This window comes from Toxorhynchites rutilus, chromosome 2 (assembly GCF_029784135.1).
Source record: "Toxorhynchites rutilus septentrionalis strain SRP chromosome 2, ASM2978413v1, whole genome shotgun sequence".
In the NCBI taxonomy this organism is placed as follows: Eukaryota; Metazoa; Arthropoda; class Insecta; order Diptera; family Culicidae; genus Toxorhynchites; species Toxorhynchites rutilus.
In genome coordinates, this window is record NC_073745.1 from 264,247,162 (window position 1) to 264,535,519 (window position 288,358).

Consider the following 288,358-nt stretch of genomic DNA (forward strand, 5'->3'; position numbering starts at 1 on the left):
GAGTGTTTCTATCTTTTGATATTAATCAAATTAGAGCACCTTTCGGTTTCGGTTTCTACTATCGCCGGGAGGTTCAGATGCTAGTTCAGATCCATCACTCATATTGGGGGTTTCTCTCAAAGGGTCAACAATGCCGAATGTTTTTTTTTCCTACCCATCCATTTGATCGGGTACTACTACTGTTTCAAGGCTTTCTCTGTCGCAAAGATCTTCACCGAAATTGAGGTGTTTTTCTTTCGATTTATTTTCAGATTTGAGTAAAAAAAATATATCGAGGCTGAATTTCTCGATCTCTAGCCAGCAGCAAAACATTGTTATTATACCTTCCGGGTTCATTCATGTTTTTGTTTCGGCAGCGATTTCTTCTTTGAATTCTGTCCGGTTGTGGAGAAGCCGGCTTCGATTGACGTTCCGAGCCGACGCGTTCAATCGTAAAGGTGAATGTGGAATCAAGGTTATCCGATTTGGAGTCACGTTGAGACGCTTACACAATCTCCGCGCTCAGCACGCATAACTGAGCCACACGCGTTCGAATCAATTGACGGTTCGGACAGAACACGGACCGCCACCCTTCGCACACATGCTAGAATCTCGCCTTGGTGGCTGGATGCGCGAAACCTGCGAAGATGCGCACACAGCACAGTAGCAGCGTGAGATAAAATTTACTACTTGTCCAAAAAGTCGGAATGGCATCATAAAAACAATAAGCACGAACGATAAGCATAGCGTGCTGGGCCGAGAGACCTTGAAGTACACCGGAGGCATCACTCAGTTCGGTTATTGAGAAATCTACAACATCCAAAGTCAGGACTCTCTGCGGAGCAGAAATACGTGCAGACTCAAAGAAACCGATCCATAAAAAGCCGCACAAATAATTATAACTTTATCTTGTTAAATAGAGAAAAGCCACCGAGAATCAGCGAAGTCAAAAGGAACTTATGTTAGAGGCAAGCAAAAAAATTGTTTTCGCTTCCAGCGAGAGAGGGTCCATCGGTCCTGCCGATGCTGCTGCTGTGGTGCCCAAGGGCAGAAATTTACTTTTGTTTCGCAATTCTTGTTCTGTGGCACTGCTGCTGCTCCTTGGCGGCAGATCAGAACTAATATTCGGCAAATCTGCAAACCGACGACTGTCCAGACATTTCCGATTCATTGGAAATGGAGATACGTGAAAGCCAAAGTCTTCTCTACGATACAGTTAACCGCCTAGGGCATTGTTCTTCAACCCGGGTTACAGTGCGAATGATTCACAACTTCTTGCTGACGTTTAGAATGAATAAGTTAGCAATTCAGTCGTAAATTGTACGATTAGTGGAAGAAATATCAGTTGAACACCAAAGCTTTGAGCGATTTGTTTACTCTGTTGTTAACATCAAACTAAAATAATAATAATTCGTTGAAGTGCGAATTATTAGGATTATTACTTCTTTTTTTATTAATTCGTTTATTTTTACAGGCTCAGTTACATAGGTTTCAAGGAGCCGAATTCTTAACTATATAAACAATTTCCTAATTCTATGGTTAGTAATGTAGAAAACCGATTATTCGTGGTTGACTCGAGTTTAGAAGAGTGATGTTTTGAATCAATTTGATGTCAAAAAGTATCAAACAATATAAACTACCAAGTGTGAAGTTTTTAAAAAAAGAAAAAAAGTTTTATTCCATCATTAGGGTAATAGATTTTGCCACTATGTTGATAAAATTGTTGGTAAAGTCCAATCTTGGTTCATGAGGGGAAAGGTATGTAGAATGCGATGAGTAACGATGAGTAACATTTGAGTAATTCTACAACAAATGACTTTTGAATAATTTTTAAATAAATAAATTTTGTACTTGGAGATTGTATGATATAATGAAGATTTTTGAAAAAAATATACACCAAGGAAAAAAAAGGAATTCACACTAAGTTTTGTATAACTCCAATTTTTTTTCTTTTAATTTCCTTCACATCTAGTTTTTAAAATCATAAAAATATGTATTTTTTTCAACTCACTCTTTAGTAGAATGTTAATGCATCGAGAACCTCTTACGATGATAACTTCACTACTAAAAAATTTGACATATTCCGGACACACTTATGCAACTCCTTCAATAAGTCCGGATTTAAAAACATTATCTGAATGTGCTTTTTATTCCACACATGCGTTTGTAAAACACAAATATTTGTTTTGATTTTTGCCGTTTTCATGTCAACGGCAAGGTACAATGCTTGATACTAGACCAAATTGATACAGAAGTAACTATCAGTCAAATTAATTTAACATGCAAAAGATGTTATGGTTTTGGTATGATACTGAATACAATAAAAAACTGTCCGGATTCAAAAGCATTAATGTATTTGTTACATCAAATTTCCACATTTCTAATAAACAAAACACACATATAGGTTGTGTAACGTTAACCCGAATACCTTTCACCCGAAGCACAATTACCCGAATGCAACATTTACCCGAGTGAACACTTACGCGGATGTGAAAAATACCCAAATGCGACACATTTCCAAATGAAATACCCGAATTCAACGTTTACCCGAATAAAACCAGAAAAAAATGACAAATCAGGTTATGAATTTTGTTCAATCTAAAAATGAATAATGAATAAGATTCAATTAATACAACATGAGAAAGCAACAGAATACAGGTCGGACTCGATTATATATAATCGCAACGTTAATTTTCGAATCTAATACATAATCGAATCACAAAAAAAGCTATTTTTCTATTAATGTTTGACATTCATACTAGGATTGGGCGATCTCGGATCGATTCTTAGAAGATCGATCTTTTCCATTCCGATTTCCGATTTTTTGGATCGATCTTTTGTGCTCGAGAAAATCGAGAAAATCGATTTTTTTCAGTACACATCTATTTTTTATTTTACCAAAGGCCACATTTTTTAAACATAATGTCAACATTTGAATTGTTTCTTCTACGATTTACTTCTGTACAAATGCTGATAGAGACAGAACTAGCGGCAGCTACTGAGGGGATGAATTGTAACCGGTTGCGCATAGGATCACTGAACCTGATGTTAACATCAATTACAGGCGAATGGTTGTTTTCTAGATCTGGCGCCAAAATTAAGAATCGGCTCCGACTAAATGACAGATATATGGCACGATTGGCTTTTATGGGATCATTGTCAGCTGAGTTCTGGGCGGTTGATGGAATTCTAATAATACTTTTTCAATTAATTTTTCAAACAAAACGATTACCTGATGGCACAAGATGAATGCCCTGTAGGCCACATGCTGAGAAACAAAATAAAATGCTTTTGATATTTGAATAGAAATATGAAATTTGTATTCCATGTTCAAAAAAACGACAGCATTCATATAGAATAGGCAGATAAATCAAAAAAAGCTTTTAATTTTTCAAAAATCGATTCAGCAAAGATCGATTCTTTGGTACCGATTTAATCAATGGATCGATCCCTACGCCGTTTGGAAAATCGATTCGATAAGATCGATCTTTTTATGAAGATCGTCCAATCCTATTTCATACATAAAATTGTTTTCTTGAGATTCGATTATGTATAGGATTTGAAAATAATTGTTTGAAAAAAATGGTCGACTATATATAATCGAGTCCGACCTGTACGCAGTAAACTGAAAAATCGTAATAAGGAGATATGAAAATGATGCGAGTTACCTAGCTGCTTCATTTTTAGAAATTAGTGTAGACACAATAAATTAACATGCCGTCTTCTTCCCTTTCCATATTGCTCTTCAAGGCTAAGACATAATTTAGAAATAAACACGGATTTTGGAATATTTTCTCGAAAATGAAGCGGGTAATTTTAACATGAAAAATGTAAAACGTAAATGTCTTAGAAATGAGGAAAGAATTAGTAAGAAAAAAAATGGTACTTACGAATTAATGCCATCGCACCGCAAATTTTGTTATGAAATATTAATTTACGTAATGCAATTTATTCTGGGGTCAATTTATTGGAAGCGAATTCTCCATCCAACGAGAATAAGGAACCGAGTCGGTCCCAAGCCACCAAGGTGACGCAATCCGAGTCGACCGCCGAACCGCCGTCGGAAGCGGCGGTCTCTCGCAAGCAAACTTGTGATCCACCGATTGCCAGGTTAGTTTGAAATATAGGAGACGATCTTTCAGTTAGATCCGACGGCATTTATTTGCCTGGTGTATTACGTTTGCCAGGTTAATCTTTGCTTTGAAATATTTAATTCACATTTCAAAATGCAAAAATTGATAAAGGAGCTTATCTGTCGGGTTGTGTTCCACTAATTTTGATTTATTATCAGAACAATTACCAAAGTTTTCACCCTTTTCTAAATATTGCTCTCTTTCTCATTCGGGATTATTCACCATTCGGGTAAATTTCCTATCCAGATAAAAGATATTCAAGTGACCTTGTTGCTCGTAAATGCTCTAGAATCTTGCTGTGTATTTACGCGTTATAACCAACGCATTATCTGTCTTTTTTGTTTGTTTTTTTTTATCACATTTTAATATCTCATTCATGCTTTAATGCGACTGCTTAAAATTGACAGGTTTCTTCTACGTGTATGATCTAAGTGATCCAAATCACTGTTTGAAATCGAATTTGGAAGGACATCACTGCCGTTCTACGCATAGTTGTTCTATGTTCCAAAATCAGCAATTGAGAAAAACACAATCAAAGTTTTCTAGCATAATTGTCTACTAGAAGCTTTAAGCATTTCAGTTTAGCAGTACACCGGATTTTTTATAAGCACTAAACTATTGTTTAAAGAAATATGACAAGACTTTCTCATTTGGATCAATCAAGCTTGATTACGGGCTTGAAATCCATGGTGGGACAGTTATGCTTAGAACATCAACATGGGACAGTTGAACTTGATGTTGTTATTTTAAAATACTGGACACAAACAATATTTTTTTGTGTTTTTCCAAAGGTTCTGCATAAAAACATCGTTTTATGAAGAACGGAGTGATCTGAAACACATTTGCAGAATATAAATCTCGCTGTTGTCAGGCATTCGCTAACAAGGTGTACACGTGTGCTGTTAAACTTTATTTCATTTGTTCGAGAATTAGTTCGTTCATCCAAACCAGAAATAAGTGCATTAGCCCTGCTGAAAGCGTGGCATAAAATTCTTGTACTTGAACCGGTTTATTTATTATGGATCTACAAAAAGTATATGGCGGGACAGTTATGCCTAGAATATCAACATGGGTCAATTGAACTTTATGTTGTTTCTTAAAAGCTGCACCCAAACTAGCGATGGCTGAAAACATTTCATCTTTGGCAGAAATGATGCCATTTCGTGTGCTGGAGGGTCAAATGGGCAAATAATGAGCTGTTTTAAAAGCTTAAAATTTTTTTTTCTCATTTCATTTGGGATTGTACTAAAAAAAAAGTCCACACGACGTCAATGGGGATCGAACCAAGGCCGACTGGAATGCTAAGCAGTTTCAAACGACCACGCTATCGATATAACTTCCAGTGCTCTTATAAAGAATCGTGATAATATTACACCGCATAATAAAATGAAGTTGGAAAGTGTTTTCTAAGAGGATAAAGCAGAACATGAACGAGAATATATTTTTCTCTGTCTGAGCCGTGTATTCGGCAAACTATACGAAAAGCTTTCATATGCTTTCATTTAAATGAGTTTCCTGTTTCGTTCGCTCATATTGGCTCTAGCATATATATTATACAAATGATATACATGTATTGGGGAATAGAACATTTTCTGTTACTTTTCAGCTCATTTAATGTAATAATTCGGGATGCCATAACATGTGCTAAAAATTAACTTTGGGTGTAGATGTATCCGTCATCAATGTAGGAATACGTTTCAGAGCGTGTGCTCCCGTGGCCGAGTGGTCCCACCATATTATGCCGAGGGTTCGGGTTCGATTCCCGTTCTGGCCGGGGGATTTTTCGCCAAAGAAAATTCTTCCGACTTGCACTGTGGTCACGCGTATTCTAAAGCTTGCCATTCCAGAATACATTCAAGGCGTGTTTTTCTGCTTAGGAATCTCAACTAAGTACTACTAATAAAAATGACGCAAGTAATACTCACGTTCAGAAGACCAAAGTTCCACTGGGAACGTTAGTGCCATCCAAGAAGAAGAAGACGTTTCAAAGCGTAGAATTACTCAAGAGAAAATCTTTGAGTACACAGTCAATAAAAAAAAGATTTTCTATGTAATTTGTTCGCCTGATTCAAACTAGAATCAACTTTAAATTATGGGACTATGGTAAATTTATCTATAACCTTAAGTATCAGAAAAATCAGGAAAGCATGGATGATGAATCTAGAGAAAATTTGAACATTGATTTCTCTGCAATTGACTGTAGTGATGCTGTAGGTTTTTCGGAAAAAATATAAACGATCAAAAAGTCAGGCGAAACACTAGCATTTCCGCTTATGCGAGGATCTATACCAGGGGTGGCCAAACTTTTGGGTATTACGGGCGACAAATTGTTCAAATGTTAGGCTGCGGTCTACCATCGTTGACTTAACAAAAATCCATAAAAAAAAGAAATGACGATAAAAAAAAAATTTAACCCTCCTGCACTCGTGCGTGAAATCATAACTCGTATACTCGAAGACGGTGTCACAGACTGTGCGTGTCTCTGTAATGTTGCTATTGTGTATTTCGGACGTTATTGGTATTTGAAAAAATAAAAAAAAAAATAAAAATAGATATAATTAAAGAAAAAAACTCTAGAAAATATTTTTTTCTCCTTTCTTTTTTACATTCAGTTCCAATAGCCATCTAATTTAGTCTCCTCAAAACAAAAATATTGATTCTTGGTCTGTAAGACAGTATGCTCGAGTATAGGAGGGTTAATTGAGCGAAAAGCACAGGTCATACTAATAAATATTCAATGATGAATTATTCTAGGAAATGAAAATAATTATCGGTTACAAAATAATTAATAAGTACAGGATCTTTCAGATTAAACGCTCACGCAAAAAATCGAATAGCTCCTTATATAATTTTTTTTCGCTCCGTCGATGGTAACACTGCATTCCCCACTTCGGGATGATAATATTCGGCTACTCGTTCAGTCTGATCGGATGGTTTTTAGTGTCATGATGTACAATTTACAAGAACGTGTATTTTTAGTGAAATCGTATTACTCGAGTAACTGGCGCTACCCTTCGGGAAATGTTGGAAGATGAAGTCTTCCCTGTCATGATGACCATGTCTAATTTAAAACGTTTCATCTTCCAACAGGACGGAGCGAAGCCTCATACCGCCAATGAAACGTTGTTGTTTCTGCGTAGAGTTTTCAGAGATCGCATCATCTCCAATCGCTTTCCTGCTCTGTTTAACTTGGGATGGAATTAGCCGCCGTATAGTTCGAATTTAAGTCCGCTCGATTACTTCCTCTGGGGTGGTACGTGAAGGACCGTTGTTATGTTAATAATAATTTTCTGTAAATTCTCATCAATCAATATCGTTTGATTTTTTAAGGAAATTGACATTTATGAACAAACAAAGTATTCATTTATCTATATAAATAAAAATGTAAGGCAAAATCTGTTGGGAAGTGGAAAACCCGAAGAAGGGATGGTCCGATTTAAGCCTTCTACATAAAGAAAAATGTAAGGCAAAATCTGTTGGTAAGCGGAAACCCCGAAGAAGAGATGGTCCGATTTTAGCCTCTGGTATTTTGTTGTATTCGTCTCTTCCCGTAGATCAATATAGTGGAGAGAAAAATCGGAAAATTTTCGGAAAATCCTGAAGGAAGGTCGGAAAATTCGGAAAATTGAATTCCCGCATGTTTGAAAATTACATCATAATAAGCGTTGTTAGTCCATTCGATATTTGCGCTATCGTAATTGATCTTTGTTCGTAAGTGGAAATGGATTTTCAGGCGAAATAACGCATTTCCATATCTTATATCTATAAATAAAATATTGACCCCTTTTATGTGAATAGAATCGAACGGTGAATTTGGTCCCTATAACTATCACATCGAGCTAATTTTATTATTTTGTTAACCTATAAAATCTTATCGATTCAAGTTCTTTCTCGAATGTCATGGGTTGCGAATTGTACATTTTGAAGTGTTGCTGAAATGTTTCCCAAAGCAAAATATTAGGAATACAACAAGCATATTAAACAGTTCGTAGATTAAACCGAGAGCTAATCAGAAAAATTCTGTTTGACTAGAATTACATAATAGGGCTCAATATTTAATTTTAGAAATTTCCAATTTCTCATTTACCACTGTTGTTCTATTCATGACTATATTTCTTGAAAGAAATCTTCTCAACTAATACACATCACTAATCATAGTATTAACATAAAAATAACAATACTTCATTGAAACTCGCATTCGCAGTCTTCAAAGGTGGAGATTTCTCAAAAAATATAGGATAAACGATCTTGGTTTGTCCGATTTGGGGTGTTTTTACGCAACTAATAAATGCAAATCGATTTTTCTTCATGAAAATCATACATAATCGATACGAGTTTGGGTTTGTTGAAAAGCCTCAAGTCTCTAGTTGCTGATACTACCATAAGGAGTTGAAATTATTAAAATTTTAATGCTTTTTAACGATTTTCCTTAAAGAGGAATTATGATCATGGTATGACCAGCTCTGATCATGGTTTGTTCAGTTTTAGAAATCACCATTTTTGAATGAAAACATTCGAATTCTCATGTAGATGTTGCATTTATCATTGCTTGAGTTTACTGTCATCATATTGATCCATTCATAATTTAGGCTTTCTTCCGAATATTGCCTATTCTTGGACATTTTAAAAGTGTTACCCTTAACACACTCAACACAGAGAAACTTTATTTCTGCTATGCGCGAAGGACACCATAAACAAACTGCAGCGCGCCAAGCGGTTGCCATAGAAATCATGTGGACAAAATAACATTATTGAATTGGACAACTCATGATCAGAATTGAGTTAATCAAAATGCGTTAATTTAATGGTTTAGCTATGTAAATCTGATACAAATGATGTGCAAGCATGATGTTTACAATATTTGTAAGTGTTATAATACAGAAAAGGTCTGAATACGTGCCATATAATCATCTGGTGATCGATTAAAAGTTAGCTCGAATGAGGGGCGCATCGACACAAATAGAAGGTGTATTTTATAATCCTTTAAAACATGTGATTCCGTAAAAATATACTATAAAACTACTGTAAATCATGAAAAAGACAATTTTATTTATATGTTTTGAAACATTCGAATACCTTATTTGAAACGGAAGCGCTGAATTGGAGCATTCAAAAAAGTGAGCAAACCATGATCATATTTTCGATTGGACACACCAAAATCATTTACCTTAGTTTATATTGATTTTGGAAACCTTCAATTGGTCATTCAACAAATGATATATCTGGAGAAAACATTGTTGAAATTGTTCCTAGTGACAATTTTTTGTTTTTGTTTTATTTCCATTGCGTTTGGAGATGACAACATCCTGGACCATCTGGCGGGAGTACCTATGCGGGCGACCGGTAGACCGCGGACTACCTTATGGCCAACCCTGATATATACCATGCTCATTAATTCTTTTACATATGCGATCTTCGCCCGAAGAAAGATATATTCTGTTTCTGTTGGGATTTGAAATGGATTCTGTATTATGATCTGCTACCAAGCAACCTGTTTCTCACATGCATGGCTCGCAGCAATTTTCGACGAGGAAGCAAATATGTTCTGGGAGGATAGAATATTTAGGCTGTGTGAAAGATGGAAAAAGATTGTGAAACAGAACTATGGCTATAGAATTAAATTATAATGCTTTGATTGAAAATTATATTATATTGAATTGTTTTCCCAAAAATCGACATTAACTTTTCGTACAACCCAATTTGAGCTATCCTGGTTTATCCTGATTTTTATTTTCATTCTTCCTGATTTTTTAAAATTATAATTGGCAACCCTGGCGAAGACAGATGATCAATATCGATCATTGTTGGATTTTTAATAGTTCAACTGCCCGGTGTTTTTTGCAGAGCAGAGCAGTTGTATGGATGAATCGACATTTATCCGACCGTGACTGCTGATTTTTTTTTCGTTCATGATTTACCACTGGTTAATTCTGAGAACAACTTCGACGACCATTGACTTAGTTTTTGCAAATTTAAACGATGGTGTGATTGAGATTGTTTATGATAGCTAAATCTCGAATCACGAAACGATTGGTATGATCTACATTTTTTCTGATGTTGACATTTCTGTAATAAAAAAGAAAAATCGCGTAAGTGTTGGAATAACTTTTCAAAACGGATGTCCGTCTGTTTTGCAGAGCAAAATAACACCGATTTCAGAACGAATCTCGCATCATGATGTTGCAGAAAATCTGGAAGAAGCGCTTTGCTCGTCGATTAAACATATATTGACAGGTAATCACTCTGGCATCCCCGCACTCACACTGATTTCAGACAAACCTTGGTACAACTCCACGTTGTCTCACATCAAGAGACGGCGAGATCATTGCCTAATATAAGCTTAACGTACAAAAAGTATTGAAAATTGGAGCACGTACAGAATATGGAGAAATATATATGTACGTGAACTGAAGAATTCCAAGAATAAATTCGTCCAAAATGAAATAAGTGCAATTCAGCATGATCCGAAGAAGCTATGGAGAAAAATCAAAGAGTTGTGTAATCCAGGCGGCATCAAAGACATTGACATTAATTTTGACGGTAATACGGCAAGTGACAATAAAACAGCAGAAAAACTTAACAAATTTTTCACCTCATGGAAAATGGAATACTGGTAGATGAACAGTCAGGGTTTGGAAAAAACCACTCTTGTGAATCGGCTCTCAATTTATTACTCCTAAAGTGGAAACAGGCCATAGAGGCGAAAAAAGTATTGATTGATTTGAAAAGGGCTTTTGAAACAATAGATCGACTTAAATTATTAAAACTGCATTCTAATAATGTAACTGGACCGGTATTGAACTGGTTTGAAGTTACCTGAAAGGGCGAACACAAATCACTGTTTATAGGGACAGTAAAACGTCGGCGGAACCAGTGAATCTGGGTGTACCTCAAGTAAGTGTTCTGAGGCCGCTACTTTTCTTGCTTTATATCAATGACATCAAACATGTGTTGACAGTGACGTGAACTTATTTGCTGATGACACTGTAATATTCGTTGAATCTGAGACATTGCAAGATTGCTACATAAAGAACCATGAACTGCAAAACTTAGACGAATGGTTGAATTGGAAAAAAAAACTCAAGTTAAACATAAATAAAACAAAGTACATGGTAGTATCGACACGCTATCTTGAAAACGAAGGTCTTAGTATAAGTATTGATGGGCAAATGGTGGAAAGAGCATCATCGATCAAGTATCTTGGCGTTATTCTTGACGAAACGCTGCACTTCGACGAACATATAAGCTAAACTATAAAGAAGGCAGCTCAAAAATATGGAGTGCTTTGTAGAATTAATCGATTCCTAATTTTTGAAAGTAAAATCACGATTTACAAGGCACTCATTGCTCCACATTTTGATTATTGTGTCTCTGTGCTACTTCTCGCAAATAAGAGGCAAATGCAAAGAATGCAAATTGTGCAAAACAATGCGATGCGCCTGATATTGAGATGTGATCGACTAACTCCACGGAGATTTATGCTCGAATGCCTGCAATGGATGTCAGAGGGACAGCGTATTGAATATTGTACGCTTACGTTCATATATAAGATGACTAACGGTATGACACCGAATTATCTACAAAACGCGGTAACGTATGGAAGAGATATGCATCGATATAACACAAGACAAGCAAATAGGGACGAATGACCATCGGGTTAAAGTCCCTTAAAACCAAAACCGAATGTCGTGTACCCAAAACTCACTTTTTTACAAAGGATATCGACTGTACAACACATTACCCAATGAAGCAAAGACAACAACTAGCCTTCGAACGTTCCGTAGTATTTGTAAAGGGTTTTTGAAGTATGATTTAGATTTTTAACCCGGTATAAAACCAATGTTAACCATTGTTAGTATGTAAGATGACGAAGTTATAACGGATATTTGTGTTTCTTATCTTATGACTATGATGATGATGGTACGTTATAAGTTTGTTTAATTTGACAATTTTCTTCTTTATTAGTCGTAGACTTGAATTTAATTTAAACAATAGTTTGAGCCCGCGCGCGTTGAAACACATAGAAAAGCATGAGATCGAACATAAGCAAAAGTAGTTTTCCGCGAATAAAATAAAACCTTTCCAAGGTGTTTGATGTGGAAACCGGAGTGAAGCTGGGGATAGCTCAACCGGAATACTTGTAAATTCATCTTCTCAACAGATTATTATAACAAGATTTTTCTGTGTTCTGGCAGATCTCATTGCAGATTAAGGTTGACGCGTTGTACCCTAGGTTAGATGTAAGGCCTGAAGTATCGGCTGGAATTAGGCTTAGGTTTGCTCAGCTGTCTTGTCTCGAAATGATCGCATAATAGGTCGTTGTCGGGTATCTAGTAAAGTGTAAATTCAAAGCTAATACTGACATAGGTATTGGGTTCAATTCCTGATCGGTCAAGGATTTTTTCGGGTTGGAAACTTTCTTGACATGCCTTGGGATAAGTTATGGGCCTGAAGTATCGGCTAGAATTAGGCTTGGGTATGCTCAGCTGCTCGAACTCGGAAACGATAGTACCGTGGCTGGGGATTTTATCAAGCGGGAATTCTCTTGTAAATTCTTGACTAATACTAAAATAGGTATTGGGTTCAATTCCCGATCGGTCTAGGGTCTTCGCGGGTTGGAAATTCTCTCGACATGCCATGGAATAAATATGTTTAGATAATGGCATAAATTGTTCTTTCGTTTAGTAATCTATGTCTGCGAGATAACCAGTCTGTTTTCTTGTTCAATTTAATTTGCTCACTGGTTAGTTGATGAAAAAATATAAATACCGTAATATAATTATTATCAATAAGATAACTCGTCTCGCTCAAACCTTTGCAGGGGAATGAGGTGGGACCATCATCACTTTTAACACTCCTATACTCGCGCATTAGTCTGTCAGACCGAGAAATCAATAATTTGTTCATTTCTCAGAAAATATCAACACTACGACTTTGCGATTCTCTCTAGCTTCGTTATTCGTCGTTCGTCATCGTTTAGCGTATCGCATGTGTTGGTACAAAGGGGACATGTGCCACTTTTTTAACACTTTCGGTCTGACACACCGACGCGAGTATAGGAGTAACTTTTTTGGACAAGTGCCATTTTTCATATTCTAGAATATTGTTGAATGAAATGTATAAATTAAAGTTAGCGACGTGTAATATTAATTGAATATAATGCATAAGACCATTACCAGACTATTCTTATTTGTTTTCAGTCCCTTTTGTAATTGGATTGAACGGATCCATATAATAACTTTTCGTCGATATATTCGTCGTTAGATTCAAACGTTCAAAAGCAAAATATGAATGTTTGGCTTTCGTATAGTTATTCGCTAAATACAATATCTACAAGAAAACAAGAAAAAAAGGAAGTTCCTAGAAATCCTTTTATAAAATCTTTTTATGCCCCATCTAAAAAAACATTAATTCTTAGTTTTCCCAAGAATACAGAGATAAAGAATATTAGAAATCTGCAAACTTTATATTCCAGAACTTTTATCATCTGGTAATTATCTAGAATACGTTATACATTCTTCTTTTTGATAAAAAAAACAAAAAACACGCAACAACTGCATGAAATGTAAAAAAAAAATATGTTTGCTTCGAGCATGCAGTCATGCTATGTTCCGATTCTTACTCCAATGAAACCACAATCAACGAATACGTTTTTATGTTATTTAATAGCTCTTTATACTTCCATGAATTATATTTAGTTGCTTACTTTTAATTAATAACAGTGGAAACATCGAATTTCGTTATTTGTGTTGGTGTATCAAAAATTACTCTGTTTTGATGAGGCTGAATTAGATGACTATAAAAACATAATGAAGACGAAGAAAACATATTTTTGGAGTTTTTTCATTCAATCATACCCTCTTCTTCAATTAAATGCCTATAAAGCCTGAAAAATACACAATGGCAACATTACACAGAAGTTTAATTTTCGGTCTGTCACATCGTGCGCGAGTATACGTGTTATGATTTTGCACGCGAGTACAGGAGGGTTAAAAAAAAGTAGCAACGCTGGCATTTCAGTAGTCAAACTTGTTTTCAATTATTTATGAAAGATGTTAATAAGCTGTATCTTGTGTTAATGACAAATTATTGATTTTTCTGATATCTAATATATTGACCGGATAGGCCGGATACCGGATAAAAACCGGATATCCGTTTTATATCTACTTTTTACATTAGCGCAATCACTGATCAGCCCTATTTTTCGCTAGAAGTCGTTTTGATGTGCTCATATGTTTATCTGTCAATCAAAACAAGGTCAAATGGTACACCTGATCAAATTCTCAATCATTAGAGGACCGATCAGTAGTTGGCACTCTTGTTTGTTAAAATATAGTTTTAGTGTCAGATTGACAGACTCCAACGATTTTTCTCTATCTTGGAATCAATTCATGGACTTATCATTGAGTCGTAGCACCTTGCAGTATTATTACATTGCATTATCGAGTTACATTGTGTTGAATTTGTGTTTTTGGTATTTAGTTTCTATATTTAAGAATATATTAGAGTCATTACTATCATAAAACCATATTCACCCTAAAATTAATACATCTTCAAGACAAATAGAGGCTTCGCTCCAACCAAAGGACCATCCATAGGCTCGATGCACTTCAGTACGGCAGCGACCCCGTGTCGCGCTGCGAGCTTTCCGCTTTTCATCCTCCAGCAGCATCGCCTCGTAAACAAAGCTTCTGCTATGGCTGGTTCCAACCACGCAAAGCAGCACCACAGCGAACGGACGAAGCCCCGTACGACGCCACTACGACATCACTACCACTGTTGCGCACTGTGTTGGAAGTGTTGTGTTGCCCGTTATTGATGTCCAAAGCTGCTCTGATGGATCGCGGGGGAAACTGGAACTGGAAGTAGGTGCATTTGCGCAGGAGAGCCGCGGAGGCGAGTGTGCATCATGCTGCCTCCCTGTTTGCACGAACGGCATAGCACAGCATAGCTCATTCAACAACGCACACACACACACACACACACACACACACACACACACACACACACACACACACAATGATAGCGGGAAACGGAACGAATCGTGTGCGATGGAATGGTTACGATGGTAGTGGTGATGCTTTGGCGCTCTCTGCTTTAGGTACTTCGCCAGAGAGTGTGTGACTCTGGTGTGTGCGTGTGTTGGTGTTGCAAAACTTGTTTTGTCGTTCCTTCTTGTCGTTTGTATGGGCTTTATCGAGTGGTTTGCTTTGCTGTTGTCGCTGATTCGGGTGGGTATGTTGTAAGGTGGTGCTGCTACGGCAGAACAACGCCTACGAGAGCGCGTGTTGCAAACGTCAGTGCAGTGGCGTACCTGAGAGGGTACCACTTGAAGTGGCGTTATTTTGCAAATTCTGTGGGTCGCACGTTGGGATGCTAGCAATCGTTGGGAAACATTGCCGAGAAGAGCAGAGAAGTGGTAGTTGCAGTCGAGAAGCTGAACCTGAAGGGGCTCGCCGGTCTACGCCACTGCTTGCATTCATGTTGAATAAATTACATCCAAAGAGGAACGCGAAAAAGGGGGCGGTGCGTGCACACAAGCGCACAGCCAATCAGAAGCGTCGAGCGCACATAATGATAGTGCTGTGCTGTGTGTTTAACGATCGATCCCAACTGTGTTCGGGCTGTTTCCCAAGTGTGCTCACAGTCACTAGTCTTTAACGCACTTTGTTCGTGGTTGGTCGCGCAACGAGCGTTGCCTTTTTTTAAATAATAATTCCCTTGACGCAAAGCCCGACGACGTGACGCACCGCAAAAACAAGGGATGACAACGGCGGCGGCGGCGAAGGGAGGAAGATAACGAGAAATAATAGTCATATCGTCGGCGGTTTTTAAGGCGAAAAAGAGAACGAGTGTGAGTGCCTGGAGAGGAAGCGACTTCGCTAATCGCAAGAAAAGAAGAATCGCGCGGCTTGTACACAATTTTTCATGTTATTAATGAAAATAGTATTAAACATTAAGCGTCATAAAAAAGTACGCAGCGGAGTGAAGAAAACAACAACAACATCGGAGCATAAAATAGCAGAAATATAAATACATACTTGTCCGCTTCTAGATTACATACAATTTGGAAAACTAATATTATATGCCATTAAAAATCTTAGCGATTCACTTCGGAATTGTTTTCGATTATATCATTACGTGCTTCGAAAGATATGTAATTTGGACACTCGGCCTGTGTTTTCGGGGTATCGTTTTTCGCTCGTCGACAATTAGTGACAATTGTTTTTTTCCTACGCCGAGAGGATTCTACTACCCCCAATCACACATAATAATAATCACAATAATCAATTGTGTGAAAGCAGCGATTAGTAGTGATCATTTGCGCGCGCCGGCAATGCTGCTGCTGCTTTGTGTGAGTGCTAAGTGATAACGTTCACGATTACGTGAAGACAGTGTCAAAACAATAATTAGTTTAAATCGAAACGATAAATTAGTGATGTTTATGTGCAGTTTTTTGCCCCATCGTGTCCAACATTGTGTGCTGGTGGCAGTGTAGTTGTGTGGGGCTAATACTAACCGGCCACCATTGACTGTAGGGCCCGGGAACTGTTGACCGCGAGAGAATTGTGAGACCAAGTGTTACCTAAAATTAGTATAACAACAACATAGCGTAATTAAATCCTGGACATCTCGGCGTTTATTTTGCCGGTTGTTTTCGTTTCTTCAACATTAGACCGGCCGACCAGTGAATGAAGATAGTATTTAATTATAACAACAATAAAACCCCTTCCCTCTTGGACTCGAGTGCAAGTGAATCATGGTCTGTTCGTGGAGGAATTGATTATGAGCATCGTGTCTAGCTAGGATCGTGCCCACCACAGCTAATCGGTACACTTACACGTGTTTCTGCGAGCAATCTTCACCCGTGTGTTCCTAATCAATTAGTTACATTTTGTGATATTAATCTTAGTTTTCAACAACAACAAAGCAACAAAATAAAATTAAAAAAACAACCGTCGGAAAGTGCGCGGGAGCAAATCATTCTGTTGACACATTGGCGCTCAATCCAAATCATCACCTCCTGATTGCTTGAATTAGTCGTGAAGTGATGGCATTTTGTTGGATCTCGATCTCGACGTGAAACAACAGTGAAGCAAACAGGAAAAAAAACCGAGAACATGAACAACATAATATCCCAGCGGGGATTCTCCTATTCATGTGTGTGCTTTTGAACCCCAGGAAGTGTGTGAAACTATCAACAACAATCCAAAGAAGAGAAGAACCCGAAACACAAAAATAGTTTGAAAAAAAAAAACACATCAGGATAACACAGTGCGCCAGGGATAGCAGAACTCAGCGGTGACCTGGTTGGATTAGTGAGAGAGAAGAAAGAAACCGAGAAACAACATCACATCAGCACGAGTGAGAATCGATCGGGGGAAGCTGTTTCCTTGTGCATCTCCCTGCAAGTCCCTGGGAGCGAGATAAAAAAAGTGATTATTAAGTGAACAACTTCCGGATGGTGTCAGTGTGACCTATAGGCTAAGCTAGGGTCAGTCGAAATTCGTGCGCGCCAAAGTGAACAACCCCAGTGGCGACCGTAACGCCGTAAAACGCCAGTAAACCTCCCCCCCCAAGTGAAGTGGCTTTTGTGGGCGATAGGCGCTGTGCTCAAAGCAGGTGCTGTGCTGCTGAGTGGGCGCGAGGAGTTTCCTCCAACGGCATTACGATTCATTTCGAAAAAGTGGCCTCGATCGGCCCCAACACGCTCAACTTCACGGATCTCGGGAGCCCTTACGAGGGCCCCCCCAGTACGCCACAGTCCGGGATGGATGCACCGGACGCGCCCCACACGCCAAAGTACATCGACGGCGGGGCGACGGCCGCGGGACCCGGCAAGTCTGCCTTCGTGGAGCTCCAACAGCACGGGTTAGTGAATTTTTGTGATTTTAGTGTGGTCTGCGAAAAGCGCGATAGCTCTAAGTTGGGAGTGATTTCCTCTTCCTTCGCTTTGCTGAATAATTTTCAGAACGAAGGTTTTAGTTGAGATTAAGTGTGATCAGCACATGCTGCTGACAATATTTCAATTTAGAACAATAACAAACATTGTTTGAGAATCGTCAGTCATCCATCTTTAGTATATTAACAGAAAAAAATACTACTAAAATAACTTTTTCTGGATGATTTCCTGTGCTATTTATTTGGTTAATCGTCGATAGTTGAAACTCATCGGTTATATTTTTTTTGACATACTCTTTGTGCCAAAAAACTTTGGGATAAGTTTAACTTTCAAGCAAGTTATTTATGATATGATATTTGATATTTGTAGATTTTATTATTCAAAGTAGTTTCCTCCAGTTTCTATAAACTTTGCACATCGACTTATAAACGATTCAAATAATTGGCGTAATACCAATTTTAAATAAGGAAATAACGTTCAATACTCCGGTCGATGTGTTCGAATGGTCGTTAAATATGTCGTCTTAATTTTGCCCTAATTTTTGGGAAAAGAGGAATGTCACAGAGTGTCAAATCAAATAAATATGGCACACACACACGCGCGATTTCGAGCCAAAAATTGATGCAAGATCTGTTATTTATTATACACCGCATTATTTAGTACACGAGGATTATGAAATTCGGGTCGAATTCGACGGTTTCTGGCTATCCAATGCTTCAAAACTCTGAGATAATATTCTCCAGTCAACTTTTCGGCAGGTAGAACCAATTTATATATAAAAGTTTGATATAGTTCTAATCCCGGAACTTAACTGACATACTGTGTATAACAGAATAGCAGAGTATCGTGTGAATTGATGAAATCGTCGTTTTTACCGTTATTTTTTTAGTTTCAGAAAATGGTATTCTAATAATTTTCAGAAGCAAAAAAATACACAACATGCTTGTTCTGCGTACATAATGGTTTGCATGTGCTAATTATTTATTTGCAAATTTCAAACTTTCATTATTTGGCATCTAAGTGCCGTTAATGGAATTTCAGTGAACAAGAATGATTTGAAGTTGGCGAATTGAAATCTTTATTGTTTTTGTTTGTCAAAATTGATGGTTTGTTTGGATATTTTTTTGTGAAAAAAGAATATCACAAATGATGTCGTCCATCGTTGGTCACTGTTCAGAATCAAAACGCTTATCTTTGGGGCTAATACGAGCTGTTTTCGATGGATCAAGAGTTCACAAAATCGCATTTAGTCAATTTTGGCACAATCAAATGACTTAAAATATCAGTTCGTGGTCTATGAAAAATATAAGAACTAAAATATAATTCAAATACAAACTGTTTCCATGCTGTAAAAAAGATTATAACATACAATTTGTACGGTACGAAGACGTCATTTTCTTGGTTGACCGTCTAAATGGTATTCAAATATTTTCAAAAGCAAAGTATAACATTATTACCAGCAGCATTTCAATTTCGTTCTTTGTTTGGGATCGTGAACAAATGCTTTCGTTCTTGCTAATTTGCTCTAACATTTTTTTTCTCAAATTCTGAATTTATGATTCTGACCATTATCATTGACATCGGAGTACATTCAATGGACTTTCAGTCACAGAGCAATTATTATTGGTACTTTGCGCAAGTCTTCGTTGTTTTTCAGTGAATAGTAAAACTTTTCACTGTCACGAAAACTGGTGTTCATCGCTGTGTTCGGTCGGAAAGACCTTTTCGCTCTATTTTCAACATCAAAATTATCATGTTTGAAGCGTCTTAACCAATGTCCATAGTCTGTTTTCGTTCAAGTGCACATAAATTCGCAATGTGCTGAAAACAATATAGTGTTCAATGTATTCCCACGTCGGGAAAACAATTTCTTTGTCAAATGTAACGTATTTTATTTATTTGATATTTCCTTTCTAGTTGGAGTTTTCCCTGCAATTATAATAAAAGCTTAAATTCTTATTCCCAAAACAATTATCCAAACAGTGTACCATATTCTGCCACGTGTCCATCAACTCTTCTGTTTAACACTAAAAAGTGTCGAACTTGAGGCTTGTAGAAATTTGAGATCTATTGGAAATGAGTCTCTCACGGTTTAAGGATTAAGTTATATCATGAAATTTAGTTTATGCTTTATGAGTGTTATTTCAGTGAAGGTATTCAATATTCATTGTGATACCAAATTATGCGAGTACGTGGTTCGATCCAGATGAAAAATTTGATATTACGTAAACCATGCATTGCCTAAAGGTTGCAATATGCTGCTCTGAATTTTTGCCGAGTGTTTAATTCATGAAATAACCAAAAAGAATTATGAGTTGATGATAAAATATCGGTCGCTTCATTGAGCCGTTGTTTGTAAATAAAAAGAAAATATGTTAAAAACAGTGGAGTCATTCTTCAGAGTTCCAGTCCAAATGATGCTAGAATCTACAAGAATAACCTGCGACTTGCCGTCCCCGAAGATCAGTTAAAAGAAACTCTATTGTGGTCTTGGATCCGAATTTAAAGTAACTATAGATATAATTCATAAAGTTATGTAAACACAGTATTAGTTATTGACAAAATGATTGTGCACGAAATTTAACCGCTGTTCGCGAATAAAAATAGAATTTTATCTTGTAAATTAGTGAATAAATACAGATAAAAATTGTTCCAGTTCCAGTTTTAAAGGTTATAAGAATTAATAGATAGTACATTAAGTTTTTTGGTTTACTAATTGAATGATGCTTTACTTTTGCTAGGAACCTAAAGAACACAGGACTTGAAGATCGTTGAGAGAAGCTTTTTTTTGTGGTTAGAGATTCAAATTTTTATTTGAAATATAACTCTTAAAAAAGAAAGATTTTTTTTTGAAAAAGTAATGAGGTCTTGATTAAACATTTTGCGCGACATTTAGCCGTTGTTCGCGAACAAAAATCAAGTTTATCTTGTAAATCAGTAAGAAAATACAGGGAAAAAATACAGAATATGAAACTAGCAATTCATGAGAATCGGTTGAGAATATTCTTCCTTGTGTTCTTAGATTTAAATTTTGAAAAATGGAATGCAACTCATAACATAATAAGAACACAGCATGGATGATTGATAAAATATTATACGCAACATTGAATCGTAGTTCGTAAATAAAAATTAAATTTCCCCTTTTAAATCAGTAAAAGATTTCTATTATGTAGAGGAGTGCTTTGAATGATGCTTTATATTTACTAGAACCTTGAAAAACACAGTACACGAAATTAGCGGTTAAGAACAAACTTTTAGATTCAAATTTTTACGTTATGAAATATAATTTCTAAAATATGGAAAGCACAGTATGAGTTATTGATAAAATACTGTGTGTTGTTTGTGAACAAAAATATAATTGAATTGCGTAAATTATTGAAAAATACACAAAAAGGAATACAGAACTTGCAGCCAGCGTTTCGAAAAGATTGGTTGGGAATTTCTTGTATTCTATCTTTGATTTGAAATATCATTCATGAAACAGGCAACACGCAGTATAAGTTGTTGATAAAATATTGTGCGCAATATTAAACCGTCGGTCTTGCGATGAAATGAACTCTTATGTTGTAAATCAGTGAACTCACTCATTAGAATTCCAGTTCTTGTTGTGTGGAAAGTTATAAGGAACTAATTAATTGAGCGTCGAGTTTTACGGTCTCACCGTCTGAATGGCATTTTATATTAAAATTTGCTAGAATCATGTTATAATCATTATTACCCACCAGTTTCATATTCTGAATTCGTAATTTACTGATTCTCACACATTTTTGTTGAATAATTTTTGATTACAATTGCATTTCAGTTGTTCTTTTTTTACAAAACCATTCTCGGCGGAGAGCCTTGGAGTATTAATAATATAACATGAGCTAGAAGAATTGAAACTGTTGTCAGCTGGCAGCTGGTCAATCAAATTCCGTCTTGAAAATTAGTAAAAAATATTGTTTAGAGTTCCAGTTCTTGTTGTATAGATTAACCAAAAACATTTCAAAGTTATGAAGAACAAATTCGATAGAGCATTGAATTTTTGTGTTCTCCGTCCAGTTCATTTACTATAATCAACCTTAAAAAATGTCGACATAGAAACTAGCGTTTCTTGAAGAGCGGTTAAGAAAAAACTCTTAGATTCAAACTTTTATGTTATGAAATGTAATTGCTAAAATGTGGAAAACGAAGTATGAGCTATTGACAAAATACTGTAATATTGATCGTTGTTGGTAAACAAATATATCCGGAATCTTTCAGGAGGTGATACAACAATTTTTTTTCCGAAATATATATTTTTATCAAGGCTCATATGGCGTTAGCCTGACGGGGCCGGAGTTCAATATTAATATGATACAACAATGACAGTTATTAAATTGTTCGTTTGTTTCGAGCTCTGTATGACTTAAACTGGGTCTACATCAAAAAGTACGCTACGTAGGACAGCTCGGTCAGTTCCGTTTGATAGAAAAATTTCAAACAACGCGTAGTTGTGAAACATATACACTATCGGATAAAAGTAACATACTGGAAGTAGAAAAATTAAAAGTTAGTGTTTTTCAATGTGCTATTTTTAATTTTTACCTGAACATGCATAATAAACAAGATTGTTGCTATCAACCATATTAAAGCTCCAAAACCACTCCACAATTTGTTCGTTGACAACACACTTCGATTTTTTCTGATTTCACTGCAATACTATTGAAAACAATTCATGGTGAGCCTTCCACGATTTTTTAGTCCACTGTATTTATAATAGTCAATTAACATTCACTTTCACGTTGAGACATTACATTTTTTTCTTAAATTTAGTCATATAAGAAATATTGAAAAAAATTCAATAATCAATAATTGATAAAATTGATAAAATTTTATGCAATACATTTAACCGTTGTTTGTGAACATAAACGGAAAAATGTAATCTGGAATCTCTCTTTTCAGAGTTTTCTTTCTTGTTGGGTAAAATAACTGATAAAAAAACAAAAGCTATAAGGAACTATTTAATTATTGAGCGAGTTCTTGGTTTTACCATTTGAATGACGGTTTACATTCAGTAGAATCTCGATCAATATTCGTCTATGATTCATAAAATTAGGGAAACACATGTGTTATCGGTAATCTTTAAAAATAGGTCTATGTTTCATAAAATTAGGAATACACAATATGTGTAATTGTTACAATACTGTTGCAAAATTCACCATCGTGAACAAAAATAAAATATCATCATGTGAATCAGTAAGATCACAGTACTGTCAGTGTACAGTTCAAGTTCTTGTTGTGTAGATTGACAAAAAAAAATTAAGAGACTTATTAAATGAGCTTTTATTTCTTGAGCTCTCCGTCTAAGTGACCCCTTATTTACCATTGGCTGGAATCTTGTGAATATTGTTTTAATAATTTTGCCGATTTCTTAATTCTAATATTCCAAATGATTTTTCATTACATCACATTTATAAGCTAGTAGAATGACAACCAATGGCATTACAATACAAATAGAATACAATTGATTTCACGTTGTATGAATAGACCACATAAATGGCATATTTGTTAATTCTTTTGATATTGATTGTTTATCATGTCAAGCTCAAGATATCAGAATTCGGATATTCCGTAAAACATTTTTCGGCGTTTTGAAACAGGATAACATAAAAGTTTACATTATCATTGGAACCATGGAATTTATTTCAATTTTATTTATATTATTTATTTCAGTAATTTAGCCATCCCGTTTCACTATATTTCCGAAGGAACCTGTAGCATACGGAAATATTTTTGTTTTTGTTTTAGACCATCTTGAAGCAATTCAGCGATACTTCAAAAATAAACTACATTTATTTTCATAACAGTCTGAGTGTTTGAAGTAGCATAGTATTTTTTTTCACATTTCCTCTGAATATAATACAGTCAACTCTCCCTAACTCGATGTTCTGTAACTCGATGGTCCCTTGGATATCGAGTTAGGGAGAGTTGACTGTAGTACCGTCGGTCTGCAACTGAAATTGTATGGACTGTCTTACATTTATGAATGGAGCTATAAACCATGTTAATGCAATTGTAAATCAAATAATTCTTCATTTTTTCATAGAAACAAGGGTAATTTTCGTAAATGTTAAATCCATGTGAATTAAAAGAAATCATATCGAAAATAAGCAACAATTGAAATCAATAAGGTATCTTTTGTTCAACAATAAATGCAACCAGACGTCAGATATCGATGAAAACATTTTTGAATGATGCAATTATGAGATAAGACAGGGGCTCCGCGGCAAATTTGTGCTCCGCGAAATTATAGCAAATGCTCTCACTTGAAAACCCACATTGAAAAAAACATTCTTTAATTTAATTTCACTGGGCATATAGGGCATATATCTTGTTCACTCACTCGTGTAATTGCGACGCGCATCCGAAATGGAGTTTTTGATTGCGACGCGCATCCGAAATGGAGTTTTTCCCAGTTGGGTAGTGTCAATTTAAATTGGGTTTGTTTTATTGATCAAATGTTTTTGCTATAAAAAGGGCTCTGCCATAAAAAAAATTCTGAAACCCCCTGAAATAAGCTAATGAAACGGAATAAGCAAACATTAGAACGAAAATACAATTGGACAAAACAATCGAGCAATTCTGTTGGGAATCAGTTTTTGTGATTTTTAGAATAACTCCGACTCTCCACACTTTTTCTCCGGAAGATTTTTCAATTTGTTAGTTTAGTAGTATCGGCTAAATTAACATCATAAAGACATTCGAAAAAAAGTTAAAACTTAAACAACGCCTTAGTGCCAATTTAAGTGCCTATTAACACTTTGACTGCAAACGACGAGAGAACTCGTGGATAAAATACGAGTTGTCTAGTAGTTGACAGCAAATGTGTCTTGAAATAAAACTGATGCTGGAGAGAAATTGTTATTTTCAAGCAGTTCTCAAAAAAATCGGGGCAGTTTTTGTAATTAAAATTGTGAGAATACGTAATACCAGTGTGAAAACATATTTTCATGGGAACTACCAATTGTTGTAATGTTTTACATTGAGTAGGATATGGTAAATTGTTATCGTCACATAATTTGAAAAAACAATTTTACATTATTTATTAGCTGTTTACAGACATAACTTTTTGTTTCTACCACAATCCTAAGTTTTTTTTCGGCCCACGAAAGGATAATTTAAAGCTACATTTCGACGGTATTATAATTTTAACACTTTGTTGAACAATCTGTCATTTCACCGGCTGTCATTTAACAACTTAATATGGAAGCGAAGTAGAGCATTCACAGTAAACTTCAGAGAATTTTAATTATAATGTTTGTAATGAAATTGTTCTATGAAACGAAATTAAACTTTGGACATATTTTTTTTAGCTTATGAAACGTCTGTTTGGTATACCTGTATTGCAACCTCCAACACGTAACGGTGCGCCACGAGCGATTAAATACGATGCGCAAATGCCGTTATCATCTTGGTCTTTATAGATGTAAACATAAAATGCAAGTGTAATGACGATTTAATGAGGTAACGGCCACGTTGTGTAAATGATACATTTTATGTAGTTACGATAGATGATCTATCAATAAGATTATTTTTTATTTAGATTATTAGATTATCGAAAGCTAATTGTAACATATTGTTATTGAATGATAAAGAAAAACAATTATCTCGAAATCAGCATTTCGCATTTAATAGATCGTCAGAGGTTCTCCAAATCTGGTTCTAGGTACTAACCCATTTGCCGCTAATTATCGTATTATTTTACCAACAAATCGATGTACATTCTAGCGATTATTGAGTGATCTATAAAAATTTATTTTCTTCTCCACGAATGTCGCCAGATACAAGAGTCTTATCTTCAAATCTTCAAATCCTCAAAACTTATTCTAGTATTGGTTTTAAGTGGAGCTGGTGGCGTTTAGAATTGGTTAGGAGCTGAGAGAGAGGAGCCAGCTCGCGTTTGTTGTGATCACCCTTATGTCAGCGCGAACCAGTCACGGTAAACCAAGGGGAAGTATTGAAATATGTAGAAAATTTCAACATGACATTTTTTTGCAAGACGTTTTATGTGAAAATAATGTTGACGTCGGACTACATCTTTAATTTCTATACTGGGGTGTATGTTCAAAGCTTCGAGAACGAGAGTGTTACATTGGAGAAACAGGATTTTGAGCAATAAACCCTCTTCGCCGGTTGAAAGAAATGGTATGATAACCGCTTCATTCGAAAGATAAAATGTTTACGCGTTAAATGTGTGTTACTTATTGATGCAAAAACTTGTTTCAATAGCTCAAAAATTGTTTTGAAAGCAAGCTATTGAAATCACAAAAATCTGTGTATAAGTAGGTGCCAGCTCCACTCAATTATAATTGTACAGCGGTTAGATAATTTTGGAACAATTACTGCTGCAAAAAAAAAACAAACTTGCTGCTGTGAAGAAGGCGACCAGCAAGAAGAAAGCTGCTGCTACTGCTGGTGTGGCTGCCCGAAAGCAAAAGTCAAACAAATCCTCAAAAATCGTTGCATGCAAGCCGAAAACGCCGAACTCATAGAAATCAGTAGCAGCTTCGAAAAAAACTACCATCGCCACACATAACGCACAACACGAGAAAAAACAAGATAGTGTTTTCAGCAAATCAAATCCAGTTCTTTTCAGAAAGAGTTTTTCAAATACTGCGGTCAAATACATTATTTTTGTAATTTCTTCGATCAAGTGCGATCAACGTAAGATTACATCTTTCGTGCACTTATAAGGAGTACAATGAATCGTGAGAAAGACAATTCATTCCTGCTCGACACTCGCACAAAAAATGTTCACTCATCAATGTCACAAACGGGAAGTGGGTGTTGTGAGGGAGGGCAGAGTGAGCGCAACATTTATGCAGACTGATTGGAAGCGACAGATATGTTGTATATGGGAATTATATCACACATAAAGAATCATGACCCTTTTAGTTTTTTGGACAAGACTATTGGTTCACCTTCACTATCGGTCAATTCGATTGGATCTTCAGTGATACTATTGCTTTGATTAAACCTGCATGTCAAATTTGAATATTGCATATGAATGGTCCATCAGTGATGGGCCGGAATATCATGGCAAAGATGACGAGAGACTGGTAGTATAATTCTCATCTTCATCCGAATGCCTGTTAAAAATGCAGACACAGCATCCTTTTTAGTCAACCTAGTATTATTTCCATCGAACACAAACAAAATTCCCTCAAAATGCACCTGAGAGAAATCAATGTTGGCTATTTTCATTGGAAGATTAGCTCTTATTTTATGTATTCCACATACACACAGGTTTTTTTTACGCGGGGGATACGTATCTCGTAAAAAAAACCGCGTTAATTGGAAAATCCGCGTAAAAAAACCTGAGTGTACGCTGCATATTCAAATTGCATCGGAGATAGACAATCATCGCCCACATTGCAAAAATCGATTCGTCGAGCTTGCAGCAATAGATCAACCTGGAACCAGTGAAAGAATACAAGAATTCGCGAAAACTGAATGAACGATCGGAAAAAGTCACAAATGGGCCCAAAACACCCATAAATTCACACAAGATCTCCACCGACAAACAAATCATAAAAATCAGTTTGCTTCTAATTTTGGATTTTGTTTTAGAAATCATCGAAATAATTCTTTAGGACAACTATATCGAAATTATCAAAAGTAAAAAATGTTTGAATGGACCGATGCCGCTAGAAGCCATGATGTGGGCTGACCAGGTACATCTTTAATTATTTCCTACATGATCAGTGTTCAAATTTTTACCCCCCATATATTCCTGTTAGACGCAGTCCTATGTCAAAAATCAAATCGGGGATAAAACGCACAAATGTACTCACTAACAAAGGTTCACGTCAAGTTTGAACACTTTTCTCATAAATGAATGACAACAACTTGCTTGATTGAAATTGTCAGTTTGGAATTTTCTTGATGAGAATGCGTAAAAAGAATAAGAAGAAAACAAACTATCTGTCATTCAGCTGGCTCCTCTCTCTCAGGTTAGGAGGAATGTCCACGCGGTCGTTGGGAAATTTGAGCCGAATCGTTTCGGATATCCAGCATTAATTTCTAGAGACAAATCAAGGTGAAGGTGGAAGGAAACCATTGTAGTAGTATAGGTAAAACAAATCGTATAAAAATGGGGTAATAGTGTTTGTGAGAGAAGAGCAAAGCAAACGTAAATAGATCAATTCACTTATCAGACTGTGTGGCGCTTCATTGACACGAGTCTTCGAAAACATTTGAGAAAAAAATACAATTCAATACTAAAATAAAATATATGAACGATATGTTCCGATGAATAAATGCAAATATAAATATATATATATAGAAGGTGCATTTGCATATAGTAAAACTCTGATTATACGCGAGCGTAACATGAGCAAATTTATAACACATGCGAATTGGGACTCTTTTGGTATTAACAAGTTCTTCCGCATAGTAACTCGATGTTGATAATTCCTTAATATTTTTCTTCGTTGGCCGAGGCATTTTGATTGAATGTAATAATTTATGTTAACGATATTATTGCAATTGTGAATAAATTACTTGAGATGGGTGGTCTTTGATTTTCCACACTGTATTTTTAGTGGTCACAAAATATCTGGTTATGATCAATATTCTTTTTTTTTATAAAAACACTGTCTGAGAACCTAGCATTAGTTTATTTTGAGATCAACTTCATTATTAATTTTAAAAAAACTAAAATTTAAGACAGTAGGGTGCCTGTATCTTGAAGCAGCAACATAATTATGAAAATCGAGCCAACTCGACTCACACTTGTTGTGTGAGACTTATCGATGTTTTTAAAAAAGAATGATTTTCGCGTGGCTAAGTTAATTTTCTGAATAACTATAACATAGTAGCAAACCCCAATTATTGTTACTGTAAACGAATGCGAATGCGCTAATAATCTGCTCGCGGATAATCGGGGTTCTACTGTATTTGAAATGATAATCTTTTGTGGCCTTATGAGACAGGCAGTTCATTCCATTGACAAGCGAGCTTTTGGGATGATCAATATTTTTCTACAAAGTTCAATTTTAAATTTGACCGGAAGATATTTTGTTGCTGAGAGAATGTAATTTCTGAGTGATTCAATGTGAGTCAAAAATGACTCGAAATCTCAGCAGACGAGTTAAAATTTCTTCCGTAGAAAAGATATTCTATATCATTAATGAGAAATCAATCAATACTTTATCAGCACACCAAATTTTTCCCTATTGTTTGCAAAACGATAAAAGAGGCGTCGATTAGATCTCTCTAGCCCGTGAGTTGAAAATGAACAATTCTGCATGTATATGGTAAAAAATAAACATCGTATGTCAATGCATATCATTGTTATGTCACCTAACAGACTTATTGAGTGGTGTGTTATGGCGGGTTTACATTAGGGAGATCAATAGCTATAGATGGATTTATTCACCCGAAAATAGATGTAAACGGGTGCGAATATATATGACACACTTCTTCAAGGTATATATGTATAGAATGTATAGAATAAATTCAGGCATATGTAAACGCTGGTGAATTCCTCACTGGCGAGAAATCACTAAAGTTGGATGCAGTCCTACTTCAGGTGAATAAATTCACCGAAAATACAGCCATTCCATGCCAAACCGATATAGTGGTTCTTAGAGTTTCGTTTTTATGTGGTAGTTTTGTTCTTCGTCGCAAATTATTAGACCAGCATTTTTTCATTTATTTTTTGTTTGGATGACCATTTCCTTTTTAGGGTGGTCCGAAAAATCAATTTTTTCGCATTTTTGCCAAAAATGACTTTTTTCATAAAATTCATAACTTTTGAACCACGGGACCAATTCAAATGTTCGACATATTAAATTAAAGCCAATTAGCTGGTCTTTTTTGGAAAAATACTACAGTTGCAGAAGTTTTGAATTATGTTTTCGTTATTATTGATTGTATTTGTTTTTCATAGTTTTCATGGTCTCGGGACCAAAGGCGCTATATTTTTTTCTATTTTTTCTGGAAAGCTGAGGATTTTTCAAATAACATATCCTGAAACCAGGGAAGCGTTTTTTTCGTTTTTGAGTTATGATTTTTCAAAGTTGGTCCGATGGTCCAAAAAATCATTTTTCTCTATTTTCCCAAAAATGACTTTTTTTTACAAATAATTATTACATTTGAACTACTGGACTGTTTAAGATGATCGACGTATCAAATTAAAGCCTACTAACTAGCCTTTTTTAAAAAATGACGCACTTGTCAATTAATTGGATTATAGTCACATACATCCAGTCTAGTCGCATAGAAATATTGAGCGAACACCGAAAACATGTTAACTTTGAAAAATCATAATTTAAAAACGAAAAATAACACCGCTCTGGTATTTGGATATATTATGTGAAAAAATATAAAACAATATGGCGCCCGTGGTCCCGAAACGATGTAAGCTTTAAAAAACATATATAATCAATAATTACGAAAACAAAATCCTTTTTTATTCAGACTGTAATATTTTTTGAAACAGGACTCATTGGCTTTAATTTGATATGTCGATCATCTGAATCGGACCAGTAGATCAAAAGTTATGATTTTTTGTAGTGGAAGAAATGGGGAAAAAATGATTTTTCGGACCATCCAATCAACTTTGGAAAATCATAACTCAAAAACGAAAAAAAAAGACCTCTCTGGTTTCAACATTTCTTCTTCTTCTTCAATGGCACTAACGTTCCTAGAGGAACTTCGCCGTCTCAACGTAGTATTACTTGCTTCATTTTTATTAGTACTTAGTTGAAATTTTTATACCCTGGTTTCAACATATGTTATGTGAAAAATCCTTAGCTTTCCAGAAAAAATACAAAAAAATATAACGCTTTTGGTCCCGAGACTATGAAAACAATAAAAAAACGAATACAATCAATAATAACGAGAGCAGAATTCGAATTTTCCGCGGTTATAGTATTTTTTCAAAAAAGATTGGCTTTAATTTGATATGTCGATCATCTGAGTCGGTCTAGTAGTAAAAAAGTTATGGATTTTTGAAAAAAGTCATTTTTGGAAAAAGAGGAAAAAGTTGATTTTTTGGACAACCTTAAAATGGAAATGGTCACTCACCCTAACGAAAAAAATAAAAAAATACGGGTCTGATGTTTTGCGATAAGGAACAAAACTACAAATTTTCACGAAAATCTGAGAACCACCATATCGGTTTAGCATGGAATGGCTGAATATGAATATATTCATTATGTAAGTTTGCACTAGTGTAAACGACTGATGCGATTTCTATAAATCTCATCATATTTATTCACACGAATATATCACTAGTCTAAAACCACCGTTATAGATTTTTTTATTCCAATCAGTGTCTGCATCAAACGATGTCTCTATTTTTTCGTTATCTGTAGCATCTCCCATTTTGCAGAGTTATTCATTGCGTGGCTCGAAAAATATCCGGATAGCTGGAAATATTTTTTTTTCAAGTTTGCTATTCGCGAAGTCTTGGAATATCAGCTGAATTGTGCGAAAAGTGATCAAAAATTACCTTTAAATGTATGCTAAGGTTCTGTCTAAATCAATTGGTCAATGATGATATTATCTGTTTGATCGTATCGGTTCAAATTGAATTTTGTCCCTAATACTGAATTCTTCCTCAATCCCACGCGTTGGGGGGTTAATATGGTTCTGGCTACCGATGTTCGCTTTTTGAGTTACAGAAACAATAAAAAATAAATAAATGTCAAAAGCGGGTATCCTCAATCAAACCTTCCCATGCATTTCATGACAGTTCGTAGAATTCATGGACGGTATAACCCGTCGGAATCTGAAACAGTTGGTAGCAGGAGCACTATAAAAGGGGTGAATAAATAAATCAAGCGCAATAAAAACGAAACTTTAGCTTGGGTGGCACGCGCGAAGTATCTTAAATGTGGCACACATCCACACATAATGCACCTTTGAGAAATAGATAAATGTGGCAACAAAACGACCGTTTATGATTAGAAAAACGGAACAATAAAAAAATATGGAAGCCCGAAGAAGATCGAAAGGGTTCAACGCGCAGGTGTTTATAAATCAATCAGAGCAAATGTCGTAAAGGAAAATTGTGCCTCTTTTCCGCTCCGCTCTCTGCCATCCCATCGAAGATTGTCATTCTGCAGGGGCAAAAGAAAAGGTGCGTAGGGTTTTGATTTTTCCCGACAGGGTATCACACACGCGAAAAGTAAACAGGAGCGAACGCGTCGTAGGAGTACTAGAGTCAAATCACCAGCAGGCATTTATTTGCCCCTACCAAACAGCCAAACAAACAAATAATAAACAACGCCAGCAATGAGCAATCAAACAAATCCAAAAGCACTTATTAAGACACTTATCCTCTTACATATACAGCGCCAAATCCATGAGCGGGTGCAGAGCAAACATTTACCCCTCGGTGGTATATACCATAGCCTGGCCTAGGCAGAGTAGCCCTGGCGGGGAAGCCGAGACCGAGATCATGTTTCGTGTTTGCCTTTTGTTCAAAATTAGACATCATAAAATCGTAATGATGCTATTGGAACAACATTTCGAAGGAGTGAGAAGAAGCGGTGATGTGCTGCGGGGGGAGGGGTGCGTGGAGGGAACAGAAGTAAAGAAAGAGCTTCGGCTGTTGCGGTAGTAGAAATGTTTCATCTTGATCTTGGATGAAAAAAAATAATATACCGGCGCCGCCAACGCCAATACCGAGCTTTCGGCGGCCGTTGGAAGATGGGAGAGCAATCGGAGCGCGGGAGTGCGAGGGATTTTATAAATACGCTTCTTCTGCTGTATCTGGGGGCGGGGGAGTGATATATCCGCTAGATAGTGTGATGTTTCCGGCTTTGAGAATAGCTGCATCGGTGAAGAAAAATTGTGGAACTATTTTTCGATGCTTCGCTATTGCAAGAAGCACAAATAAGTTGCAATTGAAACAGCCGTATCATAGTTTGCAATATTGTCAGAGCATTCCTTTAACCAATCGATCCAATCACTTAACAATCGCTGATCTTGCACATATAGGAAGGAAGCAATGGTGACGACGCAAGGTCAGGCGACAAAATGATTATCATCAATAAAAAGATAGATTCTATGACATGCACGTAATTATTTATACATAACCTATTGGTAATTAGCACCGAAAAAAATCCATCCGCATTCTGATTTATTCATTGGCGCGGAAGCACGCCATCTTTTTTATCGATCGCGCCCCCTTCGCCTTGTGCTGTGGTGATACGTGTTAGTGGGCCTCGATTGGCTGGCTCCTTCATGAACCTATGATCAATTGGCCAACAGCATATCATACGTATTCCTTGAGGGAGTGCTTCTAGTGCCTATTTGTGCGAGTGACGGCAGAAAATTATACATCTGCCATGGTTCGAAATTAAAGGTGTAATCGGATTCCACAATTTGAGCTAACGCAGCAACTGCAGCTCAGGATGTTTGGTCTTATCTTGCGGTCTGGGAATGCAACTACTGGATAAATAACACAACGGAAAAATCGCGCATGCATTCACTTTGAATTGACATTGTGTATTGGAGCACGCGTGGCTACGGAAGATGACGAATCAATTCCTCCGCCGTCAGAAAGATTCCTTTAGAATGACAGCGAACGATGAAAAATGATTTCATTTGAAATAAAAAGAACAAAAAAAATACCGGTAGCGGGAATTATCGTTGGGTCGAGTGATGATTGGAACTGTCCACATTAATCTGCTGCGGGAGGCTGCGAGCGATGGGGCGAGGTGTGCGTTGCTAGACATTCCAAAGATTCTGCAATGACATTCAATAGTTGGAGGCGCGTGATGTTAGATACTGTTGAGTTTTAAAAAGATCAAATTCCGTCGTGAATTGCGTCTTGCGGTGTGTGAGTCAGGTGAATCGAGAGTCAATTTTCGTTTCATGCTTACAGTGTACTGTTTATTTTCATTGAATGTTCAAGGATGAATGTAAGGAATAGCAGCAGTCTAATGCTACAAATATATCATTAATGTTCTGTTCATGTTGTCATTGCTTCTATGTTCTGGTTCTTATTCGCACAAGATCATTTTCAGTACAGAAAATATTTTCTAAATAGATAAGAACATTTTTTTCACAGTCTTACTTTCGATTCCATTAAATTGATGTTTTTGCGAAGCGTACGGAAAGTAATACTATACACGGTCCTGACTACTACTCGCTGAAAAAAAATATGAGCATAGACTGAGTTTCCAAATCTTTCTATATCTAACCGAGGACTGAAAATATTGAACGTTTTTTGCGTTTGCTCAGTAGTAGCATATAGTTGATGCCGCCGGGCCAACAACTAGCTAACTGATACTCCAATGTTGATGTTGAGTCAAAAGAGCGAGAACGCGTACGATTCATAACATTCTTGGAGGGTCTGCATTTGAATCCAGTATCGAATTTCGATTGTCACAGTTCTTGAAACACCCAAAAACTTCATTTAATATCGCTTATCTAACAAAACCATCAAAAACGAACATATTCTATTGCAGTTGAGCTAATTTGGGTTGAGATCGAGTCCTCTAATAAGCATTGTTGAAGGTTGAACACGATTCGGACAGAAAAATATTTCAATTTCCTCCTTTCTTTATTCGTATCAATGAGTACAATTATAGTCCTAATGATGTTCATTTACCAGATAAAACTAACCAAACACTAAACTTGACTAAACCTGAACTGTAATATAAAAAAAAGAGTCTGTAAGCAGACCTTGTAGCATTTTTTCAATAATGTACGAGGCAATCTGAAGTCGAAGAACGATCTGCAACGATTTAACTTGCGACACAGACACATTGGCACATTGTATCAATAGTTAGAATGAAACTGTGAGTCCGCAGGTTTCATCGTTGAAGAATTCACTTGCTGCAGAAGCTCAGAACAATCGTCGTTATTATTATTATTATATAGAGTTATGGCACTTCTCAGCATTGAGCTGGAATATTCACCTACCCCCGGGCTTCTTAAATGCAAGTAATAATATTTATATTTATAATTATTATTATTATTATTATTATTATTATTATTTGTTGGAGAGAAAAGCCTACAAAGTGGGCGCAAAACCCCATCTTTCAGGTATCAACAGACTACATAAAATCCTACAGATTCATTTGCTTAAACCTAATCTTAAACTAAACGCGAACACATTAAAAAACTGGATACAAACACAATCATTTAATTAGAAGGATTATGGGGATTATAATGATCACTCCAAGGAAGATGATTCAAGGAAAACCTCCCAAACCTGTACAGAACATTACACGTAAAAATCCGTGCTGATAGTATGGTATTTTATGACATTTAAATTATATGTTTTTTTGTTCGTTTTCTCATTTATCAGGCATAAATTATTAGTTAAATTATAAATTGTTTCAGCCCTTCTGCTTGCTATAGTTTATTGCTCGAACTGTTCCCTGAACACGGTCCATCATCTTATATCTATCGTAGTCTGGTAGTCAAATTCCATTTGAACTCTTTCTTGTCGCTTGCAGTTTCGCTCATTTTCATCTGTTTGCCGAAAGTCTACTAGTATTCCTCAATCAGCCCTGGTTCTGATTTAAATGACGTAAGTAATTGATTTTACCTGACAACAAATGCCCACTATGATTCAACACACTTTTGACGTAATTCGTTGGAATTTTGAAAATTTCCGCAAATAAAGCTAAAAAAACGGTAGCATTCTCCGTGCTTTTATTAACGAGGCTTTAAACCATGAATGCCTTCTTCTCTAGCTACGAAAAAGAACAAGTTCAATGGAGGATCTTGCGATTGAATGATTTTTGTTTAGTAAGCGAACGCGTGTAATGATTCTTTTGGCAGGAGATTTTCGACGGTTCCCGGAAAAAATCGCCCCAGACTGCAACTGCAACAGAACAGATCGTGGTGCAACAATTTTGAATTGAAATGAATGATATATTTGAAAACAAAATTCAACCGTACAAACGAAATACACCAGGCGATCGTATGCCGACGGACGCCCGCTCAACCTCGGTCGAACCTTGCTAAAAGATCGTATCCTATGTTCCAAACTAACCGGGCAATCAGTGGAACACAGGTTTGTGTGCGAGGGACCGGCTCGGATCCCTTCATCTTGGCGGTTTGGGCCGCTCCGATTCTTTATCCTCGTTAAATGGGAACTTCGCCCCCATTACATTGCACTCAGAATAAATTTCGAAAAACGAAAACGAAAAAAAAATTTATAAAGTAAATGATGTTGGTTTGTCCAGTCGAAAATATGATCCTGGTTTTTTTAACGTTCTAATTCAGCGCGCCTGTGTCAAATCAGGTATTCAAATGATTAAAAAAATATAAATGAAATTGTTTTTTTATTTCATGATTTGCAGTAGTTTTTTAGGATATTTTTACGGATTCACACGTTTGAAAGGTTTATTATTAATGCAATCTACTTGAAAATTCGATTCTTTTTATTCAAAAATGGTTATTTCCAAAACCGGACAAACCATGATCGTTTTTCGGACAAAACATGATCATAATTTCTCATTGAAGAACATCGTGAAAAAACGTAAAAAAATTAGCCTTATGTTTTTATTAGCAACTAGAGACTAGGGGCTTTTTACATGTGATTTTCATGAAGAAAAATCGGTTTGCATTTACTAGTTGCGTTAGAACACACCAAATTGGACAAACCAACGTCATTTACCTTAATAGAAATTACGCTTTTTTTCGGTGTGGAATTCATACCCATGATGTTTGTCCTGCGCCACATTATTTCCAACCTACTACACTATTTTTGAGCGGTTGTTCCTGTTGCAGTTGTTTTCTGGGGCGAGTTGCCCCTATACCATATATCCTATATGACCTCACACTTTTGGCTGTAACTTTCCAACGGAATCAAATATCGAAAAATCCTTTTGAACAACATTTCTGAGGGCACAAGTTCTCAAAAATGCCAAAAAAAACGATTTTTTCAATCAGATTTTTTCAGAAAACACGTTTTAAATCACCAATCAATATGCGTGTAGCATTAGAGTAGTTCCAAATGAAGTCGTCCTAAAAATGCAGATTTTAAAAACATGTACCGTGTTGTCTCATATTTCGAACAGTCTCAAATTCCGAACACTTCATTTTTAAATGTAAATTTACTAAACTTTTATGTTATAAATAATTGAATAATGAAAACCCAGACATTCTTTGAGGTATAGGCTTCATTTTAACATCATTCACAGGTATCGATACAACCTATAATTTATAATATGGGACATTTGCAAAAAAAGTGACAGTCAAAACCAATGATAGAATGTTTGCGTTGGCAAATTCCGTAAAAAACAAGCATCGTTCATTTTTCAGTTTTTGTAGTTGTTTCAATTATTTTGTTTGTTGTTTTCACGTCAAGTGCTAGAGCATGTATGAACCTACAATAAATGGGTGAAAAAAAAGATGTTTCATGCAGGAATGTTCATTAAAATCAATATAGAAGTAGTGTTCGGAATTTGAATCAATTTTCTACGCATGATTCGAATTCCGAACACTTAATTTTCAATTGAAAATTTACTGAACTTTAATGTTAAAAATAATTGAATAATCAAAACCCTGACATTCTTTGGGTTATAGCCTACATTTTAACATCATTTACAGGTATCGATACCGATATAGCGCCCTTGGTCCCAAAGCTATAAGAAACAAATACAATTAATAATTACAAAAGCAAAATAATTTTTTTTTGTAAGTATAACATTTTTCCAAAAAAGACTAGCTAATTGTTTTTAATTTGTTATACTTAAAAGTTATATTTTTTTTAAACATTGCATTTTTGCAGTTCGGAATTTGAGACAAAAGTGTTCGGAATATGAGTCAGTGACAAAAATGGTGTTCGGAATTTGAGACAAAAGTTATTAAACATATTTTTAGTTTTTCACCATGAATATGTATTTATAAATCAATTTTATTGTAGTTAAATGAAAAAGAAGGCTCTACTGTATCCAAAAATCAAATTAATTTCACGAAAGAGTACCACTTTGAGCTTAAATGTTCGGAATATGAGACAAAATGGTATTTTTGATTCGAATCAAGGTTTGTATTCCGTTTGGGTTGGAGGAAATATGAGTTTTCCACAGAAATTGGGAATTTTCGACTGAAGCGCAACTTTTGAAAAGGACGTATCGATTCTATTAATTTATATAATGTATATCTCAAAAACTATGAGGCGTATCGAAATAGTGTTTTAGAAAGAGTTATAGAGTATTGATGTTAAAATGGGAAACAATATACCCTGAGAAAAAAATGAGTACTTTTTTCTATTTAAACCGTTTATTTTTACAGGCTCAGTTACATAAGTATAAAGTAGCCGAACTCCTTACTGTATTGTTTCTAGTATATATACATTTTTCCTTGATTCTAATGTTAATAATATAGGAGACCGATTACTCGCGGTCGACTCGAGTTTAGAAGGGTGACATATTTTCTTCAGGAAAAGGAGGGAATATGAGGATGTGTTGACAATGATCACACTCACACTCTCAATCACACTCATCGCACTCAATTCTTAAACCTATCTTATATCTAATATGTATTTACATTTCATTTTATTCTTAAGAAGGGATCCGATCTCTCACAAAAGAAAAGGAAAAGGAAAAAATAAGGATATAAGGACAATCACACACGAAGATCGATAGCTTTAAGGAATACATATATTTGGGACATGTAATCAAGGTCTAACCGAGCCAACACGTCTCTCATCGGCACCATGGGCTGCCTTCCTCGGGCCCGAAGGATGTCTTCTAAATTCGATCTGGCGACAAGATACAGCTCGCACGACCAAACAACGTGCTCGATGTCGTGGTAACCTTGGCCACAAACACAAAGATTGTTGTCGGCAAGATTAATAGAGTACTTTTTCTAATTTACAAAAAAAAATATTTTGCTATACCTGAAATATGTGTTTTCGATTTTTTTTAAATTTTCTCGTATAAAATAGAAGTCATATAGAAAATTTTAAAAAATGAGTCCAAGATGGTAAAACTATTTTTGACGAATTTTTGTATGTTAAAAATCATTTTTAGGCACAAATTATGAATCCTGATGTGATTTAAATAAAAAAGCTCTTTATCAATCTACTTCTAAATGCAGCCATTCTTCACTGCCATATGTCTCACCCTCGAAGCATAAGAAATACATGACATAAACCAACCGATCAATAGTGAATCGAAGATTTTCCAAAGCAACTTTCTTAATGGCTTCAAAGATTCCATCAACTGTTGACATGCTTGGGGTTTCCAGAGCGGAGTTCGTCGTTGACATCTTCTCGGCCATTTTGAAAGAGCATTATTTTTGTTAATCCCATTGTTTGGACTTTGCCTGTGCCATTTAATGTGCAAAACAATCTTATTTCATTTTTAAAAAGGAAAAGGCTGATTCAAGTATGCTTCACATCAAACACCACTCCTATACTTATTTAAAAATATCGAATATTACATCAATGGGTTTACCCGCAGGATAGTATGAGTGCTGCTCGGACTTTTATCCGACAAAATTTTGAAGTTTGTTGAGAAAGGAAGTAGAAGAAGCGGGCTTCATAGATAGATTTTGATCTTGTTTCATTCATGCCAGGATATGCTTCTCCAGTGATTTCAAGTGATAGCATTCAAAAAATCTATACCTATCCGTACTTTATGACTGAATTCTGTTATAGTACAGAATATGTACCAAAAATAAAAATTCATACCTACCCAGATAAATTTGAATATGTGGCAGCACAAGTCTGGAGACATCAAAACTTCCATTATCTGAAGAAAAAAACTCTTCATAGTAGTCCCGATTCTCTAAGCGATAAGTCAACAACTTTTTCAATGACCATGAGTTCGTCGAGGTCTTGCAAGAAAGTAAGAGATAAATATTTAGATTTCTAATTCCAATTCCATTGCGAATCGTCGATCAGGCAAAAAATAGAAGCGCGCTCAATCGAAGTTGTAAATAGTGCCATTGCTGCTGGTACAGTCAGTCTCGTTCAATACCCAGAGCAGTCAATTTGGTTTCATGTACATTTGCTCACGTTGATGTATGAAAACCGAAGAATACCGACTTTTCGTATTAATGTTGGAATATACATCCGTTTTTACGATTGATTTTAGTTTCCTGTGCGTCCGAAGCGACAAAACCTCGCAAATCACCAATTCCAGAGCTACGAAAAATTTCTACCAAAGAATTAATTCTCCATAATCTGATATGCAAATAGGATCCTGCCTTTTTTAGTCGATCGCATCGATGTGGTTCGTCAGATTCTCCTTTGTTATTCGAATAAATCTATGTCTGAAGTCTCTAGAATGATTGTTGATAGATTTGGTTAGACCGCTGCTGGTGGAAGAACATATCGTTAACAGTTTCAACGCTTCAGAAGTGGAGATTTTCGTATCGAAGCCAAAAGAGCACCCCGAAAACGTTTGAAGATGCAGGATTGGAGGCACTTCTCCACGAATATTCAAAATATTCTATATCGATGACGCATGATGGTAACAAATGGTAGAATATTTGGCTTCCATTGGGCAGGTTCCTGGATCGCTTCGAAAGAGAAGCACGGATAAGGAATCCATTTTGTACCAGAAACATAGGAAAAAGTAGCGGATAGTAACAGGCAGTACTTTCAGGAATGATGCTAGAACCTTTTCTCTATTTGGTTTTATTCGCATATTTTCCCGTATGTAAAGGATCATTATCCTATTGAAACGCAGTACAAAAGATAGCCATTAATTAAACCTACACAGGCACGGAACACAAAATTCGAACACTTAGTTGCATGACTATTATTTCGAAGAGCATCATCTAACCGAACTAACGATACCGATAAAATGTTCTCTAATATGTTCGTGTTATCATAGTTTTTCATAACTATGAGTGAATAAATGACACTATCCACTTCCGTCTTTTAACATTATTTTCAATATTTTTGACACTTGTCAATCTTGATAAATTCCAGATCCAGTAAATTTAAGATCTATTTAAAAATTTTACAATAGTTTTTTTTCTTTAAATGTGCATCTTTGAATATGATTTTGTCCCATTCAAATTCTATTGAGGCAAGATAAAACATGAAAATAGAAACTTCAAAAATATTATCGATACATACATACGTACGATACAGTACTATCGTACTCTGAATACAGTATACTTTTTTTCACAAACATATAATTTTAGCATATATGGTCGGTGTTAAGTCAGACCGAACCATGTGACTTTTTTATGATTTCAAGAAAAACGAGCTTGTAGTTTAGGGGTTTTCGTTTGTCATTCAAAACAATTTCGATACGTTATTCCTGCTGTACGCGTGGTTTTCCAAATCTGATCAATGCGGTACGTAGCTTACGAAATGCTTAACCTAATGAACCCTTTTTAAGAAACATTTCCATTTGTAATCAAATAAATCAGTTGTTGTCTTTTGGGTAATCGAATAAAAAAGCATCGATGCTAAGCTCCCCGAGAATTACCCGAAAAGCAAGGACAACTGTTATTTCTCAATGCATTCATTTCATCGATATTATCATTTTGTCTCTTATTCACAAAAATTTCAAACACTTGATTTTGTTTTTATGTCATTAATGTTTGGAGAAATTCGTATTCCAACTGCTACACTTGCCACTGTTTCAAACAAATAGAGCAATTTTGTAAACATTTTCGTTGCCACAAGTTGACATCAGATGAAATGAGAGGGTTTTATTTATTTTACTGCTATTTTTTTGTAGTAAAACATTCTCCAGCATTTAGCAACTAAAGATTGTATAATAAAACGTCGGGAAGTTCTCAAGATAACGTAGATATCATAGCTGTCGAACATCAGCAGGTAGAGTTCACGGTGCTGAGGGTTTTTATGTTACGATGTTTTTTTTTCTTATATTTTTAAATTGATTAATTCTGGGGCTACCATCGCATGCTGGTCACCAGAATCTGAAACAGTCGGAACAGTCGGAACAATATTCATACTGTTCTGGTAAGGATTTCTGTCGAGGACACCAACAAAAAATTAAACATTAAAAAAAATATGTGAAAATTTTATTTAATGCGAATTTGGTCATTTTTAAAATCATAGAACATAACATTGAACTGCGTAAAATGTTAGGATCTGAATTATAGAATCGATTGTTGCTTTTCATCTGTTACAATTTTGTCGTAGGTGTATCCTATCCTAAATTAGGAGCTCACATCATGAAATAAGTGTCAGCTGATTGTGTTGGACCTGTTTGGTTTCTTGTAAACGAATTTCATCTCCCGAAGGAAATCTCAGTCAATTCTTCAAATTTTGTTTCAACATTATTCTTTGATATTCGACTGAAAGTCGATTGTGTCGAATAAGTTTTAGTGAACGATATTCTGAAAATGTTGTTATTTCTCATAACCACGATTTTCTGCATTGCAAAACAAATGAACTGGTCCATCGTAGCCATTCATTAATACGGGAGAGCACGAATTTTTGAATCATTTCGGCCCTGGCAAGTTCTTTCCGGTGCGATAGTATTAAACATCGATTGAATGATTTCTTCTTATTACCTCCATACGGAAAGCATGTTTTTTTTCTCTCAAAACACCTTTCCCACCGGGCGGAAAACACCGGCGCCATCCTCCCCCAGACGACGCCAGTCGGGCGCGCCAAGCCGGGTCAATTTTCAATTTTTGGAAATTCGGAACGGATGAAATAATTTCGGATAATTGTGCTCATGTGTGCGTGTGTGTGTATGTTCACTCGCTACAATTTTTTCCGAGCGGTTTGGCTATTATTTGCCTCACCACTCCGTTGTTTAGTGTTTTCCCAAAATCCGAAACCCAGTTTCATTTGGGTTCTTTTTTTCTCTTGGGGTGTTTTTTCCCGCAATGGTTTGATTTGAAGAAGTTTCAGAAGGTGGTTATTTGGAGCTGTCTCCAGTGTGGGGTTAAGTGCCCAAGGCATAGGCGAATGAATTCTCTTGTGGGTTGCGGAATTGCTGTGATTTTTTTTTCGTCTGTTTTTACTGTGACCCCAATACTAGGCTAATTTGAGACGTTTTTCTCCCGTTTTATTTTCAGATATGGCGGCATCCGAAGCGGGTACCAGCATTTTGGAGCGCAGGGTGGACAGGACTCGGGGTTCCCGAGTCCGCGTAGCGCACTCGGCTATCCTTTCCCGCCTATGCATCAAAATTCGTATTCAGGTTATCACTTAGGGAGTTACGCACCTCCCTGCGCTAGTCCACCGAAAGATGGTAAGTTTTCCCACCAACGTTTTTTTTTTAGAAACCACAATTGAATTACATTCGAGGTCCGAGTAGCGGGGGCTCCGAGACAGGGAGGCTTATTTCAATTTGTGCAATTATCGTTGCACCTTTCTGCATATTGTACCAATCAATCATTAACCGAGTGGCGCGGGGAGCGCTTGGCCGAAATTGACCTCCGCTGGACACATGGTGAATTGAAGTTGATTGATTTTCATTAAAATCGATTGACTGGTCTTGTGCCCTCGGTATGCCACATCCGACTGACCCTCACGGAGTGTATTTTTCCCAGTAATACGCTTGCGCCTCCCGTTCCTAACCAGTTTCATGGGAAATTGGAAACCCGATACTCGAGCGTTCATTAAATTCCTCAAACTAGTTTTTCATCAAGCGAATTGATCGTTTCTATCTCGAACACACTGTTGGTCATCTCCGACAGAGGTTGCATGTTGTGATGGCATAGAATCCTGCATTTTGTGGTGATACTTGCCGAATTCTCGACGGTAATTTAACGGTCGTCTCCAGCGCGTCTGAACGGCAAGAAACGAACCGCCACGAGACGCGTTCAACGTGTGGAAAATCTCTCAATCGGATTGAAATATGCAGGGGAATTTAAATTTATAATGTGCCTAAAAACCAAAATGACAAAATTCGGTTCAAGCAGCGCTGTGTTGCATTTCTTGTTCCGCGATGCGGACCGCGTCTGTCACATCACACGCTCTCGTAGGTGGTATGGTCCGCTTCGCTTGCCTGATTACTATTTTGGATGTTTTTCATTGGGGCGGTTTTTGCAATACTCTGACAGAGAGAGAATCGTGAATCCTTTGTGGAAGTCTGTTTTTCGTTCTGCGGAAGCATATGCTCATGAATGCTGCATATTTACTATATCAGCCAGAAAGCGACATTTGGTCGGCCAGTTGGATGTCAAGTGACTGTTTGGGTAAAAAAAAGTGGCTTCAAGCGGGAAGAAATCTCTTAGCAGTAAGAGTACGAGCCTTGTTTCAATTGATAACAGTAAATATTATAAGCAGTATTGCCACACGTACAGATTTATCTGGAAAGGTACAGTTTTTTTTGTTTTTCTTTTTGAAACAGATTCTGTACGGTACAGAGTACAGATTTTCGTCAAAAAGTACAGATTGGTACAAATTTTTTCCATTTGTGAAATTTCTTACATTTGAGCAAAAAAAGATTAAGGTACATGACGGCTTTCACGCCGCATTATCGCTTGGTGATGCTGATCATAAAAGTTTTTACAATGAAATGATTGATCAGTTTCATAAGGACGGAGTTCCTTACAAGGAGCGTCTGAAAGGTTTCGCGTCGGACGGTGCGACGTATGTTTTGCACCAGATTACCAAATTGAATCTTTTGTTCACGGCTGAAAAAGCTGAATTCATGATGCTACATGAAGAGCTGATGGATTTTTATTTGATAATTTTCTCTAATATCTGCGAGGAATTTTGCGTTGTTTCAATGTCCAATGCTATTAAATTTGAAGATCATTTGAAAAGCGGCAAGAATTTTTAGGTTGGAATAGAAGCAGAAGAAACTATCAGAACAATGTACAGTGAAAGACAGATCATTCCAAAGGATATTTGTCGTAGTTTTTTATTTTGTTGAGCTGTTAAAGCAATTCATCTAGATTCAGAAAAAAACTATGTATGGGCATCACGAAACACACGGATGACTTGCTAATGTATGTAAATGTAGTATTAGTAGTAAATAAATGAGTGTTTTTTTCATGCTAATAAATTAGTTTTTTCTCTACAACGAATATTTTCGATGGTACAGGTTTTTGGTACAAATTTTTGGAAAAAAGTACAGATGAGAAAGTTTTTTAAACCTTCTGGTGCAGATTTAAATGTGGCAACACTGATTATAAGTTTTCATTTTGAATGCAGTTGAAACGAAACGCAGTGAACGGGTTTATAACGGTTCATTTTCTCAAATGGTTCACCCTCAGGTCACATAAACCCAAAAGTACAGGGATTACCACTCAGTGGCGCATTAGAGGCGATTGTAACCTGTAATTGCACATATCAACAAACGCTACACAAGTTAAAACAGAAAAATCACTGAAAATCTAATATATAATCATTAGAAAAGTGTGCAAAATACATGATCTAGTAAAATTGTTTCTTATAATTGTCCAATATTTGATTGCTTCAATAATCTAGAGGGTGGCCGTCCGCTACTGCTATTAATATCAGGGCTCTGCATAGTCATAGTCAACTGAGGATAGTCAGCTGACTATCCGACTGACTATATCCGTATTCAGTTATTAATAACTTTTGGTTTCTTCACGCAGTTTCTCCGCCAAAAAGAACAAAACAGTCAGTCGGGCGTTTAATCGCTATCTCCCTCTACCGACTCGACTATATCATTTCATTCTTCCCAGTCAAATTTTCCTCATTGCATTTTGAAGTGACTTCCCCCAAAACGAATTCGTTCCTCTCTTTCTCTCTCCCATGTATCTTTATGCATGCATCGATGTTTGAGTTCAACGTGGTTTGACATACATTACAGGTGAGCTAGATTCTTTTGTATCGTACACGAAAATTACTCACACGTATAAAATAGCGTGCAATGTGTGTGCGCTATTTTGCACGCTATTTACTAATACTAACGCGAGAACCTTTATAGTATACTTAATAAATGTTTAAGTTCGTTGGTTTAAGTTCACGATGGGTAGACAACAAACCGTCCATCGATGGGGTAACTTCTGTTTTGCATCAGAAATCATGTTTTCGTTCTTCTATATGGAAGTAAAACTAAGATTGCGTATGCGGGTATAAATTTTGTTCCTAGGGGATTAGAAAAGTGGATTGAAGTCAGTTGAATGAAGAGGCAGATTTGTATTCATTAGTCGTGCTAGTTGAAATAACCACTGACTAGACTAGTTCACCAGTCATCCTCGGTAGTCAACGCTAGTCAATTCATTTCCTAGTCAAGTCACTTTTTGTTGTGGGCAACTGCCGAAGCAGTTCTAGTCGAAACGAAGCTACTGAGAGTAGAGTCGGTCTTCATTTTTCTCCTTCGAAGATTTCGGGCCCTGAAATTTTTATTATTCACGCTCAATATGGAAAATATCTCATCTCCTTTGTGTGCTATCGTTTCGCTTCTCGTTTATTTGTCTCATTATTCACACTGAAGCGATGTTACCAATTGCCGTTTTCAGAGCGAATCGGAACATTCACTTATTCGAGCAGCTTATAGACAAACGACAACTTCTTTGTTGTATGGTGAGGAGAAAAGTTGTACAGTACGACAGCATGAGTAATCATCTACCGGCGTTGATGATGTAGTGGTAAGCGTGACTGCTATACTCTCCTATATCTTTTTAATACCACTACAGGGAGAAATTAAAAAGTTTTAGCCGAACGTTTACGTTACGTTTCAAACAAATGAAGCACATAGGTGAATTCACAGCAAATTCAGTATAACTGTAGTGAAGTGAGCGAAGACAGAAAATAATACGAAAGTCGTTGCCGACGTTCATTGTAAACCCCATGTTTTTGTTTTCTTATGCAATAATACATCAAAGGTGGTCTCTGAACGAGATCACATAACATTTCGGAATATCAGACAGGTGTTTTTTTTCGTTTATGAGTCATGATTTTTTTATAGTTAACATGTTTTCAGTTTTCAATATTCCTATGCTACTATACTACATCTATGCAACTAGAATCCAGTTTTTACGCAATTGTGATATTTTTTCAAAGAAGATCAACTCATCGGTTTCAAATTGATATATTGATCATCTGAATCGACCCAGTAATTCAAAAGTTATAAATTTTTGAAAAATGTTATTTCTGGAAAAAAGGGGAAAAATGTTTTTTCATACCATCGGTTAATTTTGAAAAATCGTAACTCAAGAACGAAAAATAACGCCTCGATAATTTTTGGAAATGTTATGTAAAAAATCAGCTTTCAAGAAAAAATATAAAAACATACATCGCACTTGGTCTCGAGACCATGTAAACTATAAAAATCAAATACAATCAATAATTATGAAAACAAAATTCAATTTTCCTGCAAGTGTAATAGCCTTTCAAAAAAAGTCTAGCTCATTGCCTTTAATTTGATATGTTGATAATCGGAATCGGTTCAGTATTTCAAAAGCCATGAATTTTCGAACAAAGTTATTTTTGGAAAAAAATGGAAAAAGTTGATTTTTCGGACCACCCTCAAATGGAAATGGTCACTCTAATTAAAAAAAAAAAAAAAAAAAAAAATACGGGTCTTATGTTTTGCGGTAAAGAACAGAATTACCGCTTTTCACAGAAATCTGAGAACCAGTATATCGGTTTGGCATGGAATGGCTATTAAGAGATCGTATAATAGAATGTATTTTATACCATTAGAAGCTAATTTATTTGAGGTTCATTCGCTCAGTTTGCATTGCCGTTTCATCGAAGAAAGATATATACCCGGGCCACGTTCACAAATTATTGATGTTACGTTTGGACAGTATAATTATTGCCAAATTTATGTTCTACAAAAATGTGTTCTCGCAAACTTGGATTCTTTTATAGTTTTAATTATCGATCTAGTGAGCGACCCGTTCAAGCCAAAGCCGACAAATTTCGTACGAATTTCACACGATTTTTTTTTCTGGACATTGAACCATTGACACCGGTTCGCAGGGTACGTACAGAGGAGAGGATCCTAAAAGGCCTAAGGCCTAAAACCGTACAAAATACAGTTCGGTCATAAACTCGTTCAGAAGCGTTGAGTCTTCGATCGAATTCGGTTTGGATAATTTTGAAGAAGATCCGCGTTTTACAGAAGAATTGTGTTCAGAGAAAAAAGTTAATTTATGGTTGAATGGATACTTCAACAAATAAAATTGTTGCAATTGTTGTGATGAAGCACTATTTGGGGTGGAATCATTGGAATCATCGTATTATTTCTCAAAGATGAAGATGACTGCCACGTTACTGTCAATGGAGTTTGCTGTCGTTCGATGATTACAGTTTTTTTTGTCCCAAATATTATCATTCAATCTGGCCGATAAGCGACTTCAGAAAGGCGTCCAATACGGAAATATTAGCAACGTTTGGAATTTTGGAAAGCAATATTATAAGGGTCATAGGTGTGACATCAACAAAAATGCTTGAAAATCTGGTGCAAAATTGAATGAAAAAGAGGTTTCAAATACTTGTTATCTAACACTGGGATTCGGGTTGAGTTAAGTTGTAGCAATAAATTAATAGAAATATACTGCTTTAAAAATGTATGCTGTTGGGGTAAGACCGCCACCCTTTGAGTGGAGTAAGTTAGTTCCGCTAAAAACGTTAAGGCCATCTAAAAAGAAGAAAAGAAAATACATGCCTGAAAACACAACATTCTTCAAATTCTATTGAAAATGAAAATGTATATTCACACCTGGCATCCCTGGTCGCAAAGAACGAACACAAAATGGCGAATGTTTTGATCAAGATGCTGAACGATAGGTGTTTCGTTCTTGACACTTTCAGGACACGACGTGAGACGAGTAGCGAGACGTAACTTTCAGAATTATTTACTTTTTGTTTGGGTTTGTGGTTATGGTATCATATTATTGACATTGTGGTCCACCTATAGTACAACGCCTTGGTTGTGATTATCGAAACACCAATACCATCAGCTCGGCTTTTGAGTGTCGCCCTATTCTGACATTTCAGCAACAGGACACTCACCAAGGAGCTCAGTTTTCTACTGTCAAGTAGAAGCTCACCATGTGTTAGTGTTGTGATAATAGTCTTCTCACTCTATTGGACTGGCTTTGGGAAGGTCACCAAAGATAATCGTAGTACAAAATTGTTGATTATCTTTAGGTGAGTACCATCATTTGATTCTCACGAAAATTTCGCAGCTCTGAACATACTGCCTGGTAGTTTTTGAACAATTTCCGGGGTGGGAATTTTGTGCTTCGGTTGTCTGACATGTTCTCTTCAGTTTTATTGAGGAATACTGATCAATTACGGAACACATACTGAAGTAAAGGAGCAATTGAACTGAAGGATTTTCGGCGAAAGTGGAATTTGGTAACCGAAAAATGAGAACAGTGAATGTGCCAAAAATAAAATTGTGCCTGGATTTTTACGTGTTTAACCATTATGACCCAGTACACAGTCAAATTCGGTTCGGCACCTTTTGCGTTGGTGGTAACCGTAACTTCAAAAAGCCGCATCCTTAAATTAATTCTCCTTTTCGCCTTTCATCCTATCCATCCCTACAATCGTCACCTAATGGTACATTCAAAAATGCCTTCCGATGTCGGGGACCAATCCAAACGACGCGGCGATTGCCATATCATGACATTAGGGATTTCGAAATGACACGATCGCTCTTCACACAGCGTGGTCTGTGTGAAGCCAGCCGCGCGACTCTATTACCATTTCTTTGAAGCCTTTTTCTGGCTCCAAAAGGCGCCTCAAAAAACGCCATCCGCTTTCGATGGCGGCACACACAATACCCACAATGGCACTTTGGAACCTGCGCCGCGACAGCAGCATCATCATCACATCACAAGGGTCAGTTGCTAACAATCGGAATTCATGGATTCAATCGCGCGTCGACACTCTAAAATGGTGGCTTTCAGAAAGTCTTGCTGCTTTTCCTGTTCATCACCCCTCACCACCCTCCGATTATCGTATTTGTGATCTATTGGACTAACCCCGTTCGGGGCGACGGCGGCGGAAGCGATTCTGTCGTCGTCGGGCCGAGACGAGGGTTGGAATTAACGAAAAACGCGCTTTTCCCGCGGCACCCTTCGCTTCGCTTCGGTGTGTGTTATTATTCAAATGTAAATTCAATTTTCCATTTCAACGCCAGTCAGCCGAACAACGCGCGGGGAACGCCTCTTCTTCGGCATCTAACCCCTCACTCTCTAAGCTGGTTGGCTAAATTTGGGTACCGCTGCCGAAAAGCGGGCGCTCTTTTGTCATTTTCGCTTTCCCTTCGGCTTCCGGTTGGCATGCCTGCCCGGGGGTGAAAAGTTTGTGGCACTAAAAGCATATGATCGTTATTAGATGGCGCGGGGGTAATGCGACCGTTCATATGCTGTTATTAGAGCCGCTTTCCACCCACCGGAGTAATCCGGAGCATATGCTTCTTGTTTTTACCGGGGGTTACCGGGGGGTGAGTGCATGCGCACGCGTCTCGCTGGATGGTGTCCTCTCTGGAGAAGGAGGCGAAGCTTGCGGGCTCAGCTCGGCAGGGAGTTGATTCGATAGGTGGCAGTTAGGCGACACTATGCCATGGTCTGATTATTGCTTTGATGGGGTGCATATATTCGTGTTTTTGGATTCGTTGTTTTGGCAAATTGTTGCTCAAACAGAGCTGTATCGTGTATAGATTTATTGTTCTATTTGTAAAACCAATTCTAAATTGGAGAGTTTGTAATAGAGGGTTTCATAGCGAGAATGGTTAATGAAGAAGTTTCCATATTGTTCATTTTACGAATCAACATTCTAATTTGTGCTTTTATTTTTTGGAATCTTCATTATTGATGATATGGGATTGTTACACAGATTGATACGTTTTTCGGTGAACTTCTCTCGTTTTTTTTCCAAAAACATTTATTAATCAGACTCAATTACTTATTATCTAACGTTTACAGAGTCAAATTTCACCTTAAAATATAACCTATTTCCTATATACTTAAGACTAACAATTTAATAATAACTAAATCTAACACTAACTAATCTAATTAACATTGGACAGGATTAGGATGGAGCGAGTGGGGTAGTTTGGTTTGATGAGGAGGGAAGGAATCAAACTGAGATATCATTTCTTTTGAGAAATTGGTAAAGAGGAAGCATAAGGTTGAGGTCGCGACTAGCTAAGATGTCTCTAACCGGTAAGTCAGATTGCCTTCCTAGTGCCCTGAGTGAATCCGATAGATGAGCCCTGGCAGAATGAAAGTTTATACAAGACCAGACCATGTGCTCGATGTCATGATAACCATCACCACAAACGCAAATATTAACGGGTGTTAAATAAAAAAAATGAGAATTTTTTCAATACCTTTCAGTAACTCAAATAAAGAGCGTAAAATTTTCTTTCTCCAAGAAAATTACTCTTTGGGCTCCCTAGAAACAGTAGACGTGTTTGGTTTTGCTAGTTTGAATTTAGTTAAAGCAAAGATGGCGTCGAAACAGCACGTGCTCCGAGAACGCATTGTACGGTTCTACGAAACGCATTTCCAGCAAGGAAAAAAGTTCACGGTGGCACATTTTAAGGAAGAAAATGTACCTGTCAGTACGGTATATCGTATTCTGGGTTCCCTGAACGTAGAGCGGAAGGTCGGAAGTGGTCGTCCGGTGACGATAATGACGAAGCAGAGGAAGACATCGTTAAAGAAGCTGTTTGACAACAAGGATGCAACCAGCCTGCGTGACGCCGGTCGGAAATATGGCTGCTCCCATGTATTGATCCATCGGACCCTCAAGATGGAAGGAATCGTCTGCAGGAAGAAGACGAGGTCGCCGGAGTACACACGGAGGAGCAGATTGAAACGGTTAAATCACAGTGTCGGTGGGTGACCAAAAAAATACCGCGGGACGCCTGTCGTTCTGGACGACGAAAGCTATTTTCCGCTGTCCAAAACGCATATTCCAGGAAATGATAATTACTACTCCAGCGACAAGTCATCCACACCGCCTGAAGTGAAATGCATGTTCAAGCACAAGTTTGAAAAAAAGGTTATGTTGTACATCGCCATTTTCGACCGGGCATTTCAAAGCCTTGGTTTAAGCCGAGCGGTCTGGCAATCAACCAACAAATCTATCGAGAAGAGTGTCTCGATAAAATCCTGCTGCCGTTCCTGAACGAGCATCACGCGGATGGGAAGTACGTCTTCTGGCCGGACAAGGCGTCTTCCCATTACGCCAAGAAGACGCTGGCGTATCTTGAGGAGAAAAAGATACCGTTCGTGCCGAAAGATCGTAACCCAACAAACTTGCCCCAGTGCCGCCCAATAGAGGATTTCTTTGACTCACTCAATGCCCTAGTGTATGAAAACAATTGGAGGGCCAAGGACACGAAGCAACTGACTACAAGAATCCGGAATTGTATCCGGAAAATAGACGTGAGTGCCGTACAACGTTCTTGTGAGAGCATCGCGACAAGGTTGCGTCGAACAGCAGACCACGGCCCTTACTCAAACATTCACTGACATTTTTTTGAAGAAAATACATTATGTTATTAATAAAAAAATACTGAAATCGATGAAAAAAAATCCGTGTGTTTGTCGACCTTGGGAATAATTGTATGTAACCAGCGACCCATCTTATCTTCACTTCAATTGTGTTGCCAATTGGAGAGTACACAAAAAATCATAATAGGTTATTTGTTGCTCAAAAATGGTGCATTCTAAGGCCCTGAGCTTAGCTAATGAGTCCGCTTTCTGAAATGGAACAATGGGCTGGGACCCAAGCTAATGTAATCCTACAAGATTTTTTATACTAGTCTACCCAAGAGCTGTCTTATTCTCATAAGAAAATAACATGAAGCTCTTATAGGTTTTATCGTACGGATAGCTTCTATTGAGCTGAGGCTATCTAAAAACATAAACTAGTGATCAATCGGTTCTCTCGTTTAATATGATTCTTATTCGAAGTCCTAATATAGTCTTAGTTTTTCATTCAACATGACGATCTTTTTTTTCGGATACTATTACTTTTCATTCGTGTTCAATTGCTGTACCATTTCTCCGCACTGCGCGAAGAGATATCACTGGAAATTAATCTCAACAAAAAAAAAGAGGGAAGCTTGACACTCAGAACACACGCATGCATCTTTTTCGGGAAACAAAAACGAATCCCTGCCTACACACATCATCAATCTGCATGATCAGATCGTGAGGCTCCGAGAAAAAAAAAACTAATTTATCCCGAGTTGCCCTTGATCACCTTTCTCGGTACCACACGACGCCGAATCTCATCAACGCAAACGGTACTCTTCAAGTACACATCAAAAAACAACAACAGATCCCCATATCCTTACTGTTCCTTTCCGATACCGTACCGAGGGCCGACATCACCGCCGTATCTTGGCGAATTCCAAAACCAAAACACTATGCTCGATGATCGGATTCTGATGGGTCGGTCGGCAGGGTGGTGGACGGCGACGGCACTTGGGTATGGGGATGTACGCCGAGATTACGCGTTACTCATGCTGATGTTGTCGCTGGCTACCGTTGGGGCTTATGCGTGGTCTGGGTGTGTGTGTGTGTGTGTGTGTGAAAAACTGTGAACCGGTGCGGAGCACACGCATGCTGGAAGCGAAGAATCGCAACGGAAAACCACGCGGCAGCAGCACCAGCAGCACCAGCAGCAGTGAAACGCGTCTGTATGTTGCACATAAATTAACATTTTTGATTAAATACGCTGCGTTTATGCATTTTATTCATTAAGTCAATCGGCCAGTGTAGGTGATTTTTTTGTTGCTGTTGTTGCTGTTGCTCTTGTCGTTGGGGAGGCTCGTTCACGGGTGTTGGGTTGCGGCTACTGTGCGCGGTAAGATTGCTATCAGCGGACTTTCATCGAGCATTCTGCTGCCCGTTGATGGCAAACACCACGGAACGGTTCTAGTGATGCGTTTTGGGCCGGTAGGGTATTGCTGGGCAAACCGTTCGACCGTAGCCTCGCAACAAAGTGCACTTTGTATGTGACGTCGTTGTCATCATCATCATCATCAACAACAACAAAAACAACAACAGTAGGTGAATGTAATTATTCCGGAGGTGTGCTGCGGCATTGTATCGGTTGTTCGTGCGAGAAGTTCTCCGACGTATCAACGCATGCACCTGGATGGCCTTCGAAGGTTACACTGATTGTGGAAATGTGTTTAGCTTTGAAGACAACAACGAAAAAGTGTAAACGAAGAGTTTTTAAGTCGATGAAATCTGAGAGGATTGTCAGTTATTTTTTGTTTCTAATGTTTCTCTAGTGGCTCCCATGACCGAGCCAACCAATGTCTAACAAGCTGTTCGAAGGTGCACAAGGCCTTCGGATAGAAGTCATGTAACTGGAGGTATTTTCCAGATCTATACTGGCGATTCTCTGTGTATCCGAATATTCTCGAACGCAAAATAGAATAGCTTTAACTCTTGAAAAAAAATGGTGTAAAGACTTCTAAAATTTGATGTTTTTCATAAATCAGATCTATTCAAGAGTACATTGAAGTCGCTTTTTACGCGGTTTCAGGAATTGACGCGGTTTTTGTTACACGGATTTTGGAAACCGCGTAATTTTTAACGTGGATTTCGGAATTTACGTGATTTTTTTAAGCGGCACGTATCAACGGCGTAAAAAGTGACTACAGTGTGAACAGATAGTTGAGTCATTTGCCAAAAAAAAAAAAATTAAAAAAATAGTTGAGTCATTTGCCAAATTATGATGTTGCAATAGTTCACCTCCTCCATGTTTGACTGTTGGCTTCAAACACTCCCTTTTTTGGTCACGAAATCTTCCAAACAAGGAAATAACAACTGTATGCAATGTTTACATTCGATAAAGTGACAGGAACGGGTCTTTTAGATTAAACGCTGAAGCAATTTTTTTTAATAATTTCTACAAAGGTGAACTGATTTTTATTTTTAAAAAACGAAAATGAAGTTTATTTTAAGACATTTTCGATAAGCCTACTCTTTTTTTCGTTAACGCCTTTTAAACGGTGAACAAAATTCCTCATTCACAACTCTAACATTACGACTTCGATGCTGTTGAAAATCTGATTTATTTCTATTTTAAGTTCCTCCAAATTTTGTGGCTTATTAACATAGCAACGATCCTTCACGTACCCCCAGAGGAAGTAATCGAGAAATGTTGAAATTCTTACCAAAACAGGAAAAAGATTCATATGAGCTCCGGTTGCTCGAGTAATACGCTTTCACTAAAAATACACGTTCTTGTAAATTATACTTCTTGACACTAAAAACCATCCGATCAGACTGAACGAGTAGTCGAATATTATCGTCCCGAAGTGGGGGATGCAGTGTTACCATTGACGGAGCGTAAAAATTTTTGTATAAGGAGCTATTCGATTTTTTTTGCGTGAGCGTTTAATCTGAAGACCCTGTACACAACCAAATGTCACTGATCATATTTGGGTATATTTTGGTGTATAAACTTATCGATTCATCTGTGTTATGTTCGTCTCGAATATAAAGGGAAACTTTGGTATTCTTTGTTTGAACGAAAAATACTTGAAACCGCTTTGCTAAATCGGTGGAAGGCAGCAAGGCAGGCCTAATAGATCCCAGTATGGAATATAGATGACTTTATATTGAAATAGAGATTATATTGGAGATTGCTATAATTCTTCAAACATTTTCAAACATTTTAATACACTGCTGAGTAGGTGAGCGGATCTTTCGGAAATTAATAAATTTATAACACTCCTTTGCTGATTTTCCCAACAGATCCTACTAAAGCATAAGATTTAATCACAATATAGTAAATGTGGGTTGCATGAGTATGAATTTACAATATGAGAACTGTATGTTGAGTATCTGATGTAAACCAAAGATGAATATTATTCGACATAGACTCTCTCTTTTGGTCATAACTTCGCTGCAAATAAATTCCCAGCGGTATTTGACAATGTGGAAGATAGGTCAGAACCTCATCTATCGGATTCTATAGCAAATTTAATTTGGAACGTTTTTGGAGTCGAGTCATTAACTAAATAAAAAGTTGATAAAGAGAAATCGATCAAGTCACTTACACCCCTTGCATTCTAAGCCCATCAATTATGTTTTCCATTCAAACGTAAACCTCTAACATTTTTGATGGATATTTCACTATGCCTCGAATGTCGGCAACCGTTGAGGGATTTATTCTTGATTATATAAAAAAACAAAGCTTGTCAAAAGCTAAGCAACGACACGATCTTGACGTAAAGATGGCAACACTGCTCTAGACTACTTTTGTGGGATTACTTTTAAAAAAACACTTTTCTTATGAAAACATTATCTCCAAAAATATCTTCAAAACACTTCACATAATGCACTTCTCATATTCAGACCAGACTTGTCATCTAAAGTACACACTAAAACATCTGGCCTAGCTTTTGCAAATAAGACAAAAACTAGTTCTGCGTTCATTTCACAAAAATGCAAATATAGATTTTCATATTCTGGAACATTATAAAACAGAAGCACCATAGACATTGATTCCTTAACACGCTTTTGCATAAAAACTAACTATTCTTTAGAAAAAAAAATATTAGAATATATAACGCAAAAATTACTCCGATTTTGCTCAAACCTGTTATGTTTCTGTCTCATCGGAAAATTTCAGATCGATATTTTTTATTTTCTTTTTTGACTGCACGTTTTCGGATAAGGGTGTTCTGAAAAATCGATTGTTAACTTTTTTTTTGTAGCTTTGTAGCTTTTGAGTCAATGCAATGATTTTCAATCCTTTTACTGAATTCACTTGAGAGCTTTTCACTCAAGTGGATTTAAAAAAAAACACCTCAAATGTCTAGCTTTTAGGCAATAATGTTTAAAAAACAATATATATATGAAAAAAAAATATAAATATGAAAATAGATGCAAGATTTTTCGAATGTTATGTAAATAGCTTTGGTGACCCATAATTGTTTGGCGGAAATTCCATTCCACGAATTCTTCAGTTTTGAAAACAACTACGGTTCAACCCTTTTTCTTCAGTATGTGCTCCGCAATTGTCCAGTATTCCTCAGGTTCAGGCCTTAGTTCCGGAGTATTTGCTGGTTTTATCACCTTGAGAGCCTCTGTGAATTCACTACTCTGCTGAGCGTTTTAGCGCCCATGTTATGCAAGTACACCACGTGTGAGACTCGATGTGGTACGGCAAAGGGTTAAATGAAGTCTGTTTTATTCAGAATTTGGCCGCACAAAATTTGTAATTTCTCAATGAGCAATTAAAGTACAAATTCGGTAAAAATATTTTTGTAGATTTGAACAATAAAAAATATTCCTCTGTTTTTCTGATGAACTTTTGAACTTTTCGCTGAACACCTTCCACCATATTCTGCACAGTGACATTGTCAATCGTATCAGCCATCTTTTTTCACAACTTATCCATATATCATATGGCGTTTTGAGTGGTTTTTCCCCACTGTGATGGCAGCTGGCTATGTCGAGTCAGAATTTCACGAGACCATCGTGTGGTCGAATGAACGGCAAAATTATGTTCTGAAGAAACTTCTCCTTGTGAAGTTGTCTAATTATAAGGTAAATGATATTGGTTTGTCCAGTCGAAAATATAATCATGGTTTGTCCACTTTTTTGAATGCTCTTATTCAGCACACCTTTGTCAAATCAGGTGTTCGAATGTTTCACAACATATAATTAAATTTGTCCTTTTCATGATTTACAGTAGTTTTATAGTATATTTTTACGGATACACATGTTTTAAAGGTTTATAAAATCCACCTTCTATTGGTGTCTATTTTTACGGATACACATGTTTTAAAGGTTTATAAAATCCACCTTCTATTGGTGTCAATGCGCCCCTCATTTGAGCTAACTTTCAATCAATCACCAGATGATTATTTGGCACGTATTCAGACCTTTCTGGATTATAACACTTACAGATATTGTAAACATCATGCTTGCACACCATTTATACCAGATTTACATAGCTAAACCATTCAATTAAGGCATTTCGATGACCTCAATTCTGATCATGAGTTGTCCAATTCTCTAATGTTGTTGAATCCACATGATTTTATGGCAACCGTCTGGCGCGCTGCAGTTTTTTGTGTCCTTCGCGCATAGTAGAAATAAAGTTTCTCTATGTTGAGTGTGTTGAGGTGAACACTTTTAAAATGCCCAAGAAAAGGCTATACTCTGAAAAAAGTCTAAATTATGAATGGATCAATATGATGACATTAAACTCAAACAATGATAAATGCAACATCTACTTGAAAATTCGAATTTTTCCATTCAAAAATGATGATTTCTAAAACTGGACAAACCATGACTATTTTTATTGGACAAACCATGATCAGAGGTGGTAAAACCATGATCATAATTTCTCTTTGAGTAAAATCGTTAAAAAACATAAACATTTGAATAATTTCAACGCTTTATGGTAGTTTTAGCAACTAGAGACTATTCAACAAACCCAAACTCGTATCGATTATACAATATGTGATTTTCATGAAGAGAAATCGATTTCATTTACTCGTTGCGTAAAAACACCCCAAATCGAGCAAACCAAGATCATTTACCCTAGTTGCTCCAGTGATGAAAAACCTTTGGTTTCCTTCCACAACTACAGATGCTTTGCCGAATCATCGACTTGCGAGCAAATTTAATTGCAAAAAGCAATTTGAACTTACCCGGAGAAACTCTCTTACGTTTTGAGCAGCGATTTATCCACAGTTTATTTGTACATAAGTTTCATAGTCCATAAAAATTCAACCGTTGTACTTGGTCATAACATTATCGCAGATTTTTTTGCATGGTTTCCGGCAACCAGTGTACTATTGGGATGTTTGCTGACAGGGTACGACCGAAATCCTTCTCGCATACAGATTCGTCGAACTTAACTGTGCGCCGCAGTGAACCTTTTCGCCAAATCACGCCTGGAGGTCCCAGGATTGTTTCGGACTGCCCTGTTGCTCCTTTGCTCCTTTGCTTTGCTCCTATATTCCGGTCATGCGTTCCGCTTCCATGTTTGGTTTGCTTTACGTGATCCAACATAGATGTTTCCTGGTACCGTTTGAACACGGTATTCGCAGTCGATTTCGGAAATTTGAGAATCTTGGCGATTAATCTTCCTGACCACGTTGGGTTTTCAACGTGAGAATAAAATAGAATTGTAACATAAAATTTTATGATTTGAAACATGCGATATGTTTTGAATGAATCGAGATTTTAGAGGGACTATTTTTCTTAGAGTTGAGTAGTAATGATGGTTTCAGGCTAGATAATAAGCCAATCAGCTGATCTTTTACATGGGTTTCCGAAGAAGCTATTGCCGCAAAAGCACTCCAAGCAAAATTGAATAATCGGGGACAAAAAATCGAAACATTTTCGACAACATAATTCAAAAAAGAGATTGGATTGATGAATTCACACAAATGTCAGCATTTTACAAGTCCGCGTTGTAGATGAAGCGGTCTTTTAGAAATATCTAGCGATCAGGATTGCCTGATGTGAAGAAAAGTCTTAATTTTTTCGATCCATTTCAAGAAGTCGCAAGGCAGTGACATTCTTCGTCTAACTTTTGAAAAGGTATAACGTAACATTTACGTCAACTCGAGAAAAATGAAGCTGAAGACCGGAACATTGATCCGCGAATTGTTTTAAACGGAGTCAATGGATAAATCACGTTGCATAAGAATTTGAAAATAACTAAAAAAAAAATTTAAATAAATTGGGTTCCTCCTTTCTCCACCAGACTTTTTATGGGAAATAACTATTTTATATTCACGAACCACTGATTTTTTTTAACAGAAGAATTTAGTTTGATTCTTTGTCTAACAATACCAATGTTTAATCATACTTTTGCATAAATGATTATATACCTACATACCTACATTGAGGTACATATTTGAATCTCTAATATTGTTCTCTTGAATCTCTAATATTGATCTAAAGAATGATTCTGTGTAAATTCCCAACAAGGCAGGAAAGGAAACCATCATCCTTAGGTCGTCGGGAGTCTTCCGGAACAAAATTCACGACGAGTTAGAATTTTGAATAGCCTTTTTCGCATGCAATACCGTAACTCAGTTTCGCCTGAACCATCCTTTTCGTCGTTGCACTTGCTCCTCTCGAGAACACCAACTGCAAGTGGCCAGCCAGTTAGTCATTTTGACAGTTGGACAGTTCATCACTCAGTGCGGCACACTCGGCCTTCTGACATTCCTCCCATCCGCACGTCTTTTCGGAGCCAGACTAGCCGTTCTGCTGGTAAATCTATGCGTAGTATATGGTATACATGTTGAACTAGTTATAACTGTGGAAGCGGTCGTTCACGTGCCATTTCGTTAAAATGTTATGATGCGGTGCTGCGGTCAGTCAGCTGCTTCCTATGGCCAAACGAGGAGCCTCCGCCGAGCTTTCGCAGCGCTGCTATCGAGCAGAGGTCATTTTTACGACTTCAATAGCCGACACAATGAGTGCAATTTATCATTGCTTGTTTACTGCCGCCCAGGTGTAATATCTCTTCCAGTGGGCAGCTCTCTTTCTAATGCAGAAGCTAAAACAAACCGTGTTAAAGTATCTGTCCATCTGGTTTGGGCGTGGAAGCGCACTTGAAGAAGAGTACACTGGTACTGCTGAGCTAGTTATGGCCCCTCTGGCGGGGAGGATTATCGCTAGATGCACAGAGAGAACCCGGTTAGACCCGGGAGGCAACGTCTGTGCAGAAGAAGTCCAGGTTTGGGGAGTTGGCGTTTTGTTGGTTCTGTTTTTTATCGCTGTCTGCCCGTTTTTTTATTGTGGGCATGCTTTCGGGACCGCTGCTTGCAGTATTTCGCAACGCCCGCTAGAGACTGTGGTGCCGCAATTTATTGTGGGATCCACCATTGGGCCTGCTTTTGTACAAATTCTTCATGCTTAATTTAATAACTAATGAGGTGTTAATACCATGCAATTTATTTTTGATTTATTTGAAATTTATGCAACTGCTGGTGGAGTGTGTGCTGGCGTGGAGCAGACGACACCAAAAGAGCATTACATTCGTTGTAACAATTTAGATTACTTTTTTGTTTCAGAAGCAGTTGTTTGACATGATATATTTATTATTGAATGTTTTAGATATCGGATTGCGTAACATGTGTTGAAAGATTTCATCGTAACGATTAGACTCGACTTGTTCAGTTTTATACTACGAAGACAAATCATTCATCGGGATGATACCATAATCATTAAAAAATATGAAATACTATGAACTTGACCCTGAATTTATCATACTTTAACATCGCGCCAGGGGTAAATGCATCGAAACCACACACTTCAGTTCGGTTCAGATTGACACGCGAAGGTATTCACGCTATTCAATCAATCAGCCAACTACAGGTACCTGTTCCAGAACACCTATATTCGATTTCGGAAGTCAATTGCATCAGCCCAGATTCACACGCTCTGTGGCTTGCTTTTTCAGTTGTTTCACGAAACTCTACACAGGTCTGTTGCATTATGCGGAGAATTAAGACAACGCATAACTCCTTCCGCTTGATAAATCAGGTCATCCTGTTATGTTTGATCGATAATGTATGCACTGTGGGAGGAGATACAATATTGCATCACACGCTCACACGACACCTCTCAACTTTTTTTTTCTCACCTTTTTCTTGCAGATTTCCTCTCGGACAAAATCGAAGACACCGGTCTGCGGGTGAACGGCAAGGGCAAGAAAATGCGTAAGCCCCGCACCATCTACAGTTCCCTACAGCTGCAGCAGCTCAACCGAAGATTTCAACGAACGCAGTACCTAGCGCTACCGGAGCGGGCGGAACTGGCGGCCAGCCTAGGACTAACTCAAACGCAGGTAAGTCCCCGGCAGACCATGAAAAGACCCCGCAGCACCAGTCAAGTGGCGAATCAATTTTTCTCTCAGTGGAAAAACGCAGCGGGAGAGTTACCAGCTTCTCGCCTTAATTGCATTAGTCAAAAACAAACCGAAAAGCGGCAATTTATTCGCGGGGGGTTTGTTTATTAAATTTATTAGGGCACAAATCAAATTCGACATAATATATTTCGTGTTTTTTTGCATTGCACGCGCTCCATGATGCGGGGTAGCAACAAAAAAGTTTGTGGAATCACTTTTACGATTCAGGAAACTTGCTCGGGTCCACAAAAAAACATCCATGCCAATATTGAAACTTTTTCCATTCCCTGGAATACCCCGTTGCCGTTTCCTGCCGTGTGGCGAACACAGCTCAACAAAGACACCACATTTTTCTAGATTAGCTTTTTAAACCCGTACCACCGGGTATCACTCAATCAATGTCCTGGCGTGACGGTTTGCCTGGAGGGGGGGGGGAGGTCTCTGTGCCTCTCTCGGTTGGCGTGTGTTGGTGTGCTGCTCGAGTCCTGGTACTTGAGTTTTTCCTTGCGGTTTCCCGATGCTTGCTACTGGAAATAGGAAAAATCAAACAGCATACAGAACAGACAAAATGCTTGACTTTTATGGGAATTCAACATGACGTCAACTGATTGGGCGTATCTCACCCCCCTCGTGTTATCGTTGTGAGCAGGGCTGTGAGGATATACACAATTCTTTGAGGATTGTCGTCCACTGCACACACCATATTTTTGTGTTCCTTCATTCATTTTTTGGGGTTTTCATTGTTTGGTTTCGTCGGAGGGGTTCCGTCTCCGAGCCAATTAGACTCTGTCGAAATAGTTTAGGGTGCGTGCCGTTCACAATTTAGGGGAGGATTGTGTTTGTGTGGGTTCAATTGTAGATTCAACCGAAACGGGATGCAGAAGCTACAGTAATAAATCACTTAACTTTGATAAGCGAGCCCGGTTGCTTGCCGCTTGCATCCATTAACCCAAATTCGTTTCCTTTCGAACATTTACCGCATTCGCACCGAACCAAATTCAATTAACCCGCCCACTTTCAATGAGCTCAAAAGTTAAGATGATGCTCTAAGTCATCGTGCGTAACTCGAAACGATCTCCAATCGAACGCGGTCTCCGCACAAACAAGTTCATCCTTTCAGCCCATGCCTCTTTACCATATATTTGCCGTACATTCACTTTGAGTCAACAGTCAAAACCCCAAAACGTGAATCCGCTGCGCGCACATTAATCCAATGATAAACGTTCTGTTGTGGCATTGCACCCTTCAAATAATTTATGGCAGTGCGCTCGATCTGTTCGGATCTGCTCTCGGAACAAGGGGGCGGTGGGACCGGGTGGTGTGGGCGGATATTTTAATGTTTGTTTTTAAGGTTTCCCAGGAACACAATTCGTGTGTGCGCGTGTGACAGTAGTAAGCTTGCAGCAGCGCTCACTGTCTAATTCAATTTAACCCAATAAAAAACGCCACGATTCTGGAGATTCCGGAGAAGCGCGTCGGTAGAGCTATGGCTAGAGGACAATCGCAACCGGAGCATTGTTTCTCTCTTTCGCTCACTTTCCGTGCCCAAAAGTGTAGGGGATTAAATGGGCTGAAATTGATGATCGAATCTTCTTCGGTTCGGTTCTTCGGTCGATATTCCTCCCCTCTAACCGAGACAAAAGATACATTTCTGTGTGGTGGCCATGACGAGAAGCACTCCTGCGAGCCTTTCGAATACGCCAGTAAATGGAGTACTTTTGTTTTAGCGTGAGAAAATTTCATTTTCCCAAACCGGGCCACTCGAGGGCCGTTTAAATCCAGATAGAGAGGTAATGGGGCAACGGGTTGAAAGCCGGCAATGTTTAGAGTTTACCTAAACTGCAGTAGCTTTCGCGCTAGAACCGGCTGCTATTTGCTGAGCCCGCATAATGACAGCTCTGCAGCACTGGGGAGATTTGATCAACCCAGAAGTGTTCTTTCTTTCTTTCTTTGTTTTTAAGAGGCTTTAAACTTTGCAGTTCATTCGCCTCTCCAGAAGTGTTTATGGAGATTGTCCATATATGCAAATTTCTATGCAGCTCGTCGAACCATGAACGACCCAAAAGCAGCGTTCCCGTTATGTAAAAGTTAAATGATAATTCCACAGACAAACACCGTTTCAATTCTACCCAATTTAGTTTTTTTTTTGATTGCATATCAACTAGATCAAAATGTTTCTGCAAAACATTACAACAATTTAAAATACAAAATTGTTCATCGAAATTTATATTCCCACTGTTAAAGCTCACTTCATTGACATTCGACCCATTTGTTTAGTGGAACATGAGTTTGAAATGGACTCAAAATCTAGTTTATCGTGGTTCACGCAAATCACGGACAGCGAACAGTAGAATTGAAATTTTCTCACGAAATTTGACTCGCGAACATAGGGAAATGAGTATTAGTAGCATTGCAAAGAACAAGTTTGCGAGAAAGGGTTTGCTATATTCATTCCTACTACTCATGAGTAAAATATTTATTAAATGAGGTATTCGGACGAGTTATAGAAAAACGTTTTTGGCAAACCGTTTTGAAGCAGCAGATTAAACTGTAAATACATTTTGACGTGGGACTACGTCTAACCGTAGTATATGGGGGGTAAAATGAAAACCTAAGCACAGAACATGCAGGAAAAAATGAAAGATTCTGAATGCTCATAACTCGAACATTCCTTACTGGATCGGAAAGATGTTTACATCAATTGATAGGGAATATTTCTACGCTTCTATCGCAATCAATAAAATGTTATTTTTCATTAGATAAACAATTGAAAAACTGTAAAATGTTAAGCGTTATCTAAACGCTCTAATTACCTCGTTTTGATTGGCTCAATTTACGGTTTCCCTAACACAACAATCAAAACCAAGCAGCCTTGGGGAAATCGGCATTGCAAATACATGAAACTCGGGGGTATTTTCGTTCCGACTGAAATGTGTTTCCCTAACACAGACTTCAAATCCATGGAGCGTAGGGAAATTGGCATTGCAAATTCATGCAGATCGGGGGTATTTTTGTTTCGATTGAAATGTGTTTCCCCAACACAGACATCAGAACCAAAGTGTCTGAGGAAATTGGCATTGCAAATTCATACAAGTCGGGGGCATTTTTGTTCCGACTGAAATGTGTTTGCCTAACACAGACTTCAAAACCAAGATGTCTGGGCAAATCGGCTTTGCAATAAATACCAACTGCGAGTATTTTTGTACTCGCTTGCCTTTGTGTAAACTGGAATAATTTTCCTTAACACGGTCTCCTAAACTTAGGGACCTGGGAAAATCGTATAGACACTAGAGACGAATGAACTTTCAGGTTTAAATCCTCTATAGTATAAAAGTATAAGTTGAAGTTGTTGATTCATGCAAGCCGGATGTACCTCTGCACCCGCATGTTTTTTTTTGCATTCCGATTTTTGCATTTTGCATTCCATTTTGCACGGATTACAATAACGGGTACGAACATAACGCTTTGGCTCGGTTATTCAAGATTGCATTGAAGAATATGCCTTCATATCTTCTGCTCACTGAAATGATTGCTAAGTTTAGGTAGTCCCACGTCAACCTTGCGGTTATATTATAGATATAACCCACTCTTTTTTTTTCATTCATTTGATATTGCAGGTGTTATTTATCGATCTTACAATTTCAGTTTTCTTCGCCTTCTGGATAAAAACGTTCTTCTGTCTGTCGAATTTCAGTTCAGTGCCGTGGATTTGTATTTGTGATCTAGATTGGATAATGAAAATGATCTATTCAAACTCAATTTTATTCACAAATTGAATTCTTTTTCTACTTGGCGTTCTAGCAGTCAATTCAAATTTAAATTCAAACTTAGTAAACTAGCAAACACCTTTTCTTCCTAATCAGACGGTCTTCCAACCTTTCCTAAAACTTCCTACTAACTTTCTCTATTAAAACTTTGTACAATTCCCTTTTCACAATTTTCCAATGGCTCTTTTGTGTAGCTCTCTACTTTTCTTCTAAACTGCGAATGTTTGTTTTTTATTTCCTCTCTCTGTCTTTGACGTTTCTCACTCCGTTCGTTTCCTCGTCGGCCAAAGTATACAGCGACGTGGCAGGAGCAGGGGTACGACTAAAACGTCAAATCGCTCATATTGCCAGTGTACCCAATATTGCTGCGGTTTACTGACATTTTGGTTCTATCCATTACTGTTGTTTACAATTCGGTCCGGGTATATAGTTTTATAGTGGCTGAGCAAGTGGATAATGAAGGTTATATGGAGGCAAAGTTCGAGCTTGGCTCGAGTGGAATTGGACTTTTCCATGACAAACTGGAATCGAGAGTGCCAAAAAAGAGGGCAGAATTGACGCGCAAGATACATCAATACAAGAAGTCAAAGAATTCGAGTATTTTTTCGAAGCAGAACTATGTTGAAAAAAAATATCATATGTGTATACTTTTTAGAAATCTTCCGAACGTGATGCTTTCTGCATATGGAAGCAGTACAACACATTGGCACTGAAAGTTCCACTATAGCATCAGTTCAGTGAGCCATCGGAAACCGCTTCCACTGCCGACGATATCAGGATATCCAAGATTGGATTCCCTCAAGAACTCCCCGCACACACGGTGTAATGTGCGCACATGCATACCTCCCCGTACTGATTAAGGACCGATAGAAAGTCTGCAGTGTGTAGGGGCTCTAAATAGGATCACTAGCGTAGGATTTTCGGTCGGAGCGCGAGGAGGTCATGATAGTCAGTTCCGACTGGAATATGACGAGTCTAGTTCGATTCGCATAATCAGGGAGAGTTTTCATATAATTTTGTTTTCGAAAATTAGTGTTTGATTATCATTCAATAAGCATGATTTCGGCTTCTAAACTTAAAAAAAAAATTAAAATAAATCGACCTTCCTGAAACCAAACATGTGTCATTTTGGCTGCTTTCTTGAAATTTTGTACGTATCCTTGTTAACTTCGTAGCTTAGAGCGGCCGCTGCTGTGGCTTCTTTAGTTAGATTCCAGAGTCCATGTAGATATGGATGATCAATGTAGCTCTATAGAGCTCCCAGTGTGATGGCCACCATTGACAACTGTACGGCAGTGTTTACCTCACTGATGAATGTGGGCTCGAGCTGTACAGTGGGATACGTCACGTCGAAGTATCGTGATAATGTTCGCTGGAATAATATAACGGATTCAATATAAATTATGATAGCATAAGGACTCAAACTCTCACCGGTTGAGATAGGCTAATAAAACGGATGACAAAATCTGTTGCGATCAGGAGCCTTTTTTTGGGCAAAGAAAAAGAACATTCATAGAAAGGAAAAAAATCACTGTCCCTCAAACAAAATTAATTTCGTTAGCTTGTTTCTTTTGTATTCCCTATGCGGAACAATAGTTTTGCTGTATGCGCGTAAAAACATTGACAAATATTTATCGATGATCTCCTTAATAAGATCACATTTATGATCAATACACCTATTTGGGAAATGAGATATTGTGTGCTTCATACTGCTGTCCATAATCAGGTTGTAATATTTGGCAATGTTAAAGTCCGGTTTTTCGTCTGTCAATGATCTGATGATTTGGTCGGTAACGCGACAAACTTTGTATAAGCTTTTGCTGATATTTTCGATTGATTCGACCCAAACAAAAACAGTCAGGCACTTTCCGCACTTCAGCGTCACATGTCGTCACATGTTTCCTTTTTATCGGTGTTTTCATTCATTTTTGTGTATGTTATATTTGATGTTAAAATATGCGTGTCGTCAAGAATAGTACAATTCATTTTTGACGACCCAATTACGCTGTTATGTTTGAGGAGTTTCCGAAAAGCTGCTTTAAACTGTACAACGTTCGGATTATTGTTAGACCCTCCCATAGCTCCTATAGCAGCAAAATAAGTTTCCACATGGTCCTGTGAGAAACGGTAGGTAGGTATGCTTTCTAATAAACCCTTCTCATCCACGTATTCTAGATACATTTCCCGGAAGCTATTGATATTTACCAATATTCCAAGAAATCCCGTCCTGTGGATTGAATCATACACTGATTCTCCGCTTACCAACCGTATACTCAAAATATATCTTATTGCAAACTCCAATGCGATTTCGAATTCATCGAAATTTTGTTTGCTCCAAGGTTTCTTAAAGCCGTTAGCTAAGGGGTCTTTGCTATTCATTAAGTCAAAAATATCATTAAATAGGGACAAAAACTCAATTGTCGGTTCTACCCCAACGAATCTTTCGTCAAACCGCAAAGTTTCCAGAGCGTCTGCCACAGACTGGCTAAAGACCTGCACCGCCAACGACACTTTCATTTTTTGATTATTGAAGTTGATATGGTTATGCGTTAACTTTTTCGTGAGATATTTCTGATGAAACCTGGATATCGTAGAGATCTTTTAAATATTTCCAGCTTACCACACCGTTCATCGTTAGGAAAGATTCCTGGGAAGCGAAATGATTGCGTATTAACTTCATCATATGGCAAGCGTCCATGACAACGTATACGGAGTGAGATGCGGTTGGATGTTTAAAACTAGTCACCAGCTGACGACTGTTGATGCTCAGATTACAACCTAGAGCGTTCGCCGTTGCGATATTTGTAGAGGTACCATCGTAAGTAAGTCCAATTACGTTCGTCTCTACTTCCTGCAAAGCAGATAGTACATATTCCACAATGCATTTTTTCTCGGACGAATTGAGACCGTTTATAAAAAAGTAGCCTACCGGCAGCTTCCAGTTCTGCTCGATTGCCGTTACAACAAACACAAGGGCTTCCTTGGCTGGTTTGAGTATATCTTCATCAGGGACAAATGGGTGTTCAATAACTCCATCCCATTTGCGTTTATGAGGATTCCACACAACCTGCCTTCGTATCGCGACCTCATCCATCGCGAGACTGACTAGTAGCTTGTGTCCTTGCGTTTTTATTTCGTTTGCTTTGGCAGTTAGTATTGCAAGAGATTCACCTGTTACTCCTGGTTCACCATCAACTACTGAATACCAGCGTACAACAGTACGCGCGTTTGGTAGTTTATTTTCAAAGGTCTTCCTGACAAAATTATAGGCTTTCGCACTATAAAAATGCAGCGTGGAAGCAAAAGTTCTCATAGCTTCGGAATATTGCGTACTTTTTGTATTACGTTGCAGATCTCGCATTATTTCTTCTGTGTTACATAAACTGTAAATGGAAAAAATGTAAAAGTTAAATACATACGCTTACAATAATGACTGAAAGGAGTGCTCACGTCCAGCATTAATTCACCCTTCGTTCAAATAAGATTTCTTTCCCTCAGTTCTATTTTTAATTGTTCAAAAGTTTTTATCTTTCTTCTGAGGCGAATATTTTGAACTTTTAAGCGATTGCATCTAGCGCGGCATTTCTCTAGTTGTTTCTTAAACTTCGGTAATGCTCGTAGTGCGGAAATGTTTTTCGGATCAGCTGTATGTCCTGCAAAGCGAATGCTTTGGAAAGAAATAAAAAAAACCTGATTTATCAACTCTATAAAACTCATTTTTTATGAAAGCACAAGAATTTTCCATGATCTACATTATACTAAGTAGGAAAACATTTCTAGAGCAATAAAATAGGATAACCGATCAGGAATATGTAAATATACCGAGCGAGGGATATTCGTTCCTGGATTAGCATAGGAAAACAATCTATCGTCCGGTTTGCTTGCATATTGCTAATTGATCTTATTAAATCATTGCTCTTCATTTAAAAAAAAAACTTATCTCTTACTGCTTGTGTTCGACAACAGGTGCATCGGAATTCTTGAATGAAGATTTTGTTGCCTCAGCGGCTAAGGCAGATGTGCCATTTGTCTGCTTCGTAAAAACGACATGGTTGAGGTTGTTATTGGACTGTGAGTGATATGAAGAGCTTGATATGGCCGTAGAGGTTTTCATTGGCGAATATATTTCTCGCACGGGCTTAATGTTTTGAAGCTGACGAAAGGAGTGCTTACTCTTAGAAATTGTATCAGAGTTATCATTTGCCTGGAAAATTCTCGGTACCGCATCAGGAAGTATTGTTCGAACACTTTTCACAAGCTTATAATCGGATGGTAGGAAATGTAAGGAACAAATTCGTGCATTTTCTCGCTTTATTTCATCGAAACTCGACGCAAAAGCAGCGATTGCATCACATCATTTTTGAAATTTTACCTCGTTTCGTGGGAATCTGTAAAAAAATACTTTATTGTATGTAGAACAATGTTCAACAATTTTATTCTAATACCTATGTGCCGAAACACCTCCATGTGAAACCGAAATACGAAAATCGCTCATGCAATTAGAAATAAAGCAGCGCATTTTTCTCTATTTTTATCTATCTCCGTGGTTTCAACGATTTCAATCCTCGCAAATGATATGTTGGTAAACAAATGACGCCATATTGATTTTGATTTTGGGTAGCCAATATTCAATTGATGTCTAGCCCCTGGGCAGGAGCAACACCAGTGTGGCCAGAACATCAGGTATAAGACAAAAATCTAATGAAATTACCATTTCCGAACGATTGAACAATTGTTTCACTTTATCGATGTTTTAGTTGGTGTATCGATTCATTCTCGATTCACTCACAGCATCTTATGGAGCACTCGAAAATGATTTTTTTTCTTTGGCGAATCCCTTTCAAAACAGGCCTTTTCATCATGCAACCGATTTTAAAAGCTGGATAAAATACACAGCGATTGTTACTAACGAAATTAGTTCACAGTTCGTTGCTCAAAGTAATATCGTGGTGTTCAAGCGAGTTTTTGTAGGCTGCATTTCGAACAGTTTCTTGCATAGAAATTTGGGAAGAAGGAAGATTTTCAATAATGAAATGCTCGATATGATATCAGACGTCATTTATTTGGCTTCCGTGTTTCATATCACTCGATGGATAAAAGCACAGAGTTGAACATATCGAATCGATTCTTTAGGTTCATATAATGTTTATGAATTCACCAGATTGTACAACAAAGTTTTGGACTAGACGACTTTTCTTAGAAATTATTAAATAAGCCGATTTTTTTGTTCTCTAACAAACTTAATTTAACTATTCCTGTCACAGGCATAGAAACTCTAGTATGGCCAAACCGTTAGGAATTGTACGGTTTATAAGTATGTTTTATTGTTTTTTTTCAGTAAATTATCTGTTATGCATAATTTTATGTAAAAGGTTGCCTAATTTAGATAATAAAACGAAAATCTTAACAAAAATAATCATCCATATTCCGGAATTCGATCGGATCGGATTTCACGATTTGATTAAAATCGACTTCTGAATTCTGGAATCCATTTGACTTAAATTCAATCGAGCTACGTGAATTCGGTAACCTTGTCTTGATGCAAAACAGCCATCAAAATAACTTATGTTTGTAATCCGTACTAATAATCGTGTTTGTCAAGCAATCTACTCTCTATTAGATTAGCACAAGGGTTTTCCAATTTTTTTTATGGCAGAGCACTTTTTATAGCAAAAATATTTGACGGAGCACAATAATATTACAATTAGTGACAGTGTTCTGATATCGATACCAGGTGTCTTGCTCAGATTCCAGACCAGAAAAATTGCATTAAAACCATTTAGAATTCTGCATGGATCTTTTCACTGTTGTTCGAGCATTTTCACTTCGCTTTTCACACTTCGATGCTTGATCAAAGAAAATTCGTACTTGATGGCCTGCGTTGCTTTTTCAAGTTCCTCCTTCATCCAACGTTGTCTGCCCATTCTTTTTTTGTAATTCAGCGGCAGCTGGAGTCAATTAGATCAAAGAAAAGCGACAAACCTGTAGGACCAACCCACACAAAATGCAAAAATTAAAATGCAATTAATTTAATTTTTTTTTTATCAAACTTACAGTTTCGCTGCATCGAAATGTTCCTCTTCTGTAGGTGAACAGAACTTTACTGCACAATACACGAAAAAGTTTGTTTAATTGCCGAAAAAAAACTTCAAGCCACGATCGGAAAACTCATGTGAGGAAATCCCTGACTATCTTGAGCATTTATTGAGGGTCATATATATTTATACCTATATCCAATAGCCCAAAAAAGACTAATGAATTCGAGGTAATACAGGAAAATTTGGAACGCAAGCCGCTCAAAATCCTACATCCTTCAGCCTCCCTTTGGTTAGCGACGGTGGTGAAGAGATGCATTTCACGATTTCCAGAGTTAATATTGTTTTTCACCATTTAGTATGGATGTGACAAAAATTAGACTACTTGCAGAATATTGACTGCCCCAAAGATTTAATGACAAAACCTCTGCTGCTTTCTTTGAAGCATGTTTTGAACCAGATCAACAGATTGAATCGTTTGTTCCAGGCTGAAAATTCGTAGACCCCAGGCGAATTCTTCCATCGTCCCCTGACTTTCCTCAGTTGAATATGACTACCGAGCCCTGAGCCCTCACTCCTTAGCAACTGTAGAGCGATTTTTTTCTGAATATAATCAGAACAAAAGTTGGCTTCGAAATCGGCTCAGCAACGATACAATGAACGCTATTTTGAGATCAAGAGATTTGTTTATATATCGTGGCGGCAGTTCGGCAGTACTTGTTGAGTGATGTGTGATTATTGACGAATTTACGCAAAGCTGAATCAGCGACACCTATATAAGAGCTCAGAACCAGAAAAGTGATGATGTTGGTTTATTTCACACACTTAAAAGCAAGATTCGGTCGTGATTATTCATTTTATTTCTATTTAGACTCATTTCAACCATTAAATGTCGTCAGTATATGGTAAGGTAGTTAGAGCTTTGTATATTTACGATGATTTCAACACGCTCAGAGCTTGGACCAAAGTCATTGATAATATTCGTAAATTTTAAACTTGATAATACTTACAGGTTATGAATACTGCGGATAATAGTGATGAAATTGATATCATATTAAGTTGGATTAAATCATTGATAATGTAAGGGCCGATACGAGAAGGATTTGCAGTATTTTTACCGCAACACATGCTACTCATCGTTCACTAGTTTAAAAAAATTAAAGTTAAAAATTAAACATACACCAAGCCATTCTTCATAATATACATACCACATAGTAAAATGACCTAAAATGACCTAACCTTTTTAGCGTAATACTTGAAACTTGAAACCGGGGAGTTTGAAGAAAAATCCCGATTTTTCTAAAAAATTTGAACGAATTTCATACCGATTTCATGCGAGTAAAATGATGATGTTTTTTGGCATAAAATTAGTTTAAATTTGTAAGAAAAAGCTGGATTTTCCTTCAAATTTCGTGGCTTCAAGTATTCTTTCCACACTGAAAAGGTTGAAAAATCATCATTGCAGAATGTGCTATGTATGTTATAAAGAATGGCTTGGTAAAATTACTGCAAATCCTTCTCGTATCGACCCCTACATAATCAATGATATCAGCCAACTTAATATGACATCGGTTTCATCGCCATTATCCACAGTATTTATAACCTGTATGCATTATCAAACCTAAAATTTTCGAAGATTATCTATGACTTTGACCAAATCGTGTGTTGCAATCATCGTAAATATATCGTAACGCTAACTTTCTTACCACGTACTGACGACATTTAATGGTTGAAATGAATCTAAATAGAAATTGAATGAATAATCACGACCGAATCTTGCTTTTAAGTGCATAGAATGAACAAACATCATCACTTCTGTGGTTCTGAGCTCTAATGTAGGTGTCGCATGAGCTGATTAAGCTTTGCGTAAATTCGTCAATTTCGATTGCTAGACAAAAATGGTGTCGTCATTAATTGCATTGAAAATGAAGTTTACATGAATGGAACAAAAGAGTGTAGAAAAACTTTGAATTTCATAATATTTCGAGCCAAAATATTTATAAACTCGTAAAACTGTCTGATTTTAGATGAATGTCTATTGTGTTGTGACTTTTTTCCATTATTTCAGAGGCCAAACTGACCATATAGTAGTCTTATTCTTAGTCCTCGGGAGTAGTAGCTTTTGATAAACACTCACTGAAAATGGGGTTTTCATTGGAGACAATCTAAATGTGAATTCAATTGACTAAATGTAAACCCAATTATCTACATCGCAATGTAGAAAATAATTGAGGATTCGCCGCGGCCTCATTCACACATTCCTCCATCTTTTCCACTCTTATATTAAATACACTGTAAGTATTGACACTACTTTTCGAAACAAATCACTCCAATCACTGAATAAAGGGTGTGTCACATCAAATTGCATCACGGAAAAAACGCTGTAGAAATTTAATTTTTAGGAATTATATCTTCAGCTTTCGCTTATAATCAGATAAGAGTGTATAGATCACGTTAGCCATGCTTTACTGTCAATTTTTCGTAAATTTGTAAAAATGTCGTCGAACGAAAAAGAGCGTCGTGAATTAATCCTGTGCACTCATTTCGAGAATCCGGAGTTGTCACATCGGGACATCGGTAAGATGCTGGGAATCGTCCGATCCACGGTCAGCAGAGTACTAAAACGATACTTCGAGAACCTAACCATCGACCGGAAGGTGAAGAACGGCAAAAATGGATGCTCCGTCATGGAAAAAAAAATCACAAGCGCGTAGTTAGGCAGTTTAGACGTGATCCGAGAAGTTCGGTCCGGGATGTCGCCAATAAGCTGAATTTGTCAAGTTTATTCGTCCAGCGGACCAAGCAGCGGGAGGGCCTGCGTACATACAAGGTTCAGAAGGCTCCTAGCCGAGACGAAAGGCAAAACATGGCGGGGAAGACGCGAGCTCGGAAGCTGTACACCGAAATGCTGACGAAGCCGCATTGCCTGGTAATGGACGACGAAACCTACGTCAAAGCGAACTTTCGTCAGCTGCCGGGCCTGTTGTTCTTCTCCGCAGAGGACAAATTCAGCGTTCCGGAGAAGATTCGCAAGTAGAAACTATCCAAGTGTGCCAAAAAGTACATGGTGTGGCAAGCGATCTGCTCTTGCGGAAAGCGGAGCGCCCCCTTCGTGATGACCGGCACGGTAAACGGGCAGGTTTACCTTAAGGAGTGCCTACAGAAGCGCTTACTACCACTATTGAAGCAGCACGAGGGCCCGACCATCTTCTGGCCGGATCTCGCTTCGTGCCACTATTCAAAGGACGTGTTGGAGTAGTACGAAGCCAACGGGGCCACCTTCGTGCCAAAGGAAATGAACCCGCCCAACGCGCCGGAGCTTCGCCCAATAGAGAAATATTGGGCGATTATGAAGTAGGCCCTCCGGAAGAACCCAAAAGTTGTCAAATCGGAGGCGGACTTCAAGAGAAAATGGATTTCTGTTAAAAAAAAAAACTACAACCTGACGTTGTACAGAACCTTATGGACGGGGTAAAGAGGAAGGTGCGAGCATACGGGCTTGGGCTCGAAGTATGAATAAAAAGAAAATGCCAAAAGTTGTTTAATAGTTTTTATTTTACTGTCTAAAATTTTCAAAAGGATCGGTCTACTGGGCGAATTTCTACAGCGTTTTTTCCGTGATGCAATTTGATGTGACACACCCTTTAAGTCAGTAGCATCTGAACTTTAAGTAAACGTCAGTAAAATAATCTAACTTTCTAGTCAAAATACGGCATTATGTGGGTCATGCGGATAGATTTAAATGCGAAAAAGAACTAAAAAAAAAATCCAATAATCAGGAAGAGAAAAAAGTGTAACTTTTCTTATAATAAAAAGTAAAAAGTGTAACACAGAAAAAATATTGTTATTAATGGCAAGAATTATCGAATTACTAAAAATGAACGAGCTACATTTGTTCATCAATTATTGCTAGCGTTCAAATCATAAGGGCCCAACTGACATTCTGGCAGGAAATGGAATTTCAGTATCATAGAGATGCTCTACACTTTCTTACAATTCAATTTTGCTCCTCGCCAAATGTCAGGTTATAATGATTCTGAACGCTAGGATTATACTATTTGAACTATTTTCTTCCGTTAAAACAACTGAAGAGTATGAATTACACACAGCACAGCATTTATTCCATTCGAGTACATTTAAAAGGCAAACAATCGGGATCAATGCATAATACTTAAATGAGCATGTTTCGGCTCTCGTGCTTTGTTTTTCTCATTTTCCAAAGTTTCAAATTGTGGTGTATCAACGATTTAATGAAAAACGCTTTATATCTGCATGCAGAAATTGAATAAATGCTTGCTACGCTTGATTTGCCCAGATTTGTTTCTAAAAAGTGAAAAGTTATTGCTTATAATTAGCATTACTAATGCTTATTTTGTGTGGCTTAGAAACGTCGTTGTTGTTTCGCTTCAGATTATTCAGAACAGAAACAAGCCATTTAGGCAGTCGGTGTTCGACAGGAAAAAAAATGTTCGTGTGCTTTTAGGCATACATAACCTGACAGATTTTTTACAAGCATGCAAAATGTTGACATGATGCTGTTTGGTTACTGGAGCTGGTGTCCCTCAAAAGCAATACATATTTTGAAGCTCCTTCAACATTTCGGTCCCTTGATCGTATAGCTCGATTTATCGTTGGTATTGAATTATGCTTCAGTTTCGAAGATCACTTACTTCATTGATGTTAAACTGATTAGTAGTAACTGACAGCCAAATCAGGAGTATACGAAAGATAAATAAGTTTAATGATTCAAATTATAAATCAGTTAAATTTTCGTTTTTTATTGCAGCCAATTGTGCTTGTGGGATGCAAGACACAAATTCGATTTTGATCATTTTTAAAGGCATTGGAAAACTTCACAAAGCAAAAACTTCATAAATAAACACCTGGAAGTCTATCGAATACTGATAGATGCTGCTGACAAACAGGCTCTATCTTCAGTCACATCCGTCTATTCAAAATATATGATTGTGATCGTGATAGGATATAAAACAACCTACAATCTTATCATCTTAAGGAAATTAACCGGAGGGAATTAACAATCGATTATTGTTTGTCAAAATCTCCACTCAAATTCAACAATAAATGAATTCTTCAATTTCTGTTACCGATTGGCTTTTATACTATCATTTACGTAAATTTTCCTAAAAAAACGCAACCCTATATGCTTATATAGAATAATTCGTACTGACTTTGGGTTGATTTTCAATGATTTCGCCATTTTCGACCTTCTAGAATCTTGTTTAATGCTATGACGCAGTATTATTCGGTTCTGAAGTGTCCGCGTAGTTCTCTTTTAGCCACCTTCTTGAACGGTCCTTCCAATTTCCACAGTCATTGTATCGTTTTATAGCATCGTAAAATGTTTGTATCGGAATTTTCAATATTATGGCGATATTCGCGTTGACGGCGGAATGGTGTCGACATCTGGATACGATATTAGTTTGTATGAGGCCAACTATTCTCTATCAGATTAGTCGACCCTAAAGCAGGTTTAAATTGCAAAAATTTGTACGATTTTTTTTTCTTGGCGTTATTTAACTACTAGAAGTACGTTGTTCTGACTCTAATTTAAACTATTTTCTATGAATTTTTCAGATATTCTCACCAAATTTATCTTTAGACACAATTTGTGTATGATATTTTTTCACTACTTGCAAGCAAAAGTGATTTTCATTTACATAGAGTACTAATTTGGTTTGGTAAAAATAATTTTCATTCATAATTTTTATTTTAAAAGTACGATCATTTCTTCTGCAAATCCATATTGTCATGCCTGCTCCCCCATTTCGTAATACGAAGCTCAATGCCGTCAACGCGGATATACCGGTCAAAATTGTGTGCGATTCAAGGTTTACATTGAAACAGGTATGCTTATTTCAGTATCTGTCAAGTACGAGTTATACACTGGAGAAAAAAAAAACTAGGATAATTTTTCCTCATCTATTATATAAATTGAAGAACTCACTAAATACAGGCAAACCTGTTTTTGTTCGGTCCCTTTTCGCGTGATTCCTCGTTTGTGCGACTCTTTTTGTGCGATTTTATAATGACATCGGGTCTTGAATCACACAAACTAATCTCACAAATAATAATATCTAACCTAAACAACAATCACACAAATGAGAAATTGCACGAAAAGCAACCGCACAAAAACAGGTTTTCCTGTAGTAAAATTTTAATCAGTGTAACATTTGTAATGGAGCACACCCACATTATTTGATTTGTTCAGTATCAACTGATGTACCCTATTCCAGAAGATACATGAAATTTACGAACCAATCTAATTTATTGCATGTGATACAAAACACTGAAACCGAATATAGGAACCGATAGATAAGTATGCAAAGTATCTGATTTCACTTGGTCATCTAATAAAAATCATAAAGTCCTGTTTCTGCGGCAAACATCTCCGCATTTAGTGATGGGTCCGTGTGTCATCTCACACCAGACAACTGCTTCAAGAACTACCCCACGACAGCTCGGAAATCTCGCACCCCCCCGCACCATGGGCTCTCATGTTAAATTCTGCTAATTGGTTTAGGGTTAAATCGTAATTAGGTCCACTTGCATGCCGATCTAATTACTCCGGGACATCGATTCGATCCCTGAGATGGTTTCGACTTCGACGGTTTGAATCATTAATGGCCTAGCAAGGGGTGCGGGGTGTCGGAACGAGGGATGGAAGCGTTTCTCTGCTAGTGAGTAAGTGAGGGACGGGGGAAATATGGCTACCGGACTTTAAAACTGACCATCAGCCGTCGCTCTGGTTTTGACCATTTTTCATGGTCATTAGTTACAGTATAAGTGTAGTGCTGGAAGATATGTTGCTCTGGCTCTCTGCCCTGGGTCTGCTCAATGAACCAGCAGAATAAATGCGTGGCTGACTGACCGGCTACTCCCTGCCCGGCATGACTCTTCGCTATTGGATGGTTGGTTGGATGGATGGAAGGATGGGTGGGAAGCCACTGGTAGCCACTGGGTTCCAGAAAATATGGCTCAAATCATTGATTGAAGGTGCGAATCGAATCATTTTGACGCGAGTCGGTTTTTTGAATAAACTAAAATCTGAATGGTTGAAATTATCTTCTAATATAATTTGAAAATGTGCTGGGAAGGAGACCCACACACAGCATTGTTCTTCGCATGGCCCCAATGACTTGGTCGGAACACACAGTATGGAAGTCGTTACACATGAATTATAGACCTAGAGGACCAAGTGTAGCATACCCCCACTCCGCAGGGGCGCGCTGCTGTTTGCTTCCCACCAATGCAGCAGCTAGTATTACTCCCCCTCGTCTCTTTCCTTCGCGCGCGCTCCCTCTCTCTCTTTGACCGGAGATTACCCCAACCCAACCCACAAGAATCGAAAAACTTGTTACTCTTCCCTGATGGAGTTATTTTTCCCTCGTTATTTCCAACTTCTTCTCCTGACACGGCTCTCAATCATATCAAATAAGAAGCATCATGTTCGTGTACGCTTTTTGTTCCACTCTGCCTCTCAGCCCTGGGTACGACGCAACACCACTCCATAGAGCCTCTCGAATGACACAGCAACTGTTTATTACTTTATTTTTTACGTTTTTACATTTTTTTTGCTTCTGAAGTGATTTTTTTTTCTTCTCTTTCTTTCTGTCTCCCTTGTGTGTGTGCTGAGGTTGTCTTTCTTTTCTTTTGACAACTCCCTTTCCGTGACTGGTTCAGATGATGTTCGGAGAGGCCAGAAAGAAGCGGGTCTGAATTGGGTGGTTCTTCCACCCCGATCCTCCTTCCACCCACTTTTCCCTATCGGTGTCTTCGACACCACCAAATGGCCGGAGCTACCGAGAGGTGGCTAAGATTGGCAGGAAGAAACACACTGACTATGAATAAAAATATTGAATTTATAATCGACTGTCAATAATAATTATATTTTTGTTGCTATTATTAAAACAATTTTTCTGCCTTCATCTGGACGAGGTTCACGCGAGGTCCCCGGGGGGAACCTTTTGTGTTTGCGTATGTCGTGAGCGTCTGTAGGCTGGTTTCTGGTGGCTGCCGATGACGTTGGTTGTAACTTCTGTTTAATGATTCCTCGAGCGCCTCCGATTCATGCGAGGTTTCCTCTGTTTTTTTGGCTGCGTCCTCCACCCACCCCATAGAAGATACTGACGAAGATGATGATGATGATTCGTTCGTTTTTTTTGTAATAAATGAATACGAATTCAGCGAAAGTTTGAATGGAGTTTATCTAAACCATGGATAGGCTTCAACACTCCAAACCCCGATACAAAACAAGAGGTTTGCAATTACCTAGCCATTTTTTGAGGTATTTCAAACCCCTAGGAAGTCAGGAAATAATTTTGACCAATGAAATGAAAATAGGGTTGTTCACAAGAAGCCTGGCATCAATATCTATTAAATTACTAGTCAAAACAAAACCCTTTTTCACATCGAATGACAAAGCAAAGAAATTTGGTAAAATCAAACGGAATGAATGCAATTTGACTATCGGCATTGACACGTGAGAAAAAAAAAACCTTCCGAAGTGAATAACCGCTTCGTAAGCCAGTTGCAACATTAATTACCGGCAGGTGGTAATTACTCACACAAGAAGCATCACTTAACGTCGGCTATGGCAACAATATCTTTCAAAACCCCGGGTGAAGTAACGAATTCCCGCTCCGAAAATGATCCCAGTGGCGCTAAAAACTCACTTCATGGTGTTCAAATAATTATGCAACTAAATTGAAATAAATCTTTGATCGGTGCCGCTTTAACCCCTGAACCGTCGACCTCTCCGACCAACTGCACGTTCGGCACTCGCGATTGTTCATTCAGGATCTCTCGCCATGCCTGGTCCTGTGTAGATGGTTGGTAGACAAAGTGGGAGCGCCTCACAACAATTGGTAAACAAAAAATTCTCGTTTATGGTTATTACAATTACCCAATTACAAATGCACGCTACCGGTTGGTACTCGTAGCCTCGCAGCTTCTGAGCTGAGCTGAGGTGATGTTTCACGGTTTAGGTGGGTAGTGGCAAATTATCACCCCTAATGTCTCGAGCCTACCGTCATGGCTGGTTGGTTGGTAGACGACTTGGCGAAAATTATAATTCAATTTGCTTGTCGATTGGTGGTGGTACCCATGGACCACGGACGAACGCGGCGGGTGCCTGGTAGGAGCGTACATACACTCCCGTTTGGGTAATTGCGAGCCGATGCCGATGACAATACCGTTGCGTTTCTGTTTGCCTCGACAACATCGAGTGGATGATGAGTGCCGCGAGTGCCATTACCCGGGTAGTGAAATTAATTGCCAGCACTATTATCGCTCCAATTAATGACCTGGTGGGGCTGGTTAGAGTTGGATGATTGACTTGGAGCACCCGAGTCGTCAGTGGGACACCTGTGGTTTTGGGTATGCCATGCGCGAGTTAAACGACGTGCAATTGTCAACTTTATTTGGTCGCAATTTTACTCTAGTTTGCAAATGAGATCGGCTAATCGTCGATACGGCGGCAATAATTGCAACAATATCTCCACAGTAAGACATCATTATGAATGTGACGATTGAACGCAAGAAAATATCTGGAATAAAGTCCCTTTGCCTCAACCAGTGATGAAAGACATGTCGAGTCACGCTGCAGCGTGACGTCAGCCACCTCCATTTTATACACCTTCGCCTGGCCGCTCGAACGGATCAATTGTTCAGCTACCGAAGTGCACCGGCCCCCGGGTTTGAAAGGAGGATCGAAACCCTGTTGGAAAATCAATTTATCATCGAATATAATTGCTTCAATTATAGAGTTATGCTGCCGTTCGTTTTTTTTTCAGTCGGCCAGCATTCTCTTAGGGCAGTTCTAATACTCTTCTAGCAGCCATTCATCGATGGAACTCGGTGGTGAACCGTCTCCTCATTGTAAACAATCCTTGGACTTGGCTTGGCTCGAGAGGCAAGAAGCGTTTTTGCCTGTCTATACTCGCACAATGCAAGATTAAATGGAGCAACGGAAGTGTCCGTCGAATGACCAGTAGCCCTGGGCCGATCACGATGACGGTAGAATTTTAGATTGTGAAAAATTATTAATTTTTATTTGATTTGAGTCCATTATTCATATTTGGCTCCTAACAAATGGGCACGTGTTGGAAGAATGAGGTCATTGCAGAATTTCGATGATTCGTTTGCGATCACACTCGCACTCTCAATATAATGTGCATCCGAATGATTGGCTTTCTTATGAAACGCTACAATTAAACTAGGAATAAATTCAGTCGAATTCAACTGTTTTTACAAAAACGACTTGAATCCTAATCTAAACCATCCACAGGTGTGTGTACCTTTCCAAATCACGAACTTACGAGCACATTTATCCATGAACACGAACTTGTATCTGCCTGGGATATCTCCTCGTGCGGTGGTGAGGTGTTTTTTTCACCAGGAAGCTGCCCGAAATCTATTTTTACGTCAGTTTAATCGTCCATGCGCAAGTACTCTTTGCTCCTCATCAAAACCTGGTCACATAACCACATAGCTCAAGTTATATTCACTAGAATCGGCATCAACATCCGGTTAGAATGCATGCTCCCTGTTCGGTGAGAACGAAACTCTACTCGCAGACAGATTCTTCGAACGGTACTACGAACGGCATCTTATTTCACTTATTTCACTTATCTGACAGATTTGCTTTGATGCTTCTCAACACTTTCCAATTCATCTGACGATCGCTTCGTTTTGGCCACACGGATCATGCTGTTCCGCTCGCGGATAGTTCCAGCACATCACAAACGATAGTTTTGGCCAAGGGTTATCAAATGGTGCTCCGCGGGAAATTTTTGTTCGCGAAGCAAATGCTTCCACTTGAAAAAAATATTCTTTGATTTAATTTTGCTGGGTATATAGTGATTTATCTTGTTTACTTCGGGTCAGATGTCGTGTAACAGACAGTATTTGTTTTATTGATTAAAAATGCACGTGCTCCGTCAAATGTTTTTGCTCTGCCATAAAAAAAAATTGAAAAACCCGATATTCAGCTATTTTGTTGTACCTGACAACATTGGCTTTTCTATGGGAGTGTGAAAGATTAATTTCCCTTCTTTTGTGTTTTATCTGGAATAGTTTCTGGCTAGCTGCACGAAAAGCGATGAAACTTTCTTCTTCTTCTTCTTCATTTATCTCTAGAAACATTCATCATAAAAGAATAAAAAGATATCGTATAGCGGATACCGTGCCGCTATAAAATATACAATGCGTATGGATTCTGAAGGGTTCTTTTTGACAGATAACATTTGGCTGAAAATTGGTACAAATACTACTTTTTTTGTCACTCTTAATCAACAGTGGCAAATAATGTCAAACATCGAAGCATCGAAGTGTTTTGGCTCGTCTTCGATTTTTGACTACTCCAAAAAACCAAAGAATCGGTATCAAATTTTGTTGTAAAAAAAAAATTAAGTGCGTGGATGCGTTGCGAATGTTGACTGTGACATACGGTGAAGCTACCTTCGACCGAAGCAACGTTTGTCGGAATAGGCAAAAATCGAACACGAGCAAAAACACTTGCAAACGAAGCAGCTGTCAACAATTAACTGAACATTCAGAATGGCCGAACTTGTAGACCTAAGTCAGAGATATGAGTATCAACATCACGTTACAAAAAATCGAAGTTCGAATATATGTAACTCGCGAAAATTGAAAATTCGCATTACCTTTTGAACAGACCTCGTACTGGGTGTAAAAGAAAATTTTAATTTAAATGTTTAAATTCCGATACATATATTTTAAAGAACGTTTACATATAAGTCTTTTTAGGGTATATTCTTGAGTGCCTAAACTCCAGAAATAAGAAGATATTTTTTAGTTTTTTTTTAAATGTTTAGACTAGAATACCGCCTTAAAAGTATCATTATAAGAGCTATCCGGGTAAGCCGTACACGCAAAAAAATTCTCTTCAGAGCAGATTCTGAAATTCTCTATGTTCAGAATCTATGATCGCGTAAAGACAACGAGGTGAGTTTCATTGTTTTTTTTCAGATTACCGTATGATTATGGTTTATACCAGGGTTACCATATCTACAGAATAATCTGTTTTTATACAGGTTTTTGCAGACTTTTTGAAACCAAGAAGCTGTATATACAGATTACAGATTTTTTTGGCTTTCATGCAGATTTACAGATTTTGACATAGGACTATGTCATTGATTTCTATATAGGGGGGTCACTCTACGAAAAATGTAACGATTTATTAAGAGTTTTCAAACGCATATTACTCAAAATGGTTATTGCGACATATGTTGTGTTATATATCATTAGACAGGAAAGTTATCCAGTATTTTTTTTGCTTAAAACATGAACAGTGAATATAGTAAAAAAAGTTAACAATTTGACGATTTACTTGGGCATGTTTTCTCTCGATTGCACTGTCCACTCGCTTGCTCCCCGACGCAACGAGCAATCTTTTGGCCTAAATTCGGGCGTTAGCTCATAATGTGAGTTGATGCGTAAAATGAATTATTCCCCATTTACCGATAATAGGCATTAATTTTATATTATATTGTATGTTGTCCAATCAGTTTGTGCTCAATTCATGTTTTTATCGTGTAGGTCTCACTACTAACAATTTGTGTAATTGTGGTCCAGGATGGCATAATATCGTGTATGTTGTTTGGTTATGTAAAAATGCAATAAATGAATTTAAATGGCTGCTGATTTAGAAGATCGAAATGGTATACCCACGTAAATCAGATTATGATAGCTTGAGTAGTCGCGATCTTACAGGGCTATAATATTATTACAAACAATGTTCCGGACAACGTGGTAACGAAGGAGATAATGCTATTTTTATCTATAACATATTTTTGTAGTCATATATTGATTTGACTCAGGCTTATATTTATGTAGGTCTTAACTATTTAGACTTGTGTTTAAAAATGATACATGATGACTCTTTGTCTTCTTCTGTATGATTGAATAAACAGAAGAAAAGGGTAGTAATGGCTTTAATCGTATTTTTGTGTACATTTTTGAACAGAATGCGGTACCGAATTCTACCACGTTATGTCATCTAACCCGTTTTAAGGATAATACAAGCACATACAGGAAGCGGTTTTCCAGGGCATCCATTTGATGTATCAGAAATACAGATTTTGAACAATGAAATACTCAATTTAATTACTACACACAATCACAGTCCTATGTCAACATCCCGTCCGTGCCCCTAGGCTCAGACCCATTAACTTTTTCAAAATAACGATCCAATATCAGTTATGGCATGATCTCAATAATTTCTGGCACAACTCACCAATTTTATTCATATAGTATTGGAATCAGTCAGAATGAGAGTCATTTTAACATTCATATGTAGCGTGCAGTACTGCTTTTTAATGTTCAATCTAAGGCGAAAAGATGCAAAAGTCTGCGTCATCGGCTAACTTTACAATACATAAATAACACTGCTTATCTTAATCCCACTGAGGCACAGTGAATACGATTTTTTACGCGGATACCATCAACATCGTCAAGTTCATAATAACTATGACAATCAATGATACTAAAGCTAAGATTATGCTTCAAGATTGAACTTATAAATTAAACCCTTTGCAGTCGTATTAAATTTCGATATGTGTGTCGTACTGATCGCAATTAGATTTACACGAAAAAGCAGTGATTTATAACTTTGTGAGATTATGGAAGATGAACAAAGGTCTTTTATTTTTTGTAAACTTCTAATTAGTATTTAGAGCTTGCCACTCAGATTGCATTCAAGGCGTGTCATTTGGCATAGAAATCTCAACTAAGTACTAATAAAAATGACGCAATTAATACTTCGTTGAGATGGCGAAGTTCCTCTAGGAACGTTGGTGCCATTTAAGAAGCAGAAGAATTTTCATCGTGCGTTGTGGGACAAAAATCATTCATGCAAAGGTCTTCAATTTCTAACTACACGCACAGTTGTGAAGTGAGTGAATCTTAACAAATATTTTCTTCTAAACTTAATGGACCCAGATGGACATAGTCAATACAGGCAGTGCATTCTTGTTAGAATGACTCTAACAAGACCATCGTTTCCATCGCGCGAAGTCGTGTCCGTCGTCACTGTCCAACGCGCGCACCCGTAAATGAAAAACAAAACACAGGAACTGCTAGAACTAGCAGCAGCAGACGCTGCCTGCTCTCCCAAAGGATAATGAAAACAAATTAGTGAAATTTTACTGACCACCTGCCAAACACCGGAGTCACAGTCGTCTGATGAGCTGTCGCTCGGGGTCCTTTTAATCCTTTTTTTACGGCCCTTATGACCGTGGCGGCCAGAATGTGCGACGCTGACCGTATGTTACACCACCTTTCGGATCGCTCCAATTCATTTTCTTCCGTTCTCCGTTCTTCAAGAGCATAATAAACAAGGAACATGACGAAAGGAATGTTTAATTATGACGGACGGTAAGATGAGCAAAAATATAGGGGAGATGGGAGAAAAAAATGCCGAAGCGGTAGGCAGGAGGGGGGAATAAAATTTTAATTGCCCGTAAAGTGTTAATCATTACGGCTATTGTTTCCATCGGTGACTTCTGGAGGCTCAATGTTCAAGGCAGTTTATCGGTAGTAAAATTGAATTAGCACGCGGAGATGTAATTAATATATTGCCGATGTGAGAGGGATCGATCGGGCCGGTGAATTTGTTTTCCGGTCACGGTTCCGGAAAAAAAATGAATGGGAAAGAGGACACAGCGAAAGGCTTCACATTCGTATGCCGCAGTAATTGTATCGAGTTGAACGGGACCTTAACAATGTACAATACTATGCACACAGCTGGTGCGACGAATACTCACAATTGAGTTGTATTAAATTTAATTAGTTTTGTTATGATTTATGATCGTCCATCAAAAACAGTTTAGTTCATGGTTCGCTTTTCTTCGGGCTCTTTGGAGTGTGAACGGATGATGAGCGAGCGTGGCCATACACGGGGTACACGAGGGTCGGCATGACTTGTTCTAAATAGAATGAATCTCTGTTGGCGGTAGCGACTGAGCCCCGGTCGCGGCTTTTTTAATTGCGAAACCGGAAGTGGTGACATCTTTTTCAGTGCTGGTGCTGGTGGACTACGGCGATCAAATGTCGTTGTGCCGCTGGTGGGATGTCGATTCGTAGAGTCATTGGTTGTTATCAAATTCAGGGGATAACATTTAGTTTTCGGTGATATTGACAGTTTCGTTATGTTGTCGATAATTTTGCATCCAGGCATCCACCCTACGGCCGTGTTGATTATCCAGGGAATTCCACCACAAACGTTTATCTAATTTTTCGTAATTTTACATTCGGGGTGATGTTTTTGGGTAAATATAACCGTGACAGCTGGAGGTTGACCCTTCAGTGTCGGTCAGTACTGCCTGAGTTGCTCCTTCCGCGCTTCGGAGGCCTAAATTATCGTTTTGACCCATCTACGCGAGCTTCCACGTTTCGAGGTGAAACCACCATTGAAGCGCGGTAATGTTTTTGATTCTCCCCCTGAAGCACACCTCGGGCCGTGGTAAACGTTGCGCCACATGTCGAATCCCGCGGTCCCGTTAAACGTCTCCTTCTCTGTGCCTTTTTCCCAGCGTCACAATGGGAGCGCATCTCGTCAATCGCATTTTTTTTTCCATGACGGAAGTTGCATCAGGTGAAAAAGTTTCAGCTAAGGTATGGTGATTTGCGTCGAACCCCCCAAAAAACACAATGCGACAAATTGTACTTTCTTGTTGTTGTTGTTGTTGTGGCGGATGCCATCGCATCGTACTATTGGTGATGATTATCGCTCATATATCACGCTTTTTGGTTACCATCGCTAAACCTGGTAATGGTATCACATATTTTTGATGGTGCGCTGCACGAGTGCAGCCCCCAGCGACGTGATTTGGGACGAGACGGTAAAAATTGCTGGTAATTATATTTTCACGGGGTGAAGCGTTTTCCTCCCCCTCCTCCCCATCCGCTCTGACTGTCTTCATCGGCAGATCAGCGGAAAAAGGTAAATAGTTTTGTTTATTCGGTTGATAATTTCGAATAATGGTTTGTTTGGTGCCATTGTTCACGGTTGGAAGGCACTGCTATCGAGGGCCCACAATCAGTGTCCGTGAGAGCCCACGAAAATGTTTAGCTAAACACGCGGGGAGACAAACAATGGCAGCAGCGTATTTTTGAAGTTCCACGTGAGCAAAAAGCGTTTCTGGAGGAGACCTTCGTCGTCGTTTCCATTCTATATTAATGGGCTTTTTTTTCGAAAACAGCCCACGCTCATCAAATCCCATCAGAGTTGAGAAAGCTATGCAATTGATGTCAAATGTATTACGTTATCGGTTTCCGGGACACACGAGCTACCAATCAATAATTCATTATCCTTTGCAGGTCATTCAGCTAACTATGAGGACAACGTGGGGAACTGCAGCTAGTTCACGTGTCACTTTTACTATTGTGTTTTCTCTTCCCCGTGTGTCGATTAATTATGTATGGCCAGAAAGTGACCCGATTTTCCCTGTGACTTCCAGCGGACCCGCAATGGTGAAGTTATTTTTTGCTCTTCGGTAGCATTGCTACCTCTTGTTGTAACCCTCGGTGTAAGAGTGCTTCCTTTCGGTCGATACAGAATACTTGGTTGGACGCGAGGGTGGAAAGTGTCGAAACAATTCGGGTGGCAACAATTGAAGAGAAGAATTAGTATAATGCAATTGTTTCGTGGAAAATTGTGTGCGCTCTGGTGCGAGGGATTTTTGATGCATGGTGGCAAATGAACAATGTACCGAGTTGACAATTGAATGAGCATTGTTCGGGTGGTGTTTTTCCTTTGATTTTTTGTTAAATTTTCCAAGCGGAGGATTGTCGAAAAAAAAACTACAAATGCAAGAAGCGAGGAAGGATTTCCGGTCGTGGGTTGAAGAGTCACGTTCTACGGATTCAACGGCGTTTGGATGAGTTTGCAAAATAGGATTTTTTTATGAGGGTGATAACAATGATTGTTTGTGGCCTCGTTGATATTTTGGTTAGCTTGAAAGTCTCACATCCCAGCTGGGCTTGGATTCAATCCCAGCAAAACCCGTTGTGAATGTTTGTGGCGTCAGAAGTTTAATGCATTGTCCTCCGTAAACAACATAGAGCTGTTTCCTTAGGTGTCCTTAATTTAAAATAAGTACCAATACTCAACTTTTTTTAGGAGTGACGTCTGGCGATACACAAATTCCTGAAACTCCTTGACTTTTCAATTTTCGAATGATCTGTTTGTCTGTCCTACAACATTACCGACGTAACCGAACTGAAATATTCGAGTAGTCATGTTATGAACCATTTCTTCTTCTCTGTAATCTGTAAATTCTGTAATCATGAATAATAGGACCCTAGTTTTTTTTCGCTATTTTGACAATACGCTATAATGACAAAACGCGCCCGAGAACGATTATACACTAACTGCCAGAATCATGAACTCAACGGCACAACAGAATAAGGGAAGCATAGTTGCCTTTCTGAAGGTAACCTAGATTATTCACTTCAAAGGCCCTATCGTTTCTGAGGTACAACTCAAAGTGCTATTATAGTACAAAATTTCGTCTAAACTATGAAAATAGTCTAGAACAATTTTCGAAAGAAAATTTACACAACTCCGTTGCTGAATGGCAGAGAATGTTCTCTTTGTTTTATTTCATTCAACTTCAATACCATAACCGTATGCTCGCATCTTATGCTTAACTCCACTCATAAGGTTCTTTAAAACATCTGCAGCTTCTTCTGTGCGAAAACCCACTTTTTCTTCATATCTTCCTCAGATTTAACCTCCTTGGAATACTTCCGTAGTGTCTGCTTCAGAATAACCCAGTATTTTTCGATGAGTAGTTCCGGTGCGTTGGTAGAGTTCATACCCTTGGGTACAAAAGTGACCCCGTTGGCTTTTTACCACTCCAAGACATCCTTTGAATAGTGGCACAAAGCTGGATGCGGTCAGAAAATCGTAGCGCCCTCGTGTTGTTTCAACAGAGGAAGCGTCTGTTTCTGTAGACACTCCTCGAGGTAGATCTACTCGTTTACAGTTTTACGTTTACGATAGTCACGAACGGCGCACTCCGTTTGTCTCATGGGCAGAACGCTTGCCAATTTGTTTTTTTTCAAACTTTGAAAGTTTCTGCTTCCTTACTTCCTCCGGAACATCATGCTTGTGCTAGGTGGTGAAGAAGCTGCTGGAAATCCGCCTAGACGTAAGTCTCATCGTTCAAGATGAGACAATGAGGTTTCGTCAGCCTCTTGGTGTACAATCTCCGGGCCCATGACTTTCCCACCGTATTTTGCCGTTCGTCACGATGGAGCCTTCTGCACTTTGTACATATGCAGTCCCTTTCGGTCCTTGGCCCTTTGAACGAAAGACTTGGACAGATTCACCTTTTTGGCCACATCCCTGACCGAAGAACGAGGATTCCGCATTCATTCTGACGGCATTTTCCTTCCGTTCGATGCTCAGAGCTCGTAGTAACGTTAAGTCACACGACTCACCGTTGACTGCACGATTCCGAGTTGTTTTCCGATGTCCCGATGAGAGAGTTGAGGATTTTTCAGGCGCTTGCGCAAAATCAATTCGTGACGTTGATTTTCGGGTGACACCATTTTTTCCAATTTTTCGAAAAATATCAAATGGATAATTTTCTACAGCGTTTTTTGCGTGATGTCATTTGCTGTGGGCCACCCTTTATAAGGCGGATGAACCAGAATTCCATCCGCTGTTTTTCAAACAGTTTTAACTCGAACAGCAAAAGGCGACCCTTCTGGCCTTCGGGCGGCGAATATCATACTAACATTCCTTCCCTTCCCCTGGTGACTGTAAGGACGTGGCCGGCGTCGTTATTGACCATTTAAAGCTCGAATCACCGAAAATTGCACAACGAGAATGATTTGCTAGTCCCAAGCGTCATTTTGTGTGTTCTTTGTGCAATTTGGTTGGTTCAGGTCAATCACGGAGAGCAACTACGAATTGTACAGTCTACCCAAGCTCAAGCTCAAGCTCAGTTTTAACTCGAACAGCAAACTGAGGTCGAACGTTGTCATGATGGAATAATATCGTCTCATTTCTGGTCGCAAAATCTGGATTTTTTTCCGGCTATATCTCGCTTTAACCGGATTAATTGTTGCCTGCAGAAGTCTCCATTGATTGTATGGTCAAGTTTTAGCCGCTCATAGTAGATCACATTCTTTTGATCCCACTAAATACAGAGCTGTTTCTGGATGACCGGGTTTTACATACGATTATTAGCGTTTCGGATTGTCGTAGTGAATCCACTCTTCGTTTCCGGTAACGATTCGATGCAAAAAAGATTTCATTTCGTTCCGTTCTAGCAACATTTTGGGCTTGCAAAAACGTCGTTCAACATCTCTCGCCTTCGATTCGTATAGAACATTCCATTTCGTTCCGTTCTAGCAACATTTTGGGCATGAGTCGTTTAGAAATAGCTTGTCGAGTTACTCTCAATGCACGCTTCTGCACGCTCTGATTGCCTTTGAAACGAATCCTGATCGAGTAATGGCTCTAATTCTTCGTTTTCAAACTTTTTCGGTTGACCCGGACGCTTTTTTGTCTTTCACTTTAAAGTCACAACTTTTAAATTGTCCAAATTATTCTCTACAAGATCTATTCGATGGTGCAGAGTATCCATAGACTTCACCAAGCATTCGATGCGCTTCAGCTGCGCTTTTGTTCCAAAGGAAACAGAAAAGCACTCGACATTTCCTACGCATTAAATAATGGACTATATCACCTTGAGCCACCTTGTGGAAACAAAACGAATTAAGTCGCACACCCAATGAAACGCCACTGAAGATGACTAATGCATGATTCTCATTAAAACCTATGTTACTGGGCCTGTAAAACCAACGAATTAAAAAAAAACGCATGAAATCAACAATGCGTACGTGGTATTCAATCATACAAAATCACTTCAACCTTACGGTATGACATATGCATATTTTTCATTTTCTGTACTCGGATTTCAGAATAAAATTCGGAAAATGTGTATAATTTTTTGTCAAAAATTTGGCTTTTACATGTTATTTTAAGAAATTTGGCATCAATAGCGAACGCGGAACGAATTTGGCTATGATGACCTCCTTACATGAAGTGTTTGTATATATGGTTCTTAGAAGAACTTAGTTTTGGATTCAGCATTTTTTCGCTGAATATAAAATATATAATGAATACAAAATAAAATATATATGTTTCGAGTGTCTCTCATAATATTGTTCTAAGTATCTGGTGTAGTTCAAATGGTTATACATTCTGTCAAATATATACCGGGAATTTGAGTCTTTTTTTTGAAAAAAGATTCATTTATCCTCTATAGTTTACAAAAAAAAAATCTTGATTTATGTTATCGCATTCAAATAGGACCCCTCTAAAGCATTACACTTTTTCCAACGAACAATCCTGTCACCGTGGGACCATAATTTGATCGTTCAAGCATGTCTGCAGCCACCTGATTGTGATGAAATTTTTGAAGAAAATTGAGCTCTTTTGGCACTAGTCGTGCTGCGACTTTTCTCATGTGAGCAATTCCAAACGAAATCAACAAATGACAAAACATGATTATTTTTGATTCCAATGATAGATTGTATTCCATTTGGCTTGGAGGAAATATGAGTTTTCCACAGCAACTGGGAATTTTTCGACTCAAGTGCAATTTATGAATCGGGCGTATCGGTTTTAATAAGATAAATCTTTTATAATTTATATCTCAAGAACTATGAGTTGTATCGAAATAATGTCTTAGAAAGAGTTATAGAGTATTGATGTCAAAATGTGAAAAAAATACACTGAGAAAAAAATAGTAGTTTTTTTATTTACAGAAAAAACTTTAATTTGCAATATCTGAAATACATATCTTTTTATTTTGTAGTTTTGTATCATGTAGAAAATTTAAAAAATTAGTACAAGATATTAAAACTATTTTTAACGAACTTTGTGGATCATCGAATTTTTATGAATTTTTGAAACTTCGATTTTTTGTATGTTAACAATCATTTTAAGCCAGAATTCTGAAGTGATTTAAAACAAAAATGCTTTTGATCAATCTTCTACTAAATGAAGCCATTCTCGAGATATAAAAATGGGTGGGTTATATTTATGATATAACCGCAAGGTTGACGTGGGACTTCCTTACTTAGCATTCATTTGTTTTTATTGATTAAAATTTTGATTGAATGAAACAATTTCCGAATTCAATTGAATTCAATATATTTGCTTTGTGGGTAAAAAGATTGTACAATGCCATGTGAGGTCAATTCATGCAATAGATTATGTTCTTCGTTACAAGTAAATTTAATGACAGTCTTTTACGTTTGGTATGATGACATTTTGGTTTTGATGTCTATGTTAGGCAAACACATTTCAGTCAGACCAAAAATACCCCTGAGCTGCATTAATTTGCAATGCCAATTTCCTCAGACACCTTGGTTCTGAAGTCTGTGTTGAGGAAATATTTTTCAGTCGGAACAAAAATGCCCCCGACTTGCATATATTTACAATGCCCCTGACTTGCATATATTTACAATGCCAATTTCCCCACGCTCCATGGATTTGAAGTATGTGTTAGGGAAACCCATTTCAGTCGGAACAAAAATACCCCCGACTTTCATGTATTTGCAATGCCGATTTCTCTAACGCTGCTTGGTTTTGATGGCTGTTGGGGAAACCGTAAATCGGGCTAATCAAAACTAGCTAGTTAAGGCGTTTAGATAGCGCTTAACATTTGACAGTTATTCAGTTGATTATCTAATAAAAAATAACATTTTATTACTTGCGACAGAAGCGTAGAAAGATTCCGTATCAACTGATGCAAACATTCTTCCGATCCAATATGAAATGATCGAGTTATGAGCATTCGAAATCTTTCATTTTTTCATGCATGTTCTATGTTTAGGTTTTCATTTTACCCCCATATACTCCGGTTAGACGTAGTCCCACGTCAAAAAATATTTCTAATTTATTGTCTTTTTTCTTACAAAGTTCGTTAAAAATAGTTTTACCATCTTGGACTATTTTTTTTAAATTTTCTCCATTTTCTCCAATTTTATATGAAATCTTTTTTTTCTGAGTGCATATTTTTTACTATTTTTTTCTCAGTCCATATATTTTTCACATTTCAACATCAATACACTATAACGCTTTCTAAGACACTATTTCGGTACGACTCATATTTTTTGAGTCATTAATTATCAAAGATTTCTCTTACTAAAATCGATACGCCTTTTCAAAAGTTATACTTGAGTCGAAACCTGGTCAACCGCTAGCTTCAAACGATCCATTTGTTTACTTTAGAGATCTGAATTTAGTGTATTGCATTAAAAAAAAATTTAAAAATAAATAAATATTTAAAAACTAAATAATAATAAATTTAAAAAAATTGATTGCACGTATATAACTGTTACAGTATCGGCACCATTAACATCATTCACAGTTTCAGCGACCTGGCTTGTCTTTATAAAATAAAAAGTGTACAATGTACCCAAATTTCTCTTTGTTGACTTCCATTGTTAACACCCTATAACTCACAACTGAATTGGACAAACGATGTAAATCATGATTCACTGCGTTTTCGATATAGTTGAACACAAGACGTCGAAATATATCTTTGGGCAATCTGAGAAGGCAACAGAGAGAAACCTTCTATGAAAAACGAAAAAAAATAGATTTCGAAGAGAATTTGAGACGACCTCCCATTTTTTTAAAGATACGTATACAATTTACGATTCATCACGAATAACGATTCATAATTAACAATCAACGCTTTCTAATTTACTGTTTCAAAAATTCACGTGCGTGAATTTGCTTTGCCGTTTCTTCATCGATGCACCCCTCGTTTTTGACAGTTAGTTGTTTACATCTGGCTCGAACATAGTTTTCATAGCTGTTTGGTTAATTTTTCGTGCGAAGTGACGTGTTTCTGACGCTGAGGAAGCTTCCGGCAAATGGGTAGAAAAAAAATCTCAACACAAGTTCGGAATTTGATTGTGCGTGACTTCTACCGTAAGGAGTATTAACGAAACATTACTATACTATACATAGATACTGAGAAGTATCAGGTAAGCCGTGGTGCGGTACAGTTGGTCATTCGGAAGCATCAGATGCTCGGCAGTATGGCCGATCGATCGAGAAGAGGACAAGAACATAAGACTGATGCAAGAACGGACACGCTAATCATCCGGGTAGTAGAGAAACATCTCCGGGACCTCGTTGATGCCAATGCGTTGTCAGTTGGTTATCGATGCCAAAGTAGTCATATTGACTTTTGTTTTCTCTGTATTACAATGGCTTTCAACACTTTTGGCTGGTTCGTCACTTTGCTCCCATTTTTGGAAGAATGTTGGGAATGAGAATTGCACTCGTGACCTTTTGCGTGAGAGGTATGAATGTTACCGCTTCGCCAGATCACCTCCGCTGGTCATGTTGACTATTTATTAGTTGTATTTACTTGTTTTTATGATTTTTTTAACAACCCATGAGGTGGATTTTTTTATGTGATACTATGGTACTTTTAGTAATTTTTTGTTTTCTAAAAAAAAAATAATCAACCATACTGAAATGGAAAAATGGTCACTAATTACTTACATTTACTCAGTATTGGCTGGAATAACGGAAAGTTAAAAAAAAACTTTTTATATTTTAAAATATTTTGATTTCAAATCGAGGTGGATTTTTTTTAACGGCCATCAGTGTAACTAAATATGTATTCATTGTTCATTCAATCGCAGAAAAAATACACTTAAAGCTCGAGTCATTCAATATCTGGAGGCATTGTTTATTCTACTGCAGGGCTTTTAGTGGTCGGATCTGGAATGTTTTGACCAGGGTTACCAACTATAATTTGAAAAAATCAAGAAGAATGAAAATAAAAATCAGGATAAATCTGGATAGTTCATATTGGGTTGTCCGAAAAGTTAATGTCGATTTTTGGGAAAACAAAAACATAATTTTCAATCAAAGCATTATAATTTAAATTTATATCCAAAGTTCTGTTTCACAATCTTTCGCTGATATTTAGTACGTTTGTAGATATATTTACCATAGTCCTATAATAAAAGTTTATTCTACTTTAAATAAGACGAACAAATTACATATAAAATCATTTTATATTGACTGTGGGTTCAAAATTTTTCTCTTGATTAATTTTACACTCTGAAACGTATTCCTACATTAATAACTCTGGGGATACATTTACATACACATTATCCTAAATAAAGCAATGTTGTTCCTCAAACTTAATCTCGTTGTAATTTCATAAATTTGTCTAAAAAGCTGGTTTCATGAAATTTCCTAGCACTGTTTTGGAAGCCACGAAGCAATTGAGGGTAGAGATAAAAGAAGTTAAGTACACAGTTTACCTTAATGTAAGATATATACAAGTGCGGACCCGAGAACTATCATGACAGAAAACTTTGTAAAGAGTATAAAAATCAGGAAAAATCAGGATCATTTCAGGAAAATCAGGATAAACTGAGTGTTCGTCAGGATATCAGGAAGCGTGCTAAAAAGTCTGGGAAATTCTTAAAAATCAGGAAGGTTGGCATCTCTGGTTTTTACAGCAGCTTGTTTTGAAATGTTTCGTCTTTCAGTGTTGAAAAGTTCGTCTCGATTCATTTGAATTCGAAGAAGGTTCAAAAATCGTGAAGTTGTTCTCAAACATTTCCGTGAAAGCCAAACTATCGTCAGAAGGATTCATCTGCGAGAAGGATTTCGATCTTTTCGGGCCAGTAAGGTACCAAACACGGCACCGACGCAGAATCTAGTGGCCAAAAGGCGTCCCGAAGTTATACAACATTCGCTTTTGCCCATGAATTCACAAGAAAGTTTATGATCGGACAAGTTATTCGCAGCTGCTGACAAAAAACTCAGGTTTTCCTGACTAACAAAATATAAAAAAGCGGCTATACATTTCAAAATGTATAAGTAGAATTAACTGAAACATATTCTTCCGTATAATCAAATCTACAATGTAATGTTTTAGCCTGATTTGAAAAGCGGCCATTACAACGGATAAGTACTACAGTGGTTTCAAGACAACGGGGTGGATGTCTTCGAAAAGGACATCAATCCACTCAACTGTTTTCAATTCTTCCTAAATGAGAAATATTGGGCAATTGTCAAACAGAAGATTGAGAGTGTCATCTCGATCTTTATTTATCTCAAACTTTGGAATATGAATAATCATGAATTGACTAAGTCTGCAGTTCAAAATTTCATGACATGGATTCACAAACCTTCGCCAACCACCAGTGACAGTTATATGATAGGATACAACAAATACAATTTCCGCGAGTTTATGACGAGACACAGACCTCATCGAACGATTTTTGCACGTTTTTCTCCCTAGCAAAAGGGCTGCTCAGCCGGCAACTATCCCCACATCGCACTGTTCAGGGCCAGACATTCCTGCAGCATTCTGTGGTGTGATTGATCTGCCCCGGATCGTTCCCGTGGCCGATGCGAGGCGTTGTTGATAGGAAGATTTTCAGCTCATTTTAAGGTGAAACCGGGACTCTCGGTTCCTGTGTTCGTTTCATACGAAATTTCACCCAAAAAAAAAAACTGAACATCACATGCCCAGATTTCTCTCTCTCTTCTGGAGGAGGGCACTTGCTATATTTGCCCGCTAGGTTTCCAGTCTCCCTGCCTCTTGAAGATTTTATTTCATATTGCCTGTTTTCCGAAAAAAAGAACACTGAGCCCATAAACAAGCCTTCTACGGAACCCCCCGCGCTCTCCGTTCACCGTATCTCACTGATAGTGGCCGCGTTTCCTCTGTCTCTGCATCGCGGGCCTCATTTAGTTGTAGACCGCCGAAAATGTGGGCCGGTTCAGGAGGTCTGCCGCGTTTTTTTTATATTTATTTTCGTTTGCCATAAACGAGCGAGTGGCTTCGACCAAAAAAAAAAGTTGTACACTGTTAGGTGAAAGTGCTCAAGAACCGTTTGACGGACTGTGCGCGAATAATAATAACCACTTTCGCAACAATGGGTGTATATTAATTTGTATTTTGTTTATCGATTAAATGCTCACTGGTTTTGCAAATTGATTAGGCACATAAACCGGCACAACCGGTGTAGGTACAAATTTAGTGATATGCGATTCTTTCGCGCGAGTGTTGATTATATGGTGCTGCCAGTTTAGCGGTGGCTGCACGCGAACACTGTCATCGTGTTTACGCTTTATTAATGGCCGCTACCAGATATATTGACAGTGTAGCGCGTCATGTAGCGAGGGCACGGCACGATAAGATCCCCGGCGGACCATTTCCTGGCTCAGTTTTCAGAACGGCGCAAGCACCGAGACTTCCTCTTCCCGAACTTCGCTTCGATTTTTATAAGTAAAAATAATCATAAAATAATAATGAACAGCAAGAAAAAAAATCAAGAAATAAAAACCTTTATGCATATATGAAACCGTCCACGCCCTTTGGCTGTGCTGTGGATTGTTCTGCAACTGTTCATACACGGGATCTCTCTGTCGGGATGAAGGGGACCTCGTTTCCTCTTCCGTGGGACGCATCTAATGCCGCGCGGCGCAATGCGTTGTATTGTACCTGGCCCTGGGTCTCGGACGGATCTCGGTGAGCGGCTGTCGGTGTGTATATTGTACACCGGAGGGCCACAGTTCGTATTATGTTTTCAGCGTCTTGGGTTTCCCGTTGCTTCCGCGTCGCGTTGTTCCTCGGTGCTGGTGTGTGCCTACGGGAAGTCTACATACCGGTAAGACATCCCCGGCTGTTCAGCCTTTTTATGGCGGATATCTTCCCTTTGGCTGGCGGGCAGGCAGGCAGTCAGGCCTGGCACTACCGAGCCGCGCGCCAATTTTTTTTTGTGTGTGGCTTTCAACGTTCAGACGATGAGCAGCTACGGTGTGTGCTTTGATTATACTCTTTAAATTTAATAATAATAATCATTTTTAGCCGTAATCATAGTAATAAAAATATTGATTTTACTTTAATAATATTATCACCTCTTCAGGTAAATGATGCATTGCAAATTAATGGACGAGGTGAGACAAGTGCTTCGCGTCGTGTTTGGCCACGTGGTTAGCCACTGGCTCTCCGAAACGGGGTGGGATTCCCAAAACGTCACCCGGATGCAGGTGATTACGGCGCGAGGGGTACCAAGCGTGTGTTTGTTGTCGCTCTGTCGAGTGTTAACATCACATGCCATTACATCACGACAACAGCGATCAAATCACCATAATTGTTGGAACCATTGAATTCCGTCAAACTCTCGTAATGAGATCATAATAAAGTGTTAAAAGACGCTTGTCCGCGTGACTGGACACAAGCATATAATTCGCGCTAACGCGTTCCCATCGTGCCATCGCAACCAAGCGTGGCCTAACCGCAAAATTCACCACAACAAGACGCGCTGCAGGAGAAAAATTAAAAGAAAAAAGCACACCAACCGATCTCATAATGAACATGAAGACGCGCGTTACCACCCTTTGATGAAAAACAATTAAAATCATATCTTCTCATTTTCGGTCTTTCGACACAACGTGCGCGGTCCGCGAAACCATCCATAGCGCGTCGTTTCCCTGGGTCAGTTATCGATGCCGAGGCGCCTGCCCCCTTTTAAGATCTTTAATTCTCTCATTTAACCCGTCGTCTTGGAACGGTGTGGACCGCGAGGTTTATGGCCTCCGTTCCCCGAAAAGCACATCGTCTCGCACCGACTTGTGGTGATGAGTCGGATGATATTTGTGTGCAGATATTCATTGTTTTTTGTGTTTTGTTTTTTTTTTCCAAATGTCCAACCCAAGCGATCACAGTGCTTTTGTTTGCTGGCGATAGATTTTTTCGAGAAATTCATTTCAACTTTCCTTCCTACTTTTGGAAGGCCTGATTGTGGGCTGACGCGAGACATTCCCTCCGGTTCATCCAGGATGGGATCAATGCCCGAAACCGTCTGAGAACCGAGTTTACTGTTAGAAAACGAAAAGGCACCCATGCAGCAGGTTCTCAACTGGTCTACCCCTAATAGGGCTCGCCAATAAGCCCCTCCATTACACGTGTGCCTATCGTCACCTAGCTGTCACAGCTTCTAAAACGCGCTGATAGCTGATATCTTCATCCGAGCCGGCCAGTACAATGTACCATAATTGAGCAAGGTACTGGCGCACAACCCCATACCCAGCGTTGATGAGCAAACCCATGATTGGCGTTGACCTTGGCAGTAACTACCGCAAGATAATCGTCGTGTAATCTTCTTCCCTATCCGCCGAGTCCGTCCGGGTCCTCCGGTGCCGATAAAAACTGGCGCATTTTCAGCATTTCCGAACCCATCAAGAAGCCATCGGCGGAAAAGGCGCGTTTGCCAAATACGACCGGGCCGGCCGTGGGCCGGTTTGCTGTGTTTTGCTTTCCCGCGCTCTCCGCGCGCTGCCCAGCAAAATGCCATTGAAAAATAGTTTGCCCATATTAGAATATGTGCCTCGCTCGTACCCCGGGATGACATCGTTCCTGTACCAGTTGGCACAAGTGACGAGCTCTCAACTGGACCGACGAAGTTCCGACGGAACTTCGCCGGTTCGCTTTGTTTTGTTTTGAGTGTGTCCAATTGACGTTTGACATTTTGAGTCGTGCTTCACCCATAGCTCCCGCCGTCCCCCACCGTCAGTTCCCGGATGATTCCCGGCTCATCAGCGTACGAGATTCGACGGCCGGACGACGAGGTGTGGACGACACAGCAGATCTCGGCCGAAGTTGTGAATGAGCGCTAAATTTCTGCTTATAATCAAATTTAATTAATTCATTTTTCTGTTCCCTTTCTTTTTTTTTACACTCTTTCCTATCTCTGTGGGGCGGTCGGCGAGTCGGCGCGCAGGTTTAATTCTGACGGATTGTGTGTGTGTATGCGCGCCAGAGAGCAGCATAATTTATGCCCTTCGGAAAGGGGGAAAGGTAGGACAGAAATATGGTTCTGTGTTGGCGCCAACAGCAGTTTCACTTCTTTCCTTTAGTAATTTTTTTTCTGTTTGCTAGTTGCGATAGCTGCTGCCGAGCGGCAAACGCGCGTCAAAGCGAGAAACTCTTTCTAGACTCTTATTTATGCATTCATATAGGGTTTTTGTAGAGCGGTTGAGAAGAAAAAGAATACTTCAAAACCAGGAAGGGGTTGTACTTGGATGTAGAGGGAACCGCCGGATAACGCCCACGGTGTTTCGAGCGCTAGGCAAGGTACCACAAAACGGGGGGTCAGTAAAACAAGGAACCGACGATTTTGTAGGTTGGGCCGATTTTCGGGAAAGACTTTTGCAAAATACCTTGGCGTTACGCCATTCACTATCGTAAAGGTTAAGAGACAGAATAAGTACATCTGTATGATTACTCACACAAAATTATGAACTTAACCGAATTTGTTCATATATATTGCGATTGGCCCAACCTGGATCCTATTTTTTTTATCAGCAAAAGAAAAAGAATTGTCAATAAAATCTCCCCAAATCAAAACTATTACCCGTCTTTCGTTTTTGATAAAAACAACAAGGGTCTGGATATATTGGGTGTGCAACCTAACTCGATCCGTTTCCACAAGATGGCTCAAGATGCTATAAATAGTCGATGAAGACAGCGGATTTTCGTAAATCTGTCAACCAAATATTGCTTACAAGTATTTGGGTTTTGCACAACAAGTTCAATTTTTACTGCACTGAAAATGTTGAGTTTCCAAACAACCAGGAAAATCAATGCAGAAACCGAAACGAATATCCACGATGCCAAAGCTTAAAAGTAACATCAAATGTGCTATTCACCCATACTTGTACAGCATTTACTCAAGCGAGGTGCGAGTTTGTGTATAATATTAGGCTGTCAAAAAAGTCCTGCGGTATTTTTTTGAATTTTCATTTGTTCATAAAATTAGTTACAATCATCTGTTTTAAGTCAAATATGCGCCGTTTTGTTCGATGACTTGTTCCCAACGAGATGCCAACTTCATAATACCCCTGTTATAGAAGCTCGCTTCCTTATTGGCAAAAAACTCGGATAGCCAATTTTCACAGGCCTCTTTTGTGGCTAACTTCTGGCTACCTAGCTCGTTCGCCATGGACAAAAACAGGTGGTAGTCACATGGTGCAAGGTCCGGACTATACGGCGGATGCAAAAGAACCTCCCATCCGAGCTCCCGGAGCTTCTGGCGTGTCATCAAAGAAGTGTGTGGCCTGGCGTTGTCCTGATGGAAGACAATGCGGCCTCTGTTTATCAAAGATGGCTTCTTCTCCATGAGTGCTACCTTCAAGCGGTCCAGTTGTTGGCAGTACAGGTCCGAATTGAGCGTTTGGCCATAGGGAAGCAGCTCATAATAGATTCTTCCTTTACAATCCCATCAAACACACAGCAGAACCTTCCTGGCCGTTAATGAGGGCTTGGCCACCGTCAGCGGGCTTCGACCACGACCGTTTGCGCTTCACGTTGTCGTAAGTGACCCACTTTTCATCGCCAGTCACCATCCGCTTCAGAAACGGGTCGATTTTGTTGTGATTCAGCAGCGATTCACATGCGTCGATACGGTCAAAGATGTTTTTTTTTGCGTCAACGTGTGTGGCACCCATACATCGAGCTTCTTTGTGAATCCAAGCTTCTTCAAATGATTAATAACGGTTTGATGACTTATCACCAGCTCTTGGCCGATGCTACGGCTGCTACTATGCCGGTCTTTCTCGGCTAATTCAGCGTTTTTGTCGCAATTTTCGACGACAGGCCTTCCGGAGCGTGGCGCATCTTCGACGACCTCTACACCAGAACGAAAACGTTGAAACCATCGTTGTGCGGTGGAAATGGAAACTGTATCCATAAACTGCACAAATTTTATTGGCAGCTTGAGATGCATTTTTGCCTTTGTCATAGTAGTACTGTAAAATATGTCGGATTTTCTCTTTATTTTGCTCCATATTTGCGACACTATAACTCACGAACGACTTAACCAAACAAAGCACTGTCAAGGACTATAATATAGCGCGCAAAAATACCTTTCCAACAAGCTATAGTATGACTCGATACAATGAATACAACTAGAACTACGCGCTTACAACGACACCTCGTGGAAATACTGCAGGACTTTTTTGACAGCCTAGTATATGTGTCATCTATGTAAATAAAAAAGGAAAGCCTAATGTGTTGGTAATAGGATTGGGCGATCTCGGTTTGATTTTCAGAAGATCGATCTTTTTCAATCCGATTTTCGTTTTTTCTGGATCGATCTATTTTACTCGATAAAATCGAAAAAATCGATTTTTGTTTTATCTTAGATTTCGATCTTTTGTAGATTTGTTTTCCAGTATACATTGATTTAAATCTCACCAGAGACCACTTAACAATTTTTTCGAACATTATGTCAACATTTGGATCGCATCTTCTGTGATTTATTTCCGTACAAATGCAACAGAGATGAAACTAGCGGCAGTTACTGAGGAGATGTAGTGTAACCAGTGGCTCATGGATCACTGTACTAGATGCTAACATCAATTCCAGGCGACATGGTGTTTTTTAGACCTGGCGCCAAAATCTAGAATCGGCTTCGACTAAATGACAGTCGTATGACACGATTGGTTTTATGGGTTTAGTTTTGGGCAGATACTAGTTGTTGAAATTCTAATAACACTTTTTCAATTAATGTCCTTCTTAATGTCTCCTTGACGGCACAAGATTAATGCTCTGGAATTTTTTTATCTGGACTTTCAAATTTTTTGTGACCTACATACTGAGGAGCAAAACAAAATGCTTTTGATGTTTCATTATAAATATGAAATTTGTATTCCCTGTTTAAAGAAAAGACGACACTCCTATAGAATAAAAATCGATTCGACAAGATCGATCTTTTTATAAAGATCGCCCAATCCTAGTTGGTAAACGCAAAACCCGAGGAAGGAATGATCCGATTTGAAGCGTCTTTATATTGTTGTTTTCGTGTGTTGTATTCGAATGTATTCCATGTAACGGAGAAACATGTTATTTTCAAGAGCATCAAGAATCTTGGGTGAAAATTGTGTCTGATAATGAATTTTTACTATAACGACGAGTTTCGGTAGAAGTAATAAGAAATCATTGATCAATTAATGGTGAGCGATTGAACCCATGAACGTTCGCTTGATAAGAAAACGTGAATGTTCGAAAGAATTCATAAAAAAAAATTTGACTGGAACGAAGTTCACCGGGTCAGCTAGTAACTTAATAAGAGCAATATAAGAGAGCAACATAAAATACACCTTGCAAATGTGCACTCATCACGTTATCGCGTTAAAAAACAGTTATTTGCGCTCTCCGTTGTACACTCAGAAAACACTTTCTGTTCATATTTATAAGATCCACTTCCTTTTTATAGCGTGGTATTATATTCTTGTGCATTGGTATAACAGCACCAGTGGTTCAATCCCTTCTTGGCATCGTTTGAGATTTTTTTTATGTAATACAGCGAACTATTGTCGAAAAACGTTCGGGTTACGCGACCTGGCACGAGTCGATAAAATCCCATCATGCCAACGCTCGACTTCATGTTGCTGTTCGATTTGAAAACTATTTGGAAAACAGCGGATGGGGTATTCTGGTTAACCCACCTCATAGCCCATATCTCGTCCCTTCCGACTACCATTTGTTTCGATCTATGCAGAACGCTTTACGTGTAAAGGTGGGACCAGAATGCCGCGTTATGCGTCGCGTTGCGACAATTGTGCTTTGACACTTCATTTTAAATATGTGGGTTTCCATTAAGTCGAACACAATAATGCGTTGCGTCATTAGCATCATTGTACTAAACGCTAACATTTGTTCTAAACTGCTTGCGCCGAATTTGCGATGACAGTGGCATGGTGTCGACGTCTGGTGGCAACTTCAAATTAGGGCCATAATTTGGGTCCCAAACTCGTTAGTGTAATCTCTATCAGATTAGAAGACACGAAGCCGGTTTTTAAGTTCTAAAATTTGAATGAAAATTTTCACATCATGTTATTTGATTACTTGAAACACGTGTTTCTGACTTTCATTCAACCATATGGCTGAACAATTCCAACATTGTTGCAAATTTTTTTCATCATAATATGAAGTTGTCTTCATAAACAATTTTCGTATGAGACTTTTTCACCACCTGCAAACAAAAATTTTCTTCATTTAAATAGAATACTAGTTTGATATGGAAAAGCTAATTTTAATTCATAATTTTAATTTTAAAAACGTGTTCATTCCGACTGAAAATCAGCTCTTTCACGCTCCCCTAAACTAGAAAACGAAGCTCAATGCCGCCAGCGCGAGTATGTCAATGAATTGTTTTTAAAAACTGATCCTCGGACACAATAAGAACAAGATTTTCATACGAATTTTATTTTGTTTTTGTACATGAAAAGTGGTGACGCGAATGCTAAATTGTGACTGCAAATCAACAGACTGCAGAAAGCAGGGGAAAAAGTAATAAGAAACGATGGCCGTAATACGTTTGAAAATTTCCATAGAGTCGCTATAAAACCGTGGCACTCAACGTGTTAATTCATTTTATTGTGCAAATCAATGTGTTCTAAAGGGTGTGTCACATCAAATTGCATCACGGAAAAAACGCTGTAGAAAGTCGCCCAGTAGACCGATCCTTTTGAAAATTTTAGACAATAAAATAAAAACTATTAAACAACTTTTGGCATTTTCTTTTTATTCATACTTCGAGCCCAAGCCCGTATGCTCGCACCTTCCTCTTTACCCCGTCCATAAGGTTCTGTACAACGTCAGGTTGTTGTTTTTTTTTAACAGAAATCCATTTTCTCTTGAAGTCCGCCTCCGATTTGACAACTTTTGGGTTCTTCCGGAGGGCCTGCTTCATAATCGCCCAATATTTCTCTATTGGGCGAAGCTCCGGCGCGTTGGGCGGGTTCATTTCCTTTGGCACGAAGGTGACCCCGTTGGCTTCGTACCACTCCAACACGTCCTTTGAATAGTGGCACGAAGCGAGATCCGGCCAGAAGATGGTCGGGCCCTCGTGCTGCTTCAATAGTGGTAGTCAGCGCTTCTGTAGGCACTCCTTAAGGTAAACCTGCCCGTTTACCCTGCCGGTCATCACGAAGGGGGCGCTCCGCTTTCCGCAAGAGCAGATCGCTTGCCACACCATATACTTTTTGGCAAACTTGGATAGTTTCTGCTTGCGAATCTCCTCCGGAACGCTGAATTTGTCCTCTGCGGAGAAGAACAACAGGCCCGGCAGCTGACGAAAGTCCGCTTTGACGTAGGTTTCGTCGTCCATTACCAGGCAATGCGGCTTCGTCAGCATTTCGGTGTACAGCTTCCGGGCTCGCGTCTTCCCCACCATGTTTTGCCTTTCGTCGCGGTTAGGAGTCTTCTGAGCCTTGTATGTACGCAGGCCCTCCCGCTGCTTGGTCCGCTGGACGAATGAACTTGACAAATTCAGCTTATTGCCGACATCCCGGACCGAACTTCTCGGATCACGTCTAAACTGCTTAACTACGCGCTTGTGATCTTTTTCACTGACGGAGCATCCATTTTTGCCGTTCTTCATCTTCCGGTCGATGGTTAGGTTCTCGAAGTATCGTTTTAGTACTCTGCTGACCGTGGATTGGACGATTCCCAGCATCTTAACGATGTCCCGATGTGACAACTCCGGATTCTCGAAATGAGTGTACAGGATTAATTCACGACGCTCTTTTTCGTTCGACGACATTTTTCCAAATTTACGAAAAATTGACAGTGAAGCATGGCCAACGTGAGCTATACACTCTTATCCGATTATAAGCGAAAGCTGAAGATATAATTCCTAAAAATTAAATTTCTACAGCGTTTTTTCCGTGATGCAATTTGATGTGACACACCCTTTACATGCAAAAAAAAAAACGGAACGAATTAAGTTGCACACTCAAAAAAATTCCTTAGTGAGTCCTATAGTAGATCAATAATTGCTTTATTTGAATTATTAATATTTTGTGTTTAACTGACTTTTTTCCGACACGTTTTTGATACGGTTCTATAACATTTTCTTGAACATTTATCCGAAGACATTTACCCGAAATATATTCACTTGAATCCAACTTGCTCGAATTTAACATTCACACGAAAATAACATTTACCAGAACACCACATTACTCAAACGTTCCATTTGTTGTAAACAAATTGTTGTTGTTTATAGCGTCTAGCGATTCAGTAGTTCAAAATTTTTAAAAAGTACATTTGTCGAAACCAGCGAAAAAAGAGATAGAAAAACAAAAATGACATATCTCAAAAACGGGGAAAAAAGTCTTCCTGAATTTCTGAGCTGCTTATGTCAGTTTCGCCAAGCTGGGGCATTTTAACATAGCATACAACTGTTTCAGCTCTCCATACTGGTACTGTTGCATAAATGCGTAATAATATTACATCTCATTATAAAATTAATTTAGAAAATGTTTTCTAAGAGTAAAGAGGAGAGCATACATGTGAATCTATAACTTTCTCGGTCTGGGCCATGTATGTGGCAAAGTATGCAAAAAACTTTAATGTGTACTTATTTGCAATGTGTCCATTGCAAGCACATTTCCATTGTAGCACATTTTCTGTTATTTTTAGGCGTAGGCTCATTATTGAGTTACGATTTGTCAGTGAGAGTGACGTTGTAGGGGCCTGTTCACAAGTTATTTTTTAAGGACGGTGGTTATTTTTCATAAGTTTCAGATAATATTTGAGAAACTTAGTATAACGATTATATTAATATCGTTACGATCTAATATTTTTTTCTAAATATCATTTAGTTATATTTGGGTGCCTATTCTATCCGTTAAAAAATCGTATTTAGTTTGAACGAGGAAAGTGTCACCCATATCTTGGTGACGGAGCGACGAACGTGTTGAAGAGTGGTCTTATAATTCGTTTTTTTTGACGATGTTGCCGTTGTTGAATGTGCGGTACTTGTGAGCCGCCGAACAAACTTCCGATGTATCAACAGCAAATAAAAGGTATTCAAGTGAAATTTCAATGGAAAATATTGAGCTGTACTCCAAATACCTATTTTTGCGCATTTGATTTTTTTTTTCTCGTGGTTTTTTAAGGTATCGAGACGAAGGATACCATAGTTGTTCAGATGATTTTTGGAAAGCCGTAACATTCGATAAAACGAATGAAACATTCATAAAGAAAAAAACCTTTTTTTCAGTTCAATGATTCTCTATTTTTTCCATTTTATGCTGATTTCGACAGACAGACAGACCGTAATTTTTAAAAATTGATAAATTTTGAATCGCTTAATAGTAAATGGATGGTATTCCCCCAAATGACTGCTTTCAGCGGAGAATTTAGAAAAAATATTGTCCTTATGGTTTTTGAGGTATTTGGGCTTTTTTGTATGATTTTTAGAAAGCTGAGACTTTTCCACATTCATGTGAATCAGTTATGGATCTGTAGGGTATGTGTTTCCGTTGTTGAGATATATTTTTTCAAATATCAAGTATCAAGCCATACATTAGTGCTAAGCATTAAAACATATATATTGCGTTCAATAGAGAATTTTTGGAAAATGCAAATACACACCTTGATTAATTTTTGATATATTATGTGAAAAAAAGTCTAAAATTTGTAAAAGTCTAGGCTAGGATTTCTATGATTTCGGTAGGAAAAATAATAATTCTTTATCTAGATTCTAGACGATCAGAAGGGTATATATTGGCGGAAATGGTTGACTCCTTCAATTTCAACTCCAAAATTGTTCTATATAATAAATAACTATTTATTTATTATATTGTTTTTCATGTTTCAAATATGACTTATTCCAAGCGAAATCAAAATATTTCAACGTTGAGGTGCAATTCAATTGGCTATTGTGAGTATAGTGGAGTAAAAATAGTGAATTTTGAAGAATTTCATTGAAAACTTATCAGGAATCGTTTGAAATGATATCACAGCGAAATTTTAAAAAAAGGATGAAAGTTGGGTTTCAGAGAACGAGTTATAGATTGGTAAGAGGGGTTCAATTTGATAGAAACATTCAAGTTTATGATGCACTTTTTGAAAAAAAAACATTAAAATCACAAACTTTTAAGTTTTTCACTTTTAAAATGTTACTGGAACCCTCTAATTTAGATGATTCACTTTTTTTTTTATTTTGAGGGTATGAATCAAGAATTTAATGTTTCTTCTATATACAAGAAACATTTTTTTTTATTTGATTATATACTGGATTCGATTCTATATAGTAAAACGAAATTTGAGACTGTATATAATCGAGTTCGCCCTGTACTAAGAATTCTTCTAAAAATTGCCAGCAAAGTTTAGTTATAGTAGTACATAATAATAAAACTTTTTTATGACATATTAGGTAACGAAAAAAAGTTTTGTATGTTCTGGAGGGTTTAGGACAATTGAGAAGTATGTTAAATATATCCAATTTTCGTTTTTTTATTTGTAAAACTTTTAATTAATCATCAGAATTTAAAGACAATACTTTAAAAAATGTGCAATCGTATAAATGTTCATCAGTCATCACATATCAGCTCAATTCTTAAAATAATACCGAATTAAATATATGTATATATGGGTAAATATTTATAGAAAGGTTGCTAGCAGAGAAGAGAAGTGGAACTCGAGAGAAAAAAGTGGCAACGATTTGTGGTAAGAAATTGTAAACAGTGCAAAAATTGACATATGGTTTACGCTTTAAAAATCTAACAGAATGTTGAGATGTTTCTAAAACGGTGGGAGACATCATATATAAGGTGGGAGGTTCGTATATAATATTATTAATGTTAGCATAATCATGATAAACACGGCGAATGGGATAGAAATTATGAACTGAACATTGAATAAAATATACATATAGACGCTGAAAGAGCTGTGGACAAATATTATAACGCATTTTTATCGATTTATGTATAATGTCGTTAATATTTGCCATATCAAAATAAACACATCTGTATTGTAATCTTAACTTGCTGTGCTATTCATAACAACGTTTTTTGTCGTAATTTACGAATAAAACTTCACCATAGAAATTGGACATTGAATAAAACAATCAAAATGTGATAAGAGCATCAGTTGTGAAAAAAATATTTTAAACCATTTTCATCGGAATGAATCGAATGATCAAATAATTATACGACTGAACAGTGTATGTATGCTTAAAATACAACATAAAATATGATTTCTGAATAAATCTCGAACACACTCCGTATAAAGCCATTTTTATTTCTAAAAATATCCTCTGTTGGTCGTGATATTGTATCTAGAATTTACAAGGTATTTAAACATTAGCATTAATATGTTTGTAGTAATTAGTTTCTTAGTTGCCAGTGAAATTGATACCAATCTATATATTTTTTTGTGTTCACTATGTGATGTTGACAATGAGAACATTACAATTGGTACGTAGTACCGGTAAGTTTCTTGATTTTTTTGCAAGAATTAATGCTTTATTTTCCAGAAATAGTTACAAATTTAATATTCAAAGTATTGCCCATCGCTAGTCACAACTTTTTCCCATCTTTCTGGCAATTCACGGATCCCTTTGCGGAAATACTTTTGACTTCATCAACCAGGCCATGTTGCATCGATCGAAAAAGGTAGTAACCGGACGGAGCAATGTCTAGAGGATACGGCGTGTGGGGTAGGACCTCCCATTTCAGCGCTTCCAAGTCGGGAAATTTGATTCACTGGAATAATAATCAAATTACGCCATCTGTTGTAAAACCGAAGAAACTTACCGGTACACCTAATAGTATTTCAGGTTTGTCGAAAAAGATTCATGAAATCACAAAAATGGAAAAGAAAAAATGTTGTGTTGAAAACTGTGAAAGTTTTAATAGTTTTATTTCAAGAGACATTTTATTTTATAATAAAGCAAGATGGTAAACTTTAATTTCGATCCAACGTAAACACGATGAATCGCATTGATTTATTTATAACCCTAGTCAATTTCGTTCTCAGTGGCTTGAATTCTGTAGAGAAAGGAGTTTGGAAAATATTGAGAATAATATAAGTATATATAAGTAATCAGTCATTCCATACCGAACCGATATAGAAATTTTCGTCAAAAGTGGTAATTTTGTTCTTTATCGCAAAATATTAGGTCCGTATTTTTTATTTTTTTTATGAGGGTGCCCATTTCTATTTTAGGGTGGTCTGAAAAATCATATTTTCCATTTTTTTTTTCCAAAAATGACTTTTTTTTTACAAATTCATAACTTTTAACCATTGAACCGATTAAGATAATAGACACATCAAATTGAAGCCAGTGAGCTAGTCTTTCATTGAAAATATTGAACTTGCTGAAAGATGGATTTTATTTTTGTTATTATTGATTGTAGTTGTTTTTTATTGTGTTCTTGGCTTTGACTGGTGGGCGCTATTTTTTTTATATAGCTGAGAATTTTGTACCTTACATGTCTAGATATCAGAAAGGATTTTTTTTTTGTTTTTGAGATATGATTTTCCAAAGTTCACTGGTGTTCCGGGGAATCATTTGATTGGCGCGTGCTCCACTCAAACTAGCGAACTGCCAATTAAAAAGCACTCCAACTAAGAAAATGCCAATAAGCGAATGTATACTGTATGCATATTTATATTTTTTCGGATATCACCATCGCAAGTGTAATATTTTTTATAAACAATCAAATTTTATTATATAATATTTTTCTATCATTGCATATCGAAGACACTTTTTGTCGTTTTAATTTAGGTTTTGTAAATTACTTCTAGGCATGTTTGTGAATTCATAGAAAGATGAGATATTATTTGATATGACGATCTTTGAAATAAGCTCAATGGTTTGAATGTTTAGAATTTAAAAAAAAACACATAATACTCGTGATTTCTTCCAAAAATTCACAACTTTTCAACCATCTTATTCTTCTATGAATCAACATCAATCTGTCATTCAACAAACTCAGATATTTAGCACTACAGAAAAAATTAAATTATAAAAAAAAAAGAAAATTTGGCACGCCATTTTTTACATTTCGTTCTTTCAAAATTAATTTCTATCTTGTCGCAATTTTTTTGCAATTTAAAACCTCTTAGATTGAACTAACAAAATGATAGGTCAAAGTACGAAAAGCAGGAAAAATTAACAAATAATGAAGGGTAAATGATAAGGCAAAGGTTATCATGGATTTTTACTAACCATATCAGAAAATTATTGAAAAAACACATTCCTTTCTTAATTTCTCTTTCAAATTTTGATTAAATTGCACTGAATAGTTAATATAAGAGCAATATTAATATTTGAATAAACTTATGTAATTATGAACTTGTTCATATAAACCTTCCCATCTTATCACTCTTCATTAAAGATCTTGCGTCAAAACAGCTAGAAATCGATACACTCTGAAATTAATTATGCCTGACAAAAATTATTCTTCATGCAAGCAATGATTGAAAATCTAGACACTTTTTAGTCAGTGAATTGTATGAAGTTCTACTGCTGTGCTGCTAGCATTAACAATAACAGATCACAAACCACCAATAACGTGTTATCCAGAAGCGATCGCAGCAATCAACACCTCTCTGGAGCTAATGGTAATGATGTTATGATCCACCATGATTCCCGATGATCTTAAAATTCCCATGAGAGCCTCTCGCTACGCACCACCAACCACCGCGCGAAGCTAATTGAACCTGTCAAGTTGAGGAATAGTTTTTCAAAATATCGACATACGAAAGTGAAGGAAACCGCTCTGCGCACGCGGGAAGCTGAAAACAAAACAAGATTACATCGCACCGGTGGCCAAGATCTTCGAGCAACCTGGTTTTAGATATCGGAAAACAAATGGTTCGCTCCTGATTCCGAAGGCTCTCCTCCATTCATCATCAAGAAAGCGCGATTCTTGCGGAGCGGATCAAAATTTGATTCGGATGTCAATCATAACTTCTACGGGGAGGCGATTTCCGGCAATGGAATTGGATTCGAATCTCAGCATCGCGCGATCGTCAGCTTTTGCAGCTGCTTTCAATTCCAGAGTGTACTTCGTGAAGGCAACGGTGATTATACCGGTGCCCGATGGATTCCTTGCAGTGGCCTTGACTTCTAATTTCTTCGCTAACAGTATTGACGTTAGTTGGCGAAAATGCGCGAGTCAGCGAATGGAGCGGAGGAAAAACGTAACCCCGCACATCACTCGATCAACTTTTTACATTGTGTACATGCTTACGCCGGGTGCTGACAGCCCCATGCTCCAACTAATAACACCTTTACGCTGGAAACAAAAAGCAATTAAGCAAGAATAATGATGACAATTGCTTCTTTTCACTTCCAATTCAACTTTCAGCTGGAAATGGGAGAAATTAATCATAAACGGTGCGAGTTCTGCTGAAGCTCTGGCCTCGTTCTTCGCGGTTTCGCTGGGGAGCGCAATATGTCAAACTCGCGATATGAGGCGCGCACATACAGATCGAGTGGGGTCGAGAGACAGACAGACAATGCACTGCACTCACATATTCGCGTTTCGCCGAGATGAATTTTCCCATCTGATAAATTTGCAGCAATCAGCCCGTTTGCGCGAGTGTTGGCGAGGCTCTCCCGAGCTCGGAGAGCTTTGTTTCCCGCGCGAAAGATCCCTTCTATACCTACTCGCGGACACGGCCAAACGCCCGATGAATTGACGATGAATTATGCATTGTGTTTCGCGTTCAGTACGGACCGACCTGTAGTGGGTACCTGTACCACATTTTCCCTGCCGCTTTTCAATATTATCCAAGAAAAGTAAACAAATAATGCACATGAGTTATTTCGCACCGCGCCGGGGCAGATGGCGGTGCGGTGGCGGCTTAAGCAGGGCAGGGCGCGGATCCAAGGGGGTGGGAAACTACACAAAAGTTCGCGTATGATTGATGAAATACAATGTTTTACGTACGAAGTTATACAATCGGCATTTTTGCGCGACGATTAGCGAACAAACGGTCGGTACAAATTGCGAGAGATGTGGCGCGAGTGAGTGGTCAACCGGGGCGGGCAGGAGACGTGGTCGGACGTCACTTTCGTCTATGTTTTCATCTCGCAAAATTTGATCAGAACAAACTTAAAAGTATCATTCTTTGTTTTTCAAGCTTGAAAATGATTTACGGGACAAGAAAGTTGCAACAAACAACATGATACAACATGATTGTCGATACAGTGTGGGTCAAAACATTTACAACTGACTATGATAAAAAGCATCAGATGATCGAAACTCGCAGTCTGAAACAAATTCTGCAATTGACGGTCCAGATTTATGCATAAGCAATCAGCTGATTTATTACAGTACTAGTGTTGCCACAAGTACAGATTTATCTGGAAAAGTATAGATTTTTTACGTTTCCTTGGAACAGATTACAGATTTTTTTTCAAATAGTACACGATCGATTTGAAATAGTTGAGCGATATCTAAATCCCATAGTTTAGCAACTATATAATTGTATCGTGGTCACCAATCTCTTGTTTTTGTTTCACAGGATCTGGGTGACGGGTGTATTTCCTGGGAGGCTCCGTCACCCAGATGAGGGTGACACATTTCTCGTTCAAATTGAATAGGATTTTTAAACGGAATTTGATAGAATGGGCACTTAAATGTAAATATGGGTTATGTAGAATAATCAAAAAATCAAAAACATAATAATATAGTTTGTATACTATACTTTAAAACGGTTTTATTTAGCATTACCTACTGTAAATATGTTTGTATGTTTATCTGCAGGGTTGTCCCACATAAACAGAAATTTAACCTCCTTCCTGTTGACCGATTGATCTTAAATTTGAAGCACGCCTTTATCTCTGCTGTCGTTATAAAACTGCGTATTCTATAATCTTGAAAATCCAAGATGGCGGCCGCTACAAATTGGCGGACTACATATTTTATCAAAACCCCATCAATATGGGTATCAAATGAAAAGGCTTGACTAGTAGAACACAGTTATTTATGAAAAATGTAAATCCAAAATGGCGCCATCACAAAATCGGACATTTTTTTCATTTCATCAATATGGCTATCAAACGAAATGGCATGATTAGTAGAACATACTTATTTGTGAAAAATCACATTTTAAAATGTACTGTTGAAAAATCAATATCTTTATGTCGTCTATAGTAAGTTCTTCTAACATATCGTCCAGGTCTTCACTTGCGTATAGTTCCTCGATATCCAAATCGGAACTCGATGAGATAATACTCGAAACTTTTCTTCTAACGCTTCGCACTATTTCGTCGTTACTAATATCCTCGCTTTCAAATTTACTATTACGCCGTCCGGCGAACATTTCAAGAATGAAAAAACACGTGTGTCTAAAAAAACATAAGAAACATATTGTTTTTTTTAGGAATAAACAGGGGCTTCTTCGCGTTGCGCCTTCTTTTAGATTAAATATCAAGCGCAAAGAACGATGAAAACGAATTACGTGAAAAATCGGAGTTGCCAAATGTGATATAGTTTATGACGATTATTTTCCCACAAATGTGACACATGTCCTCAGTATGATATATTCACAGAATCTTCGCAATCGATTGAACAGAATATTCCATATTCTCCAAAAAAATTGTAATCATTCATCGCGATCGAATATTGTACATAAAGTACGTTCGGTTAAATATCATTTTTATTATCATTTCCAACACTGTATAATTGACTGAAAACTTATTTTTATAAGTTTTCTAATCAGCAGTCGGTTGATTTCATTAGGATTCAACAGAAAAGTAGTGCTGAATCGAACCCGAATTCATTATTATCGTTGCCCGCTTATTTCTCTAGCGCACCGACAGTTGAATTTGGGCCACGCAAAAAACTCGACCGAATCGCTATGGGCGACGAAGGTGTTAACAGATACCCACTAACTACGTTTGCAATTGCAACCAGATATCATGGACGAATCAGCAGAGCGGTTTTCAAAACGTAAACCAAATTTGTCATTCCGAATGCCGGGAGCTATTTTAAACATGAAAAAAAAATCATTAGATCATTTTTAAGGCATATTTGAAGAACTTCAAAACTTATCGAGTACATAAACTTGAATTTTCAGTTAGTGTCCATCTTTCCCACCCAGGTGTCCATGTTTCCCGACTCAATCTTATTTTTTCAAAGATGCCGGATACTTTCATTTCTCAAAATTTCTGCCTCAGAGACAAATTTTATTATGAAAAGGGACCTAAACTATCATTTTGTGGTGAGATAGCTATATATTTTCTGTGAAATTCAAGAAAAAATCAACTTTTACTAAGGGTGTCCGTCTTTACACCCTTCCCCTACTATTGATATCGCAACAGCCCCAAAAGCTTATTGCTTGCACAGGCAGCTAACAAACATTCCAAACGAAATCTATGTTGGACATACAGACAGACAAACATTGATTTTTTTTAAATACAGAATGCTAGGTCGGTGCATATGGGCAAATAAAACAAATCAAGCATTTATTCAATTATGTTCTCCATGTAGAAGAAGTGCTGATTCAGGGCTATTGCTTAGTGCTTACTGGTTACTTGGAGATTTGTCAAACGGTGAAAATCATTAATTGATCCAGGTTAACCATTACCATCGGGCACCGAACAGATCTTGTGATCAAGTAACTATATCCTTTCGGGAACTGTAGACGTAGAACTACGTTTAATAGGATATTCTAGGGCGTGAAATGAGAATTTAAAAATCTGAGCATGTAATTGAAAAATTAACGATTTCTAACACTTATAACTTGACCTTTTCTCGATAGATCAGCAGAGATAGATTTACAATGAAGAAAATTATATATTTTTCGAAATAATCTATTGAACAATTGGAAGATTTGAGGCATTGTCTAAATGGAAATTCCACCATCTGATTTCTTCATTGACACGAGTAGTTTCGTGTACTTTCGCTTCTTCCTCTTCGTCAAAAACGAGCAAATAACAAACGGTTTGCTATTTGTATTCCAGTTTCGCTCTAGATAGCCAGCAGTCAACAGTAAATGTTGAGGTTAAGAAGTCATTTGAACATTTCCAACTCAGCTTTCTATTGCTTTTCCGCTGTGGAAATCGTTTGCGTCCCTCAGCAAGTATTTACAGTGCTTAAACAGCAACTGCTTTTTTTCTTGGATGGACATAACAATCCCAGTGGAACTTTAGCCTTTTCAACGTAGGTATTACTTGTGTCATTTTTATTAGTAGTAATTAGTTGAAATTTCTATGCCGAATAACACGCCTTAAATGTATTCTGGAGTGGCAAGCTCTAGAATACGCAAGGCGGAAGACATTTCTTTGATGAACGATTCTCGTTCTGGCCAGAAGATTTTTCTTCTGGCCAGAACGAGAATCGTACCTGAACCCCCGGCATGATAATGTGTGACGCTAACCACTCGGCCACGGGAGCACACCCACACAGCACCTGCACTCTTTAGGAGGAATAAGAATAAGAACAACGCAATAGACTATGCGTTTGCAGCTTAATGCGAGGATATAAAAGATTCCAGTTACGATTTCTATCCTATTGTTAGGGAGATGAACGAATTTCTTTTGTCCTGAAGCTTCGTTCATCCTGCACATCATCATCATTATATCTATTCCAGTATTGCTCTAGTCAGCGAGTATTCGAGAGCGTTTGTAAAGGTTGCACGTTACTTTCACAATTTACAAATTGACTACCCAAAGGATACGAGAGAATTGCGACAAAATTACGCACCAATGCCACACAAAAAAAATTAGTTAATGGTTAAACTTTGTTTTGTCGCAAGTGATGAACAGAAGAACGAAATAAACTAATTTCGCAGTCTTACGTTAACAATACGGTTGTTACCTTGTAACTAAATCATTAAAAATTGGCTATTATCTGAATAACTATGAATGGATTGCTACAAAACTAAGAAAAAAGGTGAAATACACGATTCGATATCACGTCATGATTGCTTCTACAAGAGTCAGATAAGCGAAATGCGGGTAAAATCGAACCCCTCTGATTTTTCCAATTTAAACCTATGCCCCCTCTACTAATGTCACGTTGTCAAGTCACGTTGCTATCAAAACAATATATGGAAGACTAAACAGCCTAGCTGGGTTGGTATTTAGCTGAAAATAGCCAGAACCAACGTTGAGTACAGCAAGTCAACAAAAAAAAAATTGCTATGGTTCATGGTCCCTCGAAAAACGCTCATCGGATACATTTCCCGTAATTACTACGGACCAGGAGCAGGAGTTTGTCCATTACTCGATCTTGAGAACCGTTCCTTATTACAGACAGCCGTCGTCTGACTATGTAATCGTAAGACTACGCATTTGTTTTATTTAGTTTGTTTGTTTTGTAATATGATTTTATGGCCAGATTGCCAATTTGTGCTCCGCGTGTATTCCGACTTATTCCGTTTACGACACCTTTCCGATGAGTGTGTATTCCGTGTGTTCTCGTATTGTTTTCGTTCAGTGCTGAGACGAGACACGACAATAGGGGGCCGATTCCGGACCACTTTTCCTGTCAGACTCGGACCACTCACAACTCGGTTTCTGATTGGTTGATAAGGAAAACAATTGTCAAAGATAAATATACAAGAATGGGATTTCCAACTTTTTTACAGTCTTCTTAAAAATATTAAAAATTGAATAATAGTTACATTCACATTTCAATTTAGTGAAAAATTATACTATCACTTCTCTATACATTGTTTCTTTTACGTCCTCTTTTCTGTTCTTTGAAGAAAGGGAAACTTTGCATCGCAAGTTTCACCCCTACATCTCTTTGTGATTCTAATATAATAGCGGCGGCCTAGCAGAGAAGAGCATTCAATTATTTTTCAACCGTAAAGCAGTTAACAATCAAATTAGAAACATACATACAAAAAAAAAATCTGAATAAACGCTATGTTATAATAAAGAAATGTATAATTTTATCAATATTTCAATACTATTAGTATTTGAATGATATCAGGGCTGAATTATAGGGTCTTATCCCCGTATACACTTCACAGTGAAAACGAAATGAAGTGTATCTGCGTTGACAAAGGTACGGTGTCGACATCTGGATACAATATTAGTTTTTACCAAGGCTTATTACTCTATCAGAATAGCCGGCCAGAAGGCAGTTTTAAATTGCTAAAATCTGAATCATTTTTTTTCGTTATTTCGTTCACTTGAAGCACGTCTTTCTTACCATAACTTAACATATTTTGTATACACTTTCCGATATTCCCACTAAAACTTATTATTATAATATCAAATTATCTTCAGTTAAAATTTTTGTGAGTGATTATTTTACCACAAGAAGAAAACAAAGTTTTCCTTTCACATTGAATGCTTATTTGATGCGGAGAAGTTTATTTTCATTCATAATTTCTATTTGAAAAATGTTCGTTCTGCCTAAAAACCCATTAATATGTTCGATGTTTTTTTAACTCGTAAAACGAAGTTCAATGACGTGTCGATCATTTCGTTTTCACCGTAAAGTGTATACGGGAATAACGCCCATAGTCTCTTGATAAATAAAATGAACCATAAATTTAATTCATGTATTTCAACACATCATACTCCTGCTATAAGACCTACGTTTTCAAGTTTTCTTTGCTCGTTCCACATTTCATTATTTTTTTGCATGCCAAAGTAACAAATAACAAAATTGTTTAACATATGTGACACTCGGCTGAATAATTAATACAAAAAAAAAAGTTCAGCTCAGAAAATACATGATACGAAGAACACAAGAACATCTCTCATGGGAAAATAATCTTCCGAAATTTTATAACATTTGGCAACCTTCACTTCTCGCTTCCCAATTATCTAGCACTTGATCGACTAAAATGCAGAAAGAAGAGTAAGAAGTCAGTTGTCACGTCTTGTCTTAGGTTCAGTGTGGTTGCCGCTCTTTCGAAACGTCATCGGTGAAACAACCCAGATTGCATCATTCGTGTTGAGACAGCCTACCGCGTGGACGGGAAAAAACGTCGGTCTAAAAATTAAAAGTTTCAGTTGGAAAATAAAACGTTGGTTTAAAACTAAAAGTTTTAGTTCAACCATTCTATGATATAACGGTACTCGTATGTGTGTTTCCTATCGTTTCCATCGGCTTCGTTCAGCAGAAAACTTCAAACATCAAATGTCACTTTTACGTATGACGGCGCATTAGTAGTAGTGATCGCTTTATACACAGCTGACTGCGATTGCACTATCGCGCTTGAAGATGGAGAAAAGTGTTGAATGACGGCGGGTTCAGATGAAAGGTTTGAACCCGGTAGTCACTACTGCTTATTTCGTAGTGTTGTGTTGTAGTGCGTGCGGGTTGGGTGGTGTAGTCAAGTGTAGCGATCGGATTACATTCCTCACGGTGGAGAAGCAAGATAAAGATATTCGGGTTAATATGGGAATTACACATAAATTAGCTTCGATAGTTCCTCATCCATGCTATATAATAATAACTTTTTTAAATTTTTTTTTCGGAGATTGTTTACCTGTCCTATGAACAGTTTGAACAGGCGAACGAGAAATCACTGATCCAAATGTTTATTGAAGATCAAATGTTATTAGGCACATTTTTTCATCCCTTTGGTTTATTTTATTGAGGCTTTTTAGTATTTTCAACATATCAGAGTCGCTAAGCAAGCAGCAGAGCATGTGTGGATGGAGAGAGGCTGGATCTCTATCATTTGACAATTGTTGCGTGGACGTAACAATTCTATAATAACACGCGAATATGGCCACATAAGGGGATTTGAACATATTATCGTTCGGTTAGTAGTAAGTGGCTATGTTCAGTTAGTGAACCATTTTGGCTATGGAAACCCTATTTATTACTGATTGATTATTGAAAAGAGAAGACCTTTAGAGCAATGATTTCTGAAGTGCATTTCTTAACTATCTTTCGTACGATTTCATATCGAACGTGAAATCGTGAGCGTGAACGTGAATTGCAATTTCATTTGTTTGTCTTAGAGATTTCTGATTACAAGGTGACTGATTTGAAGTGTTACAAATTCGAAGACTTATTTTGTTTATTTATTTATTCGTTTAATGCTTACTTTCCTGTTGAACGAACTATATTTCGAAGTTGAACTCCAAAGTAATAGCAAGCTGCCCAAATTGGCAGCCGCTCAGTGCAATCTTCGTTAAATTCTCTAATTTCTAGCGAATTGTTTGCTATAGGTCGTCACAATTCTGGTAACTCATCGATACAGAGCTTGACTTTCAAGATATCCCAAATAGAGTAATTATGTAGCCTTATATCCGGAAATCGTGTGGGGAAATTTTCACATGACATGACGCAACGTGGGCCAATGATTGCAACGGTTGCAAAGGATATAACAGATGCAGTTTCAAGTGTAAAGACCCCCGAATGCATGAATGCTTAAAATACTCAATATAAATGAATTTTCTCGGTGTCATCGATTTGTTTAGTACCAAAAAAGAACTGTCTGTATGCCCGATGTGTCCACACCTCAGAACGTCGTGCGTGTCCAAATCCGCGCGCAATGCCAAAGTTTTGCCTGCCTGACATTGAGCCACCGTTGTCAGGGACGGAACAAACTGCCGCAATTTGGTATCCCACTTTGCGTGATCTGGTTGCACGCGTTCGTGACTTCATCCCCATCATATTTTGCCTGTCCCGGCCCTCTGTCCAGCGGATAAGTAGGGCCAATTTTCTGCAATGACATGCAGAACTCCGGATCGGGCTGCTGTGATCCAACCCCGCGCTATTGGGGCCTGGTCAATTCTTTGCTGTGCTCTGCGCGGTGAGACGCCGGGACGTGTAATGCAAATTTTTTCACGATCACGACTTCCGGCCCGAACAGGTTTTATCAGACCGGTTGGCCGCCACTCGATGATCAATCGGTCCACACAGACACACACACGAGAGTCGTGGCAATTTTCATAGCTAATTGACGTTCTATTTACAAATAAGTCCTTATCGCTGATGCCTTCCGATGGGAAGACCGGCGGACCGGCGGATTTCCACCCATCGCTAACGATACTAACGAGTGGAAAATTGCGATCTCCCCTTACCCCCGATCCAACGATAGTGATCGGGGTGGGCTGCTCCACCGTCAAACTTGTTCGGTGAAAGTGAAACCTTCGCTCTTCTCGCTGGACCACGCAGCTGCCATCGATCGAATCTAATCAAGTTCGGTCGATAAGACGGCTGTGGAATTCATCATCGCGAACGCGATCAGGTTTCGAGCTAACATTACCTCGAACAGTGCCCAGTGCACATACCCGATAACTTCATTTTCTCCCACATTACATATTCATAGAATCGAACAGTCTTTTTTTTCGTGCGGTTGTTGTTGCTGCTGCTGCCTGCTATCATGAGCCGTAGCTCGCACAGTTATACACATCTCGGAGATTGTGACGATGGGTAGGGTTTGGTAGGGTTTTTATCTACACTCTGAGATTCCAACGGAATGAATCAATCGCTCTGAGAAGCATATAGCCGGAGGGCGGACAGCAGGAAAAAAAATCTTCCGTTCGTCGCAAAAAGCGTTAGATTGGAATGACATGACGACGACGACGCCGATGACTACGGTGCTCTGAGATGTGGTGGAAAATGCTACCCAGTCAATATTTGCAATGTTGATTCCCGCCAAGCATTCAGTCAAGGTTTTCCTAACGTGTGACTTTTGCGGATCAAGTGCTCGATTCTAGAAAAAGTGCCCCCTGGCAAAAGGGCTCTCCAAAGGTTAATGTCAAAGTGACGTGGACGATCACAATACTCCCCGGACGGATTTAGATGTTGGTGTGGGGTTGAAATACACGCGTTCATCGGCAATTTGTGTGACATTCAATCATTGCACCTGACTTGCTGAGAGCGTTGATCGACTGCAATGATTAATATTGATGAGTGATTGGGATACAATGATTATGGATGTTGCAGCTGGGTTTTTTTTTGCGTTACCGATATCTAGCCCGGTTAGTGTGTGGAATTAATGGCATTTCGCCCCCGGGAGTGTATACTCGCGACATTTTCCGCTCGCTTTCGTTAGCATTGCGAGACGGTTTACGTAAGTCCTGAACCGCTACTGGACACGGTCGAGATCTATTCCAGGAATCGAACATTTTCTAATGAGTTCGAGCGGAATGATATTCAGTCATCAAAACGCCTGTCGAGATTCGCTGAATCAGCGCGCGAAGCTTCCCCGTAGCGGCGCACAAACAGCGCGCAATTGAAACAGAAAAAAAACAGAAACTATTTTCAATTAAATTCCATTCACATAATAAAGGACACTGTCGGAAAAAAAAAATATCCGCTCGGGCTCGCTGCCGTAAAAGTAGCAACAACACACAGATTCCTCAGAACATGGAGAAAAATTTCTTCCTTGGGGTTTCGCGCTCGCGCTTTTTGCGGACAGCGAAGAAAAACTGTTTTGCTCTTTCACTGAATGCAAACAAAAAATAATATTTACAACAATCCTCCCCAAAACCCATCCACGGAGTGGAACACAGGATGACGAGGAAAGAAGCATTCACGGTTGCTGCTCCACAATGTGATATATAAGGCATCGGCCGAATTCCGATAGGACATAGTTCGGCTGGAGATAAAAAGCCCACTCGGCCACGGGATGCTTGTTGGGTTTTGCGCGCTGCACTTGATCTCTAGCTGACGTGATGTTCCACGACGACGACGGCGACAAAGACGAAAGAACCGGAAAGAAAACTATCCGCGGAATCGGGCTGCCCCCTGAGAGGGGTACCATCATCCTCCATCCTGGGACGAGGAGGAGGAGGAAGGTGAATGTTCCTTCGGAAAATATGCGATATTGGCTCTCCCGCGCGGTAGGAAACGGGTGGGACGGGAAGCGCATGTTGCGGTTTTACGTTCTGAGGTGGAGACAGTGAAAGAACTGAACGAGAGAAAAAAGCACAATTGAACCAGAAGTTGCTGCTGCTGCCGAGTTTTGTCGGCAGGCATCAAAGCTCCGCGCGAGTTAAGGATTTCATTACGATTTTCACGGCTACAACCAGAAATGTAGACATTTTTCTGCGTTTCTTCAATAAGGTTTGCTCGGATATTCTGCTGCTGCCCCGTTGATGGGTCGCCCGAGAGGCGCGCGTAATAAAATGTTTAATGATGAGAAGGCGAATGGCTGAGGGAACATATAGGGGAGCGAATCTCGAGTGATACAACCGTTGGCAAGAAAAATAAAAACCTCTTGGCGAGATGTTTCTGGTTCACCTCTAGGGGGAAATCGGATGATGGGAATGCCAAAGGGCTGCGAGGGGAGGTAGATTTGTAGTGGGAAAAGAGTCGTTGTGCAACCTGACTCATTGCGGGATCGGCGGGATCTTTTTACTTGTTTTTTTTAGCATATTAGCGGATGTGATTCATTGAGATGACTTCGGAGTGGGATATATAGGTTTCAGGGAACCAAATGATTCATGATTAATGGTTTTTAGAGTGCACTGAATAGGTTTGTTTCATTAGTTTTAAGAGTGGAGCAATCAACCACCCAGACTTAGTATGAATGGATTGATGTAAGTATTTGTTGTAGATCGATTACCATCCCAGAGTACGCGTTCAACGGTTCATCGACAATACATTCCTTTCATTAATTTAGATTATTTTTTACTGGGTTTCTCCAAACATTTTACACATTTAGTACTGTTTGTTTCCTTTGAAACATTCTTCCATGTTTCGATACCGGAAATAATCCAAATCTGAAGAGTCTTGGTTTCATGGGTCAGTTAACGACATTCCAATTTATTCGATTTCAAAGTTGTCGTAAATTCAAACTACCCTATATAATGCCTCAAAATAGAATTGTATTTGTTAGTAATATAAATATTGATTTTTATGTTGCTCCTTTTGACGTAGAACTACGTCTTACATTAAGGGTGCCAAATCAGAAAACAGGACACGTTTTTATGAAATAAAGTTAACGTTAATAACTATTTTTGCTGCGAACGGATTTTAACGATTTGCTTACCAATCGAATCGGAATGTTTCTAAGATTTGTTTGATATGCTCTAAAATAAAGGGTGTGTCACATCAAATTGCATCACGGAAAAAACGTTGTAGAAATTCGCCCAGTAGACCGATCCTTTTGAAAATTTTAGACAGTAAAAAAAAACAAGTTAGCAACTTTTGGCATTTTCTTTTTGTTCATACTTCGAGCCCAAGCCCGTATGCTCGCACCTTTCTCTTTACCCCGTCCATAAGGTTCTGTACAACGTCAGGTTGTAGTTTTTTTTTGAACAGAAATCCATTTTCTCTTGAAGTCCGCCTCCGATTTGACAACTTTTGGGTTCTTCCGGAGGGCCTGCTTCATAATCGCCCAATATTTCTCTATTGGACGAAGCTCCGGCGCGTTGGGCGGGTTCATTTCCTTTGGCACGAAGGTGACCCCGTTGGCTTCGTACCACTCCAACACGTCCTTTGAATAGTGGCACGAAGCGAGATCCGGCCAGAAGATGGTCGGGCCCTCGTGCTGCTTCAATAGTGGTAGTGGGCGCTTCTGTAGGCACTCCTTAAGGTAAACCTGCCCGTTTACCGTGCCGGTCATCACGAAGGGGGCGCTCCGCTTTCCGCAAGAGCAGATCGCTTGCCACACCATGTACTTTTTGGCAAACTTGGATAGTTTCTGCTTGCGAATCTCCTCAGGAACGCTGAATTTGTCCTCTGCGGAGAAGAACAACAGGCCCGGCAGCTGACGAAAGTCCGCTTTGACGTAGGTTTCGTCGTCCATTACCAGGCAATGCGGCTTCGTCAGCATTTCGGTGTACAGCTTCCGGGCTCGCGTCTTCCCCACCATGTTTTGCCTTTCGTCGCGGTTAGGAGCCTTCTGAACCTTGTATGTACGCAGGCCCTCCCGCTGCTTGGTCCGCTGGACGAATGAACTTGACAAATTCAGCTTATTGGCGACATACCGGACCGAACTTCTCGGATCACGTCTAAACTGCTTAACTACGCGCTTGTAATCTTTTTCACTGACGGAGCATCCATTTTTGCCGTTCTTCACCTTCAGGTCGATGGTTAGGTTCTCGAAGTATCGTTTTAGTACTCTGCTGACCGTGGATTGGACGATTCCCAGCATCTTACCGATGTGCACAGGATTAATTCACGACGCTCTTTTTCGTTCGACGACATTTTTCCAAATTTACGAAAAATTGACAGTGAAAGATGGCCAACGTGATCTATACACTCTTATCTGATTATAAGCGAAAGCAGAAGATATAATTCCTAAAAATTAAATTTCTACAGCGTTTTTTCCGTGATGCAACTTGATGTGACACACCCTTTACAATCACATAGTCTGTTCCTCATACATTTGGTCTGTCCATTTGTGTGCTTTCCCGAACAGAGCTGTCGGGCAACTTATGCAGCTGCTAGTATAGAAACAACGAAGGGGGATAACGAAAAGAGAATATTTGTGAAGTAAACTCCACCCTTGCATAGTAAGTAAGCTGTCGCTAGCGTATATGTATAATATATGAAATGATAAACCAACAAATTTAAAAGAAAAGATTGCGTAGTCCTACGTTCTAAGCGGTCGTGTCTCGGATACAACCCCTCGAATTTTTTGTGATCTTATCGATTCATAAATATAATGTTCGGTTCTCTTTTAGTGCCAATTTTTTTATCTTTATGTACAGTATTCGTTCGCTAACTGGGCTGAAAATTCAACCCAATTATTGTATTTCACTAGAGCTGCATAACAGCAAAAGCAAAACTTCAAATTGAGCACGACGAATATTATTGATACATAAATGAGCTGCAGCCCAGTTAACGCAAACACTGTTCATTTGAAGTAGGCCCAGCTAGGAACGACTGCTGTATTAGGCACGCAACTAAGTGCTCGCTGTTACTTTTTTATGAAAATCCAACTTTATTGCAGAAGAGTGATCACTAATGAGTCGTTCAGAATACTGGCCAGCTATAGCGTTATTAACTTTTTTCTGGCCACGGATCATGCCAATTTTTTAACAAAAAAAATTAACACTTCTAGCCTTATGTGGTAATTAGTTCTAATATGCCTAGCAACATGCCTAATTTTTTTGAGCGCGAAAAAATAAAAAAAAACTATTTATTTCGGAGCCATTTTCGTGTTAACAACTTCCAATTTAGTGCAGCAAGAGCAAATTTCCCGAAAAGTCATTGGAAAACAGTCAATTTGATGAAGTTTTGAATACAAATTAACTGTTTAGGACCTGCTAGGTCTGATCATGAGTTTTATTAGTTGTTTTTGTTGAAAGTAACATCAAAACTTCAAATATAAAAAAATCATTTTTACCATCAAGTTTTTACACAAAACATTTTTTTCAATACTGTCAACTACATTCCCACCATCATTTTTCGCTAGCCCGGTAGGTGGCATCAATATTGCCACCAATATTTTACGTGAGCCTTTTACGGACAGTGGTACCTATATTAGCACCAACATTCTACGCTTGCCGGGCGTTGGCATATATTGGCCACCAATTTTTTCAATGTTTTTATTTGTTTTGCGTATTGAGAAAAATACTCAATATCTTTTGTGTATTTTAGCATGCAAATATGACGTTGTATTGTAGTTTGTGTTGATTACATGCCTAGTTCTCACGGCCCGTTAAGGGATTAACAAATTTGGCAACATGAGGCCGAGTGTTGTCATGCTGTAAAATAACTTTTTCGTGCTTTTGTTTATATTGCGGCCGCTTTCGCGCAATGGCTGGCCTAACCGCATCCAGTGTTGATAAAAAACATCTTTGCTAAGCTCAAATGCATAGATTTTCGGGCAAGGTTGCATCGAAAACCTATATATTCCAAACGAAAATCAAAATGACAAATCCAGATAACCAGTGAATATGAGCAAATGAACTTTTGTTCTTCAATATGTTTTGAACTTTTATTTTTCCACCCAGTGTCATTTTCATCTTGATTATTCAAGATGCCAGAATTGAATTTCATTTCAGCCAAATGAATATGAGCTGTTGTTTACTTTTAAGCTGAGCCGGCTGTGTGCGGTTGGTTTTATTTATGTCGTTGTTACCATCTCGCCAAACAAAATCATGGGTGATTTCTTGCAAAGTTCGTTTCATCGAACTCTGGCGTTTTTGTTCTCTAACTGGTCCAGCCTGACTATTTTTTTTAACTTTTGAATTTTGACTTAAAATCAATGCTAGAACGAATATCGTTTTGAATGTCATGAATATCAATTTATTGCTTTTGATGTTCAAAGTATAAATAACAGCGAAGTTATGAACCCCACTCAATGTCATTCGTTATAGCAAATTTGTTCAAGCATCAGCGATATGAACAAAATGAACTCGTTTGTTATTGTCATCAATATAATGAGGGCAGTGTGTTTCAAGCTGAAAAATAGTCATTCGTTGCTCGTGAATATTTGTTGATATTTTAAGACACTGACCGCATCAATTGAAATATAATGATGATGATGGTCCCACCTCATACCCATACAAAGGTTTGAGCAGGACGATTCATCATTAAGATAATATTAAAACTAACTAATACACATATTAGTTAATATTATAAAACGGACTGGTTCTGTTGCAGACATAAAGTAACTATCATAAGAACATCAAGAAATAGGCATAGACTGAAAAAAATGATCCAAAGGCATGTTAAGTTAATTTTCAACCCGGGATGATGGTTGACCGATCGGGAATTGAACCCGATATCTTGAAGTCTCAACCAGAGACTTACTCTGAGATCTGCTACAATACAGAAAATCTCGATATAACCATCTGCTAATACGATAGCTTACGAGTATTCCGTCGGGGCTATCACGAGATTGAATCTGATTTCCACTGTAGATCCTAGAAAATTATAATGTACACTGAAGTCGCTTTTTACGCGGTTTCTTTTTACGTGGATTTTTTTACGCGGTTTTAGGAATTTACGAGGTTTATTTTTACACGGATTTCGGAATTTACGCGATTTTTTTTCCACGTGGATCTCGAAATTTACGCGGTGATGAGACTTTTCAAGAAATAAGTTTGTATCTTATCACTGATTCGTAGTGGAGAAATAAAAGGAGTTTTCAGTACGCGAAAAATTCAGTTAATCAAAATGTTAGAATATGGGTTGCATTTTAATTTAATGATTTACTCTTTGTTAGATTTTTACACGGATTTTCAAATTTAGGCGGTTTTGATTTACGCGGCACGTATCCCCTGCGTAAAAAGCGACTCCACTATCTGTTTTTACAAGAGTTCAAACTCTAGATTCTATGTCTTCCGAAAGGCGCGCGTGGCGCTAACGTTCGTAGATTACTCATGTATATTTTTTCAATCTGAAATCGACAACTACAATAATGCAATTAAAAATCTATAATCAAAATCGTTCGGCTTCAAAATGCCGACCATAGTCTTCACCAATATGGGACATATAAGGTGCGACGATTTTTGACATAAACAAATCTGTGCCGTCACGAATTTTGTTCATATTACGTTACTTTTCTTATAATAATCCGCTTACATAGGAAAAGTATTGTTATTAAAATAATTGAATAAAATTGAACGAACGACATTTTTTCATAAAATAATGCTAGCGTTCAGAATCAGTTCGGCACTACTGACATTTTGGCAGGAACTGATTTCAGCATTATTGAGATGTTCTAAACTCAATTACAATTCACAATTACTTCAATTCTATATTTTCATGATTCTTAACTTTAGAATTATATTATTTGAACTTTTCATTTATCTATTTTCATTTATTTATTTTCATTTATCTATCTTATTTGAACTACAACATTTATCTTATTCGAGTTCAATCAAAAGCCAGAACATGAAGATCAATGCATAATACTTAAGTGAACATACTTCGGCTGTCGCGCTTTGTTTTCTCAGGTTTTTCCGTATTCAGTCTCTTTTTTGGAGGAAAAGGATCCTCAAATCGTGGCAGAATAACTATGAAAACCGACAAAGAATTTCAATAAATCGAATAAATGTTTCCTGAATTTTCGATACCTTCGTCGAAGCTGCGTGGTGCAGGAATCTAACATCACAAAGTAAGGAAAGATTTCTGGAAAAATGGTAGACATTAGAATACTAATTCAGATATAAGAAGAAATCAAAATAAAAAAGTCACAGGAGGGTTGTGTCCGAGACACGACCGCATAGTTGACGTAGGATTCCGTTAGGCTATCTGTTGGTTTTGGATATGTTTGAAGAATTACATCGTCAAACCCTTTGATAATGATTTGGTGGTCCTGGAAAGAGCCTTTTTGTTTGGTTGTAGGGTATTGTTTGTTCACTCCACCAGTGTTTACCGAGTGATGATGACAGAAGGATGGTAAATAGTCGTTGGATGTCGCGTATCAGATAAAAAATACCGAAGTGGAACGAGATATGATGAAAATCGCCCTCTGTGATCCTAGACGAGATGCCTCCTGTGTTATGTATGGATGAAATAAAGAAAAAAAAACTCACCAATGTAATATGAAATAATCACCAATACCGAACAAAATAATCATTTTTTCTCATCATTAAAAACATAATACTTTAATATAGAGAAAAAAATATTAGAAATAGAAAAGGTAATTTTATTTTATAATTTTAACTTTCTGAGTGTTTATTCAACAACACTTAATACTATATGTAGAGTATATGGGAAATCACTACCCTCCTCTAATATTTCTTCACTTTTCCATTATTTCTCGCCGTATAAACTTTCCTTGAGTGAAAATGAACACAACAAAACAGACGGCTCCAACCAAACGACTCGTTCTCGAGCCGAAACACAGCTTGGTTTTTTACTTATGAAAATTGAAATAAATCGTTTCATATATCAAGTCATTTTTAACACAACTGCTACCATATACAATTTTACGCTTACACTTGTACTAAATTTTTCACAGTACACGATCGATCATTGATATGAAATTTCACGAAGCAACCAACATTAAAGTTCCAAATTTAAATTTTATTTGCTAGAATTAATCGTATCACTCACCTTACTTGCAATGTCGATTTCCCCCAGGCAGATTTGTTTAAATGTCTCTGTTAGGGAATACATTTCGGTAGGAACAAAAGCTCCCCCTACTTTCATGTATTTGCAATGACGATTTCCCCCAGGCAGCTTGGTTTAGATGTCTCTGTTAGGGAATACATTTCGGCGGGAGCAAAAGCTCCCTCTTCTTTTAAGTATTTGCAATGCCGATTTCCCCCAGGCAGCTTGGTTTTGATGTCTCTGTTAGGGACCCGTCGCATGTGTCGTCAATTTCGACCAATTAGAAGTGGGTATTTCCGTTAGGATAGGGGTTGAGATTTTTCAATTGTTCGATAGTTAGTTTCATGACATCGACGTAATCCTACGTCAAAATTAAACATTTTAGTTCGTTCTATTTTCCTAATGATGAATGTAATGCGAAAAATATTTTTTGTAAACTGATATGCCTGGTATGTAAATTCCTATCTGTCAGATCAAAGTTAACACAACCGTGAATCTTCTTACCTTCTACCCTCCCTCTCGGTCTTAAACATAAAGGACATAAAGAGAGATAAAGGTTTTTTTTATTAATTCGTTTATTTTTACAGGCTCAGTTACATAAGTTTAAAGAATATATATGGGATGGGATATAAGGATGGATATGTTGACAATGTTCATACTCACACTCTCACTCACTCTCATCACACTCAATTCTTAAACTTATCTTATATCTACTATGTATTTACATTTCAACTTATTTTATTGTTAGTAAGAAGAGAACCGATTGCTCGCGAAGGAAGAAAAGGAGGGGATAAGGGTATAAGGACAATCACACACGATGATCGATAGCTTTACGGAAAACATATATTTGGGACATGTAATCAAGGTCTAACCGAGCCACCACATCTCTCACCGGCACATTGGGCTGTCTTCCTCGGGCCCGAAGGGAGTTTTCTAAATTCGATCTGGTGACAAGATACAACTCGCATGACCAAACAACGTGTTCAATGTCTTGACAACCTTTGCCACAAACGCAGAGATTGCAGAGATTAGTGAAGTGATTCAGAAGTTATTCCAGTTGGAAGACGAGTGAAGAAAATTATTCTTGTACACTCACGTTGTGCAAATACAACAAAGTTAAGTGCTTCAATCGCAAAACAGTTGAATATCGCCAGAACCTAAGACAAGACATGACAACTGGCTTCTGACTCTTCTGTTTGTCTTTTTCTGCGAGCAATAGGCGATGCCGTACTACTCGAGATGTCACACTTTCAAATGAGATAAAGTTTCTGAAGACAATTCCTGATCCTGGTCCGAAAACTGGTCCGGAATCGACCCTCCATTGTCTACTCTTATTTCAGGCCAGAACTACCGTGTGTGATGAGCTCAGACATTTCCGTGAGAGGGACATTGCAGCTCGAGCGACTCAAACGAAGCGTCGTAGTGGAATCCCTGAACTTTCAGATAATGAAGGCGCAATGAAATACGACGTCGCTCTCAGTACCGGTGGGAAATATCGTCTGCGGAGCAGGAAGTTCATGATTTGGCAAGGGATTTGCACCTGTGGAGCGAAAATCATGCTTTTTCGATGAACGATGAACTTGAAATTGTTTGTCTCGTTCGTTGTCACTACAAGCGTTGTCCGGCAATCGATTAATCTATTTCAAATTTAAAGTGAAAAAACAGTATGACCACAACAGTTTTTTTTATTGATCGTTTTGATTACACTAAATTCACTCTCTCGTGTCTCGTGTCTCGTGTCTCATTTCATTTATTTGAAAACTATTTGTTCTGCTTTTTTTGGAACAAGTGGAATTCTATCATTATCATTTGTTCTTTCGTTCTGTTAACGTCGCTGTCAATATTCGCGGGACTTCCATGCTCAAAGTAGCAGTCGGTGATTCGCTACCAATTTGGTTCCAATTTATAACTCATCTTATGTTACTGTTGTAGTTCAATCATATATTTAGAATTTTGGGAATTATTATCCACATGGCGTGGTATTTTTCCGGAATTTTGTTTTTGTTGTACCCAAAATTGCGAAAACGCTTAAGTAGTTTATCTTCGATGTAGGTACAGGATTTTTAATTTGACTGTAAATTTTTTCTATTATGTTTTTGTACAAACATGTATGCTGAAGTTCAGGTAGCGTTTGATATTATGAAGGCTTGTCAGCACCAAAACGATTGCTGTTTGAAAAACTCGTTGTTTGGTACTAAATCTAGCGGGATTTGATGTATATAATATTCCCACTATAACGGCCCGACTCGGTCCAAACAATCGGATATGTGATGAAGAAGAGTAAACACTTTTATATCTTCAAATCACTTTATAAATACTAAAACAAAACTACAAAACCATACACCAAAAACACTTCAAATTCCGCAACGAAATCCTGAATCTGTACATGGAAAAACTAAAATAATTAATACTATAACCATAACAATACATACTTACCTGTTTCGTCAGGATCATTCGAGATTGTTCAAGGATTATCACTCACAAATCACCATAACACAAAACAAATATATAAACAATAACATATTGAATCAAAATAATAACAAACGTATTGCCATAAAATAGGAACGGAAGGAAACGGACCTACTATAAAACAAAACTCCATTGTTTATAGCGAATATTCCACAATACCCGAGCAACAATGGAATTAACCGAACCGTGTCATATAAATCGGGCACGGAATGTTCTGTTCATCGTTCAGTCGCAAATGAACCACCCTAGTGATATAGCGAAACTATCAAGTGTTCTGAAAGTCACGTGGAACCGAAAAGTTTATAGAAAACGTTTTATCTCAAAGGAAAGTGAAATTCCGCACAGTAAAAATTTCAGGCGCAATCATCAACCACGCATCAGTATTGACCAACCAGCTTTGGCTATATTTTAACCTGACGGATCAATGCCATTCGATAATAGGACAGTTGTGAAACATTTACTTCAATGTCGTCGAAAAACAATTTTTAAAGGAAACATGAATGTTCGAAATTATTTAAGCAAAAAAAAATATTATAGACTGGACGAAAATTGTCGGGTCTGCGTACAAAAAACAAGGTTTACTTGAATTCATGCATACAGTGTGATGAACTGAAAATTTTCCATGTACTTTTTTTTTAATTTTATAAGAAATCTTTCGTTAGAAACAATAACAAAGACAGCAGTATATTATCTTAGACGGAAGACTCGTTAATTTTTGAATCTCACTATGATGCCTGTCCTGTTGTCTCTTCTTCTGTTATCCAGTCTCAAGTTATTCTACTAATTGAAATAAAAATTCCTGCCTCGACATTTATCCACCCGTCGTCGAAGTTCAACTAATTATCATAGATGAGTGTGGTATATCAAAATTACCTTTGAATGTCATATTTGACATTTAGATTTGATACTCTATTTTTTGGGCCATTTGATAAGTTTTTTTTAGGTTGAAATGTAGCCACTTAAGTTATTACATTGCTGTTACGTCAATGTGTGCATTGAACGAAATATCAGTATGTACATTATGGATTTTAATAATTGTTATAAATAAACCGCTTTTTTATTAACACTAAATCTACCGATGTTTCATGTATACCTATTTCTACCACAGCGTGACCCTTTATGAGTAGTTAGTGAACAATGACTCGATTTATATAGTTTTGTTGAGGAACGTGGCACACTATATTTCTCCTGTATATTTTGACATTTTTAGAATAAAAATTATTAGCAAAATAATGAAATTACAATTTTTGACACGTAAAATAGCACTGTAGTTTGGTATGGTTACTGTTAGCTCGCTTGAATAGTCAACAATACAATTAATCCAAAATGTACAGGTTAACTTCGATATAACGTACATTTCCCTTTCAAAATTGTACGTTGTATCGAATTGTACGTTATATCAAAGCATAATAAAGAGTTCAGAAACATAGCTCATATTGCTTTATTGTGGTGCTGTTTCTGTAGAGTTAGTAAATAATGATGAAAAAATCCAACTAGAAGGTGAAGCCAACCCCTCTCGTGATGTTTCCCTTCATACCGTTGATTGGGGATAAATAGATAAAATGACCGCTTGATTCTTAAAAAAAACTTTTCCCCTGTAACAGTGCCCCTCTTGGGATGTTTGAGAGACTTGTTTGTAGTTGTATGGACTATTCATATAATTCATATAAATTCATATATTTTATTTATAATTCTGAACTAAAATTATATGAATAGTGCATACAACTACCAACAAGTACGGTCACTTCTGGCAATTTTTTGGAGATTTTATTAGAATTTTGTTTCAGCGTAATTTTTATAAAATATTGGTATTTTTAATGAAAATTTAACAATTTCCTACATTTCATTCTTTTATCAAAATTTTGTAGGTATTAGTGTTTTGAAATTAGAAACTTTTGTGAAAAATTAAATCCTAGGACAAGTTGGCATGGCCTTTGAAAATGTGTACGTTATATCGAGGTAAAATGCACGTTATATCGAGAGTACGTAATAACGAGGGTACGTTATATCGAAGTTTCCCTGTATAAAGCAATAGCAAAAATTAATAATGCAATGATTTTATATCACAACTACACATACAAATCTTTCTGATATCATATGAATGTTTGCACGGGTCAAGTGACCCGTTGCGGTAGTTAGGGCAGGTTACATATATTTCTCACTAAAAAAAAATAACAAGAGAGAAGATAACACTGAAAAATACATTCGATGTAGGTTTTATGAAAAGTAGTGGTAGGTTTAGTGTTAATAACGAATAATCGATTATTTTGAGGTGATGTATAGTAACGAATAACAAACAGCTGAAAAATGTTCGATAAATTGATGAACGACATTAGACACTTCTTGAAGGCGGTATTTGTGGTTCTAAGTTTATCTGCGATGAATCAAAAAGAAGCTTCTGAATATTTATTGAGGTGCACACCATTTTTTAGAATATCTGATTTTTTCACGCACACAGTTAAAATGATACAGACAAATTTGTGTGCAATTTTTATCGAATACACCCTTCAGAAGTCGATATCGAATAACAGGGATATCTCTAATAACGGTATTATATGTCGAGGTTTGTGCGTAGCTGATCACCCACATCTTCCTTCGAATAAGTGGACATTTTCGGTCGCATATGCCCAAACCAAAAAAAATGAGAAAAAACTCAGCTTGTTCAATGTTTCGCCATGTGACCATCCGTCACAATGTTTTACACCATCGCTTGCCGGGTAATCTTCCGTGGGTCACCTGTCACTTCCGCTGTTTTTGGCCACTTGTCGATGCAGTGGAATGAAGGGAATACAAGAGAAACAAAAAACCAACAGTTCAAAGAAAATCTTCCAAGCCAAGACAGTTGACAGATAGCTGACTGACAGTGCCCCTCCAATATCCAAATGAACCGGCAGGCGATGGACGGCTTGTTTCGAGTGACGTTTGCCTTCTTTCAGGTGTGGTTCCGCCCACTGCTTGTTCATCACGCCAACAGTTTGTAGCCTTTTCTCCTACGGTGGACTTACTCACCTGTGATGGGCTGTTCACGAGGAGGGAAGGGTTGCAAAGGAAACAAAGCCCATTGTGAGTGTTTTCGAGAAACACTTTCAATAGAGAAGCCGTTTGCTGTGATCAACCGGTGCCAACCCCCGAAGACGCTCTCTCTCTCGGTATCTCCCAGGCAGTAAATATTGGCAGTATTTTCGTCATTAGGTACGGCACACAATCGATGATGCAGCACCTGACGTGACAACAATTCCCTTAATAAATTGTCTAATCACGCGGGTAAAATAGACACACTCACAAAAAACCAACAGACCCAGCTCGTAAGCGCCCAGCCAGCCGTTATTATCATCATCCAGCTTTCCTGAAAAAACAGCCTTCGCACGGCGCGGCGCGGTGCGGTGCAAAACACTATGAGGTTATGTTTGACCTTAACCTTAGCGAATGTTTTGTTTTATCTCACTATCCGGAGCTTCGGCGGCATCGTAGGGCATATTCTCGTGTTGAAAAGCTGAGAGCGCGTACACGTCACCTCAACCTCAACTTCCGCCCGCGCCGGTTTGTGCAGCAAACCCTGATCTCGTCTAGATCTCGAGGATGGATGGATGATGGAGGTTTTGTTTTAAGATATTGAAAGTTTACGTCAGACTGATGCTGCTAGAGAGTCGCCGCTCGGAGCAGTCAGTGCTGCTGCGGCCGCTGCCGCCGCCGCCACCGACGACGACGACGACGCTAAAACAGTCTCTTCCTAAACGCGTAAAGCTTAATTGCTATAAATTATCTTCTTCTTGCTGCCGTTGCCCAAATATGGGGAGGATTTGCTACGGCTCTGGTGGAGGTGGTTGCGACGACGACGACGATGACGAAGACTACGACGTCCGACGACATGAACACGCGTGATGTTTCGGAACGCGCAAGCATAAATTTTGCCAGCTCGAGACATCCGTCACGGAGTTGCTCCTCTTCTGTGCGGCGTAAAAAAAAGAACACCGCGTCTCTTGACTCGACTCGCGCAGCAGGGAGGATGCAGTTGATGGTGGAGAAAATTGATCTACAACTAGTTTTGTGTATTTCACACACTCGCGTAGCTGCTCGTAGATCGTCCAAGATTCATTCATCAAATTCTGTGCTCGGCTTGGCAAGCAGTACAGTATGCGCGCCCGGCGGACACGCGGAACCGTGTGGTGTATTACTAAAAGTTTCATTTGTTTTTCAACCAGTTGCGCTGCTCCTGAATTGTCTGCCACAAGTGCCCTAGACCACAAGGGTATGATTTATTGCATCTGGGAGGGACCCGTTTTGAGGAGGCGATTGACAGGGCTACCGACATTTGCACTGAACTGTGATTAATTACTTCTCGAACTGGGCTGCCAAGTGATCAGGAAAGTTTAAGGAAGAGTCTAAAATTTTGTCTTTGCCTCTTTTGTTGTCATCGGTGCGAAACATACGCGAATGGAATGGAACACAATTAGAATCCATCTCCACTCACTTCATCACTGATGTTCGACATTTATAAGAGCATTCGTTTTCTCACTCTTTTCAAAATGTATCGCTTGCTCAGGCTTATTTTTGAAAGAATTTTTAAAATTTCTATGAGAGTATTCATTGAAGTAAAATAACACATTACAAAAAGATATATATGTTCGTTATCAACACAAAATACTTTTTTTTAATGATATTGAAATTAGTTGCACTTATTGACTAGCATTTCATCACGATATTTGCCTTGAAATGATTTTCATAAGTTATTAAAATCAATAATTGAAACAGCTTTAACCCTTTGTGATCAAATTAATCTCTCCTGAAAGAGATCCTCTTATCTATCTACGGTAATAATCTTCTGTTTAAGGAGGGACCCCGGTCTGGAAAATCGAAAAAAAATGATTTTTTGTTGTTTGCATTTTTGAGAAGCTTATGCCCTCAAAAATGTTGTCCTAAAAGGATTTTTTGATATTTGATTTCGTTGGAAAGTTACAGCCAAAAGTATGAAGTCACCTCAAGGGATATATTATTGCTCAAAACCATGTTATTTCTCAAAACCATGTTATTTCAACTGGTGGTATCGATATCTCAGGATCTACTCGACCGCTGAAATTTTTTATCAGCATGTGAAAATGGATTATCTAAGGCGTTACATAGCCGGTTTTTTGATATCTCATTTTTTAGATTTTTAAAAAAATCGCTGTTTAGCGATTTTTCATGAAAAATATCTAATTTTTTTAAAATAAAATGGCCGCCGTTTTGGCATTTTTTTGAGTTTTCAAAAAACCGCTATGTAACGCTTTAGCGTCATGCTGTGGTTGCTGAGAGTAGACAAACGACCACGAAGAGTTAAAAGTGAGAATTTTGAAACCAGCGAAAAATAGTGGGAAAGAAGCATGACGCACTCAGTTAAGGAAGTTCTTGGACAAATATTCATGCCAAATTCAAGAGAAATTCGTTGAGATGTTTGGAATGATTCAACAAGCGCTTTTGAGGCCATTCTAAAAAGTTCCAAAAATAAGGAGATTCAATTGATAAAGTAATTTTGTGCTTAACAACGCTTGGCCACGTATTGCAAAAGTTAGAAAGAAATTTTTGGTGGCCGCTCAATGTACCCGCTGTGTTCACCATGCTTGAGTATAATATGTAATATGCTAAAAGAAAACTATGTACATCTTGAACTTTTACGACTTCCGAACTTCGAACTTCGATTCATTAGTTTACTCAAAGTACGAATAATAAGATAGGTTAAACAGCTCGAATCAGAAATGAGATTTTAGTTTTTATATATTGGAGATACGAAGCCTTTCGGAATGATGAAAACATTTGGAAAGGCAGAATTGGATGCACTTAATGAGAATGTCAGTCAAACGCAACAGAAGCTAATAGAATCATCGGGCGTAGCTCAACAAACCTTTTCGTGTTTCTTACGTGCTTTGGGAATTATCCAAAAAGCACGGCCGTATGACTTTCGTACAAATTAAGCATTATCTTGCTTTAACATATGTTAAGAATCACGCGTGATCACCCCATAAATGTGGTAAAAAGAAAGATTTATATTGGTTTGCTTGTAACACTGCACACAATAAATTGGGTGAGAATTCGAAAACTCTCACAAGTTTATTCTATAGAATCAAAATATGAGTATGAAATCAACTCAATTGTTGCCAAACTTTCAGATACCTCTCTCTATTTTCGTTCTCAGCAGAAATTACCCAAATTTTGCATAGTTTTTCTCTGTGGTACGTTGTATACATCCCGTCATATGTATAGTTATGAATAATAAACTTTTCACAAACCGATTCCAACCATTTGGATGGTTATTGGGTTCCATAAGTCTGGCTTAGAAAGTAAATCGGGACCAGCATCCAGAAAATAGACGAAGCGAGTGGTTAAATTTAATATTAAACGAAATCCAAACTCTTCAACTCATGATGGAGCCGCAAAGGATGTTCCATAGAGTCATATTCTGAAGAACTAAATTTCGTACATTTCAAGTACAACACTTTTTAAGCCTAGACCCATAGAAGTGATCTTTACGAGAAGCTGTTGACAAAATGCAGTTCATGTGTTGTACATATCAGGAATTTACAAAGCAATTCTCATTGACAAATTGTTAATTAATAATGATCTTATCGCATGTTATGTTACAGCTTATTCAAATCGGCTCAATATGTTGCTGCTATCGTTACACGACCAACAAAGAAAAGATCTCTTCTCCTTCTTGCACGCTTCTTTTGTTTTACGTTCATTCGTTTCATACTTGACACTGAAGCAAATATTTCAATTGCCAATTTACGAGTGACCTTCAATAACCCTCCAATGTTCGTAACGTATTCACAGAAACTAATGAAAACAGCACAGGTGATGTAGTGGTAAGCGTGACTGCTATGCACTCCTCTGGATTTTTTAATGCTACATTTTGAAAAACGCAATTAATAGCTGCAAACGTACGCATGCAATAAACACTTTGACGATGATAATGAATATAGTCGATCAGTGTCAAAGGTTTGCTTCTGCTTTTCGAATTGAAAGGAAACGACACCAGAAATGATGAAACAGAAGAATCAATGTATTACGGGGTCTTTCAGATTAAACGCTCACGCAAAAAAAAATACATAGCTCCTTAATTTTTTTTTCGCTCCGTCGGTGGTAACACTGCATTCCCCACTACGGGACGATAGTATTCGGCTACTCGTTCAGTCTGATCGGATGGTTTTTATTGTCAAGATGTATAATTTTTAAGAACGTGTGTTTTTAGTGAAATCGTATTACTCGAGCAACCGAAGCCTCAATGAAACTTTGTCCTCTTATGGTAAAAATATCAACATTTCTCGTCGTCGATTACTTCCTCTGGGGATACGTGAAGGACACCGTTGCTATGTTAATAAGCCACAAAATTTTGAGGAACTTACAGAAAAAAAACCTCGGATTTTCAACAGCATCGAAGTCGTAATGTTAGAGTTGTGCATGAAGAATTTTGTTCACCATTTAAAACGCCTTATCGAAAAAAGGGGTGGACTTTTGTAGAAGTTATTAAGACATGTTGCGTGAGCGTTTCATCTGAAAGACCCTATAGTATGCATAGAGAATATAGCCCTGGTGAATATACAATCCTTTCGCAATTTGGAACCATAAGCCTTTTCCCCTTCTTGAAACCAGTAGATGAAAAAATGTTGTGTTGGCTAGATTTTCAAGCGAGAATTTGGAAAGAGCCAGAGACTTTGATACTTTGTTTTTAAGTGGCTTGAAACATCACAGTCCATTCGCCTTGAAAGATACACCCAAACTAGTGTTGCCAGAATACATTAAAAAAATCCTTTTTCGTGTGCTAAAATCACCTTTTTCTAAAGATTAAATTTTCGTATGTATGGGAGCAGACATCTATTTCTCTTAGACTGAACGTCAGCTTGGGATTGTACCCAAAAAAAAAGGCCAAACGATGTCAAAGCGGACCAACGCTATTCACAAAGCCACTGGTGCTGTTGTATAAATATGTGATAATATTACACCTCATCATAAAATGAAGTTAGAAAGTGTTTTCTAAGCGTGAAAACACACTAGACGGCTCTACCGCGCGATTTTCACAATGACAAGTCGCAACAGGAGCTTGATGTAAAACATATTCAGCGGCTTCCAACGGTTTCACTATCTGCCATTATTATATGTTTATAGACGGATGCAAGACGAGTCTATGGTACAAGGTACAACTGTTTGGACAGTAAGCGGATTAGAAGGGCGGTATATAACGACAGAATGTCGGAAGAGAGGATGTTTACCTGAGCGAGAGGGAGAGAGAACTTGATCACAAACGTCTGAAATATTGCATTTCTCGACAATTTGGTTGGAATACGATTATTCGCAGCTACATGACCGCAGAGTGGATTTCACGTATTGGCTCACCTGAGAGTACATTTATTATTGCCTTGCTTTATTTTCTCCTATCAAAAGCGCATAAACACTAATGCCTTGTTCTCACCGCAGCGGGGCGTCAGCGTGGTTTAGGCGGGACGTGTGACGCTTACGATTAATTGTGTGTGTTCTTACCGATGTGTTCACACCAGGCTGACGTAGCGTGAGCGAGGTTTTGACGTGAGGCTGGCGTGCATACGAAAACATTTCACGCCGGCGATATTTGTATTTCTCCGCTTCTCTCTAGGATATGTTTGTATGTAGTAGTGACATAATTTCAAATTTTTTACGTTTTTCGCCCTTCGAGTTTTTAGCCGGATACGTCCAACGATGTTGGAATATTGAAAAATAAACCAATTTTTCATTCTTTCATTCAAAAACACATATTGACAATTTGCATAGAACACGCCGAAGACACGCCGCTGGCACGGTGCAATGTGAGTAAATTCAAATGCAATAAGTCTCTTGTTTCGTTCGCCCATATTGCTCTTATATTGCTATAGCGTATATATTATACAAATGCTATACCAGTATTGAAGAGTAACACATTTTCTCTTATTTTGAGGCTCAAATCCACCACATTTGCTCTAAACATTGCCCTAAAATTCCTTGAAATAATCCCTATTCCCTGTTTAACTTTTACATGCTGTATCATAGAAATCATGTGGATCAAGATCAGGTGAAAGTTAGTCTTTGCTGATAATAAAATCGGTCAAAAATTTCACACACCATGCTTGTGTCTCCTTGACCTATAAGCCGGGGTAAAATTCTGCTGTAAGCGACTTGAATATCTCCGTACAAGTTGGAGGCTTGAGATGATTTTGAATGATTTTTAAAAACTTTGATGCAAAAACTAGAGGTGGGTTGTATCTTATATCACAGACGTAGACGAATGGTAGATGTAGGACTACTGTTGGCTTAGTAATCTTTTGTTTGAAACTGAATCTGAATCGATTCTATATTGTAATATTTTTATAATGTGCTGAACGTTTTTCGTCTGTAAAAAGACGATTTCAAATCTATTTCTGGCATTCGTGAACATTTAATATTGGCACTGTTGCTTTCATCAAACAAGGCGGTTTCTTTGCCCCAACTCATAATCAAACATTCCGTATTGTCAGCAATGTCCATCACCAATGGCACAACTTGCAGTCTCGATAGGATAGCCGGTTTGTTGAAAAATATCATCGATACGTAGATTTTCACTGGAAGCTTCGTTCAGACTGGTAGTAAAATTCAAACGGGATTATGAGAGGGAGAGCGCAGTGCATTGGCTGGCACAAGCATGCAACCATAACTAAGTGGATTTGCGTCCGTTTGCATATAGATGTTTGTAATTTCAATAACCTATTTAAAGCAATTTTTTAAACTGTTGAGACAATTTTTCGAGTCAATAAGTAACAAACATACAACTCTTTGACATTTTATCGTTCGATGAAGTAATCATTGTATTACTTCGTTTAGTCGGCAAAGAGATATATACGTTCCAAATCTTGTTCCTCCAACGTAACGCTCTCGTTTTCGAAACATCCAGCTTACACCCCAGAACAGAATTGAAGACGTAGACCAACGTCAAAACAAGAAAATTGAGTTACGCATAATGCTTTGTGAAAATGTTGGCATTACTGGTTGATTCATGCGATACACTAAGTAATGATTATCGACATTTGCTGTTTACAATGCATGTACTCACACATCATTGTCACTAATCTTATACAGTGTAGCTTCAAACAGAAAACTACAACAGAATGATTCCTATTCCCGGTGATTCCCACAGCTGAGATACACTCACGGCAAATCGGTCACCAATGACGGCGGTGGCGCGGCGAAGGGAAAAGGGATCGCCCAAACTTGTAAACTCCAGTAACAATGTGCAGCGTTCCGTGGCGAAGAAATGAAAACAGACTCAGTTCCGCGCAAGTGTATTATACAGGCTATAGTAGGTAGTTGGGAACGCGCGTTAGCTGCTTTGCGAAGCGAAACGAAGGCGTGGAGGTTTTGCCGGCCTCACCGTCGTCAACGGGACCCGGGTGGAAGGACCGACGATCAGAACATCAAACATCAAACGACAATAATTACACCAGAAGAAGTCTGGGGCAATGTGTAGCGTTTTCGTATGCGTACGTATGTATGCACAACATAGTATCAACCTGATGCCCCAATGGATCTAGTTTTGTTCCGGAATCGGACATCAGACATGTGCAGCACGCGCGCTTGTGAATCGTGCAAAAACATGTTCTCCCGATCTCCCGCAAGCGATCAATCATTTCATCGATCACTATCGCTTGCAATAATACAAATTTATTTAATCAACTCACTTATAGAAACTGAGTTGAAGAGCTCCCCATGGAGCTCTTCGTGCACATACACACACCCGTCACCCGGCTGTGGTGGAGTGACAAGATCGTGGCAAGATATCCGACACAAGTTCATGTGTCGTGGCCGTCCGGAATCGGACGTTGCGAAAAGATGAAAACATTAACTAATTTAAAATCAATAAAACTGACGTAACCATAAATCATATGTTCCTTTTTTGTGTGGTTCGCTGTGTTTCAACACGGCTTGTAGTGTCATGCATTCACATGCGACAAGGCCTAGGGAACATACTCACGCTGGCCGAGATCGGTTCCGAATACAGGGAAGAAGAATTGACGCAAACAGCAAACAAAAAAAACCAGTAGCCAATTCCAATCCGTCCGTCCGATGGTTGCCCCTCTCCCCTCTTGGTATAAGCCCCCCTCCGGGAGCCCAGATGGGTGTGGAATCCGAGTCGGTATCGATAAAGGTCCCCCCATAATTGGCAAACGCGATCGAGAAAGCATCTTCGCGCATCATGTGTTTTCCGCTTCTGAACAATTCCGGCCGCGCAGCAGGAGGGAGAACAAGGTTAGATTTATGTTTCGATTGTTTCCCTGCGCGCAAAAGCCTCCACGGAGCGTTCGCGCTGAAAAAGGAGAAGATAAATAAAATGTATCAATCCACATGATAAATTTTTGTGCTATTGATCTCCGTGTTCCCAAGTCCCGCCGAATTCAGTGGATCTGCTCAAATGTTGTCGTTGTTTTTTTTTTGTTTGTTTTGCTGTTCACCATCAGCAAAAGTTTACGAGTGTCGCGTGACTCTCTAATAAAAATGTCTCACAATATCTCACTTTTGGCCCCGCCGTAGCAGTCAGACGGCAGCTTACGAAACTTGGAACTCAATATCTCTTCCCTCCCGGGGCCACATATGGTCAAACGCTGGTTGCACTTTCTGATCATCTCTGTGTAGATTATTCCAGCCCCGTCCCGCTAATCGAACTCGGTTGAGCACATTTGAACACTGCAACCGACGACGAACAAAAAGATCTCGTAATATCCGTGTTGTCCGGTCGTTACCGGCAAAAAGGTTGGCCCTAGTTTGTAACAGCGCTGATATTGACTGATGTTGATACTGCGTGGAATACAAATGAGGCGGTATGCAATACGCGGGCGCGAGTAGGCTGGAAAACTCGATCTGCCTCGGAGGAAAACCCGTTCGATTTCGTTTAATCCGAGGACGGCTCTTGTTTACATTTGTGGCCACGCTCGATCGTATCGGATCCCTAACTGGTTGGTTACGGCGCCGCAACGTGTCGATTGCGAGTTGGCGCGTCAATCACTAGGTGCAGGAGAATTAAAAAACCAACGATCAAACACTAATGTGCAAATGTAGGTGAACAAGATCTCCGACCGCCGCCGCTCAGCGGTGATGAATCGATAGATCGCCTAGGTCTTGCGAAAACTTTGGGGGTACCTCTCGAATCGAATCCAATCGAACTGTGCGGCGGCGAAGACTCTATGCTGGGGTTCCATCTTCCCACAGTCCACAGTCTGTCGGAGCAATTCATGTGAAACGCGTCGTCAAAGACCGGTGCAACCGGGGTTGGGTATACTGACAAGAGAGTGCAAGAGGGGGTACGTGTGCATTCGAGCGTGGTCAAGAAATATAAACAGACGGATTGAGGAGGAAGTTGGGATGATGTGCGAAAGAAGAGGGCAGCAGAAGGAAAAAAAAACTTATAACTCGCGATGGGAATTCGAATTAATAATAAAATTTATTAAATATAAATAAAACGACAGTTTACGATCGAAGGGAAAGTCACTTTCGGCCGTGACAAAGTGTTTTTTGATAAAGGCTAACTGGCTCGGGAGTGGTGAGGGAACTTGCACCGATGCAGAATCTGAACGACTTTTTTGGGAAAATTGTTGAATATACAGAATGCCCTGCATTTTAATGTTAGAATTTTGCAACAGAGGGTTTGCAGGGTTGCCAAAACTACATATTGAGCTTCCTTTTTTTGAATATTTTTCAGAATTTTTGAAACCAAGAATTTATAGATTTCCTCTTTGTTTTAACGTTCCGATATTAGTTATAGTTCAACACAGAGTTTTTTCCGCGTTTTATCCTTTTCCTGTGTAATTTATGAACTCATATATTCGATTGCTGTATCATCCACACTGCTATTCGAAATAATAGCACTGCTTCGGCAGTTTTTTAGAATTTTGTGCAACTTACCCCGAAGCGCTCAGCGAAAGACTGTCGAACGAAGATATGTTCTGTTCGTGCTTGCTACGGAGAATGATCGTACTAACCTTATTAAGCTCTATTCGCATTAGCGTTTTATATGCCACACATCTTCCCCTCTCTCCAGAAAAAAGAAAGATTAAAAAAAAAATTTGAACGCAATTGCAATTCGATAAGAATATTATCTAAAGATGAATATAATTTATAACGGGACTCCAGAAAGCTTCTCTCACCAAGCTGTAGCAAATATTGCAAAGACTTGCTATGTTACATTCATGGATGAAAATTAGCTTCAAGTAGCACTAAGCTCAAAGTAGCTTTTATTTTTTTAATGACCGATGAGCGTTTTTGAGAGATGGATTTACCTTCTACTTGATTACTTGGTGTTTGTGCTTTTTCCTTTGACGTTTGTGAGTAAATAACAAGGAATGAAGTGAAATGAAACAAACACTGTGACGTTCACAGTTTGTTATGCAGAAAATTATAAACAAACGAATTTCTTCCACATGAGCACTGAATCAATAGTATTTATGCTATAAATCACGCTAATCAATTGTTTCGTTTCAGGCTTATTAGAAATTGATGATCCATGATACATAATATTCACAGATCAACCGAACGTACGTACTGGAAGCCGCTATAGCCTTTTTTCCGCGGTTGAAGTCTTCTACTGCCTTGCATGCAACAAATTTTCGGATTGATTTTTCGGTCATGTGATGTTTTTGCCAAATGATACACTCTCTCCACCTGCGTTATTTTTCATTTTATTGTCCTGTGAAGAATCAAGTTTCCGTTTTTCAGAGACGGCGTATCCTTTATAAAGATATTGACACGGAACGATAACTGCATTAACTATTTTTAAATCGCAACGCCCTCTTCCAAATTAGCATGCCTAGAATTAGTCCTAAATTTTGAAAAAAAAAACAATGAAAATCATTGAATTATATTGTTTAAATGCTTAAAACCTGTAGTCCCGACCCTTATTCAACAATAATAACATATAGACTGTTTTTCTCAGCCAGTCGCAAATGATTTTGACTGAGAAATTTGAAACTGGGAGATATGTTGGCATAAAAAAATTAAAACAAAAGCCTAGACACAAAGCCCAGACAAATCCAGGTCGTTACGTTGCCGGTGCATGTGAATGTTTCCGTAAAAATTGCATGGATGAATAATTGACGTAACGCAATGTGACGTGACGTGACGTGAACGTAACGTGGATGTTGTATGTGAATCGCACTTTATGCTGTCAACGTATAAACCCGGCTTTACACGCATGATAAAAGTTAGCCATGCATTATACTTACACAAGTATGGAATGCAAATCACTAACACAAACACTATTACAGGGTGGACTCGATTATATATAGTTTTTGATTTCTTCTCACTATATATAATCGAATCCTGTATATAATCGAGTCAAAAAAAAAATTTTTTTTAATGGTTTTTAAATGTATTTTTCGTTTTTTTGAATATAAAAGAGGAATTTGATTTTTGATTCATCCCCTTATAGTCAGAAAACACCTTTCTCGCATGAAAAACATTAATTCATCCAGATTCTCTCAGGAGATGATAGACGATCATATTTGATGAAAAAAAAATCCTTCTACGCATATGGTCGAATTTCAATATTGACAGAGTTATAGAACTTTTTTTCTATTTCGGACTCTGTTACTCCAAGCTGGCTCTACATTTAAAAAGTACGCTACGGAAATCGATTCTGTTGCTTTCAATTGAAAGATGGTTACAGTAGTGGAACATCTAAATTAGTGGATTTGAATAACAGTTTGGAAGCGAAAAACATAAAAGTTCATAATTTTTTATGTGTTATCATTAATTTTATCCTAAAAAATATAATAAACTAGATTGTTTCTATCAATTAAGTTGATTTCTGTCAATTGACAATTTCTGTCTTTCTTAATTTGGCTGCAATATCTATATAAACAATTTTTGGTAAAAATTCAAGCAACATCTTCAAAAATCACTATTCTTACACCACTGTATATGCAATAGCCACTTAAATTTCACCTTAACGTTGAAAGGTTACATTTATTTTTGAATTAAGTCATATTTGAGAGACTTAGAATGAAAGGGGTGTAAGTGATTTGATCGATTTCTCTACATCGACTCTCTCTTTTGGTCATAACTTAGCTGCAAATACATTCCGTACTGTATTTGGCAATGTGGAAGATAGGTCAGAACCTCATCTATCGGACTCTATAACAAACTTAAATTGAAACGTTTTTGCAGTTATTAACTAAAGAAAAAGTTGATGAAGAGAAATCGATCAAGTCACTTACACCCCTTGCATTCTAAGCCCCTCATTTGAAATATTAAAAAAAAATTCCAAACTGTATATAATCGAGTCCAAAATTGTATATAATCGAATCACATATAATCGAGTCTGTATATAATCGAGTCCTACCTATATTGCGAACTGCACAGTACCTCGTCCGTTTCTTTTGGATCAGTTTGATTTTTCATTTTACATTGTATACGATTTACTTAAGACATATTTTTTACATCGAAACGCGATGGTGCTAACAAATACTTGAATCTTGTGCTTCTTAAAATATACTAAGTTTTCATCACTTTTTACCAAACTCATATAAAGTACTAAGCAGTCAATACTATAGTCACACACAGAACAAATACAAAATAATATGAAGCCTCTAACATGTTACGGTTAGTGATTTTATTAAGCATTACTATTGCTTATTTGGGATACCATAGAAACGTCAAGTTGTTTTGATTCTGTTTATCCAACCCAGTCGGTGTTCGACAGAAAGCAAAAATAGTAATATTATTATTATTTTTTATATTCTCATTTCATAATCCATAATCTTTTATAAATGTTAAGGTTACAATAGGCTTGTTTATCATTTGGAGTAACGCATCATTGCTCGAAATGAGAAGTGAAAGTAATATGGGAATAACATAATTATTTTCGGACCAAGGATCAAGGTCTGGTTTCCTGGTGCCATCAATATCTGTACTATCGTCGGTTTTTTCTCTATGTATACATTGACCTGAGTATTCATCACAAACGTTATCGCGACGATCTTTTTCGCAATTAACATACACTCATTAACACGCGATTATATTTTATTCCACCAGCACCAATATTCCACATTTCTTAACCACTAAATATGTGCATGTGATGCAAAAATACAGAAGCATTCTCGGCCAGACGACATGAAAAACGACGCGGTGTATCGGACGAACAAAATTGCACCACTGTACGTTTTGGATCGATAGCGCGAGAGCGGAAGCTCGCTGTTATTCGGTGGATACGTGCCTCCGCTCGAGTTTGCCAGTCCACAGCGAAAACTGATTTGCAAAAAAAATGTTCTGGAAAGAACTGAAAAATCAACTAATTCTGCAGGAGCAGGAGGGAAGCATAAGCACAAGCGTTGTATTTTCCTGCATATTGTGACAGCAATTGAAACACGTTTGCTGTAGATGTTGTTTCTGCTGCTTTGCAACCGCTCCTTTTGCTTATGTTGGATTTGATTACTCTGCTTTTACTGGTGTTTACTACTAAACAGCCATTAATTAAAACATCGTTGAGATTTCTTAAGCCAAATAACATACCTTGAATGTATTCCGAGGGTCAACCTCTAGAATACGCGTGACCACAGTGCAAGTCGGAATTATTTCTTTGACGAAAAGTCCCCCGACCAGAACGAGAATCGAACCCGAACACCCTACATGATAATGTGAGACGCTAACCACTCGGCCACGGGTGCACGGGTGCGCATACTATGCGCACATTAGTCTAACGTCGGTGCTCAGATTGCGATAAAAATCAAAACCGAAATAGTTGATGACGAGCCTGTTATTAGGATAAGGAAAGACTTTAGCAAATCTCTACAGATATGTTTTTATTGTTCGAGGGTAATTTACCAGAACTTCTTCTCAAGAACAGTAACTGACATTGGCAAAGGAAATCGTTGAATAACTAATAGAGCCAATGCTACTTTGAGCTTATAGAGGTTCTAATAGTCGGCAAAATTTCTCATAAACAGTTCTCGATATATTCCGCCGAGACAAATTCCAGTTCCTCAACGGAACAAAGATTTTTCCAACTGCACCTACCGACTCTAGTCACAATGAATCATATCTTTCAAAGGAAACAATCGCATAACTTCGCTCTTCTTGCGTAGGAGGCTTGTCTCCTCTCATTCATTCGTGAAACCACCAAAACTCGTCCGGCTTTCACCTCGTCTAATATTTATGACCATTCCGACGAACGATGACAATCTTTTTCCTATCGAATCGGGGGAAAACTTTGACGTTGAAAAATTCATCGATGGGTACCTCGGTACCTCGGTTCGGCCGGATTGTCCCAGCCAGCTGGGCGCGTTTCTTCTGCCGCGGCCAGAACGTCATGCTAGATTTGTCAAGCGTAAAATATGCATACAGAGCGCGCACATTGTGTTCTTGGCTTGAACTGCTGCTATGCAATACTCTCTGACTCCCCGAATGACAACAAGTACCGCAGCGGAAGAAGGTACTTGTGCGGCGGTTTGGTTTCGGGTCTCCGGTTCTGGGGTGAAAAAGCCGAAGGGACGCCGGGTTTACAGTTGGGCGATTGATCGGAGCAGCAAGAACCCTGAGACAAGAAACTTGGAAAACACTGCCCGAGAAATGCCTTCAATTTCACATTGCATTTAATTGCTCGGAATTAATTCAAAAACTTTTTCTCTGTGGTTTACACTGCTGACTCGCTGGTCTCTTGGCGCAGACCGCGCTGGGTCTGCGTTCAATGTTTAATATAGTGGTTTTTCTCACTCTCGGAATGCAGGAACATCTTTTGCGGTCATACTTTTCCCCCCATAATTCAATAACTTTAATTAAATTGTGTGTCGTTCGGTTTGTGGACGAAAAAAAAGGCTTCCGTCATCGTGATATGCAGCAATGCAATGTGCATTTTTTCTTGATTGGTCGATTCAATGGTTAATGAGTATAATTGGACCGAAAATGGAAATGGAATTCATGGGAGCTAGCGGGTACAAGGGGGATCGCAACAATGACGTGCCCTTGTTGTTCTGTAAATTCTTTCTTCAAGGCTCAACATTTGTCAAATTTAAAGTTATTCATGTGTAATAGTGTGGTAAACAGCCTACAATGTACGACCCGTTGAGCCAGTTGATTGATATTAATACCGCTCCTTGTAGTAACCGGTTCGATGGGGAGCAGAACTGATTACACTTGTAGGCATAAACCACCTCTCTAATGATTTCGGATTCAAACCATCTGCGCATTCGAACGCGTCTGCATGTTGCACTTTGATGATTCCGGTTCCCGGCCGATCCATTAAATCCTCGATTGATGGCGGAAATAAATCGCAACGCGCGCTCGCAATTGACCGCCTTTTCAATCGCAAAAGCGCGCAGATCAAACAAATAATACCTATAGATTAGATTGCTGCCCCAGTAGTGCCAGTCGGCAGCACCCAAATCCCTCCACACCAACGGATTCAACTGACTAATAACATTAAAATAAGGTGGTAATGACACCCCATCAATTTGCGGGTATTTTTGCCCTGCTAACGCTAACAGCAGTTCGGAGGGTTGTGCCGAAATAAATCTGTCCGGATACCTGGAGCCAAACAACGAGGGTACCCTCTGTGCCATGGTCCGGGGTTCGTTGTAAGACAACCGCGCGTTCGTACACAGAAGCAAACGCCGGAGAAACAGCCTTGTTTTTTTTTTGCAGCTATCTGCGCTGGACGCTGGAATGGTGTGCCCGAGGAGGCGGTTGTATGAAACAAAACGGACATCGGTATAAAACGTCAGTACAACATTGATCAACATGTTGTTTCCTGGGGCTTCACCGCCACCACCCAGCTGCAGCCGCCAACAACGTTTCTCCGCAGCTCCAACGGTACGAGTGGCGGTGAGAAAGAAAACATGAGCCCAGGAGCTAAATGTTTTTATGTGGAACAAAAAAAAATCGAGTAGCCGGTTGGTGCCGTGGTGCAGAGGCTAAGGATCGCACTGTTCACGAGATGAGGACAGGAGCTGGGTGCTAAGTAGCTGAGCTGGGGTTTCCACCTTAAACTATCGGAATCCAAATAATATTTCGTCTGACAATCAACCGTAGGAAAGCAGAATTCTGCTAAATGTCAGGTTATCTTTTCTTCTCATGGACAAATCAGCCGTTGGAAGAGGGTCATAGAATGATAGCAACGGTTGTGTTCATCAACACAGGTGCGGTGTCATTCAATCGTTCTGACTAAGTTTTGTAATTGAACTATGATGATTGATAGGCGACGCGCCCTCCCTTCGATGAAGTCATGGTGTTATACTTACCTTAGGACACAGTGTGCAGCACATTCGACATGAAGCTATGGAATACTAAACTATACATGATGTCGATTTGTAGAACATGAACCTCACAAGGCTTTTTTGCAGTCTATTACTCATCAAGAGTAATACTGTTTGTGGTTTGAGGTTTACATGGAAAAAGAAACCTATGAGACTATTAATCTTTCATGCGCCGACCCTGTCATCTAGTGGTAAGCTTCAACATGTTTCTATCATTCTATCTATGAAAGGAGAGGAAATTATAATTGTTCGATCATGTTGAATGAACATTAACGAAAACAAAATATAAGGCGATTTTTACCATGATCGCTGCAAGGGAGGCGTTGCTGATTAATGGTCAGCTGCATCCCAATAGGAAGTATCCCATGCACACGTACACAGCATTGGAGACTGCAACACCCCAATTATAAGAACACTTTGTAATACTAACCTCGAGCCAACCGCTAGTAATCGGTTACATATTACTAACATAGATGATAAGGAAAATTGTCAAAATATTGAACTCTCGGCTTCGTCAGACTAACGCCATATGAGCCTTGATAGAAATATATATATTTTGGAAAAAAAAATTATCGCTGCATGTTGCTGTAATGGTGGAAGATGTACGGAATCAATGTACTATAGCTTATTCGTGATACCCGGCCTTAGGGCATCCATATACACAGCATTTGACAGCATCAAACATGTCCGGGTTGCAAATGCAATTTGCGACCACTGTCACTCGCGAGAACTGCCAAACTCTCAAGCTGGTGTAAATCAAGGTGCTTAACATACTGCCAGGTGGGTCAAAATGTGAAAACCACTCTTCAGCCATGAATTTACAGGATGAAATAAACACACTTCTAAAATAAAAAATTATGAATGAAAATTTACTTTTCTGTATCGAATATGTATTCTATGCAATACAGTATTACGTTTTCTCGCAAATTGTGAAATAATATTGAACTGAAATTGTGTCTGATGATGATTTTATATTATAATGGCGAGTTTTTGTAAATGTTGTGTGTTGTGAAATATATAGCCAAATGGTTAAGTAAGCGTCGTGTTTTAAGTAACTTAAAAATCTCCATCTAAATTTTAAGATTGCAAAACTGCTTTCTTGAAATTTTTACAATTTGAACGATTGTTTCGAGTTAAATATGATTATCGAATGGGCGCACCTTGTTTCATAGATCTGCCTCGAGCTCACCAATGGTTTGGCAATGACAGCTAAATTTGCAACACATCTTAACTCGCGGATCATATCCTCTTGGCCGGGACCTGGTGATACCCTACCCTACAGTGCGATTCATTCATTCAAATTAGCTTCTTTTTCTTGTGCAAGAGTTATTTGAAACAACTTTTAAGATTTACCAAAATATTCTGGAATAATTTAAAAAAATCACTCATTAACACTTATTTTTTTGATGCAATAGTATGAGATATCACAATTGCTACATAGCGCAAAGAGTGGCCGTTACTACAGGCGTTATTGTCGAAAAAAATAATGCGTTCCATCAATTCTATTATAAAAAAAAAACTTTCCAAATAATTAATCAATTAAGGTGCTCTTTGTACAAAAATACAAATTTAAAAAATAATTTGTATATAAATACAAAAAATGCTGAATAACATTTCCGCCTAATTCGTATATATTTAAACGTACATCGTAAGCACTACTTTGCCCAATATGCTTTTGAAATCCCTTGAACTTTTCGTTACATGCCCTATTTTCGATTTCGTAGGGTAACACCCCTATATAGAAATCAAATACGTAGTCCTACGACATACATCACATCACACAGCATCAATACTTATCAAGCAAACACCACAGAAGTTATATGGATTGTGCACTTGGGAACCTAATCAGTATTGACGTTGATTCTCTGTAGGACCGCTCGCTAGTTATGTTGGAGACTGTGTGTTAGAGACTGTCCACATACCACGTGGACAGAAGAAGCTTGGACCTCATTCTACATATGTTGGAACCTCCCAACGCAGGCCCTTCCTTTAACCCTTTCGTCGCCTCGTCACCCAGATATGGGTGGCACTTTCCTCGTTCCAATTGAATAGTATTTTTAGAGAGAATTTGATAGAATAGGCACCTCAATGTAACTACAGGATATGTAGAAAAATAATGAAATCATAATCATATTAACATAATGTTTATACTATACTTTTTATTAAATTATAGTACGGATGGTTTGTACTGCAGTTTTTTTGCGAATCCCATATAATATGACTTTGGCATATGTTATTGTTGTTAATTCGTCTTCAAATTAAGAAAAATATTGCTAGATCGTGAAAAAGTTATCTACAAACTATGTTTGATCTTCATTTAATATTTTATTCGCAAGTTGGACTTTGCAAGAAATTCAAAAACGTCGCGTTGGGTGTCGAACGTGTGAAAGATGTTCATTGTATGATTCATCGATAAGCTGTTGCCAGTAAAACTGTTCTGGGACCATTGGTGAAAATATTAGGAGATCAATATTAAGAACTCCATGAAATCTAATGCTCTGAATATTTTTATATACTCGAGTTTATTCAAGGACCTATGCAATAAAAAGGGGTTCAACACTGCCGAGCGTTGGGATTCATCTGCGTTTCGGAATTGAAGGGAATGTCTTGGAAAACTGAAGGAAAAATTATCTCTGCAAATTTTAGTAAGCCGTCTGGGCATTATCTCGTTAAACTTGATGCGTAAGAACAATCCAACCGATCCGATGCTGTTCCAAACAATCTTTATGCATTTTTTTCAATTCCAAAACAATATAGTAAAGACAAAGTTCAGACACTGGCGCTGGAAAATCAGTTCTGAATTGATTGCCATTATCGAGAGGCTCTGCTGTATAATGTATGCATTAGAAATGGACTAATTTCGGATAGTGATGGAAAACTGAAAAACTACTAAAGATAAATAATGAACTATTTTATTTTAAATCCTACGTTTAATAAGCCTGCACAGAGACCCTGCCGGCTATACGGAAAATATGAAAAGATGGACGTTGACATGTTCTTCAGCTCTTTCGTGGCCTTATCGATCAACTGCTTCTCCGTTTTGGCCTTGAAAATATTGGAGTAGATCCTCCGCTCAAAAATTTCCTATCGATCGCAGCTGGGGGACGTTGGGATGTTTGGTGATCTTCGGTGCATCGTTTATCTTCAGTCGGTCTCCTTCAGTAATATCTCGCATAATGGGTTGAGGCTTGATCCGACCAGAAGACTAGATCTTCTTTCGTGGGATACTTCTTGATGATGGAACATTAGAGTGCCAATGGATGTATGGGAAAAAAGTGACCCTCGAATTTTCAAAGCGAACTTGATTCCCACGAAAAACTACCCTATGCAAAATATCAGCTCAATCATACTTCATTTACTAGTGTCGCACAGCGGTCAAAGTTTGAGTTTTTTGAAAACCGAAAAATCACCCAAGGAGGGTTTTTCGGTTTCCAGAAAACTTAAATTTCCACATCTGCGACAATAGTTAATGAAGTCCGAATGAGCTAATACTTTGCAGAGGGTATTTTATCGTGCAAATTAATATTTTGCAGGGAGTCCCGTATGAAAAATCGATATGACGATTTTCATTGGCACCCCAAACCATTCGTTTTGCCTCGTATTTCGAAAAAAAAGGACAAAGTCCCAGAGCGTCGATTTTTGACAAAAAAAAATTTCGAGCTGACAGTAGATCTACCCTAGGCACGTTTCATGCAATTTGAAGACATTTGGCATCAAATTTTTTTTTCGAAAACCCCGATTTCCTTTACTCCCCCCTTGGGTGATTTTTCGGTTTTCAAAAAAACTGAAAATTTGACCGCTGTGCAACACTAGTAAATGAAGTCCGATTGAGCTGATATTTTGCATAGGGTAGTTTTTCGTGAGAATCAACATTTTTTATCAAGTTCGCTTTGAAAATTCGAGATGGCCATTTTCATTGGTACTCTATGGATCATCTATTATTATTAAGTGCTTCTCCAAGCCTAAAATCCGGATTTTTAGCGTTACGTAATTTCTGCACGACACCTAATCAACTGGTAATAGTGTCGAAACATATTTGTCGAAGACCTTATAAACGTAGGATTTAGGGAAAGTTTATTCCATTGAGTTACCATTTGTAGTTTTTTTTTTCTTATTGCCATACGATTAGTCCACTTTTTAAGGCGTACTTTAAGTGACAAAAATGGTTGATTTGTATCTTGAATTGTAAATTATTGAATTTTGTAACATGAACATGAAACATGAAAACATGTAACATGAAAACATGTAACATGAAAAATGAACTTCTGGCTCATTGATTGTAATGTAAGAGCATGTCAAAAGCTGTGCTAAATGTTTATGTTGGGTGTATGTGTAAGTGATTGTATGTGAGATGCGAACCTAATAGCAAACTTTCGGTAAAAGTCAATTTACGTTGGTCCTGGACGAGGATTGATCGCACATTTTATGTGCAAACCATTTACACACCTTGATCCGGGAGTCAAAGTTTTTTTTGTCAAATCCAGACAAAATAGCACGGGACAATCATGTGGTTCCAGAAAAGACAGCAGATGTTTTCCCAGGCACTCGATTGCGAAATTTTCCTGATTGAAGCAACTGAATTGCAATGAAAATGTCGAATTTCAAGCCACAGTAGCCATACCAGATATCTCCTGGCGAACCTCGACAATTTCACAAACTTGAAAATGTCTGCCACTTGTCCCTTATGGTCGCCGTATACAATTCCTGCCCCGGAAGTTGTTTGAAGTCTCACTTGACGTTGCCTTCATCAGCATGCAACCGACTTCGTCTTCATAGTCAAGTATAGCTCCCGGGATCGTATTTTGACCATAAACATCAACGCCGTAAGAGGAGGATTAATATAAGGGTTCCGAAGAGTTGCTGCTCATTCCAAAGAATAACTACTATTTTAACATTTGATCATGAATCAATGTTTTCTCTAGAATAAGTTTACGTAATTCTAGAAGATGGAATTGTCTTTCTAATAGAAAGCTACTTCATCTGCCCAAATGACGATTGTTTTGATTCCACGTAAGGCTACTTAGGGTTACAGGGTTACAGTAACAGTTACAGAATCATGAAAAACGACCCGTTTGCCACATTTATTCGTACTAATTAACCAAAAACAATGAGCAAACTCAGAGCCGCGTCACTCGTGAGTATACTCGAGAGGAAAAATACTCATAAATTTTTACAATAAACTCTTTGTGATCGTTTGTCTGCTCTCAGCCATAACAGCAAGGAATCATACTAATCTTATACTTTTAGGGTAGTTTTATACATATATTTACTTCAAAAATCAAAAGAAAAGTTTATCGATGGAGCCTTGAGTGTAAAATTGAACGCATTTTCGCTTGATGCCCTCCATCAAAGTCTTTGACTGTCTTCTTGCTCTTTCGAAGTTCCCGCTTCATTATTGCCCAGTACTGCTCCACCGGGCACAGCTCCGTACAGTTTGGCGGGTTCATGTCCTTTGGAACAAAATGGACAGAATTGGCCTCATACCACTCCAGAACACTTTTAGAATAGTGGCCTGATGCCAAATCTGGCCAAAATAGCGGAGCTTCGTCGTGCTGCTGCAAGAACGGCAAAAGGCGCTTCTCGAGGCACTCAGATTTGTAGACCTCGCCATTTACTGTGCCCTTTGTCACGAAAGGTTCACTCCTCAGTCCGCAAGAGCAGATGGTCTGCCAAACGAGATATTTGGAGGCGAACTTCGACATTTTCTTCTTCCTAAATTTGTCGTCCATATCGAACTTGCTCTTGCCGGTGAAAAACTTCAACCCCGGAATTTGCTTAAAATCGGCTTTTATATATGTTTCGTCGTCCATTTGTTGCCGCTCATCGCGGTTTGGGAAGTTCTGTACCTTGTATGTATGTAGTCCAGCTCTCTTCTTTGAATTCTGGACGTAGCTCATGCTGAGCTTTTTAGCCAAATCACGGCTTGAGACGTTGGGATTTGCTTCAATCATCCGCTTCACCTTTCCCTCCGTCTTTTTGTTCTCCGGTCCCGGTTTTCTATGCGACGATTTTATGCGACCGCAAAGGGTGAAAGGGCAACACAGACAAATGTCGACGAAAATAATAATTGGGTCCAGTTGGAGAACGACTGTACTCTGGCCTAGGTGACATTGGCTCGGAGTACACACGAAAACGTGATTGTGCGATAACTGACGAAGGGAAACAAAGAATTCTTCAATTCAATTATTTCTTGTTTACCTCTCACGGTTGCATGCGTTTCGTGCAGTCGCATGCAGTGTCACCGTGGCCTTAAGTGAACTAACTGATAGCGAATTCGTTTTTGTTCAGTTTCAACCCCAGTGCCGCACCAACTGCTGTCAAAACGTTTTTTTATTCACTCAGTTTCAACCTAGTGTCGCACTAGGTTCGCCCCGAAAGCTGTTAGTTTTGTACTGATATGTTTCACGGTTTGGCACTCGGGTTCACCGATACAACTATACTGAACTGTCAAGTTCCGAGTATTGTTTTGGAAAATCTTAAAACAAAGACTATGAAAATAGCAAACCTGCTGCTTTTACTTTTGTATTATTGGAATCGTAAACCAATTCGGATTCTGATTTTGAAGAGTATATTCGCCTAGACGGCATTAAGCTACGTGTGTTTTCATTGGGAGGCGAAAATAATGATTCAGAATAAACATGTTTTTAAAATCAAAATTATGAATGAAAATTTACTTCAACGTATGGTGTATTTATTTTATGTGATGAAATAAGAGGTTTTTTCCGATATCGCAGGAACATATTGAACGAAAGCTGTGTCCAATGATGATTTTATATTATAATAGTAATTATTTGTGGAACAAACAGGAAATGCATCGACAAATGGTTAAGTGAGTGACAGAACTATATGTGTTAGGTAATCAAACAATATGAAATAAAAAATTTCATTTAAACTTCTATATTTTTACACTGCACTTGGCCCTTTTAATCTGATAAAGAATAATTTACCTCCCAAGCACAAATATCGCCACCAGACGTCGACACTGTGCATTTGGCATCGCAAATATAAACAAATCAGACTATATAACGCACACCAACAAACCACCGCATTTGTGAAACTGAAATCGTTTTTTTTATTACAGAGTCAGTTTGGCACTCAGTTTTAAAAACGAATTCGCTATGAATTGGAATACACACAAATCGAAAATGCAACAGACATACAATAAAACGGAAGACACTCGGAAAAGAAATTAACTATCTGGCTATTACAAAGTTTACAGTACTTTTGGATATAGTTTTAACAGCTGAAAAACGTTGTAGAGGATGGTTTAAATTGCTAAAAATTTAGATTACCGATAATCTCTTTACACAATGACAAGTTTTTTTTTCGCAAATTTCAACATTCTGCTTTAAAATTGATTGCATCCCTGTGCAGATTGATAGCTTCGTTCATTTTGTACTTCCGATACTATAGGATCACTTGATGTGGCGTTCCCGAAAAGACACCTGAAATATATCCCATCTTACTGATTAAACATTGAAACGTCACTCCACAAAAAATGAACACGAAGAAGTCACACAGCAGATAACAAAACAACAACACCTCCACACACACGCACAATCTGGTGATTCCCCACCAGACCATGATGTCACTCCTCGGCAGCATTAGGACGAGTGGGCGTTACATGGATGTGGCAGCACATGAATATGCCAGCTACACATGGCAATGCTGCCCTCTTGGCTGTGTCGATGTCGAGAATTCGGTATGTTGCTCTAGCATTGCGTGACTGTCATTGTGACGACTGATTGTAATCTCACGGGTCTCCCTTGGCCCTCTGCTGGCTGGCTGAATGACTGACTGACTGACTGTCGGAGGAACGCTCTCAAGAGGGAGCGCGCGCGCGAAATGCCACAGAACAAAGGGGTGGCGTCGGTCCAAATGGAGGTCGACATGATAAATTGGATGGTGGCTCCACTCGTAGCTGCTTGTCAAGAACAGCAACAAAAAAAAAAGTTCTACCACGAATTTGGTGACTCCTGTCAAAATTCAAATGTTTCCCAAAAGAAAGCGTGACACTGCTGAAAGCCTAAAAAAGCCATTTTCTCGTCACATGTTTTTTTTGTTCTGTTTGGGGCTCTGATTGCTTTATTAGGCTTGTCACATAAATCAAGACTTTTGCGTGGAACAGTTGGACAGGGATGTCATTTATTTATAATTATATATTTTTTGATCGAACAGACCGCAGCTGTGGGTGAACAGACGAACGGCTTCTGTGTATCGATCATCGGCACGTAAGCGTTCATTAAAAGTTTTTCACTGTAACTGAGGGAAATATGGATTGTACAATCATAGATCCAGTTTGGTTAACTATTATAGATGAAGTCACATCGCCTACAACTCTGTTTTCGTCTGTGACCGCTGTCACTCTTATGAATCATGTAAATCGTACGAGAAGAAAACTTGTTTCTGGTACGGCTCATTTCATGAGGACGTAGCTTGGCTCCAACCTCAACATCTGACGGCATCGAGTTCGCATGCGTTCGCAGCGCCGTGTTACCTGTCAATTCGAAGGAAGAAACATAATAAAAAAAACTTGAGGCAAAATATGATTCGCACCAGCCATAAACTGTGTCGAATAAATTTATCATTTTAATTGAAATATTATTGAAATTAGAGACATAAGCGTGCGAGTCGAGTCGGTTCATGATACCACCGCTCGATACCACGCGGACAGAACTGTATCACATTCAGTTCACACGGCTGTGATGGGTTGCCGTTTAAATTTCATTATTTTATGCTAATGCAATGGGTGCCATCAAACTCGGCTTGGTGTGTGCTAAATTCGATGCGGCCCATCCGTCACCGCCGCCACTCGTCGTCGCCGGCAAGCAGATTAATCCCATCCCGAATCAGTGTTTATTAAAATTGATTCAAGCATTCGAGCGTTCTGTGGTAATCCAGGCCCGAGACAGGGTCACTGATTCTCCCATGGCTTGTTAACGTCAATTTAGTTCCATCTTCCCCAACGGTTGACTTCTCACAGAAACATGGATCCCGTTTAGTCCAGAGCTAAATGATCGACCACAAGTGGAGATTCGGGCAGATGAATTTATGATCGTACTTGATTTCAGTTGACAGGAGCAGTACTGTGACACGGTTTTTTTTCCCTCGTAAATGTAAACAAAAATTAAATCTGATGAAAAGCGGTTGATGGAATGCTTCCGCTGTCAGTGTGTAGTAAATTCAGCCATAGAATGAATTGATTTTCAGTTTTAGCATCGGTTATCAAGTGTACCTTGTTTTTCGACAAGCAACAACACGACCCTGTATCTGCGTCATAAATTACAGTTGCTTTTTTTCGCAACACAACACTACTTCGCTGTCAGAACGCACACCACTACGAAACCCCTCAGCGGTATTAGCATGTAACAGAAGAGCGAACGCCTCGTTTCCCTTTCTCTGTCACGCCCCGATTCAACTTTGTTTACAGCGGTACCACTCCCGATGCGAGGCAATGCCGCGCGACAGAATCCCCTCTGCTCCGACCGACCGCCGACACTAATGTGGTCTCTTTCTTTCTCCCTTACAGGTGAAGATTTGGTTTCAAAACCGACGATCGAAGTACAAGAAGATGATGAAGGCAGCGCAGGCACCCGGTGTCGGGGGAGGACTTCCACTGGGCGCACCGAACCAAGGTGGTCACAGTCCGTCGCAGCATCAGAACATGCATCAAGGTAAGTGTCTCCTCCTATTCCATGTTTTTTGACTCCTGGGCTACACGGACAGTCGCACACACACACACACACACACACACTCATTCGCGGCAGATTGCGCAGGGTTTCATTCATCAATTCCACGGCAACTACCACAAATGCACCGATGGATCATCCCTTCCCTTTCCAGTCCTCGCTCGTTTCTCGTGGCCCTCTCGCTTTTTAATAACTTTTATTGTCCGCTGCGGCGCTTCCCAAACAACTACCATTCCCTGAATATCGATGAACTACTGTCTGAAATAGAAATAAATTAGGATATAATTAGGGGGTACTGCGGACGGAATAATAATCGGTTTGGGTCACGTGTAGCTCGCAGTGGCATTTGTTTGTAGTCGCCGGTCAGCAAACTTCTTCGGTAGATAGCCAAACCTCCCCCGAAAAAGCCCCGAAAAAAAACACTAGCAGCTGACCAAAACCACTGAATTTTTTCCCTTATTTTTGCTTTCAGCACCCGGCGGTGGCTCTAGTAGTGGCTCGCCATCGCATTTCCTACCTCCCGGACACAGTCCAACGCCGTCGAGTACACCGGTCTCGGAGCTGTCACCTGGTAAGTTCACGTTCCGGGCCCGGCAGCATCTTACTCCAACTCACCGAAAATACCGAAAATCTGTTGATCACTAATAGCGTTTTTGTGTTTGACCCTACTGCCGATCGAATTCCAGGTCTCAGTCCGCCCTCGCAAGCACCCTGGGAGCAGAAACCCCCGCCGCACTGGGGTGACCACAAACCACCGCAGATGGGACCGCAGGCGAACCACGCACATCCGCAGCCGACCCACGCGCCCCAGATGGGCGGCTACGTACCTCAGTACTGGTATCAGCCGGAAACGAATCCATCACTACTAACGTAGGTAGTTGAAGGTTTACCTTCTTTTTATTGGGGATGGGAGCTTTGTTTTGTTTTATATTTACATCCGTTCATTCGCGCGTTCTGTGATTTTGACATTTTTTTTTCTTCTCTTCTCATCTTCTTTTTGGGACATTTTTTTTCTGTTTTTTGGCTTCTTTACTGTCCGCAATTTTTGCGTATCGCCTGAATTTGATGCAATTGTTTCACGCATTAATATGACAGCAATGGCTCAATAAAAACTGATACAGTGACAGACAAGACAAATAGATCATCACTCATTGGAACAGATTCAATTGCCACAATTACCAGATCAAATCTCAAAACGTATGTTCTCTGTCTTGAGAAATAACTTTATTATTGCACTCAAACCAAATAAAACATTTCAATGTTATAAGAGCATTTGAAAAAAAAACTACTGCTCATTCAGTATTTCTAAGCATAAAAATTGAGTTTTTAAAAATAATGATAAAACCACTCATTGTTTCTTTCAGAAAAAATATTTTCCGTTTTCTTAAACTATCAATATCTGATGGTATGTTCATTATTACGGTTCACTTAACATACTCTCTTCGACATTGGTTCCACCGGATTTGTACATGTACTAATCGAAACCGCAAATAATACTTCCAAGATTTTCCTCCTCAATTTGTTTTATTTTCTTGCTATCGCAGGGATCAAATCTACCACACATTTTTCATTGGAATCAGATCGAGAGCAGGACTAGCCTTTGCATAACATCAATTTTAAATGAAAAAAAAATCACTTTTTGACGTAGGACTACGTCTTTCATTTCTATACTGGGGTGTATCTTTAAAGTTTCGAAACCGAGAGCGTTACATTTGTGAAACAAGATTTCGAGCGCTAATACTCCTTTACCGCCTGAACGAAATTGTATGGTAACCATTTTATTCGAAAGATTAAATGTCTACATATTTTATGCTTGTCCCTCATTGATCCAAAAACTTGTTGAAATAACCCAAAAAATCATTTGAAAACACGCCATCGAAATCACACAAATCTGTATGAAAGCGGGTGTCCGTTTGGAATTCCAGCTCAAGAACGTCGTTTGATGTTTGTGAAAGGTTTGTCGACAAACGTTGAATGACAAAGAAGTGCCATTCTCAAGGCAGGTGGAGAGGGAGTTTGGAGTAAATTTCATCTAGAAATGGTCCTGCTCCGGGCTAGAGGCGAATGAACTGCGAAAGTTTAAAGTTCCTTCTGGACTGGATTGGAAGTCCACTTCGTTGTTACTGAGAAGTGGCTAGAGAATGTTCTCGCTCATTCGCGAAAGCGCTATGCTCTCCCTTTCCCGAACCCCTTTGTATTCTGCTACCGGTCTGAACGGAGATTCTAGCGAAAAACGAAGTTTTACGCCGTCTGAATCAAACAGATTGAATTTGAATTCGTGGCAGAAAAATACTGTTTTTCATTTTTAGAAAAAATCCAGTTTAAATGATTTACCACAATCAGAAGTATAGTCTTTCTCTGTTTGTTGTTAATCCTTTCACGTACAACATCGAGTCTCTCTCGTGGTGCCCTTGCATATCACAAGGCGCTAAGACGCTCAGCAGAGTAGAGGACTTTCTCGATGTGAGACCCGTCGAAGCGTTTGCATTTGGTCCGTTCTTTCGAAAATTAAATCGTACGCGAAGAGGATAATAAACGGTTTAAAGGGTTCTTTTTGTGGCTTTGATCCTGTAAAAATATGCCACCCTAACCAAAACCCAGCCTCCTGTGTTTCTCACTTCGAGTTTGTACGTATTCGGAAATTTCAATTACTGTGAATCTGGACTCTAGGTGAATAGGTCCAGCTTATTTCAAACATGTAGCTATTATGTCAATAATGATTTAAAAACACTTACAGGGTGAGCAATAAGTTCGAATACACTTTAAAAATTTGTTAAAAAAATAAAATACAAGCTATTCTTTTCTGCGTCAATTTTGAGACGTTTCTCAAAAGAACCGCACGCGGCACGCACCTGGTCCATCTGCATCTCGTCCCAGATCTTGGAAATTGGCTTCTTAAATTGGTTCATAGTGCTCACTGAATGTTCGCTCTGCTTGGCCAGCATGTAATAGTCCAAGGGATTAAGGTCCGGGGAGCTGGTAGAGCACAAACTCTTATCTTAACATAAGTTAACTTCTCCCGACACCAAGCTTGGACGATATTTGCCGTGTGGACCTGTGAGCCGTTCTGTTGAAAGACGTAATGATCCTTCCCGTAGAGGTCCTGAAGTGCCGGGGCCACAATCTTCTCCGGAACCTCGGTCTTATAGTACACGGCGTTATTTTTCACATTTTTCTCGATAAACACCAGACGGAGCTTCCCACGCTTGGATAAGGACCCCCAAACCATCACCGGAGCGGCGTTCTGGAACCGCGAGATGTTTGTGTGGGACGGGAGGATATATAGAGTTGGGGAAAAAGAAATGTCGTATTTCTGATCGAAATTTGACGCTTTATTTAACATACTTAAAATTATCCAATTTAAGTCAAATATGCGCCGTTTTGTTCGCAAACTTGTTGCCGTTTAGTAGGCAACTTCTTCGGTCTACTTGGATGATTTCAACGATTTTATCTGTTTTCACGATGATTGGCCTACCAGTACGGGGTGTATCTTCGACAGCCACTACACCAGAACGAAATCGATCAACCCAACGCTGTGCTGTGCAAATCGTTACAGTATCGGGTCCATAAACTACACGATTTTTTTCGGCCGCCTGCGTTGTAGTTTTACCTCGCAGGTAGTAAAAACGTAAAATATGGCGAATTTCTTGTTTGGTGGACACCATCTTCGACGCGCTATAACTTGAGACTGAAAAGAACTATCACAACACTGCCAAAACGACACTTGTAGCACAGATTAATCTTTAAATCTTTAAATCTTTAAATAGCCGTTAAGAATGACCCGATGCGATAAGTACAACACAAGATATGTTTAAGTGTTGCCATATATTGACAATATACGACATTTCTTTTTCCCCAACCCAATATGTAACTATTTTACCGAAACTTATTATGTTTGAAAAGAGCTCATAATTTTGATCTATATAGATAACAATGAATGCAGGAGGCTTTTTTGACATTGATGGTGTTATTTTTTTTTATCCCATTTATTTATTTAAGGCTCATTAGCATTTTAGCTGTAACAGAGCCGAATTTTTAATCGTGTACATGTCACATGGCTATCATATCTATAATTAGCACATTACACAGTTGCCATTCGCCAGTATTTCTTCTATACCAATACATATATAGTTCATTCACACAGTAGCCATTTAGGCGTAAGAGTATTCTGTCTGTTCTTCCATTATCCAGTTGGACCACCGGACAGCGGAGACAGTTGATTGATCATTGTTGAGTTATTTATAGAACAGCAGCCCGATGTGTCTTGCAGAGCAGAGCAGTTGTATGGATGAATCGATCTAATTTCGACCGTGGATCGATCTCCATCGCTGATGATTGTTGCGTGGACGTAGCTATTCTGTAACAACACAAAGATGGTCAGGTCAATGAGGGCCCTGAGTTTTGAACTCACGATCGATCGCTTACTAAGCGAACGCGCAACCAATGTGGCTACGGAGACCCCCCTGATGGTGTTGATGTTTTTCGGTTAACACTTAGATTAATTGGTAAAAAAACTCAAATTAGTTGAAATCGGAACGGAAAATAGCGAGCGTTTCATTCTTTCATTCTGCCATTATGCCAGGATATAAACACGCCGGAACTAAGAAATCACCAAACACTTTTCGTTATATTCGAGAATGTCTTATATTGTTCATTGTCAAACACCAGAGGAGTTGAGAGCCGATTGAACTCTCCGAGTTTGAAACATCTATAATTCAACACAACAACAACAACCAGAGGCGTTAATGTTCGGGCAGACACCAGTGACAGATGTGTAGTAATGCACTGATTCTATGCAGAATATATCTGTTAACAGTAACAGGTGATATCACCAGTGTTGCCGACTCATCATTGTTGTACTCATGAATAACATTGGTCCGTAAATCACATTTTTCGTTTTGATCACTTCCAAACAGTTCGTGCTTCGTAGATATGCTATTCGGAGCTGCACCAGAGCACCAAGGCTCGATTGGCTGTTTTGCCAAATGAGTTGGAGATCTGCAAAGGTCCGTGTGGCCGTATATGGCTAAGTGCGACCATCTGGTGTAAACTGGCTATCTTCATATTGGAAGGAAACTGGAGAGGTTGTTCGTTTTTACTTCCATCGATTTGGTCTTTGGGACGATCACTGATGCGACATACGTCTTGATGGGGTTGGATGAGGTTTGAGCAATTCAGCAGGAATGCAGTCGATTCCTGGCGATTCGATGGACTTCATGGTTTTGAAAGCCGCTTTGATTTGTTGGTGGTATCGGTTCTGAAGCAACGGGGTGTCGCAGAATGAATTCCAATGAATATTTTGAAACTTCAAGACAACTCAACGCGTTACATAGGGGCTTTTTACAATTCCAAAAATTGCCGAAATGGTGGCCATTTTAATGGCAAATTAGTTATTTTTCATTAAAAATCGCTGTTTAGTAGCTCAGAAAAAAACGCTCACAGAATTGTTGTCCTAAAAGGATTTTTCGATACTTGATTTGGTTGCCAACAGTTACAGCCAACAGTATGAAGTCACCTCAAGGGATATAGTATTACTGTACGGATTTTTAAACGCGTTTTTCTCGAAATCATGTTTTTCCAACTGGTGGTATCGATATCTCAGGATCTACTCGACCGATTTGGCTGAAATTTTTTATCAGTATATAGAAATGAATTATCTTAAGTGTTACATAGCGGTTTTTTGATATCTCATTTTTTCAATTTTTTTATGATTTTTTAAATACCTTTTTTCATAAGTTTTTTACTAGTGTCTATTCAAATGACTGCCATTTTGGCATATTTTCGAATTTTTAAAACCCACTGCGTAAAATAAATAAAAATAATAATAATAAAACTCACTGCGTAATAACAATAATTCGATAATTAATTTTCTACATGCTGAGAAAAAAAATTCAGCCAGTTCGGTCCACTAGATTCTAAGAAAAACGTACCACCATCAAGGAACCGGTCTAGAGAGAGAATCCACGCACCCAGATGCCAACAGCATAATAATCAATACAAAAAAAAATATTTTTTCAAATATACTGAATTCTCGGTTGATGCGTGCACGCAATAGACAACTGTTAGAAAATTACGTAATTTCGAACAAATCGCGTAATTTCAAGAAAATCTCGTAAAAAATCGTAAATTAAAATAACAGAAAAACAATCGTGTGAAAAAGAATCCAATGTATAACTTGACCAAGCACCAATCACACCCAAGTTTGATTTCAACATCCGAATATAAATCTCGAAAATCAGTTATTTTTCGACTTTCCAGAGTATTGTTCTACCTTAAGCGTAAGCTGTCGAAAATAAAAGTGAAAAAATTAACCTCCAAATAATCCCCCTTTTTATTTTGCTTATATGTTTGATAACACATGCTAGTTCATGTGGTCAATTTTCATCATAGTTACATGCGGTTTTCCGAGATCAAGTCCAATAGAACAGAGGTCTCAGCAGAAATCCTGAGAACAACTCGAGTTAATATGTAACGAACAAATTATTTTCATACAGAAAGCGTACCATCCACTCCAAATTCTATTCTAGATTCCATAACGCAAACATGCAGATATTGTTTAGTAAGCTCCAAAGCAAAGCGAATCTTGTGCCAAACAAATTTTTGGCATTGAATGTAATTCTCTTCATGTATATTTCGTATTTTGTTCATGATGTACATAAATCGTCTCAATGATAATGAAGGATTTTTAAATGCTTGCAGAAATTTAAAAAAAATAGAAAGTAGTCTACATTAGTTTGAGCACGCGCGCGCGCGTTATTGCAGCCATGATAAATCTGAATGGTGATAGCGATTAAAACATAGTAGAGTTTGTTTGAGGTTTGGTTGAAGGTCGAGAGAGCGAATGTTGTCAAGTAAAGAAGGCCCATGAGCGATTTCTGAAGCATCAAGCAGACAACCGTCAAAACGAACGGAAAGGCTACAACGTGTAATTCATTCAACGGGTCAACTGTTTGATTAATCTGGATATCAGAACAGTTTATCTGATAAATTTGGCAGTCATGTTCCAGTGAACTCAGAAAATGCTACGGGATGACTTGACGGGACAGCAAACGCGTCTTTATGTGACTTGATAAAACCGAAAGATTTGTTGTTTCCTTTTTACAAGCATTTCAAAGAAACTTTTGAATGGATGAAGCTGAGTGAAAGTCCGATATCACAAAGAGGAGATGTCATATATGTAGATCAAATCAGTTCATTTTTTTTGCTACACTTATTTATGTTTTAAATAAATTATCAATAAGATAATCGACCAACTCTAACCTATGCAGGGGAATGAGGCGGGACCTTCATTATTATTAATATAATTATTTCGTTCACTCGAAAAAAAAAATGGGTCGGAGATTTTCTCCGAGAAAAGGGGCCATCTGATGATCATCCATTATCGAATAGAGCAGCAAAAAATGTCACAAGGCGAATGAACAAAATGAACTAAATCCCAACCGTGCATCGTTATTTCAAGCCAATAATTCAACGTTTGTCTTTATATTTCTCCCTACTTACAGTGTGTGGCCGGCCGTTTAACAGAACGAGAATGTAAATTATAATTTTAACTATCCCTAGTGTGTAATAGAGCAAGGTTTAAAACAACAGCAGTGAAAGAAAAAAGAGAAAAACAAACAACAAAACACAAAACAGTGATCTGATAATTTCTAGAGCTATAGTGGAAAATTGCAAAGCGAAATAAAAATAACAACAACAAAACAAAACAAAATGCAGGCCGCCATCACAGGTCGGAACAACGGGGCGCGCGTGGAAGATCTTCGACGACACAAAGTGCATTGGAGTTCCTGAGATACATAAAGCTTCAGTATTGAGACCGGTGTGGTGTGAAATCACAACGAGGGAATGGACACTGTCCCGCTGAAAGACAAAACTTGAGCTTATTTATAGAACATACCATTCCGATAGCAAAAAAAAAACAAAAATAGAGCGATAGAAAGAGAGAGTTGGTGAAGTGTTTGTTTTTGTTGTGGCTAATCTGCACGGGAGGGAGGGGTAGATCAGGAAAAGTTGAATGAGCGATAGCAGAGCTTTGTGCAATATTTGTAAGTGTTAATCGTAATGTAACCTTTTCTCTTTTTGTTGTCCTGTTTTTAATTTCACGAAAATTGCTTCCCCCTCCCCAAAAGGGGGAGGGTGACAGTAATACGCATCCGAGTTTACTTAACGTTTGACAAAATCATAATCGGGAAGGCATTTCTGACATTCGAGTCAAACCAAGAAAAAAAAAACAAACATTCCTAACCGAAACCGGTGATCGTAAATAGAGACATTCCAAGGACGCATACAGACTCAATCTGGCATTGAACAGTTCCGCGTACAATTCCGTTTGCATTTCATGTTAATTTTCCTACACTTTTCTGCTGCCATTGAAACGAATTGCGAACCGTAAACATATTCGAGTGCAATAAGGAAGCACAGATGTTGCGTTTTTTTTGGTTACTTTTAAATCAATCGCGAAATAAAAAACGCACCCGACGAAGCGTCGAAGTTCAGCATTCGAAAAACAAACGAAAGACAACAGGATAGAGAACCAACCAAGTAGCAATTTTAAACGGAGAAAGAGTTTTAACCAATTGCATCATAGATTGTAAATATTACAATTTAATAACTAGCAGCGGGTATATCGCAGAAAGATTTGATTTTATTTTGAATTGAACAAAAAAAAATGCTTGACAGCGAATCTATCGAATTTAGGCGTCGGTGAGGATCGAATCTCTTTGTATGTTGGTGTATGTGAGATGTGTGTGTGAGAGAGAGCGAGATCAAGAGTACTTGTGGACCGGTTTTTTTGCTCTGTAAAAGTACTAATAAGTTAGTTGGACACAAAAGTGATTATTGTGATTAGCTGGTAATTAAATTAAAGAAGAAATGACGCAGACATTTAAAGCAAATTTGTACATAAAACTACACATTAACGATAAATGCAACAATACAAGGATACAAGTAAGTTAATCGATTGTATTAAAAAAATATTTAAATGGTTTGTGAGTAGGCAGTCAAAATGGATGCAGAGGAATTCAAGCGAGAAAATTCAATTTATTGAATAGACATTTGATTTTAATATTTTCTTTAGTAAAAACAATCATTGAAAGGCATACAAACAAAGAGTAATAATTATGGAAGATTTTCTATGGAAAATGTTTTTTGCAACGCAGCAGATGACAATTAGCGAGCGAAGTTGCGCAGGATGGGTTGTTCCTTTCGCGGACACACTCGATCATGTGTAGGTGTTAAGAATTGTTTATTATTATATTACAATGATATAATGTAATGCAAATTATATTATGGAAATCCTGTAACGATTGTGAATGTAAATTGCAAAATTCGAAGGACGGTATTAAAACATTATTATAAAAATTGAATTGTTCTTTGTGCAGACGTGTGTTTTCGTGAAACTAATCCGAAATTCAGAAAGAAAAATCTTTTAATTTTGAGGAGGGTTTTCGTACGTATCGTATGTAAACACGAGTGAAGAAATGGGGGAAAACAGGGTAAAATGCAGTAGGTAAAATCGACTTCCTCTTACTCTTCCCTCTTCCAATTAAAAACTATTTTTTGCCTTTTGTACACACATGTCATTTTTTACGTTTCGAGTAACAATACAGCTTTGAAGTAGCATTTCTCTTGAAACAAATAACAAAACAAAACCAATCAGAAAACTGGAAACTGTCCGTGTAAAATTTCGCTAGTGGAATTCAAATGTTTTAGTCGCACAATTCTGTGAAATCCAATACTTTTTGAAAGTCCAATTCATCTTAGATCATCGTTCAGTGTATTCTGTGAGACGGCGAGTGGTTTTGTTGCTTCTAGATGCTCAAAAGTTTTGTTTTGAAATTTCAAGTCCATTGGGGGTAAAACCGACACCCTGGGTCGTGATTCACTGACAAAAAAAATATCTCCTTATTTTTTGTGGATGTCTCGTGTTTACGTTTTTAATTCTATAGAATGGTTCATGTTGAATTTAAGAGATGCGCTATAACGATTTGGAGTCACAGAAACATGGGAGGTCTTGGAAATAAGTGGAAATCCTTAGGGTGTCGATTTTACCCTGATTTCCCCTAAAAGTTTGCTGTCATTGTCATCTCACAATTGGTAACCCCATCGTGTTTGAAAATGGCTCCAGTCGAACTAAAGTCGAAATCGAATCGGAAATCGGAAATTCACTGTTCAGGTTTCAGATATACCGACTTGGCAAAGTGCTTATTACGTCAGTATTAATAAAGAATTGAAGTTCTTACAGTAGAAATTTGACGGTTCAAGACAATTTAAGCATGAAACAGAAGCAAAACCAATATCCCGCGGTAAGACGTTTGTTGGTGACACGTAAATTAAGGGGAAATAGAGAAATCCTTGCACTTTCATTCATAGAAGGATGGTGTCCAAGACACAACTGCATTGTTAACGTAGGACTCCAAAATGATTTCTTTCGAGTCGCCCGTTTAGCACTTTGGACATTTTTTTATGAAAAGCCGAAATTTGATGACCAAAAAAGGTCGATGGTCTGCGTGGTTTTGTGGAAACTTTCTCCAATTTTGAAACATCATTTCTACTCTCACCTCGCTGCTACGTTATGTGTTCATTTTTGATGGCACGGTTGGGAGAGCACTGATTGATCCTGTTAACCAGAATGTGAGATTTTCGTTTAGATACTGATTGACATTTTTTAATTATTCTATTGTTTGTTTGAGAAAAAGTATAAAGCTTCTTTTGCGTTCAAATATTTCCAATCGTTTGAGGTAAGCATCCCGCCTTTCCGATTGTTCGTTCGTCTTTGGTTTGGAAATTTCTGACGAAATTGTTCATGTTGAATTTCAGATTGGTAGCTGCATTTACTTTGCTCGTCATTATCATACGAATATAACTTCCGTCGTCACTCCGTTTAATAAACGTGATAGCTTTTTCCGATGAAAAGCCACCTTTAATCCCATTTTTTCCTGAAGACAGTCCGGGACAATCAGTTTTTGTGAATGAAGCAAATGAAACATTCGATTGAATAGCAGCGAGCGTCCTTTCGCATACTAACTGGGGCATTTTGACGATGAAAATGAATAGAGTCCATCCGAGCAGAAATGAATGAAACAGCAGACGAATTTCATGCCCACTCTTCTTAGGAGTTGGCAGCACCATCTCAGATAGTAGTGGAACGTTGTGGGTGTAATGAAATGGGTCATTTAAGCAACATTGCATACTTGAAATATTCGAAAAAGAACTAGACTACTTTTTGGAAAAAGCCAAAATTTTTTTCTTAATTTTTTACAACAAATTATAACTTAAAAACTATGATATCTAAAAAATTCTTGTCAAACAATGAAATGTAGGAAATTGTATAAATTTTTACAAGAAAAACACCAAATTTTTTTTGGAAAAAAATTTCGCTGATAAAAAAGTTATTTAAAAAATTGAAATTCATTTTTCCTCAAAAAGGTATTTTTTTAAAAATTTCCTAAAACATATATATGCGAATAGCCCATACAATTTCCAACAAGTCGTCCATACATCGGAAGATGGGCACTTTTACAGGGAAAAAGTTTTTCGAACAACAACTTTTTCATATTTTCTTTGAAAAAAATACAACTTATCCTAATTTTGTTTAAAGTCTAGATAGTGATATAATGTATTCAACAATGTTTTAGATCATGTTAAAATATGAACTTTTGTCGAAGACATCAACTTTCTATATTTTATGTTTTTCTCGTAACATTTTTGTGTGTAAATTCTCACGTTTGACATGTTCTTGATATGTTTCTTAATAGAGAAAAGTTAGCAGAGCATTTAAAATGCGATAATTCATACATAAAAATATAACGAATTGAACATTAATAGTATTTTTTCGAAGAAAAACACGAAAAAGTTGTTGTTCGAAAAACTTTTTCCATGCAAATGTGCCCATCGTCCGATGTATGGAAAACTTGTTTTTAAGGGCTATTTATATCTATTTCTTTCAGAATTTTTAAAGCATATGTTTTCGAGAAAAATGAATTTTAATTTTAAAAATATTTTATTTTTCAATTAAATTTTTTTACAAAAATTAATTTTAATTTTTAAAATAACTTTTTTGTCAGCGAAATTTTTTTCCAAAAAGTTTTTGTAATTTTTTTGTGAAAATTCATACAATTTCCTACATTTCATCCTTTGACATGAATTTTGTAGGTTATAAATTTTTGTAAAAAATTAAGAAAAAAAATTTGGCTTTTTCCAAAAAGTAGTCTAATTATTTTTCGAATATTTCAAATATGCAAAGTTGCTTAAATGACCCATGTCTTTACACCCACAACGTTTAACTGCTGTCTGAAATGGTGCTGCCAACGGTCAGTCGAGTTGGCATGAAATTCGTCAGCACACTCTATTTTTTAGTATCAGTACAACATGAGAGAGAAATAAAAATACGAAGTAAAATGATAAATTGTGGTGATGAAATTTGAGCACCCGATAGATTTTGCTGATTCGCTTTTAGAAATAAGTGTAAACAATTAATATACCTTCTTCGTCCCTTTCCGTATTACTATTTAGGGCTGAATTAACACGGGCTTTGGAATATGATATTAGGTTGGGGAAAATGTAATCCATTATTTTTGGGTGAAATTCAAAATCATTTTCAATATGCTTCGGATTGTCCGATTAGGGTCAAATATACACAGTTTTGTTGGGAAATTTGTTGCCATTTTAAACGTAGCTTCATAGAAGTCTTGGTCCTTATTGGAGAAAAATTCTTGCAATAGATTTTTACAATCTTCTCTTGACCTCAATTTATTATCACTGGGGAAGTTTTACAATGTCAGATAAAGGTGTTAATCGCTTGGAGCCAGGTCCGGGCTATATGGTGAATGTATTAAAACATCCCAATTAAGCTCTCGGAGTTGTGTGGCCTTTCATTGTCCTGATGAAACAACACCTCTACTTTAGACCAATTCTGGACGTTTCTGTTCAATCGTTAGCTTCAAACGGTCCATTTGTTGGCAGTAGAAATCTGGATTAGTGTGCATAAAAAAAATAAAATAAAAATTTAAAAAAATTAATTAAAATATGAAAAAAAAACATTGTACGTATTTTATTGTTACAGTATCGGTACTTGCTTGCAAAAGCCCTTATAGAAGAAAAATGTAAAATGTACCGAATTTTCTCTTTGTTGATCTTCATTGATCTTTTTTAGTGTGAAATGTCACCTTTACAACGAGCCTAAACTTCAAATTGCATGATCGATATTACACGAGATATCGATCACTACACCCAGCTATCGAGAAAAAAAAAGATTACTTTTTTCCCCCATCCTAATATTTCCATTAGAAAATCCGCGTAAAAAAATCACGTTAATTGGAAAATCCGCACAAAACACCACTTAGAAAAACCTGGATGTATTTCATAGATTTTTTTCTTTCTTTAAACATGAGCTGTTGTTTCGTGATTTTTTGTTCTAAATGTTCCAATTTGATTTACCGAATGAAAATATCTAAATTCAGAAAATTATTGCTTCTTTGACCATTGAACTTCTTTTATACGTGGTGTTCAACTGATTTTTATTTATCATCAGGATTATCAACAAAATTGTAACCTTATAAGGAACAATAAATAATATATTATGTTCCTTATGCGGACTACAAAAGCGGACATCGTGGCCTTGGCGTTACGGCCATCGACAATCCAAGCAAGCTGCAACAACTCTCGATTCGTGCGATCGTGTCTCGTACATAATCGTTCATCTTTTCTCGTGAGGGAAGGGGTGAATCACGAATCAACTATATTTAGCCTATTCGTAGTACTACGTCAACAATACGGTCGTGTCCCGGACACAACCAATTAATGTTTTTTTTTTCTTTTATCTGGATTGCTAGTTCAGTTTGGATACTACGGAGTAAATCCTCATAACCAATTGGGCTATCCAGAAAGTGACAGACGTTTTATACTTGCGTACCGTTCTGAATCATATTTCGGACGCTTAAGGCATATGATACAGAAAACAGATCTAAGCTTTATGCACAGGTATTATTTGGTTGATATTTTCAATAAATAAGTTCAATATGCTTTAAGCTTTCTACTGTGGTACCTATTTGATTGAAAACATAAAAAAACAACCAATAAAATGCTTTTCAAATGAAGCGAATAAGAATCAAACTTCGGACACTAAATCAAATTTCGGACAGATTGAATTCAAATTTCGGACACCTTATTCTGTAATTTTTTGGACGAAAATTAAATTACACTTCATTATATTTTATAATCAACTGCGAAACACTTACCAAGTAATCACAGTAAACTGTTAACGATGATGAGAACTGATGAAACACGGGAGAAATTTAAATATTTATGAACGGGTAAATTTTACGTGCAATTCAAGATATTAGATCAAAGTATCCGAAATATGAATCGGAACGGTATCAGTAGGAGGGGCTAGAGCCACTATCTTGGTGTCAAAATATACCTACGCATCTAGCTGGGGTGACTGGGGAAGCCACTTTCTAGATATCTCTTGTATCTAAAAGATTTCTCGGCAGCTTTTGAAAACATAGATCATGAAATTGTAGCCGCCAAAATACAACGTTTTACAACTTTTTAAACTGATAACGTCCGTACTTATACTCGTACTCGTTCTATTTTCAGAATGGCATCCATCGAATCGCGACGATTAAGTGCTAATTTGTTCACATGGTTCTGTGTTAATTGCCTTGGAGGGATCCTTTTAATCTACCCAATTATGACGATCGCAGTAATTTATTTAGACTTGATTTACTTATATGAAGACGTTGCTAGGGCAACATTCGTATCAGACCCGTTCCTGTCAAATTGTATCTATTCTGATCTTCGATTTATTGATTGTAATATTTAGAAATGAATTTATGCTATCATTCATACATTCATACACCTATATATATATATATAAGGCGGACTCGATTGTATTCCATTTTTATGCACTGTATGCAATCGAATCAATTTTTTGTAATTTTTTATACATGTTTTTTTTTGCTTTTTGATTACAAGAAAAAAAATGCTGATTCATCCCCTTGAAGTCAGAAAACACCTTGATCACATAAAAACATATATTTATCTGGAATCTCTTAGAAGATGATAGAAGATTATATTTGATGAAAAAAATCATGCTACGCATAGGATGAAATTTTCCCATTTCCATTTTAATGTGGTCCGAAAAATCTTTTTTTCTACTTTTTTTTTTCCAAAAACAACTTTTTTCTAAAATTCGTAAATTTTGAACTTCTGGACCGACGGCGCCAGTGGTTGTGTGGTTAGCGTAACAGCCTCACAATCCGATCAGCCTGGGTTCAATCCCAGCTAGCGTCGTTGGGATTTTCTGAGGCGAAAAATCTCTGGTTACGTCTTCCTTCGGAGGGGAAGTAAAAGAAGTTGGCCCGGCTCATGAGTTGAGTCTGAGTCTGATAGGTAGGAACAGGTGGAGTCGCCTCGGTGATTGGCACTGATCTGGCGGAAATAGGCCGACGAAAAATAAGCGAAGATAAAATAAAAATAAAAAAAAAACTACTGGACCGCTTGAGATGATCGACACATAAATGAGCTAGCCTTTTTCGAAAAATTAGTCTTGTAAAAACTTTGATTTTCCATGTTCCTATTTCCTGTTCGCAATCAAAACATCCAAACTTTGAAAAATCATCTTTGAAAACTCAAAAACTGAAAGAAAAGCACATCTGATTTTTGGATGTGTTGTGTGAAAAAATCTCAAAAAAAAATACCACTTTTCACGAAAATCTGAGAGCCACTTGCATTGGTTTGACATGGAATGGCTATATAATCGGGTCTAAAAATATATAATCGCGCCAGTATGTAATCGAGCCCGACCTGTGTTTATTTGTGTCTCGTCTTTATGCATTAACCCTTTGCGGTCGTATTAAATTTGGGCATGGGTGTCGTACTGGTCGGAATTAGTTTTCCTTGGAAAAGCTGTGATACATGTAAGATAATGAAAAATAAACATTTATTTATTTTTTTTGTGAACTATATATATGTATTAACACAACAATGTATTTTAATGTAATGTTTTTATATAAAACATATATTTTATAATTCGTTTTCGTGTGAAATCTTTCGAAACAGTCTCTAAGAGTAAATCATATGAAGTGTAATCAATACATAATTATATTTTTATTATACGTTGGATATGAGATACTTTTGCCATTAATGCAATAAATGTGTAATTAATGCCAGCAATGTGTATACGAAACGATCAACACTTTTCACTTTTAACGAACTAAGATTTTTTACATGGCATTATTCAGATGACATACGACACTTTTGCAAACAATTATTCTGCTTTTCAAAAACAATCATACTTCAACATAATTTAAACCAGTAGTTACTCAAACATGATTTCTGCGTATCCGAAATGATCCGAACTTTTCATTTTAGATGAACAAAGATTTTATCGCTTGAGACACTTAAGTAATTATTTAAATAACATGAGAAATGCAAACAATAATTCTGATACCTATGAACAATATTTTCCATCACACCAAAGTGTTACAATGACTAAATTCTGTTGTTATGATTTCTGTGACACATTCCTATGCATTCAACGCACTGTGCGTTGGCTTATGTGGGTGACTGATTTGTTTGATACTGAGTACCGTTATCTATTACTCATAGGAACACCGTATTGATTCGTGAACAGGTTCACTAGACACCAAGCTTCGTTTAGGAAAAGTATAAACTGATACTTGGTTGAGTAAAATATAAGATTAGCATGGTTTCTTGCTGTGGTGGCTGAGAGCAGACAAGCGACCACAAAGAGTTAATATCGTGTATAATGAGCCCTATTTTATTTTTTTACCGCACATCTACTTTCTTCGATGTCAGGTCTATTCGTTCATGTTTGAAAATTACTTTCTCTAGCGATCTCAGACAGTAAGCATAATTTAAGTCAGATAGCTCATAATATAGAATTTCTCTCCAATCACATCTGACACAGTGTATGACATTCTCTAATGAAAACCGGCTTTGGAGACAGTCAATTGTGGTTTATTTAGCTCACCCTAATTTTGTTTTTCGTTCAAAATTATTATAAATGATCCATCCTTCAATACTCGTTTATGACTTGTTCGAGCTTTGACTTGACAATGTTTCTGATCAAATTTTAAGTTTTTAATTGTTTAATTTAATTTAATTTTTGAAGTTTTGGATAAAATCCATTTCACTCAACACTGCACTAGATTCCTCAGAATGTTTATGTTGTGTTGGACATTATTTATGACAACGGACTACTGAAATAAGTTCGGTGCAGGATTAGAAACGGTACGTTAGCACAAAGGTAGAGTAAGTAGTACGAAATTCATTCAATGCATGAAGAAATCACTCAACGGACTTTTTGGTAGCCCTAACAGATAATATGAGAACCTTCTCGACTGTTCATACCGAACTCGTACCGATAGCCGATTATACACATTTGAATAATAATCCAGAGGTGTGAAACAAGCGCAGATTTTTTACGTGAAGTGTGTTATTATAAGATTTACCTCACAACGCCACACAAATATTCTGTGGGAAATCCTTGTAACAAAGCATAGCATAAGGATTACTTAGCGGAATCCTTTAATGCATCGATAATAGTTAAAAACAGAACAACCCTCTATTGGATTTATTGTCACTTCCGAATTTGGAAAATGTAATTTCACAGAGTGTGAGTGCAACCACTGACGGGGAAATTTTGTTGGAAACGTTCATTACGTACATCATAAGTTGTTTCATGTATAGTGTATGATTTGCATGAACAGTTTACCAACTTTTTACCTACTACCGATTGACATTACTCAATTTGTAGTACACGTGAAGTGCATCAGGCATCCATCATATCCGAAACACCCATTCGCATCTCAGCCAGATGTCATTCGTGCGCCCGGCAGAAATCCTCGGAACCCATCGGTAGCAAGTACCCAATCAATAGCAGCCGTTGTGTTGTGGAAGCGAACCGTTTTTTTTTTCTGTTCCTCTATTCTATCCGCATTAAACGTGCGACAGCCTGTAATTATGACAGTGTTACTTCATGTTTTGATGGTTTCGACAAACTCCTTTTTTTCTCGATACAAACACACGCACGCGAGGGCTCCCTAGCTGTGTCTCTGCTCCCTGATATGGTGGTCTCGACATTGCTTTCCTGCTTGCCGCCGGAATCCTCATCCATCCCAGAATAGGTACCCAGCGCCAACGGCAGGGCTTTCCAGTTCGTATTAAGAGAAACTTGTCAATTCGGACAGATGTCTTTGAGGTTTAACGGGAAATCAATGTTAGTGCATGTCATGTACTCTATAATTATCCTTCATATACTTGTGTCTGCGGACGCCGGGGCAAGGGTAGGTAGGAACACACTTTAAGCTGCAAATATTGTCATGAAAGAAGCAGCAAAAAAAAAAAATGAATGCGCGCTGCATATCTGCATCTAAGCCGTACGCGCTCGCATGTGCTATTCCGAGTTCCGATGGAATGTATGCATTGAACGATCGAAGAGCTTCTACTACCATTGAGGAAAAAATATTATAATCGATTGAGGAACGATTTTAGAACTGATGTTTGCCAGACAAGTGCTCAATGCTCAATGTCATATTTGTTATCAGTTATGCTTAATTTACACAGTGTGTCAATGAAGTTTCGGAACTCACATCGTTTTAAATTATTATCTGTAAGAGGTTTGTTCCACCTGACCAAACGGTTGTGGAAGAATATCATGTCAGAGTTTTAAAGCATTTGCTGGCCAGAATGCGTTGAGTTTAATCCGCATTTCACTATCCAGAGAGTTGGACTTTTTTGCATCTTGCGGGAATTTTTGGCTCGAAATCGCGGTTTGTATTCGCTAGACTTGTCACACTCTTTCTTTTCTTAAAAATTGAAACAAAATTTTTAGAAAACACTAGGGTCATTTGAACGGCTTCAACCAAAGCGTTTGTCGAATTGAACTAAAGCACGCCTCGAATACGTATTGTAGCAGGAGGAATTTACTTTATGAAACAAAATAAAAAAAATATTAAATCAGCTTATCAGTCAGTTTTCACTTCTTCTTCTTGAATGGCGTTAACGTTTCCTGTGGAACTTTTGCCGTCTCAATTTATTAATACTTAGTTGAGATTTCTTAAGCCAAATAACACGCCTTGAATGTATTCCGAGGGGCAAGCTCTAGAATACGCGTGACCACAGTGCAAGTCGAAGGAAATTTCTCTGACGAAAAATCCCCCGGCCAGAACGGGAATCGAACCCGAACACCCGGCATGATAATGTGAGATATCTATCTATATATACAGCCATTCCATGCCAATCCGATATAGTGGTTCTCATATTTTCGTGAAAATTGGTAGTTTTGTCCTTTATCGCAAAACATTAGACCCGTATTTTTTTTTTCATTAGGGTGACCATTTCCATTTTAAGGTTGTCCGAAAAATCAACATTTTTTCTCTTTTTTCCAAAAATCTCTTTTTTCAAAAATTCATAACTTTCGAACTACTAGACCGATTCAGATGATCGATATATCAAATTAAAGCCTTTTTTTAAAAAAAATACTATACCTGCAGAAAATTTGAATTCTGCTCTCGTTAATATTGATTGTAGTCGTCTTTATTGTTTTCATAGTCTCGGGACCAAGGGCGCTAAATTTTTTTATATTTTTTCTGAAAAGCTGAGGATTTTTCACATAACATAAGTCGAAACCAGAGAGGCGTTTCTCTTCGTTTTTGAGTTATGACTTTTCAAAGTTAACCGATGGTTCGAAAAATAATTTTTTCGTCTTTCTTCCAACACAAAAATTCATAACTTTTGATCTACTGGGCCGATTCAGATGATCGACACATAAAATTAAAGCCAATTAGATAGTCTTTTTTGAAAAATATTAGACTTCCGAAAATCAAAATCCTTTTGATTTTTGATTTTGGATTTTGAATTTGGAAATTAGTAATTATTTATTGTAATAGTTTTTTATAGTTTACATGGTTTCGGGACCAGGGATGCTATATTTTTTATATTTTTTCTTGAAAGCTGAGAATTTTTTATATAACATACCCAAAAATCAGAGATGTGTTAGTTTTCGTTTTTAAGTTATGATTTTTCAAAGTTAACATGTTTCAGTCTTCGTTCAACTAGACTGGATGTGTGCGACTAAAATTCAATTGGCAAATGTGTCATATTTTAAAAAATGGCTAGCTAAATGTAATAAAATTTTGAACAAAGTCATTTTTGGAAAAAAAGTTAGAAATGATTTTTTGGACCATCGGTTTGAAACTTTGAAAAATCATAACTCAAAAGCGAAAAAAAACGCCTCTCTGGTTTCGAGATATATTATGTGAAAAAACCTCAGCTTTTCAGAAAAAATATTTAAAAAAATAGCGCCCTTGGTCCCGAGACTATGAAAACAATAAAATACGAATACTGCATTTTTTTCTGCATTTTTAGTATTTTTTCAAAATATCAGGTGATTGGCTTTAATTTGATATGTCGATTAAAGGGTGTGTCACATCAAATTGCATCACGGAAAAAACGCTGTAGAAATTTAATTTTTAGGAATTATATCTTCAGCTTTGGGTTATAATCAGATAAGAGTGTATAGATCACGTTGACCATGCTTCACTGTCAATTTTTCGTAAATTTGGAAAAATGTCGTCGAACGAAAAAGAGCGCCGTGAATTAATCCTGTGCACTGGTTTCGAGAATCCGAAGTTGTCACATCGGGACATCGGTAAGATGCTGGGAATCGTCCAATCCACGGTCAGCAGAGTACTAAAACGATACTTCGAGAACCTAACCATCGACCGGAAGGTGAAGAACGGCAAAAATGGATGCTCCGTCAGTGAAAAAGATCACAAGCGCGTAGTTAAGCAGTTTAGACGTGATCCGAGAAGTTCGGTCCGGGATGTCGCCAATAAGCTGAATTTGTCAAGTTCATTCGTCCAGCGGACCAAGCAGCGGGAGGGCCTGCGTACATACAAGGTTCAGAAGGCTCCTAACCGCGACGAAAGGCAAAACATGGTGGGGAAGACGCGAGCCCGGAAGCTACACCGAAATGCTGACGAAGCCGCATTGCCTGGTAATGGACGACGAAACCTACGTGAAAGCGGACTTTCGTCAGCTGCCGGGCCTGTTGTTCTTCTCCGCAGAGGACAAATTCAGCGTTCAAGAGGTGATTCGCAAGCAGAAACTATCCAAGTTTGCCAAAAAGTACATGGTGTGGCAAGCGATCTGCTCTTGCGGAAAGCGGAGCGCCCCCTTCGTGATGACCGGCACGGTAAACGGGGCAGGTTTACCTTAAGGAGTGCCTACAGAAGCGCTTACTACCACTATTGAAGCAGCACGAGGGCCCGACCATCTTCTGGCCGGATCTCGCTTCGTGCCACTATTCAAAGGACGTGTTGGAGTGGTACGAAGCCAACAGGGTCACATTCGTGCCAAAGGAAATGAACCCGCCCAACGCGCCGGAGCTTCGCCCAACAGAGAAATATTGGGCGATTATGAAGCAGGCCCTCCGGAAGAACCCAAAAGTTGTCAAATCGGAGGCGGACTTCAAGAGAAAATGGATTTCTGTTCAAAAAAAACTACAACCTGACGTTGTACAGAACCTTATGGACGGGGTAAAGAGGAAGGTGCGAGCATACGGGCTTGGGCTCGAAGTATGAATAAAAAGAAAATGCCAAATGTTGTTTAATAGTTTTTATTTTACTATCTAAAATTTTCGAAAGGATCGGTCAACTGGGCGAATTTCTACAGCGTTTTTTCCGTGATGCAATTTGATGTGACACACCCTTTATCTGAATCGGTTTAGTAGTTGAAAAGTTATGAATTTTTGAAAAAAATCATTTTTGGAAAAAATATGAAAAAGTTGATTTCTCGGACAATCCTAAAAAGGAAATCGTCACCCTAATGAAATAATGAAAAAATACGGGTCTAATGTTTTGCGATAAGGAACAAAACTACAACTTTTCACGAAAATCTGAGAACCACTGTATCGGTTTGGCATGGAATGGCTGTAGAGGAACTGGTACAAATTCGGTGTGCCATTTTGTTTTTTTTTTTGGTTTGATTAGGCTCGGAGCTTTGAGCATGTGAAACAACTCAAATTCGAGTAACCGAGATGCCTGGGTATAAATTTGGCACCCCATTATTTTTCTTTTTTCAAATTAAAAGAATCGTCCTGAAATCACTGAAAAATGTATTTTTTGACATTTTCATACAAAATAGAAGTGAAGTACACTATCTTACGTAAATTACTCAACTCAACTTTGACGAAAAAGCATGCAATTTAAAAAAAATAAAGAGGAACAAAAAAACGATTTTTTCTAGAAAAAGTGAACAAATTTCATCTCGATTTATTTCTAACTAAAAAAGTAAAACGATTCAATCCCCAAATCGGGCGAACTTTAATTTTGCTGCATGGGCATGACATACTTAGCATAGTGTATCATCAACACTATGTTTACATTGGGGTGCCAAATTACCCGCATACTGAATTTTCACTTTGGTATGAAATCTATTAAATTTGTGATTAAAATCTCGATACACTTACTCGAATTCGTTGAAGAATATCAATTTCTTGATCCAAATCAGCTTCAATATTTAAAATCGGCTCACTTTTCGATTTTTAAAGAGATTTCAAAAACAACAAAACTTGATTTTTTATTAAAAAACACAATGCACAAAAAACTTGGCAGGTATGAGAATAGGTTGTAAACTATATATGACGCTACAATTACGATTACCATATATTTAAAACCAAATAAGGTGACCTATGGAGAATTTTTGAAAATCATAAAATGAAAATCACGCTATTATCATCAATCCTGATAAAACACCAGCTGATGAGCACGTTTGTATATCCAATGCGAATGTTGTTGAATGTTGCTGGCGCCTGCACAGTGACACAAGAAATTGTGATTCGAAGATGAAACAATAATATGGAGTTCACCATTGACACACATCGTTCATACGATACTACTGATCACATACTCTCCTATGTTCTGAAATCGAATGAGTCAGAATTGCCCGAACGGATACCATTATTGCATTCTGTAATCCGTCCGGCTCAAATCCAATTGGGTTGTGCAAAAGGTGCAACCTTGCCACACAATTCGACATAGACTACATAGAGCTTCATATTTTATTTCTGTGAAGGGAAAATTGTAATTACTTTTCTGGTGAAATAAGCACGTTTTTAAAACAAAAATTATAGATGAAAATATGTGTTCTGAGCTACAATATGTGTTCTGAGCTAATCCCCAATATGTGTTCTGAGCTACAGAGAAACACATTCTCTGCAAGTGAGGAGAAATCTTGAACAAAAATTGGCTCTGATAATGATTTTATATAATGAATAAAATTTCGGCAAAATTGCAGCGAAATTTATAGAAAGATAGTTAAGTAAGGTCAGTATTATGTCTTCTATGTGTTTCAATAACTTCGAGTAATAATTTTCATTCAAGTATTAACAATTTAAAACTGTTTTCGGGTCTGATAATCTGAAATTATTTTCCACCAGCGAGACAGCAGTTGATTTATTTATATTTCTTTATTTCTCATTGAACTTTCATCCACACATGCACAAGTAACCTCAATTCGTCTAAAGTCAAGATCATCTCCGGCGAGCTGGAAGCCTTTTTGATTGAGCTCAATGCATTATTGAGATTCTTCAAATCACACTTGCTCGGATTACAAAATGACAATCACACTATTGTCACCAATTCTGATAAAACACCAGCTGGAGAGCACGTGTGGATTCAATGCGCAAGCGTTGCTGGAATAATGGCAGGTGACTGCAAAGTGACGCGCGAAATTGTGATTCGAAGTAAAAACAATGATCTGGAGTTTATCGTTGACACACACACCGTTATGACTCTCGCCACGTTCGCCTTCTCAACGTAGTACTACTTGCATCATTTTTATTAGTACTTAGTTGAATTTTAAATTTTAAATTACTTTCGGGATAGAGAGTAAATTGAACCACAAATATGGATGAATTATTTTGACGTTTGTTTTGCGACAAGGCGAACGGATTTAAGAGTGCAAAAGTCGATTCCGATCGAATAGTAAAATTCGATCGCTCATATGCTCATATGTTGAGTATAAATGTTGAGTTCTGTAGATAGGTGAAGAGTAATAAATATATTTGCAAGTCCGTGGATAAAGGAAGCGATATGGCTGTGTTTCAACCTTAGAATACCGATGTGAATACTCCTTGATTGAATGACAACGACGAAATAATGCGGCTCCAAATAAGCCAATACATCAGTTCCATTGAAGTTAACTGGTGTATCGTTGTTTTCTCACTTCATGGTCGAGACCCAGCAAAATGCCGCCGAAACTATTATCGATTTCGGAGACTGATAAAAAGAGTTGTTGATAATCAGTCACGCTGGTAACTAAGCTAAATCTAAACATTGAGCTTAAATTTTGCATAGGGTAGTTTTTAGTAGGAATCAAAATTTTCAAGAAGGTCCCGTTTGAAAATTCGAGATGGCCATTTTTATTGGCACTCTAGTATAAATACACATATTTTATGTAACATGGAGTTGTTTCATTTTTGTTTATAGATTATTGTTTTTGTTTTTTTGAGTCTGTCATTATTTTCTGTACACATATATGTACTAGTTATGTAGGTATTTTTGATTGAACGGAAATATTTCTTAAAAATGCAATTTGAATGATAAACCCTGTTACATATTTAACAAATTTGGAACCGATCCGATTGAAATTGTATGAATTTTTATTATAATAATTGATTCCTTATACGGCTTTTCACTTTACGGCCAAGTTTCGTGGAACCTATCTAGGTCGTAAAGCGAGGTATGGGTGTACATATGTTATGTTTCATTTAGTACCCAAAATATACACTGGAAATAATTTATATGGCATAACAACGTTTGCCGGGTCAGCTAGTTCGACTTTAAATGTTTTATACTGGAAACAATTCGGTTTCGGAGGCAAATGATTTTTTTTTCAAATGGAATTCCATCTCCTAAACATTGGTTCAAGCTTCAAGACAAAAAAAATCCATCAACCGGCATGATCACTCATGCCAATATACTCCAGAAATAGAATAATACAGTCACCGCCCATCGTCGCTTACTTCACAGACCGCTACGGATCCTGATGATAGACAGGAAGGTTTTTTTCCAAAGCTAATGCTTATGCGCCTCCAAATCTGGCTCCAGATTGTCTACAATAGGTGACCATCCGAAAGAATGAACCATCCCCGTATGCATCACGTAGCAAATTGGCTCACACCCTGATTAGCATTCCCAGAGAAATCCATCAAGAAGCATAACATAACCTACCCAATGTCGTGACTCTCCGATGCACTTCGGACTCTTTGATGGGCTGCTGTAAAATCATCGACGCTCGCTCGACGTCTGATTCCCATTCCCGTTCATTTCTAAATAAGTAATTCACGCTGATTAAAATGACAAACCAATAAAAACCACTCCCAATAAGGAGCCGTCTTTCGGTTCGTAATTTGCGACGCGAGTACCCGCGATGATTTCCGTATCAAGAAATGCAAGAAATCGTAACAGTCTGCCAAGGGACTCTTCAGTTGGTTACGGTACGAGGCACTTGAGGGCTGAAATCAAGCACACACAATCCAAATCGGAGCCAACATAATAGAAGCAAAGCGAAATACATAATAAAATAAGAAAAACAACAACACACAAACGGTAAAAAAAAATCATGCACATACGAGGGGGCGAAAACCGAATTGAGTGTTTCTCATCTGCGCCGTCAACATGATGATGGCATTGCAACACCTTTGCGAACGCATTTGTTCGGAACGCTCAATGGAACGGGAAGTAGGTAATCCTTTTATTCCTTTCATCGCGTAATCGGACGTTGCAATTCAGTATTTAATTTCAATATCATCCCATAACTCGTCATGAGAGGCTCTCGAGTGCAATCATTCACTTTTTTCGTCGGGGTCCTTGAATTTGAGATTTTTTCGCTCGCTTCCTCATGGAAGCGTTTCGCTTGTAGAGGGAAAGGTGCAGTGCCTCGTGGCTAGGTTGGACGTTTTGTCCTGGATATGAGGGAAAATATTGAAGGGTTATTCCACTTTGGAGTTTGCAAAGATAGGTACAGGAATCATAACAAAAATAGATGCAGTTGTCACATAAAAAATACAAAATAGACAAAAGTAATCAAAATTTGCTAGAATATCAGAATATTACCAAAGAACTAAATTTTACCATTAAAAGTGCACACGAAGAGTATAATAGAAAGGTCGAAACAGAAGTCAAATCGTGTCCGAAGAAATTCTTTAATTACGTAATATCTAAGCTCAAAAGCAATAACTTTCCATCGCAGATGCATCTCGATGAAGATGAAGGGACTACTTCGAACGAAATTTGTAATCTCTTTGCAAATTTCTTTCAGGAAAAATATACCACATCTTCCGAAGAAAATAGCGATCGGGACTACTTTTCATTTTTACCGGAATATCCAAATGACATATCGGTAAACTATCTTTCACAACAAGAAATATGCCATGCATTAAAGAAATTAGATGGAACAAAAGGACCAGGACCTGACGGTATAGCACCTGGCGTCAACTAAGAACACGAAATTTGTTTCTAACCAAAACATCCAGAACAAATTATGCAAACAACGCTCCTATCAATCGCATGATGCATATATACAATCAGCACTGCGAATAAATTGACACAACAATGAACAAAAAACAGCTAAAAAGAAACATGTTCCGTAGGAATAATATTTAACTGAAGAAAACATTGTAACATTAATATATAAGTATGTAGTCTACATTTGTTTGGCGAAAATTAAAATGAATAAATAAATTAAATATATAACATTATATATAACATCTTATCGAAATTTTAAGTTTGAAACATTTATAATTCACTAGCAGACCCGGCAAACTTCGCCCCGCCCAAAAATTGTGTTTTTTTATCAATACCTTGAAACATTCAAATTTTCTCTCTGTTCATTGATTGATCTTCTAATCGATCCCATTGAATTTAGCTTTTACTAACAAATTCCTAGTACTTCTACCAAAACTCATCATTTTAATATCAGATTATTTTCAGACACAATTCTTGTTCAAGATTTTTCAACCATTTGCAAATAACAAGTTTCTCCGTTACATGGAATAAATGTTTGATACAGAAAATATAATAGAATAAAGACAGACCCCTCCCTTCTTCTCTCCTTAGAGACGGGGGAGGAGTGTCCATTTACCATAGAAACGTTTCATGCCCACTAAAATCTTTACATGCCAAATTTGGTTCCATTTACTTGATTAGTTTTCGAGTCATGCAGAAATTTGGGTGCCTAATTTTGTTACATTTGCTTGATTAATTCTCGAGTAATGTAGAAACTCGTGTTTCATTGCGTGGAAGTCCCCCCTCAGAGAGGGGGGGTGGAGTGTCTAATCACCATAGAAACATTTATTGCACTTTAAAACCTCCATATGCCTAATTTGGTTTCATTTGCTTGATTAATTCTAGAGTATTGCAGTCCCCCTCAGAGAGGGGAAGGAGTATCTAACCACCATAGAACCATTTATAGCATCCTAAAACCTCCAGATGCATAATTTGGTTGCACTTGTTTGATTAATTCTCGAGTAATACAGAAATTTGTGTTTCATTTGTATGGCAGTCCCCCCTTAGAGATGTAAATTTACTGAACTTTAATGTTACAAATAATTGAATAATAAAAATCCTGACATTCATTGTGGTATAGGCTTCATTTTAACATCATTTACAGGTATCGATACTGCCTAAAACTTACAATACATTGCAAAAAAGTGACTGCAAAACCAGCGATAAAATGTTTGCGTTAGCAAATTAAATCAAGAAGTTGAATCATGTTTCGAAGCATAAAATCCAAATTTTAGGGAGTATAGTATTTTTCCAAAGAAGAATAGCTAATTGGTTTTAATTTGATATATCGATCATCTGAATAGGTCTAGTAGCTCAAAAGTTATGATTTTTTTTTTAATTGCATTTTTGGTGTTCGGAATTTGAGACAATTCAAATATATTTTTAGTTTTTACCATGAATATGTATTTATATATTAATTTCATGGTGGACAAAGGAAAGAAAAGACTCTATTGTGTCCCAAAGCCGCATTAATTTCGCGAAAAAGTACCATTTCGAGTAATGAGACACTGTTTAATGGCCAACAAAGCTTAAGTGTTCGGAAATTGAGACAAAACGGTACATTTTCCACAAAAAATGAATTCGGCAACTACTTAGAGCTGCTTGACAATGTTCTGATTCGATTTAGAGTGTATACAATCGATAACAACATTACCTTCCAGAAGATCTGTGTCACTTAAAAATGACAAACGAGTTCTCAATCGGACAAACTCTTTTCGAGTGACATTTGATGGTTCCGCTCTTCCAAACTACGTTGCAATAGGTGCTCTTCGTTTACCTGTTCGGTTGTTTGTACCCCGGGTAATGAAATGCAACAAATGTATGCAACTCGGTCACACGGCCGCCTATTGTTGCAATAAACAACGTTGCGCAGATTGTGGAGAGAGTCATGATGGGACTTCTTGCGCAAAAGAGCGCAAGTGTCTTCATTGCGACGGGGCCCTCCATGATCTTTCTCAATGCCCGGTGTACATACAACGAGGGGAAAAACTCAAGCGTTCCTTAAAGGAACGTTCCAAGCGGACTTATGCAGAAATGCTTAAGAGTTCCGCCCCAACGACTCAGTACAATCCCTACTCCATTCTGCAGAACGACGAGCCTGTTGCAGACGCTCCCAATGCAGGAAGTTCCGGTACATTGCAGGGTGCCATTAGGAAAAGAAAAATTACTTCTTTTCCATCACTCCCCAGAAAGAAGACCGAAACTTCCCAAGTTGGAATGAAACCTCGTATCGAACGTGCTGAGAATAGACCGAAGCAAGTACCTCCTGGTTTAAGCGGTTCTTCTACGCACCAGGGGTCCTCAGCACTTCCCGGAGCAGAGCCCAACACGTCTGTTCCTTTTTCGCGGTCGAGGCAACAGCCACAATCTGGCTTGCTTGCGCTTTCTGACCTGGTGGACAATATTTTAAATGCTTTAAATATAAATGACCCTCTTAAAAGCATAGTATTATATTTGCTTCCGATTGTGAGAACATTTTTGAAAGAAAAATGTGGTTTTTTAGCAGCGTTCATTTCCCTCGATGCCTGATTCAGTGCAAGAGGTCAAGGATTTGACCACTGTAATACAGTGGAATTGCAGAAGCATCATCCCTAAACTAGATCAATTTAAATTTTTAATTCATAGTTCTAACTGTGATGTGTTTTCCCTCTGTGAAACATGGCTTTCTTCAGCCGACGAACTGAATTTCCACGATTTCAACATTATTCGCCTCGATCGAAATGACTCGTTTGGTGGCGTACTATTGGGGATCAAAAAATGCCACTCCTTCTATAGAGTCACTCTCCCATCGATGACAGGCATTGAAGTTGTCGCTTGCCAGACACAAATCAATGGCAAAGACCTCTGCATTGCCTCGATATATATTCCTCCAAGAACTATGGTTGGCCGCCATCAGTTTTTTTATATCATCGAGGCACTGCCGGAGCCGCGGCTAATCTTAGGTGACCTCAACTCCCATGGAACAGCATGGGGTTCACTCTACGATGACAACCGTGCCACTTTGATTTATGATCTGTGTGACAACTTCAAATTGACAGTTTTGAATACTGGGGAAGCAACTAGAATAGCCAACCCTCCTGCACGGGCAAGCATGCTAGACATATCACTTTGCTCTTCTTCGTTATCCCTGGATTGCACGTGGAAGGTAATCCAAGATCCCCACGGTAGTGACCACCTGCCAATAATTTTATCGATCGCCAATGAATCAGGTTCTCGTGAGTCAGTCGATATTGCGCATGACCTCACGAAAAATATTGACTGGAGAAAATTTGCAGAAATAATATCTGAAGCACTTGTTTCAATGCATGAACTTCCTCCACTCGAAGAGTATAATTTTATATCGAGTTTGATTTACGAAAGCGCACTTCAAGCTCAAAAGAAACGTGTTCCTGCTACCACTTTACGACGTCGTCCTCCATCACTTTGGTGGGACAAGGAGTGTTCAAAGGTCTACCTTGAAAAATCATCCGCTTTCAAAAAATTCCGGAAAACTGGACTAGTGGAATGGTTTCGAAAGCACCAAGCTCTATTAGCCAAACTAAAAGGTCTGATTAAAGCAAAAAAGCGTGGATATTGGCGAAAGTTCGTCAATGGTTTGTCAAGGGAGACCGCTATGAGCACTCTTTGGAATACGGCTAGGAGAATGCGTGGCTGGAACCATACAAATGAAAGTGAGGAATACTCTGACCGTTGGATTTTCAAATTTGCAAGAAAGGTTTGTCCCGATTCCGTTCCTGCACAAAGCGTCGTACGCGACATTCCACTCCAATGCGACTATGAGAATTTTTCGATGGTGGAATTCTCAATTGCCCTCCTCTCATGTAACAATTCAGCTCCGGGGTCGGACAAGATTAAATTCAACTTGTTGAAGAATCTTCCCGACTTGGCAAAACAGCGTTTGCTGAACTTGTTCAACAAGTTTCTGGAGCTGAATATTGTCCCGCATGACTGGAGACAAGTGAGAGTGATAGCCATACGGAAACCCAACAAGCCGGCTAGCGATCACAACTCGTATAGGCCGATTGCAATGTTATCCTGTATTCGTAAATTGTTAGAGAAAATGATTCTACTTCGTTTGGACAAGTGGGTCGAAACGAACAATTTGCTGTCAAATACGCAGTTTGGCTTCCGCCGAGGTAGAGGGACAAATGATTGTCTCGCGCTGCTATCTTCTGAAATCCAAATCGCATTTGCTCGCAAAGAACAAATGGCTTCCGTTTTTCTCGATATCAAAGGGGCATTTGATTCAGTTTCCATGGAAATTCTCTCAGATAAACTTCATAATCGTGGACTTTCACCAATTCTGAATAATTTCCTGTACAATTTACGTGTACAATTCACGGGTACTAATCCCGCCGTTCTGCAAAAATCCTTGCAAGATACCCTGAACAATCTGTTCACGTGGGCTCTCAAGCTGGGTATCGAATTCTCTACGGAGAAAACCGAAATGGTCGTTTTTTCTAGGAAGCACGAACCCGCCCAATTCCAGCTTCACCTATCCGGCAAAACGATCAAGCACTCGATGTTTTTCAAATACCTTGGAGTATATTTTGACTCTAAATGTACCTGGGGAATACACATTGCGTATTTGAAACAGAAATGCCAGCAAAGAATCAATTTTCTCCAAACAATAACCGGAACATGGTGGGGTGCCCATCCAGGAGACCTCATTCAGTTATACAAAACAACGATATTATCAGTGTTAGAATATGGCAGTTTTTGCTTCCGATCAGCTGCCAGGATTCATATTCTCAAGCTGGAGAGAATACAATATCGTTGCTTGCGTATAGCCATGGGGTGTTTGCATTCGACACATACGATGAGTCTCGAAGTTTTGGCAGGAGTACCCCCGCTTACTCTTCGGTTCACAGAATTATCCTACAGATTTCTCATCCGTTGCAAGATCATGAATCCATTGGTGATTGATAACTTCGAAAATCTACTCCAGCTGACTCCTCAGTCAAGTTTTATGTCTTTATACCATGAGTACCTTACCCACGACGTGCACCCTTCACCAGGCATCTCCAACCAAGTTTGCTTCCCATACTTTTGCAATTCCTCTGTCATTTTTGATCTGTCCATGCGACAAAAAATCCATGGAATCCCAGATCATCTACGCTCAGATTCTATTCCGCCGATATTTTCGGCAGAATATGGGGGCATAGTTAGATCTGATAAAATGTTCTTTACTGACGGTTCATTCATAAACGGGTCCACTGGCTTTGGCATCTTCAATGAAAATTCCAGTGCCTCTTTCAAACTCAAAGATCCTTGTTCCGTGTATGTTGCTGAACTGGGTGCGATATACTACGCACTGGGGATCATTGAAACATTGCCCATCGACCACTATTTTATTTTTTCAGACAGTCTCAGCTCATTAGAGGCAATCCGCTCAATGAAGGTTGATAAACGCTCATCTTATTTCCTAACTAGAATAAGACAACTATTGAGTGTTTTGGTCGAAAAATTATTCAAGATTACCTTAGCATGGGTTCCCTCTCATTGCTCGATTCCGGGGAATGAGAAAGCGGACTCGCTAGCTAAGGTGGGCGCTTTAGAAGGCACTCTTTTTGAAAGGCAAATTGCTTATAATGAATTTTTCCACATTCCTCGTCAGTATATGCTCGTAAGTTGGCAGCGCATGTGAAGTGGAGATGAGTTCGGTCGTTGGTTACACACGATTATCCCTAAGGTCTCGACGAGGGCATGGTTCAAGGGATTGAATATAGGTCGTGATTTCATTCGCGTGATATCTCGGCTTATGTCCAATCACTACAACCTAAACGCGCATCTCTATCGCATTGGGCTCGCAGCAAACAATCTTTGTGATTGTGGCGATGGCTACCACGACATCGAGCATGTTGTCTGGTCGTGTATCCGGTTCCATACTGCTCGCTCTCAGCTCTCTAGAGCACTAAGAGCACAAGGCAGACAATCGGATATCCCCGTCCGGGATATCTTAGGTAGCCGGGATCCTGATCTTCTGCTTCTTCTATACCTGTTCCTCAGAAACGCCGATGTCAACGTTTAATGATGTTTCCTTCGTTGTGTCCCCGTTTCATATCCCTCCTATCCGATCGATAAACTTTTACTTAGTCGCGGCAATACATACACACACTCTTTACAGACACACGGGCAAAAGGTTGTGCAGTCCACTGATCATTCAACAAGAGCCAAAGGTTGTACCGATCATGACAACTCTAAACGAACTGATGATTGCGCCGGCTAGTGACCATTCTATCCTGGATTCCTCGAGTCGAGAAAGACGCACCACGCTAGATATGAGGTACAGACTAGGGGGGCGTTGCTGATTAATGGTCAGCTGCATCCCAATAGGAAGTATCCCGTGTCGGGCACACGTACAGAGCATTGGAGACAGCAACATCCCAATTACGAAAACACTTGTAATACTAACCTCGAGCCAACCGCGAGTAATCGGTTACATATTACTAACATAGATAATAAGAAAAATTGTATTGAACTCCCGGCCCCGTGAGGCTAACGCCATATGAGCCTTTATAAAAATATATATTTTGGAAAAAAAAAAATTACCTTCCAGCACAAAAATTGTGCTTTTCAAAGAGTAGATGCCAGGTCATCCGAGCGAAGCAGTCATGTTTTGAACCGGGAAATATGGACTCGAAATCCGTTGAAAAAAAAATTGAAAAATCCTATCGAGATTAGTCTTCTGTTATATACGAGTGGCGTGAAATTTCTGAGAAATTTGAGAAATCATGCTGGCTCAAAGCCAAATAGAATTCATGAAACAATTCTGAATATTTGTTTTAATTTTGAAACTATTATTTATTGTTGAGATCCAGCACTACCATAATTTGTATTTAAGGTGTTCTTACGCGTCTTCTGTTTCTGTGTGTTTTTGTTCTAAAAATTCTAAAAATTTTGTGCGGCACAAAAAAACTATAGAGCGATTCTGGCGGAGATCTTCCCATTTCAAGGTTGTTATCGTTACGGATATGAAAGATGTGAATGAACAGTTAACTTAATTAGAGTAAAACTCACTGCTTTGGTAGTGACACTTAAACAATGGTAGTTTGTGAACAAATAAACGAAATGCCATGAAATTTCCTACATGAGCTAGTGACAGATGAACCTCTCGGAATGAATCTTACTTATTTTTGAGTGGCGCCATCTGTTGAAAAATTCCGAGACTTTTCAGCCCATGTAGTACGTTTTCGTAGTGGGTGGCGGAATCTCTAAATTTCTCGTTAAGGAACTCAGAACTAGCCGAGTCCTCAGACTCGAATCCCAATTGTGTGTAGAAGATCTTAGTACAGGACAGATGATCCGCATAATAGGGTACAATTTTACCTCCACAGCGATAACTTTGGTCGTTTCGATTTTATGATAAATCGAGCCAGTGATCGAACTATTCGGGTGTGTCAAAAAGATATGTTTATACAGATTGTCAATTATTTTTGCCTTGTTACACAAGTACAGCTTTATGGTACGAAAATCTGATATCACAAATTCAAACACAAATCCTTAAACCGTACGCGTAGCACTGTAAGCTGAGATTTTTTTTTCGGGCACTAAAAAAATAACAACATAGAAATATAATCCAGACAACGCCCTCGAATGCACCGGGGAAGGGTCCTTTCGGCCTGCGCTTTCGAGTGAAAAGAAGCGAAACTCCTTTCTACAACTTTTTAAAAAACATTTTTCAACAATCGTCGTGCGCTCGAGCCACCACCCCTCGCATCGCATCTGTCCTGGTACACCTTGGTACGCTCGGCTCCTCGAAGGTAGCGGCTACTTCCTTTCCACGGATGGTGCAATGTCTAGATTTTCACCCATTTCTCGTGGCATTCGAATCAAATAATGCTCTCGTATTCCGTTACATTAGGAACAATGGAAAACAAAAGGAAACGGGAGGGCGAACCGGCAACAGAATACATCCCGAGCAGCAGGAAAAAGTGCTTTTGAAGGTGGGAGAGGACGAATCGAGGGCCAAACGAAAAAAAATATGCTGTTTTGTTCTCGAGCGAAATGAAGAGCGATTTTATATTTAAATGTTCGCTTTTTTGCCAGGATGTTATAGGTAGGTATATAGGAAAGAACTCGAAGCCGAGCTAGAGATTGAGTGAAGGGGAGAAAAGATTTACACGCCAATTGGTAGAGGGTAATTTGACGATTCACAATGCTTGTGTAAATTGTTTGAAGATTGTTTAATTGCACTCATGCGGCCAATGATTTTGCGCGAATAAAATTGGTAGAATAGTGACTTGATTGTTGTGATTTTTGAAGCTGAAACTCGCCAAAAAAACGTTTACCGACGGCAGAAATATCGGAGAACACAGCACGACAATGTATCATTCATGCGACATTGTGCAATTATTCTTGGAACACCATTTTATTGCTACCAATTGTACACACACACACACACATATTGCGTGGCACCGATGATAATAAGCTGATGGCGATGACGGTGAGCAACTTGACTCTCCTTCGCGTACAACCGGAACCTACCTTCGGCGCATGCAAACCGTCAGGTTTCCCGTTCCAAACGCGACTCAAAAATAGTAATTACTTATGTAGATGAGTTGTAATATGATCAAGCTCATCCAGCTCACGCATATACACATAAATAGATGTTTTGATTCGTATTATTGCTGTTTTTATGCGTGTTTCTTTTTGTTCTCTTTGGTTACATTTTCAATGAAAAATGATCTCCGGATCGGCGTTTTAATAAGACTCCGGTGCAATTCGTGTCGTGTTGCACACTGGGTTGGCCGGTAGCGTGAATGGTTATGTTTTCTGTAGAAAAACTTATTGAAAATATTTCTTGAGGTTTTTAAGAACAATGGACAGGTTACAGTAGTAATTTCCGAGCCTTGCCCTATCAGTTTAGAACCCGAAAGCAGTTTGTGATACTCACAGCATTTTATATAAGAAAAAAGTCACTATGCAAAGTTACAGCATCATGTTTATAAGCTCATCCATTCCACCTGTTGGTTTCCAGTGAGGTTTAGATTTACCGGTGAACTCATGAACTTTAGAGTGTCCTATAATTAACCAACGTATCTTGACTGCATAATCTCATCTCATTTTTTTTGCAAAATTGTTGTACCGGTAAAGTACAGAAACTCAACATTCTATGAACCTTCCTGCATCGATAAGCCTCGGCCGGGATGCTGTTTAGGAAGTTGCCCAAGGTGTCAAGATGCTGTCCTTTGATTTGATGTTAATGGAAGTATCTTGGACTCGTTATGTAGGTGGCCTCCTTCCGCCTTTCCTGGAACAAATTTTTTCATGCATTTTTTTATAAGATCGAAAAGAATGTTCTTGCGGTTTTTAACCATTAACTTTGAAATAAAGAATAAACTTTATTAATCGATATAAGAACCATTACAATCAACACATTTCTATCAACGAGAAATGAGTTTATCTATGCCGCTTGAGTAGAAGTCCGGTTCTTCGGAGGCCACGAAAGCGTTGAAGGCGTACTTGGCATCGTCTTGGTTTTTGACGTAGGATTACGTCTTTCGGGAACATATTGGGGTACAAATTGAAAATCGAGAATCGAGCACATCGCGAACATTGTCCAATTTCAAACGTTTATTGCTCAGTCATTTCATGATGGATTGATGAAATTTTTGCGTCAATCGATTTCGGCACTCCATAACAATTTTTTATATTGAATAAAATAATATATATATCATTAAACTAACTATCAAACAATTGAAAAATCTCAACCCCTATCCTAACAGAAATACCCACTTCTGATTGGCCGAAATTGACGACACATGCGGCGGTTCCCTAACAGAGACATCAAAACCAAGCTGCCTAGGGGAAATCGGCATTGAAAATACATGAAAGTAGGGGGAGCTTTTGCTCCCGCCGAGATGTGTTCCCAAACAGAGACATCAAAACCAAGCTGCCTGATGGAAATCGGCATTGCAAATACATGAAAGTCGGGGGCATTTTTATATTGCAAGTAAGAAGAGTGATACGAATAATTCTAGCAAATGAAAATTAAATTTGGAACTTTGATGTTGGTTGCTTCGTGAAACTCCATATCAATGTCCGATCGTGTATTGTGAAAAATTTAGCACAAGGGTAGGTGTAAAATTGTATACGATAGCCGTTGTGTTAACCCTTTCCCGTACAACATAGAGTCTCACTACATATAGTACATATAGTATTAGGTATTGTTAGTCCAATTAAAATTCGCATTGGGTTGAATAAACAATCAGAAAATAAAAATTATAAAAGAAAATTACCTTTCCCATTTCAAATATATTCAAGCTGGAGAGGATACAATATCGTTGCTTGCGTATAGCCATGGGGTGATTGCATTCGACACATACGATGAGTCTCGAAGTCTTGGCAGGAGTACTCCCGCTTACTCTTCGGTTCACAGAATTATCCTACAGATTTCTCATCCGTTGCAAGATCATGAATCCATTGGTGATTGATAACTTCGAAAATCTACTCCAACTGACTCCTCATTCAAGTTTTATGTCTTTATACCATGAGTACCTTACCCACGACGTGCACCCTTCACCAGGCATCTCCAACCAAGTTTGTTTCCCATATTTTTGCAATTCCTCTGTCATTTTTGATCTGTCCATGCGACAAAAAATCCATGGAATCCCAGATCATCTTCAATCCAATGCTATTCCGTCGATATTTTCGGAAAAATATGGGAAAGTTAGATCTGATAAAATGTTCTTTGCTAACGGTTCATTCATAAACGGGTCCACTGGCTTCGGCATCTTCAATGAAAATTCCAGTGCCTCTTTCAAACTCAAAGATCCTTGTTCCGTGTATGTCGCTGAACTGGGTGCGATATATTACGCATTAGGGATCATTGAAACATCGCCCATCGACCACTATTTTATTTTTTCAGACAGTCTCAGCTCAATAGAGGCAATCCGCTCAATGAAAGTTGATAAACGCTCATCTTATTTCCTAACAAGAATAAGACATCTATTGAGTGTTTTGGTCGAAAAATTATTCAAGATTACCTTAGCATGGGTTCCCTCTCATTGCTCGATTCCGGGGAATGAGAAAGCGGACTCGCTAGCTAAGGTGGGCGCTTCAAAAGGCACACTTTTTGAAAGGCAAATTGCCTATAATGTATTTTTGTCAGATTCCTCGTCAGCACACACTCGTTAGTTGGCAGCGCATGTGGAGTGAAGATGAGTTCGGTCGTTGGTTACACACGATTATCCCTAAGGTTTCGACGAGTGCTTGGTTTAAGGGATTGAATGTAGGTCGTGATTTCATTCGCGTGATATCTCGGCTTATGTCCAATCACTACAACCTAAACGCGCATCTCTATCGCATTGGGCTCGCAGCAAACAAACTTTGTGATTGTGGCGATGGCTACCACGACATCGAGCATGTTGTCTGGTCGTGTATCCGGTTCCATGCTGCTCGCTCTCAGCTCTCTAGAGCACTGAGAGCACAAGGCAGACAATCGGATATCCCCGTCCGGGATATCTTAGGTAGCCGTGATCCTGATCTTTTGCTTCATCTATACCTGTTCCTCAGAAACGCCGATGTCAACGTTTAATGATGTTTCCTTCGTTGTGTCCCTCCTATCCGATCTATAAACTTTTACTTAGTTGCGGCAATACATACACACACTCTTTACAGATACACGGGCCGAAGGTTGTGCAGTCCACTGATGATTCAACAAGAGTCAAAGGTTGTACCGCTCATGACAACTCTACACGAGCTGATGTTTGCGCCGGCTAGTGACCATTCTATCCTGGATTCCTCGAGTCGAGAAGACGCACCACGCTAGATATGAGGTACATACTAGGGGGGCGTTGCTGATTAATGGTCAGCTGCATCCCAATAGGAAGTATCCCGTGTCGGGCACACGTACAGAGTATTGGAGACAGCAACATCCCAATTACGAGAAAACTTGTAATACTAACCTCGAGCCGACCGCGAGTAATCGGTTACATATTACTTACATAGATAATAAGAAAAACTGTCAAAATAGTGAATTTCCGGCCCCGTCAGGCTAACGCCATATGAGCCTTGATAAAAATATATATTTTGGAAAAAAAAATTTCAAATATATTTTCGCTATATTAAAGTAACATGTTTTTACTGATAAGAAAAATTTATAATTGTGTTCGGTATTAATAATTATCTTATATTACATTGGTGATTTTTTTTTCTTTATTTCATCAATACATATCACAAGAGGCATCTCGTCTAGGATCATAGAGGGCGGTTCTCATCATATCTCGTTCCACTTCGGTATCCTTTATCTGATACGCACCATCCAACGACTGTTTATCATCCTTCTGTCTTCATCACCCGTTAAACACTGCTGGAATGAACAAACAATACCCAACAACCAAACAAAACGGCCCTTTGCAGGTCCACCTAATCATTATCAAAGAGTTCAACGATGTAAATATCCAAAATCAACAGATAACCTAAAGGAAACCTACGTCTATTATGCGGTCGTGTCTCGGACACAACCCCTCCTGTGACTTTTTATTGTTATCCTTCGGATTATTCATAGAAGTCCCACGAATCTCGCGGTAAAGAAGGTCCGCTGCATCAGTGACCAGCTTAATGCAGCAAGGGCAGACGATACTGTGGAGGGTGTTCTGGTGCTCCACAGGCTCCGTTATCGGCAGGATTTAGACCCCCCCTACCATTCATCCCTCGGCACGGGTTGCTTTACACCTTGGATTAGGGGTTTATCAATTACTTTCTTTCCATAACAACCATGGATAACAGCTATTACCACCATCCTCCTTTACTGGGGCTTTGGACCCACTGCACAGTGGTCCAAAAGTGCAAAAACGTGATCGTGAGGGATTTCTCCAAAACGGTTAATTTTACGTATATGATGTCTTCGGAGAAGTTTTAAAGTACAACGAGGGCCACCTTTTGAGGGCTGCCATTTTGAAATGAATCCCCCTAAAAGTGAGATCCAAAATCCATTTTTTCCAGCTTTAGAGATAAGAAGTTGGTGTCTTCATAAAAATTATAGCTCTTATCAAAAAAAACAATTTTGCTGAAAACATCAACTTTCTATCTATTCAGGTAAAAAAGTCATGGGACATTTTTGGTGAAAAGCACCAAAAAAATCATATTTTCGTCCTAACTTTTCCTCTTGATTTTTTACAATTTTACAATGTTTAGAGAACTTTTTTGCCTAGTCAAAACACACATTTTTGACGCACGTTGTTTTTTTCTATCTCTTATATATTTGGAGATATTGGAATTTTTATGTTAAAATTGACCTATTTTTGAACTAGGATATTTCAAATATCTACAGGAAAAATGAATTATCAACAAGTGTTTATGCTTTGGAAAAATGGCAATGGTTATAAAAATGTTAACATGATTGACCTGATAGAAGAAGTGTCCAAACATTTTGGAATAGATACGACATTGACACCTGATATTGTACCGGAAATTGAAAAATATTTATCCAATACTTGCAATGTTTTATTTAATATTTAAAGAAACCTACCTTAGCTTTGCTCATGTAATCTAGAATACTGAAGTCATTGTCTAAATGATATTTTTTAGAAAAATATTATATAGATGTATACAAAACAACTATATTCATTATGACATATTTTTTTAACAGGATAACGTAGATGGAGGCCTTCCTTTGAATTAAGTGTAACTTTTGAGGATACAGGTGGATACAGACACTTGAAGTGTGGTTTTTCAGCATTTTGCTTGTACTTTAATTTGTAATCGGTTTGGTCTGCCCCAATCTGCCCCTTTATGAAATATCCTAGTTCAAAAATAGGTCAATTTTAACATAAAAACTCCAATATCTCCAAATATATAAGAGATAGAAAAAAACAACGTGCGTCAAAAATGTGTGTTTTGACTAGGCAAAAAATTTCTCTAAACATTGTAAAATTGTAAAAAATCAAGAGGAAAAGTTAGGACGAAAATATGATTTTTTGGTGCTTTTCACCAAAAATGTCCCATAACTTTTTTACCTGAATAGATAGAAAGTTGATGTTTTCAGCAAAATTGTTTGTTTTGATAAGAGCTATAATTTTTATGAAGACACAAACTTCCTATCTCTTAAGCTGAAAAAAATGGATTTTGGATCTCACTTTTAGGGGGATTCATTTCAAAATGGCAGCCCTCAAAAGGTGGCCCTCGTTGTACTTTAAAACTTCTCCGAAGACATCATATACGTAAAATTAACCGTTTTATAGAAATCCCTCACGATCACGTTTTTGCACTTTTGGACCACTGTGCACTGCTCTGGTTCTCAATAATTTCAGGTCATGCTATTCCTGAAACATGCTATTATTGGGATCCGTCATTCGCAGGCGGAGTTCACATAGGGATCAACGAGGTTCCTTTCTACACTTTTTGTCGTCGAACAGATGAGGAAACGCTTTTACCGCTAAGTTATTAACGGTAGAGAATGTCGATGAAGAGAATCGATCCAAACAGAAAGGTCCTATTGAAAAGTTAAGCGTGAAATCATTCAATCAGGCAGGGCACTCACCATGTAGATGTGTTTTTACTGTCAAGTAGAACCATTTGCTAGTGTTGTGAGAATATTCTTTTCACGCTAGTGGACTTTGGTATGGTCACCAAAGACAATTGAAGCACAAAATTTGTTGATTATCTTTGTGTGAGTACCATCATTTGGTCGGTGTTAAGTCAGACCGAATGATGTGACATTTTTATGATTTCGTGAAAAATGAACATAAAGTTTAATGCTCTGCAATTCACAAAGCATTCAATTTTTTCGTTCAATATTGTTCTCATAAATGTTAGCTACTCTCTGGCAATACTTTGACGTATGATAGTTGTAAAAAAAGCATCAGGTATTATACCAAAAAAGGCAGTTATTTGGCTGTCTATACGTATATGGTCCACTCTGACTGAACCAAATGAAGCATTTTTTAAAAGTTGGTTCACTATGACTGAACAATTTCGAAATATTCCTCAATCAATTAATAGTTGTTAGTCAAAGTGTGCCATTCTGCTATGGAAATTAGAGCGAGAAGGATTCTGAGTTTGGAATTGCATAAACATTTGTTTGCGTTCAGCATAATAGTCTCTGTCATCTACTGCTGGCATGAATATGATTGCACGGCAAGCATGTTAAGCATAAACACCCCATTTTCAACCGTCTTAGACAGTATTCGTCAATAGAATCGTCAAATATGAATTCATTGTCATCGCTACATCCTAAATCGCACTGAAATAATACATTTTGCGATCATTCACACTGAGGACCAGTATTTTTGATCTGTCTGATCTGTTCAGTCGGAGTGGGCCAAGTGGACCAAGCAAGTAATGTGCACATTTTAAACTAACGTGTTCAAGCACATTGCGACAAGGTACCTTTTAACTTCAAGAAAATGTTTTGTTGGTTTGAATTCGGCGCTTGGATATTGTTTAAATTCAATATACAAATGATTGTCACATGGTCCACTCTGTCTGCACATGATATAGAGCCATTTCGCCATGATAAATGGTACATGGTCCGCTCTGACTGTATACTATGAGGGATTTTCGTTGATCAATCATAACAATTTCGATCCGTTATTCCTGCTGTATGCGTGATTTTCCAAATCTGATAAATGTGGTATGTAGCTTACATAATGCTTAACCAAACGTAATCAATAACTCGAAAATTTCAATTCTGCGACTTGGTCCGCTCTGACTGAACATCGACCATTTGATACTCACGACAAATTGCAGCTCTGCTTGGAACACGCGTAATCTCGTCCTTGCCACTCAGATTACTACGGAAGCGTACCATTTGGCATAGAGATCCCAACTAAACACAATGTTCACAAAAAATATATATAACTCAACAACATAAACCTTCGTGCATTATTCCATGTGCTGTGTTCGATTCATTATTAGCATGATATGACAGTTTTCTGGATATGCAAATAACGAGCATAGCATTGGATGCAACAACATGGGTTTCCAGATTATTCATTCATACACTTTCGCTTTTAAAAACCTCGAAAACTGCAAAAAGTCCTACACGTGTTTAACTTTTTTTTTATTTCCAATGTCACCAAATAGGTAATTTAATGAAATGACCCACTGTGCTTCGATCCACCCGGACACATTGCACGCTGGTTCCGATTGGTGGGCAGGTTGATGTGCATTGGAATAACAAGATGCACCGGTATCCGCGGCCGCATATTGGCATTTTGTCGCTTTCGTTCATGACTGTATCTCCGAACAACGGAGTTACACGCGTTCTTGAGCGGCGCATTCGTTATCAAACTAGGCTGCGTGCAGCGAAAAAATACTACCCATACCGGGGAACGAAAGAGAGTCGCGAATTTACATATGAAAAAAATAATACTGTTGTACTCATTAAAACGCATCATTATGCTAAGTAGCGCCTCTATCTGTACGCGCGTGTGTGTGTACGTGTATACGCATACAAAGTAGCAAGAGGTTCGCGCCAAGAAATACAGTTTTCCCGCTCAGGACGACGGAATCTTTCTGATCGTCATCATCATCATCATCGTTATCATCATCGGAATCGGCATCAAGAGTAAAACAAAGTCCGTAATGCAGAAATTTTTCAAGAAAATTCTACAACACCATTAAACCACGCAATGAGCGGTAGTTTTTTTAGTCTTTGTTGAACTCAAAACAAAGGAGTGAAACGCACATCGCGTGATCAGAGTGTGGCTTGTCAATCGGACCCTGATGTCTTGAAGATTCGCTTCCTTTTCTTTGTCTCTCGTTCCAATGCATTTGATCATGTTTCTTCGCTGTCGAAGGGAGGGTTCTCATGGAATGACACAATTCTTGTGGGTTTCAGTTTTGGCTGCAGCAGAAGTCTATAATTTGGGATTATAAAAATAACATCAGAGATCAGGGAGATCTCTTAGAATTTCTTCGGCTTCGTTCTTGTTGGAATCCATTTCTAAGTTCTCGAGAACGGAAATGTACCATTTGATTAAGAATAAGATCGGCTAATTCGTAGCTCTTGAAACGACTTCATACCTCAAAGGATACTCACCAAAGATTTCACAATAAATCATTTTTAATGTTTTTCTCACCGTTCTTCTGAAAGGACTAACGACACAATGTGTATTTATTATTTCGCTAGTAAATCGTCGCAATCACGACGACGGCCCGTCGATGACAATGAATGGCGAAATAATAGTGTCTCAATTACAATTATGTTTGATTTGGGCCGTCAACAGAATAAGTCACCAGCTTCCCTTCCCCTATTTTATTGTTCACCCCCACCGACCGACACGTACAACATCCATACATATATTGGTCACATGAGCGCAGTCTATGCGCACAACAAGAGGGCAGCAAATTTAGGCACGAGCCAGCCTTGCCCTAAATGGGTGATTAGGTAATTGCAAGCGTCTGCTAGCGATCAATAGAATGTATGTTTGTAATGGGAATCCGTAAAAGCATTGCAGAAATATAAGACCAACGGCTCAATCGCCGGTTGAAGGCGCTCGCGTGTGCTGTGGATGCTGCGAGAAAATACAGTTGTTTAATGTAGGGGGTAGATTCGAGAGGGTTGCAGTTTAATAACGAGGGCGAGTCAACTTTCAACAACATATAAGTCGTTTGTTCAACGATTTTCTTTCGATGCCTGAGGGTTGCCAAGGATTACGGTTACGATCCGAATGCTACCGAATACTTCTGTTAACCGATCCTCATTAGTGTTGTAATTCAATTTGGTACAATACCCAAACCGAATCTAATTAATTGGCGTTGCAGCGACAATTTGGGAAGGTGTTGTTCGTGTTCTCGAAAACGAGATTAAGATAAAGCGCAAATAAAGTGACCCATCTTAAGCCTGGCTACGGAGCGAGCGAACGTTTCCCGCGCCACTTAACATTATTCCGCATGATAATGCGAACGCAAGCAAAACACAAAGGCGCGCGGAATATCACTTCCCAGAGAAAGATTCTCCTCTAAATGGTATAATGCGATCAAAGACAATAAAACTTAATAAATGTTTATTGCCCATCCTTATAAGAACCCGAGCGCTGGGTCCGATTTTGCCTTGAGATTTAGTTGCGCGGTCACTTGAATGTGTCACAGAGGTTACGAATGTGTGAACGCGCGATGTGTTGAGCTGCCGACTGCAAGCGTTTTTAAATTTGCTCGCTGACGAAAACAAAAGACGCCCCCTTTTAATTAAATTGTCTCGCAACCTATCTCCGAAGATACGCGCCCATCGGAATGTGTCGGGGTGTGCACATATGCGGTCGTGACGAAATTGGTAATAAAGATGATGTAGATTATTTAGACTAATGTTACCGCTGGAGGTAAAACTATTGATGGTTATACACCATAGTCAAACGTAAAAGAGTATGTTTAATAATTTCAAGACCTTTTTAAGGCGGTTTTAATCATATTCCTATTACCTGAGAGCATACCTCAGAATATGTTATAATTTATGAATTAATAGCTACATTCGACGAGCGTTACGATGCGTACAATTGTAATTAAGTTTTAATCAAACACGATATATTGCGCGATTAATGAAACACGATATAATACGGTAAGAATACCTACAGTGATGGACAAAAGTTAAGCAACTGGAAGCTTACATCGAAATCTTACAATCCGCTTGATTATCGACGTTGCACAGTGGTCCAAAAGTGCAAAAACGTGATCGTGAGGGATTTCTCCAAAACGGTTAATTTTACGTATATGATGTCTCCGGAGAAGTTTTCAAGTACAACGAGGGCCACCTTTTGAGGGCTGCCATTTTGAAATGAATCCCCCTAAAAGTGAGATCCAAAATCCATTTTTTTCAGCTTTAGAGATAGGAAGTTGGTGTCTTCATATAAATTATAGCTCTTATCAAAACAAACAATTTTGCTGAAAACATCAACTTTCTATCTATTCAGGTAAAAAAGTTATGGGACATTTTTGGTGAAAAGCACCAAAAAATCATATTTTCGTCCTAACTTTTCCTCTTGATTTTTTACAATTTTACAATGTTTAGAGAACTTTTTTTCCTAGTCAAAACACAAATTTTATATTGGAGTTTTTATGTTAAAATTGACCTATTTTTGAACTAGGATATTTCATAAACGGGCAGATTGGGGCAGACCAAACCGATTACAAATTAAAGTACAAGCAAAATGCTGCAAAACCACACTTCAAGTGTCTGTATCTACCTGTATCCTCAAAAGTTACACTTAATTTAAAGAAAGGCCTCCATCTACGTTATCCTGTTAAAAAAAATATGTTATATTGAATATAGTTGTTTTGTATACATCTATATAATATTTTTCTAAAAAATATCATTCAGACAATGACTTCAGTATTCTAGATTACATGAGCAAAGCTAAAGCAGGTTTCTTTAAATATTAAATAAAACATATAATGATCTTTTTAATTGCTTTTATTAGGATGAAAACTCGTCACTTTACACATTGTTTTAATTTTTTCTTAAGAAAAAGTTTCAACCTACCCTTAACCATTTTTTTAGTTCAGATATATATAATATGATGCTCGATATTTGTTAGATATTTACAGTCCTAGTTCGGATTCCGACTCTGATGATTGTGAAAACGAATAAAGCAAAAACAGGTTAATGCAGAATAAATTCCTTTTTCCTTTCCTTTCTCATCATTTCCCCTTTTAACCCCGAGAAGACTGCGGGTAAACAGTATCCTGAACTAAAAAAAATGGTTAAGGGTAGGTTGAAACTTTTTCTTAAGAAAAAATTAAAATAATGTGTAAAGTGACGAGTTTTCATCCTAATAAAAGCAATTAAAAAGATTATTATATGTTTTATTTAATATTTCAAGAAACCTGCCTTAGCTTTGCTCATGTAATCTAGAATACTGAAGTCATTGTCTAAATGATATTTTTTAGAAAAATATTATATAGATGTATACAAAACAACTATATTCAATATAACATATTTTTTTAACAGGATAACGTAGATGAAGGCCTTCCTTTAAATTAAGTGTAACTTTTGAGGATACAGGTGGATACAGACACTTGAAGTGTGGTTTTGCAGCATTTTGCTTGTACTTAAATTTGTAATCGGTTTGATCTGCCCTAATCTGCCCCTTTATGAAATATCCTAGTTCAAAAATAGGTCAATTTTAACATAAAAACTCCAATGTCTCCAAATATATAAGAGATAGAATAAAACAACGCGCGTCAAAAATGTGTGTTTTGACTAGGAAAAAAAGTTCTCTAAACATTGTAAAATTGTAAAAAATCAAGAGGAAAAGTTAGGACGAAAATATGATTTTTTGGTGCTTTTCACCAAAAATGTCCCATAACTTTTTTACCTGAATAGATAGAAAGTTGATGTTTTCAGCAAAATTGTTTGTTTTGATAAGAGCTATAATTTTTATGAAGACACCAACTTCCTATCTCTCAAGCTGAAAAAAATGGATTTTGGATCTCACTTTTAGGGGGATTCATTTTAAAAGAAATGCGGAGAAAGTTACAATAATATAGGAGTTTGAGACAGGAAACAGTTCCTACGAAACACTCAGGAAAAAGTATGGTGTCGGAGCATCATCCATTGACCGATTTGTGCAGAACAAAGTGTCTATTCGAGAGAAACTAGAAAAAATCAGAGAACATGGCGTAGAAAACCGTAAAACCATGAAGGAGCAGAATTTTCCATTGATGGAGGAAGCGCTTTACCTATGGATATTGCAGCAACGAATCGAATATTATTGTTACTCTAGATGCCATCAAAGTTAAAGTAGAATTGCTATTTCAATGGGTCCAGAAACATGGAGTTTATGTGGATGACGTTTTCCGATTTTCGAATGGATGAGTGCGCCGTTTCAAACAACGTTTTGGATTGCGTATGTTGGTAGTCGCGGGAGAGAAAGCTTCTGCAGATAAGGAGGTTTATCTTAAATTCAAAGTAATGCCCATGAAGAAAATATTGGAAATGAATTTGACAAAAGCTCAAGTTTTTAATGCAGATGAATCAGCCCTCTTTACCAAGCTCATGACATCACGCACTATCGCAAGCACTATGGGACGAGACAATTGCCTCGGGACGTAAACTTAACAAAACACGATTCACATCCATGCCTTGTTCAAATATTAATGGAGCCTTGAAGATAAAGCTTATGTTCATTGGGATAGCCGTCAACCCTCGTGGATTTAAGGAATCACTACCGGTGTCCTATTATAGTTCGATAAAAGCTTGGATGACTCGTCAGTTGTTCCACAATTGGTTTTATGATGAATTTATTTCCGCTGTCTTTAAGTTTTCTGTTGAGCGAGGCTTAGAGCCAACAGCACTTTTGGTTTTAGATAACTGTACTGCCCACTAGGATGGATGTGATGATTTGAAGAGTGATGACGGATTGACTCAAGTCATTAACTTGCCGCCAAATGTGACGGCAGAATGAAGCCAATGGATACGTCAGTGATCAACGCAATCAAAACGAGACACAAACCTCAACTAATGCTAAGACTTGTTTTGGAGAACAATGACTCGTCTTTCGAACAGCGCCTGAAAAATCTATCTTTACGGCAGAGCATCGATTGGATTGCTGAGGCATGGGACGAAATCAGTCAGGCTATAATTGAGAGTTCTTGGAAAAAGTTATTCGATGAGTTTCCAGGGTATGAGTGGAACATGTTTGAGCAAGTAGGGGATTTTTCTGTGGATGTTAAATTCCTTGTAACATCGATAGACGGTGTGGCTGGAATATCGTGTATACGAGCAAATTCTACTGTGGCTCGAGGACCAAGTACTAGATTGCGATGGCAAAGCTGTTTCCATGACCAGTGAAGTGTTAACGGACGAAGCAATAGCCAAGTCTGTTCAGATATGATTTTACTTCCGTGGAGCAGGAATGGTTAGATAACATCGCGGAGTCTTTGAACGGAAGTGTTTGTGTCGACGAAAACGAGGAGACTGAAATAGGTTTCTCAACTGCGATGAAGTCACTTAATAATGTGATCCAATTCGTTCAGAACAATGCAACACAAACATTGAAACCGAAAATCCTACGGTATGAAATGCTGGAAACAGAGTGGAAGAAAGGATGTTCCTGTTTTTTTTATTATTTTATCTCATTGTATTTGAGTTTATTCCTAGAATAAAGTTGAGATGTAACCTATGTGCAAAACTTTATTTTGTTTTTATTTTTTAACCTAAACCTTGTAAAGACCCCTCAACAAAAATGATATTGAAACGACAGAGCAAAACTGAAATACAATTCTGACGGATGACTGCTTTTTAATTGGGTCGCGTTCCAATTAGCGAACTCCCAATTAAAAAGTCACAGGAGGGTTGTATCCAAAACACGACCGCATAGTTGACGTAGGATTCCGTTAGGCTATCTGTTGATTATGGATATGTTTGAAGAATTACGTCGTTAAACTCTTTGATGATGATATGGTGGCCCTAACGAGGACCGCTTTGTTTGGTTGTTGGTATTATTTGTTCACTCTACCAGTGTTTACCGGGTGATGATGACATAAGGATGGTAAACAGTCGTTGGATGGTGCGTATCAGATAAAAGATACCGAAGTGGAACGAGATATGATGAAAACCGCCCTCTGTGATCCTAGACAAGATGTCTCCTGTGTTATTTATGGATGAAATAAAGAGAAAAATAAACTCACCAATGTAATGTAAGATAATTACCAATACCGAACACAATTATCTATTTTTCTCATCACTAAAAACATGTTGTTTTAATATAGAGAAAACATATTTGAAATGAAAAGTTAATTTTCTCTTATAATGTTTACTTTCTGAGTGTTTATTCAACCCAATGCGAATTTTAATTGGACTAACAACACCTAATACTATATGTAGAGCATATGGGAAATCACATTTTCTAATATATCTTCAATATTTTTCGCCATATAAAGTTTCCTTGGGTGAAAATTTATTTATGAAAATTGATATAAATCGTTCGTATTTCAAGTCATTTTTAACACAACTGCTACCATATACAATAGTTCACAATACACGATCGGTCATTGATATGAAATTTCACGAAGCAACCAACTTTAAAGTTCCTAATTTAAATTTTATTTGCTAGAATTAATCGTATCACTCACCTTACTTGCAATATAAAAATGCCCTCGACTTGCATATATTTGCAATGCCAATTTCCCTCGGGCAGCTTGGACACTTTTCGGTGACAACAAAAGCTCCCCCTACTTTCAAGTATTTGCGATGCCGATTTCCCCCAGGCAGCTTCGTTTGAATGTCTGTGTTAGAGACCCGCCGCATATATCATCAATTTCGACCAATCAGATGTGGGTTTTCCTATTAGGATAGGGGTTGAGATTTTTCAATTGTTCGATGGTTAATCACATGTTATATATTAATTTATTCAAGGTGAAAAATTGTTATAGAGTGCCGGAATTGTTCGATGCAGAAATCTCATCAATTCATCATGAAATGATTGAGCAATAAGCGTTTGAAATTGGACATTTTTCACGATGCGATCGATTTTCATTCTTCAATTTGTACCTCCATATGTTCCCGAAAGACGTAATCCTACTTCAAAAATGCAACTCCATTACATTTAGCATAAAAAATCATGTACCAAATATTGTAATACGTCTTGGAATTAAAAATGTAGAGAAATGTGAAATAGTTAGAAACTAGGCGTCGTCCTGGACTGTAAACTCACATTCATAGAACACTACAACTCTGTAATCAATAAGGCAAATAGTGTGTTAAGCTTTGTCAAACGCTTCTCACGTAACTTCCAGGACCCATACACAATCAAGCTTTTGTATATCACATACGTAAAGCCCATTCTGGAATACTGTAACATCGTTTGGAACCCGTATATGGTCGTACATGAAGAATGCATTGCGTTAGTCCAGAAACAATTTCTCTTATTTGCACTCCGTAATTGGACCTCATTTCCACTTCCTTCATATGAAGCACGCTGCATGCTCATAAGCATCCAATCAAATAAGGAACGCCGTAAATTTGCAATACTTTCTTTTGTTAATGGTCTAATTTCGCAACGAGTACAATCAACTGATTTACTAGAAAAATTAAATTTCTATGTACCTGGGCGTCAACTAAGAACACGCAATTTGTTTCTAACCAAAACATCCAGAACAAATTATGCAAACAACGCTCCTATCAATCGCATGATGCGTATATACAATCAGCAATGCGAATTAATTGATTAATTGAATAAAAAACAGCTAAAAATAAACATGTACCGTAGGAATAATATTTAACTTAAGAAAACATTGTAACATTTATAATATTTACATATGTAGTCTACATTTGTTTGACGAAAATGAATAAATAAATTTGGTTCAGTGTGTGTTTCATCGGAAAAAAACATACTTATGTTCATGTAAATTATTTTGGGATAATGTTACAATCAGTAGCAGTGTTCTGGGATCGATACCAGGTGTCTTGGCCAGGTTCCAAACAAAAAAAAAATAAAATAGATTGAGACCATCTCGAATTTTGTATGGATCTTTCCACTGTTGTTTGAGCATTTTCAAATACTTTCGATGCTTGGTCAAAGAAAATCCGTTCTTGATGGCCTGCGTTGCTCTTTCAAGCTCCTCCTTCTTCCAACGTTGTCGGCCCATCCTCTATTTGTAATTCAGCGGCATCTGGAGTCAATAAGATCAAAGAAAGCATCAAACCTGTAGGATCAATTCACCGCACAGAAACACGAAACGTTTGTTCAATCAGCGGGAAAAACCTTGAAACCAAATAAAAGTAGATTACATTATAAAAAATTCCAATAGAGCCGTACTTTTTGAGATAAAGGAGTGGTCTAAATCACCCCGTATGTCCAACTGACTTCGTGTTACCCTACTCTTGCTAAATCTAGACTTCTTACTATTTGTTGTTAAAAGTTTCGAACTCACCTACGAATGATTAGATTGCGTTCATCGTATCGTTGCTGAGAGAGACGATTAAGTGGCTTAGTTTTGTTGTTGTTATAATCAGAAAAAGTTCGTTGGACGATTATCGAGGAACAACATATAGTAGGAATACTGAAAACACGACATCGAAGCGTAGAAAATGTGAACGAAATCCAACTCTTTTTAGCCACCCGATTTTTGTCCACTAATCATGCACATGTGTGTTCTCTGTAAAAGCCATGTCACGTGTTGTAAATTTTACGATCCAAAAATCTGTACCTATCTGTACAAATTCTGTCTGTAGGATAAAAATCTGTAATCTGAATCTTCAGAATCTGTACCGAAAATAATTAAAAAAATCTGTACCTTTCCAGATAAATCTTTATATGAGGCAACACTTGTGATGACTACTTAACGATCATTAAATAACTGATTGCTTCGTCTTCTTATTCTTTGATAATATTGAATTCAAATTTCATTTTAGAAGAGTGTCAATTGGGATTGAGTACACGATCGTTCGCGTTCATGTAATTGCCCAGACACACAATATATTTGGGTACAATGAACTCCAACTGATAGCTTCGTAACGGAGCAGCTATCTCAAGCATAATGGCTGGCCGGAGAATCATACAGGGTCGGTACTACGATATTTTTAATTTTTATTTTTTTTTGTATTGAGCAAGACCACTGCATGCGATATCAGCATTAGGAACGATTGTTGTCTGCTCGCTAACTGGTGAATGATCTTTTTTCTCCTGTTTTTCTTATTTCACTTTGATAGAATGAAATTCACGGAGGATAGCTACGATTGTACTGGTGTATTCAAAATGTATTTCGCTGCTGCTTTAGTCGTTCCTCGTGGCTGGTACATATTGAGGAGCATGAATTGGGCAAATCTAAACGAGGGATCTAGTGCATTTATATAATACAATACATTCAACAACTATTCAACTGTTTGTCTCGAAAATATTATTTTCTATATTGTTATAGACGCATAAATGCGTATATTTCCGATTGATTGATGCAGATATCTTTGCGATCTATCAATGGTTCAGTTTTTGATTTTCATTTTACATCCCATACCTACCTGTTAAATATACTCCAACGTAAAAAATCATTTTTCCCTCGATATTTTTGTTTGCAGTACGCACATACGCACATCCAAGCAGAAACTAAGTAACAATCTTTCCAAAATTACTGAAAAGTTTCAATGTTGCAGCTTTGTTGCATATTTAATATTGAATGTATGATTGCATCCTTTATTTTTCCCAAATACGAACAGGTACTTAATTCGCCAAAACCTCTGTGATAACAAACTAATCGAAATGTAGCTATAAAGTTGGATTACAACAACAAACCCTCGCTCACCTCAGTGCCCAGCAATATCGGAACGTCAAAAATTGACAGCATTGTATGATTTGGAAAAAGGCCATTCATAACAATCCAATCGAAATATGGGATACTTGCTGCGTTATCAACATTCCGATGACACGCCGAAAAGATCGGAAATCAACACAAAACGCAACCATCATCATGAACGCTCGAAGCGGCTCTAATCCGGCTATTGTTCTGTAATGGAAATAATGGAATCAAAACGGAAAATTTCACGCCCCGCTTACCACCGAAACGCTTAGCCCAGGGCCCAGGGCCCTAGCTCAATAGACGACCCGTCCAGTACCCGAAAATGGGTACTTTGACTGTGCCATTGAGTGAGCACGAGCAGAAAGCAAATAGCATTTCCTCTTTTTGTCGTCCCATTCAAATGATGACGATGTTTGTGCCTCCGGAATATGTTTGAGAGCTGCTGCTGCTGACGAAAATATTCCGTGGCTCTGTGAGCTGCACAAAAACATATCGACAACAAAAGCAGATTATCGGGATTTGAAGCGTTAAATGTAGGGCAATGAAAGACCACCGTATCCCCGGCCCGTGTGAATGGGATCTCTTACTATAGTATGCTCACTTGTCAAAATAGCGTGTAGCGTTTCATAAAAGAGCCATCATTACAGCGGGGATTAGCATACTAAATACCATCTGGGATAAAGGAATCAGAAGGTCGTGTTTGTTTACGTTTGATTCTGTGGCATTCTAGTGGAAAGTTTGCGGAATGAAAGAAACCTATGGAACGGTTTGCAGCTTGCGAAAAAAAAATATTCTCACGCTCACCGATACGTATCTACTAAAATGGTCAAGTACGGAGGTCGGGGACAATAAATCCGTGTAAAATCAGAAAATAGATCTGTCTGATCAGGTCGCGAACATTAATTTTTGAAGCTTTATTGATGAAGGAAAATAATTCAGACTCAGATATCAATTGAAGGTCAGTGTAAGAGAGACAAGGGCATTTTAAAATATTTTTTCTAACTTTTACAACTTTTAGATCACTGGAAAACATCTTTTGGTTTGACTGAATAGTGTGGCTTTATTCCAACAGTTTCGTTGATAGATGAAAAAACATCAGCATTTGAATTTACTCCTGACCTAATAGAACTGATACCAAGGATTGTGCATTGGTTCTGGCAATTGTTGATTCGTGATTTGAAACGTGAATTGAACAAAAATAATCATCGAGTTCATTATTGTTGCTCATTCACGGTTAACATTATCGAGTAGCCGGACGAGCTCTTTACGATTGTCCGTTATCGCGATCGATTACCGTTAGTGGGTGATTTCATTTCCCTAGGGATTACTTTTCGCGCGTTGATTGCACCGTTCGTGCTTTCATTTATTCATTTATTCCCTAATTTATCCTCGACAGAAAAATCGTACAGATATTTTTAACTACTACGTCTAAGCCTAAACATATTTTTGATACACCGAAGTCAAACATATAAGACACTTCGTTGAAGTTGCTACAGCAGACGTCCAGTGGATTGTTCATAGGTGTCCGATAGGTGGTGCGCTGATTCGATCGGCGGAAAAATTATGATTGCCGTGTCACTCGAAGAGGTGAGTTGAAGCAAAGTTTCGCTAATATATCAGCACAGTCAATGTGATTTCCCAAGACATCAAAGAGGAGTAGTCCTTGAAGAAGTATTCGTCTGTTCGCTAGTATAGGCAGTTCAATCAGCATGCAACGGCTTTCATACGCTGGCAGATTCATCCTACCCCACCAGTTGTGATTTCGAAGGGCGTAACGAATAAAATAATGTTGGACTCGTTCTATCCGTTTCATGTTGACTACATGGAACTGCACTGCACAATTCCAGAATCATTTCGATGTCCAATTACAGTGCAGAACAGTCTTATTTATTAATACGTATTACAAAAAGTCACCAATTTTTAAGAAATTGTGTCATAATGTGTCATAATTATTTTTCAAATTGAAAATGAAAAGCAGTCAAAATGACTTGCCCAACCAGGCAATCTAGTGTTAATATACAACGCACCCCTAGTCTGTACACCATATCTAGCGTGGTGCGTCTCTCTCGACTCAAGGAATCCAGGATAGAACGGTTACTGTCCGGAACAATCTTCAGCTCGTGTAGGGTTGTCATCAGTGGTACAATCTTCAGCTCTTGGTGGATGATCAATAGCCTGCACATCCTACGGCCCGTGCCGTTTGTGTCTATGAAGAGGATGTGTATGTATTGACTAAGTAAAAGTTTATCGATCGGATAGGAGGGATATGATACAGGGATACAACGAGGAAACATCATTAAACGATGACATCGGCGTTTCTGAGGAATAGTTATAGATGAAGGAGAAGTACAGGATCACGGCTACGTGAAATATCCCGGACGGGGATATCCGATTGTCTGCCTTGTGCCATCAATGTTCTAGAGAGCAGAGAGCGGGCAGCATGGAACCAGATACACGACCAGACAACATGCTCGATGTTGTGGTAGCCATCGCCACAATCACAAAGATTGTTTGCTGCGAGCCCAATGCGATAAAGATGCGCGTTTAGGTTGTAGTGATTAGATATAAGCCGAGATATCACGCGAATGAAATCACGACCTACATTCAATCCCTTGAAACATGCACTCGTTGAGACACTAGGGATAATCGTGTGTAACTAACGACCGAACTCATCTTCACTCCACATGCGCTGCCAACTAACGAGTGTGTGCTGACGAGGAATGTGGAAAAAATCATCATAAGCAATCTGCTTTTCAAAAAGTGTGCCTTCTGAAGCCCTCACCTTAGCTAGGGAGTCCTCTTTCTCATTTCCCGGAATCGAGCAATGGGAGGGAACCCATGCTAAGGTAATCTTGAATATTTTTTCGACGAAAACAATAGCTGTCTTATTCTTGTTAGGAAATAAGATGATTTCCTCTTTATCCGATAGCTTTTATCTTTCTTTTTCACCATCTATATTCTTTTTTTTATTATCTATGAGTTGTGCACTAAGCACTGCAGCTTTCAGAAGGTAGTTGTGTGTTGTTTGTTGTACTAAAAAGTTTTCCTACTGTACATATGTAATTCTCTTTCAGAGCGTTCTGATTATGTTCATACATATAAATTTGAGCCTATAAAACGAAATAGTAACACAGTCAAAGATGGTCAGTTATTACATGACACACTTTGAAAGAAGGACGAGAACAAATTCGTTGAACCCTGCGACGTGATGGTAGAAATTCCCCGGTAACGCATTTTTTAAGGTATACCTTTCGTTGTTTTTCTATCGTTAACGTAGCTCCAAAATGATTTCGGGTCTACCTTCACATTATCTTCCATACGATGAATGTAGTCACGAAAACATCTGGCATTCAGAGAGTTGTATTGGGCCTCAGCTTCACATGTGAATTGAATTATAACGGAAATGGCAGGTTCATGAAGCTCCCCTCGATGGAGGTCAAGATCTTGGACTATCGCCAGCTCTGGAAAGTCTCCCAGGAATAGGAAAATATAAAATTTACGCTGTCCGACTCGTTTTGAGTAGCTTTTGCTGGTGCCGCCTCCCTGACTACGTTATGGTGGACAAATTGAAGCTACCGGTGAGACTCATCATGCCAAAACCCATGATCCGCCAAAACTGCAAGGCAGGTTGTCACAGAGCAGCTTATTGCGCCTGCCTGTGGCTGTAGTGCGACTGAGCAACTGTACATATTGTGGGGGAACTAACACGTGTTTTAAGTCTATGAAACCCACAAGAGTCTCTGGGATAAACAGAAGCGCTCTTTGAAGAAACACTCGGAACGGAGATTTTTCGCGGATGTTTTGAAGGCCGCTTCACCACTGCCCCAACAACAACAACCATTACAAACAATCAATGTCTTCATTTGCCAATTGGTGAAATGGAAGCGGATACAGCTTACGAGGGCACACAGCTTATTCTCAAAGGGAAACCCCGGGGCACAAATGTGATCACACCGAAAGATCGAGTGCAGCGGACAAGCAAAATCAGGTTCCGCCTGGCTTCCATGAGAATAGTTCACCTTCGAACGACCCAGCACTCGAGGGGACATCAAAAACCCCAACTGTCCCTGTTTTACCGTCAATAACAACTCTCCAATTGGGATTTATAAAGTCAACAACAACATCTAAATCGGGATTTATTTTTATATATTTGTCATGCGAACATCAAAAGCAAAGACCTCTGTATTGTCAGCTTGTATTGGCCTCCGAGAGTTACAGCTAGCCGGAAGCAGCTTGTAGACATGAGCTCACTCCTTCCTGGTTGAGCTTAGGAGACTTTAACTCTCACGGAACCGCCGGGGGGGAACAGTACGACGACAACCGTTCATTGTTGTTATATGTCCTTTGTAACAGTTTCAATATGACCGTGTATCTAAACCTCCTGCTAAACCAAGTGCTCTTGACCTTTCGCTTTGCTCGAATTCATTATCGCTAGATTGCAAGTGGAATGTTATCCAGGATGCCAACGGTAGCGATCACCAATAGGATGAATTCTTCTGAATCTATTAACACGGCATATGACCTTTTTTTTTTTTCAAATATCGTTTATTTATAATAAGTATTTACAAAGTTAAAATTTCATTACTCATTCAAATTCAATATGAATTCTAGTTCATCCAAATCAATTGCATTGTTATTGTTAATGTAATTTGTATACTTAATGAAAAGTCGCAAGATTTCACTTTTTGTTGCTGCTGCTATGTTGCCCAGAACTGGTCGTATTAGTTGGTCAAAACTGAGACGCTGCCAACCGCCGAGTGTCGTTGTCAATTTTTGTTGCGTGTATCCCCACGCGGCAGTTACTCTAGGGCACTCGGAAAATTTATGTTTTAAAGTTTCAATTGTTGTCCTGCAGTGCTGACAATTTTGGTCGTTAGCTCTTCCAATGATGTTCCATAGTCTCCGATGCTCCGTCTTTTCGTTGATCAATAGGTAGAGGTCGCTCCGCTGACTCGACGACAATCTTTTTGTTGAAGCGTTTTTCCAAATTTGTTTCCAGTTCAGGCCCGGTTGGTTTCGTTCCACTCTTGGCAAATCAGACCGATTCAGATAAAAACTGTGTATTCGATCACTGGTTGGATTCCGTTGTATATGCTGCGGCAGCAAGGAATATTCCTGACACAGGATTTTAAGGCAAGACACATTGACCGGAAAGAATATCCGAACGCGACTGTTCTAGTCATCGATTCCAGAGATGATTTACTTCTTTGGAAGAGTATAACTTGCTATCTCGTTTGATCTATGACAGCACAGTTCGCCACAGATATGAGAAATCGCCATTCAATAAATGAAAGCGAAGTATATTCACATCGATGAATTTTTAATTTTGCACGGAAGATTTGTCCCGATTCCGTACCCATTTGCGTGAGCGACATTGACAATTGCCTTACAGGAAATTGCATCCTACGGTGAAAACAGAGACGGTCGTTTTTTCTAGGAAGCATATACCAGCAGAACCAAAGCACCTTCTCCCGACTCATGTCCAATCACTGTTCGTTAGACGCGCTACTCGTTCGTATCAACCTTGCCGACAACAATCTCTGCGTTTGTGGCCAAGATGATCTCGACATCGAGCACGTTGGTTGGTCATGCGGGGTGCATCTTGTCGCCAGATCGAATTTAGAAAACTCCCTTCGGGCCCAAGGAAGACAGCTCAATGTGCCGGTGAGAGATGTTTAGACTCAGTTAGACCTTGATTACATGTCCCGAATATATGTTATCCTTAAAGCTATCGTTCTTGGTATGTGATTGTCCCTATATTCTCATACCCTCTTTTTCTTCCGTCACGAGCGATCGATTTCGATTTCCATTAGATATAAGAATAGACTTAGGAATTCAATGTAATCATCAACATTGTTACCATTTCCTTATATTCCATTCTTTCCTAAAGAAAATATGTCACCTTTCTAAACGTGGTCGATTCGCCGCGAGTAATCGGTTTTCTAGCTTAATATCCACAGACTTTTTATACATATTAGTTTAAAACTACTATTAACACTAAACCTACCGGGGATTCATATAGGGTGTTTCATTATGTCTAAGCACTATTTAGACATGCCCCTGCTGCGTCCATATGACGTTATACAGCTGGTTTCTACTGTGTGTTATTGTTTACAGTTCAACTTAGAATTCTGTGTATTGTGAGCGCCGGTTTTTATCACTTTCGTGACAATGTGAAGCATTTCCCCGGAAAAACGAAAAATGATCGAGCATAAATGGTGTACTATCCCTGGCGTTTCGTTGAGTAAATTGGCAAAAATGGAAGGTGTAAGCATTGGGGCGGTGCGAAACGCGATTCGGAAGCATGGTGAAGATTACAGCTTTCAGGACAAGCCGAAATCTGGGCGGAAACCAGGTCCGGTAGACGGAACTTTAGACCGGAAAGTCTTGCGTGCTTACACCAGTTACACATCTTACACACCCTCCACTTCATTTCACTATGAATATCAGTTTGAATAGCTTCAGCATCGTTCCTACCGCCGTTCACTATGATTTTAAAAGTGCTGACTTTAATAGCATAATTGGAACGTTTCTTGAGGACCACAAGAAACGTTCCAATACAGAACAGTTCGTTGTTCCGAATCACCGTGGATAATGCAATGTTGGAATCGGGCATCAGCAAATTAAAATCCTCTAATTCCGTCGGACCAGATGGAATCCCAGCATCAATTATGAAAAAGTGCGCAGCAGGGCTGTTATTTCCACTATGCTTATTGTTCAATCTTTCATTGACAAAAGGCATCTTCCCATCGCTTTGGAAGAAGGATCACATTTTCCCCGTTCATAAAAAAGGCGATAGAAGAAACGTCGACAACTACCGAGGTATCTCCGCTCTGAACGCGGCTTCTAGACTGTTTGAGCTTGTAGTCATCGAATCGATTTTCACTCACTGTAAACATTACATATCTATCGATCAACATGGTTTCATGCCGAAGCGTTCCACCACAACGAATCTTCTTTCGTTTACGACATACATTGCTGACGGAATGTCCGGAGGTATGTCCCAAACGGATGCGATTTACACGGACCTGTCCGCCGCCTTTGATAAAATCAACCATGACATTACGGTGGGTAAATTTGATAAGCTTGGCTTCAGCGGCAATGACCTACATTGGCTTACATCATATTTGGTCGGACGCTCTCTCGCGGTTAAAATAGGCGATTGTTTCTCCGCAGAATTCCCTGCTACATCAGGAATACCTCAGGGGAGTCATCTCGGCCCTCTGATATTTCTCATCTATTTTAATGACGTAAATTTCGTCCTGGAGGGCCCTCATCTTTCATTCGCCGATGATATGAAAATATGTTTCCACGTTAACTCGGAGGCTGATGCCTTGTTTCTTCAACAACAACTTGAAATTTTCCAGAAATGGTGCGTGGAAAATCGTATGACACTGAATCCAAGCAAATGTTCCACGACAACTTTCACAAGAAGGAAAGATCCTATTCGCTACAACTATTCTCTCGACGATGCTCCTCTAACTAAACATGACTGCGTGAAGGATCTAGGAGTGTATTTAGACTGTAAACTGGATTTCAAAACTCACGTCAACTACGTGGTTGGAAAAGCTTCCCGTAGTCTTGGATTCATCATGCGCACTGCGAGGGATTTCACCGATGTACACTGCCTCAAATCTATGTTCAGCGCTCTAGTTCGTTCAAGTCTGGAATACTGTTCAGTAATTTGGAATCCGCACAATCTGAACGGAGTCAACAGAATCGAAGCTGTACAAAAGCGATTTGTCCGGTTCGCCTTATAACGATTACCCTGGAGTAACCCCCATCAGCTACCTAGCTATGAAAGCCGGTGCCAACTAATGGCTCTTGACACGTTGCACGTGCGAAGGGATGTGAACCGCGCCTTATTTGTATATGATGTGCTATTGGCTAGGACAGAATGCCCAGTTATTCTGGAGAACATCAACCTTCTGGTTCAACCTCGAACTTTACGTGACCACGCTTTCCTCCGAGTTCCTTTTCGTCGTACCAATCATGGATACAACTCAGCCATATTGGGTCTTCAACCTCTGTTCAACAGAGTAGCTTCTGACTTCGACTTCCACTACTCAAGGAATGCGGTTCGGCAAACAAATTTTGAACAAATACGTAGTTTTCATTAATATCATTGGGGCGAAATTCCGCCTGTTGATAACGATTAAATAAATAAATAAATAAATAAATAAATAAATAAATAAATAAATAAATAAATAAATAAATAAATAAATAAATAAATAAATAAATAAATAAATAAATAAATAAATAAATAAATAAAAAGACTGCCTCAGTTCGGTATGTGGCCAAAAATGTAGGGTCCCCTCTCAGTACCGTCAATCGTGCCAAGGTAAGATTAGGTCTAAAGACATATAAGAAACAGAAAAAGCCGAAGCGGAGTCAAAAACAAACCGCATCCGTCGAACCAAGAGCTCGAAAGTTGTATGATCAACTGCTTTGTGGAAAATCGGTGTGCGTAATAATGGATGAAGAGGCCTATATCAAGTTTGACTACAAAACGCTTCCGGGTGATCAGTATTACACGGTTCGGGATGGCCAGATTGTTGACGAGACGGAGACATCAATCTTTACCGAAACGTTCGGTAAAAAGGCAATGGTTTGGCAGGCCATATGTGAGTGTGGCATGCTTTCCGGGCCATTCGTAACAACAGACACAATGAATACAGCTGTTTACGTCCGACAGTGTCTCAATCGGCGCCTGCTGCCCATGATTCGTAAACATGACCACCCAGTACTGTTTTGGCCAGATTTGGCATCAGTGCACTACTCAAAGGACACTCAATCCAACGAAGTTAATTTCATGCCAAAGGAGATGAATCCGCCAAATTATCCCCAGGCAAGGCCAATCGAGACTTTTTGGAGCCAGCAGATTCCATCCAAAAATTCGCAAAAGACTGGAAAAAAGTGACCAAAATTATCGTTTATCAGTCTGTGCTGAAGCTGACGGGCAGTCTTCGATCGAACATTCGATCATTGGCCTACGATTGACTAGAACCAAATTTTTAATTATTGCATTGTAATAAAAGACCCTACAGAAAATGAAAGTGAAATAAAAATTTAAATTTCTGTTAAATTGTTTATACCATTTATTTTAAATCGTGCTTAGACATAATGAAACACCCTATATACACTTGTTCCTATCACAACGGGTCAAGTGACCCTTCTTTAAAATTGTATCTAAGAGTATATTATCATGTATAGCGAAAAATATATTATTTAGCATAAATTGGTACATGAAAACAGACAGTTTTTTTTTTAATAACAATACAAATCATTTTTATTTATAAAATTTAACAAAAACATATAAATAATACAATTTCAGCCAGGTGAAGAATCTACGCAGGCCATCTTTGAAATTTCGATTTTACGTCGTATTTAGTATGATTGCAAAATATACTGTTTTTTACGATGATTGTAGATGTAGATTTTTGTTTGGCTTACTTTTGTAAATGGTACGTGAATAATAACTCGATTTCTATAGATTTATTGAGAAACCAGGCATAATATATTGTTTCTGTTTGGCAAATTTTAGTAGGGTGAATGATCTTGGTTTGTTCAATTTAGAGTGTTTTCACGCAACTAGTAAGTTCAAATCGATTTTTCTTCGTGAAAATCACATATAATCAATACGAGTTTGGATTTGTTGAAAGGCCAAAGTCTCTAGTTGCTAATACTACCATAGGGCGTTGAAATTATTCAAAGTTTTATGTTTTTTTAACGATTTTCCTCTAAGAGAAATTATGATCATGGTTTGTCCAGCTCTGATCATGGTTTGTCCAAAAAATGATCATGGTTTGTCCAGTTTTAGAAATCACCATTTTCGAATAAAAAAAATCTAGTTTTCAAGTAGATGTTGCATTTCTCATTGCTTGAGTTTACTGTTATCATATTGATCATATTGGTGTGCAAGCATGATGTTTACAATATTTGTAAGTCTTATAACAAGGAAAAGGTCTGAATACGTGCGGAATAATCATCTGGTGAAAAAGTTAGTTCAAATGAGGAGCGCATTGACGGCAATAGAAGGTGTATTTTATAATCCTTTAAAACATGTGAATCCGTGAAAATATACTATAGAACTGATGTGATTCTTGAAACAGACAATTTTATTTATATGTTTTGGAACATTGGAATACCTGATTTGACACAGGTTGGCTGAGCATTCAAAAAAGTGGACAATCCATGATCATATTTTCGACTGGACAAACCAATATCATTTACCTTAGCTCTCTTCTATTTCCGTGGATAGTTCCTACAATAGTGATTTTGTAATTTTGTGGCTAGTGATACACTCGTAAAGAAATTATCTATGACACTTCTTCCGTGTCTTCAGAACGGTTCCACTAATTTCAGAACAACGAATATTCCAAATAAGGATGAAACTCCTCTGTTTCACCCTTACCCAGATAAGGAAATCCGTTTATAATTTACCGAACACACTTCATCTATGTCATTTATAATTTCCAATGATTTCAAATATCTTGAATATATCGACATTTTTGGGAGAAGAATTTTTGGCAAAATAATGATATTTGAATCCTTAATACGCAAAATAGCACTGTAGCTTGGAATTGGTACTGTAAATTGTCAGCAACACAATTCATTCTATTCATTCACAAAAACAACACAATACAGCAAAATATATAAAGCAATAGGAAAAATGTGTAATGCAACGGTTTTATTTCACAACCAAATTTTTATGATATCAGATGAATGACCCGTTGTGGAGGATATACTAAAAAATAACAAAAGAGTAGTGAATTTTGATAAATACATTCGATGTATGTTTTAAGAAAAGTAGTGTATATAAAAGACGATGTAATAATGTTATTTGCAAGAAATTTTGACAAAAAGTTTAAAATGGGTCATTTAACCCCTCATGGTAGGTTTAGTGTTAAACCTGATTGCATAATCAAATTAAAAAAGAATATTGTTGTTAGGATTCTATTGCATAAATAAATTTGTTGAAAAAATACATTTCTGTTCGATGTTTCCAGCTAGTGGTGATATCGCATACGCTTCAAATGTAACAATACGATCGTTCTGTTTTTCCGCAGAACTTCTCGAACCACTCGATCATCATGAGTGAGTTGACCAGCATCATTTCTCGAGGGCCACCATTCCGCCACCATACCATGCTCACGTTTATCTCGGTCAGCAATGCCCCAGCGGTGATTAAGAGCATAAAGTGATTTCAGTGCGTGATTGAATCAAATTGGACTTAATTCATTCTTCCGCCTTCCAGTTTCATCTAGTCTTTAGGTCGAGCGGGCAGCGGATTAGTTCGTTTCCAAAGTAGGCAACCGGCAGCGAATGAAGACAATTGAATTTTGGAGTTCATAGCGCTGATGTGCCTCTCGTTACACCAAGCAGAGCACGTTGTTTGTGGCAATTAGATTGGTTTGTGACTTCTGGAAGCATCAGTTGCATAACGGTGCGGTATACCATAAACTACTGAGTATGTTTAATCAATAACCAATTAATATTTTGGAACATAGCAAATGGGATTTGAGTGTCCGTAAAACAATTAAAAATAACATCAAATGGTTATTTGATAAAAGAAAAGGAATTTGAAATGACATCGAAACATTCTGTCGGAAACACTAAACTTCACAAAACTTTAAATTAGTAGACACTAATTTCCCCTACATCCTGCAGTCGTCGAAAAACCAGAAGTTTCATGTTGCATCAATCATACTTGTCAAAAGCAAACAGGAAAATATATTCCTATAAACATTCGTTTCATCGCCAGACACCTACTTTATCCCAAATCGATCTGAGAACATCTAAAATATGACATTAAAATTACACCTTTCTCTCGTTCCATTTCCTCCTCGAATTCATTGTGTCTTCTTTTGTCTTTGTATCTCGCCGAATCTTTCACTGGCGCGTCACAAGAAGACCACAAGAAAAAAAACACTTCTCGATTGAGCAAGCGGCCAAGCTCGGACTCTCTGGGTCATTCATAAAAATTAGAATGATATTTGTGTTTCCATTTCATCTTACACAGACCCAGAACCGGGGCCGCGGTCCGGCCCGTCCCGGACCGATCTATCGGTAGGTATCATTAATGGAAAACACCAGTCCACTTTGTATACACACAATCGACGGGCGATTTTTTGGCGGCAAGTCTTTTCGAATGTTTTATTTCTTCCCCGGTGTTTTTTTTTTCTGTTCCTCGTCGGTCATCAGCATCACTCTTTGTATTTCTGCTTTTCGCTTTCCTGTCCCGGCCCATTTTCGTGGCGGTGTCCGCCTTTCGATCCCATTCGTCAAGTTGTGTGTAGCTGTCGTCCCTTTTCCGGTCTCTCGGACGTTGAGCGGGACGACCCGGGTTACTAGAATGGTTAATAATGCGGCAATAGCCGCGGGGTGAGGATCTCGGGCACCCTGGTTGATTGATGAAATGATCGGCGGTCACTGGTGGCGCGATATAGAAGTGGCGCTTGCTACGAGCTGTTCGTCCATTAGTGGACCCATGAAAACGCCGAGATATCACTGAATGAACGTTGAACGTCAAAGAACATTGAATCGCGTGTAGTTGTTAAGAGCAACCAAGATAGGGTGCCTTTAAACCTATGAGAGAATATCTAAGGATCTGGATAAATTATCTGAATTTATTGGAAAATAGTTTCGTAGACATAATTAACATTCGATAGTGTGTAGGGAAAAATTGTGAGGATGGTACACAACAACGAAAACTGCTAAAAAACATCTAATTTTCTGTGGAATTTGGATGAATCAGCAGGAGCTCGGATCCATTACTGACACAATACGAAGGTGTTACCTTCGTACTTACGCAATAATTATTTTGGAAACAAAGAAAAATCCATCAATAATAATTTGATCGATCATGGAAAATCTTCAGTTTTCTGTATCTGACCGTTCAATAAGCCGTTATAGACCAACGAGTCGAAGTTTGAAATCTTCTATCAAAAATGCAAACGAATACGAGTGTGCAGGAAGCTGATGCCTATATATGGATTATTAATCAACGATTCGTTACCAAAAATGGTGTCGGAAAAACTCTCGTTCCAAGAAATCCTAGGCTATCTCGGAATCTAAATGGATAAATCTTCTGTTGAGAACTACTTAGAGCTCAGATTTGAATCCTATCGAGAATTCGTGGGCTATTCTAGGCAATGAGGGCGATAAGGACGTATGTATTTAACCGTCTTGTTACGAGCCAAGAATACTATTGATGATCAGCATCTGAAGAATTTTGATGCTGGCATGCATGCCTGTCGTAAAGCGTTCAAAAAGTTGTCAAAACACTCGGTAAGCATATTGCGATGACTACAACGTATTATTTTAAAACAAATTTTGAAAGCAGGATTTTTTCCGTGTTTACGTTTTTAAGGGAGTTTTCTAGTCTAAAAATTTGAAAAAAAAACATTTTTTTCCTTCATATTTCTTTTAGTTTAGGCATTCAAGAATATAATCTAGAAAGGATTTATCGAAAATCTTATTATTTACCGGGTTAGATCCATTTTAATAATGTGGTATCTAACCTGTTACGGCCATAACAATGAACTTCAAACGCGTTTTTCTCGGAACTAGAACTGGCGTACACGATATCTCAAGTTCTACTGAAACGAATAATGTCAAAATTATATGGATACAATCTGCAGGCATCTCTCTATCGCATGAACCTCTAAAATATTTCTTTTTTCAAATTTAACTATTATTTAAATTTGAAAAATCGGGAAACGTAAGAAAAAAACTTTTATACCGCATTTTGTTTTTCAAACGGCCGTCATTTTGCCAAAAACATGTTTTGACTTGTCCGAGGTTCATGCGATAGCGACATCTTTTCTGATTTAAAATCTGTTCGTTTTTTGACGTAGGACTACGTCTTTCATTTCTATACCGGGGTGTAAAATCTAAGTTTCGAAAACGAAAGCGTTACGCTGGAGACCGAGATTTTGAGCGTTAATAGTTCCTAAACAACCGAACGAAATGGTATGATAAACAATTCATTCGAAAGATAAAATGTCTACGCGTTATATACTAGTTACTTTTTCATCCAAAAACTTGTTTCAATAGCCTTAAAATTGCTTTCAAAACAGGCTGTTGAAATCACCAATCGGTATATAAGCGAGCTCAGCTCGGAAATCCACTCAGTTATAATTGAACAGCGATTGGAGCATGTTGTCGCTGTTGTGGTGAAGCTAACTTCGTTTATCATGAAAGCGCTGATGAACGGTGTCACCAAGAGCCTGTTTGTGCACCTTAGGAGAGTGATGCCACAAACGGTTCCGCTTGAGACATCGGAGCAGCCACCACACACACAAATACACGCGCGGAACCCTGGTTGCCATCCAGCATCGAGAAGATTCCGGGAAGATGTCATCGTTGCTAAAAAATAATCTACCAGTTCCCCTTGGAATTGAAAAATACATTCATGCGAATGAGTTTATTTTAATGTTTTCTATCCATAGAACACTGCGACCAAATACATTTGGTTTTGTGATTCTTCAATCAAGTGCAATGAACAGGTGGTTATCGAGTTAGCATTAACCTCTGGTGGGCTTCGAGTATCTAGGAGAATCTGAAAAGATGCTATGTTACAATTAGCAGGAAAGCTTCTGAAGCTTATTGTTCCACATCAGTGGGATATTTTCGTATCCAATATTGGAGCGCGCGCAACGAAAAATGGGAATTTGAAAAAAAAACATTCAAGCGAAAGAGTTTATTTTAATGTTTTCTATCCATATAATACTGCGACCAAATACATTTGGTTTTGTGATTTTTCAATCAAGTGCAATTAGCAGGAAAGCTTCCGAAGATTATTCTTCCCCATCAGTAGTATATATTCGTATCCAATATTGGATGCATAAAACCTTGTGCCTTCAACGTAATGCTCTCGTTTTCGAAGTCCCCCAAATATTCATTTATTCATTCATTCAGAATGGGTTCAGATTCAACTTCAAACAAATGATCACCAAATCAACGATAGTCCTTCGTCACCCTTGCGGTTATACCATAGATATAACCCACTTCCTGTTTTTTTGTTTCAGATAACCAGAAGGGCAGGAATCGTGTACGCCACGGCACAACTTTTTTTTAACCCTCTCACTTCATCGGCTCTTAACTATTAAAGTTATGAATATTTTTTCTCCGTTCAATTTTTGTTTTATTGTTAAAATATAGATGAACAAATAATGATATAATGGATAGTAAAAATGTTATTTGTTTTATTTTTACGGAGCTCGAAAAAACGTCCGAAATTCGTGTCTCTACACTAGAATACCCCGTTAATTCAATTTTTCCAATTAGTTGAAAACCATGATATTATGAATAAATTACCTGCACCATGTGTATCCTCAGGGTTTTTATATTGATTATCGCACGCATGAAACCAAAACGAATAACAAAAATCGCGAATAACGTAATAGACGAATTTCATGCGTATTCGCCTTAGGAGTTGGCAGCACCATCTCAGATAGTAGCGAAATGTTGTGAGTGTAAACACATGGGTCTTTTAAGCAACTTTGCATAGTTGAAATCTATATAAATAAAAATGTAAGGCAAAATCTGTTGGTAAGCGGAAAACACGAAGAAGGAATGGTCCGATTTTAGTCTTCTTTATTTTGTTGTATTCGTCTCTTCCCGTAGATCAATAGAGTGGAGAGAAAAACCAGAAAATTTTTCAGAAAAACTCTGAAGGAAGGTCAGAAAATTCGGAAAATTGAATTCCCACATGTTCGAAAATTACATCATAATAAGCGTTGTTAGCCCATTCGATGTTTGCGCCATCGAAATTGGTCTTTGTTCGTAAGTGGAAATGGATTTTCAGGTAAAATAACGCATTTCCATATCTTATATCTTTAAATAAAAATGAAAGGCCAAATGTGTTGGTAAGCGCAAAATCCGAGGAATGAATGGTTCAATTTGAGTCATCTATATTTCGTTGTATTCGTCTCTTCCCGTAGATCAATATAGCGGAGGGAAAAAAACGGAAAATTGAATTCCCATATGTTCTACAATTAGCTAAGCGTTGTTAGTCCATTTGATGTTTTTTTTATCCCTTTTGTTTATTCCAGGTTCATTAGCATTTTAGCTGTAACAGAGCCGAATTTTAATCGTGTACATGTCACATATTTATCATATCTATAATTAGCACATTACACAGTTGCCATTTTTCGGCGTTAGAGTATTCCCTTTCTATACCATTGCAAATGGTACACATTTACACAGTAGCCATTTAGGCGAAAGAGTTTTCTATCTGTTCTTCCATTATCCACAGTTAAGACTGGACAGCGGAGACAGTCGTTGATCCATTGTTGAGTTATTTATAGAACAGCAGCTCGATGTTTCTGCAGAGCAGAGCAGTTGTATGGATAAATCGATCTTATTTCGACCGTGGATCGATCTCCATCGCTGATGATTGTTGCGTGGACGTAGTTATTCTGTAACAACACAAAGATGGTCAATGGGGGCCCTGAGTTCTGAACTCACGATCGATCGCTTACTAAGCGAACGCACAACCAATGTGGCTACGGAGACCCCCTACCATTTAATGTTGGCGCTAACGAAATTGATTTTTGTTCGAAAGTGGAAAAGGATTTTCAGACGGAATAACGCATTCCTATATCTTCTATCTATATAAACAAAAATGGAAGGCCAAATGTGTTGGTGTGCCCTAAACCCAAGGAAGGAATGGTCCGATTTGAGCTGTCTTTATTTTGTAATATGCTCTGTACCAAACATGTATTCCATGCAACGGAGAAACATGTTATTTCTAAATATTTGAAGAATCTTGAACGAGAATTGTGTCTGAAAATAATTTTATATTATAAGGACGAATTTTTGTAGAAGTACTAGACAATTTATAGTAAAAGGAAATTGTAAATGGTCAAAGGGGAAATCAATCAATGAAGAGTTCAGTGATTGGACTCACTAACGTTCACTCAGTAAGAAAACGTGGATGTTTGATGGTATTCAAATCAAAAAATCTATTTTGGGCGGGACGAAGTTCCTCGTGTCAGCTAGTATTCAATAAAAATCAGACTAATTTTTCGAAATTGCCAAAACAAATTGTTGATTTTTTTAAGAAAAAATATTACTCAAAATCTATAATACATAACAAAATTTGGTCAAAGAATGGAATGTAGGAAATTGTTTAAATTTCCATAAAAAGCACCATTTAAAAAAAAATATTTTAAAAATTAAAAATAATTTTTCCTAAAAACGTATTTTTTAAAAATTCTCAAAAAAATTTACTAGCCCTTACAATACAAACAAACAAGTCGTCCATACATCTCATACAACTCAAAACTTTGAGTGCTTTGAGGCACCCCTAAATCATATCCGATTGAGTTGAAATTTTGCACAGGTAATTTTTTTTTTGACCAATGTACATGGCCGGTTCTTTAAATTCGATAATTATTTTTTTCCATACTTGCATCCCTTTCATCTCTCAGTCCCAAAAGGTCGATTTTCGGCCAAAATTTTTTTTCCAAGATGACACCAGATCTCGATTTCGATGCAATTTTTTTTTAATGCATTTTTAAGTCATTTGGCACAAAAAAAAAATTCGGTTTTCCAAATTTCCTTTTTCCTTGGAAGATTTTCGAGAATCAAAAATTCAAAGCTTTGAGCGCTTTGAGGCACCCCTAAATCATGTCCGATTGGACTGAAACTCTGCACAATTTTTTTTTGGATCAATAAACAAATTGCACATGGTCGGTTTTTGAAATTCGATGAAGAAATATTTTCCATACATACATTACCACCCTAATGGACACTTTTACCGGGTATAGTTTTTCTAACAGTTTTCTTTGAAAAAATTACAACAGATCCTTATTTTGTTTAAAGTCAAGATATCGATATAGTGTATTCGATAAAGTCTTAGATCTTATTGAAATATGAACTTTCGTCGAACTCAACATTCTATCTTTTATAGCTTCTGGAATAGAGACCCCAGAAAAAATAATGCTTTACTCGTAACATTTTTGTGTGTAAATTTTCGCGTTTGACATGTTTTTACATAGAAAAAAGTTAGCAGAGCATGTAAATCGCGATAACCTTCATATATATATATATATATAAAATGGATTTCTGTCTGTCTGTCTGTATACCTGGTTCTTATGGACTCGGAAACTACTGAACCGATCGACATGAAAATTGGTATGTAGTGGTTTTTGGGGTCGGGGAAGGTTTTCATGATATTTCGAGGCCCCTCCCCGCTCTCCAAGGGGGGGGGCTGCTATATGAATGAACGGATCCGCCTGCGAATGACGGATCTCAATAATAGCATGTCCGAATAAGAACCTGAAATTATTGAGAAACCAGAGCAGTGGGTCCAAAGCCCCAGAAAAGGAGGATGGTTGTAATAGCTGTTATCCATGGTTATTATGGAAAGGAAGTAATGGATAAACCCCTAAACCAAGGTGTGAAGCGACCCGTGCCGAGGGATGAATGGTAGGGGGGGTTTTAAACCTTGCCGTTAACGGAGCCTGTGGAGCACCAGGGCTCCCTCCACAGTATCGTCTGCCCTTGCTGCATTAAGCCGGTCACTGATGCAGTGGACCTTCTTTACCGCGAGACTCGTGGGACTTCTATGAATAATCCACATCCAAATGAACAAAACGAGCGGTCGAAAATAACGCAGAACACTAAGGTTCTGCAAATAAATCTCCATCACGCTAAAGCAGCATCTAGCGTGCTGTCTAGGAGGTTTATTGAAGACGCTATGGATTTAGCTTTAATTCAAGAGCCTTGGGTCCACAAAGGAAGAATACTTGGTATTCATACTGGTTCATGCAAGTTATTCTACGACGACAAGCATGACTCCCCAAGAACTGCTGTTCTAGTAAAAGCAAATATTAAATGCTTTCCTATAACAGAGTTCATTCAAAGGGACATCGTCACGATCAGAGTTGAGATACCAACCGCCAAGGGAAGATCCGACATAATAATTGCGTCGGCTTATTTCCCTGGTGACGTACCTGAGGCACCTCCCCAAGAGGTTGCGGCGTTCGTAAATTTGTGCAGAGAAATCAAAAAAGACTTCATCATCGGCTGTGATGCCAATGCTCATCACACTTTGTGGGGTAGTACTGACATAAACAGTCGAGGTGACTGTCTTTTAGAATTTCTCTCTTCAAACAACATTGACATTGCCAATATAGGCAATGAACCAACGTTTATAAACGCTATCAGACAAGAAGTCCTGGACCTAACACTGTGCAGTCCGGTAATTTCTTCGAAAATACACAACTGGCACGTTTCGGAAGAGGCGTCTTTGTCTGATCACAGACACATTATCTTCGAATGGGATGGTGGCTTGACAGTACAGAGAGAATATCGTGATCTAAGAAAAACCAACTGGGAACGATATTCACTTGAACTCGAGTCAGAAACTCTTAACACAAGAATAAGGTCGATTCAACAGCTCGAATCAACTTCAAAAGAATTAAATGATACGATAGTTTCTGTCTACAACAGTAATTGTCCACTTAAGAGAGTTTCTTCGACAAGAAACGTTCCATAGTGGAACAAAAGGCTCGAGCGGCTACGTAAAACAGCGCGGAAACTGTTCAACAGAGCTAAAATTAATTCGGATTGGTCTCAATATAGGAGCGCCCTAACCGAATATAATAGAGAACTAAGACGATCTAAACGAAAATCTTGGGTAAATAACTGCGAAAGCATTGAAAGTACCCCAATCGTTGCAAGACTAAGTAAGACTCTTGCAAAAGACCACTCGAACGGGCTAGGTTCCCTCAAAAAGGACGACGGTTCGTTCACAAAATCTCCCTCAGAAGTATTAGACTTACTGATGAAAACTCACTTCCCGGGATCTACATCGGTTCATTCTGATACCAGTCCTAACTACAACCGCGACATGAAATGCTCTCGAAGGAATTCTCAAAGTGCAAAGGATGTCGCAAAGATAGTTGCTGGAATGGTTTTCACGAGGGCCAGAGTAGAAAGCGCGGTGAGATCCTTTCAACCGTACAAATCCGCAGGTGCAGATGGAATTTTTCCAGCCCTGATTCAAAAAGGAGAATCTAAGCTGATTCCATCTCTAATCGAGATTTTTAAGGCAAGTCTGATACTAGAGCACATTCCTTCCACATGGAGACTCGTTAAAGTGGTCTTCATTCCAAAAGCTGGGAAACGTGATAAATCACTCCCAAAATCATTCAGACCAATTAGTTTATCATCAATACTGCTGAAAACTATGGAAAAAGTATTATATGAATACATAAAGTCTGTATTCATGTCCAAATGCCCTTTATCTAAATACCAGTTTGCCTATCAATCAGGCATCCACAGTCACAGCGTTACACACGCTTGTGACTAAAATTGAAAAATCTCTTTCGTCAAAAGAAACTGCATTATGTGCGTTTCTTGATATCGAAGGGGCTTTCGACAATGCTTCCTATGTATCAATGGTACAGGCTATGAGAAGAAGACATTTCGATGACTGCATAGTCGAAATGGATCAAAGGCATGCTCACAAATAGACAAATCACCTCGGAGCTGGGTGGGTCATCGACATCTGTGATTGCAACGAAAGGTTGCCCACAAGGAGGGGTTCTATCACCTCTACTTTGGTCACTGGTGGTTGACGACCTTCTGATTAGTTTGGAGGCGAATGGTTTCGAAACCGTGGGTTTTGCTGATGATTTAGTCATAATCTTCTTCTTCTTCTTGAATGGCGTTAACGTTCTCTGTGGAACTTTTGCCGTCTCAACGAATGCATTAACTAGCGTCATTTATTAATACTTAGTTGAGATTTCTTAAGCCAAATAACACGCCTTCATTGTATTCCGAGGGGCAAGCTCTAGAATACGCGTGACCACAGTGCAAGTCGAAGGAAATTTCTCTGACGAAAAATCCTCCGGCCAGAACGGGAATCTAACCCGAACACCCGGCATGATAATGTGAGACGCTAACCACTCGGCCACGGGTGCATTTAGTCATAATGGTACGTGGCAAATTCGACGATGTGATATCGAGTAGGATGCAGATGGCCTTAAACCTTACACAATCATGGTGTATCAAAGAAGGTCTGAGCATAAATCCCTCAAAAACAACAATTGTTCCTTTCACCAAAAAGAAGAAACTGCATCTGCAGACTCTAAATCTTGGAGGAGAGGAAATAAAGTTCAGCGTTTCAGTGAAATATCTAGGCGTAATCCTAGATGCTAAACTAAACTGGAACGCACACTTAGATGCAATTATCAGTAAGGCCAACATTGCCCTATGGGCATGTTCTAAAATGATAGGTAGAACATGGGGCCTGAAACCAAAAATGGTTATGTGGGTCTATACAGCAATTGTGCGGCCTAGGATAACCTATGCCTCATTAGTATGGTGGCCAAAGACTAAGGAGACCGTAGCTACAAAAAAGCTAAACAAACTCCAACGACTGGCATGCGTTGCTGTAACAGGAGCAATGCGAAGCACACCCTCAAAGGCATTGGAGGCTATCCTTCACTTGTTACCTTTGGGTCAACATGTTCAGCTGGAGGCTAATAGAAGCGCTCTAAAGCTAAAAAGATATAAAAAAATATTAGACGGGGACAAAACTGGTCATTTGAGCATCCTGAATCTCTTACCCGTTGGACCAACCTCAGAGATGAACAGCGATTGGATGGAGCTAAGGACCAATTATGACATTCCATACACAATGATCGAACTTTCTCGTTCAGTATGGGATGAGGGTGGTCCCGATGTTCGTAATGGTTCAATCCTGTTCTATACCGATGGGTCGAAAATGGGTAACAGAACAGGTGCTGGAGTGTATGGTCCCAGAATAAAAATTTCTGTAGCTATGGGGAACTGGCCAACAGTTTTCCAGGCAGAAGTAGCTGCAATAATAGAATGTATAAATGTCTGCCTTAAAAGAAATTATAGACATGCTAACATTTGTATCTTCTCAGACAGTCAAGCAGCACTTAAAGCCCTCAATGCTTTCAAGTGCTATTCAAAAATTGTCTGGGAATGCATTTGCCTTTTACGACAACTGTGTCAGAGAAGTTCGGTACAACTGTACTGGATTCCTGGCCATTGCGGTATAGAGGGAAATGAACAAGCAGATGAACTCGCAAGACGCGGCTCAAGCTCACCCTTCACTGGTCCAGAACCATTCTGTGGAATTTCTGAATGTGTGTTGAAGAGTGAGCTGAAGAAATGGGAAGACCGGGAAGTAATGGCCAACTGGATGGCTGTACAACTCAACCAGTCAAAAAAATTTTTCACGCCGAGTATTAAAATTACTCAACAATTGCTGAGTTTTAATAAGAAAGACTTCAGCACATTCACTGGTCTTATAACAGGACACTGTCCGAGTAAATACCATATCAAAAACATAGGTTTAGTGCAAGATGATACTTGTCGCTTTTGTAATGCCGAAAGCGAAACCTCGGAACATTTGCTCTGCAAATGCGGAGCACTAACAAGACGCAGACTTCAACACCTTGATAAGGCTATTCTGGAGCCCAAGGAAGTTTGGTCTGTGTCGCCGATCAGGACTATAAATTTTATCAAACAGATTATTCCTGATTGGCACCTATCTCGCTATAGCTTTCAGTCTACTTCTTCATCAATAAGCAGTAGATAAGCTTGAAGCGTAGTACAAAAAATGGGGCATACCACAATAGTTCAAACTAATGGACGCAGTGGTTCACACCCAACAATGGGAAAAAAAAATATGAATGAAACACAAATTTTTGCATTACTCGAGACAAATGGAGCCAACTTTGGGATGTGAGGGTTTTTGAGTACGAGAATTGTTTCTATGATGGTATGATACCCCTTCCTCCTCTGGAAAAGAGAGGGGATCCAATAAAAATAATGCACATATTTCAATCAAACATATTCCAACCAATTGAAAATTTTCGGCAAACTCTGAAGGATAATGGAAAAAATTCGGATAATTCAATCCGCATGTGTTCTACAATTACATATTGACAAGCGTTTTTAATCCATTTGATGTTTGCACTAACGTAATTTGAATTTCGTTCAAAAATGGAAATGGATTTTAATGGGATAAAACGTACTCCTATATCATATTCTATCTATATAGATAAAAATGGATCACCGAATGTGTTGATAAGAGCAGAACTCGAGAAAGGAATTGTCCGATTTAGGGCTGAAAATCGGGGGAAAATCTTGCACGAGAATTGTGTCTGAAAATGATCTGATATTGTAGTGTCGAGTTTTGGTAGAAATACTGAAATTTTATACTAAAAAATAATTTTAAATGGTATATTAGAAGATCAATCAATGAACAGTTCTACGATTGTACCCATAAACGTGCGCTTAGTAAGAGAACGTGGATGTTGGACAGGACGTTTGCCGGGTCAGCTAGTTTATACATAAAAATGTCACGAATTAAACATTAATAGAAATTTTTCAAAAAAAAAAACATAAAAAAAGTTGTTAGAAACTCTTATTCCCTGTAAAAGTGCCCATCTTCCGATGGGTGAATTATTGAAAATTGTATGGACTATTCAAATATATTTTTCCAGAATTGAAAAAGAAACATTTTTTCAAGAAAAATTAATTTAAATTTTCAAGAGTTGAGTTCCAGAGTTGAGAGTAAACTGGCTACCCGATGTAGTAGAGAAATGATAAGATCGAATATAGACAAAGCAGGTTTGATCTATACTGATCGATGAGTTTATTGCGACTAACCTTGCTCTGAACTATTCGTGCCCTATTTATTCGATTGGCCCATAGTCATTTGAATAGTCTATATCAATTGTTTCTTTGGCCGGGTTCCATCTCGAATGTTCGCTATAAACAATATGCTTTGTGTAGCGAGTACATTTCCATGCGTTCCCTATTCCGTGACAATTGGGTTGTTATTGTTTATACAAGTGTTATGATTGTCGTGTTGTCCTCAAAGGTAAGTATTATGTGTTGTCCTATTATATGTAAACAATTATCTTTTCAGGCTGTGACTAACTAAAAGGTAAGTAAGCATACGTATCTGTGTATATAATATAATAACTGTCCTTATTTCAGGTGCGACTTCAGACTCTGCGGTGAATGTGTTTGTAGTGTTTTTTTGTGTAGTTTTCTTCTGTGTTGTGAATAAAGTGTTTGAAAAATAAAATGTGTGTTGTTCTTTTGTTGGCCGTGACAATTTTTTTTCAAAAATTTTCTTGATATTTTTTAATGGAAACATAAATAATTTCCTACATTTCATTCTTTAACCAACATTTTGTAGATCTTATAGTTTTTATAATAAGATTTTTCGAAAAAACAGTTGAAAAAAACTTAAATTTAAAAAAAAATCACATAAAATCTATTAGACGTACAAAAATTTTGTCACAGAATCAAATGTAGGAAATTATTTATGTTTTCATTGAAAAATATCTGGCAAATTTTTGGAATAAATATTCTTTGAAAAAAAAATATTTTGAAAATTGAAATTCAATTTTCTCGATTTTTTTTTCAAATTCTGACAAAAAAAGATATGAATAACGTTTTGTCTCATATTCAGAACACTTAAGCTTTGATGGCCAATAAACAGTTTCTCATTACTCAAAATGGTACTCTTTCGCGAAATTAATTTGATTTTTAGATACAATAGAGCCTTCTTTTTCATTTGACTACAATAAAATTGGTTTACAAATACATATTCATGGTGAAAAACTAAAAATATGTTTAATCACTTTTGTCTCAAAATCCGAACTTCATTTTTGTCACTGACTTATATTCTGAACACTTTTGTATCAAATTCGGAGCAACAAAAATTCATATTTTTTTAAATCATAACTTTTAAACTTCTTATTTTTGTATACTTGCCAGTTTTTCTCATAATTTTCTACAATCTATGTTTTATATTCAAATTTTTGTTGTTTGTTTCTATTTATCTTTTTTACTATGTTATATTCTTATATTATATTGGATCCCTTAAAAGAAATACTATTTTCACTGGGATCCATACATCTTTGCTTTACATGTTATTGTCCGCTCACCTCGTACCTAAATATCTTGTTTTGTCCTGTGGAATTGTAAATTATATTTAAATTTTTTTTCAGCAAAAAACAATTGGTGCCCAACTCTAGGATTCTCGAATAAGAGTTTCTTCGAGATGGGGGTGAGTGGAGGGCTATAAAAAAAAATTAAAAAAAACTACTGGACCGATTCATATGATCGATATATATAAAAGAATGGATTTCGCTTTTGTAATTATTGATTGTATTTGTTTGTTATAGTTTACATGGTTTCGGGACCAAGGGCGCTACATCGGTATCGATACCTGTAAATGATGTTAAAATGAAGCCTTTAACCCAAATCAGGGTTTTGAATACTAAATTATTTATAACATTAAAATTCAGTAATTTCACATTTAAAAATGAAGTGTTCGCAATTTGAATCATGCGTAGAAACTTGATTCATATTCCGAATACTAATTTTAATGAAGATTTCTTCATAAAATATCATTTAATTTCATCCATTTATTGTAGATTCTTACCATTTCAGCACTTAACATGAAAACAACAAACAAAATAGTTGAAAGAACTACAAAAACTGAAAAATTAACGCAAACATTTTATCATTGGTTTTGACTGTCACTTTTTTGCAAATGCTCAATATTATAAATTATAGGCTGTATCGATACCGGTAAATGATGTTAAAATGAAGGCTATAACAAAAAGATTTGAGAAAAAAGAATTCAGGGTTTTGACTATTCAATTATTTATAACATTAAAGTTCATTAAATTTACATTTGAAAATGAAGTGTACGGAATTTGAATGAGGCGTAGAAACTTGATTCATATTCCGAACACTACTTCAATTTCAATTTTCATTGAAGATTTTGAAGAAAACGGTTGAAACAACTAAAAAAACTGAAAAATTAACGATGCTTGTTTTTCACGAAATTTGCTAACGCAAATATTTTATCATTGGTTTTGACTGTCACTTTTTCGCAAATGTCTGATATTATAAATTATAGGCTGTATCGATACTCGTAAATGATGTCAAAATAAAGCCTATACCGCATAGCATATCTGTGTTTTCATTATTCAATTGTATATAACATAAAAGATTAGTAAATTTTCATCTAAAAATGAAGTGTTCGGAATTTGAGACTGTTCGGAATATGAGACAAAACGGTAGCTCACTCAATTTCCAACAAGTCACCCATACATCCGAAGATGAGCACTTTTACAGGGGAAAAAAATGTTCGAACAACTTTTTCATGTTTCTCTTTTAAAAAACACTATTAATGTTTAATTCGTAATATTTCAATGTATACTTTATCGTGTTTTACATGCTCTATTTTTTATGCAAAAACATGTCAAGAACATGCCAAACGCGAAAATATACACACAAAAATGTTAAGAGTAAAACATTATACAAAAATGTCTCATATTCCAGAAACTTTAAAATATACACTATATCGCTATCCTGACTTTAATCAGATTTAGAATTAGTTGTAATTTTGTCATAGAAAACATGAAAAAGTTGTTGTTAGAAAAACTTTTTCCCTGTAAAAGTGTCCATCTTCCAATGTATGGATGACTTGTTGAAAATTACAAGGGTTATTCATATAATTCAGTTTGAGAATTTAAAAAAAATCGTTTTTGAGAAAAATAAATTTTAAGTTTAAAAATAATTTTTTTCCAGCGATTTTTTTTTAAATAAAATGGAATTTATGAAAATTTAAACATCCTACATTTCATCGTTTGACTAGAATATTGTAGGTACAAGTCGCACTCGATTATCCGGAGACTCGATTATCCGGTGAATCGATTATCCGGGATTCGATTATCCGGAGTATTTTATGTTTGATTTTCGGAAATTTTGAATAATTTGTATAATAATTCCATATTGAATAGCCAGCTGAGTACTAATCGGACTACCCTCGTATGTTAGAGTATTTGTAGGATTGTCCCACATTAATTGAATTTTGATCCCGTTCCTGATCACTGATTGATCTGAAACTTGGAACATACCTTTAATTCTACTGCCATTATAAAACTGCGTATTCCATGATCTTGAAAAATTCAATTTGGCCGCCGCTAAAAAATGGCTGAATGGCTTGACTTGGAGAATACACTACATCATGAAAAACATAAATTCGAAAATGTCGCCGCCACAAAATGGTCGACTATGTATTTTTTGCAATCCCTTCAATATTGGTATCAAATGAAATGATTCGACTAATAGAATACAGTACATCATCAAAATATTCCGAAGAAAGTTAGGTAAGAAATAAAAATTAGAAAAAAGTTTTATTGTATAGAAATATACTAATGATACAGATAATTTACTAAAAACTATAAAATAAAATAAGTAAAAAAACTTATACGGTCATACGGTTTATTGTACTACAAGCTAGAAAAAAACTAGGCAAGAAGCAGTTAGTAGTTATCACATCCGTTCCTTCATTAATCTAGGGCAATGATGAGTCTAAAATAAAATCGTGGGGTTGATAACTGTGGATACTGTGGATAATGGAAATCTAACGTTTACTTCTTACCTAATTTTATTCGGAATATTTTGATGATGCACTGTATTTTATTAGTCAAATCGTTTCATTTGATACCAATATTGAGGAGATTGCAAAAAACATAGTCGACCATTTTGTGGCGGCGACCTTTTCGAATAAATGTTGTTCATGATGTAGTGTATTCTCCAAGTCAAGCCATTCAGCCATTTTTAAGCGGTGGCCAAATTGAATTTTTCAAGGTCATGGAATACGCAGTTTTATAATGACTGTAGGATTAAAGGTATGTAGCAAATTTCAGATCAATCAGTGATCAGGAACGAGGTCAAATTTTAATTAATGTGGGACAATCCTACTAACATTCAAACATACATACAAACAGGGCAAGCTGAATGAAACTATTTAAGAAGTAATTAGTTACTTGAGGACTGCGACCATCTTGGATTTGGATTTTTCATGTTCTACTTTGTTCTACTAGTCGAGCACTTTCATTTGATACCCGTATTGATGAGATTTTGAAAAAAAAATATATATATGGCGCCATTTTGTGGTGGCGGCCATTTTGGATTTGCATTTTTAATATGTAACTGTGTTCTACTAGTCAATCTAGCTTTCATTTACTATACATATTGATGGGGTTTTGGGAAAACTAATATTGATGGGATTTTGAGAAAATATGTACATACCCGCCATTTTGTACCGGCCTCCATCTTGGATTTACAAGATCATGGAACACGCAGTTTTATAATGCCATCAGAGATAAAGATATGTTCCAAATTTCAGATTAATCGGTCAAAAGAAAGGGGGTAAATTTCTATTAATGTGGTACAGCGCTACATACAATGTTTCAAAGTTACAAAGTTACAAAGTCAGAAACATACAAACGGGTCCAAGGTAGATAAAACCGTTTAATAAATAAGTGCAAATCATAATTATATTACGTTTACCGAGAGAAAATTCGTTTTTTTTATGATTCGATTATCCGGAGTGTAAAAATATCAATACTCCGGATAATCGAGTCCGACCTGTATTACAGTTTTTAAGTTATGATTTTTTTGTAAAAAAAAAGAACGAAAGCAACTATAGAGGTTTAATATCCTTCCAGGAACCGACATCACGGCAGAAGACATCGTCGACGGCAGATTAAAGAAATATAAACATTTCCATCGCACTTCTAGGTGGATTGACACTATCTTCGTAACTCAAATAACCATTCAAGACATTGCATTACATGTTGCCATATTATCTTGAAATTATTGAAAAATTGATTTGAAAACATAATTCTTAATAGAAAGTAATATTCAATACTTTCACCCATTGTCACCCCTCTAGGGGGTGAGATTGGGTCATCTTTCATTGAATCGCAGTTTAGTGAAAAATTCATATTATTCAACAATTCCTTGAACACTCGTAAGATCATCATTAGAGAATATTTATGATTACGATAGTTTTTCAACAAAAGGTTCGAAAACTACATTTTTTGACTCATTCTCTCCCCCATCGACGGTACGTTAAGGTTATTTTTTCTACGCGGGGGATTCGTACATCGTAAAAAACCGCGTTAATTCATTCCGCGTAAAAAAAAAATCGTAAAAAACCCTTCCAGCAATGAAACTGATTGACACTTTTTTCGCACTGATTTTGATTCGCTTAGTTTTACATTAATGTCATAATACAATCCAATGACATTATATCGATTGTTTAGTTTCTTTTGTTAGCAATTTGGCAAGTGTACAATCAGTCAAAGAACCCAAAAATACTTGTTTTGTGCTGAGAACCCATTCTTGACACCCTTCGTCACTAATCATCATTCTTTGAGTCGTGTGTTTCTTGAGACTTCAAAATGGCGCACGTTATATCAGTTGCTGCCGTTATGAGGTGCAAAAAAGTGAGCAAAAAGGAATCCCATCCGAGGCACAAGGAAGAAACCGAGCAGACGCCTTTATGATTTGCTGTTAATATGTACGGCACCACCGTTCCTGATGGTTTCCTTGCACCCCGTTTGTTACATACACGCTGGCCGCCAAGCACTTTCGCTTTAGGCATAACCGCACAAACCACGAACCCGGAGAACCCAGCCGTTGTTGGTGCATTACGGAATAAAAAAACAGACAGAGGCAGCTCAGGAAAAAGGAAAAAGGTTTTTGCTTTTCAGCGCTCGACTCATGGCAAATGCAATGGCAGCGGTTTGAAACAACAGCTCCACAGAGGTTAGCTCATAATATGCGGTCGGGTTCAGGCAAAGCTGACATATCTGGTTGGCTACAAAGGCAGCACCAGTAACCACCGCAACGACAGCATCGCCTCGAATGCTTCTCCCCGAAAGGAGTCCATGTTGGAAACGGGGCAAAATATGAATAAACATGAGAGCCCTGTCCGGAGTGGGTCTTTGTGGTGTGGTGTACACCTCGGTCGCTATCCTATGTCTGCTATTTGCCACAGCGCATTTTTTTTCGTGATCCCCGCGGAACACATAACGGGCGTGGCATTTTTCCGAAGGGTGCAATTTTTATTTTCGATAGATACTGCACGAACCAAAAAAAAAATGGAAAAAAATACAACAAGCCAATGGTGTCCGCGTCCGTGTTCCAGGGAATGCAAGATTTTAAAGTTATGATTGGATGTGTCGACAGACTACACTTTTGGTGCTTAGTTGTACATATTGTGCTTTCGTAGAGTCACATTTCAATGCTGGATTAAAAGTGCTAGAAAAAAAAACCAATGACACTTAAATTATTTCAATTTGTTGCGTTATGGTTTCCGAATGATTTTGTGTTCTGTGCTGAGCCATGTAAAAAAGGTTTTGCATCGGAGAATTTGACAGGCTAAATATTTTTATATGTGCACTAGTATTTTATGGTTTGCCATTCTTTTGGTTTTTGCAGGAACGAAATATATCACTAACTATTGCTCTGCAGCAACCATATAAAATATATACATTGGTCAATACTACGCTATTTTTTTATCAATGATGGTATGCTGGCTGATTATCAAAATTATATACAACAATAATCCAGAATTCAACAATGCAGTTCAAGATTCAGACATACATTCGTAGATCTCAGCGCCCTAAAGAACATTTTAAATTTAAGGCTCGCGTTTTCAGCTGGTATTCAGCTTCAACAAAGTTGTGACTTGTTACTTCCAAAGTGGATGCTTTTTGGGCGGTCCAATGGTTTCTTTTGAAAAGGCTCCAAAAACACACAAATTTCTAATTTCTCCACAAGGAAATAAAGTATAGAATCAGTAAAAATATTTTTGTAGGTTTTTTATTCAGCTTTCAGAATAAAAAAACATCTAAACTATTCGCTGAATATCTCCCATCATTTTCTGCGAAATTTTAACCCACCTCATTAACAGTAAGGGGGATTACTTTTAGCAAAACACTTGGGGTTTGTTCAAAGGCCCTATTTACATATGTTTAATCGTCCATCGAAATACTTCCACTGTACTTGGCCAGAACTTGGTCGTACAGTTTCCTTGCGCGGTTTTTGGCAACCAGGTTCTGTCTAAGCGTCCTCTTGGTATGTTTACTAGCATGGTGTGATGCAAATCCTTCTCGCATACAGATTCGCCGAAGTGTTTCGTTCCGCCAAATCACCTCCGGAGATCACAGTAGTATTGCAAACTGCCCTGACGATTCTTACTTGTGGTTTCGGATCGGATCATATGTTTCACTTTAACTTTTGCTTTGCGCGAACCAACGTCAATGTTTCCCGCTACCATTTGAGCACGGTAGTTACAGTCAATTTTGTAAATTTTAGAGTCTTGGCGATTATGCTTTGGTCCAATTTTCAATGCTAGTTTGCAGATTTTTTTTAACGTCTCTGGCGTTTCATCTTCGACAACTTTTCAACGCGTGTAGCAATCCTGATGATTGCTACACGCGTAGAAGACTGAAGGACTAGAAGGACTGTTTACCACTAAGCAAACAGTCCTAGCTCAAAACGTTTCCATTAGTTTCTTGGCACTGCAGTAACCAGAAAAAAGTGACCAAATACTCACTGGGATAGACTTTATCATTTCATTTGATGCTTGATTCTAAAAAAATATTAGATTGAGGTCAACAAAGAGAAAATTCGGTATATTTTGAACATTCTCTTTTATAAATGGTCGGTGTTAAGTTGCGTTATCACGAAGCTTGTTTACATTCCAACGAAGTTATACTCCTTATAATTATATTCTATAGATGGTAGCTTAGAAGTTCTCGTGACTCATATGCCCATATGTTGCAGAACAGCGTGAAGTTATTCAAGATTATTGACGGATTTCGCGCCAACTCGTCTATGGGATTGGCATGACCCTCTCTGAACTTAATGAAATTTTTTGGGCCTGAATACCTTACCTAATTAAGCAACTTGTCATACTTAGTTTTTTTAATTTTCCGAAAATTTATCTAGACTAACATATGGAAAGGAGCAAATGTTTTTTTACCATTTTTTATATATTTTTTTACACTAAAATGGTGAGCCCTACAAAAAAGTGATCTATGGAAGAGTTTTAGGAAAATAATTGAATTTTCCAACAAAAAAATATTGAAAAAATTTTTTTTTGAAATCCCACACTGAAAAAAAAATCGATTTTAAAAACTAAAGTCGATTTTCTCAAAATCTCAGATTTTGATGAAATGGTAGATAAATATGTGCCGTACAACTCTTCCATACATCGCAACTTGTGCATATTTAAGGTAAAAAAGTTTTTCTAACAAAAACTTTTTCAATATTTTATTGAAATTAAGTTTATTTCTTCTTTCAGAGTCCAAAATAAAAAAATATATAATAATAAAAATGTTGAATGAGTATTTTAGAGGTCTTTATTTCAAATCAAATGTAATAAAACTTATGACATTTTTTGATACTAAATTCATTTTTATTCAACTGATCTCATACCCATGTACTTATATTCTAAGAGATGCAATCATCATTTCTTTCCTATTATTTCTTTTTATAACATTTTGATTTGGGGTCATCTACTGAATTTGAAAACCTTAGCTGCGATTTTATTTTCATCTACAGGAATAAAGCAACGAAATTGTGTTCCCGATATTGTTTTCACGTGATTGAATAGTTCCTCAAGCTCACTTGCCTTTTTTTGTATGCTGTTCTTTGGATACGTAACAGAAATTCAATTTCGTGATACATACGTCATTTTGTTTAACTGCCCAATCATAAAGCTCAAGTGTTGTTTGGCTTATGTTTCCAAATCAAAAGTAATAACTCTTCTATTAAAGGACGGCGGAAAAGAAGAAATCGTTTTTCAACCAATGGCTGATTTCAATGAACGATTTTAAAACTAATCGATGAATTTGTGCCGTATTTCGTTGATAAAGTAGACAAACTCATAGAGCATGACGTTTACAAACAGCAGTCTGCTTTTTTTTTGCGAATTGAAAAAAGAATCTTTGACGCAAGGAAAAATAATATTAATTTGGGATTTTTTCAGAGAATTATTCATTCATAATTGAAAATGCGGCACAGGGTTATCACTGGAATAACTCGCAAGCAACTATTCACCCATTTGAAATATACTACAAAAAAAAAAGGTAAACTAGAAAATGTAAGCTTTAAAGTTATTTCAGAACACACGACACTGTGGCTATGCAGTTGTTTATAGAAAAATTTATAGAATTTGTCAGAAAAATAATCGATTTTACTAAAATGACGCTCATGTCCGCCCCATCAGCAGCACACTACAAAAATAAAAGAATTTCGCCAGTCTGTGTGATTTCAAGAAAGTTTACGGACTAGAAGCAGAATGGCATTTTTTTACCACCTCCCACGGGAAAGGACCCTGTGATGCAATAGGAGGGACTCTAAAACGAATGGCAAAGTGTTGCCCAAGATTACGGAAACACACCCCAAACAGTACTAGAGCTTTATGATTGGGCAGTTAAACGAAATGACAAATGTCTCACGAATTTGAATTTTTGTTACGTATTCAAAGAACAGCATACAAAAAAGGCAAGTGAGCTTGAGGAACTATTCAATTACGCGAAAACAATTCAAATTCAGTAGATGATCCCAAAACCTTCAAAATGTAAAAAGAAAAAAAGAAAATATTGATGATTGTATCTCTCAGAATATAAGTTAACATGTACATGGTATAAGATCAGATGAATAAAAATTAATTTAATGTCAAAAAATGTCATAAGTTTTACTACATTTGGATTAATATAAAGGCCTCTAAAACACTCATTCAACATTTTTATTATTATTTTTTATTTTTTTATTTTGGATTGACATTCTGCACTGAAAGAAGAAATTAATTTCAATAAAATATTGAATTAATTTCAATAAAATATTGAAAAAGTTTTTGCCTCAAATATGCACAAGTTGCGACGTATGGAAGAGTTGTAGAGTGCATATTATCTACCATTTATGAACCATTTCATCAAAATCTGAGATAACCATTTTGAGAATCGACTTTTAATTTTGAAAATCGATTTTTTTTCAGAGTGGGATCTCAAAAAATGTTTTTTTCAGTATTTTCAGTATTTTTTCTGAAAATTCAATCATTTTCCTAAAACTCTTCCATAGATCATTTTTTGTAGGACTTATCATTTTCGAGTAAAAAATTTCATACTAAAAAAATATTTGGCCCTTTCCATATTCTAGATAAATTTTTGGAAAACTAAGTATGCCAAGTTGCTTAATTAGGTATCATCGTTTTAGCATCGCACAACGTGTTAATTTTGTTAAATTATACTATAAAAATGATGAAAAACTGGCAATAGTTTTTCGAGCATTACGGACGGATTTTGGTCGTCAGGGACGGCCTACAGAGCACACAATCGCTAATGTAGTGCGTAAATTCGAACAAACTGGATCCGTAGCGGATATTGTGAAACCTGTGCATCATCGTAATGTGCGTTCGGCCGAAAATATTGCTGCTGTTGCTGCCAGTGTGGAGGATGACCCGAATGTTTCGATTCCACGGCGTGCTCAGCAATTGGGCTTGTCAAACACATCTTTGTGGCGAATTTTGCATTTGGACTTGCACCTACATTCATATAAAGTCCAACTGGTACAAAAATTAGAGCGTGGTGACCATGGAATGCGTCGGGCATACGTCGATTGGGTGAACGAACAACAGCAGCAAAATGCTGAATTTTCGCATCAAATTTTCCTCAGCGATTTCGACATTTCGAGCTCGGTGGCTATGTGAACACCCAAAATTTTCGTATATGGGACTCAGAAAATCCACACGTGATTGTTGAGAGGCCATTGCATCCGCCAAAAGTCACTGTTTGGTGTGCATTATGGTCTGGTGGAGTCATCGGGCCGTATTTCTTTGAAAATGAGGACGGCGAGACGGAAACTGTGAATGGTGAGCGATATGGCCGCATGTTAACCGATTTTTTTTTGCCACAAATTGAAGATATGGATACGGATGACATGTGGTTTCAGCAGGACTACGCCACGTGCCACACAACACGACCGAACATGGCAATATTGCGAACGAAATTTGAGGGTCAATGGCAATTGGCCGTCCAGATCATGCGATTTGAACCCGCTAGACTTTTTTTTATGTGGGGTTATGCGAAAGATTGTGTCTATGCCAACTCTCCGCAAACTCTTGAACATTTGAAAGTCAACATTCGTGAAGTTATGACCGAGATACCGCCCCATATGTGCCGAAAAGTCATCGAAAATTACCTGTTCTGGATCAAGGTGTGCGAGGAAGCCCTAGGTGGACAATGGAATGATGTTGTATTTCACATGTTGTATTTCACACATAATGGTATAAACCAAACTTTAATTAGAAATAAAAATTTTATCGAAATTCGAATTCTAAGTGTGTTTTATTTCAATTTACTTTCGGAATTTAAAGTTGGAAAACCCTGTACAAGGAAAGATATGTAAAATTGTTTTATGCTTTTCAGAAACCATCCAGGCATAAAACAATTGCTGAAAATATCTGAGTGATTTGGTACCACTGGGACTCTTTATTATTCTCCATACTGGAGCGATGTGCCCCATTATAAGATGGATTAGAAAATTGCATTTCGATATAAAACATGATTTTTAAAATTTTTTCATTCAAACTCAATCGATAGCTCTGGTAATATTTGAGAATGTGTTGAAGTTTACAAAATTTAAATAAGTTTTTTTATGCTTCAAACGTCTTATGACAGAAGCGGTCAAAGTTGCATGAAATTATGCATTCTTTCAAATATCATTGTTAGATAGACGTGATTTTTTGTACTTAAAGGAAGTTAAAAGCGCTGAAAAATCCTGCCGATTACTGCGTTTTCCATAATTTTTCATGGTGGGGTATTTTACCGATAAGGCGCGTCTTACCCAAAGTTCTCCTATAGACATCAGTGTTTGGCTTTGTGTGTGTTGTTTGTTTTCGTTGCGGGAAACTTGTTCATTTCCTGTACATTTGAAGAGCACATCATCGATACTTTTAGTTGCCATTCGTATTTGCTCTCGTGCGCATCGGATCTGTTCTGATCAGTGCCACAAATTATCAAAATTTATTCACGAATGAAGGAATTAGATTTTTCCCAGTATCGGATGAATTCTCTTCTGTTGAAACTCAACACCATATCTGTCATAATGAGTATAACACAAGGGTCGAGACGCGTGAACTTTGTCTGTTATATTGATCGAAAACAGTAGAAGGAATCAGGGGTTAGACATCAATTGAATATAGGCTACCCAAAATCAAAATCAATATGGCGTCGTTTGTTTACCAACATATCATTTGCGAGGATTGAAATCACGGAGATAGTATGCTTTATTTCTAACTGCATGAGCGATTTTCATATTTTGGTTTTACATGGAGGTGTTCATATTTAACATGGAGTTTAAAGATAGCCACTATTCGACTATATAACCGGACCGAGTTGTAAACAACAGTAATTGACAGAACCAAAATGTCAGTGAACCGCAGCAATATTGGGTACACTGGCAATATGAGGGATTTGAAGTTTTAGTCATACCCCTGGAACGAATTTCTGCATTCAGACACTTTCATTACTGTCAATAATTTCAGGTGATTATCACGAACGTTAAGTTGATCTTCATCGCTTGCAGTGAATTTTTATTGAAAACGTGTCACCCATTGCACATATAAATGGTGGTGTATATCATTTCCGGGCAATCCGCATTGGCTCTGTGGCAGCAACGACTGGACGATAGTCTGCTATTGTATAAATTCCTATAAATGAAATTTATATGAATCAATTCATTTTTGAATTGAAACTTTTTTAGACCATCATCTTCTTCATCATTACAATTGAGAAGGACACTGTAATTGAACGGATGACACGAGTCTGTCGTGCGATTCCTTAAGAAAATCGATAGTCATTTTGAATGTCTGCAAGAATCCAACCATGGAAGGTTTCTGAAGTTCGAGTAGTAAATTCAAATATCAACATAAACAAACACCAACATTTTTTTTCTGGAATGGCTTCACCAATGTAATGTCAATATGGCACGAACTGATGGGCCGATCCCACTTGCAATGTTCATGGGGTGAAATTAAATATCCTATTGGCTGCAATTTGTTGACTCATGGCGGAGTATTCGCCGGGACCGGGGATCACATCGTATATCCGAGTGGGCCCCATGTAAACTCCAACCAGTCGGTTTGTAATAATGGAAACTTTCATGCATATCAATGAGAGTGCGAAAAAATAGTATCAAACAGCGCCTTCGGAAACTAGTAAAACTTGCTCGCCAACTTTTATGCACTCCGCGTATGAAATTTCCATATAAATGGTCACAAATTATAGACGTACACCCTTTCGACGCCATTTTCGCGCGCTCTTGGGGTTTACGTGTATTCCGTCAGAGATACGGTCCCCATAGCCGCCGCTCCGTTTCTCGGATGGTCCCAGCGCCAAACGTCCGCCCCAACTATGCTGCTGCCTGGCATTACGGTAAGGATTACGATTCTAAGTCAGACGATCCATGCTCTTTAAGAGTGGTTTGTCGTAATTTTTTTTTTATAGAATAATTTAAAGAAAACCCTGAAACTTTCATTACTATTTGAAAAAAAAAATATCAGCACTCCGTGTACGCCAGGACCCATAAAAGCATGCTCCAATTAGAATTGGGTGCGTTCCAACAGTTCCAGGGTATTACATTTTACGATAGAACACTATGGCTGCGATGCGTGAAGTTGGTGATTGAAACGAGACCGATGCCCACACTCGCAATCCATTTTCATCATTGGTGTACTCTCGAATCCATCAAGCCAGCGCCTAATTGTAGTGAAAACAAATTTTCGTTACCAATCCTACCAATTACCGTCGTCTTTCCATTCGAATTGACCAACATAGTTAAGATATTACCGCGAGCTCACCACCTGTGCAAATAGCGCGCACCCGGGATAATCGGAGTACTCATATTTACACAGAGCTTTCAGGGAAAATAAAGAATAAATTGCATTCAACAGCCACACAACCGGTGATGAATATAAAAGTGGGCCTTTATTCACTCAGCACTTCTATCCGCGGCACACGGAAAAGCTTTCAATGAAACGAGACATGATGGTTCTTCTATTCATAATTTGTTCTCTATTTTAAGTACCCTCTGACTCCTCGCGCCTCCTCGCGGCTCTCTCGTGGCTCAGTCGTGCCCACCGGGTTCGGATGGTGGCACTCTTGCCTCACACGTTTGTTGGGCCACACCACTAATGGTTATTTAATTGAATTAAATTAAATCACAAGGGTGAAAATGATTCGATACAATGAAATGGATCAATTATTACTTTGTGGCTCTGGCGGATCGCCATTTGGAAGGAATATTTATACGTGCGAAAGAAATAAATTATGATATTCCCGTGGAATCGGTTCCGGTAGCAGCGTTCCACTAAATTAACGTTTTGCTGTTATTGACCCGCTTGGGCTAGATAATTACTGTAATCGTTTATGGCAAATGCGCGATCGAAACACTTTGTAATTGATATGTGCGGCTCCCTGATACAAACGGATTAGTCGTCGGTTCTTGCATGCTCTTGATGATTTTGAATCTATTTTTAGGCGATTTAGGATATGTGGGAAAGCGTATGAATATGTGTGAGCCTCTTCATGTCTTGCAATCTACATACCTACAATCGTATGAAAAAGAAAATTACAAATCTTCTGGTAAAATTTACGATGACATGTTCCTCTAATTTAATCAAACCTTCAATCGATCGGCTAAGAAAATCATCTGAACGTATCAATATGAATATACCCAAAATACTACAAAAAGTCACAGGAGGGTAGTGTCCAAGACACGACCGCATAGTTGACGTAGGATTCCGTTAGACTGATTTTGGATATGTTTGAAGAATTACATTGTTAAACACTTCGAAAATGATTTGGGTCCGTTTTGACTGGTTGTTAGGTATTGTTTGTTCACTCCACCAGTGTCCATAACCGAGTGATAATGATAGAAGAATGGTGATTAGTCATTAGATGGTGCGTATCACGTACCAAAGCCGCCCTGGACGAGATGGCTCTTGTGTTATGTATGGATGAAATAAAGAAAAAAGCTGATCAATGTAATATAACATAATGATCATCATCGAACACAAGTTTTCTCACCAGAAAAAAAGTGTTACTTTAGTATAGAGAAAATATATTTGAAATGGAAAACGTAATTTCATCTATAATTTTTTTATTTTCTGAGTGTTTATTCAACCCATTTCCTTTTCGCTTTAAACCCAACGGAAAACGATGCTACATACCTCAAGGTGATTGGGCTAATCGCCTTGAGGTTCAATTGGGGCTAACAGCACCCAATACGATATGTAGAGCATATGCGAAATCACTTTTTCGAATATTCCTTCATTTTTCCAATTTTGCTCGTCGTATGAACTTTTCTTGGGGGAAAAAAATCATTTCACATTTCAAGTCATTTTAACACAATAGCTACCATATACAATTTTACGCTTACAGTTGTGCTAAAAGTTTTAGAATACATGATCGGTCATTGATATGAAACTTCACGAAGCAACCAACATAAAAGTTTCAAATTTTTAATTTTATTTATATTCTATCAAGCATGAGTTCTTTTCAGTTCATTGAAACATTCTTCAATCAACCCATCGATAGATTCTTATTGGATCGAAAATAACAAAAAAAAACACTCGTTCATCACTCCCAACTTATTCGCCAGCACATATGCAATCAGCAATGCCCACGCTAGTTACAATGAGCACTATCCATTTGTGCGCGTAATTAGTTAAACTATCGACCACGAGGGTATTTACATGCTGATTTCTCCCAGACACCTTGGATTTGAAATCTCTGTTAGGGAATATATGTCGGTGGGAAAAAAAAGCTTCCCCTACTTTCATGTGTTTGCAATGTCGATTTCTCCCAGGCAGCTTGGTTTTGATGTCTCTGTTAGGGAACCGCCACATGTGTCGTCAATTTCGACCAATCAGAAGTGGGTATTTCCATTAGGATAGGGGTTGAGATTTTACAACTGTTTGATAGTTAGTTTCATGACATATATTATTTTATTCAATGTAAAAAATTGTTATGGAGTGCCGAAATTGATTGACGCAAAAATTTCATCAATCCATCATGCAATGACTAAGCAATAAGCATTTGAAATTGGACAATTTTCACGATGCGCTCGATTTTCAATTTTCAATTTGTACCCCAATATGTTCCCGAAAGACGTAATCCTACGTCAAAAAATCGAGGGGTTGTATCCGAGACACGACTGATTAGGACGTAGGACGTAGACTTTTCGATTCTCAGTCAAAACCGGCAACAAAGCTAGGAGCTAGTTGCATCAGAACCAGTGCTGAAAATATTCACGTTCACGACATTCAAATTCGGCGAATTTCTGCCTTCCTTGTATTGATAACCTTCTGCTCAAGCGAGGGTCGATAAATATGAAACAACACTATCAATGAACCCCAGTGGAATGAACATCAACATCAGCTTGCCACGAAGTTCATTTTTCATTTGCATCTTCCTTTCCATCATAGTATTCGTGAGGTCGAAAAGGAAGATCATTGCGTGTTAGTGAAAATCAATGGAATGTATAGAATAACTCTTGCTTGCACTTTTGCTTTTATGAATCTACTCACGATTGTCCGGAAATGACATACACTACCATTTATATGTGCAATGGGTGACACGTTTTCAATAAAAATTCACTGCAAGCGATGAAGATCAACTTAACGTTCGTGATAATCACCTGAAATTATTGACTGTAATGAAAGTGTCTGAATGCAGGCTTATCGAAATTCGTTCCAGGGGTATGACTTAAACGTCAAATCCCTTATATTGCCAGTGTACCCAATATTGCTGCGGTTCACTGACATTTTGGTTCTGTCAATTACTGTTGTTTACAACTCGGTCCGGTTATATAGTCGAATAGTGGCTAACTTTAAACTCCATGTTAAATGTGAACACCTCCATGTAAAACCAATATATGAAAATCGCTCATGCAGTTAGAAATAAAGCATACTATCTCCGTGATTTCAATCCTCGCAAATGATATGTTGGTAAACAAACGAGGCCATATTGATTTTGATTTTGGGTAGCCTATTCTTAAATATAATTTTAAAACTATATATATATATATAAACAATTTTCTTAGATCTATGGTTAGTAAGGTGGAAAACCGATTACTCGCGGTGTACTCGAGTTTAGGAGGGTGACATATTTTTAGGAGAAGGATGGGATATAAGGAAATTGTAACAATGTTGATGAACACTCATTTCTTAAATCTATTCGTATATCTATAGTGTATTTACATTTCAACTTATTCTACTATTTATAGCAAGGGGACGAATTACCCGCAAAGGAAGGAAAGGAGGGTATAAGGATGTAGGGACAATCACACACGAAGATCTATAGCTTTCAGGAATACATATTTATGGGACATGTAATCAAGGTCTAACCGAGCCAACACATCTCTCACCGGCACATTGGGCTGCCTTCCTCTAGCCCGAAGGGAGTTTTCTAAATTCGATCTGGCAACAAGATACACCTCACACGACCAAACAACGTGTTCGATGTCGTGGTAACCTCGGCCACAAATGCAGAGATTGCTACCGGCCAGATTGAAACGAAAGAGTAACGCGTCTAACGAACAGTGATTGGACATGAGTCGGGAGAAGGTGCGACTAAAGCCCCGACTCAAGTCCAGACTTTTGAACCATGGTTTGAGGCTAACCTTAGGGATAAGCGAGTGAAACCACCGGCCCAATTCATCTTCATTCCACTTGCGTTGCCAGTTAGCGATGGTATTTTTGCGGACTAAAGAATAAAATTCATTGAAGGCGATTTGACGCTGATAAATATCGCCTTCAATTGCACCTACCTTTGCTAATGAGTCAGCCCTCTCATTACCCGGAATGGAGCAATGTGAAGGGACCCAGATAAAGGTAATGACATAACAGCGTCTGGATAAAGCACTCAAAATTTCTCGTATTCTCGTTCTCAAGGAAGTACGGCGAGTGCTTTTCCGGCCTCACTGAACGGATAGCTTCGACAGAGCTAAGACTATCCGTTACAATGTAATAGTGTTCAACAGGTCGTGAGGCGACGCTGTCCAGCGCCCAATGAATTGCTGCCAATTCAGCAATATACACTGAGCAAGGATTCTGAAGACTGTGTGAGGTGCTAAAAAATTCGTTGAACACTCCAAATCCTGTGGACTCGTTTATAGTGGATCCATCAGTAAAGTACATATTATCACAATTGATACCCCCATACTTTTCATCGAAGATCGTTGGAGCGATCCTCGATCGTTGGTAATCTGAATATCCATGGATATCTTGCTTCATGGACAGATCAAAATGCACAGAGGAATTGATGTAGTCAAGGAAACAAACACGGTTGGGAATATACGAAGAAGGATCAACCTGCATGGAGATGAATTCATGATATGAACTCATGAATCCGGAGTGAAAATTTAGCTCGATAAGCTGCTCAAAATTTCCGATCACCAATGGGTTCATAACCTTACACCGGATGAAGAAACGAAGAGATAATAAATTGAAGCGATCTTTTAGTGGGAGTAGGCCTGCCAAAACCTCGAGACTCATGGTATGCGTTGAGGGCATACATCCCAACGCGATACGGAGACAAAGACTGAATTCACTCGAGTTTAATGATGTGTGTTTTGGCAGCTGATTGAAAACAGAAACTGCCATACTCCATCACTGAGAGAATAGTTGTTCGATACAACATTATAAGATCTTCGGGATGGGCTCCCCACCAGGTGCCGGTAATTGTACGGAGAAAGTTTTTTCTTTGTAGGCATTTTTTACTCAGATACCTAATATGGGCCCCCCAAGTACATTTGGAGTCGAACCAGACCCCAAGATACTTGAATGACATAGCATGAGTGATCGGTTTACCCAAAAGTTGAAGCTTTGGTTTTGCTGGTTTATGCTTCCTAGAAAAAACCACCATCTCTGTTTTCTCCGTGGAGAATTCGATCCCTAGCCCAATGGCCCAGGTTGAAAAATTGTTCAATGTATCTTGTAAGGGTTCTTGCAGGTCGGATTCGTTTGATCCTACGACAGACACCACTCCATCATCTGCAAGTTGTCTTGGGCTGCAATTTTGTGTAAGATAATTGTCGATGTCGCTTACATAGAAGTTGTACAAAAGGGGGCTTAAACATGAGCCCTGGGGGAGGCCCATGTAGGAGACCCGATTTACTGTCGAATCCCCGTGAGAAAAATTCAACTGTTTCTCACAAAGCAAGTTATATAACATATTATTCAACAGAGGCGGCAGACCACGAGAGTGTAATTTGTCTGACAAAACCTCTATTGAAACAGAATCGAAAGCCCCCTTTATGTCCAAGAATACTGAAGCCATTTGTTTTTTTCGGCGTAAGCCATTTGAATTTCTGAAGAAAGCAACGCAAGACAATCATTCGTCCCCTTGCCCCTGCGGATCCCATATTGTGTATCTGAGAGTAGGCCATTCGTTTCAACCCATCGATCAAGGCGAAACAAGATCATTTTCTCCAACAATTTCCGTATACAAGACAGCATTGCTATTGGGCGGTACTAATTGAAGTCGGACGCGGGTTTTCCGGGTTTTTGAATAGATATAACTCGTACTTGTCTCCAATCATCTGGAACAATATTATTCTCCAGAAACCGATTGAATAAATTCAACAAGCGATGTTTCGTCACATCAGGGAGATTTTTCAGCAAGTTGAGCTTAATTCTATCCGATCCCGGAGCAGAATTGTTACATGAAAGCAGAGCAAGAGAGAATTCTACCATCGAAAACTCGGAATCAAGATCGCACCTACCTTGTGGTATATCTCGAACAATTTTTTGCACAGGAGCGGAATCAGGACAAACCTTCCGTGCAAAATTGAAAATCCATCGATGTGAATATTCTTCGCTTTCATTCGTTGAAGAGCGATTTCTCATGTTTCGAGCCACTTTCCATAATTTTTTCATTGACGTTTCTCGTGACAAACCTCCCACGAAATTTCGCCAATAAGCATGTTTTTTCCCTTTGATTAAGTTTTTAAATTGACCTTCAAGGGCTAAATACGTTTGAAAATTTTCAGGGGTTCCACGTTTCCGAAAAGCTTTAAATGCATTCGATTTTTCTACATAAAGCTTGGAACACTGGCTATCCCACCATAGATTGGGAGGCCTTCGGCGAATAGTGGAACCTGGGATGGGTTTCGTTTGAGCGCGAACTGCGCTGTCATAGATCAAACGAGAAAGGAAGTTATACTCCTCCAATGGAGGTAAGCCATCTCTGGAATTGATGGCTAGAGCAATCGCGTCCGCATATTTTTTCCAGTCAATGTGTCTTGTGAGGTCATATGCCATGTTTATAGATTCAGAAGAATTCGACCCAATGGTGATGGAAATTTTGATTGGCAAGTGATCACTACCGTTGGGGTCCTGGATTACATTCCACTTGCAATCTAACGATAGTGAATTCGAGCAAAGCGAGAGGTCAAGAGCACTTGGGTTAGCAGGAGGTTTAGGTACACGTGTTGTTTCCCCAGTATTCAAAACGGTCATATTGAAGCTGTTACAAAGGTCATAGATCAACGATGAACGATTGTCGTCGTACTGTTCCCCCCAGGCAGTTCCGTGAGAGTTGAAGTCTCCCAAGATCAATCGTGGCTCAGGAAGGAGTGAGCACATGTCAACAAGTTGCTTGCGGCTAACCGCAGCTCTCGGAGGCCAATACAAGCTGACAATACAGAGGTCTTTGCCTCTGATGTTTGCATGACAAGCAACAGCTTCGATCCCTCCAATAGGTGGAAGGTCAATTCGAAAAAATGAGTGGTACTTATTGATCCCCAATAGCACCCCTCTGTATCTGTCATCACGGTCCAAGCGTATAATATTAAAATCGTGGAAAGAGAGATAATCTCGCGAAGAAAGCCAAGTTTCGGACAGAGCAAAAGCATCACAATTGGAGTTATGAATTAAAAATTTGAATGTATCCAATTTAGAGATAAGACTACGACAATTCCACTGTAAAACAGTGATATCTCCGACCTCTTTATTTGAATTAGACATCAAGAGAGATAATCATTGCAAGGAGGGGCCATGTTTGCATCAATTGTTGCAAAATTGTCTTTAATACTGGAAGCATCGAGATAACAATGGTTCTGATGGAGTCGGAAACATTAAAACACGTGAAGATTTGATCCACAAGGTCAGTCAACTTTATAAATCCCGATTGGGAAGTTGAACTGGAGGGAAAAACAGGGACAGTTGGGGTTTTTGATGTCCCCTCGAGTGCTGGGTCGTTCAAAGATGAACTATTCCCACGGAAGCCAGTAGGAACCTGATTTTGCTTGTCCGCTGCACTCGATTTTTTGGGCAAGCTAACAGGGGGTATCACCGGGGGGACTTGTTCTTGAATTTTGGGAGTGGTCACATTTTTGCGCCGGGGATTCCCTTTGAAAATAAGCGGTGTGCCCCCGCTAGCTGTGTCCGCTTCCATTTCATCAACTGGCAACGTAGAGAAAACATTGTGTGTGGAGATTGGTTGTTGTTGTTGCTGGGCCAGTGGAGAAGCGCCCTTTAAAATTTCCGCAAATGTGCGTTTCGAGCGTTCCTTTAAAGAGCGCTTCTGTTTCTCCCAGCGACTCTTGTAAGTTTCACAAGCTGAGAGTACATGTGGAGCTCCTCCGCAATATGGACACTTATGCTCAGTCGCACTGCAGGATTCGCCTACATGTTCCTCTCCGCAAGTGGCACAGCGCTCCTTGTTGGCACAATAAGCTGAAGTGTGGCCAACTGACTTGCATTTTTGGAAAGTCATGGGCTTTGGCACGAAGAGTCGCATAGGCAGCCTCAATTTATCCACCATGACGTAGTCAGGGAGGGCGGAACCAGCAAAAGTTACTCGAAACGAGTCGGACGGTGTGAATTTAGTCTCTCCCCCTTCTTGGGAGACTTTCCCTAGTTGGCGGCAGTCCAAGATTTTAACACTCACCAAAGGGAGTTTTTTAAATTTTCCAAATCCTTCTTTTATCATTTTACACGTCAGACCCGTTTCAGTTACCACCCCCGAGATTTCTACGTCATGGGACGGCACGTAGACACGATTCTCTAGGGTGAACCTCTGGTCGATCACAATACCGTTTGCATGTTCCCGGTCACTCACGATAACACGCAGTTTGTTCGGTCTAACTTTTAAAACTTCGATCATGGAGGAGTAGTATCTTGTCAGATCTTTCGTGATCTGAATAACATTCAGCGCTTTTCCGTTTGGTTTGGGCCGGAAGAAAACAACCCAGGGACCAGTTCCAGGTGCATCTTCTGGATAAACCTTGACACGGGGAGAGGATACAACAGAAGAGGAAGACGAGGACGAGTTTTGAACTGGCTCGGAAATATCAGAAGAAGGAAGTGAAATCGATGGTGGGAGAGGAGAAGTGGGAGTTTTGGGGAGTTCAGGGAGGAGGGAGGAGGCAATTTTTTTCGAGGGGGGTTTGTTAGGATGAGCAGATTCGTCCCCAGATGAACTACATTCTGTAGGAGGGACTCGTTTATGTTTTTTCCCATTTACTTTTTTTGAATTGGTTTCAGAGTCGGAGGTCTCCATTTCTGGAGATCCCTCATCATTCTCCATTATATTAAATGTTCTAACTAATTTTATAATCTTATATCTATATTTATTTTATATGTACCTCGTTGCACCAAATCGAACGGCAGACCACGTTGATACAGACGAGACGGTGTATCGGCCAATAATGCGATGAATCGGTATACCTCGGTGATAATACGGCAATGCAAGAAAAACAACAATGCCGATAATCCGACACCAGCAAAAGGTCACAGCGTCCGCTGTAGCAGCCTTTGTTCTCCGCTGATTGTGGCACTGGCATTCCGCTTCTCCACAGCACGGATCACACGCGACATTCATAAACCCGCTTGCGTGAAAACAAAAGCACTCCACCAGTCACGAAGCCAATAACGGTATTGTTGTAACGGTACAACAGACGCAAACAACTTTACGTCTGGATGCCTCGGCAGTTGGTTAACGAATGATTTGGCACCCTTAATGTAATACGTAGTCCTACGTCAAAATGGTCTTGCCCTTGCCCATTCAATAAATGTAGAAAATTCAAAAACACATTTTCCATCGAAACAACACATCAACCTTGTACAGAATTTATTGATGTTTCCGAAACTGCCTTTTGATTCGCGATGCGATCGTCAATTATTAAAATATCCATTATCAAAGACGAAAGGCACCAAATGAAATCTGGCTGATTAGGTTGATTGGATTTGCTATTGAATTGATTAGTGAAATATGGAGTTATTCTACGGAAGCTTCGAAAAGAAAAGAAATAAATCGATTTTTTATTTCTTCTCGACATTTAATATCAATCGAAAATGTGAAAGAGTTTTTCAAAACTAGAAACTCTTCAATGACGTTTCATGTGTTGAAGTTTCACGAAGTTACAGCATTTCAAAAATTACCTGAAAAATAAAGAAAAATGACTGACAAAATCATAAATGGTACCACAATTTTGTTTTATATTTTCAAGATTATATTCTACCTACGATATCTACGATTAGAGAATTAGTTCACTTTTATTTGTGTGATACTAGTAACGGTTTATTATTGCTTGATAAGCGGCAACACTTTTCGAAACTGTGTCATCGTACGCAAAAACCTTTTTACAGATTTTTTTTACTTTCAAATACTTTCTAAGCTATATTGTGGATGGTGGTGGATGTTTATGTAACATGTAAAATTGCATTTGATAACAAAAACAAATTATATTCATGTAGCGATTGAAAGGGTCTGGCTGGGTAAGGGAGTAAAAAGTGCCCCCATACCAAATCACCAGCTGTATGGAAAATATTGTATAGGGTACTGAGTAAAACACTTTGGCAGTAGTACCATATATTTGAGTCCTTATATGGTACACCATATGGTCTATGGTGAAAAATGCACCTTTACGTTTTTTTCACGCCATTCTCAATAGCCTTGAGACAAAAACATGAAAAATAATATTGAAAGAACATCTTGCTAAGGTGTATCCATCAATATTTTCAAACATTTTTTCCATCAAAAAATCAAATACTAATAAAAATTTGAAATTAATTTTTATCTTAATTTTAAATTAAATTTTTATTTTTTTATTTTGAGATTCAGTACTACTCTAGTTTGTATTCAAATTTCTTCCTACGTCTATTTTAGGTATATGTGATCTTTTTAAGAATTTTTAGAGTGCTGTTTGCTGTACAAAAAAAAAATATATTTTCAGGCATTTCGAAATTTTGAAAGAAAATATTACTTTGAGACCCACTTTTTCTCTAATTTTTATTTAAATGCGTTCGTAAGTGTTGTTTTTTCCACATGAGAAGTAATTTTTTCTTGAATTTTCAAGAGGATTGCGCGAAAAAAAAAATTTATTTGGCCTTTGTGCATTTTTAATTTATTTTGAATTTAGAGACCCATTTATATTTATTTGAATTTTGATTTTTATATGTTTAAATTGTCAGTATATTTAGAGCATTGCGCAGAACAAAAAAAATTTTCCTCATATCTTGAAATATATGAGATTATCTTTACATTAGATGGTTTACCAAATTCATAGGAGTCAGCAGTACGATAGAGCTCTGTGAGAAAAAATAAAGTCCTTGTGGAAAGATCATTCGGATTAATGAGAACACTTCAAAAAATCCAAATTATTATTTTTTTTTAACTTTAATCTTACAATTGAAAACCACGAATACAATATAATAATCGATTCCAAGGAAATAAAAATAATAATGCAGACGATGAAGAAAATTATTTTTGTGTCTCGCGATGCTGTTATAAATTCATGAAAAAATTACGCCAAATGTAGAAAAAAAGGCACACACGAACGCATTTAAATAAAAATTAGAGCAGAAGTGGGTCTTTAAGTAATATTTGTTTTCAAAAATTTCGAAATACCAGAAAATATATAGATTTTTTTGTAGCGCGTATTTTATTTTTTTTTATTATTAGATTTTTTGATGAAAAAAATGTTTGAAGATATTTATCGATACACTTTAGTAATATGTACTTCCAGTATTTTCTCTTATTTTTGTCTCAAAGCTATTGAGAATGGCGTGAAAAAACGAAAAGGTGCATTTTTCACCATAGATCCTATGGTGTACCATATAAGGACTCAAATATATGGTACTACTGCCAAAATGATATATTTAGTGCCCTATACAATATTTTCCATACAGCTGGTGATTTGGTTTAGAGCACTTTTTACTCCCTTACCTAGCCAGACCTTTTGGAAATATAAAAAAACATATTTTTTTGTACCGCGCAACACTGGAAATAATCTGAAAAAAATCACATATATCTAGAAAAGCTGTAGGAACATATTTAAATATGAAATAGAGTAGTACTGAATTTCTGAATCCAAAAAAAAAATTCAAAATTTCAAATTTTTTTAGTACTTAAATTTTTGATGAATTTTTTTTTGATATTTTTTCTTGATACACCGTAGTTAGATGCACATTCAGTATTTTTTTCGAATTTTTATCTCGAAGCTTTTGAGGCTGGTGTGAAATAAACACGAAGGTACGTTTTTCACTATAGATCCTATCTTAATCCACATAGGGGTTCAAAAGAACCGCCAAGCTTATTTAATTATTTAATTTTCTTATTTAATATCTTACACAATATTTGCCATACAGCTGGTGATTTGGTTTGGGGCACTTTTTACTCCCTTACCCGGCCAGGCCCTTTGTTTGTTTGTTTTTAGCCAACATTAGAACATACTGCAACATTCACAAAATTACGATAAATTTTCTAAAACGCTAAATAAGCTATTTTTGGCATATTTTTAAAATCGATGCAAATTTAATATCAAATTAAATAATCAAGTAGAGTTTATGTGTACACTATTATTGGCGTTTCCAAAATAGCCTTTCAATTCGCGGTGCGTTCATTATTTATTGATTCATTCATCAAAAGAAATCATGAAATTTTCTAGTTTTAAAATATTAGTTTGTTATTTTTGTGGTAGTTTAGATTTTTTATTTATCTCAATAATTCGCAAATACTATGTGACACACTTCATGTACACTTTTTTTTGTTTGTAACCAAAAAAGACAGTAAGTCTTATGTTACTGAAGTATAAATAATTAAAAAATAAAGACGAATGGGTATCCAAAATCCGGATTTTTTGTGTCACGTGATTAGTACACTGCGCCTGACCTGAAACCCTATGCATCTAATCTTCATTCTGTAAGTAGGCAGTGAATGGAAAGTGTAAAGCACAATTGTGTTAAATCATTTATTTACAAAATACAATTATTGCGTAACTTTTGAAAAGGACCTATCTGATTTTGATCGATTCTCTTCATCAACATTCTCATAATAAGTCAGCAGAAAAAGCATTCACCGGGGGTATCGCATAAAAAAATCTGAGCTACCGTCGATGGGGGTGAAAATGGGTAAAAAAAGTAGTCGAACTTTTAGTTGAATAACTATCGTAAGTTAAAGTAAAACACAATTGAGGGGCTCAGAATGCAAGGGGTGTAAGAGACTTGATCGTTTTCTCTTCATCAACTTTTTATTTAGTTAATAACTCAAGTTAATAACTCAACATCAGTGATAGTAACCTATGTATTTGTGGTACAGGTTACCACGATATTGATCACATTGTATGGTATTGCTCTGAATTTCAAAATAAAAGGTTATCTTTAATAGAACATTTTCGCAAAAAGGGAATGCCACTCAATGTTTCGATCCGTGACGTTCTGGCTACTCGTAATCTCGATGCAATTATGTTGATTTATTACTTCATCAAATCCATACACTTTCAAGTATGAGTATGTGTGTATTTTTCTTTTATTTTTGATTATCGTTTACTTCTCCAACTTTTTTGTTTTTTGTTATGAATATTTTTATTATTTATCAATTGAATATGGTTATTAACGTTTTCATTTTTCTTCAACTATTTTCCTCAGAACTCAAAAATACTCAGATGCACGCAATTGCTCGCAATCTTCAAGGAGGTGGTTTTCTCTATAAAAAATCCTCAAGAAGAAGTCTTAAATAATATTTCATAATGAATTGTTGTATAATTATTTATATTGTTCTATTTCTTGAAAAAATCATAGGGTTTTTATGCCTTTATGAGAAAGAACATTTGCATAGTTCTACTCACAGAGGCTTTTCCCTATACATAAACACGGCTCATTGATGCTTAACGTTGCAGAGCCAGTTGAAAATAAATTAAATTAAAAAAAAAAAACTTTCCAATTTAAGTTTGCTCTAGAATCCGATAGATGAGGTTCTGACCTATTTTCCACGTTGATAAATACAGCTGGGAATGTATTTGCAGCTAAGTTATGACCCAAAGAGAGAGTAGTTGTAGAGAAATCAATCAAATCACATACACCCCTTTCAATCTAAGCCCCTCAATTCTGATTACGTAGAAATGTTCTCCAATGATGAACACTCGTAAGTGTTCAAGGAATTGTTGAATAATATTTGTTTTTCACTGAACTACGCTGCCGTTCTACGCACCTAATTATAAAGTGAAGTTGGGAAGTGTTTTCTAAGAGTAAAAAAGGAGCGCATGAAGGAAAACAATATCTATCTCGGCCTGGGCCGTGTATGTTGCAAAGCATGCGGAAAGCTTATTTGTCTTTTGTTTCGCTCGCTCGTATTAATTTTATATTGCTGTACCATATATATTATACAAATGCATACCAGTATTTGTGAGTCATGACATTTTCTGTTATGTTATGTCTCATTTAATATCATAAATTGGGATGACAAAACATGAGCTAAAAATAAATTTTCGATGTAGTGTATCATCAACGCTATGTTTACATTGTGGTGCCAGATTACCTGCATACCGAATTTTCACTTTGGAATGAAATCTATGAAATTTGTGATTAAAATCTCGATACACTTACTCGAATTCGTTGAAGAACATTAATTTCTTGATCCAAATCAGCTCTAATATTTAAAATTGGCTCACTATTCGATTTTTAATGATTTTTCAAACAACGCACATGAAACATTTTCGAGATTTCAAAAACAACAAAACTTGAATTTTTTTTAAAAAGACACAGATATTTTGGGCTTTTGGCATTTGACGTTTTTACTACATTACTAAAACACTTTTTTTTATTCACCACCAGAGTGTGCTCATTACCGCCGGAGATCCGGGAGGGTACCAAATTACCCACGGGGTACCGAATTTGTACCAGTTCCTCTAATTGTTTCTATGGTAGTTTGACAATCATCTCCTCTCTCTGAAGGGGAGGGGGGCTGAATAACTCGAGAACTCATCGAGCAAATGGAATCAAACTTGGCATAAAATGTTTTTAGTTATCGATAAATGTTTCTATGGTAGTTTGACACTCCTTCCACCTCCCCCAGGGGGGATGCTGCAGAATTCGAGAATCAATGAATAGTACCGTCGTCCGGGGGCAAATTGATCACCGGGGTGCAAATGATCAAACGTATGACTGAAAACAAACATAAATTTTCAGAGGTATTATGCAATTCAATTTTAAACTTTTTTAATCTGACTTGTTCAATAATCATCTGATGGTCCTTATTGTTAATGGCTCTCAACGAATCACTGATTAAATTGCACAAAAAATAATATTTTCTGAACAGAATTTTCGTTTCCATTTTTATCTATTGTAAAGGAACATATTTTCAACACATGAAAACAATATTTATAGACGCTAAACATATTAATTCACCTCTAGCCGATACTTGATGAGTTGAATGAGTAATCAAATACCGTTCTGAATTATATTTCGAACGCTTAAGGCATATGATGCAGAAAACAGATCTAAACTTTATGCACAGGTATAATTTGATTGATATTTTTAATAAATTAGTTCAATATGCTATTAAGTTTTCTACTTTGGTACCTATTTGATTGAAAACATAAAAAAATCATCGAATAAAATGCTTTTCCAATCAAGCGAATAAGAATCAAACTTCGGGCACTAAATCAAATTTCGGACAGACTGAATTCAAATTTCGGAAAGTTTATTTTGTAATTTTTTGGACGAAAATTTCATTACACTTCATTATATTTTATAGTCAACTGCGAAACACTTACCAAGAAATCACAGTAAACTGTTAACAATGATGAGAACTGATGAAAAATGATAGTGAAACCAAGGGATAACTCTAAGGAAGCAATTGTGATATTAATTTGTAGTTATATCATCAGTGTATTAAGCATTTCAAGATATTAGAACAAAGTGTCCGAAATATGATGTTGTCCGAAATATGATTCAGAACGGTATTTATAATTACAATTCGAACAAGAGAGTAAAAACTATTTTACAAAAAAGCACCAAGAATGACCAGAACTGAATCCCATCATGCGACATATCGAACGTCTTGGTTTATCAAAACTAGCTCATTTATGTCCATTTCAAGGGTTTTTGGCCACATGAAGATAACCCGAATGGTTTCCGGATGACCTGCAGATCAGTGCTTAAATCGAGTTATGGAAAGGAATGACCACACCTTTAGGTGGATTGAATCAGCGTTTTGTATCCTCAAACCCTTGAATTACCATTTAAACGACCTCAGGTGAAGGAATAATTGATTTCCTATACATTTCTGTGCATATGACACTAGAATATCCCGAAAAACATAGATTGATCAATTTCACTCCGAAGCTACATTTTGAAATTTTCCGCTAAAAATTTTTCAGATCAACGCTTAAATATTTTTTTGAACAAAATTTTCCATAACGCTTTGTAGTCTTAGCACCAGTACTAATTTTAAAAAATAGTTGGGAATAAATCTAACAGAAAAACTCGGAAATATTCACATTTTTCTGAAAATTGTGATCAATTTGCCCCCGGTTTACGGTAATAATATAAGGGGCAATAAATGTTTCTATAGTGGTTTGAAACTCGCATAACTCGAGAATCAATCAAGCAAACGGAATCAAATTTGGCATGTGGAGGTTTAAGAGGGCACGAAATGAATGTGGTTCGACACGCTGCCATACAAATGAAATACAAACTTCTGTATAACTCAAGAACTAATCATGCAAATGGAGCCAAATTTGGGATGTGAGGGTTTACGGGTACGAGAAATGTTTCTATGTTGGTATGACACCCGTCCTTCCTCTGGAATGGAGAGGGGGTCGTATAAAAATATTGGGTTGGGGAACAAGAAAATTCGTATATTGTCAATATATGGCAACACTTAAACATATCTTGTGTTGTACTTATCGCATTGGGTCATACTATACGGCTATTTAAAGACGATAATCTGTGCTACAAGTTTCGTTTTGACAGTGTTGTGATTGTCCTTTTCAGTCTCAAGTTATAGCGCGTCAAAGATGGAGTCCACCAAGTAAGAAGTTCGCCATATTTTACGCGGCCGAAAAAAATCGTGTAGTTTCTGGACCCAATACTGTAACGATTCGCACAGCACAGCGTTGGTTTGATCGATTCTGTTCTGGTGTAGTGGCTATCGAAGATACACCCCGTACTGGTAGGCCAATCGTCGTGGAAACCGATAAAATCGTTCAAATCATCCAAGTAGACCGGCATGTGAGCACTCGCTCGATTGGCCAGGAACTGCTGAAACCGAACGAACTCGACCCATTTTTGAAGAAGCTGGTGACTGGTGATGAAAAGTGGATCACGTACGACAACCTGAAGCGAAAAAAGTCGTGGTCGAAGCGCGGTGAGCCGGCCCAAACCATCGCCAAACCCGGATTGACGGCCAGGAAGGTTTTGCCGTGTGTTTGGTGGAATTGGAAGGGAATCATCCACTATGAGCTGCTCGACTATGGCCAGACTCTCAACTCGGTTCTCTACTGTGAGCAGCTTGACCGTTTTAAGCAGGCGATTGACCAGAAGCGGCCAGAAATGATCAATAGGAATGGTGTTGTTTTCCACCAGCACAACGCTCGACCTCACACATCTTTGATGATCCGCCAGAAGCTACGGGAGCTCGGATGGGATGTCCTATTGCACCCACCGTATAGTCCGGACCTGGCTCCAAGTGATTATCATCTCTTCCGGTACATGCAAAACGCTCTTGGTGATACTAAGTTGGCCTCAAAAGAGGCTTGTAAAAACTGGCTGTCTGAGTTTTTTGCAAATAAGGAGGGGTTTTTTTATAAGGGGGAGATAATGAAGTTGCCTTCTAAATGGCAACAAGTTTGCGAACAAAACGGCGCATATTTGACTTAAATTCGATAATTTTAAGTATGTTAAATAAAACGTCAAATTACGTCAAAATACGACATTTCTTTTTCCCCAACCCTATATTATTCATATTTCAACCAAACATGATAATTGAAAATTTTCGTAAAACTCTGAAGGGAAATGGGAAAACTCGGAAAATTCAATTCTCATATATTCTGTAATTACAAAGTTACAAACTTTGTTGATCCAGTCGATGTTTGCGCCAACGAAATTTATTTTTTTTCGAAAGTGGATTTCAATGTGATTGATAACAAAAAATATATTTTCGGCGGAACGAAGAAATTTCAAAAAATGTTCTGTAACACAAAACCTGAACTCTACAATTTCACATCGGAATCTTAGATCTGAATCATCAATTAAAACTTTGAATATACCACTCAGAAAATAGTTGGTGAAATTATCAATGTCTAATATGTGCATAAATGTTGCGCGCTTTGACAGACCAATCGCACAGACAGATTACTCAACAATGGTTCAATTTGCTTACTAGATAAAAATTAATTAAAAAAATACGAGTTCAAATTTCACAATCCTGCTGAGAGATGCTGCGGCACGTGGCTCTCGTTAGCTCATTCAGGGAAAACGCAATTCATGAAAAAGCAGCAGAAATGTTGCTTCAGATCGGTTTTGCATCGTAACAGCCCTCCTCAAATTGGCGCCACCGACGGTGTGACACACAATTGCGTTCCATTCAGTTCACATTTTATTCTTCGCACTAAAAAAAACGCTTGACTGCCTCTCGCTGCTGGATGTTGGTGGCAGCCAATCTGCACGCCATGTATCCTGTGTCCTGTGAGCAATCTCTCCGAACAGGAGTTGCCACTGGAAACGTGCAATTTGATTAAGGCTATTGTGTTGGAATATCAACAGATTATGCCTATGCTAACGACGAAGGACGCCGCCAACGCCTTCCACTGTTTGGGCTTTGGTTGCGTCATCACGCCCATCTCGAGACCTGCTCTGATCTCAACGCGGCTCGACGGGAGCTTATTTGTACATGAAAAGTTATTTTTCTACGCTCCTAAATTGACTAGCAATGTACAGACACATCAATCGAGGTGGGCCGCAGCTTGTTAGCTGGGAAAGGGGCGTTTGGAGGATTGTTCTTTTCCCGCTTCACCGAATTTATCTGCTGTCGTCGATGTAAGGAAATGTTGTGTGTTTGCTGTTTGCCCCCTCATGTGGGGTGGACTTTAGTTTCATGTTCACTCCACGGGTTTCCGATTAGGAAATCACACACAAATGAGAGGTTGATTTTTCATCCATCTGTTTATTTTAGACATTGTCTGTACAAAGGCTATTAACGGATTTTATAGGACATGATTTCCGTATTGCTGCGGTGTGTAACGATTCAATATGTTGCCTAATTGCAGCACACTTCTAGTTTGGACATTGTGTCCCAAAGGTGCGTTTCGTAAATTTTCGTTTCGATCCTTTAATTTTTCATGTATTTTGATAACCTTCACGCTCGATCGTTTTTACAATAAAAACCTTACATCTCTAACCAGCATTTCATCTCTCGTCCACCATGTTCTGCACGAGCATTGTTTTTTTTCGCGATCTCTGCTCATATTTCATTTTTCATATTTTGTTGCTAGAGGGTACTCCCGGCATCGTATTTTTCGTTGTTGTGTCCCAATAATATATTCATAACATTTGTACCACCAATACGCGCCTTGCAGCCACATTTTGGCCTTTCCAGAGCGCAATGGCAGAATTCAAAAGGCCAAACCTTCGTGCATCGTGTGGCAAAAACCACCGTTTCGTGCATGTGTGTAGATCCTCTGCTCTGCTCATCCCTCGGCCTTTTGGCAAAATAATAATGCTTTGGCTTTGGAGAAAACCGCATTTCAGAAATATGACTATCTGTTGTGTGTGTTGTGTTCTCGGACAAAACAAGCCCAACCGTATTATTAAATATGGCGCTGAAAGGGAAAAAAATATGAAATAAAAGCATATGATACCAAAACAAGCAGCGCAAAGAGTGCAGGCATGGGTCGACTCACTGCTGGTACGGTACACAAGGTGTTTTCGTCCTCGGATATTGCAATGGTAGTGTTATTATCTCGGTGAGCTAGTTCAGCGTATGCACTTTTATTGCCACGTGTTTGGAAATGGGACCAATTCAAGGGAAACAATCATCTATCGATCCAAAGCTGTTCACATCCTATCTTTGGAGAGCAATCTTAACCACTGTCTGTACTACATTTTGAATTACTGTTGAATAGTATATGTTCAAACTAATAATACTTCTTTTTGAGATGATGTCGATCGATACACTGCTTGGACGAACGAATTGAATAAACATAATATAGAAAAATATAATTGAAATATAAGTTCTGTTTTAAAAACATCTTGAAGTCAGCAATGTAAGTTGAAAAGCTAAAAAAACATATCTATATCGTTTAATCAATTCATTGAACATTATTTGAGTTTCCTCCTAAGATTTTTATCAAAATTTAAACTACTTCATCAACTACATTTGCGATTTTTCAGGATTTCCCAGACTTTTTTGCAAGTTTCGTAATATCCTGACAAACAATCAATTCTGTCTGATTTTTCTGAAATGATCTTGATTTTTCCTGATATTTGTATTTTTAACTTTATCGGAATAGAAATTATCCGTATTAAAAAGGATTCGTAGTAGGAAATGAGAGCTGTCATAACAGCTCTCCAGTCGGCACTTGTAAAAGGTTACATTAATAGCGAATTCGTTTTTGTTAAGCTTCAATCCCAGTTCTGCACTAACTGCTGTCAAAACGTTTTTTATTCACTCAGTTTCGCACTCAGTGTCGCACTAGTTCGCCCCGAAAGCTGTTAGTTTCGCACTGAGATGTTTCACGGGTTTGCACTCGGGTTCACCAATACAACTGTACTGAACTGTCAAGTTCCGAGTATTGTTTTGGAAAATCTAAAAATAAAGACTATGAAAATGGAAAACCTGCTGCTTTTGCTTTTGTATTATCGGAATAGTAATCCAATTCGAGGCGAAAAAATTATGGGAGGTTGTGTTCGAGACACGACCACCTTGTTGATGTAGAACTACGCTGTAGTTTAATTCAAGTCGCTTGTTTATAACTGCGGATATTATTTTATAATGCAACGAAAATTTTTAAATAACCATTCTACAAGTTTGGTCGGTCTGAAATGGTTTTTATTGTAGAATCATTTGACAATAATTGTTTGATGATTCATTGTTGTGCTCGCAGAACAACACTTGCACGAGATAAGCGCAGCTGTCATTCTTAGTGGAGAAAGTTCTGCTACCGTAAAGCGAAACCAAATCACATACAAAATTCCAGAACGACATTTACTTTCTTGGTGACTAAATAAACGAAATGAACTATATATGTTAATATCAACAACCTTGAAAAGAGTAGCACTGCTTCATTATGATCAAGATTAGCCCAAATGCAATCCTAGTTGAAAGCAGTTTTGCGACTGGCACGCGAACCCAAATAAATTAATAACTTATTATAACTTATTAAATAACTTGGTATTCTCCAAATATTTTTTTGGTGCACAATCTTAACAACTGCTTCACCATAGCGTCAGTTCAATGCATTGATGACAGAAAGCAAACAATATTAATTGCTTGGAAAAAGGCTGAATATTTGAATCTCACTAGAGATTCATTACCCTAGCGTAAATATTTCCTTCCTGCTATCTATCTTATTCATATTTACTATGATTACTATCTCCCTCATTCATATTTATCATTACGACTGCAAATTTGCAACACCAAACAATCGTCAATCATAGCATCAAAAAATTAGGCGATTGTTGCATCGTTACAGGGCCACGGGATATGATACAAATGGGGTTTCAGCGTAGCGAAGATGCACTATTTTTACGCGCGCACGTACGCACATAAATATCCATATATCGATGGCTTGAAGCAAAAAAATACACACAGAACAAGAACAAGAACAAGCGATATCCACTGCTTTGGATACAGAACGAGACTGAAAATTTGCCTTCCTTCCTTGCTTGACACTTTAAACTTCTTCAGTTCATTCGTCTCTAACCTTCAAAAAGGCCCTTGGAAAACTTTACTTTATCCATGATATCACTCCTCCATCCCGATTGCCTTAAGAAAGCCATCCGATCCCTCGCCGTCCAGCTCGCCCAGCAACGACATTGTTCATTCGATTTCTTCACGAAGAATGAATGTTTGCCTCAGCGAGATCCACTGTTTATACTTTAGGCAAATATTCCCCTTCGTTCTTCTTCTTTTCCTTTGTTCACGGAGACTTTACATCTTACGATTTCCTCTTCGTTGCTCGTCGATAAGTTGCTCGTTATTGACAGCTCTGTTCGGGAAAATACACAAATGGACAGAACAAATGTATGACGAATTGGGAATGCTTCAAATTTTCATCAATTTAAACCATTAGCAGACCATGAGATTGTAATGTATAGCATATCAAACAAATCTTAGGGAATTTACGATTCGTTTGGTATGTAAATCACCAAAATCCGTTCGTGACAAAAATAGTTATGAACGTTAACATTATTTCATAAAAACGTGACCTGTTTTCTTTTTTGGCACCCTTAATGGAAGACGTAGTTCTACGTCAAAAATTATGGATATTCAGGTGGAATAAACATGCTTTCAGAATCAAAATTATGAATGAAAATTTACTTTAACGTATCGAATATTTATTTCATGTGATGAAATAAGAGGTTTTTTCCGATATTGCAGAAAAATATTGAACGAAAACTGTGTCTAATGATTATTTTATATTATAATAGTACAGGAAATGCATCGACAAATGGTTAAGTGAGTGTCAGAACTACATGTATTAGGTAATCAAACAATATGAAATAAAAATTTTCATTCAAACTTTTATATTTTTACACTGCTCTTGGCCCTTCTGATCTGATAGAGAATAATTTATCCCCCAAGCACTAATATCGCCACCAGACGTCGACACTGTACATTTGTTGTCGCAAATATCAACAAATCAGATTATATAACGCACACCAAAAAACCACCGCATTCGTGAAACAGAAAACGTTCTTTTATTGCAGAGTCAGTTTGGCACTAACTTAGTTTTAAAAACGAATTCGCTATAAGTTAAATTCTTTTGATGCAAAGATGTACTTCACTTTTTTTATCTCTACACTCAAATGTTTCGTGGCTTTTCAAAACAGCGCTAGAAAATTGCATGAAACCAGATTGTCTAACGTATTTATAAAATTATAACGAGATTAAGTTTGCGGAACAACATTGCTTCATTGAGGATAATATGGTCAGTGTTGAGTCAGACCGGATCATTTGACATTTTTCTTATTTCGAGAAAAATGAACTTGAAGTTCAGTGTTCTGCAATTTTCGAAGCAATGAAATGGTACCAACTCTCGAACAATACTGGGATGTATTGCAAATGTTGCAAAAAAACATCAAGTCTCATGCTCAAAATAGGCAAGCCTTTCTATACATAAATAGTCCACTCTGTTTGAACCAAGCACTTTTTAAGACTTGGTTCACTATGCCTGAACAAACATTTTGAAATATTTTTCAATCAATTACCAGTTGTAAATATAACAGGGTGTCGACTACCTTGAAAAACCTTGAAAATCAGGAAATATCAGGGAATTCAAACAATGTCATGGAATATCAGGATATTTCGTCACCAATCTGGAAAAAATCAAATTTCGCCAATTAGAATTTTGATTATAGCTGTAATTATAATATAATGATACCAAAAAAGTTGTATTCGACTAGTTTGACTCTCTGTAGGTTTTTCAGTATATGCTGTTTGCCTTTGCCTGTAAGTGAACTTAGTCCTTCCGATGCGTAAACAGCGCAAAAGCTAAGCAAAACAGCTGCAAAAGCAAAAGTAGCTTTTACATTCGCGCTGTTTTTACTGGCATTTAGCATCAGTATCTGCAGTTCAGCTTCCACCAATCCTCTTCCTTTTTTCTTCTTTGAAAACTATAGATAAATTCATGCTCGAAAATCATACTATCAAAGATCCTGTGGTGTTTGGTGATCATACTATGAGATCCTGTGGTGTTTGGAAACAATTATGTGTCACTAATCACTCCGCACATGGTTGTATTGAGAAGAATATTTCATGACAGCCAGAAAACTGAGAAGGTCTAACGAGGGCGTGATAAAAATGAGCTTTAAGATGTTGTTTGGCTTTGCCTCGAATTCTAAATCTGAGCTCGATGAAACTTAGTAAGCTATACATTGTCGTTGGTTTCGACAAGCCTTTGAACAAGACTACAAAGAGGCTGCAGAGGGATGAATGCCAGATTTTGGGATGAAGAAGAGAAGGAGTTGGTAAATCGTTACATGACGTCAATGTTCTCGGGACATTCTCATGCATCAGATATCAATTTGCAGATTTTAAAGAAGGCATGGGAATTAGGGTAAATGATCTTGGTTTGTCCAGTCGAAAATATGATCATGGTTTGCCCACTTTTTTGAATGCTCTAATTCAGCGCTCCTGTGTCAAATAAGGCCTTCGAATGTTTCGAAACATATAAATGAAATTGCCTTCTACATGATTTATAGTAGTTTGATAGTATATTTTTACGAAATCACATGTTTTAAAGGATTATAAAATACACCTTCTATTTGTGTCAATGCGCCCCTCATTCGAGCTAACTTTTAATCGATCACCAGATGATTATTTGGCACGTATTCAGACCTTTTCTGGATTACAACACTTATAAATATTGTAAAAATCATGCTTGCTCACCATTTGTATCGAATTTACATAGCTAAACCATTAAATTAACGCATTTTGATGAACTCAATTCTGATCATGAGTTGTCCAATTCAATAATGTTATTTTGTCCACATGATTTCTATGGCAACCGCTTGGCGCGCTGCAGTTTGTTTATGTTTGTTTATGGTGTGCTTCGCGCATAGCAAAAGTATGGGTTTTCTGTGTTGATTGTGTTGAGGTGAATACTTCTAAAATGCCCAAGAAAAGGCAATATTCTGAAGAAAGCCTAAATTATGAATGAATCAATATGATGACAGTAAACTCAAGCAATGATAAATGCAACATCTAATTGTGAATTCGAATGTTTTCATTCAAAAATGGAGATTTCTAAAACCGGTCAAACCATGATCATTTTTTTGGGCAAACCATGATCAGAGAGGTGGTCAAACCATGATCATAATTCTTCTTTAAGGAAAATCGTTAAAAAACATGAAAATTTGAATAATTTCAACGCCTTATGGTAGTATTAGCAACTAGAGACTTGGGGCTTTTCAACAAACCCAAACTCGTATCGATTATGTGTGATTTTCATGAAGAAAAATCGATTTGCATTTACTAGTTGCGTAAAAACACCCCAAATTGGACAAACCAAGATCATTTACCCTATATATTTGAACCAACTTCTTCTTGTGTCGATGGACGGTATCAACGTGAATTGGTCATATTACGCGAACTGCAACAGGTCTTTCAAAATGGCCAACAAAAACTCTTGAATTTTGGTAGCTTCGGATTGAACATTTTACACGGTTCATCAAGGGATTGATAGGATTAAAAAAAAGAACTCGCCAACAACGACAGACAAAGCTTAAAATTTCGTCTGGAATGTGATACACTGGTTTTAAAACTTATTAAGCGTTGCGGTATTCTTGATCTTTCCATCATTGATTCCGATATAAAATTGGAGGGAAAACGACTCGAGAAGTTTTTGACCATTGACTTTATTGATATTTGACGGATTTTGAATGTATCAGTGGAGCTTCAGCAGATTTATCTTTGCTAGCAACAAAAACAAATATGCTCACTATGATCTGAGGAATGAACGTCTGGAGCATTTTTGGAAAGGATAGTTTTACGGGAATTTTTATCAAAAAATGATCTTCTATCTCTCGTGTGGAAACCTCAACGTTGAGAGAGCTTTTCTAGTAAGAGCGAATGTTTTTTATGAAAACATGTGGGATGAAAGGATTGTGCTGTGCGACAAGTTTATGATGCTATACTTCACTTTGGAAGGACAGCATCAATAAAAATGTTGAGCTAGCTAATTCAACTAGTTAGAAATTCTCATTCTCTTCATCGTCATATAAATCAAAGTTAATGAAACCGCTACGGAAAGCAGAAGCAAAATCTCTGGAGGTAAGGCGAAGAAAATTTTTGAAAACGCACGGAAGGGAGTCGAATGATTGCAAGATAAAGCATTACGTTAAAATCGCAACAGCTTTATAAGATTGATCCGATTAAAAATGAAAATGATTCATTCTGTACTAGTGTTTAAGACTTCTTCAAGATAATTTTGAACTGTATTAGCAAATCCATTTTAATTTTTTTAAATCCCTTAAGAAACTCCTCAGTCGTCGTTTAACTCAATTAAAAATCATAAACAATTCATTTATTGGCAGATATCGACAGATGTTCTTGAATTTCATTGTTTATGCTAACTGAATGTTTCAGGAACTAAAGTTAAAGTACTAGTAGAGAATTTGGTTACTAGTCTACATCTGAATTTTTTCTGAAAAATTACTGCAAAATCAGGGAATATCAGGGATTTTTTTTGGATTTTGAATCGACACCCTGTATAAGTGTGCAATTCTGTTATGAAAATTAGAACAAGAAGTGGTGTGAGATTGGAAATGCATAAACATCTGATTGCGTTTTTCACTAATCCGTTCAGTCAGAATAAACCAAGTTTATTTTTAATATAATCAAAATGTGTACCTTCTACGCAAACTTGTTCCGGTACCTAGTAGCTTCAAGAAAAAGTCTTGTTCGGTCAAATTTGGTGCTTGAAAATTTTTCAAATTAAATATACAATTGATTGACACATGGTTCACTCTGTCTGCACATGATATAGAGTCATATCGCCAAGGTTAGTAGCACATTGTGCACTCTGACTACATACTATATGGAATTCTCGTTGATTATTCATAAAAAACTCGATCCATTATTCCTGCTGTATGCATGATTTTGCAAATCTGACAAATGAGGAGTGCTTACGAAATGCTTAATCTAATGCAGCCAATAACTCGATTTTCTCAATTTTGCTATTTGGTCCCCTCTGACTTAAACCGACCATATGTTTGTAGATATAGTCCCACAGTTGTTGATGTTGGAAGAGGTTTCCGAGCGTAAAATTACTCAAGCCATTTTTTTATAATTCACAGTCAATATAAAATTTTTTTATATATTAGTTGCTTGTGAAGATGGCGAAAGATTGTTAAACAAAATTGTGGATATAGAATTTAATTATAATGCTTTGATTGAAGAATGATGCTTTTGTTCTCCCAACAATCGACATTAACTTCCCGGATAATTCCATATGAGCTATCCTGATTTCTCCTGATGTTTATTTTCATTCTTCCTGATTTTTGAAAATTATAGTTGGCAACCCTGGCTGTAGTTAACTGTTTATCTAGCTATATATTTTTATGGCCTCAGTGTGACATAAAAAACGAACCATTTTCAAAAGAATATTGAAAAAAACTAAATCACACTGATGTTATCTTAGCCTTACCTTATACGTGATAAACATTTAAGGTACACCGGGGCATGTTGAAAAAGAGGAAAGTTAAAACGGAAGCCATAACCTTTAGTAGGAATGATGGGTTGACGCGATAAAAATTTATAGTAAACATTAACATTCAACTCACCTCATGACAGGCTTTACCAGAATATTGGAATGTCTTAACGCAATCCACGCTTTTGTTTACTTTTCCTTGTTCCGTGAAATCAAAACGCGCGCTGACTCAATCGGTCCGAAAACACGGATTTTTTTCTAAAATATCGCAAGAATTGCGCGTGAAATAATCAAACAGGGATAATCAATAGTAGTTGTTTTGAAAACTAAACTAAAATATATTTTTCCGTATAGCTCTGAGCATTTTTACTCACACGATGTTTTTTTCAACCCTGGGGTAAGTTGAAAAAGCAGTGAAAATCGATTATTCTTAAACTTTGCTGCAGATGCAGGAAGTTATTTGTCGGTGATTGCTGTATGAATGAATGATGATAAATTCAAAAAAAGAATCATCCATATTTCATTCCTCAGTATGTTACACATAATTTATGAATACACAGACATGAAACAGGTCGAATTTGTTTATTTTTGAAACTAGGGTTCATTCAAATATTACGTAACCCAAATTGTCTACTACTTTAGACCTCTATTTCCCTAAATAACATGTAACAAATGTTGTAACATAAAATGTAACAAAATGTTCAGACTTATTTTGATTTATTTCTAAACAACTTTCCACAATCCATCTTCTCCTCCCTTTCTGATTGCGTTACGTAATATTTAAATATTTGATTGATCCTATAAATCTCATTAGTGTCCGTTTTGAGTGACTCTACTCTAACTTAAGAGAGTCTAAAACAGTATTCTTGATAGTATTTCGTATTTCAATTTCTAATATGTAGTGTCCATTTTGCGTGTATTAGAAACATTCAGTGTGAATCTCAATTTTTTTATCAAAAATCATCTGTCATACCTTGTATATAATGCAAACAGATTTCAATTTTGTGATTTAGTGATTTTTTAAGATAACTTTCAGGTTGAATTTTTGTATGTCAACAATTATTTTTAGCCACAAATTATGAATTCTGATGTGATTTAAAATAAAAAATCTCTTTCATTAATCTCCTTCTAAATGCAGCCATTCTCGAGATATTTCTTAAAACATTTCTAATTTATTATCTATTTTAATATTTTTTTTAAACTTATATATGTATTTTTATTTTTTTTATTTTGTTCATATAAAATAAAAGTCATGAAGAAAATTGAAAAAATGAGTCCAAGATGGTAAAACTATTTTTGACGCACTTTTTGGAACATCGAATTTTTATGAATTTTCGAAACTTCGAATTTTTATATGTTAACAATCATTTAGAGCCACAAATTATGAATCCTGATGTGATTCTAAATGTTCTTCTAAATGCTGTCATTAAAAATGACCGAGGTATTAAAAAATATTCTAATTTGTTGTCTTTTTTATAGCAAATAGGCTCTTTTAATATGTTTGTCGTGTTATACCATCATGTTCATGAAATTTTATGAACATACTTATAATTTTCAACAACTTTTCCAAATACATCATTATGGTAAAATAGTTAAAGAGTTACATTGAAAAACATTATCGCTACGTTTTGTATTAACCCACATGTCGTCAAAAGTTTTTCAACGTAACTCCTAAACATATATTTTTACCACAATGATGTATTTGGAAAAGTTGTTGGAAAGTAAAGGCAAATTCATAAAATTTCACAAACATGACGATGTAACACGACAAACATATTAAAAGAGCCTATTTACTATAAAAAAGACAATAAATTATAAATATTTTTTTGAATATCTCTAGAATGGCTAAATTTAGAAGGTGATTGATAAAGAACTTTTTGCTTGAAATCATATCTGGATTCATAATTTGTGGCTAAAAACGCTTGTTGACATACGAATAATAGGAGTTTGAAAATTCATAAAAATTCGATGTTCCACAAAGTTCGTCAAAAATGGACTCACTTTTTAAATTTTCAACATGACTTCTATTTGATATGAAAAATTTGAAAAAATAAAAAATATGTATTTTAAATGTTGCGAATAAAAGTTTTTTTTTGTAAATAAAAAAGAAGAGTACTAATTTATTTTCTCAGTGTATATTTTTATCCACAGTTTCGGTACGACTCATAGTTTCTGAGATATAAATTATCGAAAATTTTTCTTACTAAAATCGATACGCTCTTTTCAAAAAAATACCCTTGAGTCCTAAAAATCCCAATTGCTGTGGAAAACTCATGTTTCCTCCAACTCAAACGGAATACAAACTTTCATTCGACTCAAAAACACATGTTTTTAAAATCTGCATCTTTATCAATCAGCATTTGATTTGGAATTGCTCTTTATACCAAAAAATATGAAACTGTTGTTTCATGCGCCGCGCAATGCTCTTAAAATTCTGAAATGAATTACATGACGAATCTCATGCCAACACGACTGGCCGTTGGCAGCACCATCTCAGATGGTGCGTTGTGGGTGTAAAGACATGGGTCATTGCTTACTTGAAATGTTCGAAAAATAATTATACTACTTTTTGGAGAAACCCAAATTTTTTCCTTAATTTTTTACAAAATTTTATAATTTAAAAACTACTAATTTATACATAAAAATGTTACGAATCGAATTCGAAATCGAATCGAATTATTTTAATCGTATATTTTCAAAAAAAAAATAAATGTAAAAGTTGTTGTTCGAAAAACTTTTTCCATGTAAATGTGCCCATCGTCCGATGTATGGAAAAACTTATTCCCTGTAAAAGTACCCATCTTCCGATGTATGAACGACTTGTTGGAAATTGTAAGGACTATTGAAATTTATATTTTTGGGAATTTAAAAAAAAACGTTTTTGAGAAAAATGAATTTTAGTTTTTAAAATAACTTTTTTGTCAGCAAATTTTTTTTCCAAAAACATTTTTGGTATTTTTTTGTGAAAATTTGAACGATTTCCTACATTTCGTCTTTTGACAAGAGTTTTGTAGGTATCATAGTTTTTAAGTTATAATTTTTGTAAAAAATTAAGAAAAAAATATTCTTTTTCCAAAAAGTAGTAATTCTTTTTCGAAGCATGCAAAGTTGCTTAAATAACCCATGTCTTAACACCCACAACGTTTCACTACTATCTGAGATGGTGCTGCCAACTTCTAAAACGAGTTGGCATGAAATTCGTCATATACCTAAAAAGACGTAGAAATATTTTCAAATACAATTACAAAAGCAGTACTGGATCTCAAAATCGAAAAAAAATAAACTTTAATATTTCGGAATACAGACAAAAATAATTTTCGTTTTTTTTTAATATTTCTCGATACACCTATTCACCTATTCTATCCAATCCTAAAATCGATCACATATACATCACCGCATTCAAAAATGTTGCCAAAATGTTTTGGTCCCTTATTTGGTACGCTATATAATTTTTAACATGGTGCTGGCGATTTGGTTTGGGAGTACTTTTTGCTTCCTTACCCAGCCAGACCCTTTAGGGCACAAATGTACATGCCTGTTGATATTAGAGAAATAAATGTAAGCAGCAACTAATATTTTACAGTTCATGAATAGTTTCTTTTTAGAATTGAAAGTTATGATACTGCTCTTGATCGAATTAAAAAATCTTATTTCCCAACAATTCCACTGGATTTATCTTTTACACAATGTGAACAAAATTATAGAGCGGAGCACAAACATGACTTTTCTTACTTACTGGCTTTCTTTTAAAATTGTAAATGAAAACAGAAGAGTAATCTAGTAAGAGCAGCTCGATGTAAATTTTCTTCTGCAGGAAACGAGGTTTCATTGTTATCGAGTAATTTTTTGGGGTATTTTTCGTTACATGGGTGTTTTACCATCACTTCTCTTTCAGTTTATCGAATCAGCGGCGAAGTTTTCTCATTTTTACTCCACAAATATTGATGGAAAAAAAATACTTATGAAGTCGGGTAAGACGGATACTCCACCCAAACGAAAGACAAACGTTTTATTTTGAAAACAATTTGATTATCTCATCCTTCTTTTTTAACAGATGCCCATTATCTGCGTTTGGAAGTGCAACCAGATATTATGGACGAATCAGCAAAGCAGTTTTTAAAACGTAATCCGAATTTGTCACTCCGAATGCCGGAAGCTATTTTAGGCATGAAAAAATAAGAAGAGTTACAAGCCCTTCTAGGTGATTCTAGTCTAGCCTTTTGTTCGGTCATTTTTAAGGCCTATTTGAAGACCTTCAAAACTGTTCTAGTGCATAAACTTGAATTTTCAGTTAGTGTCCATCTTTCCCGCCCCATGTGTCCAGCTTTCTTGTCAAGTGTCCGTCTTTTCCGACTCAATCTCATTTTTCCAAAGATCGAAAACTCGAATACGGTTTCTATTAGGCGTAGAAGATTTTAGATGAGATTCGTTGACGTTCATCTGGGAAGTGATGTCCATCAATGTGAGACTCAATTTTTTTTTTTTAAGGAATGTTTCATCAAAGAAACTAGAACTCTATTACAATGAACAGTTGTGACTTATTCTACTTTGATTGATATATCAGCCCATACCTCGTAGCTGTCACTTCGAATGAGTCGCGACATTTCCTAGCTTTCATCGATCATAATTTAAATGACTCGATGTTCAGATTAACATCACATACGAATGAAACCATTGCTATTAGAATGTTGTCCCGCGATAGGTTCTCTCACTGAACTGTTCTCCCCATTTTCCATGTTTTCCGGTTGGCAAGTCGTGTAGATCCGGCCAAAAAAATCAACTTGCTGATAAGAAAAAACGTCCTAACCGAGCCTGGGAGGTATTTCTTCCATGAAGAGTGAACGACACGATAACACTCATCTATTGTGCCGTCTATAATCCCCCCCAGTTAGCCCCACCAGGCGGCACCCTCTCAAACGAATTGATGGGGTATTTGTTTTTTTGTTCACCACGAGGTACCGCCCTTACCATCCCGTACAGCGGTGTTGGAGTTTGCGCCCTGGAACCTGGAGTCGAATGTAATTTACATTCGAAAACGGCGACGCTTGACGCTGATTGCGATCGAACCACGAATGGAGGTATTAAAGATTAATGTGAAAGTTTGCTGATTGAAATATCGTAGACCATTGCTTAAATTATGCACATACACGAATAATCTGGGACAAAAAGGGAGAAACGGAAAATAGCAGAAACTTTAGAATCAATTAACCAGCATTGATGGTTCAATTTGTAAAGTGTTTCACGCGATGTGTACATGAATAATAGCAAGATTTAATTAAAAATCTTTGCGATGTTCAACATTGTATCATCTTGTAACATCTTGCTTTTTTCTCTTTTTATGGTGCTTTGTAATGCCGTGAGAGGCACCTCCTAACACACAGCATCGGTTCATTCATTTGTACCGCATCATTTGGTGCTTCCTGTCGGCCTTCGTATCGTCAGCTGCCAGTGAAATCATGTCAAATGCTCAAGAAAAAAACCTAAACTGTCCATCAGACATCAGTCACTGTTGCCAATCGGTGGTCTAGCGGATGATGCAAGGTCGAAAGCCGAAACCCGAACATCAAAATGCAACAGATATAAAATAGTAAATTACACATCTCGGATTGGAATCGAAAGTCGATGTACGTTCGGTGTTTCCAGGTCAGGCGGGTGCGACTGGAGAGTCGTGTGCATTGTTTTCCTGCCGGTGCCAAATGGGATGACATCACGGTTCTGTCTGTCCCACCACCCGAACACACAGGATCTGGCTAATGTTCTGGGAATACATCCCCCGAAAAAGGGACAGTTCGGCAATCCCACACGTACGACTGAGTCAAGCGAGACCGAGTCTGGGCTAGGAATAGCACGGACACGGAGACGTGGTTCGAAGTGCGGTAGGAGAAAAGAAGGTGAAATCAGATGATAATCGTGGTTATATAATTATTATAATGATGCGTCTACAAATTTGACCTCAACCGAAGTCGGAAGTAATTTGAAGAGAAACTGATCATTATTTTAGCTTTGTTTTGTGCAGTTGTTCTTTTGGTGGAAATTTCAGATGCAAACAAGGATAAGTCGGGTTGGAGAGATTCCAAAAGACATACAGCAGCTATATCTCTTCTCTTGGTTTTTTGTTCTGCAGATGCTTCATCTGAAAATCATCTGAAGAAGATGAACAGCTTTGCGCAGAAACGAAATTTTGCGAATAAATTATTTCGCTACTCTAGATGTTTTCATTGGCAAATTTCTATGTTAATTCGTTTACAGGAAGGACCGATATTATAGACTCTTTAAAACATTCCAATATTAACTATTATTTGCAGTTAATATTTGATGAGTATATACAGTAGAGTGCCATTGGATGTATTGAAAAAAGTGACCTTCGATTTTTCAAACGGGACTTTCTTTAAAATGTTGATTCCCTATGCAAAATTCAGCTCAATCGGACTTCATTCACTAGTTTCACACAGCCGTCAAAGTTTGATTTTTTTTGACGTAGAACTTACGTCTTTTCGTAAGGTTTAAAGCCTCCGTGAATAAAGGAAAAGAAGAAGAACGGTGGGGAATATTTGCCTAGAGTAAAAACAGTGGATTTCGCTGAGACAAACTTTCAGTATCGTTCTAAATACGAAGCAATGAACATCGTTCGTTCTCCCTTGTTTTGCGTCATCACATGTCTTCGTTTCGGATTGAGCTGTGGACGGGACCAAATTACCCACTGTGGATGACTCTGGCATTACAATCATTGCATCATACTGACGCCGTTTGGCGTTTTGAGCTACACAATTGTGTGGGGAAGAGATGTGTGTGTAAATTTAGTTGCTTCAAGCCATCGATATATGGATATTTGTGTGCGTACGTGCGTGCTTCATCACCCGTACGTAAAAATAGTGCATCTTTACTACGCTGAAACCCCATTTGTATCTGCTTCCGTGTACATTGGTCCTGTCACGATGCAACAATCGCCTAAGTTTTTGATGCGTGATGATGTATATAAACAAGGAAGGGAGATAGAGGAGATTGCATTTGCGCTAATCTTGATCATAATGAAGCAATGCTACTCTTTCCGAGGTTGTTGAGATTAACAGAAACAGTTTATTTCGTTTATTCAGTCACCAAAAAGGTAAATGTCGTTCTGTCTGAGATTTTGTATGTGATTTGGTTTTGCTTGCCAGTAGCAAAATTTTTTCCACTAAGGATGACAGCTGCGCTTATCTTGAGCATGAAAAAGTAATGCAACTTTTTTCGAGACCAGTAATATTTACAGAAGCGTTTCTTTTGAGAATAGTGCAAAATGATGAGAAGTGTTTATATTCCTAGTAGGGTTCAAGCTACCAATGTATGGCTCTGTATGCATGCAATAGCGAACGCTTGTATGGCGGTTGGTTTACGTTGTACGAACGATGCCTAAAGGTGCGATTTCACTGAGGTAATACTAAATAACATGTAGTATGACATTTGATACTTGCAAGTATTGTCATGCCAAACATATATTTATGTAGTTATGAGATGTGGAATAATGGTGCTGGTGCAACAAGTATATACTGTAGTCGAGTCTATGTCAATTGCGAAAAAGGCCACCGGAATAGCGTTTGAGGAAAATATTCAATGCATTGACATGAAACAAATTGCGACATACGATCAGCTAGTGTATTGTTCTACGAGAGGAAGAATGAATCATCAATTAATTATCGTCAACTGATTCTACTATAAAAATAAACATTTCGTGGCGATCATACCATTCTGCTAAACGGTTATTTCTAAAATTTCACGGCATTATAAAATAATATCCGAAGTTATGAACAAGCGACTTATATAAAATAACAGCTTAGTTCTACGTCAATAATGCGGTCGTATCTTGGACACAGTCTCCTATAATTTTTTAAACCGAAAATTCTCCCAAGGGAGAAGTACGTGAAATTGGGGGTTTCAAAAAAAAAAGGATATGCCAAAAGTCTTCGAATTGTCTGAAATATCGAGATCTACTGATGAATTTTTTTGACGTAGAATTACGTCTTTCGGGAACATATTGGGGTACAAATTGAAAATCGAAAATCGAGCACATCGTGAAAATTGTCCAATTTGAAACGCTTATTGCTCAGTTATTTCATGATGGATTGATGAAATTTTTGCGTCAATCGATTCCGGCACTCCATAACAATTTTTATATTCAATAAAATATTATATGTCATGACACTAACTATCGAACAATTGAAATATCTCAACCCCTATCCTAACGGAAATATCCACTTCTAATTGGTCGAAATTGACGACACATGTGGCGGTTCCCTAACAAAGACATCTAAACCAAGCTGCCTGGGCATTGCAAATACATGAAAGTAGGGGGAACTTTTGTTCCTACCGAAATGTGTTCCCTAACAGAGACATCAAAACGAAGTTGCCTGGGGGAAATCGACATTGCAATTACATGAAAGTAGGGGGAACTTTTGTTCCCACCGAAATGTGTTCCCTAACAGAGACATCAAAACCAAGGTGCGCGAGGGAAATCAGCATTGCAATATATGCAAGTCGGGGGCATTTTTATATTGCACCCTACTTGCTATATAAAAATTCCCCCGAGTGATATGATTAATTCTAGCAAATAAAATTTAAATTTTGAACTTTATTGTTGGTTGCTCCTTGAAATTTTATATCAATAACCGATCGTGTATTGTGAAAAATTTAGCACACGTGTAAGTGTAAAATTGTTATGATAGCAGTTAAAAATGACTTGATATATGAAACGATTCATTTCAATTTTCATAAATAAAAACCAAGGTGTGTTCCTGCTCGAGAACGGGTTGTTCGATTGAGGCTGTCTGTTTTGTTGTGTTCATTTTCACCCAAGGAAAGTTCATGCTGCGGGAAAAAATTGGAAAAGTGAAAAAATATTCGAAAAAGTGATTTCCCATATACTCTATATATAGTATAAAGTGTTGTTAGTCCAATTAAAATTCTCATTGGGTTGAATAAACACTCAGAAAGTAAAAATTATAAAACAAAATTACCTTTTCCATTTCAAATATATTTTCTCTATATTAAAGTAACATGTTTTTACTGATGAGAATAATTGATAATTGTGTTCGTTATTGGTGATTATCTTATATTATATTAGTGGTTTTTTTTGTTTATTTCATCCATACATAACACACAAGGCATTTAGGGTCACAGAGAACGGTTTTCATCATATCTCATTCCACTTCGGCTTCTTCTATCTGATAGGCACCCCCCAACGACTGTATACCATATTTCTGTCATCACCACTCGGTAAACACTGGTGGAGTGAACAAACAATATCCAACAACCAAACAAAATTGCTCTTTTCAGGGCCACCAAATCATTATCAATGAGTTTAACGATGTAATTCTTCAAACAT

General features: G+C 37.8%; 1 protein-coding gene across 3 annotated transcripts; it reads left to right on the forward strand.

Moving 5' to 3' along the window:
* The first annotated feature begins 15,753 nt into the window (after window positions 1-15,753).
* LOC129768817 (homeotic protein distal-less) lies at window positions 15,754-171,017 on the forward strand. Of its 3 annotated transcripts, none has more exons than XM_055770719.1 (7): window positions 15,754-17,984; window positions 42,976-43,151; window positions 61,458-61,648; window positions 161,518-161,662; window positions 162,150-162,245; window positions 162,346-162,551; window positions 169,180-171,017. In XM_055770719.1, exons 1-6 carry the CDS (start codon window positions 17,884-17,886, stop codon window positions 162,549-162,551), a joined length of 915 nt encoding a protein of 304 aa, XP_055626694.1. In that variant the 5' UTR covers window positions 15,754-17,883; the 3' UTR covers window positions 169,180-171,017. The 3 variants fall into 3 exon arrangements, with proteins under 3 accessions (XP_055626694.1, XP_055626691.1, XP_055626692.1); XM_055770716.1 differs by having other exon boundaries at window positions 162,346-162,547; XM_055770717.1 differs by having other exon boundaries at window positions 15,755-17,984; window positions 162,150-162,248; window positions 162,364-162,547.
* Window positions 171,018-288,358: the final 117,341 nt, after the last annotated feature.

Coding starts and splice junctions, on each gene's coding strand:
- LOC129768817 (XM_055770716.1), top strand. CDS start 17,884: ATGGATGCACCGGACGCGCCCCACACGCCAAAGTACATCGACGGCGGG. Junction 43,152..61,457: donor CGCTAGTCCACCGAAAGATG/GTAAGTTTTCCC, acceptor TTTTTCTTGCAG/ATTTCCTCTCGGACAAAATC. Junction 162,246..162,345: donor ACCGGTCTCGGAGCTGTCAC/CTGGTAAGTTCA, acceptor TGTTTGACCCTA/CTGCCGATCGAATTCCAGGT.